Here is a 288,358-nt window from a genome sequence, read left to right as displayed (position 1 = left end):
GCTGTGGACCTGCAGCTCCTCTTCCTGGGTGGTAAGGGCTGCCCACTGGGCTTGGACACAAGTCACTGCTGCTATTGCACATGCCAGTGTCCCAGATGGGACAGAGGTCACCAGGAGATCAGACCCCTAATGACAGCTCTGCCTGGCATCCTGGGCTGTTCTCCTGCCAGTCCCTGCTCCACCTACCTTGTGACCAAAAGCTAGCACAGGAGCTGCATTTTACCTTTCCCTGAGCTCTATGATTTTCATCATAATTATTTCCGTAGTATCAGGTACAACAGGGAGCAGAACACAAAGAGCATGCCTGTCATTTCCCTCCTTTTGGGCATCCATGACTTCAAAAGGGAAATGGGTCCAACTCACAGTGCATGAAGGGAGCAAATTGGGTTTTAAACAGGTTTAGTCATGAGAAGGGCTGGAAGGAGAGTCATCCCTAGGCAGGTTTGTTTGAAACAAATGGGAGGGGAAGATGACGTATGGAACAATTTAAGTGACAGCAGAAACAATAATTTGTCAGACAAACTGTCTGGCATGTATTATACATGTGTGTCTGTTTCTGAGCCTATTTGACAGCAGTATTTGACACCCCCCACCTCCAAGCTGAGTCTGCCTCCACTCAAGATTAAGATCTCCATGTTTATAAAAATAATAATGCAAAATCCCCTTTTGAAAGTAGCTCCCATGGTAGCACAGGTAGGGCTGGAGCTGTGTTGCTGTCCCCTGCCCACCCAGCCATGCCAGGATGGTGCATCATCCCCTTTGCACATGGTGAGAACAAAGGAGTGGGAGTTTATTTCCTGAGAGATCTTTACTCTTGGCAGCTTTTCTGGGGGAGGAAAGAGAAGAGGAGCATTCAGGCCAATGAGATAACGTATCCTCTCCCTTTTCCAAATGCATCCCAGAAATGATGTTCTGGCCTGGCTGTTTCCTTATGTAGATGCAGCATCTGAGCATCCCTAAAATGTGGATGGAGTCCTCCTCAATAGCCCTTCATTTATCCTGGATGTCTCAGGCCAGAGAGAAATTGCTGTCCCCATGAGATATTTAGGTGACCAGGAGTCCCTAAGGAGCCGACTTCACTGGGGTCTGTGCTACCTGAACATTTTTATGGCTCTGTTAGGACTTGATTTCCCCAGATCCCTCTGCAGGCACACCAGAGCAGAAGCAGTGAGCACCCCTCACCCCTCTTATCTGCATCTCCCGCCCTCCCAGGCTGAGCCCTCATCTTCCCTCTTCTGAACATGTTGATGCAAGTCTTGATGCTCAGAACCTCCCCTGCCTTTTGCTTGTGTATTAAGGAGTCACCCCCTGTGCCTGCAGTATCTGCTGGCATGAGCCTGGAGGATACAAGCGTGCAGGGTGACAGGGAAGTTTGGTAGCTTCATGGACAGCTTGGGATGGAGGGAGGGGACCAGCCTGCCTTGTTTTAGGTAGCAATTTAGGACCTGCATCTTCATCAGAAGACTGGAGCTGTGATTCAGTACAGCCACACCTCCCAGGAATTTACCCTCCAACTTTGACTTAGTTTTGCTGTTTTAAACTCATAGCAGATGTCCTCACCAGCCCTTTTATTGAGGGCACATAGCATCTCTTGCAAAAGCAGAGCAATTAAAGAGGATTTGCAGGTCACCTTTAAAGCATTTCCCACAGCACGTCGAATCTTGTTGTAAGTCCTGTATCTAATACTGCTTTTATTTCAGCAGTTTTAATTGGAGTTTTAAATATTCTGAATCTTATGCAAGACACCCAAAGTGCTGGAGATTTTCAGGCCCTCTCTTGCATGACACCCGTTCCCTGAAATCCCATTGTCCTTCAGTAGAGATAACAGTAACTCAGCACCCCCATAATTTATTCAACATCGGATACAGGTTGCAGGTGGAGATGTTTCAACATAAGGTCAAACCCCAGTCTGCAACCAGTTGCCCACTGTGTGATGAAATGTGTACTTAGAGAGATTACCTCTTCCCTTGAGAGTTTATAATATATTCATGCACCACTGTATGAGCTGGGAACTGGGAGAGAAACCAAGAAGGAAAATGATGAGCAGAAGCAAGCAATAGAGGGAAGCTTGGAGGGTTTTGGAAAGGTAAAAATAGCAACCACAGAAAAACAGAGCAGGGAGCATTCAATATTTTCCCAGTGCCATGAAGAAAGCCTGTGGAAAAGGCAATTTTCTCCATGACAAAGTCCTCTGTGTGGGGTTTTTTCCTGTAGGTTGGGTTTGCTTGTTTTATTTGGGTTTTTTTAAAGGAAGCACAGTATTTACAGCAGGAAAGAGTGAAAATCTCCCCAAAACTTTTTGCCTGAGACTCTTCAAAAGGCCACCTCATCTACACAGCTCCCAGCCTCATATCAGCCTTCCAGAGAGGAAGATACAAGAGAAAAATTGACAAAAATGAGAATGATTAGATGAAAAAAAAAAAAAATCAAAGGTTTACCATTTTAACCAGCTGTAACGCAGCAAGGCAAGGGAACAAAGAGGTAGGGAAGGAGGGAAGGAGTTGACAGGATCTGCAAACAACCACAGCCCTGGGGGAAGCCGTGAAATGCTAATGGCGAAGCTGCTCCAGCCCCACTGGGGATGAGTTTCTGAGGAGCCCGGTGCTCTGTGAAGCGTTTGCTGCTCCCCCTCTCCCCACGGTTCATTTTGCTCTGCCTTGCGCCAGATGTGCTGTTTGATTGCAAACCCCAGGGACACGGGCTGGTTGTTGGCTCTGGGCATTGCTTTTAGTGCATTGTACATATGAAAAGAGTGGGCTGATGCATTGGGAGCCCCACGGCTCCCAGCCCCATGGATGCCAGGCTACCAGCCCCATGGATTCCAGGCTCACAGCTCCCAGCCCCATGGATTCCAGGCTCCCAGCTCCCAGCCCCACAGATCCCAGGCTCACTGCCCTGCCAGCCCACAAGCAGCTCTGGGAGGACCGTGAGCTCCGGGGCTGTAACAGGTGCTCTGTGTCCCGGCCCAGCTTCTCAGGCTGCAAATATATTTCCCGTGAGTGTTTTTCCCTACACCCTGCTGGTGTTTGTGGACTAAACCTATTCTCCTTGAGGAGCGGATCAGACGCCCTGCAGGAACCCTGGATGTTCGCTCCCTGCTTGGGCCAGTAAAATCCCCCTGCACAGCGCAGCGTGCGCCCTTCAGCCCTGCTGAGCCCTACCTCTGTCCTTCGGGAGCTCAGCTTCTTTACTACCACCCGAGCTGTGGAGCGTAACGAGGACATTGCACTGCCCACTCCAGACCCGGCCGAGCGCGGCGTTCCCGAGGCCGGCGGCACCGCAGCAAGCGCCGGGAAGGGCTCGGGGAGCACGGCAAACTGCGGAGCGGAGCGATGACAGCGGGACGGGGCGGGGGGAGCCGGTCCCTCCCGGGGCGGTGCCTGCCGGGCCGAGGGGCGGGTGAGGGGCGGGAGCGCGGCCGAGGGGCGGCCGCCGGGGGGGACGGGCCAGGCCGGGCCGGGGCGGCCGCTGCTGCCGCGCACTCGGGCTGGGCTGCGCCGGGCTCTGCGCCGGGAGCGCTGCCATGTTCGGCCGCGGCTCCCGCAAGCGGCTCTCCAGCCGCTCGGTGAGTGCCGGGGGGGTCTCTCTCCCTTCTCTCCCCGCCACGCTCCAACCTGTGGCTCCATTCCGCCGCCCGCTCCCGCTGCGCCCCGGCGCCGAGCGGGTCCCCGCCGTCCACATGTGCCCCTTACTTGGGGTGCGTCCCCCCTCCAGCCTTTCCCCTGCCCTCTCCCAGCCGTGCGGGTGCCTTTCCCCCGGGCGTGCCCCTTTCCTTATCTCCCGGGTGCCTGTTCCCGTCCCCCTCGTCCCGCAGCCGGTGCTGACTCTGCCGTTCCTTGCAGCTGACGGCGTCGGGGGAACCGGAGCGGGGCCAGCCCTGCAACACCTGCGGGGACCAGTGCCCCGGCTTCGCCCTGCACGAGTGGAGGTAAGGCCCGGCGAGACCCCGCTTATCCTCCGGCCCATCGCCCCCGTCCCCCCCACGATAGGTCCCATCCTGGCTCTCCCTTCGCAGGGTTTTGCGGCTCCCTCCCAGTTCCGTGCGCATCCGGGGTGCAGATGTGGCTACTTTGGGAGTGCTTGTGTTAGTCCGAAGCGTGTTGCCCACCCAGGGTGGGCGTTCTGGGGACACGGTCAGCCCCACACAGGTGTGCCCCACAGGTGTGGCCGTGGCCGCCGCCGGTGCGGGGCGCAGCAGAATCCAGATGCGGGACTGGGGTAACTGGTTTGGTAATTACCAACTCGCAGCCTCCCCGCTGCGGTCAGGGGCTCGTCCTGCTGCTCTGGGTCATGCCGGGGGCTGAAGCCGCCCTCACCTGGCAGGGACAACCTGCGTGGGGTGGGAAGGGGAAAACGGAGCTGAAGGGGTTCTGGCAGTCTGCACCAAACCGCTCCATGAAACTCCTGCCTCCCCTGTGACTGGATTTAGCCCTTGTCAGTGATGCCAAGCAGAGATTTAGCTGTTGAAATGGATGGGAGTGTGTAGGAATGAACAAGTATTTTTGGCTGTTTCTATTGTGTCTCTTTACAAACCTGACAGCACTGGTGCCTGCTAAGCAAAGCAAGCCCTGGCCTTCTCCTGGGTCAGCTCCTTCTCCCCTCCCCATGTTCTGCTGCCTCGAAATGAGTTCCTGCTGATGGGTGATCTGGGACTTGGTAATATTAAATCTGGGCTGTGGGCTCTGGGAGCTGTGCACAGTCTTAGTAGGCCAGGGAGCCCTTGGCGACCTTTTAACCTTATTTTTCAGGGTATACCCTATTCTACAGCATCTGCTGTGCTTGGCATTCCTCCCAGCCTCTGCCCTACTTCTCAGAGCTGTGTCTCACCAGATTAAAGCTTGGGTTCAGAGCAAGGAGTGGGATTGATGTATTCCTTCTGAGTTCTATCTTAATGTTCAGCCTTGCAAATCATCGTTCCCTGTGGCATTTGCCCCAGGGTGTGGTAGGACAGGTTCTGGAGGGTGAGGTCTGCCCTGAGGGATGCACAGCGGCAGGTGGGGCTCGCCATGGTCCTCCAGCCTGGCCCTCTGCAGGTGTTGATGCCACATCCAGGTGTATCATGTCCTACCTCAGACCTTCAGGAGCTGAAGGTGTCCCTTTCTCCTGGGCTGCAGGAGGTATGGTCTCTTGACACCCTCCCAATGATATAAATCTATTAACACACATGTGGCAGATTCAGAAGGTCACCCCGGAGTTGTCTCCTTTTCAGGGCTTTCTCAGGCTGTCCTGGGTTTCCTCGTGTCACTTCAGAGCTGCTTTGTAATGCTTAAAAGTGTCAAGGAGATCTTTCAAATGAAGGATAAGAAGAAAAGCCATGGTCACCAACAATATTTCTCCCTTGCTCCAAGGACTTGTGAGGTGCCGTGGTTCATGTTTTGTTATGTCAGAGGGTACAACTGTACAGTAGCTTTTGAAGAATTAAGTGAATTTTTATAGCATCCCACCAGATGCCAAATGGCCCAGAAGAAGGGGCACCCAGCTGCCTGGGGAGTATCAGATGAGAGGGATGTTGCAGCTCTTTTCAGATTGTGCCCTCTGCATTGGCACACTGTGCCTCTTGGCCAGATCCTGCCAACCCCATGTGCAGGAGGCTCCAGCCTGCCAGGACTACCCGTAACCATCTCCTTTGCTGAGGAACCCCAGACATGGGAAAGAATTTTTGATAAAACAGTATGGATTTTTCCAGCAGCTTTCTCTCAGGGAAGAAGCAGTCACATTCCCTGGAGCAGGAGAAGGATGGGGACCCTTTGGGTATGGGTGGGGTCAGCCCCCAGAGGCACTGCAGCCTTCATGTTCCAGGTTTTCGTCCCGCTGAGCAGGTTAGACCTTACACCAGGACTCGATGAGCTGAGAGCCCTCCTGCAGGCATTCCTATTTAATTGCCTGATATAAGAGTAATTACGCAATTAAGCCAAATAAAAGCAGCCTATTTGCCAGAACACAATAGAGAGGAAATGCGTTCATTTTTTACTAGCCAGTGGTCTATTAATGCCAGGAATAGATAAGCAGGCAAATTATTCACAGTAGTTTTGTAGGCTGAAAACATGCTGAGGAGCCTGTGCCCTCTGTGCATGAGGTGATGCAGCCACTGACTGGTGGGGCTGCTCACCTGAACATGCAGAGTGAGATAGAAAGAAAACAAGGGTTTGCAAGGAGATCCTCAGACTAGGGATATAACTCTGGACCAATTGACCAGTAGAGATTTGTAAGGCTTTTTATAATCCTTTAAACAGCGGAGTTTTGCTGATAAATGTAAATTGAACGTTTTTGCTTCAAAGATGCCGAGTGGTGATAACGCTTTAGGGAGACAGAATTTATGAACTTGCAGACACTGAAACCATTGCTGAGACAGGCATTGTCTATACCTAATTATGCTGGACTGTGTATTTTCTACTTACCTGTGATTTTAGGCGTGATCTGTGCAGGCATTCCATCAAGCAGGCAGATTGCTTTGTTAGACGATGAAGATTCCTGTGCTTGTTGCCTTAAAAGCCACTTTTCTCAGAGATGGCTCTGAACATTTGTTGAATTTATCATTCCTGGAAGCACAGGCATGCTTCCTGAGACAGGGAAACCTCTTGAAAATAAATTATACTCTGCAGAACTGTTTTCAGAATAAGCCTGGTCTCTGTACTGTAGGTGATGTGCAGAAAGAAGATGAAAGGGGATTGTTAAATAATTAAGTAACGTCCCTGGTTTTTTAAGTTTGTTTTTGAATCTTCGTAATTTTGCTCTGAAATTATAATCCCACATTCAAGGTAATGGGTGAATTATCCTGTACGAGTGCCAGCCTATTTCATGCTAATCTGGTGGAAGCAAGGAATTGAAAACACCTCGGTTAAACTAGAGCCGAACTAGAGCCTACATCTTACCCCTCAAAGCTCTCTTCTGCACGCCACAGATATGTGCCTTTTGTTGTAAGGCAGAAATTCAATTTTTAGTTTTAAATCATTTAGCCCCAAAGAGGAGAAAGTAAGTGGTTTGTCTGAGAAGGCTGAAGATTAAATTCCACCCCCCTTGGGCGCGAAGTCTATGAGGACACGGCTGTCAAACTATAACCAGTAAAACCCTGAATTTCTCATGGCCTGAGCAGCAAAACAACTCCTTCCTCTTGTCTCATCGCTTTTAGCTGTGGTGGGTTGTCAGCAAAGTACAGAAGGACTGAGTTCATCTGTGTGGGCTCCAGTCTGGAGGATGGAAATGTGGTGTACATAACCATATCCTCATTAATACAGGTCAATACTTGAAAGGTGGCTTTGTGTGGAAAAAGGGAAATCAAATTCAGTAAAAATGGAACTCCTTAGGAGCCTGGTTGCTGTTTTCTAATCAGATCTGCATTACATTAAACTGTGTGCCATTCAGCTTGTTAACAGGCTTTGGCATTAAATAAAGGTGTCACTGTAGTTTGGTGAATGAATAGCCATTAGGAGTGTCTTTTGCATAATGTCTTGTAGAGAAAAGCCTTCCAGGGAGGTGGTCTAGGAGCAGGGAAGGGAATTTATAACCTAGTCCTGGTGCAATTAGTGTGAGTATGAAAACCTTAAAGGTGACAAATGGTTGGCTTTTGCTGCTATTAAGCTTACTGTGAAGAACTAATTTCAGATTTACTCTGGTTGAAGTAAAATTGCAGCCTTAGTGCCGCAGTTAAAACAGCAGATCCTTTGGGAGATTGGCGCATGTGTTTAGCACACGGAACCATGGAGAAAGCCTTGCAAAATACTCTTGCAGTTCAACAGACCTTACTGTTCCCTGCTCTCTGCTTTCTCCAAACCCACCAGCTAAAAACATAGATGCAGGACACCCAGGTCTCAGGATGGTGTTTGAGTTTTGGTTTGAGGAAAGGGGGATGTACCACCTGGTTTGCAAAGCCTGCAGAGGCAGTGGCATACGGCCAGTTTCTGAGGGAAGGAACTCAGATGCTGTGACAGAGAAGACAATTTTAAAAATAGAGTATGAAAACCTTTGGAGAAGTCTTTGTTGCCATAGTTATTCTTCTGGTTTGCAGAAGCATTTGAAAAGTAGTAATAAACATGACATAAAGACAAAGACTGGTTTGCCAGGGTTTTAGTTTCAGTGTGAGATTATGTCATACATCTTTTCTTGGAGCATCTTTTTGCTTGCATACATCGTGTGATCTTTGTCCCTTGTAATCACATTTTGCCTGGGAAGAGATCTGCTTCTCTTCATATGTTGCTGTCACATGTCATGCTCTTAATATCAGTGGTGTGTGTTTGTACAGCACACAGTGCCTGGCTTTTAACTTCCAGGGCAAATTTATGTTACCTGATGTAGTATCCAGTAATATCCCGTATTAACAAATTTTGCTGCATACAGTTGTTTAGAGGATTTATTTATTTATTTCCATAACTCAGTATCTTGCTATAATCTTCAGCAGTCAGTCCCACTGAAGTCTGATCTCATCTGGCCTTGTTGGGTCAGGGAGCATCTGCAGAGACAAACTTCAGCTTTTCAGGAGAGATCCGCCTGGAGATCCCAGGTGATCAGCCCAAAGGGTTGTGATTGACCACTGGATCACAAAAACCTATCGACAAGGTAAAGAGCTGTGTGTCATGGGACGGTGACCCAAAATGAGGTGGTGGACCGGACGCCCAGTGGTGCTTGATATTGTTGGGTGATGGTGCACAAGTTGCTTTGCAACTCCCTTCTCTGCTTTGTTGACTGTAGGCAGGGAGTTGCTTGTGGCAGTGGATGTTTGTTTTGTTTGCGTGTTTGTTCAGTGCCCAGTGCTCTGGAGATTGCTGTGCATGAGGAGTGAGAAATTCTGTATGTTTGCAGCCTTTGTCTGCATTCCCCCAGCTCTGATGCTGCGCATGGGAGGTACACCCCAGTAGGCTCCTGTATACATCCCTGGGTGCCTTTGGGTCTCCAGTTTGATGCCTACCTCCTCCTCCAGAGAGCAGAAACAATAATATTTGTAACACAGCACATGAATGAATAACACCGAATTCTGAAACATTTGTTACTGCTTCAAAAAAAAAAGTACAGATTATTGCTTCCATATGTTTTCAGCATTTTTCATAGGTTATGTCTCTTGCACACGCACATTCCCAGCTTTTGCCTGTCATGAATAACAGGCTTTGTGCCTCTCTCCTTTAGGATTCAGATATTCCCCACTTCCTTGCATGTTTATTTGAAAGGTTTTGGAGATGTGAGAATAGCAATACCTTATCTTGAATAGGCTGATGTTTCCTTCCACTGCCACGGTGAATTGTGCTGTCCTGGAGGGTTTTAGAAAATTCATCATTTTGCAGTGGGGAACCTGCTAAAATGGGCAAAATTCAACCACTGCAACTCCATCACAGCGCTCCTGAGGTGATTCCCTAAGGGCCTGTGGAGGGCTAAGGGTGCTGCTGTCTCTAGGGTATCTGTGCCTGTCCCTCGGGTTGGGCAGGAGTCACCTGCTTCCCAAAGATACTGTCATCCTGGCAAAGGGGATGCAAAAAAAATCAAAGGTTGGGTTTGTTTGCTGATTTTAAAGCCTTTCACAAAGCAGTTGGTATCATTAGCTTGTTTTTAATTTATTTTTGTGTGTTTATTTGGTCACAGGTTCAGAAAGGAGAAGCCATTCCCTGCCAGGTTCCTCAGTGACAGTCAGTGCCCTTCAGCCCCTGTGCCCAGAGTGGTTTGTTGTGGGTGGCTGCTGTGTGCACTGGAGCTCAGCTCAGGGGGATGCTGCAGTGTGCACTTGGCTTGGCATCAGTGACTTCAGCTGTCCTATTTTCTTACCCCTGTGAGATTAGACACTTGTGTAAGTGTTTGGAAAATCAGGTCTACTTTTTCTTTGAGCTTTTCACCCCCATGGTAGTAGGGATAGAGCAGGGGTGATGAGTGATGGTTTGTGCTGCTCCCACTGTTCCCACAGCAGCGCTACCAAGGGGCAGCCAGACCATTGGGATGGGGGTTTGGGTGGGTTGTGGTGTAGGTATCCGCTTTGTCCTGCCCTGGGACAATCTTTTCCTAAATGTTGAGTGCACAGTTGCATTTAAGGGACTCCCAAACATTTTTTCTGACTTGTGGGTTCCATTTCTTCATGCCCTGCTGCTGAAAGAGCACTTAAAACAGCCAAGACTGATAAGGTATCCTGTTTGTGTTGGCTGGGGGACACAGTATCCACATTACCAAAGCATTACAGTGTCAGAGGCAGTGTTGTCCCTGGCAAAAAGCCTAAAATAAATTCTTTAATTTTTTGTATGCGATGTACAAAAGAGCAGGTGAGGTATGTACTTGTTTCCGGGCAAGCCAAGGAAGCCTGTTTGAAATCCTTTACAAGCCACTCAGGATTGTATTGCAAGAATTCAAAGGAGTTTGAGATACTTGTTGATTGAATTTCAGCAGAGCACAGAGTCCTGCTCTGCAGCTGCTCTAGCTGGAGCTACTCTGCCCAGCTCCATTGCCACTGAGCTGCTGGCAAAAGCCAGAAAAGCAGAATTTCTCCTAGGGAACAGGCAGTGTGGGTAGATTTTCTGTCTGTTTTGAAGTGGCCTTGTGCAATTCTATTTTTACGAATGGTGTGAAAAAACACTTACAAGCTGTTGCGGGATTTGAGCTGATTTTGTGGGGTTTATTCTGTTTCTGGTGTGATTGTGAATGACACTGATGATGGATAGCTGTCTGCAGAGCAGACACACTGAATTGTAAGTTTCTGTGATATTTTACTTCTAAACAAGTAATTTAAAAAGTTGGTCGGGTTTTTTGCACTATATTTTTTTGAAAATGACTACAACTGCTTCTTGGTATGCAAAGAGTAGAATGTTACCTGCCTGGTGTGATCGAGTTTGGCAATCAGTTTGCCATCCTGAAGGCAGAATGTGGCTGGTGAGCACTTTCCTGGTGCTTCAGCCACGGGGCTGCGCTGCCGGACACTGGCAAAGCACAGTTGCCTCATGGAGCCTTTCGAGATGGATTTGCCCGAGAGAGACCCACAAAACGTGGAAGCAGGATGGATTGGCTTGCAGTGGGATTTCCTTGAAGCAGACAGCTGTCGGTGCTGGAGGTTGCTGTTATAGATTTGGGAGGTGTATAGGTTGTGATTTAGTGGGACATGGTGAACTGATGTAACAGATTAGTGCCGCTGCATGTGTAAGCTGAGCTCCCTGTGCATCCACCCAAGCCCAGGCAAATGGGTTAAATCGCTTGTTGAAGCCTCTGCTGAGCTGATGAGAGGGAGAAGGTGGGAGATAAAGAGTTGCATCGGTCCTGTTGCATGCAGAGCTGAGCTGTCATCCCTGCCGTCGGCATCCTTATCCCATTACTGGATTTTCCTGCCCTCCTGTAGCGTCAGTCCTGTCAGTGCTCCTCTCTGGCTGCACCAGGAGTGCACAGATCCGCGCTCCCCACAGGATGTGTCCCGCTGGAACCCGGCGGTGCTGTGCCGTCTATGGCTCGTGTTGGGCAGGCAGGAAGACTCCTGCTGCTTTAATAGAGGGTTTGCAACACGCCTTTGTCACCAGCGTGGTATGGCGTGGAAGAAAAAGCTGCCAGCCGCCGCTTTGGTGGGATAAAGGCTGGAACTCGGGATGCCCAGCTGGAGGGGCCGGGCACAGCTATTCTGCTGACGCCTACTGAGCACTGCCCTCCTCTTTGTTGCTCTCGACTTTAGAGAGTACGTTCAGTGATTTCAAGAGTGTTTCTTTGGTTTTGTTCTTTTTCTGTTTGCCCTTAAAAAGTCAATCTGCAGTCTTTTAGACTTTTTCAAAGACATTCTTCCCTCCCCCCTCCCCTCCTCCCCCCGCCCAGTAATCCATCCTTATTACACCAGTGAGTCACTCTTGTAATAATGAATTGCGTTTTCATTGTCTGGCTTGTAAGTCTATCACCGAGTTTAAGGATGGCCGATAGTATCAGCTGAGACCTTTGGCAGCTGGCTTTGCAATTTGTGGTGTTTGCTTTTTTTCTCCAATGAATAATCTCCCAGCCATGGCAGTGGAAAGCCAGACTTTTTCTTTTGTAGCATCTCCGTGGTCACTATCTAATGTTGGAGGAATTTGTAACATTAGCAGAATTGTCTGATGTGAGGAAAACTAATTTCAGGGTGAACCTCATGCGTGTGGCTGTAAAGAACATTTTTCTCATGCTTGCAGACCCCAGGTGCATCAGTGCAGCCCCAACAGCCAGAACCTTTCTCAGTTCACCGGTGCTTGGGCCAGGAGGTGTACAGAAAATTCAGGGTGCTCCTCTCTGGGGCTGTAGAGGCTGTTTCTTCCTGTGTGTGGCTCTGCTCTTCACAGGACCCTGATGCCAGAGCTTATCACTTGGAGAGCTCAATTATTATTCTCGCTGCAGAGGGAAACACTTTGTACTCAGCCATTGCAGCAAATATTTCATCCCCTATCCATTGCCCTTGTGTGGATGCTGCTGCTGCTGTGATAAAAAACATAATGGCTGCCCTGGCTGATAAGGGGAGTGTATAAGTGTAATTACTGAAATCCCTATGCAGAGCCTGTGGGTGGATGGAGGAGAGTTCCTCTCCCTGTGAGGGGTTTCTGTTGCTCCGAAGCCTGCTGGGGAGAGCGCGAGCTTGCAGCTCCTGGCAGCTGAAGTGGGAGCTGCTCAGACACAGCTGTGAGTAATTAGTAAAGGATGTCTTTTCCCCTCCCTCCACTTTCTTTCCTCCTCTTCTCCTTGAAACCAAGTCACAGGCTCCAGGGAGTACAGAGGAAAGCCCAAGCAGCTCAAGTTTGAGATGCTCCTGGACCAGCTCGAAGGTGGCCAGTGCTCAGTGCGGTCGCTTTCCAGCGGCAGGGTGAAGGTCTAAGGATCCAACCCAACCTTGCAGGAAGCATACTGCAGCCAAGGAGCCAGAGATTATTTAGATCAAGCCAAAAAAAAAAAAATATTTCCATGGCAGCAGTAACCATAGGAAACCTCCTCAGCATGTCTTGGGTGGTTCCTGTTTCCCTGGCTTCAGCCGTTTGCTTTGCAAACGGAGCAGTGGTTGCAAGTTCCCTGTGCCCCTGGTGTCACCAGGAGTGGCCTGTGAGCCCAGCTGTCTCCAGGGGCTTAGCAGCCACACTAGAGGTTGTGTCACTGCTCCTTGTTTTCTCTTTTGCTCTAGTTGGTAAAGAGATGCTTTGAGAGGCTTCTTTAGACACCATAGTCTCAAAGCCACCTTTTTACCTGGTGTCAGCTGACAAATGTGCTTGATCCTTAAATACCCAAGGCATAAAAGTGAATTGGCTCCCAGAGTCCAATTCTTCTTTTCTATACCGTTTTAGAAAGATGCTTGTATATTCCCTCTGGCTCAGCTAGTGATGCTTGGCCTTTAACCAAGACAGGGAATCTAGGACAAGAATCCCTGAGAAGAGCAAGATGAAAAGTTATAAAAAACCACAGTGTTTTGTTCGGGGGAAAAAATGCTGGTAAAAGATTTCATTTAAAAAAATAATCTGGAATATTTTTGATCAGCTTCATGTGGACACATTTACAGGAGGGCATAAGAGGAGGCTTGTTTTCCTGGGTAGTGCCTCCTCTAGGAAACCCAAGCTGTGAAGTGAATACAAATACTGTAAATGGAGAGGTTTTGCAGTGAGTCACTGGAAAGGATGAGGAACCAGTTGTTCTGGTGTGACTGTGCTGGTCAACAGCCAGCTCTTTGACATGATGGGGACAGGGTGGCTGTGTGGAAGCACCTGGAGGCTTGGGCATCTCAAGCCAGCACCCAGGGGTGCTTGGACCCCAGTGTTCCCCTCCCACCCTCCAAGGGCGCCGTGGAGGTGTCGCCACAGAGCTCTGCGGAGCAGATGGGCCCTGCTTGCAAAGCCGAGGTATTGCATAGAGACAGGTTAAAAAAAGACATCTTCTTCTGTGGGAGTGTGACACAGGGAGGGAGAAAATACATCGTGGTGCCAGTAACTGGGATTTTGATGCTTGTGTAGCACACAGTGCTGCTCCAACCTCTCCAGGCCATTGGGTGCTTGTCGTGGCAGGGTTTGCTTTGTGGAGGAAGACCTGGCTGCCCTTTGACCCATCTGCCTTGGGTGGAGGTGGAGCCCTGTGCAGAGATGCTGTGGGCCTTGGTGTCCCCTATTTTACCCTGACTCTTTGCAGATTATTTAATCCCTGTTTTTGCAAAACTCAAACTCTATCAAAGTGAGACTTTTGCTTGAAATTACACAACATTTGAAGAAGTAGCAGCAGGGTGGGGACAAGGCTGATTCCCTTTCTCTTCTCACCTGTCAAACAGTGGGAGCTCTCATCACAGTGCTGTGGCTGGGCCATATTATCTGCTTTTGGTGCCATAAAGGCCGCATGTTTAAAGTGCAGCCCCTTTAAATGTCAGATGTGAGAAGAACTGGGATGTGAGAAGACAATAAAAATTAATAATCTAAAGTCAGGTTTGTGCAACATAGCTTGGATTTTTAATATCAAGTGCATAATTTATTACAAGGTGTAGAAGTTTGAATTACATATATTTGAATGTTTTTTAATATTATCTTTCCTTCCAGTAGCAGGAACAACACTGCTTTACAATAGAAGAATGATTTCACATTGCCACATGACCGTTTCAGCTTGTACATGTAGTAGATGTGTGCTTTGCTGAAGTGTGAAGGCTGTCTGATAAATGCCTGAATAATAAATCTATATTGTTTGTTCTCATCTCCCTTTGCTATTTTCAAGGGTATAAATAAAAGATTTTCACATTGTACCCTGTGCAGTTCCAGCCCAGACTTATTTACTTGCTGTTGATATAACTTGGAAGAGATGTGAATCTTTCAGTCTGACAGGAGAAATCTGGTGGTATCAGTATTGCATGTTGCGCTAGAAATGATCAAATATAATTTTCACAAATATTTTCCTAAGAAAAGTTATAAGTATTTCAAGAATATTTTTAAACAAAGAATCATTTGCATCATGTACAGCAGAGGGCACTCGGCATCACTGCTGTACTACTCAGCTGCTGCTCCAGCTGCCTGAAGGGGAAAAAAAATCCCTGTGCTTAAATTATAGTTTGCAGAAATGAAATACTCTGTGTGTGTTTGCTTATACAGGGGTGTGAGTGTGTATATAAAAAGAGACAGGGTGGCATATATGTAAAAATAAACCCAGCACATAATATAAAACTTAAATATTTGTAGTAGTAGCTGAAGTTAGGTGAAGTGCATGTTGTGTTGATTAATGTTCAGCCTTGTGTTACGCTGAGCTTCAGAGGGGACTGAAGTGTGCTGAGATGAGAAAAATGAAGAGGCCCTGACTAGTGAAGTGTTACAGTCTTCATCTTCTTGAAGGCACAGAGTCTGGGGGCATCCTAGGATGCTGGGAAATACCCAAGTGAAGGAAAGATCTTGAAAGATTGGTAGTATTGGAGGGTGCAGAATTAAGAGTCCTTCTGTCTAGAAAAGCAGCAGATCTGAGGGCTTGGGGGTTCTGTGTTGGAGTTTTCAGTGCTGAGGTCTCCTTCCCAACAGCACCAAAGCCAGTGGAGTTGCAAGGCTCTTGTGAAATGTCCTGAGATTGTTCTTATCCTTACTGTAGAAGTTATCTGTATAAGGAAATTTAACATACTGAGGTTTGTCCTGGAGCAGGAAGCAGTCTGAGCCCCAAGGATGCTGTGGAAGGGCTGGATGCTGGCTGGAGCATTGTTAGTTGGAAGATGAAGCACCTGCTTGCTAGTGAGGGACCCCATCCTGGAGGTACAGACGTATGTGCTTTATTGTCCAGACCTGATCACAGAGATTGGGGTTACCTCATCTTCTGTAATAAGTTTTTTCCAACAAAAATGGACTTCTTTCTTTTTTTTTTCCTGTTCCCTTTAGCTAATTGCTCAGACACTGCCAAGGTGTGTTTCTAGTTGAACTCTTAGTGCACCTTGTGTTTTTCTTTTAAGAGGGAATAAAGAACTCCAAAGCAAAGTCCTTGATCAGCTTTTGGCTGCATTGTAGTGCTGTTAAAATATTCTGGGCAGATGGATTTTGTGCCATGCTTTGGGTGAGGTATTTCATGGTAAAACCATATGATGCCATGCTCAATATTCAGATTTTAGTAATTAATTCAAGAGGAATTCAGATTTCCTCCTGTCTCTCCCAGTGAGCTGGTTGCATTGGGCTTAATCTACGTCTCTGAAAGCAGAGCTCCTGCAAGAGACTGGAAGTGTTAATGCGGTTGTATAAAATATGGGGCTGGTAACAAGAATGAGAGGGCATGTGGTTCAAGATAACCAGTTTATGCAAAATATACAGCTGGGTAGATTTTGCTACAGAGTATCTCTGGAGTGTAATGATCAGAGAAATATGGAAATACTGGAGGGGCTTTATAATAATGGGTGCTAATTATGATGAAATGGATTTGGGTAGTAGGGACTAATCCAAGATTACAATATTAAGGGTTTTTTTAAGTAGCTCCTGCTATTTGGGAGGGCAGCACAGCTCCTTGTTACATGGCTTAGCCTCTCTGTGGGACTGTCTCAAGCAGCGTTCACCCTTGGCTGGTTACTTCACAAGGGATTGGTACAGCTCAGACACGACATATGTGAATAATTTCAAGGATGCAAGCTGGCCCACATGCTCCAAAGCACCTTCTCACTAGGATAAAGATGCTGTTATATCATTGTGCCTGGATAGTTACTTTTCTGGAGGTGTCACTGGAGCTGGGCTCTGGGAAGGGGTATTTTGTCCCATTATGGTGATTCCTGGATTGTGTGATTTTGGGGCTGTGAGAGCAATATGGTGCTGCCACCACCAGTTAGATGCTCCTGCCTCTGCTGGTGGGCTGGGAGGTACTGGGAGAACGCTGCTGGGAATGAACTGTTGCAGCTCTGGGATTGGGACCAAAAGCAAATTGCAGCACCACAGCCTGGAGCACAGGACCCTGCTTCTGACCCACCTGGCTACAGGTTTTTGGGCAGGAGCACATGTGTAGAGCCCGGCACGTATCTGCTCATGCTGCTTGGCTTTTCCTTTCTTGAAAGTCTTTGCTGGTCTTTTTTCAGCTCTGACCGTGTCACAGAGCACTGGCCATAGTACACAGACTGCCTCAGGCACCCATCTCCTGGGGAAACATTGTGAAATGTTCTGTTGTTGTTGAAGGAGATGTGGCAATGCCGAGCTTGAAAGGCTGCACTCATGAATTGTCCAGCCTTGTGCTGGAAACCAGCAAGCCTTAGGACTCACCTTCGCCAATGTCAATAGAAATGAAACTATTTAAATACACAGTTAAAATATGTTATTAGGTTAGCATGTGGACCTCCCTGCGAGCTTGCTCTTTAACTGGATCAGTTAAAGGACCCCCAAGGAAGAGATGTAGGAGGTTGGTTTAAAAAAAATCCCAGTCTTAACTGCTTGTTTGCTGCCAAGTGGATTTTGGTCTGGAGTGAAAGGCATAAAGGCACCTGGGTTTGGGGGATTTATTTCAACTTTGGAACTCCAAAATCTTTTAGGAAGTGAGAAGAAATGGGTTAAAAAGATCCTGCATGCTTCCTTTCAGGGGATGAAATCCAGCTGCCCTGTGTGCTGGCACACAATGCTTGAGCCCTGGTAGCAGAGAGGGTTGTTAGCGATGGCTAGCACATCCGTGTGGTTCAGCTTGGTCGTCTCCCTTGGCTTTTCCAGATGATCCAGGAACCTGAGTAGTTCATAAAAGGAGTGAGTAACCAAATGGACCAATAAAAGGAGTTTGTGGAAAGGCCCAATATATTTTATGAAGAAAGAAATGGATCCTCTAACGCGAGGGTTGTGTCTTGTAAAATTTTGCAGGGCTGCAAGTGCTGTTAAACACTGGCTTCCTGCTCCAGCCGCTCCTCTGAGCCCACGCAGCAACTGCTGAAACTCCTTTTGGCCTGAACTCTTCCAAGTTTGGAGTGAAATCCTGACCTCAGGGAAGCCATGTTATGAATTTCCCAGGGACCTGGAAAGTGGTTGTCAGTGCAGGACCTGTGATAAGAGTCTTTGAATAGAATTTGTCTGGCCTTTGTGGGACTTTTCAGGCAAAGTGAAACACAGCTTTACATCTTCTTAATGCTCTCTGATGTCAACAACAGCAGCTAGAAGGCCAAAATTTGGCCTGACCATGGTTATTGCTGGGAAATGCCTTTGTGTGATCCAGGAAAAGTGAAGCTGTTTGGATGTGAGCAATGAGTGAGTTTTCAGAGTGGGACGCTCTGTGCACGTGTGGTGCTTCCAACCGTGGTAACCCAAGGAGTGAAATTCAGCCCAGTACAGAGGGCACATGCAAGGCTGATCAATGATTTAAATCCCACCCCCCCAAGCTGTTTAAAGGATTTGAAGCTGGCTGTGCTACAGGGAGCTGCGATGCCCTGCCTGCTCAGGTGGCACTGTCCATAGCTGCAGAGATCTCATCTCACCATTCCACCCTGAAGCCTATAGGATGGGGAGGCAGCAAATAAGGCACAGCATTTTGACGTTGAAAGGATGGGCAGAGAGTTGCAGGATCTTGCTACTGATTCATTGTTTTCTATGTCTGTGCACAGGAGTGTCTGCAGCTTTGACCTTGATGCTAGCCAACCTGTGAGATTTTCAACTAAACCTTTTTTAGTATTCTCCTTATGTAGTCTGAATTTATTCTGATGGACTGCAGTGATGTGGTGGTGTTCAAACCAGGCTTGAGTTTCTTAACTGATAAAAATTTGATATCATTCTTCTGTTTTGGCCCCAAAGGGCAAAGCTGCAGAGCTCAGCTAATCTTAGGAGATTCCCTATCTTTTTGATCTGACAGCTTCTCAGAATGGTTTCTGCTGCACCCAGACTTTAAAATAGGACAAATTCCCAATTTCCAACCTGAAATTAAAATTTGGCATTAAAACCAATGTCTTTGGTCCTAAATGCTGAATAGAGACAGATTTTTTGTTGTGTCCCTCTGCAAAATGACCACAGAGATTGATGCCTTTTCCTGGTCTTAAAATCAAGAGTCATACATGGTTAGAAGGGAAAAAGGGATTTTACCTTGGTATTTATTTTAAGGATCCTTAGGTGCACATGTCCAGGTCATGTGCATCGAAATGCACCCCACCAAATATGCCTCAAAAGATCGGGTGTAACATTATAGGTGTTACTAATTAGCAGATCTATCAAAGATTCCCCAATGAGAGGCTCAAGTGAGCCCCCCTCCCCAAGGAGCCTTCCCCTGGATGGTTCTATCTTAGTTTACAGAATGTGTTCTGGAGAGGACCTTGGGGTCTGGGGCACATTGATCCCTGGCTACGAAGCTTCTAAAATGTTTAGTCTCTTAGCTTAACAAACAAGTCCAAGAATGTTGGCAAAAAGCACTAGGAATACAGAAGTTGTAAAAAAGGTATAACAGGCGTATAAAAGAAAAAGCAAAAACTCTTCATGGCATCAAGATGATGCATGCAGGTGTGTGGCCTTTCACTGAGCCAGGGATGGGGTGACCCCAGCTGCAACCTAAGAGAAGAGTCCAGATTTTAAGGAAATGGCATTACATTTCCCATTCCCTGGAAGTCTTTTCAGTCAAGGGGGGGATTACCTTTGGAGATGATTTGATCATTCCCAGTTCTGGAGCACTGTCTTTGCTGAGCTCTCCTCCTCACTGGGAATGCTCAGCTCCCCTTCAGCTTCATGGGAACACAATGGCTCTTGTGAGCAGTGATGCTCAAAAAAAGGGTCTGTGGGACTGAATGAAGTTGCTATGCTTTTGGCTACCAGGCCCCTTCCTGTGAGCCTTCTCAAAGGCAAAGGTTGTTTTTTACTGCTTGAGCTTGGCTGCTGCTCTCACTTTCCCCATAGCCACGGCTGCCTCTTGAGAGGATCAATGGTTGGTTTCGGCAGGAACTGTTTTATTTCGTGCTTTCGAACTCAGTGGTCTCAGCTGTGTGCGGGTCTGCATGATGCTGGGTATTAGAGCTGCTTTGATGTCTGCACTGATACATCTTAAGGCAGCTCAGGATGATTTTATGCAGTCACTCCAAAGGTGCTTGCACAATAAAAGGTGCTTTAGAAATGTAAATTCTGTTTAAGGACAGATTTTCCTCTGCTGGTCTCTCTTAATTCAGGATGAGGTGGTAAATATATGTAGCATTTAATTAAAGTTTGTAAAGGTTTGGAAATGAATTGCCATAAACATAAAAGATGTAATCAAATGTCTGCCTAATCCCCACCTTAAGGGCACATTAAATATAGAAAGAGTATAATGTGTTAGAGACTAGAATTGAAAAACTATGAGGATTTGGGAGCAGATCTTTTCTACTTGAAGCTTATAAATTATTTTACTTCAGGCTTAGGGATTTAGACATCTACATACAATAGAAAACCACGTAGCAGCCCAATTCTCAGTCAGCACAGCTGGCATCATTCTACTGAGTCATTTTAGGTACAAATCCATACGGCACAGCCTTGTGACGTGCGTTACAGCACGGTGTCCTGACGGGGTGTGACATGGGAATCATTCCGCAGTTCATCACTGAGTAGGGGGGATTCTTCTCTGAAGTCAGTAGGTAATTAAAGAACCTAACAGGTTTTCATTGTTGGAATAGAACAGGATGAAGAAGGGGATGTGGCATTACACAGCATCAGCTGGGGAGCTGGGCTTCCTTGGCTGCAGAGATGCCTTCTGCCATCTCCAGCTTCAGTCTGAAATAAAAAAAAAAAAAAAAAAAAATTCAGCCAGTTTTTTATCCTGAAAAACTCAGCAGGAAACAAATGCTGTTACCTCTCTGAGATTTTTTTTTTGCCTGTGATATATTTTATTTCTCTCTAGAGAAATAAAATCAGGGCATGTTGGAACTGTCTGGCTCCAACTGCCATTCCCCCCCATATCCACAGGAGCCAGGCATCCCAAAGATCCGCTTTTCCCCACGGAACTGCTGGACTCTCAGGCTATCCTCTCGTGGTGCCATATCAGGAGGACCATACCATGGTTTTGTTTTGCATTTAGTGATATTTGGCATTGTTTGGTTTTTGGATAGAAACCAGGTTGTGTTCTGTGGTCCAGCTGTGATTCCTGTTGTGATTTGTATGGAAATCAGGAATATTTCTCTTGGTGGAGAAAGAGCAGGGAGGTGTCACCAAAACCCCAGCTAGACCTGTGCCTTGTGGCGCTTTACTGGTGGCAGCACAGCTTTGCATTCTTTGGGACCAAGGCTTCAGGATATGGGGTGCAAAGGGCTGCAGGGAGATGGTTCTCATGGATTGTGGTGGAGATGGTGATGACAACCCTTAGAGGAGCAGAGGTGGTGGTAGGGAATTGCCCTTGATGCATCAAGGAACCAGCAAAGGATTAACTCATCCTCTGAATGACAGGGGAGGAAAAGAGCCTGGGCAAAAGGGAAAGGGCCAAAATACTGGTGACAGAGCTGAAAGTAGCCTGCTTAAAGGTAAAATCAGTCCCATGTCTTATACTGCAGGGCCCCATGGAAATGGGGAGGGCTTTCTTTTTCTGTTGAATTGGGCTTTATGCCACGTGAAAGAAAACATTTTCCCAACACCAAATGGAAAAATGCAAGGCAGACATCTTAAATGAACTGTTAAAGTAATAGAGCCGTGAAAAGAATACGTTTGCTGTGCACTGGGGTTATGCATTTAACAGATTTTTGACTATATGTGAGCTTTGCAGTTTGTAAAAAAGTGAAATCTGCTGCAGAAACTCAGATTGTACTCAAGGCTGAAGGCAAACCTCAGGTTTCATTGCTGTTCCTGGCCTTGGCTTTGCTCAGGATGAATGGACAGTATCTGTCTGTCCTCCTCAAATCTTGCTGTGATTTTCCTTTCCCCTTTAGCCCTCTCCTTGCTCTTTCTACAGATCTTTGGCAGTTTTGCTCATGCTTTAAAATAACCCAGGCTAAAAAGTGCGATTTGCGTTTCAGTGATTTTTGATTACACCCACGTCCTATATTTACTGCCGTTTAAATCATCTATGTTAGTTTGAGATGTGTTTCTTTTGAGCAAGGCAAAAAAACCATGACTCTGTTGCTAAGTGAAAGAAGATATTTATTCATCAGGGCACTTCTTCAGTACTGCAAGGATGGTAGCCATGGAGGAGGAGTGGAAGGAAAAGAACGGTTATGTATTTAAGCCCGTTCTGTTATTGTTGTTGGACTCTTGCCATATCTACTGATGGTCAGCAGATGTCTTTTTTCTCCCCTCCCAGCACTGTGCATCTTGGATTAGAGGTGCAGTTTGGGTTATGGTGCAGGGCAGCTGATCCCAGGAGCCTGGTGTGAAACCCAGAGGGTCCCTCGAATGATCCATGGGGCTTTGGAGAGTCCACAGTCCCACAGGCGTTATGAGGCTCCCATGTTTTGTAGATCTTTCCTCTCAGTCTCTCTTTCTACTTCTTGGCTTCAGAATGTCCTTTTAAAAAATCCCATCAAATCAAAGCCACTGAGAGCCAAAAATGATGCACATGGCTGTGTTCCCTCCCCGAGCTGCTGCTGGGGGACGTGCAGCAGTGTTGTTAGCTGGCTCTTGCTGCGGGAAGAGGTTTTCCTTTCAGCTGTCATAGCAACAAGAAAATATTATTTTGATGGGGATCAAATTAAAAATTAAATTTGTCTCTTTCTTAGTAAGAAAATTGCTCACTCATGAAAAATATAAATCACTTTGATCAGGGTAGATGTCTTTGTAAGCACCTCTGTGGATTTCCAAAGTGGATTCTGCAAACGCCTCATGCCATATTATGTCTCTGCTGGGTTTATGTAGAGTGTCCCATGAATTTGAGCTTTATTTAACGTTAGGCTTGGGTTGAAAAACTTCCTTGGTAAAACTTCCTTTTTGCTTATAACCAGCCAAAGCATGTGGTGGAGAAGTGGGGAAACAAACAGGTCTGAAAAGTGTCTGGAAGCAAAAGGAGTGGCTTGTCAAATGTAACATTTCTAAGTTTTCAACTAAAAAACCAGACAAGCAAACATTAATTTGGTGGTTTACAAGATGCTCTGGTTCTTGGAATGCAAAGGTGAACATAGCCTGAGAGTGGAGGGGAGGGGGTTGAGTCAGGTAACTGGGAGAGTTTGTGACAGTGCTGGGGAGAGAACACTGTGACGGTCTCTCGCATGTGTTCCCACACCCAAAGTATTTCCAGTTTGGGGACTTTGTAAGCCATGGTGATTTCCAGGTATTAGGTGTCCCTGGGTGCATTTCTGTCCCATAAGTTATCTTCTTCCTTTGAGCCCACATGGACTTCTGGCATCCACAGCATCACTTGCCATGGCTTGGTGCCCCTGCATGGAGGACCACCTTGCTTGGGTTACTCTGAACCCAGGTAACTTCCTTCAGCAGGGTCCACCATCCAGGTGGGGAAGCAGAGGAAGGGAGAGGGAAAGACCTTCCCAGTCTGCCCACAGGTCATTGCCAGCACCAGGGCTGCACTGATGGCCACGTTTCTTCTCAAAGCACTGTTTGGAAGCTTGAGCAAGTTGTATCTCTTTCCCTATTGGCTTATAGTATAGCAGCAGTTGCAAATTTACTCAGCCAATCTCATTTTCTCAACAGTTTATCTGTAATAAAGATTCCTAATAGATAAGGAAAAAGCTTTGTGGTTGGATGTAAAGCAAAAAAGGAAAAGGTTTTTCTTGGAAAGCATTTAAACATCACAGGCATTCTTCTGCAGAAGTGAACAACCCCTTGTCCAATGTTGTGCAAATAATTGGGTTTGTTTTGTTCAAGAGACATCCTGGGAGCTCAGATGCTCAGATGGTGTGTGGATGTAACCAGGTTTTTTGACTGCATGAATGACTCTGACCTGACATCTGACAGTGGAATACAATATATTGAGGGCTGCAGAAGGGCTGCAGAGGGCTGCTTTGATTGAAAATGGTCTCCCAGATTTTGGTGACAAGGGGGGACCAGGAACTTCCTCCACATTACATGGGATGTACAAAGTCGAACTGTCCATGAGAGGGGCTGTCCCACTGGCCATGTCCCTTCAGCTGCTCTCAAGACAGGCTCTGGCTCTGTGTTGCCAGAAGCAGGGGAAGAGGGAGAAACCATCCAGAAAATAACCAGGTTCACATTTTATACAAGTGACTGGTAGGCTTTGGGACATCTGAGTTTTCCAGGTGCCCAAGCCTTGGTGCAAAAATGGTGACATTGTGTAATGACTGTGCCACACTCTCACACTCTTGCACACTTACACTCTTACACACTCAAACACACTCACACACAGTTACACATACCCACTCAGATGCACAGTTACACACACACACGCTAACACAGAGACACACTAACACTCACACGCTCCCTCAATCTATTAGAAAAAGCAATACTAAATTACATATATAAATGGCAACATCTGTTACAGAAGCCTGGTCCAGGCAAATTACTGCTTTAGACAGTCGATGCAGATCCTCCTGTGATTTTGTGCTTGCCAGAGTCACATCATACCCGCAGCGCTTTTTTCCAGCTATGATAGGTGTGTCTTTTTTCTTTTACACGTACATCAAATTCCTAAAATAAGAGGAGTGTAAAAGGGAAAATTAACTTGAGTTTATTTTCCTCTGGAGTCCATGGTGCTCTGAAAGTTACTATTAGAGGTGAAGTCATCACAGAGGAGGCTGTAGCCCTTGGAAGTGGGTGTGGGCAATGCTGCTCTTGCAGAAAGAGGGGTGGTGGTGGCGGTGGAGTCCTGGGCCAAGGGGACACAGGCATCCGTGGGAAGGCTGGAGAAATCCCTGTCTACACCTTGCCCATGTCCATGATTTTGGCTGGATTGGAAACAGAGTGTTCTGCTATATGTCCCTCCTCCAATGTGGTGGCACTGGCAGCAGAGCAGAACTGTCCTGGGTGCTCCAAGGTCCACTGTGTCTGCAGCACCATGCCATGGTGGGCTGGCTTAAAGTGCCCACACCACACCGGTAGCTGGATAGAGCTATTCTTTATTTTTACTTCACGTGAAAGAGAGTTGGATCCTTGTTACCTTGGAAACCAGCAGCCCCAATTATAAGGAGTTTGATTCACTGGATGTAAAAAGCTATATGATTCTCCTTTTTCTCTTTAAAAAAATAGAAATTAAAAATGCATTTCATAAAATGATAACCCCTTACATAATCTAAGGTTCATCTTGAGTGTTTTCTGTATGAGTGGTGTCCTAGAAATGTAGAAAATAACAGTTCTGCTGTGTCTGTAATGGTGAGCCATGCTGGGATCAGCAATACCATCCTTTGCTGCCCACTGCTTGTGCTGAACCATGGCTGCCTTCAGGCCGACACTGAAAACAAACCAGTCATTGCATTCTCTATGATTTTCTTGGGGGGCTTTTTGGATGGTTGGTTGGTTTGGGGGGGTTTTTTTGTGTGTTTTGGGGTTTTTTGTTGTTTGTTTTTTGGGGTTTTTTTGTTTGGTTTGTTGGGGGTTTTTTGGCTATTACATCATGTGCAGCACAAAGAGAGGCGATAAAGGCAGAGGGGCAGAGGTGAAAATATGTCCTGCTGGGAACTCTAGATTGCAACCAGGAAAAGAGCTCAGCACCGCTTGGTACAGAAAGGATTAAAGTCTCTGCAGGGCTCATGAATAGCCCCATTGAGCAACTGCTGGACTGGAAGCTAGGCAGTGGCTGAAGTGTTTTGCCACATCTGCTGGAATTTGCATTTTTCAGACAGCGGTGAAGTAACATTATGGTTTACAGCAAAACAGGATGCGAGTCAATATGTAAATATGTATGTAAATATGTAAATAAAGAATGCTGCATGTGTGCAGAGTGTCCTTTGCAAGTGGTCTCAGAGTTCATCCCCCCCAACCCTCTGTCCTTTGAGGGTAATAGCTGAAAACTGCAAAAATTAGGGAGTGTTTTCTGTCTTGGCTTCTGGCTTCTTTTACTTTAAGCTTGTAGCACGGGGACCATCCCATGTTGCTCAGAGCATTGGTTGTATTTGGGTCAGGAAGGTTACCAGGAGGGCAGAGATTTGCACATGGAATTGATTATTTTATTCCATTTTTAGAATGTGCTTACTGCGTTTTAAAGCTAGAATTCGTCTTGTAACACAGGTATTTAAATCCTGGCCTGAAACTGCAGCTGAGAGGAGAGCATTTAATATTTGCTAAATCCCTATTTCAAATAAACATGTGAGAGAGCAGCTTTCTGGTTTATTGGTGAAGAAACAAAGCTGATATTTTAGAATGTATTCCATTAAATTCTGCAGAGTGGGCTTTCATGTTGTCTTGGTTTGAAAGACAGGTGTCTGCTAAGGAAGGCAGGAGCCTCCCTTGGAATATGCAACCTCCCTTCCCTACAAATTATTATAATTTAGAAATCAGGGGGCTTTCAGGCAAAGGTATGGGAAATAGGAATAACAGTTCTTATATATATATATAAAAACAAGGCAGGAAAAAAAAAGAACAAAACGGATTTAAACTGACAGAGACAGATATGACCTGACCCTGCTAGTCAGGGTAGCAGTAGCAGTCCGATAAGGTGGTGGCTGCAGTCCTCCTGGAGTGAATGGATGTGGTTCTGTTGAAGCGGTGATCCTGTGTAGAAAGATCTGGTCTTCCTCAGAAGGTTCAGTGGTAGGTATGTAGCTGTTGTACTCTGGAAATCCAGTGAGAAAAAGGCTGCTTGTGGTCTTCAAAAATCGCAGTTTATATCCAGGATGGGATGCTTGGTTTCTCCCTCTGGGTGGAGCATCTCACAGCGGAATGATGAGTCATGAGACAAGGCACTGATGAGCCATTAACAGGACATAGTCTTGAGAGAGGAGGCAGGGAGCACTGCCCCACCTGCTTTTAACAGCTCATGAAGATGGTGATAGAATACAGATGTGGGCACATCTTACATTGTAACCTAGGACATATGTGAAGATAAATACATTTAGAGCTGCGCCCCTTCAAGCATGAGAAGCAGGAACTGATGAAGAAGTGTTCAGCTGTAACTTCATCCATGCTTTTGACAAGGACTTTTTCCAGCCCTGGGTGTGGTCACTGATGCATTGGGAGCCTGTCTTCCACCAGGGAATGGCAGGCACGTTCTGGTTATATGGCATCATGAAAGGAGCAAGACTCATTGTGATAAGTTTATGCTTGGAGTTGATGATCTTAAGGGTCTTCTCCAACCTAAATGATTCTGTGAACCTATGATTGCCACCCTTGGTTGGGTCTGCATCATATGAATGAGAAACCAGTGTATGGGAATGGGTTAGTGGGTCACAGCAGCTCAGGGGCTTCGCTGGGGAAACCTGGGCTGCCCTGTGGTCTCTCTTCATAGGCTGCACCCTCTGAGGCTCCAGCATCCTTCTGGCTGGGTGGCACATACTGGTCTCCAATCAAGATGCTCCTCCATGGGAGCGAATGACTCTGAGCAACCTGGATAGACAGGAATGCTTTCTATCCAGGCCAGCCCAAGGGTGGTTTGATGTGTTACTGCGCTTCACTTTTGTGGGGATGATCAGCACCACCAGACACTCTTTAAGGCCTGGGGGAACAATTTGGGAGTGGGGAGGCAAGCAGCATTCCCTGTTTGCAGGAGTGGGATGGGTGCCTGCACTGTACCTGTATGCAAATGGTATGAGGGAGCTGGAAACCCCAAGGATGCTCATTCTGCAAATGGTTTTCAGTTAATGTGGTCCTGATACCCATGACTATGTGGCAAATTGTGTGCTTAAAGTTTATGCACAAATGATTTATCAAAGGCAGCAGAACTGACTCCTGTGCTCGGTAGTAGGTGTGTGTTTCAGTGCTTTTGTTGAACTGTAGAGAAAGCACCTAACCCCAGCCAGGATTTCAGATGGGCTTTTTCTGGACTGAAAGAATTTTTTGGCCTTTTAAATACCTCAGGATTTTCACAGCACATCCATCTCTGGTTTTAAAAACCCATCACCATGGTATAGCCTATCAATGTCTGACAGCTGTGACCAGGTAAGAATTACCATGTCTTGAACAGAATTTATGAAGCCACAAATTACCTTTTACCTATTCAAAATTAATGCAACACTAGTGGTTTTGGAGTAATACAAAGGAACGACAGTACTTTTTTCATTTAACAGTCAACTTGTGACTGATAAAATTTTTTAATGTACACCTCCCCAAATGTTTGGAATGTATAAATATATATTGCACATTAAAAAAATTTAAAAAACCATTAGACAAGAATAGCACATTAAAATGTATTTTACATGTTTTTTCTTGGGCTCAGTTGGCCATATGTTAAAATAAACTTGAGCAATGGCAACAATTCTTGTTTGAGATTATGTCTTAATAAAATAGTATGTGGGTGGTAAGTACAAGCAGATACATTTCTGCACAAGCACTGGGATTCAGATATTTTATATGATGCTTATCTAAACTATCCCCACTGAGCAGCTTCCAGCTGCATCCTCTAGGTTAAGAAATGGTCCCATTCCCACTGAAGCCAGCAGGACCTCTCCAGTGGGATTGGTAGGATGTGCTGTTGCAAGGGTGTGTGTCCTGTCGTGCCCATTGGGGGAATGGACCTGGGATGGAGCTGGGCAGCCTGTGCACCAGAAGCATAGTGCAGAGCTGCTCCTCTGAGAGCATCTTAGAGCTCCTGCATCTCCTAAAATCCTTGGTAGATGCAGTACTGGGACAGCAGGCAGGACCTGCAGGAGTTGGTGCCTCAAACAGACCATCGGATGCAGGGGCTGGATGCAGGCACTGGGAGCATCCCACCCTGTTCCTCCAGTATGACGTGGAATGGTTGGAATGGGGAGGATGTCAGGAAGGCTGGATAATAATTCCATTTTCACCTGACCCTGGAGTAGTGAGGTGCCATGCAGCAGAAAATGAACAGTTAAGTCTGCATTAAAGACAGCGAGCAGTGTCCTGGTGTCACTGTCACCAGTCTAAAAGTTGGGAACGGGACTGGCTCTACCTGGGGTCAGTGTGGGGTCCCAGCCCCTCTGGCTCCCACCTCAATGCCAGACCCATCTCTGTGCTGTTTATCTTCACTGCTGATCATTTACTTAACTTTGCACTTATTCGGGATTTAACTCTGCGGCCTGTTTTAATTGGTGGGGCTGCAGCATTATTGTGCTAAACTCAAGACAGATGGTGCTTGAACAGGGACCACATGCAGAGAGCACAGAAATGGTCCTGGCCAGCCAACCAAGCAGGGTCCTGTGTGGATACCGCTGGGTGGGAGCCAGCCCCGAGTCCAGGATGTTTTGCTGAGCTGCCTTAAACACCATGTGAGGAGAGGCAAAGGGAAGGGGCCATGCTGGATACAAGGGATAGCATCGCCTCTCCAGCTCACCCACCTCTATTTTCCTCATGGAATGGAGTTTTTCATAGAAGAGCAGTGCAGAGTTTGCCAGATCCAGCCCCTTCACCTTGATGGAGAGCCTGTCATTTTTGCTGGAAGGAGGAGCTGGAAGGGTCCTGCAGTGCTATGGCTGGAGTGGTCTCTTCCCCTTGCAGGCAGAACGGGGAGAGAGGGCAATGGCAGGCAAAGGCTTTCTAATTGAGGCGATATAACTGTGGCCGGACATCATTAACTCAGTGCGCCAGTTGCCATGGCATCTGGCACATGTTGGCATGAGGGCTGGGATAGCACTCTGCCCAAAGGCTCAGACAGTTTGTTTCATTGCTTGGAGCACAGAAAGGGGCACAGGGATGATTCTCTACCAGGAGATCCCAAAACTTGTGCTCTTCTGCAGCACCTGCCCCCAGACCCCTCAGGGCATCACACGTCAACCCAACCTATGTGGCTGTAGTGGCGCTCAGATAGTCACTGTATCAGTGTCTCTCTGCACATCCTGACAGCTCCTCCTGCTGTTGTCGAGTTGAGGGCAAGGAAGGTGTAATCCTGACTCCAGCAAGGTGAGGCTCCTCACAGTGCTCACAGGACTCTCTTAGAAGATGCTGGTAGAAATTAAAGGGAGGAACTCTCCTAAGTGCTTATGAGGAGTGGTGAGTGAGCTGGGGGGGCTCAGCCTGGAGAAAAGGTGGCTCAGAGGGGAGCTTATCACTCTCTACAAATCCCTGAAAGGATGTAGCGAAGTGAGGGTCAGCCTCTTCTCCCAGGCAACAAGCAAGAGGACAAGAGGAAAAGGCCTCAAGCTGCACCAGGAGAGGTTTAGATTGGATATCAGGAAATAATTGTTCACTGAAATGTTTGTCAAGCATTGAACAGGCTGCCCAGGGAAGTGGTTGAGTCACCAACTCTGAAGGTATTTGAAAGTAAAGCAGAAGAAGCACTCAAGGACATGGTTTAGTGGTGGGCTTGGCAGTGCTGGGTTAATGGTTGGACTTCATGATCTTGAAAGTTTTTTCTGACCTAAACAATTCTGTGATTCTATAAACTTGTTTTCTCCTTGAAATGATTACAAGCATCCTGGGCACATGTTTTTATGGTGCTTGCTTTGCAGCTGGGCTTTTTCCTAAGGTGTGGGTGCCCTCCCTTCAGCCCATGCCACTAGCTGTTGGAGATGTTGGGCAGAGCATTCTGAAGAGATGGTCTTGCAACTAAGAGCACGTGTTGGTGACCTCAGACTATGAGAGGCCATGATTCACCTGAGCCCTCTGATGATATTAGAGATTTAACCACTTGAATTTCTTCAGACCTCTGAAGAAGGAAGGAGCCACTGGTGAACAGAATTGTCCTCTCTTGTCCAGTCCTGCAAGCAGGCAGTAAAGCTGGTGGACAGTGGTTTTGTGAACTGCCAGGAGAGCCAATAGAATGTGCTGACCATGTGAAAGTGCAGGGTTGTGCAAAGGCTTTCTTGTCTCTCTTATGGAAACTGGTTTGCAAGTAGAAACAGTTCTGCACTTAGAAGCTCATCTGTCTGTGACTAGGTTGTATAAAACACCTTCACACCTTCCTTGGACTAAATGCAAGGTAACAAATGCTGGGATGCTGACAGCCAGATTAAGGGTGATTATCACAGGATTTCAGGAGAATAAACATGACAGTAAAATCAAAAAGAAACCCTGGGAAACAGTAAGAAGCACAACAGGAGAAAACCCATCCTGTCAATCTTCGAAATGGCTGAGTGCTTGGTGTGGTCCAGTCAAAGTGGCTTGGGAAGCGGGAGCAGATCCAGGGCTGTGGACCTTGGATACATGGCTGGATGGAAAGGCAGAATCAGGTATCTATCTTGAGGTGTAACTCACCCAGTGTGAAATAAAACACAGTCCTGAATTGTTGGTTGTGCTGCAGCCAGGGTGCTCTTATGTGCATTTTTATGAGGCATTTTATCTAGAAGTACTTTTTCTCTCGAGGACCCTTTAAATTGATTTTCCACATCAACTTATTTTTATAATTGCATCATGTTTACTGATTCTGGATCATGAACTTATAACATCTGAATGCTGTAACTGCGAGGCAGCCAGCCTTTCTGGGGAAGCTGCCTCAATAAATACAGTACAGGGGAACAATAAGGCCAGTTAATTAGCTTGCACCCAGCTCAGTAACAAAGTGACTCACAGGGTGTTTATTCAGGGAGTTGCACCTTACCCTGGGCTTTGCTCAGGGGCAGGCAGAGGAGAGGTTACCTTATTTCAGTCGGCCACAAGTCTGCTGGTGCAACATGAAAAGCAGCAGAGTGGAGCCAATGTTCAAAGCTGAAGTCTGAAATCTCTAAATAGTAAATGGAAGTAAACAGGAATAAGAAAAAGAAGAAAGCTCTTTATTGAAATTTTGATAAACAGCTGAAGTAATGCAGATGAAAAGTGAGAGAGTTTGTTGTCATTAGTGAAGTAAACAAGGATTAGACAAGATTTTAAGTAATTTGACCTATAGACTTTTTCTTCTTTTGTACTCGTTTGAGTTGCCTGGTCAGTCATTCAGGGAATACCATTTTACTGGAGAATATTGGTTTTCATCACATCAGCTGCTGATCTATGGTGCAAATCTCTTGCCATAATATTGTAACTGCCATTTCACTCAATTCCTCTGTCAGGGTTCCCACCAGCTGTGGGGTAAAATGGTGACAATAAAGCAAAAAGCTGTCCTGACCTTGCCACAGTCAGATGTTTACACTCAGAAAAATGTGCCTTTTTAGAACCTCTTGGGACTTGCAGAAAATGGGTTTGCATTTTGGGGTGGCTCATGGTGCGTGAGGAGCCTTGCCTGACATGGCAAGGTGCTTGGAACTCCAACAGCTCCCTGGTAGCAAGCTGGGGTTCCCTCTGATTTACACCCCATCAAACCTTCCCACAGTTCTCAGATTTTTGCCAAAGTGTGGATGCAAAGTTTCACAGGGCTTGGTTCAGGTGTTGCACTCTGTGTCTGTCATTAATAAACAGTATTTACATAAGTAAGAGGGTGGAATATTGCTCACAGCCCTCGTTTGGTGTAGAGTAGCTCTCCACTAATGAACTGTTTATGTCAAAGAGGAAAATAATGTTTAAATGAAATGGATAAGCAAATAACTGGATTTGGCAAACAGATGTGAGAAGTGGAGTAAAAATCAAATTGTGGAATTGTAACAATAGGTAAAATTTTGTCAGGATTCAGTGTCCTAGTTTCCCATCACCTCTGGTCCAGCATCCAGGCAGACAGGAAGAGCAGGGATGTGGTGACTTGCCCCACAGCAACCCAAGCAGCTTCAGGTGGGAATTTCAACCCATAGTGAACATTTCTTTAAAATCACTGACAGGCAGGATATTTTTCAGGAACTCTGAGAACAACATGTCAATGGCAACAAAGCAAGTTTTTAGTTATGAGGAGTGGAGAACAGTGTTTTACTTCCAGAGTCTGTTGCTCTAACACACAAGTTTGTACTGGGATGCTTTGCTAACATGATTTATTACCAGCCTCATTATTATATGGCCTTTCTAAATAGTATTTTATTAATTCCAACTGTTTGTTTGGTGCCTTTGAAATAGCAAAAGAAAGAGCCAAATCTGACAGTTCGATAGTTTGATGTATTTATTGAGATCTCTGTACTCTGATTATCCCTCCCTCCAGCTCCACAGTGGGTTTCTTTACCCTGAATAGGGGTTTATGTACTGCACATGGAAGTACTATAAAATTTAAAACAATTTTACATTTGTTTTTCCTGCTGTCTGAGCTCCAGCATTGCAATCCATCCCAGCCATCCAGAGCTGGGAGAATTTTTGGGGGCAAAAGCAAGGTGTGGCAATTCAATTCGAATTCTTTTCTAAGGCAGAAAGCCACGTGCTGCGTCGGTAAAATACCTTATGCTTAAAAGAAAAATCTTGGTACAAAAGAGGCACAAGTTAAAGAAGAGCAGTCATAAAGGCTCCGTGGAAAAATGTAAGCAAGATATATGATATGTGCTATAGATGTACTGTATGTGTAGATACTATTCTTATTCTGTTTTAATAGTGAGGTTTTTTTCAATCTCTGTTTACCAGTGGTGTGGTCCAGTCTGGAAACCATTCTTTCAGACGTGCATCTCTACACAACAGATCACTATTTTGTTGTTTAATATGAGCCCAGTTCCCCCGAGCATTCAGTATATCCAGGCACTGGATGTATTTCTTATCATCTATATTGCTTCATTAATGCTACACAAACTGACTCTGTAGCTGTGCAGCTGCTTTTGTGTGCCTGGTGTCACCTCCTGCAGCCAAACGAAGGCATGTGCTGGGGAACCCAGGTCACAAATCTGGGTATGCAATGTAAAATATGGGCTTATGGGGCTGTTAACCACCACAGCCTAATTAAAGTTGGACTCCCATTTTCTAACCCTCTGACCCAACAGATTGCGGGAGGTTTTTTGTTTTGCTGGGTTTTTTCTTTAAAAAAAAAAAAAAATCAAAATAAGCCTCAGATGAGAAGTCTGAAGAAAGGGTACTTCTGTGATGGCTGAAGGGTCACTGGGTGCTGGCTGTGTAGATGTACCTTGGAGTACTGGATGGGGATCATGTGCTTAATTTGAGGTACTCACCTGGGGCCTTTTCTTTTTTGCATCCATGGCACTGCACAGATTTAAATGAACCCTAAACAATTCTCCTTAAGATGCGAATTACTTTTTTCCAGATGTAATAAAAGTGTGAACTTTTTCTGCTGATGGATAAGAGAACATGGAAAGTTCCCAGTGTGGCTCAATGTGTAAGGGAACCTCACTCCTCCAAAAAGGAGAAAAGAGAAGTCAAGTCCATATGGAAAGCACTGTTGGAACCGGGAGGAGGGCAGAGGTGTGCCTGGGCTTGACCTTGCTGAAATCCAGAAGGATTTGTTATCTCAGTGAAGAAGCTTTTGAGCCTCTCTCCATGTTTGTCTGGGAAGAGTGATGTGCACCCAAGGAACCATAGAAACAACAAATAATAACGGCAGCACTAAATGGCTTGCTCTAATCAAAAGCAGACTGTTGTGGTTATATTTGAGCACTGTCATTACAAGAAACTCTGTAATGAGGGTTTTTTTTTTCATTTTTCATTTGCATTGAATTCCTTGTATTAGCATTAACATCCTTCTGTGGAGCCCAAGGTATTTACAAATTCGATGGTGCTGCTTCAGTCTTGTGGGAAGATTTTCAGTTCTTATTTACATCACCCAAGACAGTTACGCTAGTTGGAAGCATGAACTACTTGGATAATAGCACACATAAGCTTTGCTGTTGATGAGTGATCTGTAAAGCCTTTGGAGACCCAGAGTACTGATACATAACATATGTAATATATATAATATGTATATTAACTCACTGTGTTGTGGTTGTGATGCCAAATGCCCAAAGCATCTGGGAAGGTAAAGATGGACCATCCTTCTGCTAACAGCAAGTGAGGCTTTGTTTTCCTCATTTGCTGAAACCCCTCTTGTAAGAAACTTTGGATTTTGATAGTTAATAATTGGGTTTATTCATAAGATAGTGCTCTTAATAATTGAAATGTGAGTTGCCAAAAGTACTATGGTTAATCTTCTCTTTGTAGGGGTAGAAAACATATCTCAGACTCGTGTTGACATTCTGTAAGTAGATTCTGCTATGGCATTAGTTTTGTTTGCAAACAAGAAGCATGTTTACAATGAAGGGAGCCTATCCCTAACTGCTTGCCATAAAAGCGTGGCTCAGGATTCGTAGGGGGTTGTCCTCTTTCTCACCTCACAGTTACCACAGTGCCTCTGTTTCATGATGACTTCACCTCCATCTCTGACAGCTACTCAAAAGCAAACTGTCCCCCAGCCTCTCACCTCACCAAGGTGTGAGCAGGAATCGTATTTGCTCCTGGGTCAGTTATACTAACAGATAATCCCACCTTGCTGGTGCATTGCATGGATTTGCAAGCCTTAGTACTACAGAGGTGATGGCTGAGGGTTTGATGTTAGGTCAGTCAGCACCTAGACTCTGCCCAGCTCCTCTGAAAAAGCACTGTAAAAAAAAAAAAAAAAGTGTAAAAAAAAACCTGGGACAGCCAGTCTGCCAAGGGGCTTCCCAGAGGGATTGAGTTGAGGAGAAGGTAGTGCCCTGGAGAAGTGCCTCCTTATTTCTAGGGACAGGTATAATGTGGTGATCCAGATTGATTTGCCATGGGTTAAAGCATAGAAGAACCAGGATTACTTCCTTTGGTGGAGATCCCAGCAGACAGAGGGCATGCGGTGTCCTCCAGTAAAGCACAACAGTGAATGTTTAAGGGAACATTACAAGTATTTTAACAACTTCTTCTGAGTGTGTTTGTCCATTTCCTGATCCTGTTTATGTCTGATGGCCCTTTAAAAGCAAGGAGACTCAGAGAAACCGTACAGGAGCAGCATTCCCCAGTCTAACAGGGAAGGACAGAGCTGCTCTGAAGTTTCCAGAAACAAAATTGTAAAGCCAATTCAAGATTCTTTGGTTCTAGTCAAAATTTCGCATCCCAGCCAGCTGAGCACTGTGATTGCCCTGAGGAGAGAACAGGGTCGCAGGCTGGGGTGTGATGAACAGGGACTTGAGGTGTTTCACAGGAATGTTTCTCCAGCAAACCCCCCTTATGGGAGAAAGGCATGGCCATCTGCATCCTTGTCGTGTTTTGGTGGTGCATGAAAGCTCTTTTGTATTGGTTTTTCTCCTCTCCCTGTTTTTGACTCCTCAGCCCCCCTTAGTTTAGTGGCACTGTTTCCACTTGATCATTTCCCAGAAAAGAGTTGTCAAAGCAAAATCTCTTCTTGTTTCTGCATTACTGTGTGATCACTCCATCTGTCAAGGTCATCCTTCATCAGCTGAGACATGGGGTCAACACCCTGGACCAACATGTCTGCACAATTTAGCACATGCTTAAACTGGAAATGGGAAGTCTCCTTTTCAGGTCAAGATATTTCTTTAGTTTTCAAGTGTCCGGAGAGCTTGCTGAGTTTTGGAATATTTGGATCTTGTGTCAGCTTTCATTCTCTTTGGCATCCAGATATTAATTATGGATGAACCAAGCAGCGATGCTGACGAGCCCATTTCCACACATAAATGCATATGAAGAATAAATGAGTATCTTGGCTGGAGCAAGCACACGCTCCTGCTCTGCTTATGTGACTCTGCATACCTTTGAAATAGATGCAAATCCACGTGTCACCGTATGTTCTCAATATATTGAGCATATGTGTCTTGGAAGATGGAAATAATAGAATCAAAGTGTAATTCAGAGCCAGTTGTTGTCAGTCCAACTTCATTTATCATCATCATTGTCCTTATCAATTGTGATTCTGATTGTGGGCTGCTGTTGGGCAGATACTGACTCTTTTGTGGATGGTGCAATTGATGTGTTTGGTTGCAGCGCACCCATTTTGGCACGGTAACATGAACAATGAAATTCCTTTTTCATAATATTGTTTTTCTGCTGTTCATGTATATGGCATCTTGGAAGTAGAATGTAATTTTGCACATGATTTTTTACATTGTAGAGAAATAGTCCAAGAGTATTTGCTATTAACAAGATGTTTTTTAGTGGGAAACATCTCCGTAGACCCAGACTCAAGTTTTCATAGCTGTGTGTTCAGTAACTACCAGTTGTGCTCATTTAAGCAGATTTGTCTCCAACCATTCCCTTCAGTTCATGTTTATTAGGATGATTTGTTTGGTTGCGAAGCTTGGAGGATTTCAGTCAACCAATTTGAAATAGGAAATAAGGGAATAATAAATTTTGCAGAAGTTGATGCGTGATCTGTTTCAGGTACAGGGATTGCTAAGTGTTTTTTCAGACATGAACACAGCTGAAGCTGTTAGACACAATATAATGCTGCAGTAGATTTCTTCTGCTGCCTCTTCCTGCATGCACAGATGTAGCCAAGTCCAAGACACACACGATTACTCACACAATCAATTCCCCTACCTCTTGGGATAGGTGGCTGGACTAAGGGACCTTGCATGAACCCTTCTTTTCTCATGATTAGTTGGTTGAAACACTGACTTTGTATCTTGTGCGCACATAGTTTTGCAGCAGGCTACTAGTCTGATACCATTCACTGCTCTTGAAAAGATTTGCAAGGTGTTAACCATTCATTAGAGATTAACTACTGAATTCTGTGGTTGTTCAAAGTTCCCAGCAGCTGTTGGCTTTGAATCTTCTGGATACACATTGCAGAAACCACTCTCTTCCCCAGTAATCATTATAGCAGGGAATATCTTGGCCCCGCCTGCTTTCCAATGCTGTCTGTCACTGCCTGGGTTTCTCCATTGGCACATGAGCGTTTTGCCACCTGCTGATATCTTACATACTGTTTTGCACACAGGTGGGCAGAGTCCTTAAGAAATTACTCTAGCACTGTTGTATTTATCACAAGACATGAAAATTCAGCCTTTTCCTATATTGTCCTTATACATCATAGTCTTCTGTTGGGTTTTTGAAAGCCAACTGTGTAATGCACAGTTGGGCTATCAGTAAAGATACCCAACACTTTCCTGCAGTGGCTAGAGAGAATTGTTTTGAACATCTCTGTAGATGGTTTGATAAACATGCTTAGTCTATCATCCCTCCCCCTCTGTTTCCTGTAGTGATAATGGATTGTAGAAACCTTAATGAATAAATTCAGGCCAATCCATCAAATAACCAACTTGAAAAACATTGTGTCTTTCACTCAGCAAACAGATGCCAGGTATTAGGGCTGTGAGTCACAAACCTGAGTGAATTTTATGGGGAGGTTCTCATCATTCCCAGGGCCTTTGCCAAGAGTTGTAAAATAAATTCTCCTCATTAATTTTAATATGTCATGAAATCTCACGAAGTGATGGCATTCTGGGCAGATTCATACAAAAGCTATAAAATTCACATGTGCCATATGTTACATGAGCACCAAATGGGATGCCTGGGGATCAATATCCTTTTAAATTTGGCTTCAGCAGTGATTCATGACATGCTCGTCCCTGATGAGAACCTTGATATTGCGAGTGGCATTATTTCAATGTGCATTTGCTCTGAGCAACTGGTCATTGGACTGGATTTATGAAATCCCCCCATACATGGTGTTTGCTGGCTGTTTCAGCTGCCTTGGTTTGCATGGTGGCATGGTACTACCAGTGAAGCCTCATTCACTCTGGGTTAAATAGCTGGGCTCCTTTGGCCAGGTAGGTGCTTTGGTGCAGACCTGAGCTCTTTGACAACTGCTTCCACACTAATGAGCCAGCTCTGGTTTCTGCATTAAATATACCTGTTTTGTTTTCCTGCTAGCAGCCTCCTCAGGCTCCTCACATTTATACAGCCCTGGCTAAAAGCAGGTTAGAGTGTATCCTCTCTTGGTCCTCCTGACTCTAAAAGTTTATTTGGGAAGTGCTCTACCCAGTCAGCATTATCAGGTGCTGTTTGTAAGCTTACAATATTAAACACAACTATACTTTGGATATTCCTCCAGTGTCTGTGCAAGTGTCTGTAAAAGCAGTCTGTGCCAGCTGAGTTTGGGGGGTTTCATTATTTTTTTATTTCTTTCCTGAAAACCCTGGCAGCATCAAGGCTGGACTGTGCCAGCATAGTCACAGGCAATGCTTGCTACCTGGCTCTGCATTTTGCCCTGCCTTTCCTCAGATGCTGCATCTGTTCATGTATCTCAGAGCCATCCATCATTTCTTAGGTCTCAGCCCGTCTCACCCAGACTGCTTTTTGGAAGAGGGATGCTGTGAGGAGCCTGGGCATTTTGACATGGTGGGCTCCCTTGGCATGCCAGGGTCCCCCACAGTGCCTGCATCTTGCAGCAGTGGATCCTGGGTCCCTATGCCAGTGCCAGCCCCAGCGAGGTGGCCAGGGTAACTTTATCCTGCCACTAGCAGCAAGACAATGATGTGGATTGTTTGTGTTGTGCTGTCCTTGAACGTGGATTTGAGATCCACCCTTGACAGAGATGTTCTAATTATAACTGTCTTAATGCACTTTTAACCTGGAGGTTATTCTGCAGCTCACAGAATGGTTTTAAAAATTCTATCTCATGGGGTTTCCTGTGTGCTGGGGTTTAGTGCCATTAACAAGAAGCACAAAACTATGTGGTTTTTTATTCTTTTGTTTGCTAATATTTAACATAACAGTCTAATGTGCTTAAAATAGCCCATGTTCTTCCTAAGGCACCAATACAATTTATTTCTTAAATAGTTAGTTTTCAGGTTTTTAGGCTGCTGCTTTTTCTCTGAAGAAAGAGGTCTTCAGAGAAAGAGCTAAAAAAAAAAAAAAAAAAATCCAGATACAGTTACTATGTAGGAAAGAGGGGATTAGTTGGCAACATACTTAGGTTTTTTGTAGAAATAAGTGCATGAGGTGTGAGTCCTTAGCCCAGTGGAAGCGTAGTTGCTGCTAGCCAGCATTTTGTGCTCTTTGCATGCTGATTTCATAGCACTGTAGATGCCCAGGGATGGTGTAAGCAGACCCAAGCCCTGGCTGCTGTGTATGTACAAAAGAAAACAGAGCCCAGCACTCTGGATTGACACTGTGAGTTTATGCGTGTCTCTTGGATACCTCTTAAGAGAAGAGTAAAAGTTCCCCCAAAACATCTAATCAAGGCAATCCAGAAGCAATTAAAAGCCTGCAGGTGTCTGTGCCACAGAGTGGGTGTGGGCACTGATGAGGAAAGTGTTACAAAGCAAACGGGAGAAAGGCATTGGGACTGAGATTCAAAATAGAAAACATGTTAAGTGTGTGGATGAGAGCATTGCCTCCCATTGCAAAACATGCCTGAATCCCTGTGCAGCCCCTTGCTGCTGCCTGGCTGCAGGGAGAGAGGGGAGAAGCCAATGCTGGGAGATGAGTGGGAACCCCATGGTACTCATTAGCCATCAGGGGGGAATTAGCCTTGGCTGGGATCTCACTCATCCCCTGGGCATCCTCGTTCCCTGAGCATCCTTGTCCCCTCCTGTCTTTACTAGGCAGTGGCTGCCCTGCAGTGGTTTTCTCCTCTGCAGGCCTTCTTTGTCCCCTTCGTGGTCCAAGACAAAGACTGGTAGGACAAAGGCAGGGCTGGGCTTTGTGATAGTTCTGCCATATCGTTGGTGCTGGGCAGGCAGTTTCCTTGCAGGCAGCTCTCTGGAGGGAATAGTGTCATCTGGAGGGCTGAGGCGCACATTTTGCCTTTGCTGCATGACAGTGGGGTATCACTTTAAACAGGTTTTCTTGATACAATTTCCACTCTTCACTATCCCCTTGGGATTTTGGCGTATGTGAGGCAGGCGGAGTGGGTTTCCTCGGAGAGAGACGGGTGCAGCACTGTGCCTGCTCACCTGTCTGTATCCCCAGGGGCACATCACTGGCTGTCTCACTCCTGGCACAACACTGTGGCATCCCGCCCTGGCATTATCTGCCTGCAGTGCTGGAAACCTCACGAGACTGAAAGAGTGGAGAAAAAAAAGATGCAGCTCTAAAAGGGGCATAGGGTTGTCACTGTGCCAAACCCACCAGGGCTGAGTGGGAGTTCAGCTGGGACCCTGGTACAGATCCCTGCTGTGGGATGAAGATGTATTATGGGGGTGTTGGGAGGAAATTCTCCAGCAAACGATGAGGTTGCAAGAAGGAGAAGAGGAGGAGAAGCCATCCATGGTTCAGGCAGCCAGCCCCAGAGCTACTGGAATTTTTCATCCTTCCCCCTGTCCAGGGACACTTGCTTGAATTTTCTGGTGGTATTGCTGAGATGGGTCGTTCCCAGCTGTCAGGATACTTGGGGGTTAATCTGAGCATTTCTCCGCTCTTGCAGCAGAGGGACAGCAAATCCTTGCTGTGTTTTGTTTTTAATATAAATTGGCCAGTTCGAGTGAAGCAATGTCAGAAAAAGCATCTTCCAGTGATAATATGATTAATTCCTGCTTAAGGAAAAATAACAAAAAGAGTTGGGTACTTTTTCCCTTTTTTTTTGCCATTACCTGGAGATGGTCTGACAGTAAAGAACCTATGATTAATTGCACCAAAGGAATTATAATAGACACCTTTTCTTGGCACCATCTGTATTTTGTAAGATTTTGCTTTTATCTTGTTGGCTCCATGCAGAAAAATTATCTTCAAGACCACTGTAAGGGATGTTAACTTCCTTTCCTTATTACAGATTGATCTTTGATATCTGCGTTTCTTCAGGAGCTCTTTTATTCCCACAAATGGTACAAACCTTTTGCTTTTTTCCATATACTGCACTTAAGTAGTTCAATACCTTTGGAAGCCCATATAGGAACATTTAATAAAGACTCGATGATTGCTGTATTTTGAAGGTTATATGATATGAGAAACCATATATTGTTTTAATAGCTGAATATATTTATGCTGTTGATTTCAGATAAACCAGTATTTTTTTAATAAGACAGAGAAATTATACCTTCTTTTTGTTGTTTATATCCACTAGAGTGTGAATATTTTCCCATCTGTGGTTTCCAGTTAAATGGATTTTCAATCTCTCTCAAATTTCTGCTCAAGTCTCAGCAATGTTTGCTTAAGAGTAATCAGAGTATTACCCAAATCTCTGTTCAAAGCAACAGTGACCTTACCAGTGGTAATCAATAATTGCATTATTTTCAGAGATGTAGGAAGATTCACTGTAATAACAAAAGAAGAAATACCAAATGATAATACCACTTGTCTTCAGCACTGTAAGCCACAGCACTTTCCTCAGGATAGTTTTAATAGTTTAGCATATTATGGATACTGAGTGAGAAAGGCAGAGATTTGGGGAATAGATGCTGCCTTGCAGTTTGGGGTGATGCATATTGTTGGGGTTTTAGGAGTTCCCCTTTTGGTTTTTTTTCTCTTAAGGAATTTTCCCCATATGTGTTGCTAGGAGACAATAACGACTGGATACTTAAGAGAGACAAAAGACCTGGCCACAGCTCAGTGGAGGGTTCCAGCTGGCTACTCTCTTTTACCTGGGGTTTTCTCATGTAGGGCAGAGATGCCTGAGATTTGGACTGGGAAGAAGGGGTTGGGTGGAGATCCTAGGTCTCTTGTTCTCTTGGCGTTGGGAGGGGAGAGAGGCTGCAGTGACTGTGGGGACAATTCATCACCACTGCAGGGTTCTGCCTTCTGCTGCCTTCCTTCCACCGTGAGTGGAGCTCTGCTTGCTGGAGTAGCTGTTGCACTGGGGCCCTATTTAACATCCTACCTCACTAAAAGAGGGACTTTTTTTCCCCTATCTGCTGGGGTGCCTCGGGGGAAAACTCCGGGATCCCAAGACTGCCTTTCCCTGCCCTGTTGAGAGCCGGGCTGCAGCTGTCATACCCCCGCTGTTCCTTTGCCACTGCTCCGAGCCTTCGCTACACGGTAGCTCCATATCCCCTGCCTGCCGAAACATCCCAGAGTTCCCGCTACAGATGTGGAGTTTGATACATGTCATCTACCACCCAGGATTTTGTGCTCATGCCTGCCATTTCAGTTTGCTGCTCCTGAGAGTCCTGCTGGGGCACCAGGATCAGCTGCCCAGCGGTTTGTGAAGCCTTTGTCCCATCCCTTCCCGGGATCCCGGGATCGGCTGCCCAGGGCTTTGTGAGGCCTTTGTCCCATCCCTTCCCGGGATCCCGGGATCGGCTGCCCAGGGGTTTGTGAGGCCTTTGTCCCATCCCTTCCCGGGATCGGCTGCCCAGGGGTTTGTGAAGCCTTTGTCCCATCCCTTCCCGGGATCCCGGGATCGGCTGCCCAGGGCTTTGTGAGGCCTTTGTCCCATCCCTTCCCGGGATCCCGGGATCGGCTGCCCAGGGCTTTGTGAGGCCTTTGTCCCATCCCTTCCCGGGATCCCAGGCCGCCAGTGCCGCGTGCTCCCCGAGCTCGCTCCGGAGCGCCCCCTGCAGCCGCGGGGGAACCATCGCACCTGCCCTGCTCACCGGGAGCCGCCAGCGCCCCTGCCGGCTGCGAGCGGAACTGCACCCGAGGGGAAAGGGCCCGACAGCCGAGAAGGCTGGCACTGGGTTTGGGATTGTTTGCTGCTACTGCCATGGTTACTGCTGTTTGTTTGCCTTGTTATATATATATGTTAGTAAAGAACTGTTATTCCTGTTCCTCACTGTTGCCTGAAAGCCCCTAATTTCTAAATTATAGTAATTTGGAGGGAAGAGGGGTTACATTTTCCATTCCAAGGGAGGCTCCTGCCTTCCTTAGCAGACACTTGTCTTTCAAACCAAGACACACGTGGTTATGGCGGGGGGGTTCTTTTATCATAAAATCCTTAAGGTTGGAAAAGACCTCTAAGATCACAAGTAAAACTGTTAACTCGGCACTGCCAAGTTCAGCACTAAGCCATATCCCCAACCACATCCACATGCCTTTTTGTTGATTATTATTATTATCATCATTGTTATTGTTGAAGTACTTTTTTCAGGGTGTGATGCTCTGTATGTATAAAACTTGTACCCAGGGCAGTGCTCACCTGCCTGCAAGGTAAGTTTCAGCAGATGCTGCCTTACTCTGATAGTGTAGACACAGGCACAGCCCAAAACATCAACATTGGTTGATGAAGGGGAGCTTGGTGGCTCCCTTGCTGGCTGGGACACCTCTGTGTCCCAGGTCCCTGCTGCACACAGCCTGGCCCTGGGGTGCAGGAGCACCATTCCCATACAGATGCTAGTGGGGTTTCCTCCAGAGAGGCTGAGCTGCTGTGAAGACAAATTGGAAACCATTTGCAAGAGCAAATCCATACCGGCCCAGTGTCAGGTGAGCCTGATTGCCTCCCTCTCTGCTTTTAATTGTAATGAGTTACCTGGCTCAGTACGGCAGGGTGCCAAGACTATTGACTGAAACTCGTGTAATTCACGTAAGTGTTTACATAAAAGCCAAATAAATGTTAAGCTTCCTACAGATTCCAATATACATGAAGCCTTGTTTGTATTCAGTTTGGGAGACTGGGGATGCAAAGCAGCCCATATGGCTGTGCATTGGAGCAGGGAATGTGTGTGTCTGTGCATACACATGCACAGGTCTCTTGTGGCACTTACAAACAGGGTTCAATGGTCAATGGTGGACATTGTAGTACTAGTTAATGGGGGGACTTGATGATCTTAGAGGTCTTTTCCAGCCTAAATTATTTCATGAATGCACATGTTAAAATAAAAATTTTGACCTTTAGTTTTCCCCTGGCATGGGTTTTGTAGTGATTTGTCTGGTTAGCTCGCCAAAAACAGAATTCTGCATAGTTTTGGTTTATTAAGAGAAGTTCAAGGGCACAGGGGAGTTTTTTCCTCTTGACCACTGAAAAAAAAATACTTGTGCCATCGAAGCTACCAGTGTCCATTGATGTCCTCCCGTTTGCCCGTATCATGCTTCTAATTACTACAAATGAGCCTCCTGCAACCCAGGCTGCTGTGTAGTTCTAACCAAGTCTGCACGCCAGATGGGATCCTTTCTAGGCAAGACCTTGGCAGTGTCTGTCCCCATGCTGGTAACAGGGAGCATGTCACACAAGTGGGATGAGATGTTTGTCCTGACCTGTGATGGCACCTGGTTGTGGAGCAGAGCTCCCTTAGCCTGGCTGTGCCCTGGTGCGTTGAGAGGTGACCCTTGGCTCTAACACAAGGTCTGGCCCTGCGGAGAACCAGCCCTCTTGGCTTCCCCTTGACCTGAGATGAGCTGAAATTTGTGATGCTGCACATCAGCCAAGCCCTTGTTGTTGGCCTCCTGATGAGGCCAGGTTTGCTTTGAAATAACCAAACCAAACCAGGTTGTTAGAAATTTTGCATTAAGATAATTCCCCGGGCACAGTGCAGTCAGGACATCTCTATACCTGGATGTAATTTATTTTCAGAAAGCGTGTTTAGGCGTGTAATGACCTAATTACCATGCCAGTTGCAGCCCTGCCTGTCTAAGGGTATTAAATTGTTTTCATTCCCTGTGCATTCTCTGTGGATAGGGCAGAAGCAGGAGAGGAAGGGAGGTCACGTGATGGGAAATAGTAAAGGATGCTGAGGCAGAAAGCAAAGTGCCTGTCTTGAAGCATCCATGTAAGAGTCCCTCCCCAAAGCATCCCAATATTTAGGGAACCTGCAGTGTTTTGGAGCCCTTTCCTCCAAAGAGGAGAGACAGCTCCTTCCATTGCCTTCTGAGGAGCCACAATTTTTAACTCTCTTAGGTTTTTCTACTGACGAAAAAAAAAACCTAAGCTCCCCTTCATCAAATGTCTGGAAGCTGGGGATTGAGGAGGGGGATTGAGGCAGTGTGCACACTGCCCCTTCCTAGCTGCTTCCCAGGAATTTCTCTCATGTCTGCTTGCCTCCTGTCTTGGTTTGAAAGACAGGTGTCTGCTAAGGAAGGTGGGAACCGGCCTTGGAGCAGAAAATGTGACCCCCTTCCCACCCAATTATTATAACTTTGAAATTACAGGGCATTCAGGAAAAGATATGGGAAAAGGCATAACAGTTCTTTACTAGTATCTATATATATTTATAACAAGGCAAACAACAACAACAGCAGCACCAACAAACAGAGCCAGAAGCCGGTGCCAGCCTCTCTCGGCTGTCGGGCCCTTTCCCCTCGGGTGCAGTTCCGCTCGCAGCCGGCAGGGGCGCTGGCGGGAGAGATGGAGAAGGGGCTTCCTTTACAAACCCACTGGGACAGCCGGTCCCGGTGCCCCTCCGGATGGCGAAATGGGCTGTGGCAGGGACCTCGGAGCAGAGGCAAGCAGGTTCCGGAGCGGCAAACAAAATGTAGCAGAAACTCTGCAGCCGTAGCGGGAGCCGCGGGGAGTCGGGAGGATCTGGGGTGTCGAGTTAAAGTGTAGCAAAAAACCCAAAGCAACAACAGAAAAACAGCGGGGCTGGGCAGTGGCTGCTGAGCTTCTGCGAGCAGCTGCCGCACACAGCCTAGAGACGCGCCCTTCGGGAAGGGGGAGGGGGTCGGGATCCCCTTCCCAGGGAGGTCGGGTGTTGGACGGTCGGGTGTTGGAAAGGTCCCAGTTCAACAGCTGCTCTTATGAGCAAAGGCTCACCCACGGTAGGAGAAGCAGTGGGAGGACAACAGCTCCGTAGTGGCAGCGAATTCTCTGGGTACCAATGGTCCAGCACGAAACCCCACCTGTCTCCACTCTGATGCTGAGAGAGTGAGGAGCTGAGCCCAGTCCCTCACCCCCTAGCCAAAATCTCAACGTGTCTCTGCCCTTCCCAGAGAAACTCCCCCCCCCCAAGCTAAGAGAGTAGCCAGCAGCACCCCTCCTGTCCTCCCCCTCCCAGCCACATTCTTTGTCTCTTAAGTACCGGTTGTTATCATCTCTTAGGCAACAAATGGGACAAAATTCCCTGAAAGAAATAAAGAGAAAAAAAAAGAAAAATCCTAACCTCCAACACCTCCTCACTGCTTCTGTGCAAGAAAGAATATATAAAAGCAGGTAAAAGAGAGAGGAAAGGAAGGGGGGGGGGAAGACTTCTGTTTCTCTGGCAGCGGTTTTCTAAGGAGCTCTGATTATTCAACAGCAGTGGAAAAAATAGGGAAGATGTAAATAATCTTCAGGATTATGCTAAAGCCAAGCTTCAGTCATTTTCCTGGAAAAAAATTGCATGAGGCCTGTGCATTTAATAACGATCAACCAGAATTTCTCTAGGGCTTCTTATCTTTTCATTAAAAGGATCAGTTGTCTTGAAGAGAAATGGTAATTCTGGTATCTACAAATACCCTTTGGTTGGGAAGCATGTGGTTCAGGTTGGTGTGCTTCTGTGATTGGGCTTTTTCTTCCCGTTTTCTTTTTATGATACAAATATACATTTACATCCATGGTTGTACACTAAAGTGATCAAAAGCAAAAAGCTGGTTTATCATGAAATGGCAAACCAGGGCTGTACTTTGTGGTGCAGGATGTATCACAATAAAAACACAACATGATTTTTAGCTTTCCCTTTGTTTATGTTTGGTGCCAGAGGTACTCAAGTGATTTTTTAGTGTGTATATGTTGCAGTCAGGTTTTAAAAAAAAAAAGATAGTATCTTTTGAAATCCATACAGGATCTTACTTACCCTGTTGGGCTTAATTTTAGACTATTGAGTTTGATGTTCAAGTAGAAAAAAAAGGGTTTGTTGTGTGTATTTAATCAAGTGCAGCAAAAAACTTCCACAGGCATCATTCATCTTCACAAGCCAATTTTTATTTCCATTTTGTAGAAAAACCCTGCCCCAGTAAAATGAACTTGTTTATTGTGCAGATCTGATGGCACCAAGATTACAGCTGCTGGCAGGTATCGGCCAGTTTATGGGGACACTCCCCATATGGATTTTTGTTTTTATGGGGTTTCAGTGTTGAGAACTGTGTGTTTAATCACTGTGGAAATGCCGGGAGCCAAGGATTTAGGGATAATTGGAAATAAGGGAAAGTGCATGGTGTTCCCACTGCAGCTTCCAAAACACGAGATGTACTGCAGATGCCTGTGGCTGCTGGATTACTAGCAGCTGGCAGGGTTTAGAATGCCTATGCATCCTTAGGCAGCTTTTATCCTTTACATCCATTTGCCCATCTGGGAAGCCCCATCTATGGACACTCATCCCGTTCATGGTGAACCCAGGTGTGATCAAGCAGTTGGCACTGGGCGTGAAGGAGGTCTGTGGTCCTTCTCCGCTTGGCTCCTGCTCCATTCCTCAGGCTCTAGGTGTTTCCATGGAGTTTAATACCCGAGGTGATGAGAGTAGGGTGAAGAAGGGGAATGTCTTCCATAACTCGTGGCAAGGAACCACTCAGGCCAGCAATGAATGCATCTCTTCTGTGTGGGGCGCAGCCAAGTTTATACTTCCCAGCAGAGAAGGCTGCAGCTGAAGCTTCCTCTGTGGGGAACCCTATTGGCTGCAACTACAGAACATTTTAGTATTTAATAAAGACTTGAAGAAATGTCATGATTTGCTAGTCTTGGCTTTGGTGGCACATGGGTAGTTCAGAAGGTACTTCAGGTGTGGTAGTGGTCGCACATGCAAGCAGCCAGTGAGGTGCCTGGCTGGCAGTAGCCTGAGCAACAGGCATCCTCACATGTGTAAATTTTGGGCAGGCAGGCATGAAAACCCATGTCCCAGGAGTGGGGTTAGTAAAAATACTTGACTTTGTATCAGATCACCCTTTGTGTGTGGGAGATGCTCTGATTTATTAGTGCAAGAGCTTGTCAAGGTGGGACAATGGTGCTCACACTGGTCGCAAGCAAAGCCCAGTCATCACCACTCAAAGACCTCTCTGGGGTTTGTTTCCAGCAGCCCTTAACTCAAGAAACAGTTTTTGTCCCTCCAGTTAAGACATTGGCAAAGAACTGGCTGGGGGAGAAAGAAGTAATGTGTCCTAAGCTGCAGGAAGGGAGCACTGGTATTTTTCATAATTTGAAGTGCTAAAACCATAATCTTCCAGTCCTGTTTCTGAGCACCCTGCTTATCTCATATATCTGTGGACTGCTACAGCGATATATTCTTCTCCAGGTCCAGATGTGCCAGGGGTGATGGCTTGTGAGCTATTCCGGCAATACAAAAAACCCCCCAAAAAAAAACCTGGGAAGGAGGCAGGGAGGTGATGTGATGCCAAGTGGAACAGCTCTGTCTTACCCGTCTCAAAGAGAAATGATGGAATGCTGAACGAGACAGGCTCCATTGCACAGATTAATGTGCAGTGTTTGAAAGCAGCCAAGAACATTTTATACACACATGGTGAGGCTGGAAGGAGCAGGGTGGCTGATCTCTGCAGAAACCATTCCTTTCCCTAAGAGAGCATTTAAAAAGAATATAAAAAGGAGAGTACAAAGGTCTCCAGGAGCACTCAGCCACTCAAGCAGTGTAATTGGCTGAACATAGAGCTTTACAATTGGGATTAATATGAATATTTCATAATAATGTGTGGTGATGCATTGTCAGGAGTTCCAGGGTCAAGACTGCAAGGCTGCACAGTGGTTGCAATGCAAGTTCTTGCCTTTCCTTCTAGTTTTTATTACTACAATAGCTCCCAATAGTGCACATTGAAAGGAAGATGTTGTTAAGTTGGTTTCTTCATTTCTCCTGTTGAAACCAGTGAAAAAAGTGGGAAGATGAGAGGAAAAAGGACCTGCAGAACGTGGCAGTGATGCCTGCATTGTGGGTTGGCTGGTGGATCCACACAGACTTTGACCTGCACACGGGGATGTGCAGTGCATCAGTGTAAACATGGGGAGCTTAAACCTAAGGAAAATCCACCGGAAAGCAAGTAAAAGTGATTTAGTAGTGCTTGAGGTGGCTTAAAAGGACCTGAGACCATTAGGGTTTTTACAAGCATTTTTCAACTGGTCATACTGCCTTTTATCTCTGTGGGTCTCCCCTGAGTGACCACCAGCATGTGTTGCCTGCAGGGAGGAGGCGGCTCTCCTGTCCCCGATCCCAGGCAGCCAGAGGATGTCTCAGCTGTTGTTGAGGGTTATTTTGCTGCTCTAGTTTTTTTTTTTTTTCCTTTTTTCCTTCTTTCTCTCACCTTCCCTTCCCTCCTGGTAATTTCAGAATGTGTTCTGGGAAGCCCACCTCCTTGATCAGTGCATGTAGTTCCCACCAGCCCTAATGGGATACACTCCCCATGTTTCTGTAATTTCCCTGCACTCCGACCTGCCCTTGCCCCTCTCCAGGAGTGATTGCCTCCACAGCTTTATAATTAACATCTTGCCCAGCACAGAGGAGAGGTTCCTGTGCCTGGAGCCACTGCAGAGCAATGAGGCTGAAGCCTTCCCCACTCTCTCTAAAGCCTGTGCCTCTCTAAATTAGTGGCACAACAGCAAGCAGGAAGCACACAGCTGATAAAAGTCTCAGTGAGGTGTTTGTTCCTGTAATGATTGTATTTCATGCATAGATAATTTTGATAGAGTTGGACTTCTGAAGCCCACTGCTGTCAGGGTGGAGTGAGCTGACCTGTTAATCATAAGAGGAATGAATGGGAATTACAGCTGGTGGAGCCCCCCTCTCTGAAGAGCTGGTTCAGGGGTAGCACTGGAGGGGAATTTAAAAACAAAGCATCATGTGTTGTCCTTAGAGCTGCAGATAAAGTGGCAGTGAGGCAGTTCCTGGGGGAGAAGGGAGGTGTGGAGGAGATAAACTCCAGGAGCACCAGCAGCAGATTAACAGCCTAATTCTGAGGAGCATGAGCACACGTGCATTTTCATTGCATCCACTTGGTGATTAATGGAGACTTTTAATTTAACCAAGAGGGAGACCAGAGCCACCAGGATTTGGTGTCTGTACCCGAAGGAAACCCAGGTGGGATGATCCTGCATTACCTCTCTTGATGGGGCTTCTGTGGTGTAAGTTTATTTAGCACCATTGATGTGAAGTGAGCTGAAATTCAAAGGATTCCTGCGGATGCTTTACCCCATCTGAGGTCCTGGCTATCTCCAGATATTATCAAACAGTTACTAGATAAAACTTCACCAAGCATTTCTTCCAAGTTTTCTTTATAGAATGTCATGGGTTAGCAAGCATAGTCCCAGAAGTGATGTTCTTGCAAAGAGGTGCTTACAGCTTCTCTATGACCTGACAGAACCTATCAGCTGGCCAGTTTGAATATGGACAATTTTTAAAGCCACTTAGAATTTTGACTGCCTCTGTGGTCCACATTTAAGAATGGACAAACCCTGGGAAGCTCTCTCTCTTACCAGAGGAGTGTTAACTGGGCAGCAGCTCTGCCGGGCCCTGCCGGGACCTGCTCTGGTTGGGCTGGGCTGGGCCACAGCCGTCCTGGAGCCGATGGGCCCTGTTCCACCCACGACCCTCCCCCACCCTGCTACGTGCAGATGGGCCACTCCCCCTCTCCAGTGAGGCTGAAGATGAAGATTCAGATGAAGCTGCACCGCTGCCCGGCAAAGATCATATGACCAACAGCGATAAGCGAAATTCCAGCTGCAAGGCCCGGGTGAGATTAACCCTTTTAGTGCTGTGAAGAGCTGAAAACCTGAGGGAGGAGAAAGAGGAGATGCTTAAAGCTGAAATTCTGTTGTAACGCTATGGTGGTGATGGACTATGATATATCAGAGTACCCATTGTAATTTCATGAAAGCATGGGGGGTGGAGCATTCAAACTGTACTTGTGAGCAAAAGCACCTGTGCTGGAATAAGCAAATGCTGAAGCAGCTGTAATTTGATGAGAAGTTTGAACAGGGAGAGATGGAAGCGATGAGGACTCTTGCTCCAAATTGGAAGGAGAAGACCTCTGTTCCTAGAGATGCTCCCAGAGATAGTCCTAGAGATGAAGATGCTTTTTTCTCCCAGGAAAGGAGGAGGGCCTCTATTCTCAGAGATGAAAATGCTCCCAGAGATGGGTGAAGAGAGCTTTTGTTTCTGAATGGCTCAACCTTAAAATTGTACCCCAGTAGCTCAAGACTGGACCCTCGGAAGCAGTTGTGGGAAAAGCTGCGAGTCGTGGGAGGGGACTCTCACATGATGTGAGCAGAGAACCAACCCGGGTGGCTGGCTCGTTGTGATAATGTCTCCATAGTATGAGCAAGAGAGATTCCTCTTCCTAAATGAACTGAACAAGGTCATTATGGAAGTGGTAAACAGACTGAACATCTCAAGGGTTGTCTTTTTACATTGTTAGTGGGAGAAGGGAGAAAGGTGGGGGGAGGAGAAGTGTTCTGAAGATGTGGTATGATTTTTTTTTTCTTTTTCCCTTCTTTTAGTTCTATTAATAAACTTTATATTCTTTCAAGTTTTGTGCCTGCTTTGCATTTCTCCTAATTCTTATCTCACAGAAGGTAAACAGTAATGAATATTTTGGACCAAACCACTACACTAAATCGGTGTTTCTGCCCGGTTACAAACAAAACCCGCTACATAGGATAACTTTCCTTTAAAATGCCATATATCCATGCAGCCTGCAGAGATTAAAAAAATTATTTATCTCATCCATGCAGAAGACTCATAAAGTCTTTAAATATGTTTTATATTGGTGTTTCTCAAAGGAAGGGTTGATTGTCTGGTCTCAAATATCCAAAATGTGGTCATTGTGTGCCTGAGCATGTGTACAGAAGAGCTTTCTGATTGAGTAGTCAGAGAGGCTGCTCAGACAGACCATACTTAGGAATTTGTGAAGAATAACACAGCAAGTTGTATTGAAATGCTGTTGTCATTGTGCATTCCAAATGCACATGCCAGGGTGTGGAAGAGAGGACAGCAATTAGTCAGTCCTGTTAATAATGAGCATGGTGCTGGGAAGGAAAAAAATGATAGAATGAGTTGTTTCTTTTGTAACAGTAAAATGAAGGTAAATGGCATTTGGTCAGTTCCATGTGTGCACTTCAGGAGTTTTTAGTCTGCTTATCAGTTTGGGGACTAATTAATAGGGAGAAGGGGCAGGTTTTATGCAGAGCTAGCAGCAGGCTTGTCTTTTGGGAAGCGTGATGAAGTAGTCCTCTTTCAGGGCAGCTGAAGAGAGATGCACTGAATGAAGGTGATGTCCTTGCCCAGCACAGGCACTGATGGGACCATGGGCACCCCTTTGCTGTGCCAGCCAAGGAGGAGTTTCTGTGTCCACATGGCTCCCTCCAGCAGCAGTGGGATTCCCTGTTTCCCCAGAGAGCAGCAAAGGTCCTGCCAGTGCATGGGGAACAGCACGGCCAGAGAGGAAAGGGCTGTTTCATGAGCAGGTACCTGGAGCTGAGGGTCCTGAGTAGCGGCAGCGATGCTGTGGGATGGTGCTTTCCAGTGACAGAGACCAGCAACATGGGTTGGGACCCAAAACCCACAGCCTGAGCACGTTGCAAAGACTTTGTGGATGCAGCCTTTACCTGAAGTTCCTACTGCGTGGTTGCAAATGAGGGTGTGAAAGTCCCCATGCAGAATACATGTTCAGGAAACAGTGAGCACCTCTCCTAAAGAATTAATTTTGGGATCTTCAGGGTGTCATTTGAGGATTTAAGACCAGGGAAGAAAATACATTACACTGCTCTCTGATGATGCTGTGTTTGGCTTGGCTGAGGCTGGCACTGGGTGTACAAGGGTGGCTTTAACTGTGTTTGTTACGGGGAAGCTCAGAAGGTCTCCATTTGCTCTCTCATGTCTAGTGGTGAGGTGCTACTGCTCACCTACCGAACAACCCAGGTTAAATAACACAGCAGGGAAAACTCAGACTTGCAGGGGAGGGTGGGGAGAATATATTTTGGGTAGTCTGTCAGTCAGCTTGACACTAATTGGTTGCAGTACGTAATCGTTCTCCATGTAAATTAGACTCCAATTTCCTCTGTAGTCTGTCTGTTTGCTGTGTGGGCTTCGGTCTCTAATTAGGCTCTCACGTGGCAAACCTGGTTTGTAAGCTGCCTTTGTTCCTGGAGAGCCAGGCTCAGCCCTCCCTGAGGCTGCCAGTGCTCTTCGAGCCCCGCTCCCCAGTGGGATGGTTCTTAGATTAACACTGCCAAGTTCTAAGTTCTTCTTTTAATGTATGTTTTGATTACTTCTATATTTAAAGCTTGCAGTGGTGGTGGGGTTAGAATGCAAAGAGGCTTATTGGATTTACAATGGGAATACCCCTCCAAAATGCTTCCTCTGCGTTCCTGGAAGCCCTGCTCACTCCTCCATGAATAGACCTCATTGAATCCCCAGCCTGTGCGAGGGCTGGGGCAGCTTGCCCACATCTGGATTCTGCTGCCTGTCTGCCGGGACACCTGGAGTGCAGACCACTGACTCCCCCCTTGTTTGGAGGAGCTGTGTGAGCACATTCAGAGCTCACCCAGATGCCAGCCCATGCTCTGGAGCTGCTCCAGGGTTGCACATCTGCAACTGAGTGCAGCAACATGCAGTTGCACAAGAGGCTTTTATCCCTGCCTGTCGGTTGTTTGCGAATGAATGCAGGTTTCCAGGTCACTGCCTGCAGCAGGCAGCTGCCCACAGTGTAGCCCTGTGCTTTCTGAGCTGCTGCTTGCGGATCCAGTGTAGCCCGAGTGTCAAAAGTGAGCACCAGGGTCAAGCATCTAGGTCTGTGTGTAGGAGAGAAGGACATGTGTCTACAGTCTAATGTCTGCGCCAAGCTGAAAAAAAAGGAAAACCGTATATTTTGGCCAGTCAGGCTGTTTGCCAGCAGCACTTTATGATTCAGTAGTTACCTTTGTGAAATTCAGTATAACTTCAGGAACCATGTGCTGACGGCTTCTGCAAACCTTCTCTGTACATGTTACAGTCCTGCCCCACATGTGACAGCAGCACTGGTAGGCTTTCTTACAAATAGTGCTTCTATTGGCATCCTGATACTTACCATACTGATTTTTGATCTGGTGATACAGGCTGAGAGTTGCCGGCTTTCTTCAATGCTCTCACATGGCTGTTATTCCAAGTAAGTAAATAAGAAACTTTTTTTTGTGAGAAAGAGGTGAAACAAATTGAACGTGGAGGTGGTTTTTTTATTGCTTCTCTTTGTGTGATTTATACATTGGCAAGGTAACTGCTTTCATACCGCTAGTCAAAACTGGAAAGGCTGTTGCCTCTGCAGAGAGCTACATTTGGGTAAAGGGACAGGATTGGAGCAAGGTTTAAGATTTTCACCAATAAGCTAAAACTGCAGCAAGCGTCACTCCAGCAGCCGGGGCAGCCGCCAGGGACCTGCCCTCCACAGATAACCACAGCCACTGGCAGGGCACAGGCAGCCTCCAGCCCGGGCACTGCCATCACTGAGGATGCTCCAGGGTCTGTCCTGCCCGTCCTTCCCTCTGCCCTTACCCATTCCATGGGGGTTTTCCAGCGTGTGAATGCCTATTTAGCCGGGGTAAGTAATCGCACCCCATTTACAGCATCTGAAAGTATAAGTGGCTTTAATGCTCTACAAATGTTTGCATTAAGAAATGGTTTTCTTTTTCAGCCTTGCTTCCTGCCTGCCTTTGCGAGCATCGGTTCCCTTTGTAGGCAGAGTCCGGGGCAGGCAAGGGCTGTCAGGGGCCAGGCACAGGAGCAGGGTTGTGCTGTATCCTCTGCTAATATTTGACTTAATATCTGGACACAGCAAAACTTCTCCTTGCAAACATGAGTTCTGTTGCCAGTCCCTGAGCTGCTCCTGCTTTTTCACTCTCTTTAAAACCCATGAAGAGTAAAACCCCGCAAGAGGCTGCAGCTTATCTTCAGCTCTGAGTTTCCAGATGTGCTGTGTGTCTTCTCAGCTGTTGCAAGGATACATGTGGAATGACAAAATGCGGATTTTGGGCCTTTGGCAGCTGTATTTAATGCAGGATAAAGCGGTATTTTAGCTTTGGGATGTTGGGTTTCTTATGCCTTTGTTAGTATGAATTCAGGAGAAAAAGTCCCATTTTTTTTCAGGCAAAACAAAAGCTTCTTTTGAAGGAAACAAAGTGTTTTAAGTACTTAATCAACTGGCTGAATTCAGTTGCTTTAGGATAACTTAGGAATTAAACAGAAGGAGGCTATGTTAGTAGCCTGCGGTTTTAGTTGGAAACAAGGATTCATTCCTGCTGGAGGAGGCAGAGGAACCCGCAGCCTGTGGGCAGAGCTCCTGGGTCTGTTTGCTGGGTGGTGGGTGGGGGTTTAACCGCATCCTCTGTTTGCCTTTGTTTAGGCACTGCAAATTATTTGTGTGCTTTGGGATTCCTTCTCTCCTTCAGCAGATGTTTTGTCTGTGCAACTGGTGGAGTAATTCGTGAGAGATGTGGCACTGGTGTGCAAACACCCCTTGGGGGTGGGTAGAGAAATCCCAGAGTCCATCCTGGGAGCAGCTGGCTGAGGAGCACAGTCAGCACAAGATGCCAGAAGCAAAATTCATGTGGCCCAATGTATTTGATTTTATTTCTGCAGAGGGTTTGTTCTCCCCACTGCCAGAAACAGGCAGGGGCTGCATCTTAGGGCAGAAGACACTGCTGCTGCTTATGGCAAATTTCTCTCAACATGTGAATCATTCACTTGGGATTTCTATGGTGCTGGCTGGGGATGATTAAATGTTCATACTGTAGGAAACTACCAGGAGGTTTGAGTGTTTTCCTCAGTGGCTTTGGCCCCAGTGGTGGGGTGACATGGGAAACTCTCCCTGTGTGGATCAGGCTGTCTGTAGATTTTGAAGTCCCAGGTTGCATGAGCGTGTTTTTGCTCAGCTACCATTTAAGTAATGGCAGCAACATGCTGCTTCATCTAATGATCTTGATTTAGTTATCAGTTATTTCCTTAATTAGCTACTTCATCTACTTACACCTTAAATGAGTCTATTTGTTCACCCAGAGAAGGGGAAAAAAGTTCCTGTTTTTTCTCTCTTTTAAAGGGTTTTTTTTTCCCCTTTCCAGAAGGCAGATCATCTTAAGTCAGTGAAGAGAGCTCAGGTGAGCTGGCTTCACTGGTGCTGCCACATCAGGGTTCTGTGGGACGGACATGGTGATAGCATGGTGATTAGGGGACCATGCCAACTGTGCTGGAGCATCCTGCCAGCCACCACCAGGTCCTTCCCAGCAAAACTGCCTTGAGGGGGCTGGAAGTGAGCTGCTTCCAGAGGCTGAGCAAAATGGCACCATCACTTTACTCGTGGAAGTGGTGATCTATAAATCCAACCAGCCCTTTCAGGCTGGCAGTGGAAATGTGCTGGCATGTGCAGTTCTGACTCCAGGAGATGTTGGTACTTCTTGCTGGCTGAGTGTCCTGGCAGCACGAATTCGAAATGAGATGTAGATGAACATTTATTCCTGGCATCTGTGTTATGCAGACAAACAAAATAAGTTGAAGTGGTCCTTTGTGTGTATTAACTGGACTAAGGCTGGGGTTGTGTCTCAGGACCAGTTCTGAAGGGGATAAAGCATCTTTTAATTGCCAGTGGTCTTTGCATTTCCCATGCATTAGCACATGGCATTGTGTTGACCACCCAGTGTCTCCATACAGCACTTCAAAAGCAACCTCTCCAGCTGCCAGCATTTCCTCACCAGTATTCCCCAGACACCATCCTTTGCTTCGCTTTTTCCTGAGTCTCAAAGAGGCTCAAATGTTTCTCTTTGGAAACTTCTTGTGATACATGTAGCAGCAGCCCATGCTTCAGACCAGCCTGTTTGTTCTTGCTTTTGTACTGTTTATTACTCTTAATGATATTCCCTTCATGAGCCTTAGCTTCACACTCTCTTCTGGCGCAGAACTCTCTGAAACACATACTGTATAATGAGCCTGCTTCCATATTTAAATTGGAGAGAGAGGAGCTGGGACTCTCCCTGCTAAAATGGAACTAAGTGCTTGGCCTTTAGTTACATTGAAGCATCCGTGCCAAAAAAAATTACGTTTTTGGGGGGAACCAAAAGTTCTGATGTACACAAGCTTTAGTTCTTTGAGTCTTCTGCATTTTTAGCTGTTTGACATGAATTTGGACTGTACAACTTTCCTCTCTCAGAGAAAATGTTTCCTGTGGCCCGTGTGAAAGGCAGAGCATTGCCCTGCAAAGCAAAACCACAGGGAGCAGCACAAATATATCTCCAGCACCAGCACTCACTCCAGCCAGGACCTGCTTGGATGGCAGTGCTGGAAATCCCATGTGTCACGTTTGGCAGCACACACAGTCCCACAACCCCAGTGCCGCCAACCCTGCCTGACTCTGGGCTCTCAGCATTATCCTTGTGGTCTTGGGTATCCCAAAGGAATTGCAGCTTTTTGGTTGGTTTGTGAAATAGTTGAGGGTTGGTGGGAAGGACTCAAATACATGAATTCTAATGGTCCAAAAAACAATACTCTAATATTTCTATGTCATGAGTCCTAAATGATTGTCATGATGTTGTGCATGCAGGCATGGTGGATCTTGTCGTCAGCTGTGCTTTGGACACCACGGTCACCGATACAGCAAATGTCTCTGGGTGATCCATGTCTGTCCTGGATGGCTTGTGTAATCTTGGACAAATTATGGACACCCTCCAAGCTGCAGATGGGGGAGAACAGCAGAGTTCCTGTTGCAGCTGTTCAGGAGTTGATGTCAGAGCAGAGCCAGCCCCAGGGTGGTACGCAGGGATTCATGTATCTGGAGGGTGCCTGCAGTGGACCCCCATTGTGACAAGGACCTCCAAATGCAATGGAAAAAGATGACAAAACCAAATAAACTAAACTCAAGGACAAAATGTATTGCAGGCAAGGGCCCTCTGCTTTTCTTCCTCTGCCTTTCTTCCTGCTGATCCTAGGAGGAGGTAGCTCAGAGGAAATATGTGCTCTTAACAGGGTTTGATTTCTCTTTGCATTCCTTGGAAATCGATGTTTGGATTTTGCCCTGTTGGTGTTGGTTTATGCAGTGATGTTTCCAGAAGCTCGATTGTATGGATATAGTTCCAACTCTTGGTATTTTGTGCAAAGATAAAAAAGAAAGAAAGATGGTACTGAGTAATGAGGTGGCTATTTAATCACAGCAGGACTCACAGGAAAATGTGCATTAAGTATTTATGGAACAGTATTCGTTAGCATTTTCACTGTGTTGGCACTGGGCAGTTCAAGAAAGCTGCCGAGAGAATTGGAGTCTGTGTTGCACAGCCACAGACCTGGAAAGGGCTGCAGCAGAGGAAAGGCATGAACGCTGGCTTTGTTACCAGACACATCCTTCGTAGCTGGCATTGCATTTGGAGTTGCAGCAGTAACCAGGATTTCAGTAGTTTCACTTACCGTTCTCAAAATGCTTGTGGTAAATATTTTAGGTCTGGCTGCTGTGTCTGGTGGGAGTGCAAGTGGCTGACACCAAACCCTGGTTTGCAGGCAGGCAATTAGAGAGATAAGCCTAAGTGACTTCATGTGTCTCCTTTTTAGATTGCTCCAGTCTGAGGTGATGTAAAGGCCTGGGATTAGCAGAGATTGAGTTCTCAGAGTGCTGGAAACCAGCTGTAGCCAGGGGCCTCATCCAGCATGAGCTGTAGGTACCGTGTTACAGAGTGAGTGTTCTGTGGGCATGAAATGATGCCAGGAAGATTAGAACTGATGATAAAATGGTGTTAATGCTTGCTTCATTAACAGCATAGAAGGTATCTAATTACTCTGATGCTGTAAATCAAAAGTGTTTCTTATATTTGTTAAGTAAAGCTATTTAAATGGTTGAATTTACTTGCTGGCCATTGCATCCTCCGATACAGGATCATAGCAAAATGTATTAGATTTCCCATAGTGTTAATGGAAAGTCTGAAGCAGTAGCAGCCTGATGGTTTAAATTTTCCTTTGAGATGATATGGGGTCTTGTGTTAGATTTTAGGATGCCTTGTTCTGGACCAGTACTGTGAGTCCAAGACTGGCCTCAGGCTCGTGTCAAAAACTGTAGTAGTTGCACAGGTCTGCCAGATTTGGGATTTGGGGCTGAAGGTCCATGATGCCAGCCTGTCCAGCCACAGCAAGTGATATGCCCAGATCAGGCTAGACCCACAGGCACCTCCCCCGGTGGAAAGTTCCTCTTAGTATTACTGTCATCAGGAGACAGCTTTGTCCTACTTTTTAACAAGTGTAAAAGGGACATATACAGAGAGAGAATTACCTCCTTTACCTGGACTGCCTGTTGGATAAAATAAATGCTAATCTTGACCAATTAGCGGATGGATTCAATGTAGATGTCTCTGTGATCCATTTATGTACTTGAAACCCCACTAGATTTCCATTGGCACCATTCAGCAGAGCAGCAAGTGAAAGGTTTGACTGTAGCCATGCTCTTGGCTTCCTGATACCTTTCCCCTGTCCTTTGTATGAGAAAGGAGATCCTGATGGCAGTCAGGACAGTGGTGTGGTTTGTGCCAGGAATGCAGCACAGAGAGCTTCTCACTGGGCCTCAGCCTCTGGTCTGTCATGTTTTTCACTGTGCATGAAGCAATGCCTTGTGGCACCTCACGTAGATGGCTTTAACTTGCCTCTGACTTTTCACTGCCTAGCTGGTCAGTCAGGAAACATTCAGCAAACCTCCTGGCTGCAGTTATTCCTGAGCTTTCCTGCCCAGCCTGGGCTTCTTCCTTTCATAGGGGTTAAATTTCCTCAACATAAACATTTTCTGCTCTCTGAGCTTGTCATTATTTGTTGTCATCATACTCTCATTTTCTTAAGCACTGCAGGAAACAGTCCCTTGCTTGAAGAGCTTAGAGCTCACACCTCCAAACATCTTCACAGCAGATACTTTCTGAGTGTCTTAACACCCACTAAAAATCATTGGGAACTGAATCCTTAACTACTGCCAAAATATCCAGATACCCTGAGGATGTGACTGCTTCCCCATACCACCTCCATTAGACCAAGGGATAACAGAAAGGAAGTGAGAAGAGCATTCCCTCCTGGAGACTGAGCACCAGAAATGATTCAGAATTAGTCTGGGTCTAAGACACAGCGTATTTTTGTTATTTAGGTCCTGTAGCTTGTCACATCAGCAGATTTGCAACTCTTATGATGACTGTGGATGTTGATCCAACCCCTAAAACTGGTGGAAGAACATAGTTTTTTCTGGCTCACTGTCAACTTTGTTGTTGTGTTTCAAGGGTCTTTAGCTTAAACATGCGCCAGGGAAGGACATTAGACAAATACCCATTAGTGGAGGTTGGTTATATATGCCCACCAAAAATTATATTTGTCATGTTTTGCCATTTGCTGTAGAGCAGCTTTTCTGAGGCTTCAGGCACTTCAAAAAGTTGAGCATGGCAGGTTTGCCTCAACATAGAGGAGACGACCTTTCATTCAAAGTCACAAGCAAAGCACAGTTTTCACAGTTGACATTAAAACTAAACCCAGTTTCATGTCCCTTCTGTAAGCACACGGTGCTGCTCACTCAGGTGAAGGTGTAGAGGCTGGAATAAGTGCTCTGCTCTATGTCTTGTGTGGAATGAAAACTATCAAAGTCAGAACTTTTTTCACAGCAGAGATGTTCAGAGTGCACCAAGTGTCAAAATCCTTGGCCATGGTTTGCGCTGGTGAGTGCAGCAGACACTCAGGGAGGGAAAGGCAGCTGTTGGGTTACGATTGCTGCTTATTACACTAATTACAATCGTCCTGCTGGTATCATTAGCTTCCCTTCTCCTTCCCCCATCTGTCAGGTTGGCCATCCCTGGTTGCTCATCTCTTTTGAGATACACTGGAAGTGCTTATTACCCCAGGGAGCCCGACTGCACTCCGCCTCTGCTTCTCCATACTGACACAAGGGAATGATCACAGTTTGTACAAAGAAGGAATTTTGGGGATTGAGCTGTTTGCCCTGAATTAAGGCCATGGAAAGGGGAGATGTTTCCCTGACTCTGCAAATACACATTTTTAAAAATCTCAGCAAAGTGAGCCACCCTGGTCTGGAGCTGCCCAGCTTGTTTGGGATGGAGAGAAGAGGACTTTTTCCCTCTTTTCTCCCCGCCCCGTACCAGTGCAGCCAGGCTAACTACTGGTCAGAGGAATCCCCTCCAGACAGGAGACACCACAGGAGGGTTCCCAGCTTTAACCCATCCACAGTTTTCCAGAAACAGCCTCAAACCTCTGCTGCAGGAGCCTGGCTAACCCTGCCCTCAGTCAGCAGCCGAGCTGACCTCCAAACTGCTGTTATTTTGTTGCAAGGAGACACTGTAAATTGAACACTCAGCAGAAAGAAAGCCCCACTCCATGGGATGCCCACCTGTTTTTTATTTCCCTGGGGAGGGGTTACGCCTTGTCACAGGGTGCTGGCTTTGCAGAACAGCCCACTCCAAAGGAGCTGGCTGAGCTACAAAACAATGGGACTCACTAAGTCTCTAGCAGCAATAATTGCTTCTAAAAGGCTGATGTATTTAGTCTGCTCATGTTTAGCAAACATGTTTGCTTTGCCCTTTGAAGATAATGCTGTGTGTTCAACACAGCTTGGTAGGGGAAAAAGAGGAAGAAATGGCCTGCAGTTTCATCATGTTTAATGAGCAGTGTCTGGTGGGAGCCGTAGCATTGGATAATGCTGGTGTCCCCTGTTAGTCACCAGCAATTGGGTTTTCCACCCCTCCTGGTGCTTGAGCTGTGGGCAGGATGATGCCCTCATGGGTTCGCGTATGCTGGGAGCCCCACGGCTGAGGCTCAGGCTGGTGGAAGGCCAGCAGCAGCCTGGCAGGGTAATGTGGTCTCTCTGCAAGCCATGCCTCAGTGTGGCTATGATGGAAACAACCAGCATCTTAAAGGATGGCTTTGAGCCTTCCCTAGGACTGTTACCGCATGTGTGGGTCTGGGTCTGGCACAGTGAGGAGGGATGCTCCCGTGACACTGCCTGCCTTGGACTCATCCCGGGGAGTGGGGACAGTGTGGGACCCCATGGAGGAGGGAGCCAGTGTAAGAATCAGTGGCCACGTTTCTGGCCAGCCCTCTCCTGATAATGGTCTTAATCCCTCCCTGCAGGTCCTGATTCCCCCTGATCCCCCTGTTCCCAGAGCAGACGATGTAGTTGCATTTCCCTATAGACGATGATAAGATAAAAGCCTGGCTGTGTTCTACAAGAAGAGAAGAAGGTTTAGGGGATGACAGGCTGCTGCAGGAGGAAGGGATGTGGGTTTCCAGCTGCATGCTCCTGCCGCTGTGGCCGTCTTTGATGAGGGCTGTGATTGATGCTGTGTTTGGAGCAGGCAGCGATGCACTGACCTTTCCCTGACAGACTGAGCAGCTCTAATGATCTTGATGGAGCTGGTGATTTGTGTATTGAGTTTGATGTACAAGGCTTGACACAGCATGGAGAAATGGGACTAGAGTATAACTGACAGCCCATTCCCATTAAGGATGGTGAGGCACAGGCTGTTCTCTAGTGATTCCTTTCAGTGAGAATGCTTTGACGAATTATATTGTAGCAGAGAACTTTTGCTGTTAAATACCATCCTTTTAATTTTTAAGTTAAATTTAAGTTAAAAACAGATGAGAATGAAATAACTTGCAGGCCAGAAGGCTTATCACTAAAAACGCTGTCCAAATTATACACTTAATTCATATTTAATGAATTATTTTTACTCTGACTTTAATGTTGAGTCCTTAGGCATATAAAACAATGCAGTGGCTTGCATCTCTTTTTCTGTAATTCAGGTGTATAAAATTTCAAACCCTGGACTTCTTGCAGGCAACATTAAAACCTTTTAACTTCCATGAGTTGAGCTGTGAGTTCCACACCCTGGTTGGCACATCTTGTGGGTGCTTGTGGCAAGAGTAATGAATTTCATTGATTGTTATGAGCTACTAAAACCAACAGAAACATAGAAAGCCTGTTGTAATGTCAGCACACCATTCAAGGAAGCAATTTATTCCTAAGTATGAACAAATGTCAAGCCACGATAACAAGTTGTTATTGCTAATTAAAACAAAGGGAAGGACAGCAAACATCACCTGTCATGTGTGTGCAGTGCCAGGCTATCTGGAGGACACTGGAACTCCATCCAGCTTCAACCAGTGGGACAGACAGGCTGGGAACCTTGCCATTGCCTAAGACCTGCTCTGTGCATTCCATGCAGGGCACTGGGCCATGATCCTAAGAGGGCTGGGGCTGGGAAACCACCCAAGCTTAGATAGAGATGCCACTTTTCAGAATTTTATTTTTTTCTATTTTGGAGGTGTTTCTTTTAATCAAGGTTGGCTTGATTGTAGAAGTCTTGTGGAGTTTGGGGTGTACTGAAACAGCACGTGCTAGTCCATCTGCTGGCTGGTTTTGTATCATCCAGGGCCATTTCTTGCTCTCAGGTATGAAATAAAAACCCATTTGGGCACCTTTCTTCCCACTGCTCTGTTGGGAGGTGAGGAGCCAGGTGCATTCCTGACCACATCTGATCTCCCTAGATACACTAGGAAATTTAAGACTTGAAGACATAGCAAAAGCCCCTTCTTGTTCATGACCCAGCATGTGTGATTCCCTCCCTGACATCATATGAGAGGGCTAGATCCAAAAATGTGCTGAATTTACCACTTCCCTGTGCATTTAACACAGTTTGGGTGCAAGCAGCAAACAGATCTTTTCTCTTAGTTCACAAAAAGCAGGCAACTGTGTCTCCTGGGTGGGAGTAGACGCATGGCCATCTCAGACCTTTGCTGGTGTCCAGGGAGTTTGGCCAGAGGTTTGTGCAGCCCTGCAGCACCTGACTGGGAGCAGGGGCTCATGTGGTGCCAGCCAAAGTGAGGGAAGCACCAAAATCCTGCTGGCAGCCATGGAAGATGTGCACAATCTGGTTTAAGGAGGTAAAAACCAGGCTTGTGTCACTTGTCCAGGACTGGGCTGGCTCAAGACTTGCCTCTGAGCATGGAGACAGTCAGTTCCCCTGGTCCTGGGGGTGCACAGCTTTGGTGGTGGGGCCAGGCAGCACACGGCTAGTGCAGTGGAGAGCTCAGTGACTTAAGACAAGAAATCCTCAGTATGTAACCACTGACCCGAAACACCCTGTTAGACAGGTTTGAAACCAAAAAATAAAATAAAAATCATCTGATGTGACAGCGACCCTGACAGTGTCAGGCAGTGAGAAGGGTGGCAGCAAGGGAGTCCTGAGCTGCTGCCATGTCAATGCAGACTTGCAGGGTTAGTTGGTTATCCTGAAAATACATCTTCTATTTTGTGTAAATGGAAAATTAATTTGTTGCTGATCAAAGGTTTAGATCTTTGGAAAACATACCACCAGATAAGCTGAAGATTTATGCAATTCCTTTGTAATGTATTTTCAGTGAACACTTTATTGTTTGTGGAAAGGCCCCAAGGAAAATATGCGATTACAAAAATAACTGTGTTGAGTTTATTTAGCTTAAATTACAATAGAGTGCTTTAATGAGGCTTTTGTAGACATCATTAAAGGACACTATTAAAAAGTCTTCAGATGAGAAGCCTATCAGGCTAGCAAAGGGGAAGAAAGCACAGGAACGTCTGGATTGTTCACATTCAGTTACAAATTTGATTTCAACATATAAAAGTAAAAATCTTATTAGTGCCGAGTGGAAGCTGGAGCCAATGAAAGCCTTATTGTGTTAAGCTCTCTAAAGCTTCTTGCATTAAGGTGATTAAAAAAAAAAGAGAGAGGAAGAGATAGTGATTGATTAAACTCTGGTTTTGGTGTGCTCTGCATATCATACCAGGGCATACAGTGCTGGGTTGAGGATGGTCAGTGGAGGAGGGTCCTTTTGGGATGCCTTGACATGGAGGGGATTGGGGTGCCAGGCAGTGATGCTCAGGAACATCAGCACAGTGTGCTGATCATCCCTGTGTTTGTGTGGTTCAGCACTGCCAGAGGACATGGACAGGACAGCATGAGCTCATGGCCACACCTCACTGTCCAGCTCTGGCTGTGCACCAGAGGGTGCCAGCCAGGGTCAGACCTGTCTCACTGGGTGAGTTGGTAGGAAACACAGAAAATTGTCTCTAAAATCAGCCGCAGGGCGTATGGGCTGCATCTCCCCTTCTGCGTCAGCTGCTGCTGGACTCGATGGTGTTTTAAAAACCAAAGTCCTCCTTGCAGACTGACAGCACAGATCCTTACCCTTGGCTCTGCCAAAAATGAGTGGAAGGCAGCAGAGGTGACAGCAGGAGGAGTGGGTCTGTCACAGTTGGTCTCAGGCAGCAGGCACGTGAAGGTACAAATGGCAGCCCTGAGGAAAAGTGGAGGAGGCCAAGTTTTGGGATTAATGATCTGCATCTGGTGTTGGTCTCTCTGCCTCTCTATCTATCCCTTTTTTTTTTTTACATAAGACATCCCTGCTTCTAGCATTGAGAGCCGTGGGGAAGCATTTGCTGCCTTGCTTAAAAAGAAAAAAGAAAAAACAAACCTCATCCTTATTTCAAGTCCTGATCTCTGTTTCATGATTCACATTCTTCAAGGAGCCTTCCCCATGCCTTGGACACATCCTTGTGTGACTCTTGAAGAGACAGGCATTTGGCTGGGCAGAGTTGGGCTGTCCCCTGCCACATAGGGTCATTTCCCTTCCCTGTCACTAACAACTTTTTGCAGTCATCTTGCCTTTCTCATCCAGTGTTTGTAAAACTGTGCCCTCTCCAGCCTGTTGTTCTACTGCTTATGTGTTCTGCTTATGTTCTACTGCCTTGTGCCCAGGGACCACACTGGGCTCTTCCTGTGCTGGCGCTGGGGTGGGAGCCCTGGCTCTGTCAGTGGAGATTGCTCTGCAAATTACAGGGTGAGTGTGGGACCGGAGCAGAAAAATACCACTGTAGTATCCAGTTCTGTATTTCCGTGGTCAGAAAGAGCAATGGGAAAGTCATCTATTATTATGCCTGTGGCTATGATCCAGGATGGGCTTGGTGGTGGTGAAGGGGACCTGCAACCCCCCTGGTCCAGAACAAGCTGGTGGTGTGTGCAGTACAAGGGATGGTCTGTGTCCCTGTGGGCAGCATTTTGGGGTGGCAGCACTTTGGGGTGGCAGAGTCTGAAGCCTCTTGTGACATCCCAAGGTAGCAGTGCTGTGCAGTGCCCTGGCATGCTGCAGCAGAGGATGCTCACTAAATAATTCAGAAAGGCAATTTGATCTGACATTCATCAGGGTAGTAGCCCGGTGACCTTGAGGGCACCAGTCTGCTGTTGCTGCATGTGGCTCTGCTGTGCAGCTCATTGCCATCAGCAGAGTCAACATTGTGGAACTCTATTGATTGACAGACAATCAATACATCAAGGTGATAAAACACAGCATTTATGAAAAATGGGCTCTTCCAATGATTTGTTAAATTAGCCGCAGGTATGAGTTTGTGCGAATGGCAGAAAGTTTAAAGTTGACTGCATTTGGGTATTTATCATTAAAACTAGCAACAAAGGGAAGAAAGATGGTGCTACATTTACAAGCAGAGCTGTCCATCTTACACCCCTGCGTAGAAGCAGGGGCTTCCTGCTCTTGATCTTTATTTTAGTAGCTTTTTACTTCTGGTCGTTTTCTTCATTGCTGGCAATTGTCAGCATCCATCCTTGTAATGGTGCAAGTCCTTCACCTAACCTTTGATAATGTGCTCCACCAGCTCAGTATTCTCCTTGCTGCCTAATGAAACATCCATTTCACCTGCATAATGTGCACAATCCGTCAACAAATCTTGTGTGCCTTCTGGAGTTATTCCAATGCATGACCTTTTCACAAGCCTTGCAGTAGGTAACAATAATATGGAGCAATTGCCAGCAAACTGGCAGCTTTCAAAGCAGGAAGGCTCATTTCCATTTCCCTGAGACAGTTGTGTGTCCAAACATTACACAGCTTCTAATCTGATTTCTTGTCTCAGAAGACGCTGTTCGTTGGATTTTGTAGATATTTAGATTTGCAGGTATTGGAACAAGAAGTCTGTCAGGAGCGATGATGATCAGAGACGCTGCTTGGAGACACAAAGCTCCTCTGCTCGCAGCTAGCCCTGCAGCTGAAGTGTTACAGACATTGGTGTTTTACTAATCTTTTACTTCAGTCCATGATTCTCACACCCATTCTTCTTTGTGGATGAACTTAGACTGAACAGTTTGTGGTTCCTGGTGTGATCCCTTTGTGCAGATGATCAGTTGGCCAAGAAAGCCAAGCAGAACTCAGCTTGAGGATGGTTGGTTGTGTGGGGATGACACCACCACGTGCCCTGGGGTGGGATCATGTCAGGCTGGTGCAGGGTGATCAAAGCTGCTGTAGATGGTTGCGCAGAGTGTTGTACAAGAAGTGTGGGGTTGGACACTCGTGCCATGTCAACCTTCCCCCTGAGGGCAAGGCCGGCTGACAGTCCTGCTCCTACAGCACTTGAAGCAAGAATAGAGACTTTGCTCCAAAGTGTTTGCAGCTAAAGGGCTTTTCCTCCTTGAAAGTTAATGCAGGTAAAGTCAGACATTTTTACTCATGTGTTGGGTGAAAATTAGTGCCTGCAAGATGTGCCCTATGGAGCAGGATGTGTTCCTTGTGCCATTTGTAGCCCCAAGTCACTGCTGCACTCTTTAGGGATATGTTTCCAGGGAACATGCATAATTTCTGCTCTACAGCATTTCTGCTCAACATTATCATTTTATAAGCAGGCTTCTTTATTTGCTTTTGCCCAATTCAGTTTCATCTCATTCCCTTTGTGTTGTAATTAATATGTTCTGAGTTCAAGAGGAAAAGTAAATTATCTTGGGGCCATGGCACATTAACCATAGAGAGGCAAGCTTGACAGCCTGCCTGCAGCACTGATTCAGGCTGGAAGAGGCAAAATGGGCCAGTTTGGGAAGCTGAAGGATCAGGGAAGATTTTTCCTACAAGTTCTTTGTAGTTGGACGAGTTGAAGGAGACCATCCTCAGCACTTCAGCCATCTCCAGCAGAAGCCCCTGCTCTATGAAAGGAACGTCTGATCTGGCTGGATGGATGCACTAAGAGTCAGTGCTCAGCTCTTGAACTTGCTGCTCAGACTTAATTATTTTAATCTTAAAATAAGAGAGTTCAGATCTCTGCACATTCTTGGTTTGTCCCACTTGGCCAAGTAACTTGGGGAGGCTCTGAATGGGAGCTGGGCTGGTTTGTCCCAGCTGAAGATCTCACCCTTGAGATTTTGAGTGTAATTCCATGTAATTAAACCTAATTTATGAGCCTTAATAATAATAATTCAAGTCATTTTAGGCTGCAGAAAGACTCACAGCTGTAGTTTCTGCATCCTCCTGTGTTCTGTAAACATAGTTAATATTGCCAGAATCAAGGGCTGTGAAATCTGGAGTCAGGCCTCGAAATTCAGGAGCATGCAACAGAAGGTTAAGGAAACTTCCCAGTCTGGCCATTCACAAGACTCCCTGGGAGTCACACTCCCAAGGCCAGGGACTGACTTCTGGGACTAAAGTCCCTTCACAGCAGCGGCTCCAGTGAGCCAACGGGAGCCCCACTTGGCTTCCCCGCACACCCCACTCACAGCCAGACAACATTTCCTCACCAGTTCAGCCCCAGGTTTCCCATAGCAGAGTCTTAGATGTCCTGTTCTATAAAGCCATTTATTTCCGGAGCAGCAACACAGACACAGCCCGAGCTGGTGCCTCCGAGAAGAACCCTCCAAGAAAGGAACTCCTGGGCTTTTATCCTCTCACAGTCTACCCAGGCTCAAGTCTCGCTCTTCACCTCTAGTTGTCTTCGGCTCCTGCTCTCCTCTTCCTGTCCATCCACCTTACTGGCATCACTGGTCTTTAACTCCTTTGTTACCCAAAAGGTCGGCAATTCCCAGCTCCTGCAGTGTCTCAGTATCCGTTTACCTGGCTGGCATCCCCCATCTTCATGTCCTTTGTTATCCCAAAGGTTGGTAGCTCACGGCCTCTTGTCTCGGGGTCCCACCCAGAGTTTAAAGTGCATTTCAGTCTCCATCTCAATCTGCAGTTTGTGAGCCCAGCTGCCGGGATCAGGTGCATTCCTCAACAAGAAGCACTGTGTGTTGGGAAAGTTTCATTTGCTTTCTGTGGGGGTTTTTTGAATCCACAGAAACTGGTTTTTTGAATTTGACTCACTTTTTGCAAGTGCTAAAAACTGAGAAGTACGCTGTACTCCAGCTGACTCGAATTATTCATTTGTGACCACCGAATTCCCAAACAACGGACTGAAAGAACAGCAAAAGAGATTTGGCAGTGTAGCTCCTTCTCTGCATTTTCTTTTCCAAGGGGAAGGAAACACGGGGGAAATATGCTTAGTATCCCTGTTGAGGTGCTGCATTCCTGGGGCTCGCAGTACTCACCTGAGACACACATAAAAGGGTGTGAATCGTTCATCTGTCGCGGCCGTGTGAGAGAAAATGTATTAAAATATGCAGCAAAATGCCACGCTGATAGCTTGTATTTCCCAGAATGTTTAGCCCTGCTGGTCACAAACATGCTGCATCTGAAAACCAGTAGGGAATCACAGCAAACGACTGTAGAAGATAATTAAGAGGGCATTGAAAGCCAGGAGAAAAACGATACGTTGCTCGGAGGCATCGGATCATTGCATTAATTGCCCACGTACCTAAGAAGCGGTGCCTGAAGTTTGACAGCAAGTTGAGGTTCAGTCAGCATCAAATAAGGGGGGAAGGATAATCAGTGTCTTCACACCATTCAGTTTGGGCTGCTGGTATGGAGCCAACTCTTTGAAACACGCAAGTGAGCGAGGAGGATTTTTTCCCCCTCTCCGTTGCCTAAGCCGCCTACAGGATTTATTGATTTCGGAGAGTGGGCTGATTTCCATGTAAATACAGGGGCGGGTGGCCGGGCCGCGGCGCCGGTCCGGGCGGTATGCGGTGACTTTGGCTTGCTGACATCATTGTTCATTAACATGCAGGAGAGGAGAGCAATGCAACAGCAGAGCCCCGCGCCGCTCCCGCGCCGCCAATTATTCTCTACGGGCTGCATCGCTCCTCGTTAATGCCTTGCGCTCGGCGAGCAAATTGGACATCCTCTTGCCACCTTCAAGGGTCAGTTAGTGAAAGGCAGGCTGGAGGGGGAAGCTGCTGGATTCATTCGGACTGGGAGCAGAGAGGGAGGCACCCTCTGAGAGCCGGATTTCACAGCGAGGCAATTGACGGGAAAGCTTCAGACGCGGGGCAGGAATGGCACGTTTTTCCGGGGCAGGTTTCCTTTGGGAACACTCCGCGGTCAGTGCGTGCCTGCTCTGAGAGGCTCCGACAAAGCCCCGAGCGGCGGCTCCGCTGGCGCTGGGCAGAGCCGGGAGTGAGGGATGCTTTATGGCACTGCGGTGCTCCGGCTGGTCCTGCGAGCAGCCCTCCAGCCCAGAGGCACCGGTCACAGCTAGGACAGCTGGGCAGCACGAGAGATTCTTCCCTCCCGCGCTGTCATTGCCAGTGGGAACAGGTAAGGAACTTCCTTTGGCCAGCGACTTCAAATTTGTCGTGGATTTTTGGGGGAGATAGAAGGTAGAAGGGAGGAGGAGGAGGAATAAGGAGCATTCCATGGATGCACGGAGCTGCGTAATAACTTTGCTCAGTGTGCTGGTGGTGGTGAGCTGTGAGGGGCTGTGCTGTTTTTCCAGCCTTTGCTGTTCTCTGTGTTTATGGCTGTAAAAGGTTAATTCTTAAATTGCATTTCTGCAGCTGCAGGATATCAGGGAGAAATGCTGATGCTATTGTAATGGACTTTTCATTTTAAAAATAATCAGGAAGGCTCAGCTGACTCTAGTAGGAGTTTAAAAATCCTCATCTCTTGGTGTTAATTGTACTGCTCTGGTAAATGCAGCCCCTAGAAGCACATTTTCTGCATGCAGGCTGGGGCTGTGAATGAGGACATTGCCGTTCGGATGTTTATTTTGGTGGTTTTGCCTTCCTGAGAATAGAAAGTTTTTAAGTAATCTTTCTAAGTCCTTGTTGTTCTTGCCAGAATGCCAAACTGTAAACCAACCTAGAACTGCAACCTGGGGGTTCTGTTTTTCAGTGCAATCTTTTCAAGTCCAATTTCCTTTTTTTTCTTGTCCCTTGAAGGAACATTTTAAGCAGATGTGGCACAGACGTGACCTGTGACCATGGAAAGATTTTAATCCAGTTGCTCTTTGTTTTCTAGTCATGATTCCTTGGCGGTGCTCAACAGTGATTGAATCTTTTCGAGCAGTTGAGGATTAGTGCTGGACAGAATAATGCCAAAATAATTATTTGCACCAGATGCAGTGTCATCCTTTCAGTTTTAGCTCTCTTATCTTGTAACTTATCTGACTTATTTTCATTCGGCAATTATTTTGCCTGCTGTGGGAGCACTTACATGTCTCGCATCACTGCATTGTGTTTATAAGGGTGCCAGCTTGAGCCTGTGATAAAGATTTGTGAAGTAAAACTGTCTGCAGCTAACAAGATTATGTTTTGCTTCATATTTTAATCTTCTCCCGTTGTGTGTTTTCTGCCAGCCAGACTCGGTTTAACAGAATGACCCAGCCTTGTGTGTTTGCTGTTGGCAGCATGGCTCTGGCTCAGCCAGCACAGGCACAAATCAGGCTGGCAGTGTTTGCTTTCACAGGCAGGTCAGTATTGCCTGCTTCATGGGACACTGTCTGAGCCTTAACATTTGAAATAGTGACAATTTTCAGCCTAGCTCATCTTGCTTCTGAGCACTTTGCCTATCAGCCAGGTTTTCTCTTCAGGATGTATGGCCTGGATATACTTGGATTGAAGCATGTTTACTGGTTCCCGTGGTTCTGCTTGTCATGCTGCAAATACAAACTGGTGAAGGCCCTTAAAATAGCATGTACAGCCCTGGGGCAGGTCTCTGGGAACCCACCTAGTTTAGCTAGTCTGGAGTGATAGGTTGCAAGCCTGAAATGGGATGGGGGAAAGAGACGGGCAGGAAGATAAATACTGCCTGTGGAGAGCCCAGGGTTATTCAAACTTGAGAAAACAGTGAAGATCTGCATGCTGAACAGCGACCGGTTTCTCAGTGGAGAGCTGGGTTTGGATCCAGGGTTCTAGAACCCCCAGGCTTGGAATTTTCATCATTCAGTTAAGAACAAAGCAGAAAGAACCTCCTTCTATACAGCTCTGCATCTTGTTAGGCTGAAAAGCTACGTAATGCTATCACTAAAATCTGGCAAGATAACCCTCAGGGTAGGCAGCACTTTGTCACACAGACTCACATTGGCTCTTGGATGGGGAGCCCAGAGGGAGAGTTTGTCAGGGGCCTGCTGTGCCTACTCCTCCACTACCTCCCCTGCCCCAACCCCATCATCCAGGGGCCCCATGGGTCTCTGGGATCCTTGGGGTTGGAGCTGTCCTGCCATGGGGGACACCAAACCCTCTCGGGTGTCCACAGTCCCTGCATCTGCCCATCCTGTACCTTCTTCTGCCTTTTATAATCATGAGCTTGGCTTCAGCATTGTTTGCCCACCAGCTTCAGGGTTGTTACTGCTGCTGCTGAGCCTGTTCTTCTCTTCAACTTGTAAACTAGTGGTTTGCATTTTTTCTCCATGACCAGGGAAAAATATGTGGTTGTTATTGTTTCTGTATGCTAAGAGCTGGACCTTGAAGGGGAAAAAAACCAACCCTAATATAAATATGCTGAGAGTAGCGGTAAGCCTGGGAGCTGGCAGGCTGCCTCCGTCATCTTGGATGTGAGGGAGCAGCCTGTTGGATTCCTTTTCTCCTGGTAGCATGGGTGGGAAACAGGCTGGGGCTCACTGCAGCTTCTTTTGCCTCTTACCTCTCTCCCCTTTGCTTGATCTGCAGCTCACATAGGTGTAGCACTTTGCCCCCTTCTCTCTAACCTCTTATTATGAAAAAAATTATTGAATCTTCTGCAAAATATCCTGAGAGATCCAAGTTGAGAGTTCTTCTGAGACCTGCTGAGTTATTAATATCCTTTAATTTAGCTAACTCATCTTTATGCATCAGAATTTTCACAGTTCATGTCAGGGGTTGTGGCTCATGGGAGCAGCCTGGCAGTGTGGTTCAGGTCAAGAGGGTGTTTCAACACCCTGCAGCTCTTACCCAGCTCACGAGAAGAAACTGGAGCCCAAGCAGGGACCTGTGTTCATTGCAGAGCACTGGGGTGCACCCCCAAAATGGCCTGTGGTGCACCCTAGATCCCCCACTGTGGTTTAGCCACAGGTTGAAAGGCTGGTCATGCTTTCATTCTCATCCAGGGATGTTGCTGCAAGGTCTGGCCACAGCTTTGATCCGTGGTTCTGTGATTCCTTGTTTGCCTAAGGGGGCACCAGACAGATCAGATGAGGAATTTGGGGGGTTTGTGCATTGTGTTGTGTTTTGTCCTAATTTCTTGGTCTGCCTCTGGTGTGCTGATGGTTGTTGTCTGCCATGTGGTGCCTAAGACCACAGACAGCAGGATTGGGAGCAGCCTGGAGGCTGCCTCAGGCCATGCCTCAGTGAAGCAGTGATATGGGGACAGGGCAAGTGGGAACCCATGGGGAGATGTTCTACCTGCTTTTGAATGGGATGGTCCTGATTTGTGATGGAAACAGAGCAAATGGAAAATCCTCCAAGGCAGCTCTTGCTCATATTTGGCTGCAACTGGCAGTACTGGAGATAGTTCTTTTTATATTCTTCCTTTTTTTAATTAAGCAAGAATAGCTTTTGCATTGGTAAAGGCTGAGTTTTTAAAATAAAATTAGTCTCCAGCCTGGACAACTCAGCTAGAGAGGAGAATTTTTCCAGGAGTGGAAATGGGCTTCGTCATAAAAGCTTCAATGCCATCCTGGATACCTTCACAGCTGCTGCTGTGGGCACTGCAGGGGTCAAGGGGGAACTACACATTAAGCAACACTGTAAAGTTGACTTGCCTTGAGCAAATTGAGTGGGGAGACAAGAGAAGATGGATGGGGAAGATGGAGAAGAGTCTTGATTTGCAACTCCTCCGTCCTCTCAGTGTTTCCCCACCTCCTGCAGACCTTTATGGAGCTGGGTGGCTAAAAGTGCTCTTCACATGGCCTTTGGGATCTGGGGGACTTGTATCTGTAGGATGCAACCAGTTTGGTTGCTGGATTATTTCTCTCCTCCTTGGTTTCCTGGCATTACTGTTCTGCCAGCTCTGTTGCTACCACCTGATGTTGATCTTCAAGCCAGCTGTTCCCACAACAGGTTGTGTCAAGTGAGTGTTAGCATCCCCTGACTGTCCTTGCAGGGCACCAAGTCTTCAGACTTTTAGTTCCCAATGTTGTAGGTACCCATGTCTACTTCACCTCCTCCTGCACCACAGTGGGCAGGTAAAAGCTTTTGCTAAGCTTCCTTTTCAACCCAGGTAACACAGTCTTTGCAGTTCATTCCCACTGATAGGTTGGGGTTTTTTCAGCTGCAGTGACTGGAAGAGCTGGGAAGTTGCAGAAATGTTTTGTCTGGAGAGATGCCCTCTTGTCACTGAAATCCATGGGACCTGAGGCCATGGGCAGCAGCTGGTTGGGGGCTGCTGGGACTGTTTAGTTCAAAATACAGTGTTAGAGAAGTTGGAGAAAGAGGCAGAACTTCAGCCTGAACTGTTTTGAGCACAAAAGCTTGGGGCTTGTCTGATGTTTAGGAAGTCTGTGGGGAAGCCACAGCTGGGTGCTGCCTGTGGTTGCTCCATGCATCAGTTTCCCTGTGCTGGAGAAGAGCTGCTGGACTCTCCCTATGGCAGTGAAGGACTGTGTTAATTTTTCCATTTAGGTAAATGTTTGCCCTGCCTGTGAGGTCTGGAGAAACGGGTCTGTATAGCTGGAGCTCACTTGGGATGGGAAGATGCCTCATTAACTCTCAAATGAGGGGAGGAGATAACAGGCAGGGATATTAAGACACCCTTGTTAAGAGACTCAGAGGTCATATGAGCTGCCCCAAATCCTGAGCCTCTCCCTTTCTCAAGAAGTCTTGGGATTTTGTGATTTACTGACTGATGGCTGACTCAAAAGCCTTATTGCAGTCAGAATGATGGCATGATGGTGGGAAGAGATCAGGCTGCTGTGTATGTCTTAAGCCAAATGAGAAGGGAATTGTCCGTCTGCATTTACACACCCCATCCGAGCAGAGCAGCCAATTGCTTTTTGAGGGATTCCAAATCTTGCATGTTAATGTGTGCACAAATGCATGCAAATCCTGTATTAGGGAGCACAGCAGAGGCATCACATGGCCCTGCAAGGCCATGGCATTCCTGCTTCTTGCTTTGTCTGGAGATGGAGGTGCTCCCTGATACAGCCCATTTATCTCCATCCCAGAAGAAACAAGTGAGAAGCAGAGATAAGCACCCACTGGTGGGTGATAAGGGCTGCTTACCGAGTTCCTTCTTTGTCTGAGAGGAATTTTAACATTTCTGCCACAATTTTAAACTCTGCTTTCATTCCTTCTGTTGCTGGGAGGTGTTGGTCTCTGCCTTTCCTCAGAATATCTGCAGATCCCAGCCTGGGCACGCTTTGCTTTGGTGCTGTTTGCTGTGTTATGTTCTGCATGCCCACCCACTAAACGGGAAGAGAAGAGCCCTGTGGCCAGGAGCTTTTCCTGCAGGCAGGGGTATGCTGCTGTCAACATCCTAGGGAGTCCCATCCTGCCTGTGCACCCCAAAGCCTGACACATGCAGGGATGCTGGGAGAGGCCAGCTTACCTGGCTCCTTTGCTGAAGCTACACACCTTTGGCAAGGACCCCCTTTGCCTTGGTGCTGGTTTTTCACAGCAGGGAGACCTCATGTCTCTTCAGAAAGCTGGGGTCATGTTGGCAGCTCTCTCCAGAGCCTCTTGCACAGCACTAGTGTTTTCAGCGTGGTTTCAATTATTGTTGGTGCCATTGCTGAGATGAAGGGGCTGTGGGAGCCTCCAGAGATAGCAGAGGCTGTGCTTTGCTAACAGGGATGTACAACAAGGGACTGCCTCGTCCCGGAGACCTTGCAGGTCAATTGGTTTTGTGTCAAGATCTTTGTAGGTGGACTGAGGCTGGGAGTGTACTTACTTCTGCATCCCAAGCAAGAGGGACTTAGAAGCCAGGTTCTCTGCTTGGTGTGTTGGGTCCTCTTTGCTTCAGATTCCCATTGTGTGCCTGTTTTCATCCATAGAGAGAAAAGGGCTGGCATGGGGTAGTGGATCTATTTGCATCTTCCTCCTGCACCAGTGTGTGGGTAGGGATGTGACTGGGAATGGGCTTAAAGTCTCCTCTGAGGAGACGACTTGCCCACTGTGCCAGGAGCACCATGTAAAAGCAGCCAGTGCAAAATAAAGCACATCCATCTTGTAACTTTGCTGGCCTTGAGGAGAAGAAATTTTTCGGTCTGTTTTTGAGACATTGCTGCTTTGTACCATGTGAAGTAAATTCAAGGCAAGCTCTTTTCCAGCTAAATCTGACACCAGGAAATGTTCTTTTTCTCCCCATCTGCTTCCTGCTGTCCTGGCCCTGCTACAGGGCAGCTCTGTGCACAGCTCTGTGCCAAGCAGCCCTGCTGATGCCCCCCAGCCCGTGCCTCCCGCAGCAGCCTGGCTGCCGGCTGGCTCCCGCTTGCCTTTCCTCCCTGTCCACAAGCTACAGCTGCTTAAAAGCTCCTTTATTCACCCTCCGTGCTCAAAGCCAGTCATGCTGTCAGCCATCCTGGCATCCTTGTTTCCTCCCCAGTGCTGGTGATATCTCTGAGTCACCAGGGCAGGTTCTTCCCTGAGACAAACTTGCAGACCTGGGATGAGAGCAAAATGGAAAGGCTCATGAATGAAGATGGAATTTCCAGACAGTGATTGGTGTTAATTTATTCTTGCTTAAAAAGAAACAGCTGCCTGCGCTCTTCTTAAGTTGTGCGAGGCTGCACAGGCAGCAGAGGTTGTTGTTGCTGAGGCCTTGGTGCTGATGAGGCTTGGCCAGAGCCAAGCTAATGGGTTTCCCTTTGGAGGAGGTGCCACCCCACCTGGGCTGTAGCTCCTTGTCCATGGTAAGGTGTGTGACACACCGATGTGCTGATCATCTCCAGGCTGTGCCACGCTTCCCACAATAGTGACTAACGAGCTGCTGCTGGCAGGAGCAGCCAGGCAGGCTGCCAGCCATGGCCCTGCTCCTCTCCAACACCCACCAGCTCTCTGCTGTGGCAGGGGCACCCACATTGTCACTGCGGTCACTGCAGGCACAGGTGAGCGCTGACACAGTCATTGTCTTGCTTTGTGCTGCTCTGCTCTGAATGCAGCAGGGGAAAATGGGTTTTTCGATTTCATCTCACATTTGAAATGTACATTTTGATATTAAATTTTTACTATGGGGAATTATTTTTAATTATAGTGAGCTGGAAGATGATAAAATAAAGTTGAGTAAGTGAGACCTATGTGAAGAAGTCATGGAAACCTGATCATAGAAAGACACTCCTAGGACACTGGGTATTGTTCCCATGAAACAACATATCCTAATGTAAAGAAAATTGTAATTGAAGCTGTTAATCATCTGCTTTTAATGAGGAGGAAAAAGCTGAATGTCTCAGAGGCAAGATCTTGAATTTTGTACAGTTTGCCTGGGGAGGTGGCAGAAACCCCATGCCTGGATATCATCAAGTTTTAATGGTGAAAAGTTGTCCTGGCTTGGGGATGTCACTGCTGAGTAGATAGACTACCTGTGTTGTTTTCATCCTTTGCTTTTCTGACCAGGGAAGCCACTCACCGACAGTACTCACTTGCCTGGAATGGGGCAGGAGGAAGGGTGGGGTAAACCAGCTTCCTGACCCAGTCCTCAAGCTCCTGGCTGTATGTGGTGTGAGCTGGGAGCAGGGGGGGGAATGGTGGGAGTGATCTCTGGGGTCTGTCTGATCATACATCTCACCTATTCACTCTTTGACACTGTTATTACAGGTCCTGATTTATTTAATTTATTAAAAGCCAAGACCTCTGATGCTCTCCTGCCATCTCCCATCTCCTGAAGGGGGTGTGTCTAGAGTGGGAAGGAGGAAGCAGCCTGTGGGCTGGCTCTTTCCCCATTGAAATGTTCATGCTCCCAATGGACTGTTGGGTTTGTTCCCCTTTAAAGCTCATGATCGATATCCCAAAAGTTAAAATTTGGCTAAGTCCTAAACTGCCTTAGAATAGCTGTCTCTAGTGCCAAATTGGGGCTCTATTAATTATTCTTAACATCTTGTTGCCTATGGAGCTGTTTTTAATCGTACCGTGAAATGAGATGGAAACAGCAATGATACCAGTGACTTTGCTGAGGCAGAGTACCCCTTCCACACCCTTCCATGGTAGCTGATTAATTAAAGTATTCACATGAAATGGTTCCTTGATTATTTTTTAAAGAAACAGCCAGAGGTGATGCCGAGACTCCCCAACTGGATGCAAACCAGACGCTGGGGTGTGTGGGGGTTGCTGTGTGGTTTAGATCTGATGAAAGGCAGGAAATGGGAAAATCTGGCAAATCTCCCTGGCTTGACTTAACGGAGCCTCTTGATTTTTGCTAGAGTGCATTTTTTGTGCTGTAATGGCCAAATGGAAATTTAGACTTGAAGCTGGATCTGAGCACTGCTATGCTTAGCTGGCTTGTACACAGCAGTGAAAGAGAAGGGAAGGTGTTTAAAAATTCCAGCCCCCAGGTTTAACTATTGCTTCCCTCTGAATTTCTTTGCTTTGCCACAGAGCAGAGAAACCTGCAACGGCAACTGTAAATTTTCCCTTGCTTTTTGTGTGGTACCTTATTATTTCTGTGATGTCTCCCTTCTGCTACCCAAGTGAAACCTTATCTCATTCCTCAGAAGTCAGTGATGCTTCATTAGTGCAAATTAATTCAGAATCCTGTGTGGTTGCTTTAAAATAGATACCGTTGACCCAGCCTGTGGAAGAGTTTTCAGAAATAGAAGCCAATTTATCAGCACTCCCTTTAACCTCTTTGTCGGGGGATGTTTTCAGCCAGGTTTGTCCTTCACTGTTACTGTGGTGAAGGGGTGTGATGATTAGAGGGATGGAACACCTGTCCTGTGAGGAAAGGCTGAGACAATTGGGATTGTTCAGCCTGAAGAAGAGAAGGCTCTGTGGTGACCTTATCAGCCTTTCAGTACCCAAAGGAGCCTACAGGACTACTGGAGAGGGACTTTTTACAAGGGTATATAGAGATAGGACAAGGGGGAATGGATTTAAACTGAAACAGAGTAGGTTTAGACTGGATATTAGGAAAGCATTCTTTACTGTGAGAGGGATGAGGCCCTGGCACAGATTGCCTGGAGAACTTGCAGGTGTCCCATCCCTTGAGGTGTTCAAGGCCAGGCTGGATGGAGCTCTGAGCAGCCTGGTCTAGTGGGAGGTGTCCCTGCCCATGGCAGGGGATGTTGGAACTGAATGATCATTAAGATTCCTTTCAACCCAAACCATTGTATGAATCTATACTGTCCTTGCAGCCCTGCAGATAAAAGCTCAGGCTCAAGCCTGTGAAGAAAATGTGTCACAGACCACAAGCTGCAGGAACAGCCCCTTTAAAGAAGTGTTAAGAAAACTGATATTTGCAGTAAATTAAGCTAATGACTGTCGAATTGCAACCTGTGGGCTGTTCTTTCAGTTCTTGTGCTTTCCTTCCTGTGCCGCTGAGCTGCAGCGTGTGCCACTGAGCCAGGTGGTTAAGATTCCATTGTAGTGTGACTGTGGGTTTTGTAGCCTCCCTTAATTTAATTTAGTTTTATGTGTTCAGACTGTAATCAATTTTTATGCTACTTTAATAAGCAAATTTATGCTATCAGCGGGCTAAAGAGACTTGTCATTCGCAGCTTCCCAGTCAATCCACTATTTCCCATTTTAGCGAAGTGCTCAGTTGTCCTAAATTCGGTAATGACTCTGCAATTCTGGCTGGCATGTCAACCCCCACCAGGCAGGTGCATGCCCTGTGCCTGTGCTGGCCCCTGGAAATACTCTCTGTGGTGCAGTAAAGGGTCAAGTAATTGCATATCCCCAAACATTGGGCAGTCTGACTCAGATGGATTGCCAGGTGCTGTTACAGCAAATACGGATTTTTATTTTCTCCTCATAAGAGAGACAAATCCTGTGTTAGAAAATGCCTGAGCATAAGAAAGGGTTGAGTTTAGTCTCTGCAGGCCAGCAACTGGCAGGAATCACTTTCTTGTTTAAAGCACTGCTCACTGGGGCATCTCTTTTTGTCTCTCCTCACCTTACAGGAAGATTTGCCTTCACTGTAAGTGCTCCCAGGAAGAGCACGTTGTAACAGTTATGCCTCTGGAGATGGAGAAGACAGTCACGAAGCTCATGTTTGACTTCCAGAGGAATTCAACTTCTGACGACGACTCAGGCTGTGCTTTGGAGGAGTATGCCTGGGTCCCCCCTGGCCTGAAGCCTGAGCAGGTAATGATGACACCACCCAGTTACCAGAAAATAATTGGGTTTGCATGTTCTTTGGAAATAGTTTCGCTGCTTTTTCTTCTAGGGTGCAAGCACATGTTGCATGTGGTTGTTTCCAGGTGCCCTAGAGAGACTTGCAGGGACAGGTCTGGTCTGAAAGCACAAATGGAACAAAATAGACACGTGATCCTTGCAGGACCTGTGGTTTTCTGCGTATGTGGATGTGATTGGTAATTGAGAGGGGGGGAGACAAAATACCTCCAGGATGGGATTTCTTGTGGCTGTGCAAGGGAAAGGATACAGACGTATCTAATGTTTCACTGGGCAAAAAGCAATGGGACTCCAGTGTTTCCCAGGGACTCAGTGCTTGTGTTCTGCCCTCCTGGACTGCTCTTCTCTGTCCTAAGTCCAGGGCAGACAGTCAGCTGGTAGATTAGTCTGAAAAATGGGCCAAAAGCTTTGTGGTTTGAGTTTTTCAAGCATGATGTTTATGCCTTACTGGAAGGAATAGCTTAAATAAAGCTCAAGTCTCTTGGTATAGGACTGAGTGGGATGGATAGACCTCAGTGTGCTGTGTGGAGCATGCATTGATTCTGCTCCTTCCAGTTTACATGATTCCTTTGATTTTTATGCTGGTTTTTTATATGTTCAACTCAGAACTTAATTTGCAGTGGAGATTGCAAAATTAGCTTAGCCTTGATAATTGCAGTATGATATGATATGATATGATATGATATGGCAATAATATTAAACTGTGTAAGGAGGCTAGGAGAGGGTGGAAAGCTTTCATTCTTACTGCCATAGTTGCTGTCCTTTACTGTGTTTTCCTGTGCTTTTATTCCTGGCTTAGAAATTTCCTGAAATATTTTGGTACCACCCGTAGGCGATAAATATTATCTGTCTGATTAGAGAATCTAGTTGTTTGGTGGCTTGTTTCTTTTTCTTTTCCTTGTCTTTATAAGCCTCTCTCAGTGCTCACTTGTAACTCCACAGCACTTTGTGTTTCATTTGGTGCCATCCAACCATGCAAATCAGGCAGCAGCCTTGTTTTCTGTCACCTTCCTTATGTCAGAGCCTCTCTTTTTGCCTCACAGGAGGTACAAGATGTGGGGTGTGGAGAAATGCAGATGGTTCTGAAGTAGCTCTGCTGGTCCTTCATGCTGTGGCAACATGAACCACTTGGGTTTGAGGAGTCCTGTTGGAGGACCATACCCAAGCTGGTGCCACCTGCTGTCATTGCTGTTTTCTGTCCAGGCATGTTGGCAGTTTCTGGAGCCCAAGCTGGCCCATGTTCCTGTAGCTTTGGGTGGAAATACAGGTATTTAGTGACAGGTGGCACCTGACCAGGTAGCCATGGTCTTTAATGAGTACATCATGGCATGGGCAGTGATTGAAACCCACTTTCAGCATCGTGGTGACATATTTCAGGAGACCCGTATGCTTCTTTGATCCCTCAGGTGCTCTTTAAGTGTGGCTTCAGGGAGTTTGGGTTGCCCAGGAAGAAACAGAAGTCCATCAGCTCTATCTGTAGCTACTGACACCTCATGCATTACCCAGGTTAATGTATTTTTAGGTTCTTTCAGCATCTATTTCTTGCAGAGGTCATGGTGCTCCTCGATCCAAATGCTCATTTTCTCATTACACTCCCCAGTCTGCATCACTGGCCTTTCAGCAAATTTGCCACTTCAAACCTGTCTCTAATCACTATGGAGATGAAGAGCAGCCATAAGCAGAGCCAGAGACAGGCACTGAAATCCATCCAGCAAAGCTCATCTGCCAGCCCTTTCATGAGTTTTCACGTGTTAGATGAGCCACTAAGATGACAAAAGCGTTGTGTGACTTCCCTGGGCTGTGCAAGAGCCACACTGCAGGGCTGGGGGTTGTCCCTGGGTGAAGAGCAGCATCCTGAATGTCAAGGAATCATAGAATGGTTGTCCTGTGGCTGTGGATGCCCCACAGTGCTGGAGGGGCCATTTACTTCCCATGGGGGTAGGAGACACCTCTGCAACAATTCACTGGGGCCGTGTAAGTCTGCAGACATATGTGTGCCTTTTTGGTCAATGAGTCAGGTGTGTGCACATGATGTGGAGCCTCTGCAAGGCTGGTGCCTGCCACGGAGCAGCTGGTGGGCTCTACTCTGGCTGAGGGTACTGCTGTCAGGCTGGGAGGAAAATAACAGGCAGGGAATTTTTCTCTTCCTCCTGCTGTTTTGCTGATGATTTTTTTTTTTTTTTTTGGATGTGAAACAGATGAAATGAAACAACTTCTTCTGCAATATTCTACCTTATTAAAATCTCTATGCAGTATATGAACTGGGGAGGTAAGTGTTCCCCTGAAAGACTAATGCAATTTTCCTATTTTACTTGGATGACAGCCTTCCTACCTTGCTGTTCTTGGGAGACAGCACTCATGTCTCACTCAACACAGCAATTTAGAGGATTTCAGTGGGGAGGAGCTGGCCTGCGAACATGACATTGTTTTTTGGCAGTGTCCACACATCATTTCAGTATTTGGAGAGTCCCTTCAATCCAAAGCTTAAATTATTGTCATCTAGATGGGAACCGACTCAAACCTATAAGGTCTCACTGTATTCCTGGACACTAACTCAGGCATCAGCTGGTCTGTGGTACCTGTCACTAGTGAAAATCATGTTGGTTACTCAAAGCCCAGTACTAAAGACAAAAAAAGCATTGGTCCGGTGTGCACAGATACTGATCCAAACATTGTAATGAGGAGTGGAGCTGGACGTTATCCCTTATATTATGGCTCATCAGTGTGTAAGACTACAAAGGGCTTGACTCAAAAGCCATAAATGCAATCTATTTCTAAATATGTTTATAACACAGGCATTAGGATAGTAATTTAAAAATTGATAGCACCCCTGAATTAAGGTATGATGAAATTTTTTCTGGTAAACCAACTAAAATGTATGACATGTCTGCTCAAGAAAGAGGGGTGTAAACTGGTAGGACACTGGAAATGTTATTTCATTGGGGAGTACATGAGCTTAGTTTGTCCAACTTAGCAAATTGAGAGGTTATGATCCCTCCCTGTTCATTAGAGGGGGAAAAGAAGTTATCCAAGCTCCAACTTTAGCCCAAGAATGTAGACATGAACTACATTCAGGCAGGAAATTGGAAGAGGTTTGAAACCATCCGAGGTGTAAGGCTCAGCGACAGCCTGCCAGCCAGGAGAGCAACAGGAAAAACCCAGGACTGAGCTCCATAAATTACAATGTGATAAGGAAATAGGGTTTCTTGTAGCTGCAATTAGCTACACAGGATGGCCAGGAGGCTTCTGTGGGGTCTAATCCCACTTGGATTGGACCTCAATGAGGAGTTGTCTTACAGCAGAAGAGGGACTTCTCTTCTGGAAGATAGGGATGCAGATGGGAGTGGCAGAGGTGGTTTACAGAAGCAGGGGACATGGGCTTTGAGGGCAGATGCTTGAAAATAGGTCCTTCTGTGATGTGTTTTTCACATTTTTAGGCAAGGCATGTGTAAAGACATGTGAATGTGCAGCCTTGAATTCTTTGGGCCTGTGGTTTGGAGAAATCCAAAGGGGTTATAACATGCCAGCTTGAATTTCTGAATACAAGGGATTTTTTAGGATTTCTGTCTTTATTATGTCTCAGTAATAGAGCAGCTGGTTATGGGCAGAAATTTCCAATTAAACAAGAGATGGGGCTCTACTTCAGCTGCGGTGTAGCTTTTTGTATGGCATGCCAACATCTGAGAACCTTACATGTGCCATAAGAACTTAATTCCCTCTTGCTGTCAACACAGTTGCTCTGGTTGAGTCCCTTAAAAAGTTATGAAAATCTCATCTGAGCTAAAATTATCAGCATGAAGGTTCAGGGGACCATTTTTCTCTAAGGCAGCTGTTAGAGCTTGGACCTCAAGAGCTTTGCAGTGGTGTGAAACTTGTAGCTGTCACAGGGAACTTATTCAGGGTCTAACATACACATTAATCCCTCTTCTGGATCTTTTGCAAGACCTGTTGCAAGGGCTTGAGTTATAAAACCTCTAAATTTCATCAGTTGCTATTCAGGTCACAAAGTGAGCAAAGGAGAATGGAGATGAACCTACACTGAACATGCCTTTACACCTTACATAAAGATTTTCACCATTCTGGTGAGGTAGAAAGTACACTGTCTGGGCCAGCCATCTCTGGGGTGTGTGTCTCTCTTGTGCCTGTGTGTCACAGTTGTTGTACCATCTTGTTCTTTCTTGAGCCCTCTGAGTTCTGTTTTACTGTTCTACTCCTCAAGAAGGCTTGCATGAGGCAAGGAGTAAAACAGACCAAAGTGACCCCATGCCCCAAACCTGTGTAGTAATGGGGAGCAGACAAGCTAATTTATTACTTAGTAGAGGATGGACAGAATGCCCAAAGAGCTCTACCTTCCTGGTAGACCCTGATCCTGAGAGCAGAGCAGGGTGGATGGAAAGCTGAGGGTGCTGAGGAGAAGCTGTTACTTGTGTACCCTGCTCCCAGGAGCTGCAGCTGCCTCTCATTTTGCCCCCTTACCCATGTGCACGCTGGAGTATTTTACCCAAAAGCTGCATTTCAGCACATTTTGAAAAGCTCTCCAGTTTCACTTTGAGGTAGCAGTAAGTCCATCACCTTCCCAGTGAACTCTCTCAGTATCTAAATAGCCATGCAGTTAACGGCTCTTATTTCAAGGCTGGAGCTGTCTAAATCCAGCCTCCAGGCATCGGACTGTGCCGAATGCTTCCCAGCTGCTGGATGGAGCAGCAGTCCTGCACACAGAATGCTTTTTCTGCATGTGATGCCAGTGCTGCGTGATTTGGGGGCAGCTGGGGTGAGGTAGGAGGTCCTGGAGCTGTTCCCCCTGCCCTGGAACAGAGTGGATGGAGGAGTGTGAGCACATCCCATGCTGCAAAAAAGCCCATGGCAAAACCATGTCTGGACTTTTGCTCCGTTTCTGTATCCTGGGGTGTTGTCCTGATCATGGTGAGCCAATGGAAGCTGTTAAAATTACTTAGTCCTTGAACAATCTTATTATCAGGGAGGGAATCTGCTACTTTTGGTGGGCCATGGAAAGCAAACCACTCATCTGACATGGTTTGCTTGATTCTGAAATTTGAAGCAGATATGTGGTGGTCAGCAGAGGTGAGAGGCAGGGAATGGAAAACAAAACTGAAAAACCCTGGACTACCCAATAGAAACTTCTGGAGGTTTATTCTAGTGTGCAATTACAGCTTTTCTGTGTTTCAGTGTTAGGCTAGTGTGCTACCCCATGCCTTAGAAATCCAAGAGCATGTTAAGTGCACCCAGGGGAATGATCAGTGATGATCAATGCAGCAGATGATCATTATCATTCCTGGTGCTCCAGGGGACCCTGAGTCCTTCATGGACCTCGCAGCATAGACCGCTCTGGATGCTGTTGAAAGCGCTGATCTGGCTCTTTTTAATCCAAATTCAATTTCTGCTTAAAAAAAGAAAAATAATGTCATCTACTTTCACAAGTCTAAAACATGTGGATGTAGGGCCTTCATTCAAATGTTCCTCTTTGATGCCAGCAGGAAGCAGCGCTTCCGCGGGATCTCTTACAGACCGAGAGCTGCTCCAAAGGCTTGGCAGGAATGGATGTCATTCTTGACTGCGGAGCACAGCGCTCAGATGCCTCAGCTGCCGTTAGCCATGGGAGAGGAGCGTGCGGAAAGCCGCAGAGCGTGCCAGAACAAATAGCACTTAGAAAAATTATTTTTCCTTTGTTCCCTGCCCTTGTCCCTCTGACTTAGGAGCGGGTTTCCAAGAGCAAACCCAGCGTTGCGGGATGCCGGACTGCCCGGCGCCAAGGATTGCATCTTGCCTCCCACTGCTGTGTATTGGCACTTGGGCACTCACAGATCTGGGGGTGATGCAGGTCTGCTCCCAGCTGGGGCTTTGGGCTCTCAGGGGGTGCTCTGGATCCCTCCAGGGTGCATGCCTGGCTGCATCTCCATGCTTGACAGACCCAAACAGCAGTTCCCACTCTTCATTTCAGAGCATCTGACCTTGCTGTAAGGATTGTTTTGCTTCAAAAAAATAAATCAGTGCTTTGTATCCTAATGTCCTTGGAAAAGGAGGACATGCCAGACTCAGGCCAAAGCACACTGAACCCGTTTTCCAGGCTCACATGCTGACATCTGTGGAGCTTGTGTGTGAGTCGACGTGTACAAGCACTTCCAACATTTCACAGACATACTGGGAAAGTTATTTGCATGTGGTTTGTTTGGGATTTTTCCCCCTTGCTTTTCCAAGAGAGGCCAGCAGGAATGAAAGACATACAAAAGCATCAGGTTTGTTTCTCTGTCAATTTTAAGTGCTCATTGTAAAGGATCATTAAAGCCTGACGTGTGCTGTTCAGAAGCCGACACTGGGGAGGAGCAGGCAAGCCACAGGAGCAGCCCTGCTCGCCCAGGCCAGCACAGGCTTGTCAGAGCCACTGGCTGCCTTCCTCCCTCAGCAGCCAAATCCCATGGGAGTTTGCATGCAGCAGTGAGCCAGGTGAAGAGGCCACAGCTGAGCTCACATGCATCAGTGTGCCACCAGCTCCCGGTGCTGCCATGGGACATCCCTGGGTGTCATGGAATGGGCTGCTAGGGCTGTGGTACCCTGGCATGTTCCCAGGGGAAATGATGCTGTCCTGGGCATGGGGCAGACATTGGGGAATGCTGGTGTGCCTGTATTTTGGACAGACTCCACTTTGTGTGATGCTTTACTGTGCTGTGCCTGAGTGGTGGCTGACTCACCAAGGTCCCTTTTTGGGGACATCCATGTTCAGGCACCCTACTGCACATAGGCCAGCACGTCCTGCCCTCACAGGGCTCTTTGCAAAAGCCTTGCAGTTGGTTTTGCAGTTTGTTTGGTTTCATGAGAGCCAGGCAGGATTGCCCAGCTGGCTGTGCTGGAGCTGTGAGGGCTGAGCAAGTCGGCACCCGCGCCAGGACACCCGGTGCTCCTTTGTAGTCCATCCCAGCCGTACAGTCATTCCAAACAGCCCGGTTTGGTGGGTGCTTTGGGAAGGGGTGTTGTGCTGAGGGCAAGTACAACCAAATGCTACTTCCAACAGCAATTCGTGGCGTAAGAAACACTATACTTCCTCTCCAACTCCTTTACTTAATTGATCAAAGAGATCTGTCATCAATAGCTTGAATTTACAGGATGTTTGCAAACTTTTCCTTCTGGGAGGTGTAAGACTTTGCTCACAGATATGCTCATGTGGGTTTTGTCATTGGTCACCCTCGGACCGCCAGGACAAGCCACAGTCCTGCCTTTATTTAGCAGGGCCAGGGTAGGTTTGTAAACTGTCAAAGTTAAACTGGAAACATACCCCAAACCTAAGAAGATCACAGAACACAAAGGCATTTGTAAACTAATGTAATTACTTTCCTCAGTGCCTTTGAACAAAGTTGGCTCCAGTTTAAAGGCTTTTTCCTACCCTGTTTTTACATTATGTTCTTTCCTTTCTCCTGGTTTATTTCTAATTTATGCCTCTTCCTCCTCCTCTCCTCCCTTTTAGCATCAAGCAGCTGTTAATTTCCAAAATGTGTATCAGTTTTTGTTAGCAAAACTTGGTGTTTGGACATTTTCCTTTTGAAGGTGAGAATAACATCTTGGGAATCTGCTGTGCCAGGTTCTGTGCCTGTCCGAGTGGGACCTCCCTGGGGCAGGATGGGGCTTGCCCAGCTGGCCAGTATCCCATGGCACCTAGCACCCACAGCTGGGTGCCATGTCCAGTGCACTGGCCAGACCATTCCCATGGCATCTGTGACCTCGTGATGTTGTCTGAAGCCTTACTTTAAGTCAGCCTGGTGTTTCAGACTCCTTTGGGATTTCTCTCATCCAGATGTGAGCAGAAGTCAGAGTGAAGAGGGGCAAGTGTGGAAACTGAGGATGAAACCTAGTCCAGCCCCACAAGGGGCTCCTGTGTGTTAGTGATTCTTGTTGGGATAATCACGGGCAGAGCAGATCTGTTGCGAGGGGAAATAGGAAGATGCAGAGCTGCTGTGTTGTACCGCAGAAGTAGTTAATAATAAAACAGTTACAGATACTGCAAGGTTTAAAGGGGAAATATTATTTCTCCAGGGTCATTGCCTGCACTGTTATCCTTATTTGGGTGCAACTTACAGTGCAGAGCCTGTAAGGGCAGTGAGGAGCCATCAGCTGGCACGTGGGGGGTCTGGCCCTGGCCCTGCAAGGCTCACCAGCTACAAGGCTTGTGCGTGCTGCAGCCCAGAGCTGGATGGAGGAGGAGTTAGCATAAAACAGTGACCTTTTGTACAAAAGCAAAGTGCAGACTGAGCGGTTTTAGTTTTCCAGCAAGTTAACACTTTCTTCATGCTTTTTCCCTGAGAAGCCAGATTGATCTAAGAATCCCCTTCTCCTTCTTTATTTTTGAGCATCACATGGGCCTGTGCCAGCCCAGCTGCTCCCACACCAGGTCAGAAATGCTGTTAGCAGCCAGCTGGACACAGAGGCAGGGACACTGGCAGCCTGTGACCCTGTCCCTCCCAGTCTTGGGTCTCTCATCCAAGGAGCTGGGTCCATGCCATGGGAATGGGTGATGCCTGAGACCCTGTTATATGCACAGGCCTGGCCTAATGTCAGCCTTGGCAAGGGGTGTCCTTCTGCTCTTCATCTGCCCTCTGGATGGATCTCTTGGGATAGAAGTGATGTCCCAGGTGAAAGGATCTGTGCATCCCTCTGGTTCAAGTTTTTCCCCAGGAGGGAATGGTGGCTCGAGAAAGCCATTGGCAGGCGTAAGGATTTTCTCCCCATGAGATGTTCCACAGGCACTGGACAGCCTCTGCTCCATCCACTCCATGAGCACTCCTGTAGAAGGTCCCTTTGGCTGATGCGGATCCAAAGCAAACCCTTTCAGGTTATTTCAGGCAACAGAACACAGGTTGGAGCCTGTTGTATTTATTTTGTTTTGCTTCTCAAACCAAATTGCCCATCCCTGCCAAGCTATATTGCTGGTGTGATGGGAACCAGTTCCTGCAGACCTGCTGAGACTAAATGGAAAACTTCCCAACGGAAGCAGGAGTGGAGCTGGGCACGTACGTCCTGCTGGATTGTGCTCTGGGAAGGCAGCACCCAGGCAGCTGAAGGAAGAGCTCCCATCCTTGGTTTTTGCCCAGGGTGAGCGTCTTGGGGCTCATTGCTTTAGGAATTTGGCGGCTCTTCAGAAAAAAAGTAATTTATAGTCTCCACCAACTTCAAGGACTGGGTGGGCAAAAAGACTTCATTGCAAGAAATCAAAACACAAGCTAACCAGTGTGAGCACAGGGCACAGTCAGCAGCGTCTCCACACGTGGGGAATTTGGCAGGAGAAGCCAGCAGGAGTGTGTGCCAGCTGGGCAGGCACAGCATGGCAGTGTGGAAGCCTGGCAGCCCAGGAAAGGGTATGGTATGGCAGGTGGGGCGTTGCCGGGAGATTTTCAACTGCAAACTCTGCTACAGACTTGCTGCATGAACTCAGGGAGCTCATTTAACATCGTGATGCTGCAATCAGTCCTTTGCAATGTGTATATTTGCTACCTTATGTAGCATGTCATATGTGCTTTGATATCCCTGGATGAAGGATGCTCTATAAATGCAAAGTAAGTATTCTAATGTACGTAGTTTGTTTTCTTTTTAACATAACAAAATACTTCGCAGCCGTTCTTTCTTTGACAGTTTCCATAGCTGGTGGGTCTGTTTCTGCTGTGCCTTAGCAAAACAAATTTAGGGTTTTGCAGTGGCATATGCTCAGCATGTTCCTTGGCTTTGCAACATGAGCAGTTCCCTTGTCATCAGCACTGCGGAGTCGTGTGTGGAAATCTGCTAAAATCTCCCTTTCTGGAAAACCTGATGATTGGGAAAGGTGGATGGTGACATCGGTTTGGGGAGGAATCGTAAATTGAGAAAATTGCCGGAGCAGCTCTTGCTCGCAGGTAGTTCTGAATGAGAGCAAAGAGTGAGATGAATGCAGAGCAATTATTCCTGAATAAAGCTAGGTTTGGATAGTTATTCTGGAATAAAAGGGTATTTCTTCCTGTAGAAGATAGCTGCGTATGAGCCACCCCCATCAGCCTGCGAGCCCGTGGGTGAGCTCCCCTGCCAGCCAGCCCTGTGTGACCAGCCTGTGTCCCCATTCCTCCCGGTGACCCACAGCAGCTTGTCATCTGCAGATGCTGTGGGGCTGTGCAGGCAGAGGGGGCTTCTCTGGAGAGAGCCAGCCCAGGTGGTGGTTTCTAGGCCAAAGTCCAAAGCATACAGTGAGGGAAAAAGCTGATCAGAAACCACTGCAAAGGAACTGTCGCTTGGGAAAAGCCCTGTGAAAGCTGCAGGCAGTGCAGCTACTCCAAAATTAATTGCTGAGAGCTGAGGGAGCATCTTGGGGCTAATCCCACCATGGTAAAGGCAGAAAGCTGTATGCACTGCATCTCTCTAGCCAAGAGCAGACTTAAGGAAGCCGGCCAGCCCTCTGCTTCTGCCCAAGCATCTGGGGCTGCAGAGAATCCCAATCCCAGCTGAGCTTTCCCTTACCTTTACCTTCTCCTGGTTCTTCCCAAGCCATTCAACATCACTGTGGCTGCCATTTCAGAGCGGATCCTCAGCCAGCGAGTCCCCTCCTGGTGCTGGCCCGGCCCTCGAGTGCACATCCCAGGTGTGGCAGTCAGAGGAGAGACGCTGGGGTTCAGGGTGTGCTTCCTCTCCAGGCTGCACTGCGCTCCCAGCGCCAGTCACGCCAGTCCTCAGCCTTTTTAATGGCTGATTTTAATTACACACTCTGAGACGAAAGAGAAAAACTAAGCCTTCCACCAGATTTTATCTGCTGTTTATTTCCACAAATTGCTGCATAGAAAAGCCTGGAGGGGTTTGATGGAGGTGGAGGCTCAGATAGCCAGCAACACGGAGACTGCCGGAGCGCAGCCTTTTTAACCTCCCTGCTGAGGCAGGTGCCGACACATCCCCACAGCCGGCGCAATGCTCACGCTATGGAGGCTGACTGAGCAAACGGTAACGCGCCCCCACCTCGCCGGGGCTGCCACCCCTCTTCCTCGGAGGACAAAAGACAACAAACCCGAAGCAGCTCCTGGCTCTGTTTCCCTGCTCAAAATCTTTGGGAAGACCCAGTGCTTGCTGCCTCAGGGGGTGGTGCTGGCCGGGCAGAGGGGCACGGGCTCAGCCAGGGAACTCCACTGCAGTCCCCTCTCTTGCTCCGTAGGTGCACCAGTACTACAGCTGCCTGCCCGAGGACAAGGTTCCCTATGTCAACAGCCCAGGGGAAAAATCTCGCATAAAGCAACTTCTTCACCAGCTGCCACCCCATGACAATGAGGTCAGTATCTAAAAAATGTGCTTGGACGTCAACAGGGCTGCGGGTGGGGAGTGGACGCTCCTCCTGGGGTTGCTTGTGAGAAGCGTGGCTTTCCTTTCTCAAGTCCTTTTGCTTTTCAAGGGGATTTACTTGAATTTCAGTCATGTTGCTATTTAAGTTGCTATATTTGTTCCCTGCTTTGATTGTTGGAGGTGGGGAGTTGATTGTTTTTAAAGTTAAGTTTTTTTAAAATCATCTTTCTTCAGTTGTCTGAAATAAAAGCATTTTCTCAGCCCTTGGAGGCCAAGGCCCTGTTAAGAGTGCCTTAGAATGCTGTTGAGATTATCTAGAGACAGATCCAAAGTTGCAAAAGCCTTTTCCCGTGTGCTGCTTCCGACTCACCTTGGGAGTGGGAGTGAGTGTGCTGAGGAGGGGCTTCAGCTGGGCTGAGCCTCATGAGCTGGGAGAGCCTGGGAGGCCGCAGGTTGAGTCAAAACCAGTCAGAGCAAAATAAACCTTCTTACATCTCGTAAGAATGATGTGAGGCAGCAAAAAGGGTCTGGTCTTTGACGTCCTGATCTCACCAGTGAGAACACTGGCTTCTGGTAACCCACAAAATTTCCCTGTGTAAACGAAAAGAATAATTTTCATGCTACTTTCTGAAGAAGCCGCTCTGGGAAATACATGCAGGTAACTTGTTTGATCTCAGTCAGATTTTAACAAGTTTGCCTGCACGTGGCTGGGTGCCACAGGCACAGCACTGTCAGCATGGGGGGAGCTCCAGGCACAAGGAAGGGGCTTCTTCCTGTACACCCTTGAGCACCAACCTGCCTGCCTGCTTCCCTGGCAGCTGCTGGAAACCCACAGCCTCTGACAGCCAAAAAACATAAGAGTAAATACACACAAGAGCTGCTACTGCAGCCTGTGTTTTCCTGCAAGTTGGACACACAAGTCTGTGTGTATTTTCTGCAAAGTGGCAGATTTTGCATCCAGTTTCCCTTCATGCTCAGTTTTGCTCGTTTGAAAATTCAAGGTGTGGTGGTTGCTCATGTGATTAGCTCTGCTCAGCTCCATGAGCCTTCTCTCCCAAGTAACAGAGGGTGGATTGGCACTGGTGCTACATTTGACCTCCCTGGCTCTTCAGTTGTATTCCCCATTGAAATGCAACCAGCCAAGAGCTAAGACTGCAGGATGGAAATAGCCAGGAAAACCTCAGAGTTTTATAAGCTTCGGGGAAATTGCATCATTTGTTGTTTGTATCCTTTTATTTTACTTATTTCCTTATTACCTTGCAATGCAGAGGTTTTGCAAATGTGCAGACCTGATCCTTTGCTGGAAGAATAGTTCACAAGTCCCTGGAACTCTTCCCGTACCATAATTTGTGCAGAGAAAAGGGTCTGTGCTCTAGAAATACCAGTGGAATATTATGAAGACCTCTGACACAGGAGGCTGATGGAGAAAGCAGGAAAACCATCAGTCCAATTGATGGTCTGGGTGGGACTCTGAGAACCCAACTTTTAAGGCTTTTCTACAAATTGAGCACCTAAAAAGCAACATTTCTCCTGCCCCTTTTTCTCATCTCCGCCTCTTGAAATTCTGACCAAACCCCAGAAGACTGAAGCCCATACACCTTTGTTTCTCCAGCCTCTCCCAAGCCAAGGGCAGGGGTTTGCAGGGCCCATGGAACTGCCCCTCACTGGGCGGTGCGCCAGGGACACCCCAGGCACTGAGCATCACGTGTGTTTTTTAGGTCCGCTATTGCAACTCATTGGATGAGGAGGAGAAGAGGGAGCTCAAACTCTTCAGCAACCAGAGGAAGAGGGAAAATTTAGGGAGAGGCAATGTTCGACCATTCCCTGTAACCATGACAGGAGCCATCTGTGAGCAGGTGGGTAGTGGCTGATGAACTGGTACCTGCATCACCCAAGTTATGTGAAGCACGTCTCCTTTTAAGACAGGCTGAGAGAGTTGGAGCTTTCACCATGGAGAGGAGAAGGTTCTGGGGTGCCTTTAAAACATTTCCAGTACCTAAAGGGACTACATGAGAGCTGAAGAGGTATATAGCTGAAGGGCATATATTGATAGAGGGAATGGCTTTAAACTGACAGAGGGCATGTTTAGATTAGATACGAGAAAGAAATTCTTCCCTGTGAAAGTGTTGAGGCACTAGCACAGGTTGCCTAGGGAAGTTGTGACTGCTCCATCCCTGGAAGTGTTTAAGGCCAGATTGGATGAGGCTTTGAGGAACCTGGTCTGGTGGAATGTAGGGGGATTGGAACTGAATGATCTTCAGGTTCCTTCCAAGTCACACCATTCTATGGTTTAATGAGGCTCATGGGACAAGTATCTGCCCATGACCCTGCCAGGTGTGAGTGCTGGGGTCTGTCAGGGCACCTTTCAGGATATTTGACATGGAGCTGTCAATTCAGCTCCTGGCATTGTGCAGGGAAGTGATTGTGAGAGCAGCTGGTTGGCAATGGGTAGCAGTGGGGTCACCCGCACCCCCTGTTAATCTGTGGCTTTTCTGACAGTGTGGTGGCCAGATCAATGGAGGGGACATGGCCGTCTTCGCCTCGCGAGCGGGACACGGCGTCTGCTGGCACCCTCCCTGCTTCATCTGCAGCATCTGCAATGAGCTGCTGGTCGACCTGATCTACTTCTACCAGGATGGGAAGATCTACTGTGGCAGGCACCACGCCGAGTGCCTCAAGCCCCGCTGCGCTGCTTGTGATGAGGTAAGAGCCAGCATCTGCCACGAGCACTGCTGCCCACTGGGGTGGCACAAGAGGGTTGGGTGGCATTTCCCCTCCATCCCTGACTTTTTCATGAAGGCATACACACCAAGTCTGATGGCTTGGCTTTGCCAAGGGGTCGAGCAAGCTTTTCCTGAGGTTTCAGGTATTCTTAGTTGCAGTCTGCCTAGGACTGTTCTGAGTTAGGACCTCATCTACATGCAGGAAGCTGGGGGGTTTCCATGAGTGTTTCCAGTAGAAGCACAGCCCCCATGCTGTGTGATTTTAGCCCAGCTGGTGTGGTGATCCTCCCTTCTCCTCCATTTCCCCAGAAAAAGCCTGTGATGGGATGGATGCTGTGTTTCTTACAAGTCGGTCATGTCTGAGTACATGCCAAGCTGAAATAGGCTTTGAGAGAGGTGATTAACAGGCTGTAGGAAGCTGAACAAATAGAATACAAAACTAATATAGAAAACCATACAGAATCACCTCTGAGCACTTCTCAATTGTAAATCTCTGTTTAAAAGGCTGGTGAAGGAGATTGCTCAGGTTTTTAAAGTTATGAAAACCATAGTGTGGAAAACTGTATGCACTATAAAATACCACGTTCCATCTTTGCAAGCATGTAATAGTAAATATCCAAGGCTATATGCACTTCAAATATAAAGAGCATTGATGTATGTGTCCAATTAAATTTGTAGTGTTACCAGTGAAAAACAACCCCTAACCATTCGACTGGCTCTATTTCTTCGTGGCTTAGGCTGGGTAATTTTTTTTCATGTACTTTTTATCCCTGCAAATTTTCATTTAATTCTTTCATTCAGCTCCTTCAGCATGCTTTTTTCCCCCTAAAACATCAAGTGCTAATTGTGAGAAACAGTAATTCAGGGATAGGAGGATCTGCAGGGGAAAATTTTTGGTGTACCCTGTGCCAGGGTAGAGAAACAGGGAGAAGATCTAGGGCTGCTGGCTCCCTTGGCTTGGCTTTGGGAGTTGAGATAGGGTGGGATCTGCTGAAGACATTTTAGATGGCTGCTTCTCCAAGTCATCCTTAACAGTGCTCTGTGCCTCAGTTTCCCCACTGGTATAATGACTGCAATCACCTTTATAAGCACCCAGGCTGGGGTAGCAGCAAGATGAGGAGCCAAGGTAGCTCCATCTTTTCTCCTCTCTAGAGAGCTGCCACTTCTCCTTGTGTTTTTGCTCATCCTTTGTGGTCAGGTCCCTGTTTCCGAGATGGGTAAATGTGTTCCAGTAAGCAGCTGCTCTGTTCTTCAGAAGTCCACCAGATCGATAGGTTGTATATAAGTTAGTTTATTATCCTGATCAACCTCTCCAGTTGATGGATGAGCTTATGAGCACATTACTGCAGCTCTGCCTTAACACTTTGTAGTCTGGGCACTAATGCACTTCTGAGGAATTTGCATTTTAATGGATTTTTCTAAGAAATGATGGGTGCCCCTGCCACAAACCAAACCATGGGAGTTTCCCATGCAAGACTGGGGAAGTTAGCTGTAAAATTTGGAGGTTGCATCAACAAAGGGGCACAGCTGCCATGCACTGGACTGGAGACACAAAGGTTGGTGTCTGCATCCCAGGTTCCTTTTCTGACCAACTCTGCTCCACGCTTGTGTGTTTTTTCCCCCAGATCATTTTTGCCGACGAGTGCACTGAGGCCGAAGGGAGGCACTGGCACATGAAGCATTTCTGCTGTTTTGAGTGCGAGACAGTTCTGGGGGGGCAGCGCTACATCATGAAGGATGGGAGGCCCTACTGCTGCAGCTGCTTTGAGTCCCTGTACGCCGAGTACTGTGACACCTGCGCCCAGCACATCGGTATGTGCAGGAGGGCAGCGGGCACAGCGCTGCTGGGGAGCTTGCTGCTGACAAGAGCTGTTGCGTTAAGTCCTTGACAACACTGTGGGGCTGCGGGCAGGACTATGCATGGCTGGGGCAACCAAATGTGCTTATGCCTCTCTCCCATCCCACCAAGGAGGTAACATGGTAATTTATTTGATTAAACCACTGTTTATCCCCCTTTTTGTAGTCAGAGAGGGGACAATTATCAGAGGGCAACCTCAGCAGCAATGGCAGCCAGTGAAAGCTTTCTCTGGCATAATAAAATTTCTCTGGCATGTTTTTTTCCCTTTAAATCGCATTTTCCTGTAAGCAGCCTGGCTCTTCGACTCAGATTCTTCCCATCCAAGCTTGCCAAAGGATCACATGATTTGATGAGCTACTGTCAGAAAAGATGCTTGTTCATTAGGCATCATTATTGTTTCTGAGCCTTTTTCAATCAATTTGCAGATAGATGTTCTCAGACAGAAATAAATAATGCATCAGGGTCAATTTATGTTTCTAGAACAGTGATTTAAAATGCACTTCATTCAAGGGGCTAGCTGTCCGCAAGCTGGGTGGGCTGGGAAGCACCTTGCTACTCTCCCCAGCCCCCTTTGCCACTTGGCTGAGCACCATGAACACACAGGCAGCCCTTCCTTTGTCCATAGAGGTGAGCTCACATGTTCAAATATTTCATGTGCTGCAGGGGAAAAAGAAAACAACCATTTTGCTCTTGTGCAGCAGCCAGATGGCACAGGGAGGGGAGGCTCAGGGTTTCGGTGGAGCACTTGGAGGATGTGTCTGCTGTGACCTGCAGCACATCCTTTCCAAAAGCTCAGCTGCAGAACAGTGAAGAAGCAGCTGTTAATGCTTCTTGCATGGTCCCTTCCTTTGTGCTTCTCCCATCTGCTGTCCTTCACTCCAACTGGCCTGCTGGAGCCTGCTGACTGTCAGGTTTTCAGGGTAAAATGTCTGGTTTTGTCCATATTTGCACATTTCTAGCAAAGGAGGGACTGCAACCATTTTGCTTCAAGTCGCTCATAGTAGTGAACTGAGCACTGTGCCTACAAGCTACATAAATCATAAGAAGTAGGAAGTGATTCTTACATAAGAAGTAAGCATGTGATTAAGTCTTGTAAGGCTTGGGTTGGTGAGGATGAAGTAAAGAGGCTGCCTTCCTTCCTCTGCAAGATGGCTTTGGGCAGTGGAAAAGGAGCTGGTAAAATCCCACCCACCATCTTGTCTCTCTTTTGCCCACAAGGGTAGCACTCCCATCTGTATAAAAGCATTTTGCTCACTATAAGGGGAGGAAAAAACCCGATTATACTAAACCTAATTTAGCCTGGAATAAAACAGACCATTAACATACTGTTCATTTATAAGTTACCTGGCAGCACTTGGCCCCATAGCGGGTGTGCAGGCACGTGCTGTGCACATGTGGGTGTGACACCCGCCGTGCCGGCCAGCCCACACTGTGCACTGCAGTTTCTCAGGGAATGAGGGCAACAAGGGCTTTGGCCAGGAACAGCAGCTTAAACAAGAGTGCAAACGTTGTAATTGAAACCTCAGGAGCTTTGCTCATGGCTCTGACTGAGAGCACTGTGCAGATGTTGCTCCTTGAGGTTTGGCTGGCGGGGGACAGTCTGACTGCATCAATTCCTTTACTGAACCCAAGGTGGACCTGGTGAAGCAACCCAGGAAATGTGGCTGGGTGCAAGGCAAGGGTGTGTGCTTGACCCCTGGGGCCAGCTCTTTCCATTCTCTTTTGGAGAAGCGGCCCCAGAAGCCAAAATAAAGTTAGGATGGGACCACAGTAGCAGCAAGGGACAGGGATGTCATCTGCTCTGTTACATACTTAACCAAGGCAGCACAAATTCCTCATTATGGTTTAGTTGGAGGCTTTTTTTTTTTTTTTTTAATAAGCAGCATATTACTTTTACTTCAAGGACTTTTTGGAGAAGTTCTTGCATTCCTTTGCTTTATGATCGGAAATATCCCCATTTAATACAAAATAGCTTGAGGCATGGTTCTGCTGCCATTCCCAACACTGAGTAACTCCCAAGCAAAGGCCTGGAATTAGAATTGGGAGGAATTAAAAATGGGATTAACTTCATGCATCAGAGAAACCCTGAAAAAGGGCTTTCAAGCGAGGCTGAGTGCACATCACTCATAGGGGATCATAGGGTCATAGGATGGTTTGGGTTGGAAGAGACCTTAAAGGTAGTCTCATTCCAACTGCCCACCATCGACAGGGACACTTTCCACTAGACCAGGTTGCTCAAAAGCCCATCCAGCCTGACCTCGATGCAGGTGTTAAGTGCAGTGTTAGATGACCCTGACACTGTGTGTCTTCCCCCTCAAGGTATTGACCAGGGCCAGATGACATACGACGGCCAGCACTGGCACGCCACCGAGACCTGCTTTTGCTGCGCCCAGTGCAAGAAGTCACTGCTGGGACGGCCCTTCCTGCCCAAGCAGGGGCAGATCTTCTGCTCCAGGGCCTGCAGCATTGGTGATGACCCCAATGGCTCCGACTCCTCCGACTCAGCTTTCCAGAGCGCACGAGCCAAGGAATCCCGCCGCAGCGCCAAGATCGGCAAGAACAAGGCGAAGGGTGAGGAGGGTGCACGCAGCCCCTGCAACCAGCTGCAGGTCACCTCCAACCGTCTCTCTACCGACGTGGACCCGCTGTCCCTGCAGATGGATCTGCTGAGCCTGGCCAGCCAGACACCGAGCCTCAACAGGGACCACTTGTGGAGGAGCCGGGACGAGCTCTATCACTACGGGGGCAAAATGGAGCAAAGCCAGTCTCAAACCCCCTTGCAGCTTCTCAGCCAGTGCAACATAAGAACCTCCTATAACCCCACCCAGGTCCCAGGCTCACAGTCGGATTTATGGGCAAAACACTTCAGCAACCCAAAGAGGAGCTCTTCGCTGGCCATGAAGAGCCATGGTGGCAGCTTCATCCAGGACTGCAGAGAGGACTACTACTCAGGGAGGCTCCACTCACAGGAGAGCTACAGTGATATGTCCAACCAGAGCTTCCCAGAGACCAGAGGAAATCTCAAAGTCCCCAAGTATGAAGAGGAAGAGGAGGGTGGGATGCCAACGTCACAGTGCCGCACCCGTCACCCCATTAATGCCCTCAAGTTCACAGAGGATCTGACGCCCACTGAGCAGACCCCCCGAGGCTCCATGGAGTCCCTCGCACTCTCCAATGCTACAGGTATGTCACCTCTGCTCCTGCCACCCTGAGACTACCCCAGCACACCCTCCATGCAATTGAGTCCCTTGTGTTCCAGTGTCTTCCCAATGTGAGGGTGACCGACAACTTGGGGACCACCAAGTCTTAACAGTTGTCTGCCTGGTCCCAACAAGCCTAACAGTTCCTCTCCATTTGCTTGCTTGTTTACCAAGTGCAGGGCTTTATAGATGGCTGGCCTTTCTGTTCAGCTCAGAACAAATGTTTTCAAGCTCTTTAATCCTCCCTTTTGTGAAGAGAGGGGGGAAAATCAAGGCCACCTGCTAACGCAGAGGCAGATTCCAGCCTTCAGCATTTGAAGGACTGCTGTCAGCTGTCCTTGCGGGCTAAAAGTATTTTTAAGTGCTTTGAAATAGGCCCAGTTAACCCCTTTTGAATGTTATGCAGTCCTCAAGCACGTGACTAGTTAAAAGAAATTCCTCCCCCTCTATGTACACAGCTCTTTAATTCCTCTTCCCCAACCCCTTGGTAGAAACTGCAGGGAAAAGCCAGGCAAGATACTTGTCCCATCAGGCTGAGCCTGTTTCTCACGAGCACATCCCAGGGTCATATTTCTCAGTCCTCTCACCTCAGACATGTTTGGGTTTCACTCACGGCTGCAGGGATGGGTGTATGTGCACACATGTGTCTGTGTGCAGCTCTGGTCCACAGCTGGCACTGGGCAGGCTCCGTCCTTCCTGCAGCCTGCACTGCTTCACTCACCCACCACAGCTCCCAGGTCCCTCAGCGGAAAACTTCTCAGAAAAGAGAATACTGAGCCTGGTTTGCTCTCCAGAGAAACTGCCTTGCTTTTTTCTTTGTGGCTCCCCAGGATTTTTTCTGTTCCAGACAAGCATTGCTTGGATTTAGGCAGGTCCTGCATCTGAATGACTGCAAGATGGAGCCCTTCTGCCTTGTTGCTGGCAGGCAGTGGCCTGTGGGGTGTTTGTGCCTGGTCCTGAGGAACCCCCACAGGATGCTAGCAGTGGGTGGTGAGGATTGCCAAGCCCAAAGAGAGCTGAGCCTCCCCTGAATCCCAGTTCTGGGCTCTGCCCCACCTGGATGGACAGGTTTGCTCTGCTACGCCTGTGCCTTTTCACCCGCACCCAGGGTTTGGTGTGTTTGTTTAGCAAAGCTGCCAGCCCTATGCCAAGATGTGAAATGATCTCTGTTTCAGCCAGGATCTCCCTATCCAGCAAGTGGAAAAATGGGGGCAGAGGAGAAGCTAATGAGCTGGGAAGGGTTTTGCTTAAACAGCCTCAGATATACACAAAGGAGAAATAGATGTGAAATGGCGAGGGAATCGGGAATTGCTCTCCAAAACAGGGTTTCCCTAAGCAAAGCTCCACATTTCGAAAGCCTCTTGTGTTCCTGAAAACTTGCGTTGTGTAAACCCCATCAGTACAAAGAGTCTTGAGCAACACCAAGCTTGGATGAGCAATCCCTAAGCAGTGGAGGGGTTGTTGCATGCTTTGGAGCTGAAGTGTAACATATTATTGGGGATATACGTCAAGACACAGAAAATGTGGCAAGGCCTTCATATCAAAGTGAAAATCATTCTGCCTTTCATTTTAGAAACCCCTTTTTAAAATGCTGGGAGGAAGATGTTCCAAAGGCATCCATCCTCCATATGGAGCCAGAGTCTGAATTTTCCTCAGGGGCAGTGACTGCCTTAATGGCTTGCTGCTTTCTGGAGCAGATGTTCAGCATGATGGGGCTTGCAGTGAGTGTTCACTGTTCCTCTGCAGAGTGAGGTGATAATATTTTTATTAATGCGTAAGGTTCTAATAATTTTCCTTGCTCTGGGAGCTGGCTCAGCTGAGCTAGGAGCAACAGGCAGCTCCCCCAGGGCTATGCCTGCAATTATGGAGGACACAATTATCATCCCATTTAATTGGCAGTGTTTTGAGGACAGGGAGATTTGGTGACCTGGATGAGGTCTGTGAGAGAGCAGGTTTTTGGGCAGGTGATGTCAGGGCACAGCACTCCACTGCCTGGCTTTTTCCCATCCCTGCACTCCCTGCTGTGGCTGAGCAAGCTCCCCACAGAGCAGCCCCCAAACACAGCCCAGGGGTCTGGCTCATCCCATGTCCTCCACCCTGCATCCTCCAGTTCTGCTTTGCTGAAGCTCCCAGGCATCCACATACAAAGTCCCTTTGAGCTGCACAGTTGCTCCACCTTATAAAGTGAAATAATTAACACTGCATCCATCTAAGGTTTTATGGCATCGCTGAAAACATTCTGCTTTTTATAGGGAGCTGACGGGCAAACAGTCCCTGACCTGGAGAACACATGTTAAAAGCTGGTACCTCCCTCGCAGCAGATTTTGCTGTGATGTTTTTATTACGACTTAACTACTAATTAGCCAGAGACAATCAGTAATGCAGGTAACTCAGGGCTGTGCAGCAGTAATCCCTGTCCTTTGGCCGGAAGGCTGCCTGCCGTGAGCAGATGTTGTTCCCTGTAATATTTCAGGGTCAGTCATTGTGTCAGCCATTTCGGGGTCAAGATCTACATGACCCCAATCTCCTGCAAAACCCCAGGTTTCTACCTTATCAAAAGGGCTCTGTTTAATCACTTTAAAGCCAATTCCTATGCGTTAGTAAAGAGGTGAGACACCGTGTTAATCCTGGGCATGTGCCCTTACAGTGCTGGGTTGTGCTCTGCTGTCACCATGGGCAGCAGTGCGCCAGAAGACACGCAAGTGGCAGAGGTGGCTGTGACCCTCCTTGTGCTCTGTGTTGAGGCTTGAATTAGGTGGGAGTGTCTCTGCTGCCCTGTGCTTTGCGCTTGTGTAATTGCCACAAATGCTGATGGGATTTAAGCACATCCGCTGGCAAAGGGCAGTCTCCTGCGGGTGGAAGGCATCTCTCCTTCCCTTCCATGTCTCTATTTGAAAATCCCTATTCTGCCATCAGCTGAAGGCTACAGCAGACTCCAATCTGCTACAGCTTCTTGGAGACTGTATCCTCCTGCACTACATGGCCATTAGATGGAGAAGCAAAAAGGAAACAATTTCTCAGCCTGTTTTCCAAGAGAGAGCTAATTTTTGCAGATTTTCTTTTATACTATCTTTTATATTGTGCTTCCTTTGTCTACTTTTGGGGGTTTTGGGTGGTTTGTTTTTTTTTAATGGCAGTAACAAGAACAAAAACCAGTGGATCCTATAGCAGTGTTTGCCTTGTAGCTAGCTCCCTGTATTAAGCAACTGGGATGATGTTAAGATGGAATTTGTCCAAGAAGGTTTGCTCATGATAAAAAGCCTGATTCTACCAGGGGTTAATCACTTCCCAGAAGATACTCAGTCCATCAGCCCAGCTCCCTGTGTTTGTGTTTCTCTCCAGAAAGGTTTTGCAGTCACTGCATGTGCTTGGCAGTGGAGTTAGAAATCAAGAGCTGATCTCTGCTGATTCCAAGCAGTTATTTCCACAAAATGACAGCTGGTCAAATGGCCCACTTAAGAAAGTACCTGCAAGCTAAATGTTGTTCTCTAGGAACAATGTCTTTGTGTGCTGCTTGCAGAGAGCAGGAGCCCTCTGGAGGTAGAAGTCACTTTGAATGGTGACACTGCTGTATGCAAAAAGAGAAACAGATTTTAAGGATTCCTTGCGAAAATGAGTTTGGGTGAGGGGAGCATCTGTCACAGGCATAAATCCAGTTTAAAAATATGTTAAAGTGGTGCTGTTACAGGGTGGAATGTGATTTCACTTGTATGGTACACACTGCTCCTGTCATCTGTGTTGTGTGATGCCCAGAGACCCCAAATAGTTTGTTTTTCCAGGACTAGACAACAACTGTTGATATACCCAGAAAGTGGAGAGAACAGGGCTGATCCCTGCATGTTTGAGCTGCAGTGACCTGACAGCATCATCTGTCTCCAGTCCCTTTTCTTCCTCTGCCTGCAGAGGAGCTAAAAGCTGCAGGGCAGGTGAGGGTAAGAACAAGCCCTGACTAAGGGCCCAGGTTGCATTTTCTGGAGAGACATTAATTAACCCAGCCTCTCCTGCACTGGGAGCTTGGGAGCAGCTCCTGAACACCCTCAGGGATGGCAGTGAGGGGTCTGGATTCTGGTCTCCCTTCCCGTGTCCTCAGTACCACTGCATCCCATGGGTGTTCCTCTCTCCCCTGGGCTGGAGAGGGCAGCTGCCTTGAGTGCTCCAGCTGAGTTATGCAATCCAGAAAATGACACATTGGCTGTTCTGAGTTTTCCTATGAAAAAAGGAGGCTCCCAGCTCTCCACCATATTCTTATCACTCTCTTTCCTCCAAACTGCTTCCAAGTTGGAAGACGAGATCCCTGGGAGAAATTCTTGAAATTTTGAGGCACAGGTATAACATTCCCTAATTCAAGCCAGATAATTTCAAAACCAATGTGAAGATAAAGGTTTTCCACCCCAAAGACCCAGTGCCAAACCACTGTAAAACTGTCAAGAACATTTCTTCTCTCCCTCACTTGCCTTTTGCCACTCAACAGTGGGAGGTTTCGTGTGCCTGCTGCAGAGGCCAACCTCCTGCCTGTCTTCAACCCTTCAGTGTCACACATGTGACATGTGTGGGTCTGCAGAGCATGTGGGGTAATGCAAACCGAGGGAGAACCGAAATGGACTTCTGGAAGGAGATGTTATTGGGGGAAGCAATAGCACATCATCTGCAACATGGCTTGTTGGCCATCAGCTGGGGAGGGTGCAGGAGATGGGACTGCTGATAAAGGAGCTATAGGGGGGGCTTCTAGGTTAAAATACAACCCTTTTCCCAGCAGCACCCACATAGGGACTTCTTTTCACCAAGCTGGAAGGGACTAATTGGGTGGGAAATAACCAATGACATCTATGAGTTGTACATGGGGACACCATGGGAGGCTGATGGGACTGTGACCCACTTGCTGGGGGCTCTGCCTTCCCCCCAAATTGTTTACTTACCATGATTTCCAGTTACATAAAGGTTCTGCTTTATTTCTGCATGCCCTGAGGTTGCTCAGAAGTGAGATGGGGCTGGGCTATAAACAAAGCTCTGTGCAGGCTGTTTCTCCTTAAACTTCTTTTTAGTTCTAGAAGCTGACCTTGAAATAAACCCTGTTTGAGGGGTGGTGAGGATGCCTGATACTGTGTGAGAGAGAAGCCTGTGGCACAGGGGGCCAGACACAAGAGATGCCATGCTGTCCCCTCCTATGCATCTATAGCTGCATTTAAACACTGGCTGTCGGGGCTGGGTGCTAGGTTTTGGTGCTGGCAGGCACCTCTGTGGGGCTCTGTGGTGAGAGCTGTGATGCACAGGTGTGTGTGTCCGCTGTGATAAATATAAAGGCAAGAAGCAAGTGTCAGCACAGCCTTGTTTGTTTGCAATATCCTATGTCAGGATATTCTGCATTCCATGGGTGATGCTCTCCTGCAGTGGGATGCTGGCTCACCCCATGTTAGCACAGCTTCATGGGGAGTTTGATTTATTGGGGGCTGGGAGCTGCTTCCCCTCACGGGGGGCTCCATTCCCAGCCTCACACCCAGCCCACGTGCTCTCTGCAGCCTCTCTGATGTCATTTGCCAAGTGCTTTAATAATTCATAATTAACGCAACTTGCAGCCCCTGTTTAGCAAAGCACACAATGGGATTTAAGTGCCTCTTAGTGCTTTGTTGTGGCAAGGTTGTAGAGGTGATGTTCACGAGGGGCATCTTTGTGCTGTTACTTTGCTTATTTGGGTGTTATTTCCCATGGCAGTGTTTATGGGATAAACATGGTTCTCAGTAGAGGTGGGGAAGGACTTCAGAGGGTATGGTACAATGTGTTCTTAGTGAACCTGAATGTTAATGAGACACCTGCTTGGTTTTCTCAGCACTGCAGCTAGCTCCAGTTCTATATCGAGCACCCACAGCCAAGCTGCAGCTTTCCCTTGTGCTCATTGGAAAAGCGTCTGTTTCCATGGCTCCAGGGTGAAATATTGAGCCTGGCAGCCCCATGCAGTGGAGAGCAGTGGCAGAAAAATCTGCTCTGTCTACGTGTGCTGCAGTGTTGGCACCAGTCTGGCTCCAGGACAGCCACTGGCTGAAGCACCATGCCAGAGGCAGCAGTGACATCTCTTCCAGTGCATGAGTCTCTGGAGCAGCCAACAATGGATGTGTCTCAGAGCATTGTGCAGAAGTAAATTTTGGTGGGATCAGCACATTATCCCTGGGTTTGCACCCTTGGAATGGTCTTTGTGATGTGGTAACAACCATCCCACACCATGGGCCAGAGCAGGGCTCCTGCTCCCTTGGATGGCCTTGGGAAACAGGTTCTCAGATTTCTTAGTTAGGAGAAAGTCAGGGCTGCATGGTGGGGTCTCACCATGTGTGCTCTTCCAGACTGAGGCTCTCTTGGATTATTAGTTGTGTTCCCAGATGAAGCACTTCATTAAGAGGGAGCTGCAACAGCTGTACTTAAATACTGGTAGCTCAAGAAGATGGGGCCTCATGGATAGGTGTAGCTCTGGAATGGCAAATGACCTCAAGAGACAAGGGTTGGTGCCACCTTCACCCCATCCAGGGCAGTGTGGGACCAGGAATCTGAAGACACCCTGCATGTGCATGGGTACCCACTGCCTTTGGGTGCCAGGGAAATCCTCCAGCACCAGAGCCTGCCCCAGTCACCTTCTGCTGTGATTACACAGGAAGAGTTTTCTTCTGAAACTTTCCTTGCAGGAGTCAGCAGACCTGGAGAATAATGTGTTCCCTCCTCTTTGCAAGCATTTTTTTCTGCATTTGAGGGTTGTTACTATATCCCATTCAGCCTTGTCTCCTCTAGACTAAACAACCTCTGCTCTTTCAAACTTTGTTCCCAGGTTACGTTTTCTAGATGAAATTTTTTTAGACAAATGGTTATTGCTATCTCCTGATCTCACTGAGGTCAGACTGGAACACTCCTGGCTTGTTCCCACTATGCCCCTGAGGTCTTGTGGCTCCATAGGGAGGGACATTTAGAGACCTTAGACTAATCTGGGCCTAGCCCCACTCACGATGCCGTGGCATAAATGTAAAATTCAGCTGGGAAACACTTTTGTGTTCTGCAAGGATTGTAGATTGCATCCTGGACCTGGAACCTGCTGTGGGCACCATAAAAGCCATGCAGAGCTCAGCTGGAAAAGCACAGCTTTGCTCCTGAGTGAGTGGAATAAATCCTTCACTGTCACCATGAGTAGGTAAAATGAAGTTTCCCTCTCCCAGCCACACAGCTTGCTGGGTCACTTCCAAGTGTGGCTCCCAAAAAAAAGACTTGTGCATGTGCAGCCTACCCAGTCTACCTAGGAAGACACATTTTACCCCTCAGCATGGAGCCTTTTCCACTCTGTCATATGGAGAAATGAAGCCATTGGATGTTGGAGTGGCTTTACACCAGCCTCCTGAGCATGGGCTCCATCACACCCCAAGTTCTGTGTGCTGGCAATGGTGATGGACATATTCAGTGCTGGATTCCTCTTACAATCAGCATTTTCCCAGCAAATCAAGATCTTAGAATGTTTGTGCTTAATTATAATCAAGCTGTCTGAATGATCAGCCAGAAACATCCCCTGGACTGATTAAACCTCGCACTCCAAGCATGAGCCATTCACATGGTCACAGAATCCTTGTCTGAACTCACTGCCCTGTGCTGACTTCCAAGGGGAAAAGACTAAAGCACTCATGGGTGTCTGGTGGAAGTATGTGAGGGACTGGAGACCCCTGTCCTGCACAAACTAAACCAGTGAAGCTCTGGCTCTGCCCTTCCCAAGCTGGAGCACCTCACTTACCACAACTTGCTTCCCTCCAGGTTGTCCTGCTTGATCTTGGCCACATCATTCTGCCTGTGATGTGAAGGATGCAGATGTGTCTTGTTTAATTGAAAACACTGTATCACTCTTGCCATGTCTCCAGAGCCTGTGCCTAGACACTTTATTTTTCTTGCTGGATGCAGGACCACAGAAGGGAGATGGATGGCTGTGAGGGGCAGCTGAGACCTGTGGGTACTATCTGATATGGCTGGCGCTGAGAGCAAAGCACCAGCTCAGCCCACATCCCTGTGAGTGGGACACGGTCGGCCCCTTTTTAATGATGTTGCCAAAATCAATCTGTTGATGTCACAGAAGCATCCTGTGGTGTTGGAGCTGTATTTCTGCACAGCACTGCTGTTGCTCGTTCTTTTTGCTGAGCTGCACCGGCTCCCTTAATGAAGGGCTGCATAAATATCACCGAGGGCTCATTTTCCTTGGTGTCAGCTATTGTCTGACAGATCTGATTAAGGCCACATTGGACTGTCAACAGCCATGATTCTCATTGTGATCAGCTCTGCCAGCAGTCCCACTGTTGCTCTGGCTTTTCAGGAAGTCTTTGCGCATGTTACCGAGTTGCTCTTCCCCCCCCAGGGGCTGCTGGGCTCCTCCACAGTGGCACAGGAGGGACATGGGGAGCAGCACCTGATGTGGCAAATGCCTTCACTGGGTTCACAGGCAGAAGATAGCAGCTCCAGCAAGGAGGAGAAACATAATGGGAGTGTGGAGTGTGGGTGGACAGGTCTTCAGAGGGGACAGGAAGTCCATCCAGGGCTTTTTCCAAAGGGCAGTGGGCAGTGTTGGGCTTGGTTACTCAAAATCAGTGTGACTTAGGGAGGAAAAAAGAAAGCATAAAGTTGACTTGAAAAGTGTGTCCTTTTTGAAACAAAACATGGCTTTTCCTTCTGTCAGCTTCTCCTTCTTCCTGTGGTGTTCAGGGATCACCTTCACTTTACCTTCCTCTGTAATCATAAACTTCAGAAACACCCCCATTAACAGCAGAAAAGCAAAGGAGCTGGGACTCAGGGAACAAAACCAAACCAGGTGAGGGCCAGTAGTGGCCAAAGCTCTCCAGGTGCCACCAAGGGTAGGGTTTGGAAAACCTTGCCCAGCTTTGCAGGATCTGTTGATCTTTTTAAGGCTGAGCCCAAGAAAACTCTGAAGCAGCTCATGAATAGGGTTAGTGACAGCAACCCTTGTTCTTGCTCAGGTTTAGCAGCAATAGCTAATGCCAAAAAGCAGCTGAGCTCTTGATGAAATGCAGGCAGCTTTTGTTGAGGGAAAAAGGGCTTTATTCTTGAACTGTGGGCTGGGTTGTTATTTTTTATAATTAATTTACAAAGTCATAAATTCTCAGTGATTGCATAAAGTCTGTGCGTCATTTTGGAAATTCTGCTGATGGTGCACAGCTCTCTGTGTTGGGTCTGCAGCGGGGTGTTGTCGGAGAGGGACGGAGAAGGGTGCCAAAGCAAACACTCTGCGTTTGATTTGGGATGAAACAGATTTCCTTTGAAATAACTTGCGAAACATCTTGTCCTGAGCTTGCGATGCAACCACTGACTGCTGCCAGTTGTCAAGCCAACAGGGAGATAGAAAATAATCAGGAAACACCCATAAAACAAGCCAAGGACTAGGGCACTATGGAGTGCACTGAGTTTCTTGTTGACAGGTAGGTGCTGAGCAGACACCTCACTTCTTCCTTGCTGCCAGGTGAAGGCTTCCTGGGCTGAAGGAAAGCATTTTACAGGAGCTCAGGGCTTGTCGGCACATTGGAGAGATCCAATGGGTCACCTTCCCAAGCAAGGCAGCCCATCAAGCTGGAGCTCATGTTTCTAGCTCCTGCCCATGCACAACTCCCTGGATATCTGCAGGGATAGTCTGACCCTCACACTGTCCTGCTGCTCACAGGGAGCTCCAGCAGACCCTCTGGTGCTCAGGCATTTCCTTGCTTCCAGGGAAACCCAACTGTAACTTCAGTCTCTCCACAGGTGTCATTCAGGGGACCTGTAAAGTGCAGCATAGTGACAACCCTGAATTAAGTCAGCGGCCCTGTTTTCATCTGCCCCTGATATTGTTTTGTCCTCCAAAATGTGTTGTCATTGCAGAGGCTGTGGGGGCTGGATCATGGCACCCTAGTTAGCTCAGCATGCAGGAGGCCTCAGGTTACCTCTGATGCATGATTTCTCCCTGGCGTTGCTGGTTATTCCTATCAAGTCGCAGACAGTGTAGACATATGGGAAAGGAAGTCGTGAAAAGCAGTTTGGAGTCCAACTCAAAACACCTTAAATTGGTGTGATTTCCGCAAAGGAGGAACTGCCTGCTCTTTAAAAAAAAATATAAGTCCTCCTCTTAAAAAGGGCTCTTCAGGACAGGATCGTACCACTGAGTTACTTTTTAAAGCAAAAGTCTTGGGCCAAAACCAGCCTCCACCCTGCATCTCTGCTGACAGAAAATTCTTTCTTAACTTCTTTTTTTTTTTTTCCCTTTGCCCTTTTCCTGCAAAGGCCTCTCAGCAGATGGTGGAGCCAAGCGCCAGGAGCACCTCTCCCGGTTCTCCATGCCTGACCTGAGCAAAGACTCAGGCATGAACGTCTCAGAGAAAATGAGCAACATGGGCACCCTGAACTCCTCCATGCAGTTCCGCAGCGCTGAGTCCGTGCGCAGCCTGCTGTCGGTGCAGCAGTACCAGGACACAGAGCCCACCCTGCACGACCTCGCCAGCCCCCTCGGCTATCGAGAGCGGCCGTCGCACGGACGGATGCACCAGAGCTTTGACTATGGCAGCGGGGTGCCCGGGGGCAAGCTGGGGGCACAGGAGATCCCAAGGCACACACCCATGAGCGAGCGCATGCGCCGGAGAAGCACTCTCCGGGATGATGACCAGCACTATCGCCTGCACCGGCCCCGGCGGTCCCGGCGGTCCCGCTCGGACAACGCCCTGCACCTGGCCAGTGAGCAGTGCTACCGCCTGAAGGAGAGACCTTTGCTCCGAGCCAGGGATGACTACGACCCGTTCATGCACCAGAGGAGCTGCAGGGAGACAGTGGAGCAGGGTCCCCGCAGGGATGTCTACGGCCACTGTCCCCGGACGGTGTCGGATCTTGCCTTGCAGAACCACTTGGGTGAGAGATGGGGGCCCTACTTCACCGAATACGACTGGTGCTCCACCTGCTCCTCCTCTTCAGAGTCTGACAATGAGGGCTATTTCCTCGGGGAGCCGATTCCGCAGCCTGCCCGCCTCCGGTATGTGACCAGCGAGGAGCTGCTGCACAAGTACGGCTCATACAGCATGCCCAAGTCTTCCACGGTGGGGGCCAGAGGACAATTGCACAGCCGGAAAAGACAGAAGAGCAAGAACTGTATCATATCCTAATGGCATCCTTGCCAGGCACCTTGGGAGAATGTAAATTAATTCACAATCTTGCACTGTTTTAGATCGTGTAAGTGCTTTTATTGTAAGAAAAAAAAGGCCCGAAGGGTAGGGATTTATAAGAAGGTTGTAGACTGGCTTGTATAAATAGTCATAATCCTGGGCATGGTGAATATATTTTGCACATATTACTTTGGAGATACTAATTTTAAAGGTTCACTTTAGCCTGTAATATTTACCTAGTAGTTTCTCTTCCTTCTCCCAGATACCGCCACCCCGTTGAGCTCTGTTTGTCTGTACATTTTGGTTGCCACTGTTGACTCTCAGCATCAGTTTGCTGGTTGCTTTTGCTTTCCACCATGATTTTGTTTTCCATTAGCCATGTTGGTAGGTGATTTGTCTCTTGGACAGTGTGGGAGCCTAAGTTATTTCCACAATTGTTGTAAATGCGATGTAAATGAGAGTTTGGAGAAAATATTTTTGTATTTTGTAATATCAGAGGAATTTCTATATCCTAAGAGTCACTGGGAAAATGCATGCATGTTCAGAATTGTTTTCAGTCAGAGCTAACCAAACAGTGCTTTGGACACCCTTTCCATTTCATCATCAAACGCCTTAATTATTCAGTGAGAGTTTGCGTTTTCATTGGTTTTGAGGGGTTTTTTTTGTTTTAACATTGTTTTGGTTTTTTTGGTTTTTCCTGTTCATTTGTTTTGATCCTGGTCAATAAACAGAACGTTTTCTGATTCATTAAATCTTGATGAGGCCTCGGTGGCATTTTGAAGCCTGTGATTTGCAGGTACACTCCATCAGTCAGATACAGGAACCCTGACAAAAGCTGCAAAAGGGACTTTTTAGAAATTATAATTATTATTATTATTACCATTACATAGGAAAGAACAGAACTACCAAATGTCTGCAACATTGTAAATTACCAAAGCCAGAGAAGGAATTTCACGCCTCTGTAGAGAACGCTGAAGTTACTAAACATTGAACTATTATTTGGAGTAAATAAAGTGTAAATGGTGCAATTGTGTGATGTCAGCATGATGTTGTTTTGAATATAGACTTGTTTTATGGTGCTTTAGTCTCCTGGGTTATGTTGACTGCTGTTCATTACCAAGTGGAAGTCTCAGTATTGCCTCTTGCCTAACACATATGAGAACACCTGCAAACTGCTCCCCATGGGCCCCTCCTGCCCTGCAAGATGCCCTTGCCCCTCAGGGGCTGTTTGTGGCCAGGGCTTGTCCCCTGGGGGGCCAGGACAGCCCCTCGCTGTGGCAGAGGGCCCCTACATAGGGCTCAGCTGTGTTGTATTATGGTGGAATGTGAGTTTGTTCTCTTGTGTGCTTTAATCCATTAGGGTTCTGCCATCCCAGCTGCAAGCCAAGGCCAGGTTGTCTCAGTGCTTCCCAGAAAGGAGCAAGTTTGCAAAAGAGGCTCTTGGCACCCAAAGCACCTGAGGGGCTTAAGATAAGGCTGGGCTTTGAGCCACAGGAGGGCTGAGAGCTTAACCAGCTGCATTGCCCTTGCCCCATGTGCTGCTGGCACCTCAGGGTGTCCCTGCACCTTGAGGCCAGCCCCTCCCTACACCCTGGGAATGTGGATCCTGGTGCAGGGATGGCACTGGCAGCCTTGGGCACACACAGGGACACCTCCATGCCTCCTCAAAGCAGCAGAAAAATCTGGAAGATGGATGTCTCCATACCACAGACTATTGCTAGGAATTTTTTGTTGTTTGTAAAGGACAATGTGATAATTATTATTCCTTTAAAAAGAAAAAAAAAAGAAATGATACTTAAATATATTTAAAAAAAAATGTTTTTTCCAGTTGGAATAAACGGAAGTATTCATCCAAAGGGAAGAGTCTCGTGTATGTTTTTTGCTCTTAAGGAGTGTTGGTAAATTGTGAGTAGAAAATTTGATTTTCACTGAGCTAGTCTTGCAATAGAAGCACAAGAACCAGCTCAGCTCCATCCTTGACATGGTTTTGGTGGGCAGGGAAAGCTGGTGGAGGAACATCTCCTGCACACCACACACCTTCCCCAGGGCTGGTGACCTGGTGTGGTACCCCCTGGACCCATTATTTGTTGTTTAAAAAGCCACATCATAGATTCATTAGGGTTGGAAAAAACCTCTAAAGTCATTGAGCAAGAGCAACCCACCATGTTCACCACTAAAGGATATCCCCAAGAGCCACATCCTCACAGCTTTTGAACATTTCCAGGTTGTCTTCAAATCTTCACCTGGTAATAGCCAGCACAGCTCAGCTGAAATCCCTGCTGGGCCTCTGGCATGCTGGGGGAGACTATTAACCTGAAATTTTTAAGTAACAGCCTTTCCTTAGAAGTTCACAGATTTTTCTATGTTTTCTAAAATAGACCTGCCAAGCTGGATAGGGGTATTGCTTACAGCAACAAGTATTACACTGTAACTACAAGTTATTATATAATTGGAAGTTAATATGTACCACTTAATTCATTGTCAGTGATTAAAAGCACAATGAATGTTGTCTGTACAGCTGAGCTGCTCTTGTGCAGCAGGAGCTTGGATTGTTCAGCAAATGATAAAAAACTAATCCCCAGCCTTTCCCCTTTTCCTGCTTGCTGCCTCTCCCCAGGGCTAACAGAACAAGTTTAGAGACTCCTTGCAGCAAAATTGCAGCACTCTGCACATGCAGTTTTATACTGAAATCCCGGGCACAGTGCCTCTGTTCATATGATCATTTTTGCTGCTGGAAGCAACTCTTCAAAATTTGGTTCTCACTGCAGAGCATCTCTGCATCCCTGCAATGACTGATGTACACCCCAGCTTTAATGCAGCAATGGAATTAGAACAGATGGGCAACAAATGGGTGAGAAAAGAGTCTGTCGGGTGATGCTCTGCTGGACCCTTCACCAGCACCACAGAAAGGTGTCAGATCACATTTTCTAAGAAAGAGTTCGTACAAATTTCAGCAGTAAATGCAAATGCAGCTTCCAAAGCCTTTTGATTTTTCATAGGGGCTCCAGAAGTCCAGTACACTTTGAGGCATATGATTGTAGAAAAAGAGATCTTTTTCTGCTTAGCCCAGCTGGAGTATGATTAACCATTTCTGACATACCCACTGAGCTTGAGGGATGGAGCTACAAGTCTGTAAAATCTTGCTCCATTGCCATCTGGCCCTGCTGGTTCCCCTCTCTGTGCGTGCTGCTCATGGAAGCAGGGGACATGTGCTGACGTTTCCTTTTGTGTCTCCAGAACTGAGTGAAGGTGACACTGAGTGAGCTTTACTGAGTGGAGACACGATGAGTGTTAGTTAGTCCCAGTCTCCCTGGGGTCACCTGCAGTTTCCCTGGTTTGGCCAACTGGGCTTCCCCAGACAGCTGTGCTGCCAGGGCCAGCCTGGCACACTGTCACTTAGAAAAATAATTAAATCTGATCAGGTCTATTGCTACCACAATTTTCTTCTGTAAAATATGTCTTTTTTTCCCCCCTTTATTCTCCAAAAAGTCCTTGGCAAAATCCACCCAGTGTTAGCACTGTATTGGGCTGGTGTTAACCTCCATTGCAAAGCCAAGGTTTGCACCACACACTTGGCCATGACTCATGTGATAGTGGGAGCACAGCATCTTTCACATCCATGTTCCCCAGCAGACATGGGGGCACTCCCTAAGGTCCCTGCAACACCTGAGACACCCCAGCATGACAACATGTTGGCCCAAAAGCCACTAGGGCTATGCAGGGAAGCTTCCAGCACACTAAGGCTTGTTTTTCAAGAAGCCAAAAGCCACAGAGTCTTGAACCTGGCAGATACATCATGAGATGAGCAAAGCCTCTGCAGAAAGATGCAGTGATCAGAAGTGTAAAGTTAGAAATATTCAGCAGCACCTTGTCTGGAAATTATCATCCACAGATAATCCCACATTTGCTAGAGGCCCAAGTGGCTCTGGTACAGCCCAAAGCCCTCGGTGGCTTTGAAAAGCCAGTTGCTGATGAAGGGAGGGACAGCATCGCTGAGTGGTGAGTTAATTAATTACATCAGTTTGACAAAGACTGAGTGCTCCTAAGAAACAGGCACACATTTACCCTCACAATTTAATACCCCAGAAATCCATGCCTGTGCAGTATGGGGCTGGCAGCACCCTCCTGGCTGGGGCTGGGTGCCCCCTCCCCAGCTCTCAGCTATCTGGTCTCCTGGGCTTTGAACTGCCCTGTTACCTAATGAACTTTGCTCTTTCAGGCTAAAAAAAGCTCCCAGTTCCTTGCATTTACATGCAATTACGCTATTCTTGAAATCTAGGTTGTCCTCATTCTCCTGAAGATTATGTGCCACCTATTATATGACCATCCTCCATGTCTGGAAAAGCTCATTAACTAAGAGCAATTCTAGAGGATTTTATTTTAAAGACTATCCTTTTTTTATGCAATACATTTTCAGCCTAGATGCTTAAAAGTAGGAATTCAGATCCAGTTTGAATACAAAGGGGAGTCACTGGAGACCTGGGGCCCCTTTCCAAAAGCATCCACAAGTTGTGACATATCAGTGCAGGGGAGAGGAAGGAATTCGGAATTCTGAAGGAAGGAAGGAAGGAAGGAAGGAAGGAAGGAAGGAAGGAAGGAAGGAAGGAAGGAAGGAAGGAAGGAAGGAAGGAAGGAAGGAAGGAAGGAAGGAAGGAAGGAAGGGAGGAAGGAAGGAAGGGAGGGAGGAAGGAAGGAATTCGGGAGGAAGGAAGGCACTATTGTTGTCATTTTTAATGCCAAGAATGCTTGTCTGGATCTCTGAGAAGGAAAAAAATTAGAAAGTTTAAATTACTTGAATTTGCTGCCTCTGGCCATCAGCAATGAACTCCAGTGTTACGCTGTGTGTTCCCTTCATGTTATGGCATCAGCTTCATCTGCATCCAGGCTTCATCCTCAGCTGGGAGGAGCAGAGAAACCCAGGTCACAGGCTTTACCCACCTATGGGACACTGGCTCTTAGGTCAGTGACCAAAGGCAGCTCCACTTTTCTGCTTCTTCACTTCTTATTAACCACTCAGCAAATTACCAGTTTCCCTGTTTTAGGCAAACCTAGTCAGTTGCTAAATGCTAAAGCATTCTCAGGAGAGTGTTCCTGTTGTAAAAGCAAATATTTATATCTCCTGTGCTCTTAGAGGCTCTGGATCTGATCAACTCTTAAGGCAAGATTTAGCTGAAAGGGATGATTTATTAAAATGGATAAAGAAAGCCCTGTGAAGCAAGTTAATTCAGTCTAAATAAAGCATTAAACTCTGAAGAGCACACATCAGACCACGGTATATCTGTATCTGTATATGTATATGTATATATATACCATGTAATTCTGGCAGTCAAAAGCACAGCGCTCTGGACTGGGATCCCATATCAACACCCAGGAGTAAACCAGCCCTGAGTCAGGCTGGGTGTGTATCAGGCAATGGATATATTAGCACATGCCCTCCTCTGTAACGAACCCAGTCAGGCAATCCACTCCCACCCGAAATACAGGATGCCTCTGGCTGCCGGCCCTGCTTGTGCTCCGTGCCTCAGTTTCCCTATCTCCAAACCTCCACCACAATGAAGTTTTTAAAAGCAAGGAACTTAAAAATCTGGGGTGAAGGAGGCTGGCAAGAGAGTTCTGATTTAGACCAGTGGCTCAGGGTTTGAGCCAGCTTTGTTGGCACTGCATGCCAGTAATTTCTATCAGAGTTGTTTCCTCCCTTACATCCTTGCTGCTATAGAGCTTTAGCTCTATACAAATTGAGGCTTTTTCTTCTTTTCTGTAAGTTGGGCTTTAATTGTCAATTATTTGCTCATGAGCATGCTTTCATGGCTGATGCTGGAGAAGACTCAAGCCGTTTTTATTTTGGTACTTAGATTAATTAGCTGTTTTGGAAGAAGGAGGCAGTGCAGAGATTCATTAATTGTCAATTATTTGCTCATGAGCATGCTTTCATGGCTGATGCTGGAGAAGACTCCAGCAGTTTTTATTTTGGTACTTAGATTAATTAGCTGTTTTGGAAGAAGGAGGCAGGGCAGAGATTCATTCTTGCTGCTCATCACATATTCATTATTTATGTTTTTTGGTATCCCAAGTAACTCGGCACAGAAAACAAGTAAATGAAGACTGAAATATACATAAAACATCTGGAGCTGCTGCAATCCCATAATTGTCACTGCTCGTTCACAATGCACAGAGGGCCTGTTAGAAAGGCCATTCATATACTGGCCCAATGGAGATTTTCCTGCCAGATGCCTCCAATGAGCTCCCCCATCCTCCTGCCCCATCTGCCTGGCTTAGGTCTGACCTTGACTCCCCACCAAAAGCCAAGGCAGCAAAATTGCTCATTGTTGGGAGCAGCAGCCTCTGGAGCTTCTGGCCCAGGACAGTAAACACAGCTGGGCACATTAGCACTGATTAATAATTTATGTGATGACTCTTCAAAATAGTAAATCCTGCCCCCCCAGCCCACTCCATCCTTCATCATGTGCCTGCTGAGCACTTTGTGAATATTTAGGCAGCTTTACTAAATTCATAGACTCTTGTAACAGTTTCAAAATGTTGAGTGAAACACTTGCATCTCACACTGCTGACTGTTCATGTGGCCACAGGAGAGGAAAGGGGAGCCAAGGAGAGTCACTGCAAAATCCTCATGGCTTAGATGAAAATTTTCAAGATTTTGGTCCAGCAGACACCATGCTGCCCTGTGCCCACCCCCTGCAGCTCTATGCCCCTCTGCTCAGCCACCACTGAGGAGTTAAATGAAAACCTCATCCTTGGGTAACACATGGGTGAAATGGCAATTTTTTTATATGTCAGGAAGGCCAGGCCTCAGCACAGCAGCATCTGAGTGTGGGGAACCTCAGTGAGACCCTCCAAAAGTGCTGGCATGGCCCCAACCTGGGGCAGAGATGGCTCAGCTGGCAGCACTGGGGGGGTCTGCCAACCTGAAGGGAAAGGAAAAAAGGGAAAGGGAAGAAGTAAATAAAGGGAAATGCAAAAGGAAGAAGGGAAAAAAGGGGAAAATAAATGGGAAAGGGAAAAGCAGAAAGGCAAAGGAGAAGAGGAAGTGAAAGGGGAGAAGCTTTTTCCTCACTGGGCACACAGCAAGGCAGTGGGCAGCCTCCTGGGCAGGTGTACCAGAGCAGCCTCCTCTCCCAACACTTGGCCTTCTAGCAGTTCATTTTGGAATTCACAGTGCTGGGAATAAGTGTGCCTGGCTTCACCACCGGGCCCAGTTGTGACAGTGGAGGGTTTTGCTCAGAGGAAGCAAATCTTTGCATATTTATGAACATAATTGTTTATGGCAAAAGATACAAAGAGGAGAAGTTGATTTGGGATGCACAGAGAACTGGAGCAAACAAGCCTGGCTCCCCATGGGGCTTCACTGCAACCCCAGAGATCCATCCCTGCCTTTTAATGCTCCTGGATTGTTAACAGCTGGGAGAGGGTGGGGAGAGACTGTCTAGGGGGGAAAAAGGCAAAAATCTCCCAGTTTCACTTTCATAATTTCAAGTTTCAAACCAATGTTGATGACTATGTCATTATTGCTGAGCATCTACTGGGCTCAGGGAATAAAATTCCTTTTATTTATCTCCAATGACAGGATTTGCAAATGCAAGAGATTTTCAAGAGTTTGTCTCAGTCCCTGTTTGTATGCAAATCATGTTGTAACATTTCTTAAACTAAAAGACCTGATTTTTGCTATCTTCAGTCAAAGCACCTGTCAGCCTTGTCAGAAAGAAAGACTTTGATTCTTTCAGGTCCAAACAACCCAAAATTATTGCTAGAATATTGAGATGGTTTTAAGACATGAAGATTACAATGAAAATTGCTCAAACCCCATTGTTCCTTTCAATGAAATTTAAATTTTGATTTTATTTCCACATGTAATGCAAATTTTTTTCACAGGTGACAAAGTTGTAAAATCAGAGTTCAATGCGATATTCCAGATCTCCATAATCGAGCAGGGAGCAGTATTGAATTCAATCACATCTACAGGAGAAAACTGGGATGAGGAATGAAACAAGCTAAAGAATGGGCAAAAATAATAGAAAATTGAGTAGGAGCTTGTGCCAAGGCTTGAAGGCAGCAAGTGAGGCTTCAAGATCAAACACCAGAGATGCTGTAAGCACCCAAGTGCTTGGAAATAGGGTCCTCTCCAGGAGGTAAATCCTCTGTCCAGAGAGGAAAATGTGCCATTATCCCCGCACATGTGGACCCCAGAAGTCTGAGGTTTTGTTCATTATAAAAACAAAAAAGGGCTGGTGCCTACAGGAATACTTTCCCCTTGGTGTGGCCTGGGCCTATCTTTTGGCAAGATAATCAGAGCATCCTCCATGTGACATGGGTTGGCTGAAAGTGGAAAACACTGGTTAGCAAGTGAAACAGTCTTTCTAAGAGCAGGATTTCTGCTTTCTCATGAAAATTATTTTTTAACAACCTGCTAGATGGAGAGCTCACAGTGTTCCTCTGGGTCTCTGCAAGGGTATGTCACTCTGCTCTTGGCAGGGAAGGTTCCCTCTCCCAATAAATCCCCATTCACCCATTTCTCATCGAAGAAGTCACTAAAGCCTGAAAGACTTTAGTGCAGACACCAACCAAAAAGGCACCTCCAGCTCCACACCTGGATAAAGACTGGTAGGATTGGGATGTGCTGGTACTGCTTTGGATCTCCTCCAGCACCATCAGCAAGTTCCCTGCCTGTTGGCATCAAAGTACAGTTCAAGTCCCTGAGTTTGCTGGAAATAAAGAAACTGGTTTGAGGGTCTGCCCTGGGGCCAGTGTTTCTCCACGAGCAGGTGAGAGGAGGCTGCCTGAGGTCCTGTCCTGTGGACCTGGAACAGCAGTGTGAGCAACACAGCATGGCCCTGGTTTGTTCCCACACGAGTTCTCTCCCCACAGAACCAGCAATAAGCTCTGCTGCAGAAACAGGGAACCTCCTAGTGACCCTGAGCTGCTGCTTTGGGCAGTTTTAGGATCTGGGAGGTTGCCAGAGGAGCCACATCTCTGTCCTTAAACAGGTACAGAAAGTTTCTCACTCCTGGTGCCTGCAGCTTTACACCTTCACTGATCACTGCTCACTGTGACCACCAGAGCAAGCAGCCTCTGCCTGGCACTGAGCATCCACCTCCAGCACAGAAAACAGATGGATTTTCATTTACAGAGGCACCAGGCTCTCTCTCTCCTGCACACACACACACACGGAGTTCTACATCACAGCCTCCACCGTTTATATGAGGAACCGTGAAGAAATAACATGTTATAAAAACAGCATGGATATATCCCTCAAGCTCTGAATGATAAGGCAGTAATCATTTCACCAACGTGAATAAAGATCTCCCAGTACTCTTTCCTAAAGGTAAGCATGTTCTGGGACCAGCATGCACAGTTTTCCAGAGAAGTGATGTTCCCAAAAGCCACTACATTAAACTACAGGCAGAACAGACAGTTTCAAATCAGCTCCTGATGTGCTTCCATCTAACAGCCCAAATAACCACATTGCCTTCATTTTCATACTGCATTATTTATTCATAGAACCTTGGGAAATGAGGAGCCTCAGGAGCAGTGGGAGCAGACTACGTACCCACAAAGTAATATTTCCCTCTCACTGATGTGTTACCATCACTTTCCCAGCACAGGACTGTGCAAATGGATTGCCCACCAGCATCTTCCCAGGCCTCTGCCCACCTGCAATGCACATGCTTCCTATTCTTCTCTCAGCACAGCACAAGGCACAGGGGGCATTTTATCAACTCAACCTTAACCTGATTGCTAATTTCCTCCCTCAGACTGTGTGTCTCTGTATTTCAGGCTTTCAGAAGCCTTAATTTCTGAGGTTTGTGGCTGGCTGACCCATCTGTCCTGCCAAATGCCATTTGCACCAGTAAGTTTGAACCTTTGGATGGGCAAGCACTTGAGCACGAATGTGAACAGTCACTCCTGGGCATGCAAACATGACTCTGCAAACACAGAATCATAGAATGGTTTGGGTTGTAAAGGACCTCAAAGGTCATCCAGTTCCACTTCCCCTGCCATGGAACACCTCCCACCAGAGGTCCACATGGACCATCCCACCCACCCACAGCAAGGATGAACTTACTGCTGCAATCATTGTATAACATCTTGGTGCCACAGAATTTTGCCCTTCTAAATTCAGCACCTGAAGCAAGTAGATGGTAAAAAGTGCGGTGGTGGTGATTACAAACTCCAATTTAAAATGGTGGGAAAAAAGCCCAATGGCTTTCCTTGACTTCCCCCACATTTCCAAGGTCAGTCACCCAGTCCTGAATACCAGGAGGGAAAGGCGAACACCTCTCCAACTGTTTTTGGACAACTGAAACGTTTAATGCCAAGGCCATTTGGTCCTTGTCTCCAACTCTGAGCTAAAAATATACTGATTTCTAAAATGCTCAGGTGAGAAAAGAAAAGAGCATTTAAAGTTCTTGCAAAAAAAAAAAAAAAATAAAAAGGAGATACAAATTCCTGTGAGATTTTTGCCTATTTCATGCCATAGCTTCAATCCCATAATTAGGTCTCCTGTCACTTCACTTGATGCTCTGTCGCATTTATCTGCAGCTTTTTCACCCTGTTTTCATATCTCATAATATTTTTTTTCCATGATCATTCTCAAAAGAAGACAAAAAAAAGGATTCTTGACTTTCTTTCTGATAACTGAACTATGTAAGAACTGTTTTAGCTTTTAAAGGAGGTGATCATAGTGTCAGGGTAGGCTATGTATAAATTAGGAGATAGATAGATACAAATACATATATATATAAAATATATATAAAAATATATAAATATAAATATATATATATATATATAGTGTGACATATATAAAGTAATGGCATCCATAGAGCAGATACACCCCAGTCAGTGTCCCAGTGGTCTGATGGGCTCTCCTAAAACTGGACCCTGAAAGGAGAGGGCAGCACTGGGTGCAAGAAGTCTGATTTTTTGGGCAAACTACAATTGCAGGCAGTGGCTGCAGTGAAAAGCTGGGGCACAGAGGGTACCTGCTTATCTTGCAATTAAATCTCAGTCAAAATTTATTAACAGTGAAGGACCTTTCTGCCTGCGAAATGGTACATGCTTCCATGCAAATCCAGGCAGTGAACCATGTTCCCAAATGCCAGAATAGATGAGCCTGATGTCAACTGCATCACCCTTTTATCTGATACATGTTTATTAAGTGAAGACAGAATATCTGTTGCATAAAAGATAAGCCACCTGCTGCCAAAGAGCCACCTTCCCTCTGCCACAGACAAATGTGCTCACAGGTAATTTATGCTCAGACTGTACTTCAAGTCTCTCTGTGCTTGCCAGATATTGAAAGACCAGATTTCTCATTGCTACAACACAAACCCAAATGGAGTTACCTCCTCCTCTTCTGGGCATAAACACCCAGTGATGGCCACAGCTCCCTTGGAGCAACTTCTGGCCAGGTCAGTGAGACCAACCAGAGAGAACCCACAAAAGGCCGGGCCCAGGATATTTAGGACAGAGATCTGGTGTAGTGAACCCCTCCTGTGGCCCATCTCGTTTTGCAAATGTAAATCTCAGGCTTGTCTGTATTGCTTCCAACAGCTTCACCACACTGGTGACGGGTCCAGCTCCAGCCACACCAGCACCTGGCTCTGATTACTACAGCCATCCCTCCCAGCAGCACAATTGCCCAAGTTGAGGCTGCTGTTCCTCCCACCCCAGTGTGAGGCTGTGTGGCCATGTCCTCCAGGAGGGATAAGCCAGCAGCAGCAGGAGCATTTCACCTGGCTTACAGTCAGCCTTGGCATCCCCATGGCAACTCCAGCAGATCCTGTATCCCTAATGACTCCCAAGGAACTGCTGCACTCACAAGCAACAGTTGTAATCAACTCCTTGGTCATCTCCAAGGGGGCAAGAGGATAATGCAGAAGAAATTAATAAGAAGCACTGAAACCACTTTGAACAGTGTAATTGCCTCAACAATTCCTCTGGATTACAATTAGTCTGCTCCTTAAAATGCACAATATTTCTCGTGTCTCTCAGCTTTTTTTCTGCTGCTGCTGCTCACTGCTGCCCTGTGCATGTCCATGGAGGAGGCTGAAGGGGACTGAGTGGGATGCGCCATGCTCAAATGAGGTTACTGTACCAGGATGAGGTTTCACCATCAGGACATGACAGATCCCAAATGCAAACATGGAAAATCCAACATCGTTACCCTAGGGCACCTTTTAGCTTAAGCATGTCAGGGGAAGAAGTGTCTGAAAACCTGATGGAGAGTTTTTGCAGTAAAAACCACTAAAACCAGTCTTATTGTAAGACATAAAAGAGTCCTGACTTAAATTCTAGATCAAAAGCTCAGTCCTGCCCACAACAGCATCTCAAATCCCCAGCTTTCATCCTTCCTGAAGTCATTTGCATGTGGATAATTATACTGCAGCAACTCCTGAGGAATTTTATCTTTTCAGCTAAGTGAAAAGTGTATTTTTTTTCATGCAAAGCTGCTGGGCAGCTCTCCCCAGTGGCCACACTGACACAGGAGTTTGCACCCCAGTACTGGGACAGGAATATACCTGACACCACCCAGGGACCCCCAGGTGATCTCCCCCATCACTGCTGGGGTGCATCCCTGAGGATCAGTGGGCAGGATTTAGCTGTCCATCACTACTCAGGAGCCAAAAGGCATTTCTGTCTCATGGCTCACATCTTATTCACCCCAGGGCTCTGTGGTGGGAGTTCTCCTCACCAGCCCCTCCAGCTCCACACATTAGGATTTCAGGAAAAGCAAATTACACTGGTTTTAGGGTTAACATGTTTGTATTCATATTCCAAGCCTTGCTTTCATATCTTTAACTCATTTTCCAGCATCTTCAAACAAATTTCACACTGCTGGTAAAATGTCAAAGGTTTAGTCTGATATGTGTGATACTGATGCCACTAGGGAGGGAGATGATCGTTATCTTCCACTTCCCATCATGTTTCTTGCAGGAGTGAAAACATATCAGGAGAATTCACTGGGTTCCACTGTGCAAAGGTGAAATTTGGTACCTGCAAATGAACACAAATCAAACTCTCTGAGTGTTGGAGTGAAAGTTTCTTTGGACTCAGACCCAGAGGAAAGCCAAAGCACAAGGGTTGAATTAAAACCTTTGGATAAACTGAGATACATGAAGTCACAAAGTGAAATAGAAATACAGATTTTTAACTTTTAGTAGAAATATATGCTAAGTGCTTTAAACATTGAAAAGCTGCAGCAAAGAGACCTTAAACATAGTTTTTATTGCAGCAGTGTTAACTATTCACAGAATTTCTTCACTTTAGACAAAATAAAGACAGAACTATACTGTCTACATTTTTTAGATAGAATGTTCACATAAACAATAAGAGCTGATAGAAACTGTATACGCAAACCTGTGTAACACTTGTGTAAGACTTATGACTGTTAGAATTAGACCAGGATAGGCTAAGAAAAGGAAAACTAGAATTGTGTGTTAATCTTATTGGTCAATTAACAAATATAATCCACACTTCTGTAAGAAAAAAATATAGAGGAAACTAGAATTAGAAAAAGAAGCTGTTTTCTGCCTGTTATTTGCCTGCTGCTGCTGTTGCTGCTTGCCTTTATCATGTAACCCACTTGAACTCTGCCTTCAAGAAAGCCGTGAGACTATGAAATAAAGAACTTAGCAAAACAGCAGCCTCCTCTGCTCTCTTACCCTGGTCCAAGAAGGAAGGGTGTCCCATCAAAAGCTCAACATCTGAGGAGCACAGACAACTTTGCATATAAGAGACCCAAGTTTATGTGACTGACTTATCTGTTTTTTCCAGTTCCATTAGATGGTCTGAGGGAATGTGGCTTGGCCAATGAGCCTTGCCATGGCTGTGACCTGCATCAGAGAGCAGGATCCGAAGCCTAGGACCAGCCTCCTGCAAGCCTCATGTTTGGCTTCAACTGGATTAAGAGTGGAATAAAGACAGCAGGAAAAAGATGAAAAATGTAATGAATGCATCAATACTGGGATTTTTATTCAGATTAGTGTATTCCCTGAAGTATCAGCAGGAAAAGATCCCTTCAATTCTGCAAGAATTCCAGAGAGTGCTTCCACACGCAGCAGAGAAGCCAGTGGCAATCTTGTGCCACAAAACAAGCAGAAGAAAGCAAGCAGAAAGGTTCTTTCTGTTCTGGATTGGTTTGAAACCCAGAGTTTAAAACAAAGTGGCTGCAGACTGCAATTTAATGGTTTGCAGAGCTGTGGTGGGGCTGGGGCTCCTGGGGGTCTCAGTGAGGCGGTGGCAGGGCTGATTTGAGCATAGTTGCCCTGTGTTCTGGGCATGGTTACCAGATGAGCAGCCAGTCCACACAGCCATGCAGGAGAGTTTGTGCCGTGAGGGCTTTGTGCCATGAAAACAGCTGAAGGATCTCAGTATGCCCAATGCCAGAGGGAGCATGGGAGCTGGAGGCCCGACTGCTCACACTGTGCTCAGGCAACCGGGCTTACACCACTTCACATCCCAGCAAAATGAAATGGCTCCAGTTAAGCCCTTTGCTGTGGGAAGTCCTTTTCTCTACTGAGAAAATAAATGTTCTCTTTTAAACCTTGGGATGTGGCAAGCAGAGAAAAAACAAAAGATTCAATATTTGAGTTTTGGTCCTAGCCTGACTACCCGCAAACCCAGGGCAGGGCAGGAGACAGGGACAGGAACCAGCACCAAATGGTGGGGAGGACACCCATCGCTGGATGGAGAGGACCACGCATGTTAAATGTCACCCAGACTGGCCAATCCAATACCCACATTGCTGCTGGCAGCCCTCATGGGCCTGTGGATTAAATTCAGCTATCACTAAAGCATGGCATTACACTGATACCCAAATATCAATCAGTATTATTGACTTCAGTAAGTTTTCCTCTGAGCCTATAACTGTAATTTAATTTTGCCCAAATTAGAAAAAGCAGGCTGCATGAAAGCAGTATTTCTAAGGCTTCATTTCAGAAAGACATTTGGATCTCAGAAATAGGACTTGAAGTGTTTGTAGCGAGGAATATGCTTAATTAGATTCATGTCTGAGAAGTCGCCAGCTGTTCTGCAGACAAACAGAAATATCTGAAATTTCTTCCAGCTCTATGGAAACATAGAGATTGGCTCCTCTCCCTGTTGCTCCAGTCTGAGAGATTTGCACGTATGATTATTATCTGTTGCTGTTTCACACAATACAAGATGCCACACAATCTCTGAGCACAGAGCAAATATTCCAGCATTTTGTTTCATGATTACTTCCACCCTGTTCAGGTCAGCATCTGAAATATTCTTTGCTATTTTTTTTCCATGTGAAAGGCTTTCTGGAATTTGGACGTAACATACATTCATTATGAAATGAAAATACCTCATGTGCTCAGGATAGAAAAAAAAATCCCTGGCTTTCAAGAAAGCTTTGTGAGCTTATTAAAAACAAGAGCACTCACTATGCATGTTATTCTGCCAAATGAAAAATTCCCTCCTTGCTTCTTAGGCTTGTAAGCTGCTTTGTGTGCTCAAGACATCTTTTTCCAGTGTCCAGCACATTTTCATCATTAGCCCAACTTGGAATAAAATATTAGCTGCCTTGTATCAATAGAAGGGACTACAGGGCAGCCACACCTTGGCTCCATCTTCATTGAAAAGGGATTCTGGAAAAGTCACCAGTGACAATGCTCACCTGGCCCTTGGACTTTGGGTGCAGACCCCCGTGCCACAGGGAACCTTCATACCCAAACCATGTATCTGGGGAGAGCTGAAATAGGAACTGTGTGCCAAAACCACAGCAGGCCATAAACACCACAGCTCGAGATGAAGCCAGCTGTGACTGCCTCCAAAATCCACATCCCTGGGGCACTGCGGCAAGTCCAACCACACAGGGAAAGATGCAGTCTGGGAGCTTCAGTTCCAGATGCAATTTCCAGGCCCACCTCACCAGCCTGGCCACCTTCCCCTTCTCTTTCTTGTCTCCCTATTTCTCACCCTAGCCCTTTTTTTAGGGGTCCCAGCCCCATCCTGGCTAATGCTTTGAGACAAATCTGCGGTGCATGGTGGGGGCTGGTGAATGTACAGGTTGATCCTCTACTGCCTTCTTTCCTCTAATTCTTTCTGCCACCACTTGTACTTCCCCATAGCCCATTCAACAGTCCAGGCTGGGTTGGGAAGAGTTGTGGATAGACACTGTCAAATCAGGCAACCAGCCACTGCCCATGGAAGAGGCCAGCTGGGCATCCTGGCACAACCAGCAGCCATACTTCTGGGTACAGACCTAAACATGGGGCATTTTGGAAATGGAGGTCTTACCAAGGTTGTACCAAGGAGCTGGGGCTGGATACACAGCAAAGCATTTGGACAGGAGAACATCAAACACGAGAGATCCTCAGGAAAGGGAGGTTAACCCCTTACTGTCAAAGGTACCCACAAGGGGGTGTATCTGGTGAGGTATGTCAGACAAGGAATACTGCCTCAAACCCTGCTTGTAGCTGGGCTGGATCTCACAGTGAGCAATACACAGTGCAAGGATGAGACTGAAAAAGTGCATCCATGCAGATCACCTCCAGCAGCCAGTGGAACAAGTCAAGGAACTCACCCAGAAATTCACCCCACATGACTGCAAAACCCTGCATTTCATCTGACTAAGGATGAGTTGAGATGAGTAACAGCAAATACAAGGATGAACAAACATTTCAGGAGCTTTGAAGAGCTGTTCTCAGTAACCAGCAACAGCATTAATTATCCCATAGCCACCTGAAGTGGGAGCTCTCAGTCTCCCTTGCCACACTACAAGCCAAGTCAGTCCATTGGTCAGTGGAGGTATTTGGGCCATTGGTCAGTGGTGCCATTTGGGTGGGTGAGTTTGTAATTTGGGACTACTGAGTACTGAATCACTCACAGCTCATGTGCTATGGCAGATCACACTCTCTCTGTAAGATCTCTCTTTCCCCTAGTTCTTCATTCCCATTTATCTTACAATTAAGACTGTTTAAGAAGATAATCAGTTTGGACTTTGAAGCTTTTTTCTCTGATATGTGTTTTTTCCTTAAAATATAACTTCAAACATTGTGGCATTCTGGATGTTTTCTGTTTCAGTAACAAGCTGCTAATTGTAATTAGTTTTATCATGGTGTAAATTCAGAAATCTGCCCTGAATGCATTCCTTTGAATTTAGTTAAAAGGTACTTTTTGAGCTGACAATCACTTTGACTGTAGCATGTGAGAAAGAACCAAATTTTAAACTTATGGGAAAAACTCATTTTACTGCAGGGCTGAGAATCCACTGTCTCAGAGCTCACTGGCATCAAGAGGTGCTAGTGAGAGCCAGAGCAAATATTTCCCTGGGCTTCCACTTTCAAGCAGTATGTTTTAGATTACACTTAAGTGGATTCAGGAGAGGAAACTGGGGGTGGTGGGTGGAAAGGATGCAAGTAGGTAAGAATAAAAGGAGGCAGTACATGGAAAATTGGAAGGAAACAGTCAACTAAAGAAGAAAAAAAGATGCACAAAAAGGCTGAGGAGGTACTGGCAGTATTGAGAGTAGATCATACAGAAAGCTCAGAGTTACATGTACCAAAGTGAATAGATAAGGATAATAAGGAAATGCATAAGGATAATGTATCAAAGGATTGCTGCTGGGCACTTCAAAATTTGCTGTGAGTCACTAGAGGTGGGATGGAGAAAACAGGAAAAGGGGAATGAGTGAGAGGAAAACACCAAGATGATAATAACATTAAAAGATACTGAAATATATATTGAACAGTATACAGTTCAAAATATTCAAAATACATTATTTTCATGTTTGGACAACTGTGCAGGAAGAAAGTGACATCCTGTGCCCAGGAGGGAGGATGTGGCCAGGCAGAGGCTGTGCCCAGTAGGGAACTGGTGTCAGGGGTGGGGAGCAGGAGCCAGCCAGGGCTCAGGCTCTGCACAAACCAGCACCACCCACGGCACAAACGCGCTGTGCCCACCCTCCTCGTCCATCCTACCACAAACCAAACCAGGCTCCACTGCACTGTGGGGAATTCCTGTTGGGTAGTGGGTTACCTTGCACCAGGCAAAGCTAATCCTTTGTGTGAGTCTTTCTGTGGACAATATGTCCTCTTCCACCAGCCAGAATATGCTTCTCCTTTTGAGGATGGGATGTCTTTGCCCTCCACATCATTCCCATAGCAATAGGCAGGATGCAATATATTACAGCAACCTGCAGAACCCAGGTAGTGCTACTGAGATATAGAGAAACTATGAAAACAAACACTTGTATTAAACATGAACTTCTGCAGTCAGATTCTCAGATGGGCAAGAGCAATGGCTGCTTTGCAAAACAGCGACTGAGGGCAAGACTGCCTCTAACTCTGGGGATAATTGTCATGGAAACTACAAGTGAAGTAGCACAAAACACAAGTAGGTATGAAAAAAGTAGCTGAAAATAGCTGCTCTGGAATATTTCTTTGCAAAGGTTCTAGACATTAAAAGGCAACTGAATAAAGCTTAGTAATTTTAGATGTTCTTGGAAATTGGATTTTAAAGGGAAAAATGGGGCAAACCACAAAACTGTGGCTCAGGGAACATTCCAGGAGAAAAAAATCTCTGAAAGAAAAATGAGTGCAAGTAAGACTCTCACAAGATTTATAATACACATACCTACAGATGTATAGACAGATAAACTAATGCATGTGTGCGTGATTACATAGAACACAGAGTGCATATTTTTAACTACATAGAGTGTGCATACATATATAGGTGTATACATTATACATATACATTACCGGGAAAAAAAATACTGAAACACCAAGGCAGCACAAATCAAATTCTTCCTGCATCCAACTGAAGATAAGAGGGTTTCTCAGAGGTTAACTTGACTGAAGTCCAAGGCCTTGAGCAGGAAAGCAAGTTGTCTGATGAGTTGGACCAGTGTCTAAATGGCATCTGCCCAGGGATGGCTGTGACCAGAAAACACACAGAGAGGGTGAGATCCAGCACCTAACAGCAGAATGGATCTGTGCAAGAGAGCCTACAGCCAACAGGGAGGCAGTCGGCAATTCCCAGCAAGGAGAGATGGCCACAAACCAGGACACCTTCGTATCTGCTCAAAAAAGCAGCAAACTGCATTTCACAAGGTGCCTTTTCCTTCGGTGGCACATCCAGGGATATTCTTCCAGCCAAAATTGCCGGTACAAGGAGCTGCAAGCACAGGGGAAGGAGCAGCCGTGCCAGTCCAGAAAGTGGAGCAGAAGGTACAACCTCCATGTAATGGTGCTGGGAATGACAGGGCATGATTCAGCATGAACACGGAGGAAAGCAGGTGCGATGTGGAGGTACTGTCATGCAGGTCACACTAGGAAAACATTAAAGGGTGGTTTATGCACTTGGAGATGAATGAATTGTGTTCTAACAGGGAAAAGTGTTAGCTGGAAGATGTGAGAAGCAGCAGAATATATGTTACATCACTCAGCAGCACTTGCTGCTGGCTGGGGCCAGGATAATCCCACCCCAGTTCTTGTGCCACGGTGGAATAAACAGTGAATTAACCAGGAATAATCCTGCGACAGCAAATTGTATATACGCCCTAGAAAGTACCAAGCAGTGTGTCTCAGCAGGCAAGACAAAATAGTTCAAGGTGAGTACCAGAGATGTTCTGGCATTACAGCAGGTTCATGTGAGTTGGGGGATTTTAGAGGTTGGTGTTGGGGGTTAGGATTTTTCCTTTTGTTTCTTTCTCTCATGGAATTTCTCCCATTTGTTGCTAAGAGACAATAATGACCGGTACTTAAGAGAGACAAAAGACGTACCCAAGGGGGAGGGGGAGGATTGCAGATGGCTGCACTATCGTAGCTGAGGGGCATTCTCTTGGGAATGGCAGAGATACCTGAGATTTTGGACTGCGGGGAAGGGGCTGGGCGCAGCTCCTAACTCCCTCTCGCTCTCGGCATCGGAGGACGACGGCTGCTGTGAGCTGTTGCTTACTACAGGGAGCATTCACTGCCACCGCTGGAGCCCAGCCCTGTACTGCTTCTTCCTTACTGTGGGTGAGCCTTTGCTCGTTAAGAGCAGCCGTTGCATTGGGACCTTACTAACACCCTATCTGACTGGAAAGGACCCTCACCATCTATTCAGGCGCCTATGGGGAAAAAGCCCCCACCCCTTCCCAGAGGGCACGTCTCCCACGCTGCATGCGACACGGAGAAGCCTAGTTGCCGCTGCCAAGCCCCGCTGCTTTCTGCAGCTGCCTCAGGCTTTTTCGCTACCCTCTAACCCAACACCCCGTGTCCACCCGACCCCCGCCGCTCCTGCTGCACTCATTTTTCCATCTCCTCCGCCAGCCGCGTCCGCCCTTACCACGGGAGAGAGACAGCCGAGCTCGCTCCGGAGCGCCCCCTGCGGCCGCGGGGGAACCATCGCACCCGCCCTGCCCGGCCGGGAGCCACCAGCGCCCCTGCCGGCTGCGAGCGGAACTGCACCCGAGGGGAAAGGGCCCGACAGCCGAGAGAGGCTGCACCGGCTTCTGGCTCTGTTTGTTGGTGCTGCCGGTGTTGTTTGTTTGTTGGCCTCGTCAGATACATATATACACACTAGTAAAGAACTGTTATTCCTTTCCCCATATCTTTGCCTGAAAGCCCCTTAATTTCAAAGTTATAGTAATTTGGAGGGAAGGGGGTCATATTTTCCATTCCAAGGGAAGTTCCTGCCTTCCTTGGTAGACACCTGTCTTTCAAACCAAGACAGTTGGTCATATCCATGGAAAATATACTGATCAGTAACTCAAATGACAACCCAAAAGGAGGCAACAGCAGAAGAACCATTTCATTCACCAGAGGGGATTGCTACTCCCAAGTGCAAGGAACCAAGAAAAAACAAAGGTCCAGAGAGCAAAATACGAGATGGGGAAGGTCAAGGGAGAGGTGAAAGGAAAATGGGAATTTAGAGAAAAGTAACCCTAGCTAAGAGGCAATTCTAATCAGCTACAACGGGAGAGAGAGTTCAATGCAGCCCCAGCCAGTCAGGGCTTTACAGGGCACTAACTGGGTATTTATGAAATACCATGGAGGCACAGGTTTCTTTACTTCTGAGAGGTTACAACATAGACACCAACAGGAATTAATTACGTGGGGGTTTTTACTCAGTAATGTGAAATTGCAGCTCAGGAAGATTAAATATGCAACCAGAAGTTGCCTACATTGATGTAATACCATTAATAACAGTAGCATTTATAGAGGGCTAAATCACACTTTCCTTGCTTAAGGCCTTTCTCTCTGACCTTTGAAGGTTTGATCTCAAGATGTGATGTAAATCATCTGGAGAGTTTTCTTCACCTCTACCGGGTGAAGGATACTTCTACTGTGTGAAAGTAGAGTTAGTCTTGCAAATAAAAGAAGGAAATATACTGGAGTTATTTATCTTTCAGGGCACCTGAGTACTCTGCTTCCCAAAGTCACTCAGGCACCTCTGTGCAATGGCAAAACTCTTCCCATCAGCTGAGGAGGATCCTCTAGCACTGCACAGAGATGGACTCTCAATTCCAGATGGTTTGAATTTTCTGCTCACTTATTAAAACCAACATAAAACCCCCTAAAGTAACAATCCATCTATTTTCACCAAAACTGAAGTTTCTCAGGCTAGCAACTTGCCCATTAGTAAAAGCAAAACATTTGGGGAGATCAGTGCCCAGGCACAATGGCACAGCACTGTGTGAACTCTGAAATCCCACTCACTCTGGGATTCAAAGTGCACTCAGGAGAAGGAAACAAGCATCTTCCTCAGTTAAATTTGTGTTCAAGCCAATGGGCATTTGGCAGGTGCTCTTCAGGTACCCCAAAAGTCTGCAGAAACAGCCAGAGCTAAATTAGCACATATTTTAGAGAAATGCCTTGCCCTGTGAACTTACCAGCATGTTGAGACTGTGATCACTTCAACACTGGGTTTATTTTAGAAGACAACACAATATTCAATCATCACACTATTGTTTGTGTCAAACATCATTTGCCCTAATTAATAAATGTGTACCTGGTTTGCTATGAGATCTCAAAAGAAGTTACACAACACTTCTCAGCCAAGTGCTTTTCCTTTCATGATGTGAAAATCACTTGTGTTATAAAGAGTGAAAACAAGCAAACAAACAAACAAAAACCAACCAAACAAACAAACCCCAGGCTGTGTGTTGGAAAAGAAGCTGTGGGAAATAGACCAGTATTGGCAATTACAGTGGTAGCTGCTGCTAGGTGAGTAGTCAGGGATGAAGGCTGCTTTTCCATGGATCCCATACACCTCCTCCCCACTCTGCTCTCTCCATGATGAGACTCCCAGCTCTTCCTTCCTCTGCTCCTCACTCCTATATATTTCCTATCCCTCCATGCACTCTGCACTGACCACACAGCAGTCCTTACTGCTGGCCAGATTCCCTAAACACCAGCTGAGCAAAAGGCACAGGAATACACTCACTGCAGGGCAGGATGGTGTGGGTTAGCCAGAATGGCTAATCCTCCCAGTTGGGATCTGCCCTCCCTGATCTCATGTAACTTCAAGGAACTAGACATTACTAAGAATTCATTACATTTATCAGATTTGGTTCAAACTGACCAAGGGGTTCAAAGACATTAGAGCACAGAAACACAGGCTGATGGCAGAGGGTGTAATTGCATGAGACTATTGCTTAAGAAAAAGAGGCTTAAAAAATCATCAAAAGACAAAAGTCACTCTGGAACCCCAGGGGAGGCTGAAAAGGCTGAGCTAAGGAGGAAGAAAATGGAGTAACTTCTCAGAGGACTGAAAGATTTCAAATTCCTTGTTCTTCATTTCAAATTACCTCAGCAAACTGATAACTAACACATCAACCCACCAACAACCTGAGGATTTAAATAAGCTTTTTGCCACGAGCACATGTAAACCCCAATGAATTCCAAACTGATGGTTTGTTTAAAGATCACATTATACGTACTACAGTCAATATCCAGATTATGCCAGGGTTGCTGCAAGGAAAAATATATCATTTTAGGCATGTAAAACCCCTCCAGTTTGGACAGAGACTGGGCAAGAGTAATCAGCACTTCTTAAAGTCTTAGAAATGTAGTGAAAGAGCTGAAGTGTGTTTAATTACCAGTGAGAGACATTGTAGCAAAGCAGATAAAGTTAATTATACAGTACAGGAGCATTTTCAGTTGATGTGGTAGTAATCATAGTCAACAGAGAAGTGCCCAACAGAAGGATCCATATACAATAAAAGCAATCATGGGATGAAAGAGTACAGCACAAATTACCTAAAAAACAAAGGCAGACACAGACACACAGCTGGAGCCATCAAATCTTAATGAGGATTTGTGGATTTCTATGTTCAATAGGATACCTTAAACAGCAGCGCACCTTACCCCGTGCATAGCACCCCCCTAAAACTCACATCAGTCTGCAGGGGATATCAATATTTGTGCTCCGTGGGCCAGATCCAGCACCAGCCTGTGATAATATTGACACCATTTATCATGGGAAACACTGGGTGCTGTTGCTGTGTATGAAACAAATACATTAGTGGGTTGGTCTCGAGTATCTGTTTTCTGAAACTAAATCGATACTCAGGAGAAAAGATGCAACAAACAGACCTCACTTTGATTTCAGATTCACAGTCTACCATCTCCCATGGACCCTCCAAAGTCCGTATCCCCCTTTCTGCTTGTAGCAGGTGAGCTGGAACACAGGATCTGAAACAAAAGGCTCAAGCATACAACATTTGTGTGTGTGTATGTGTATTTACACATCTCCATAAATGTAATTTCAGTGTCTCTTGGTTTGATGATGGGACAGACACTGAGCAGGATTTCACCTCCATGTGCTGGCAGCGCTCTCTCCCACTCCGCGTTACAGCCATTCCACCCAGGAGCTGTCACTTGCTGCATGTCTTCATGCCACCAAATCCCCTGGGTTCTCACCTGTTCAGAAAGAGCTTCTCCCCTCAGATTTCCTGAGGCAATAGTGTTAAATACATCCAGCCTCAGGCAGCAGTATGCCATCACCCTTCCCTGCACCTAGGGCTGCCAGAGGTGTGGAGCAAAGGAAGAGGCTCCTCCACTGCCCCTACTTGTCTGTTTGATTTCTCATGGCCATTACACATTAACAGCTTTTCAGATCTCTATGTAATGGTGCAGTTTCATCCTCTCTTCCCAAAGTAATAAGCTCCCCCAACATGTCTGTTTGTTGGAACACTCTGACTGTAATGCTGCAAAAGATTTAATTTGGGCACTATGTAAAACGTTGTCCTTCCAAACAAGGATTTATTGATTTGAAAATATGCAAGGGAATAAATTCTATTAATTGCTGTGAAACTTGGCTGATCAGCTGCAATTAGTGACACAGAAAGGATGACAAAAGAATATCACGGAGGTCAAGAGATGCAGAAATCCCACTCCAAGGGCATTTTCTAGCTGTTCTTATGCCAGTGCCAGGGCCTGTCTAACACCAACCAGCCCATGGAGCTGCACTAGCAGAGGGCTCAACCCTGTGCTTTTCACTCCTTGCTGACACAGACTGTAGTTCCAGAGAGCCAGACTTCCTGAGACAACAACCATACCTATGCCAACAATAATTACCTAGGAAAACAGGCAACTTCTAGGAGCTTATTCAGAATGCCTAACACTTGTATGCTTATACAGTGCCGCTGTGAGTATTGCTGTCGACACTTCCACTACTGAAGGGCAAAGAATGAAGCCAGATGTGATTCAAGTGCCATCTTTTCCCAAGTTCAGTTAAACCAGCCCTGCAAATGAAACAAATGCACTGGCCTTGAAGATGCCTGAGTGCGACAGCAAGGTATGAAAGCATAATTGGTATTGCTGAGGTGAGCCTGCAGCTCACAGCGTTGTGGCTGTGCACAAAGAGCTCTTCGTTACAGCACGGACAGGTCAAACAGCTCCCAGGGCCCTTCATGCCTTCTGCAGTGGGAATTAAAGTCACCCAACAGCACTTGGGGCCAGTCCTGGGTCCTCCTGCAGATCCTGATCTACTGGCAGAGAATGCTCACAGTGCCAGGACAGTCCCTGTCTCTGAAGCCTGCGAGAGCCAGGTAGGGCTGCAGGACCTCCTTGGAGAGGAAAGGTGAGCACTGTGACCTGCTGCTGAAAAGTGCCACATACCCTGAGTGATGGGGAGCTTTTCCCTTTGTAGGCTGGGAGAGGGAGAGGAACAAGCAGAGGGATCAGTGACAGACATGGTCCCTGGCTCCCTTGATGGCACTGGCAAGCAAAGTACTTGGCTCCTGACACTGCCATAAATGGGTATGTTATTTATCTCTGCCAGCAGCAAAGTGGTATCTGGCTGGACACAGGGGCCTGGAAACCAGGCAGTGGCTGGGGAGGGGACACAGCAGGTTTTGGGTGGTCTGTGCCCCTGCAGAAGGCTGGCAGTCCCCAAAGATTTCAGTCAACATTCAGCGATAGCAGGGCTTCACTAGGCACCCTGAGGGGGAAAAACAGCCCAGCAAAGCAAACATTCAGAAGGCAGAGACAGCGCGCAGTTAGTGCTCTGAAACACTGGCACCTTGTGGCAGCTCAGCCCCAGCCAGACACGCTGTTTCTGACTGTCCTGCTGGACATCGGGGTGGCCTGGGCACGGCTCCAACAGCCAGGACACAATCAAGAGCAGCAGCACACAGATGCATAGAAAGCCACCTTGCTCTGGGTAGCATTTAGTAACGAACAGCTGTTACTGGGGAAGGAGGGGATCTGGAAATCTCTAGTTGCACTTCCAGCCCTGTTTGTGGCCTCCTATGGCTGCAAAAATGATAACGAGGAGGGTGGCATTACTTGGGATGCCCATGATCACTGTCTGGGTCATTGACCACACAAGATGTGTTCACCCAGGAACTGGAAGGAGTAAAAAAACCTCTTGATACATGTGAGCATCACCATGGGAGTGCAGGGTCTGGACCCTACCTGCAGCACATCCATACTGTCACTCTTCAAGAAAAAGTTACTAGGGGCTATCACAGGGCTCCTTGCTGCCCTGATGCATCTGGTAAGGAAGGAAACAATCATTTGAGATCCATTTTGGAAAAAAAAAAATTATTTGGATCCTTCTGAATGCTGTAAGACCACATTAAATTATGGTCACCACAAGGCCTTATTTCTTCATATAAATATTTGAGATATAAGTATTCTCCCTGAATTTTTTTTCACATTTAGTAGTGAATATCACAAATGTGTAGCCAGCTCCTTTTGTCCCTGTTACTGCTGAAATACACATAAATGTGAAAATATGGGCAAATATTTACAGGCAGTAAATGCTGGGTGGGGTAATTAACTAGTGTTTCATATGGTTACAAACCAAAAACATCACATTTCAGCAATAACTTAACCCAGAAAATTAAAACTCAGTTCCCTTACTCTTCTCACACCTAGCAAATTATTTTTCAGCCAATTAAGAAGTGGCAAATCCAGAAATGGGAGAACGAAGAAATTTTTCTCCCACAGTACATAATGAATCTGTGGCTTTTACTGCCACAATGAGCTGAGGATACCAAACCCAGCGAGGTTGACAGGGTGTGGGTGTTTCTATGGACAGTGAGAATGGCCAGAACTGTAATGGTTATGAATGATGTGAATTTTGGAAGAGGGCAGACCTCCAGCTGTGGCTGCAAACCAATCTTTATATTAGGGATTAGGAAAAGAGTTACAGTGACAGCCAGGTTATCTGCTTACAGGGGAGTTGCACATACTTTCCACCTTCCACCCGTTGCTGGAGGGACTGTCTGCAATAACTGTATGTTGGAGCTGGTTCAATTTCTTTTCACCTTCAATTTTTGTGAGCTAATCCCAGCTCAGCCACTCACACAAGCAACATTCACCCGTGTGTGCAATGTCTGAGCACTTGGAACATCAGCCTTACTTAGCAGAAAAAACCTCAACCATCCTTTTCTTCCCAAACAAGGCATGCAAAGAATAAACAGCATTCCTTAGCTCCAGAGCACACTGCCTAAGGAATAGAGCTGGGGACAAGATGAAAAAAAAAACACATGCAAGATGCCTGAAAGTGTCTGTCATAAATAAAACTAATTAACAGGCCTCTGAGCAAATGCAAAGGCCAACAGGAAAATAACATAAACACTGCTGCAAAAGTTCTGCATGCTGTTCCCTGCAAAGCATCAAAGCCGTTGCTCCTTGCGCAATCAATACGAAAAGTGATACAAAAAGCAACTGAAAAAGAGAAACAGAAGACAAAGGGAAAAAATGACTGCTCCTAAAGAAACAGAGGAAGGGCCCAACTTAAAACACAGTTTCTCCTTTATTTTATTCTAAAATACTATAAGCCAATAAATGAAGGGGGAAAAAAGTCAGAATCAATGTAAAAAATACTAGCACTTATCAAAAACACAGCAGGCAACTGTTTCTTCCAGTGATCTCCTAAATAATTTATGCCCAATATACAGAAGCCAATCTTGGGAATACACCGTGCCAAAACAGTCCAGGGAACTGTTTCTCCCATCACCCAGATGCAAAGCACAACTCCAAAATAGAGGCACCGGCCAAAAGCTTTGTGCTTAAACCCCAATTCCAACAAACAATAACAAAATGAGTCTGGAGGAGCTCAGCTACAGAGCAAGTGTGGTCCAGAATGTTAGGTGGCATCCTGCATCCCACAAGATAGCCCTTGGCACCAAAAATGCCCTTTGCAGGAGCCAAGCACCCTGTGCCTGCCCCACCACCCAGCTGTGTTCCACTCCAAAAGCACTGTGTTTTTATCTTACTGCCAACTTCCAAGGGAATACAGTGGCTGATATACAAAGTGTTGTAAAGAATAAAAAAAGGGTTTGATTTCAGGTATCACCTGGGGATGAACCTCATTGACTCCACACACAGGCCCTATGGAGGCACAGGTTATGCCCCATCTGTAACATGTGGCACAGACAATTTGTGGACAGCCCTGGTGAGGAGGGAGAGTGCAGCAGGCCCAGGGCCAGTGGGGTGGGGTGACACATGGGGACCACCCAACCCTTCTGCCACCATTTTCACTCGATGTTCCCAAGGGAGGGAACATGCTCCAGCACTGGCAGTGTTTGCTGTGTGAGGTTGGGAAAGACAAAATCAAAGATGTTTAATAAACAGATGGAGAAACATAAAGAAAAGCAAAATGAGAAGTAGATCGACACGGGCCAGAGTCAGGTATGACTTCCGCACAATCCTGGATGAGATACAACCAAAACCAGGGTTGTTTAGGCCCTTTATTTGCCTTCTGTTTGTTTTGTGCCACAAGCTCTGGTGTAACACATTCCAGTTCCTTTCTGAAACTACAAAGGCTACAAACCCACTTTTCCCTGTAACTCCTTCTAGGTCTGTGTCCCTCCCCTGTGCCCAAACAGCAGACAGGCCCTTGTGAACAGCCCCTTCCTGGGCCTGGTCAGCCTTGAGAAGAGAGAACTGAGAGGGGACCTCATCAATGTCTGTCAGTGTCTGCAGGGAGGCTGCCAAGAAGATGAAGCAGGCTCTGCTCAGGGGTGCCAAGCAATAGGGCGAGAGACAATGAGCACAAAGATGCACAGGAAGTTCCACCTCCAGATGAGGAGAAACTTTCCCGGGCAGTGACCGCACGCAGGAACAGATTGTCCAGAGAGGCTGCGGAGTCTCCCTCACTAGAAATATTCTAGAATCATCTGAACACAACCCTGTACCCTGCGCTCTGGGATCATAGAATGGTTTTGGTTGGAAGGCGATTTTGAAGATAACCCAGTTCCAGCCTCTCTGCCATGGGCAGCGACACCTTTCACAAGACCAGGAGCCCCTTCCAACCCGGCTTTGGACACTTCCAGGAACGGGGCAGCCACTTTCCCTGGGCAACCTGCACCTGTGGCTCTGTGGCGACCGTTTCTGTGTTTGTGTGGCCACGCTGCCCTGCCTGTGGCCAGACCCGCTCCCGCCGTCCCCCAGCGCCCCCTTCACCCGCGCCTGCCACGCCGCCGCCAGGGGCCGCCCCGCGCCCGCGCCGCCTGCCCGCCAGGGGCCTCCGAGCCGCCAGGGGGCGCCGCGTGACGGAAGCGGGCGGCCGCTTCCGCCCGTCGCGGCTGAGTCACTGCGCCGCGCCGCCCTGCCCGCCCGCCGCCGAGAGCCGCCCGTCCTGTGGAGCCGCAGCCCCGCGTCCCCCGTCCCGCCGCCACCGCCATGCCGCTGGAGAACCTGGAGGAGGAGGGGCTGCCCAAGAACCCCGACCTCCGCATCGCCCAGCTCCGCTTCCTGCTCAGCCTGCGGCCCCGCGCGCCCGACCCCGCCGCGCGCGACGAGCTGATGGCGGCGGTGCGGCTGCACAGTGAGTGGGCCCTGGGGGAGGCTCTGGGGGTCGGGGGGGGCAGGGTCTGTCTGTCTGTCCGTCCGCCGGCCCCCGGCTCCGACCGTGTGTCTGTCGGGCAGCCGGGTAGGTGTCTGTGGTCATCGATCCCCGGGCAGGGGGTTGTGTACACGTCCCCCCGCAGTTCGGCATCGCTCTGCCCCCGGGACTGGCTCCCCCGGGGCATGGACAGCTCGAGAGCAGCGGGGCAGGGCGAGGGTTGGACGTGCCGGTGCCGTGCCCTGTCCCCAACTCCGACCACTCTTATGTCGTGCTGGGGTTGTAAGAGCTGTGAGTTGAGCATCACGGGCTGCCGTGCTCACAGTGGGATAAAGAGAATCATAGAACATCCTGAGCTGGCAGGGACTCACAAGGATCATCAAAGCCCAACTCTTGGTCCTGCACAATCCCACTCTGCCTAGAGCGTTGTCCAAGTGCTCTGTGAGTTCTGTCAGGCTGGTGCTGTGACCACTGCCTTGGGGAGCCTGTTCAGTGCCAGACCACGCCATATGGGGGAAGAACCTTTTCCTGATATCCAACCTAAACCTCCCCTGACACAGCTCCATGCTGTTTACTCGGGTCCTGTCGCTGATTTCCAGAGAGCAGAGATCAGCGCCTGACCCTTTACTTTATCTCACAAAGAAGTTTTGACAGCTTTGAGGTCTCCCCTCAGTCTCCTCTTCTCTTGGCTGAACACACCAGGTGATCTCAGCTGCTCCTTATACATCCCCTCCAGACCCTTCATCGTTTTCATGTCTGTCCTGTGGATGCTGTCTGACAGCTTAATGTCCTGCTGGTATTGTGGTGCCCAAAACTGCACCCAGAACTCAAGGGGAGGCCACCCCAGTGCAAGGTACAGAAAGTGCAAATGGGAGCAGTGTAAAGAGCAGTGATGAAAAAGGATCAGTGAAAGGAAGCATGAGGGGCAAGGCCTGCAGAAACAGTGGCTGTGCTGTGTCTAGATCAGCAGGTACCTGGTCATAGAAGGGGCATCTCTGGCATTGACAGTCACGTTCTTCTCGGAACAAACACACTCTCATTGTAGCAGTGAACAGCAGAACCCTTCCTGCTTCTCTTTTAGACATGGCTCCATACTATGAAGCCCTGTGCAAGTCTCTGGAGTGGCAGATGGACACGGATCTGCTGAGCAAAATGAAGAAAGCCAATGAGGAGGAACTGAAACGTCTTGACAATGAATTAGAGGATGCAGAAAAGATCTTGGGGGAGAGCGAAATCCGGGATGCAATGATGGCCAAGGCTGAGTACCTTTGCAGGATTGGGGATAAGGTTGGTGACAGCAGAGGCTTTATGGAAAATGCTGCATGGGAACCCTGTTAGCTGGGCAGGTCCCAGTGAGGGCTGGGGGATGTGCAGACTGTTTTCTCTATGGCACAGCTCACACATGGCTGGCAGATAGGGAAGGGTCTTATTGAAATTTAAATTATCCAGAAAAAAAGCAGTCCTTGAAAGAAAACTTGTTTTTTCTTGACAAGGGGAAAAGTTTGCAGATACCATTATTCACTTTCCTTGCGCCTTTAGACATTACCAAGCTATTTAGATCATACTGCTGAATTTCAAGTTACAGAGTAGATTTGCATAGTCTTTAGCTTTAAAAAATACATGAAGAACAGCTTTTCTAACTTGATTTAAACTTGGGTATGTTAAGATTATTCAGAATGCATAATGTGAAATTCACAACTACCAGTGGGAGACAACACGTGTTCTTACAGCAGGTATTTTGTCAATGTTCTGGGTGCTTTTAACATTCTTACAGTAGAAAATACTGTTTTGCCAGGAGGGAGCTCTGACTGCATTCCGCAAGACTTACGACAAAACTGTGGCCCTGGGACATCGTCTGGATATCGTGTTCTATCTGCTAAGGATTGGCTTGTTTTATATGGACAATGACCTCATCACACGGAACATTGAAAAGGCAAAAAGGTACTGCTTGGGTTTTCTGAGTGCACTAAAGCACTTTTGAAACAAGCTGTAAAAAAAGAAGTGGAAGATAAATACCTTTCTGTCCAGAAATGACTGGGACTGGTTGTGAGAGAGAATTATAGTGATGACTGGGTGTTACCTTGTTTTAGAGCACTTCCTACTCCTGGATTTTTTTAGTGGGGGGGAAGAAAAAAGAAAGGTTAAAATTTTGTGGTAGCTGTTTTCTAGCAGCTGGCTCAATTTGTATTTGTAGCCCAGCTCCCACTCCCACTTTGGGTGTGACTGGACTGTGCCAGCTGAGTCCAGCTGCTCCCAGTGGCACCCAGCTGGCTCTGTAAAGAGGGAGTTTTTCCTCTAGAAGCAAGAGTGGCATGGTGTGTTTTGGTGCCACTGTCCTTACTGTGTTCCCACTGGTAGCTTCAGTGTCTCTGTGCTCCCAGTGTTTTGAACCTCAGCAGTTCCTGTAGCAAGCTGTGGTTCCAGTCTCTCTGCTGCTGCCCTGAGACACCAAGGCAGAGGAGGTTCCCACTTCCTTTGTTGCCTTCTCAGCAGTTTTGTCTCACCCATGCCCTTCTTACAGCCACACCAATTTTGTACTGATCATTAAAAAGTGGCAACTTGTAATTTTTTTCTATGCCGCTGGTTGAGCAGCTTTGATTTTAGCAGCAAAGGCAGCGGAGATCTGTTGCCACAGTCCAGGCTGACAGTAATCACATAATGACCTGCACATCTAGAGACTGTTGTCACAGCTGAAGAGGCCATAAACTTTTCCTTTCAGCTGAAACTTGCATTGTGTAAAAGCCTCTAGCCTCTCCTGTCCCAAGGAAGCCACTTTCCTACACCAACAGATGTACAAAACCTGGGCTGTTTCTACAAGCTGTAACATAAACCAAATTATTCTTTCTCTAATCTTGTGGTATCAGTTGATTTGTACTTGTTTCATATAACTTATTACATGACATGTTTACATAAGTAAATATTCTTTGTTCTATTTTAAGTCTAATAGAAGAAGGAGGAGACTGGGACAGAAGAAACCGTCTCAAGGTGTACCAGGGCCTTTACTGTGTAGCCATTCGAGACTTTAAACAAGCAGCAGAGCTCTTCCTTGATACAGTTTCCACGTTTACATCCTATGAACTGATGGATTACAAAACCTTTGTAACATACACTGTGTATGTCAGCATGATTGCCCTGGACAGGCCTGATCTGAGGGAGAAGGTAAGGAAAGCATGTGGAAACACTGGTGCAAACTGACAGAGCCTTTCCTTAACCTGTTCATCTCGAGGCTGAAAGGGATGGTGGTTAAAGATGTGTGTTTGCTTTCAGGTGATTAAAGGAGCAGAGATCCTGGAAGCCTTGCACAGTTTGCCAGCTGTACGGCAGTATCTCTTCTCTCTTTATGAATGTCGTTATGCAGCCTTTTTCCAGTCGCTAGGTAAGGCTGAGTTACGTCCTACAACACTGTTTCAGGTGTTCCAGTTATTTGTTTCAGATCATAACACAACTTTTTTGGAGTAGCTACAGTCTAGAACTAGAGCTACATGCAGAAAAACAAACTATAGAGATTGTTTTTAACAGTGATCTAAAATTTTCTGCTTTGATTTTTCAAACAAAGAAAGACAAATTTCTCATCCAATGAGCCTTGCGAAAGGTCACATCTGATTAGGTGAAAAAACATTTTGAAGATGGCTGTGAAACACCATCTTACCTGAAGAGCCAAATCAGGAAAGCTTTGAAAGGTTTTATCTTCATAAGAACCTATAGGAGTTGTAGTCTAAAGCCCTCAAATTTCAACCTGTACGAGACATTGCATAGAAATTTTTCAGTGTTGTTCTCATTGGCTTTCTGCTCTGGTTTCTGTGTAAAAGGGTGACACCAAAGAAAAGCTTTTCAGAAAACCCTCATTCTTGCCAGTTCTCAGACTGCTTGTTTTTCTTCTGTGAAATCTAGAATACAAGAAAATGAGATATTTAGGAAAAGCAAGGAAGAACCCTTGATTTTGTAGAAGACTAGGCCTGATGAGACTGAGTTAAAGGGCAGCATCTTCCTTTTGCCGGCCTCATCCCGAGCCAAGAACTGACATTGTCAGGGAAAAAATTACTTAAGTGCCTGGAAATCCTTTTAACTAACTTAAGAGCTAGTAGCAGAGAATTAATTTTATTTCCTTATACAGGTTTGGGTAACAATGTTTTTTCAAGTAGTTACATACCAAATTCTGCTTGTTACCCAGCTCCAGGCTCCTCCTGTGGGCAGCAGATCCCGCTCTTGCCTTCAGCGAGGTGGTCCCTCTCACCCCTGAAAGAAGGATGCTGTGCTGATTACAGCCTCTCATTAGCTCTGCCACAATGTTGACTGCTCCTGGTTCCAGAACTGATACAGATTACATGAATTTACTTCTCTTAAGTGCAGAATCTCTTTCATATCCTGAAGAGTGCAAGAATACAATGTAGTTACGTTCACACATATTAACTGGTGCCATGTGTTTTATTTACATAACTGATATTTGACATTTCTTAGAAATTACTGATTTTTTTTTATTTTGCATCTTCTTTTTTTTTTCTTTTCAGCTATTGTAGAGCAAGAGATGAAGAAAGACTGGCTGTTTGCACCTCACTACCGATACTACGTGCGGGAAATGCGAATCCACGCCTACAGCCAGCTTCTCGAGTCCTACCGGTCCTTGACGTTGGGGTACATGGCAGAAGCCTTTGGAGTCAGTGTAGAATTCATAGATCAGTAAGTTCTTTGGCTTTTTCAGTTCATAGAGATCTCCCTTTATACCTTTTAAATATTTATGATGATCTCATTATGAGTAAAAATCTTTGTTCACTTGTATTCTAAATATGCCAAGTTATGTTTCTATGGAAGAGTGTGAGAAGCTGGTATTTTATTAATTACTTTGTTCTTTATATTGCTGTATTTATTGACCTCCATGTGCTATGAAACTTTAGATTTTAGAGGATAGCTTAGTTCACAGCTGTGCAAAAACTGAGCTGTTCCAACTTCGAGGATCTGCACATTTTTTGTACTCTCCCAGTCTCCCTCTCTCATTTTGCTCGGTTTCTTTTATGTGGACAGGATCTGATGTTTTTCACTTAAATCAAACATACCCTGGAGTCCCAATTTGAAATTCTTTTCTAGAATAAAATATAACAGATTTAGATTATGATAGGAACTAAGTGATGAGAGAAGTGAGAAACTTACTCTGTGTACATGAAGCACATTATTTCAAATGCCTTCACAAGAATTATTCTTGTTTCAGAGAGGTTTCAGATTTTCTAACATAGAAAACTTACAGAAATATTAAAATGCTTGAAATACTCAGAAATTAATAAGTGTTTCAAGGAAACCAAATACCGTTCAATTCAAAGGTAATTTTTTTGAGTCATACTAGTTCTTATGCTTTCCAGTAATTTATTATGAGTTGTAACTTGTCTTACTGTTGAGCACAGGAACATTTTCTTCTACCATCAGTGCTGTAGATCACCAGTTGATTAAACAAAACAATAACAATAAAATTTTTAAAAGCATTTGAAAAAATTAAATATTATTGAGATACTTTTCTAATTAATTTCTAATTAATTGACTGGCATGACAATATTTACCTCAGGATAAATTCCAAACAGGCACACTGCATGACTGCTGCCTTTGGATTTGAAGAGTAGTTGGTACAAAGCTCAGTGACAAGTTTCACTAACTCAAGTACAACACTTTGGCCTGAGAAGAAAGAACTACGAGGTTTTGTGTTCAGGTCAGGTCACGAAAATGATTATTTTTGGGTGCAATGTCCAAGGCTTAGTATGATGAGGATGCCTAAGATACCTTATGAAGATCCATAGGCTGTTGCTTCAGAAATACAGCAGCAGTTTCAGTGCTCTTAGGTCTGCAAGTCCCTGGTGAAACCAGATTTAACCAACTTTTTTTTTTCTTTAGGGAGCTTTCAAGATTTATTGCAGCTGGGCGATTGCACTGCAAAATAGACAAAGTAAATGAGATTGTAGAAACTAACAGGTATGTAATAGTTCCTAGAGGTTGTTTTTGACAGACCAGTTGAATTCTATATATTTTGATGACATTTACTACAGAAATGTTTAGTGCCTTGGTATAAATAATATTCTTAGTTCTAACCCCTTTTTTTTCCCTATGATTCCTAGGCCTGATAGCAAGAATTGGCAGTACCAAGAAACCATCAAGAAAGGAGATTTGCTGCTAAACAGAATTCAGAAACTTTCCCGAGTAATTAATATGTAATTTTTTTAATGCAAGGGAATGCAAAATTTAGATGTTTAAAACATTTTGGAAGTAACCTATAAATATATTGTATAACTTGATATACTATAGGGAAAAGAATAACTAGTAAGGAAGGTAGTGTTTTAACTTTCCACTTCATTATGTACACACTGTTCTGTTCTGGTGTATGGAACCCAGTTCATTTATTAAATGTATGATACCATTGGTGATCTCTTGTAATAGACTTTGTTCCTTTCCTTGCCTGTGTATCCAGTGTTCAATATTGAACAGCAAACCTGTGAACACCAAGAACTTATGGCCATTTTATGCTTGCTTTTTTAGAACTTCTGTATTGGAATCAGAGGTGAAAACAATCAGTTGCATAATAGTAAAGTGGCCAAAAATTTTAGTGAAGAGTGCACACTGTCTAGATAGGACAGAGTCTTGTGATGAAGGGATTACAGCTTAAGGGAGAAGGAATAAGGATGCAAGTGATTGGGGTGAAGCAGTAATATAAGCACAGAAACTGCGGGACTAAAACTTTGGGAACATCTATAACAAAAGTAGCCTCTCTTTATTTTTTTGCTAACTGTTGAAAAGGAAGTCACCACATGAACAAAGCATTACATTTGTAATTATTGCCTGAGTTAGATTTGCAGATGTCAGTGATGGTGGGAGCTGGGGAAGGGACTACTGCAGTTTGACAGGACTGATCAAGTACCACAGGGGTTACAGTTCCTTTCTTCACAGCTGCTGAGGAATGAATGTCTCACTAGGTTGCTGCCATGCTGATGACATATGGTTTCTGGCATGGCAGAGCCTCCAGCAGCAGCTATTTACCCTGCTGGCCTGCCTTGAAGGTTTTTTTCCCTCCTCTCAAAGAAGGTCTGTGAGTGAGTTCTGTGAGCTTTCGATGCCACTGCATTTGGAACAGAACCCATTTACAACCTGTATGCATTGCAGCTTCAGTGCTGGAAGGAACCCCAGCAGGTAGATGTACCCAAAGAGCAATCCAAGCAAAGCTACCGTGCCACAGACAGGACAGTATGGAATTTCCCCTGCCCACCCCTCCCACTGCAAGATCATAGAGGGTCTCCTGTCCTGAAATCACTGCTGCCTGCCTGAGGTTGGACTCCTTGGTGCTGAGGGGCCATTACTATTCTCTGATGAACTGTTCTGAAACCCGAAATACAACCTCATGATTTTTGGTTTTCTTTTACTACTTACTGGAAACGGTTTTGGTTGTTTCCCTCTCCAAGAAGCAGCTACTTAGCCAGAGTTTAAAGATTTAAATTTCAGACAGTACTAATTACTTCTTCAGAATAGGCAGAGTAATAATCAAGAACTCTAGTTTACCCTGTGGTCAGCTATGAATCTGTTTTGTGTGTTCACACACATACCATTTCCTGTAAAGTTTTAGTTGAACCCAATATTCAGAGTTTTCAGACCTGCCTCTCTTCGTTTTTGTAGATCCATGACTTGCCAGATAAGTAGAGCCAGCTAGGAAGACTTAAATCAGTCTGACTTCCAGGAACATCTTTTCCACCTTCCATAGATGCAGGTGTGAAGCCTATCAGAAAACCATACTGTATTCATGTCTTCACTGAATTGAGGAATTTCTATTTGATCCACAAATAAATTTTCTTTTCTAGCATATTTATACATGAACTGGCCTTAATTAACTACACCAAAGCTTCCATTCAGCATATATATTAGCATGTATTTTTTTAACTGTAAGGTAAAGAGAATAGAAACGTACTCAAGAAAATTGGGCTAACAGGGGCTTCATGCATTCCAGAGAAATCTTGCTGCTCTCTTGGTGTAGGTAAGAAGAGCAGAAAAAAAGGGAAATCTCTACTCTGTGTGGAAAATAAAAGCATTGCTAAAGAGTTTTAGTGCTCTAAGATACTTGCAGAGCTATCAACCATTTTATCATAACCATGGCTATCATCCAGTGGGAGCAGAGCATTTCAGAATCCGGTGTTCTCTGCTCAGGTGGGTGAAAAGTAATGTTCCAAACAGAAGTGCACAATTCTACCACAGCAAAGACACCCCCTCTTTAAAGATCCCAACTTGCCTCACACATTCCCTGATTTCAGCCTACGTTCTGCAAAAGAGGATCCAGGGAGAGCCTGGAGATCTTCTGGGCAAAGATTTTTGTGCCACGGCCTGGCAGGAAAGAGTCACAGCAATTTTAGCTGAACTTTTTAAGGCTTTGTGAAGCAGTTCATCTTCTCAGCGATGCCAGATAGTGGTGGGATAAAAATCTGGGAAAAGTGAAAGGCAACACCTGCTGAAGCCCACAGCTGGAGGCACACAGTTCAGCCAGAGCAGCTGTTCACACTGTTCTCCTGAAAAAAAAATTAAAAAGCAATCTGATACATAGGTTTTCCAAAGAGTAGGAATGCTGAGGGGCACAGGGTGGTCAAGCCTTGAGCTGATCAAGGGCATAATCTTGTCTGTTCAATTAACTGCCTTCTTCCATCTGCATGTCAAATCAGAAGCATTAGAATTTCTACTTCCTGAAATAATTTCAAGTTAATTTTTACTGTCCCATGGTCATGTTAGTTTTATCTTCCATTTACCTGATCTCATGATTTCCCTTTACTTAACTCTGATTGTGAGCAGCACTCCAGACACAGATGTTGCTGTCTCACTTTTGACACCTTTCCATTGATTTACAGTCCACATGCCAAAATTGTACATTGTCTCTTGTAATTTAAGCTTGGGCAGTTCCTTGAGCTAATGCCCTTCTCCAATTTTGCTTTGCAAGGCTGACTTCACCATCGCTACAAGGCAAGCCAGAACCAGACAGAGATTTCAAGCCGCAGCTTGAACCTCTCTCTGCAGCATTCGTTCCCTGCACTAATGGTGGGGAAGCAGGTGGGAAGGGCAGGAGATGGGCTGGTTTAGGATTTGTTAGTAAAGCTCTGCTACAAAACACTTGAAATTAAGTTTCTGTGCAAGTTTCTGTGCAGTTTCTGCCTCACCTGCCAACACCTCTGATGCTTCTCTCACTAACACTGGCCTCCAGAGCTCAAGGTCCAACCTTGCAAGCAAGGGAAAAGGCAGCTGCTTCAGGAAAATGTCACCTGTCATGGACAGGAAAGGACTCTAGTGAAGGGACCTCAGCTGCAAAATGGAGGACAAAAAACTTCCAGCACTGTCAAAGACCACTGAACCCAAGCAGCAACAACACAGTCCCTGCTGATGCTGAAGAAAACTTTTGTATCAATTTGAACACAAATATCAACACCAGCTGTTTCTCATAGGCTTGGACAAAGCTTTACTGCATTTCTCAGGCCATTTTTCCACCTTGGCAATAAAGTTTCAATCCACATTAGTTTGAACAACTTTCGTAAAGGTTTTTGAGATTCCCCTGAAGTTTGTTGGGTCAGAAAAAACACAAGCATATGCCACTTTTCCATAACAAAGCTCCCATGCTGCTTGTCAGGAACGAATCCAGCAGCTAACACAGCTCTGAGCCAAAGCACTGAAAAAAGCATCCAGTCAAAATACGAAGTCCCATGGTGGATCCTACAAGCCACATGTATTTGATTATTTGTTGCAGCAGAACATGATAATAATGAACCAACAAAAGCCAGTGACAAGCTGTCCTTTGGGTTGTCTTGGTAGTCCGAGTAAACAAGGCACCCATGGACTGCTCTGGCCTTCAGAGAGCCTGAGGGCACCTGGCCAACTTCCCACCCTTCATCCTGAGCTGCATGGGCAGAACCAGGGTCAAAATTTTCTGCCAAAGTCAGGTTGTAGCCTTTGAGCCCAACACTGCTCCACCAGGGGAAAGCCAACACCTTCGGGCTCCCAGGACACATCTCCCCAGCTTTGATACTAAATGGAAAGGGTGCTGACAAGATGCACAAACCACACAGGGAACCTCTGATCCTGGGGTTTCATCGCATGCACTGGCAGTCTCCTACATCACCAAGTAACTGTCCCAAATATAAACTGTCCTATGAGACAATCACAGATGGGAAGGAAACTGTTTTCCACCCATTCAGGAACATCTGTGCTCACTGAGTTCTACTTCAGTACCTGGTCGGACAGCATTTTTCATCACTAACCCCTTTAGTGAACCAAGTCACCACAAGAGAGAACCCATGGAGCAGCTTGGCTCTGCCCCAGGGTCTGGGCTCCCTGGCACTGCACTGCACCAAATGCAGCAAAGGAAGGGTAGAGGGAGGATGCTCCAATCCCACTGAGCTCCAAGATACCTCTGAGAACTCGGGGTTACACAGGGTGAATGCACCTTTTTTTCCTCTTTCTTCACCTTGCCAGTTTTACGGGACATTGAACCCTGTATTAGATGCAGTAAAATGCAGAGTTATTCCTTCACCGTTGAAGCACTCGGAGTTACAAACCTGCCTGAACATGATGCCAAGCACAGAGCTCTGCTCAGCTGCACAAACGCCCGACTCCCGTGTGCTCTGGCCTGTGGTCTCTTGTACAGCTCAGCACAACCAGCTGAAGTGCCAGCAGCTCATGCAGAATGGTACAGGTGGTAGAAATGCTACTAGGAAGGAAAAGGATTTGCAAGAAGGCAAGACAAAAAAAGAAATAAAAATTACTCAGTAATGCAAAAAGTAAATGTAAAACTACTAGAGGTGCTTATTATAAAAAGACAAAGCAGAACTTGCCTGTTGTCTGAACCCCTTTTATAGCTTGTAGCATTTATTCCAAACATTAAGAAAAACTTGTTATAAGAGGGGAAAAAACCCAAACCAAAGCAAAATAGAGACAGAATAAAGGAAGCTTTGCCACAGATGTCACTCTGAAGTCCTGTACCACTAAGAGGAGTTTAACCGGTTTTACCAACCGCTCCGAAGTCGCCCACGACACGCGAGTCCTGAGTCACGTGCAGAGAAAAGCTCTGCAGTAGTGTTCAACCTGCTGAATTCACACACTGGATCTTCAAACTGTGAAAACACAGAAGACACTTTTTTGGAAGGAAAAAAAAAAAAACAGGAAACACAACTCAACAACCACACCTGGGGCTGTAAAAGCTGCTGCTCATTATTCTGATTAGAAAATTATATTATAAAGTGTGAACCTTAAGTACCAGAAGGTCCTTTGCACACAAAAATGCTGCAGAGCCCACAGAGACACTGCTCAAAACCAGGTACCAACCCCCTGTAGGATGGGAAAGCTCTGATCCTACTGGGCTGATTCGTGATGCCAAGGGACAGTGACAGAATTTGACCACATCCAATTCTCTGAAATTAGTTCACATAGGCACTGATACAGATAATGTTTTCCTTTAATAGTGAAGGATTTTATAATGAAGCAGAAACATATAATATATTCCATGCAACCAACCTCATTTATTGAAAAGTCCTAACTTTATTGCCTTGTTTAGTAACATGTTTGTTCAACAAACTAATCTTTTTCATGAAGCAAAGCACAACTTTTTCTTATAAATAGTATAAATTATTTTATTTACAGAAACTTGTTACAAAACAAATAGACTATATATTTATTTTTCTTTTAAATATCCAAAGTAATTTTTCTATCCCATGACATTTGTTCATGTACTATACAGCAGCCAACACAGAGTTCAGCTGATCAGATGCTCTTGATTATGTATACAAATTATCAAACTATTCACACATTTTACACAGGAGATTGCTTTTAGAACCAGGCTCAACACCGAGCAAGATGCTTCCAAGGCCTACATTCACATTGACATTATGTAGTGCTCATTTCAAAATTATCTTTAAAACGTAAAATATCTCACACAAAAGGTAAAAATTATTATTTTCTGCCGAACAGTGAAACATTTAAGAATCTTTCTAAGCCCAATTCCCTCCTCCAGGACAGAATGAGTAAAAGACGAGAGATTCCTTGGCAAGAGAACTTTTACAGGAAGACAACTGCCTTAGAAATGTCATTTGGAAATCACATCTTTTTTTTTTTCATGGTTTTTAGAGGTACTTACTTGGGGTTTTTTGTTTGTTTTGGAATACCAACAATTTTGAACATTTTCTAAATTATTTGATTAATGAATATTGCTCCCTCCCCTTCTTAAAATGAGACAGTTAAATAAACTGCTGGTTAAAACTATATTTCAAACCCTTGGCAGTATACTAAATATGAGTTATCAATGGGATTGTTCCAACACAAGGTATTCGAATTAAAAGATTATACAAAAGTTACCAGCATAATTTGCTTTCTTTTGTCAATCCATCTCATTAATATCAGAAAAATAGATGTACGTATGTGTGTATATATATACACACACATATCTATTATATATAGGTGGAAAAAGCAAGCTCCAAAATTTCAACTGAACATTCAAGTCTTTTAAGGAGAAGCTGTCTAAACAGTCCAAGCTTAGAACTAGTTATATCAGGCACTTTCAGTTTTTCCATTAGTTTTAAACCACATGAGACCCACACGGATGCACACGCGCACACACACACACACGAACACTAAAAAAAGAGAAGCAGTGTGTCACTTAACTAAATGGATCTTCTGGGAATCAGGCAACTGATAAGCAATGCCATATCAACCACGTGGGCTCTGGGCTCCTGAGGCAGGACCCGGCTGCAGGACCCAGGCGATCCTTGGCGTGGATCCACCCACTCCCAAGACAGGGCAAAGGGACACAGCTTTCACAAAACGGAGGCATCCCTTACATTGCAAAGTAGGCATGTTTACTATTGGCTTGGCAGTGAACCACTTCAAATTATAAAAAGGTATTTGCTTTTTTTTTTTTAATTAATTAATAAATAAATACTAGATGATCTCAATTGTACCAAAACTGGATATAAGAAAAAAAGACCTGTGCAAAAATACATATTTAAATATGTACAATCAATTAACAAAATATGTCTTCTGAAATAGGGATACTTCAATATTTATAATAGAACAAGAAATTCCAAAATAAAGATACAAAAGTATGTTTTTTTTTCTTGTATAATTCTTTGTTCATCATTGCAGCAATTTTTTAGGTTAAGAAAACTGCAGGAGTCATAATGAGAAGTTGGAAAGACTATAAAAACTGTATCTCTTAAATTAATACCAAAATCTGTCTAGAAACAACCCAGCCACTGCAAATTCAATTTTGCAAGGAAAATTAATTTTAAGCTTCCTTAATTATTTACAGTAAGAACTATGTAACAATAAAAGCTTCAGGAACAATGTTCTGCTTATAACCAAATCTAAAACATAATTATTTAGAGCAGGTCTATAAGAGCAGACAGAATTTATGCTCGGACTCTTTGCACCCAGTGGCTCAAGCCCACACGGCGCAGGTGGCTGCACACACTGGCTCTGCAGGAGCAGCCATCAGGAATTCACTTTGTACACATCTGCGTGCTACTGAAGGAGCGCAAATTTGCCATTTTGCTTTCAGATCAACAGAACCTTAAAAACCAGAGGAGAGTTCGATCACAAACTCGCCAGTGTCCAATCTTGCTGAATTTTTGTTTCCTTTACCTTTGTTTCTACCAAGAGTCAAATTGCACTTGTGACTGATGCTATCCTGAAGTGGAAGCTCTGCCCCAGGGACTTCATCAGAGCATGGATTTCTTTCCAAATGTGCAGGATTTAATACACTTGGATTTATCTTTGTGGCGTTTCACTTCGGTTCCTTTTACGTTAAACCAATGCACAGTTCTAACAATCCTTTCAACAGGGCACCCTATTAAATATGAATCCTTTTGTTCCTGAAAAGTTGTCTATTTTTTTTTTTTAAAGTTTGCATAATAAGAGTCTCTAGTACATTGCTTTCTCAGTGTGATCTTTTGTATCAATTCAAAGCTAAAGTGTCTGCATAGAGGCTTCTTGTTGTTTTGCTGTATAACAATGATTTCATAGGAAGTTCAGGAGAAACTGAAAGCGTCGTTAGGTAAACAACTAAGCAACTGCTACTCAGAGTGGCTTTGGATTCCCTGATGTACTTACTACTTGCCACCAGAATGGGGAGAAGGCTGGGCTACATGGATAGCTGGACAGGCTCAGATTGTCTCTTCTCAGCAATAGCTGGTGCCCTTTTAAGGCAGAAAAAAAAAATCTTCTTGATTAGGATTTCATCTTCCTTTGCTTTGCCCCCTTAATAAAAGTTTAGTCAGTTTTGAGCCTTTACCTGATGTTTAAAAACTTAACAAAAACATCCAGATGAGTCAAACCATAATACAATGAGCCCTTTAGTGGAATTCATTTTTAAGGTGTTTGGAAGCAAGACAAAATGCCTCATAAAAATTGGCTGGATTATACAAAACTGTAAAACCCTCCATGCTCATAAGGCCTGGGTGGGCCTGGGATGACTGTGATGCACAAACCAGCGCTTCACAGTGAACTCTGCCATCAAATTGGCATTTATTCCAGAATTTGACTAAAAAAAAGGTCTTACTGAGTGGTAGAAGGCGTCACACATCAACAATTTCATTACACAAACAAGGCAGAAAGAAACTGACTTTTATGGTTGTTAGAAAATACTTAAATATTTTAAAAACTTAGTTTTAAAAGGGCTAGTTTTATCAGCTGGAAGAGGAAGACAAATCCAGCCTAATTTCACCAATACAGTTATTTTTTTAAAAAAAACCAAAGGCCTGTGGTATACAGTAGAGGTCAATAAATATGTTCTTTGGGCATAGAGTGTTAGAGGTTATTTGCCTTTGTCTGCTTGATATTTTTGGAATTTTTAAAGAACAAAATTAGCTTTTCTTCCACAATCAAATCTCATTCGTAAGAGTAGAAAATAGGTTTTGTATCACACAAATATGACATTTTTATGCTTATTTTCTGAGCAATGGCCTCAAACAAGTTTTTCTGGTTTTGTTGGGTTTGTTTTGTTTTAAAACTCCTGATAGCTTCTTATCCCAAATTACCTGCAAAAGGCTGGGCAAAACAGACTATTTTTTGAATTGTGCTGTACTTTATATTCCATTAAAGGAACATTGCTATAAAAACACTAAAGCCATTCCCTTCTTGAGGGCTTCTTTCCATTGTGCCTCACACATTTTTTCCCCTTGTCACAGGGTCCTCTCCATTGAGGGTGTCTGTCTGGTTAGCTATCACCTACAAAAAGACACCATCAGTATAAAAATAAGTCCACAGTAATGTTTATTTCCCCCCAGAAAACATTCGTTTGCCCAGCCAAACTATGTCGAATAGTGGCAAGATGATGTAGTCCTGTAAGGAAAATCTCACAGATTTGTAGCAAACAGTCCAGACCACTGTTAACACTGATAAGAGCAATTATGTGGCTGAACTTCATCCAGTGTCCATTTCTAGTATATTCGCTGCTACAGACATGGCTTCAGGGAAATTCCTTGTTTAAGTGACAGTCCAGTAGATTTCCACACCTGAGGACCATGGGAAGTTGGGAAAACTCAAGGCATCTTGGAGTCCAGAAATCCAGATGGAGGTTTTGCTTGTAGTAAAAACTGTCCAGTTTGTTTCTCACCATGGTGCCTTCAGCTATCAGGGACGGGCCTTCGGCTTGGGGGCAAGAAAAGAGAGAAGGATCAGGGAGGCAGGCTGTCAGAGGCACTGAAATCAAACACATTTTGTGGCTAACAAGGGCATATTTGGGGGAAAATCTCAGGCACAAAGCAACCTTGACAACATGAGGTTGGCCTCTCTGAGGCTTGACAATCCTCAACTAAACCTCTTCAAAGTTATAATGGTTTCAGGCATGATTTCCTTCTTAATTCACTCAAATTATATTTCTCCTTTACTTATATTGCATAGTTGAAATAGTAATTATTAGGTAAGTCCAAAAATAAATTCAGCCACCTGAAGGCTTTTCTTGGTTAAGTAAACACACATAAAGGTAAAAATCTTCCTCCGCGGTTGAAACTGAAAATTAAGAAACCATTCTGAAAAAGCTCTTACTGACCTCCTGGCTCTCCAGCTACAGAAACTTCAGGTTTTTAGCAGCAGAGAAAAAAAGGTTTCTTGGATTTTTAATCCTGAACACACTACTTTTCCAGTGAGATTTGTTCAAAAAAAATCAAAACTCCAAACTAATTTTTAAAATTGGATCTTACATATTTATGAGATCTGCTCCCTTTATAGCATAACTGTTTGCCTTACCAACTAAAAAGGTTTATTATCTGATTTATTATATTTAATCTTATTATTACTAAGAAGTTAGTCAATGACATCTTGGGATAAGAGGCTTATATTATCACAGTTCTGTTATCAGCATCATTATGTTCCATTTTGTAAAATGTTTATTCCTGACACAAACAAGGAGTCAGGCTGAGGCACACAGCTCAGCTCCACGGCAGGCTGGAAATTTCACTTTTAAAATTAAGGTTTAAAAATACAAGGAATGAATTTTATCTGAAAGCAATTCACAGGCAACAGCATCTAAGGAACTTGAAACATCCCATTTAAGGTTTCTTTCATAACGTGTAGCTTTTTTATTTAGAACATTTATAAAAGTCTTGCGTAAATGCACTCTAAGAACACTCAAAATGAGTAGTGGACAAAGAGAAGAGCTACCTTTTACTTGAGCAGGATCTGGAACTGACTACCTATTTAATACTTAAGAGAACACATGTACAAGCATGTGAGGAGGCATTTCATGCTGGCTTAGTTTGAGACAAGATTTCCTACCTGATGAAACAGAGAACTGTTCATCAGTCCTTGCGTCCCTGGGATTGCACCAGTATGTTTTGCATGAACATTGTTCACCGATGTCAATTTGGCAACTTTGTTTGATTTGCTGCTGCTGCTGTTGATGCTGCTTGAACCAGGTGAGCACTTTCTTTTCTTTCCTATTAATTTGTCAAGGGAAGTATGTGAATGTGAAAAACTACTGTGTGAATTTACAGTCAGCTCACTAGACTGATGAACAAATGGCCCTAAGGAGAGTGTGGAGTCACTGCTGTTCATCATCACACTCATTCTCTTTATGGATTCTGCAGGGCTCCCGGTTGGAGGACCCCTCCCTGATTGGTCATGTTTGAGGCTAACAGAGTTAGCTTTGCTAGTCATACAGTTGAGGCCAACACTGTGGGACGAAGCTGTCACTGATGGATGATAGGAGGTCCCAGAGTTAACCACACAGTTTTTTCTAAAGGACTCTGTGGAATGAGAAGGTGCGAGCAGTGCGGAACTGTTTTTACGCTTCTTTCCTGAGCCGCTGCTGCTACTGACGCTGCCGGTGCTGTTACAGGTGCCACTGCCAGCAGAAGATTCCTTAGGTTTAAAAGATTTGCTGGATTTCATTTTCTGAGGTTTGCTGGGCATAGGTGAAGGTACAGAGGAAAGCACTGTAGGCATTGAAGGGGATGAAGACACTTGTCTTGATTGCATACTGCAGACAGGATCCACTGCACCCAAAGCAGCGGGACTGGCATTTAGTGTCGTCCCATGGGATGGTACCGATTTGTTGTTCAGAGACACACAGGAAGGAGAGACCAACGCTGGCGATGACATAACTGTGGTGGGTAAGAGGAACCCTGCTGCACTGACACCATGCTGAGAAGCAGGCATCGAGTTTGTCCGATGCGGGGCACGGATTGATGCTGTGTTACTAGATGCTGGAGGAATTTTCCTGCAGGTGAACAGAAAAACACAGATAAAACCCCACATTCTTCAGGCTAATATCCAGTCTAACAATGCTACCTTAAAATGATTGTATCTTGGGGTTAATTAATGCCTTTGCAAGATTTTATTAAACTGATAGTTAATTCTTGCAAAAAACGTAAAGAACAGAACATCAACCTTCAGTCTGAACACAAGATTATTGTTATTTAACTAGAATCACAGGTTCCATGTACTTCTACAAACACCAAGAAGAATAAGAACTCTTTCATTTCTACTCACTTCCACATCTGTGAATTAAGATGCTTCTCCAGCATGAAGTCAAGTGCACATCGAATATGGTTCCACCGCTTGTCAAACACGTAATAACCTCTTCCAATTTGCTGACTACCAAATGTGCAAAACTGGAAAGACATGATTTTTATTGGTGTTTTCTGCTTTCAATGACAACTCTCTGAATAACAATTTGTTTATAATAAATATGCTTTTAGATGTTTAAGTAGAGGATAAAAAAACCACAAATTAGAGTTTTTATGTCTATGGCCTAACAACTATTTTGAATTTTTGGCCTTGATATATTGAGACAATTTTCTCTCTTCTGATATTCCCATATTTAATAGAAGAAGCCAAATTTGAATTCCTCTGATTGAACAGAGGAGATTAGCAGTACGTCTTTTTATGTATAAACGTTACACAGACACACACATATTTATGTAACATCTACTTCTGAGGACCTACCAGCTATCTGCTAGAAGTCTGTTTAAAAAAAAAAAGGGTATAATTTGACATCCAGGCTAGGCAATAAATTTGCTTTTAGTTAGACTAACTAACTTTTGTCAAGATTAAAATATTAAAATACCTTACTGCTACCTTTAATGTGACATTGGTAACTTGAGTAAAAAAATGTGTGTGGGTGTGGAGGGGGGAGTCCAATAAGAAAATCGCACCCAAAAGACACTGTTTACATGTCCTTATTCCAAAACCATAGCCCTTTAAAGCAGTTACCAATTTCATCTTTAGTATTCTGGCATTTTGGTTTCTTTTGGACTGGGGAAGTGAGCTATGAACACATTTTTTAAACATGTTTATTTTGCCACTAGTTAAACCTTCACTGCCTACTAGGCCACAAAATAATTTTCTCAAAATATAGCAAAAAAACCTGAAAGTCACATATTCCACAGAAAACCACCTGGAAAACCCCAAAGTAACTTGTTTACAATTAGAGCCAGGGAGAGACTGAGGTTAACTTTGAAAACATACAGCGGCTGGTTGAGGATGATGACCTGAATAATGACAATCCAGTTTTTCAACAGGCTCTTCTTTTTCATCACATTCTCCCTCATCACTGGATAACCGAGATGCTGGCTCAGCTGCAGGCAAGGGAGGGTGTGGGGACTCGTGGACAGAAGGAGACTCGCTGGGGGCATTTCCACTGTGCTGGGCTGGACAGCCTGGAGGCCTGGGCAAGGCAAGCAGTAACCAGGTGTTATTGAACCAAGTCCAGCTAAAAATTCCACCCTTTAAGTGCTTACTATTACCGAGAGAAAGAAATCTACATTAACAGATTCCTGGTGTGGTCCATAGTCTTGTAACCTGCCAAGGGAAAGCACAGGGTATGGTGGTACCCCTGGAAAAGCAGTATTACCCAACTGTTGCTGAACTGCTTCCATTGATGCAAGTCATCTTTTACTACTTCAACCACCAACCCCTCCTCGCCAGGAGTTACCCTCAGCAGGTAATTGCTAACTGCAGACAGGCAACAGGCCTGGAGCAAACACACTGCCCCATCCAACAGATCCGTATTGCTCCCTCAAAATCCACCTCATCAAGCTCCCAGTATTCATTTCATACCACTGCATCTGCAGATTTTCCTTACCTTGGAAGACTGGGGGGGTGAGGTTTGGATTTATTAGGTAATAAAGGCTTTGATTCTGTAAGAGTAACTCCATGAGAATTTTGGTGCAGCTCCTGGGAAGTTTTAGTAGGTGAGGGATGTGGTTCCCTGAGAGGGGGCATCTGCTGATGATGATCCGAATGTCGAAGAAGTTCCTTTTCCCTGGTTTTGCTCTTGTGCTCAGCTAATAACACATCAAATCGTTTTCTTCGACCCTGTACAGCCCTCCGCTGGGTTAAGGAATGTGTCTGCAGAACCAGGAATAAATCATTAATCCCGGGCTATGACATTTGTGGAAGTCAAACACTCAAAAAGCATGTCTAGAGCTCCAAAACAGAGAAAATCATCACAGTCCTGTTTTAGTAAACAAATGGAAACACGACTTAGAAAACAAACTTTAAAATTGCTTGGTGGATGATTATATCCTTGTCTGATACAGTGTAACAAAACCAGCAATTTGGTAAAAGGCTTCTTTCAAACTTCCTTTTAGAAACCAAACTGCCAAATTTTTAATATGGTTAAGACTAGAACCAAAAACCTTTTTTTTACATTGATACTTCAATTGCCAACTCCTGCAAAACCAAAAAGAGAAAATATTTACTTTCACTTACAAAAATATTCAACAAAATAATGTTAAAATCAGACTTCTACTGGGAGACCTGAAAAATATTTATAAAAGTACTGTGCTGCCTTCTATATACTAATATATTCCTTGAAAACTAATGTAATCAAATAGATATTAAGGAATTCAAAACATCCAGCAGAATCCAGAGTCAGTCAGGACTCAAAATTCTTTAAGTGTCCCGAACACTGCAGACAGTAAGACATGTATGTGTATAAATGGCACCAATTCTAAGTAAGGTGAAGTAAATGGAAGCTGTTTTTCTGACTTGTTAAAGTCACACACAATACCTTTTTAATATGGCATAAAGGGCTTGATTTGGCTCCTTTTAGTAGGTAAAAAATTTTATCACATAATTCAGGCACAAACAGCAATTCAAAAAAATATTTTATGAGTGGCATATTCTAAAGAATTGCTGAGAAATGTTCTTATTTTTTTCTTTTCCACTTTTGGTTTGCTATTTCTCTTGTAAAATCTTGCAGCTTTTCCCTCCTCTATTAGCAAAACAATTTCCTCCCCTCTGTAATTCCAAAAGGGCAATGTGTTCAAGTTCAATTCCTCTGGGTCATTAGTACCAGCTTCATTTACCTTTGTTCTGTAGGTGGTTTATTTACCAGACGTTTCCCAAACGGAGGGTGAAGCTGCTCTGCAGGAAAGCAGCAAAATATTACACAAGTACAGGGGATCTGGATTCTTGGTTCCTTGGGACCAAGTGGCAGTCCTCTATCCCCCAGGATTTTGGAGCCAGAGGATACATTTTGTCTGACTGAAAGTTTTTATGGATTGTTTAATTTAGAGTTTGACCTCTAGGCGTGCTCCATGACTCTTTCAGGAGCTGGCTGTAGCAGTATATCCAGCAGCATTAGCATTTACACAAATTCCTACCAAGCACCTGCTGCAAACTCTGCTGGGGGGAGAGGGGAGGGTGTGAGAGAGGAAGAGCTTGAATTATTTAAATCCTGCATAAGCAATATTTTCAATGCTTATGAGGAATTTTAAAATTCATAATTTACAACCTGAAGGTTACCCCCCAAAGAGAGGAACACACTGGCCCCCTGCTACCTATATGTGGAGTAACACAGTTTGTCGCATGTAAACATCCATGTTTAAAGGGTTTATACAAAAATACAATTCTCCAGGTTACTTTAAGGAATACTTTTTGAATAAATAATTAACCAAACTTCAAAAACAATTTCTTCTTGGTTCTGAGCAACATGTTTTGAATGTAAATTACCATTTACAGTGGTAATTACCAACAGCAAAAATTTGCAGCTCTCCATTTTCTACCATATTCCTCAGGAATTTGAATAAAAACTTCAGAAAAATCTTATCCTGATTCAGATATCCTACCTTGCATGTTAAAGACCTAGTACAAGGTTTTCTGGTTTCCACATCAATGACACCACAGTATATATCAGGATCAAATTCTCTCTCTGTCAAAGACACACAGTATTGAAAAGTTATCAAAAGATATTTTGAAATACTAACATTTAGTTTCATTATAAAAATTAAGCATACTGGAAACTTTTCAAATATGACGCAGGCAAATGTACAAATAAAAATGCACAATTAAATTGTACAAATAAATTTTTCTACACTCTCAGCAAGCTTATGGTTTGCTGAGAGAGAGATCTCAAGTCTACAAACACCTGTAAGTGACCTCAAAGGAAGATTGGATGCTTCCTATTATGAGTAGAGATTACCACTATGGATTGTGACAAACAAATGGTGGGTTTTTGCTTGTTGGCTACGGTGTCAAGAACATTTCTACCATTCTACTAACACTCAAAATAATTGCGTTAAAAAGTGTGAAGAGTAGATTGGGTTTCCATTTTTGAGTTTATGAGGCGCTAGTTGTTCTGTTTTCTGTGTACATTTGGACCTTCCATATAGAAAGAAGGAAACTAAAATCTTTTCAGATAGTAGAAGAGTGTAATTTTAAAACTGTCAGAACTGACAGGCCATTGAGATCTGTGCAGGTTTCTGAAAGAAAAAGCCAATTTCAAGGTGTTTGCATCCTTAAAGTGCATGTCAAATTATAGGTTTCAATTATAATATTAAATAACTCTTACTACAAGTTACAGTATTACAGGAGTTTTAATTTACTTCTGGAACTTATTTCTATATATGTATTTCTACTAAAAGGAATATAGCTAATAATAATTAAAAAATAATTACCTGACAATCTTTTATGTAAAAATTTCCTATTATTCGTATTTTCTTCAGGTTTCTTTTCCAAAAATGGAGGCACAGAGAGAAGACCTTTACCATTCAGTATCTGTCCAGGGGAAGGCAAGGGTGGCTTTGGTATTGAGGGACAATTAAGGCCAGTCTTTATTGAGGAACTCACAGTAGTAGAACAAGTTGGACCAACAGCAGCTTTCAGTTGGGCACCATCTATCTTTGGATGAATCTTTTCCACTTTGACAGATGGAGTCATACTGTTATTTATGAAAAACAAAGAGAAAAAAATTGGAAAACAAAAGTTAAAATATGTTATTATTCAACAATACTCTGTTCTATTCCCAATATAAATGTAGACCTCCCTCCTATTATCTTTTTAATTTTCACATTTTTTCCCCCATTTCCCTGACATTTCAGAGCGTCCAGGGACTTCAGAAACCATTATTTGCATTCATGAACAGAGAATATCACTGCAAACTGTCCAAAGCAACTGCAATGGACCCATTATGTCCAGGGAGAAATGCACCATTCTGTAGCAGTAAATTTTATCAGCAGTGCTGTTATCTCAGGTGCAGGTCAAAAAACACCTGAATCAGAGCTAAAACTCCCTTATGATCAAAGTATGCAGATTATATCAAAGAATTAGGAGCCTCTAGTAAAATGACCTTTATTCATGGTGATTTAAGATGCAGCTTTGCAATTGTTCTTCTTCAACACAGTTATGAGCATTAACTATAATCTTTGACTAGGCTGCAGGAAAAAACCTGGAGGAGTTTAAAATTATTATCTCTTAAACCAAAAACCCTCTGAAACGAAAGGAAGCTTTCTTGACACAGCAGTGTCCATGCAAGTAATGACATTTAATTCCCTATCAAAAGGCATACTCACATTTTGTCATGGGGAACTTTGCTGTGCTGTACCGAATGCATCAGCCTGTTGTTTCCGCTGATCTGCAGCTTGTCTTTGGGTGATTTCAACAACTTGGAATTTGATGATGATGCACTAGTACCTCCACTGGATGAGCGATTGCTCCCACTTCCACTGCTACCTTTGTTTTTTGAAGGGAAAGATGAAATGAGGGAAAATACTGAAGAGGCGGGAGGAGTTAAAGGCGGCTTGCTGGAGGAGCTGTGTCTTCTTTCTGAAAGAGTGAAAAGGGATTTTAAGCTCCCATATAGAAAGAATTCATAAATACTTCATGTTGTCATTTTCTCCATTAACATTTTTCCTTTACTGGCTTGGGAGGTCCCCTGCCACACACAGAGCATAGAGTATTCAAGCCTCTCTGTAATCCATGAGGTTCCACTCAATGCTGGCTTCCATAGGATTACCAGGGTCTCTTTAAGCTTTGGGAGCTACATTTTGCAGCCACTAAAGCTTAGTTCTCCCTCCACCTCAAACAATCAGCTCTGGACCTCAGACACACAAAGGCAAGAGACCCCTATCCTCAGGCCAGGCAAGCTTAATCGTATTCCCTTAAAGGATAAGAATTATCTGTAAGTATGTCTCCTAATCATCAAAATAATATTAAATCCAACATTTTCACTTTTACTTCATGACAAACTTTTGGTATGATCTATCAGACCTTCAGTATGGAACACCTCTGAGAGCATCAGCTCAAATATTGACCTGCACTGGGTTTTTTGAGCATTGTTGCATTTTGTTTGGTTGGGTTTTTTCCCCTCTTGTTTCTATTTAGCAGCAACATCAAAAGCAGCAACAGATATTCTTCTACAAGAACCTGAGTTTTTGTAGAAGATTCCGTCACTGAACGTGTTATTTAATTAACACCAAACTATGAACACTTCTACGTTGCTAGCAGCATTTCAGGTAAAATAGTGTCTATTGTAAAGGCAGTTCTTTAGAACCATGAATTCTCAAAACATCTGGCAGCTTCCAGCTCTGCCTACATAGACACATTAATGGACCATGTCCTCACTGATAGAATGGACACCTTTGATCCCTCAAGGATCTGTGTAACCAACAACTACTTAAGAGACACTTCCAGCAATCAAGTAAACGAAAACCACAGATCTAAGAGACACAAGAAAGAGGTCTGTCAGGGGAGTGGAAAGGCAGTGGTAACACCTCTTTTGCAGCCAAGTATTGCTAGAGGTGCCCAAATCCACCACTCATCAATCTCAGGATCACCTTACAGATTTTGACTTAAGTGAACTGTGGAAGCAGCAGGCTACTCATGAAATTACAACTACAGTCAAGAGAGACAGCCAAGTCCAGTGCCACCTGTGCAGAAGGCTGTAACACTCTGGGAAATGTAAATTAGTACATCTGTGTCCTGCTTATATGACTTATTTCCCTTGATCTTGAATAGAACAATGACATGTCACTCAAGTGATGGCCAGCCAGGACTGCCCTGGTAGCTGGAAGCCATTGAATAAGAGAGCACCAACCCCGCACCAGTGCCACGGGGCTCATCACCCCCAATGCAGCCCCTGCAAGCAGGACTGTGACAGAACAACAGCAACAACCAGGGGAAAACTGAGCTGCTCCAGCAGTGTCAGAGGAAGACACAGGAGTCAGACATCTGGCAAGCCAGTTTTTGGTGGAGGTGGGGAAGTAGCACTTGAAATGTGTTCATTAGCTCAGAAAAATAAAAATAATGAATGAATATAGAGCTTAGACTAAGAAAGAAACTGAAAACCAACTCCTGTGTGTTTCTCTGTTTAACTGCAAAAATGGGTGCGAACTACCTAACAAACCTTCTGCAAAATTTTGCAAAATACTCATCACTTCTGAATAGGTAATTACAAGACGACAAGTGGAAAATGCCTGACAAAAATACCAAACAAATGCAGTAACTTATCACCCACCTCAAGGAACCACCTGCTTTAAAATTGTAGTATTTAAAATGATTAGTTATCAAAATCATCCACTTAGTTTTCTAGAACCAGCTGCCATTGAAGAATCTATAAATGAAATATTTTAGCATATTTTTGTTCTAGTAAATGCCTGTGCTTCTAATATGATGCAGTGCTTATTGCCAAATGGCTTTTTATAGCAATGGCAAGAATCCCTGAGCAGCTCTGTTAGGTTACTATTTGAGGGGCATTAGAGTTCAGTGATGTTACACCCTGTGAGACAATGAGAAATTTTGCTTGATACTCTTCCACGTTCTGTATATTTAGAAAATTCAAAATCCAAGTGCTTATCACAGTTACAAATAATCTCCAATAAATCAGTGGATGACTAATGCAATCCTTGGGAGTTTGTTATGATGACATTTGCTTTTTGAAGGAAGTGAGAATATTACTTTTAGAAAAAGCCTAGCAAATAAAAAGAAGAAGGGACTACAGTAAAACCAAGAACCTCCTTGCATTCCATCATTAGGAAGAAACTAGACAAAATAGTAAACTCAGCTATTAATCTGGATGATAAGAACATTTCTCTTCTGACAACTGTAACTGGCACTGTTCTGGCACCAAACTGAGACGCTACTGCTATTTGCATGAATGCTTAATAGCACCAGGCTCGACCAAGTGAGTTTCATATAAAGTGTCGAAAACTGGTGATAATAAAAAAATTACCTAAGAGAACTAAGGCTAATGGCTGATCACACACAAGTTTACAGTCTACCTGTCAGAGAGGATTTCCATACACAGACACACTCAGAAAAAAACCCATCAAATTAACTTTTTCCAGATCCTGGGATAATTTCTGAAAGAGATACTGTAACACTGCAGGCCTGTGAAATCTTCACTTACCACTTCTTTGCATAACCATGACTTACGTTGTCGATCAACAAAACAAGAAGAATTTTCAGCTCATTTTTCATAACCTGCCTAGACCTATTTTTTTGTTGACATACATACAAGTTGAGGTAGGGCTGCTATACAATTTGCTTATATTTAATGCTTCAGTCTTTTTATAACATACATGGCTTTAAGTGGAATCTGCTTAAGATCTGTTTTGCAAACCACGTGAAGAGCACTGAAGTCTCATCACAATAGAGAAAGCTAATATTATTTTTGAAACCAGATGTATTAAGAATTGCATATTTGATCTAATGAATATAGTTACTGACAGACTGACACAGTCTTTTATAGGAAAAATTACTACATAAACTGTCACTGAATAATCAAGACCACCAAGCTTTTATGCTAAGCATATAATAATAATAAAATCTACTAATCTTCTGCCAATTTAACATAGCTCCCATTTGTCATGAATTCTGATTCAGCCCAAAAGCATTTAAAAATATAACTATCTCCAGGTGTTCAGTTTTCAGATTTTAAAGGTTGGCACTCACATCCCTTCCCTTCACATAATTCTTGAGAGGAAAACAATTTTTTAATGTCATGATTGATGATATAATCATCAAAGTGATATTTCCAATTCTGCACCTATGTATGATGATTCAAAACTCTAAAATTTAGGGGAAGGAGGGGTTTTATTGTTGTTGCTCAGGTTTTTATGTTGATTTTTTTGTTGGCTTGTTTTGCTTTGAAATATCATAAATGTAATTTTTAGCTTTGGACAAAGAACCAGAAAGTTTTCCTTGATGCCACAGCACTGGAAACAATCTGATCTAAAATGAAAGCTGCGTTCAACACTAAACTTTAACAGATAAAATCCTCCTTAAATATCTTTGCATTTTTACAACAGGTTTGTGACACTATGGAGAAGGACTGGGCAGAGTTAGAAAGCTGTGAAAAGAGATGGCATCCCAGCAAGTGATGTCTCTGCTCCATGACCAGGATAACTGTTAACTATCAAGTTGGAAAAACACAGCATCTCTGCGCTACACCTGAGCAAGAATTATATATGCATCAGGCCGAAGGACACAGGACTTCCTGATAAAATAGATATTGATAATATAAATCTCTTCCAGAGCTTGAAAAAAGCTTTACCTGGCCCTTAGTCTGGTGCCAATTTTCTTGGGTTTAAAAATCCTATTTTCCATTGTTTATTTCCTCAGCATGCAGCAATCTCTGACAAAACGCAAAAAAGTAACCAGGAAGGGGCAGAAAAAAAAAAAGAAGGAAAAAAAAAAAAAAGAGCAAGCTGCTCACTGTGTTTGGCTACTACTGCTTATTCTTCTATCAACGAGTAAATACTTGGACTTACTGTGATTCATAATTTATTGCTATATTAAAAGATGATAGCCTTTTATAGAAAAAAGCATTTGATTTCTCATAAAACACTACTTTCTTTGCTGCATGCTTATAAAAAAATTAAGAAAAATAATTTAAGAGCAACAATACTCTTAAAAATTTTCAAGACACTCCTCCCAGGTCTATGTTTATTTCCCAAAAGCTAGGAAGTATTTTGTGGTGTTCATTCTCTCTGGACATCAATTAATAGCTTTGGGCAGCAAATACAAGATGTACAGATCAAGTTTCACAAACCCGTTTTTTTTATACAGACTCCTTACATAAGTACTGGGCAAAAAGTCAAAGTGCCCTGTGTCAGTGCTGGTGCAGCTGTGGTAAAAACAAAGCACAGCCAGGAGAACACACAAGTTTGGTTCAGTCAGACATGTTGTAACTTCAATGAACGATCAGAAAAAGACTTAATACAGTTTAAGAGTATTGTGTAGAGTAAGTGTAAGAATACTCCTCAAACTGTAGGATTAGATGTGTATATCAAAACAAAGTATAAAAACCCCTTTATGCTTGAGCAATTGTTATTTCATGTCTGTCTGTATCACAAAGTATAAGCACGATAACAGTGAAAGCAAATTTGTCCTTTTCTCCATCACACTGAGCTACTGTGTAACTCGTCATTTGAGAAATTTAGACAGGCATATTAAAACAAACATCTTTTACCTGAGGATGAAAAATTTATTTGCTGTCAGTAAGAGTATTTCATTCCCAGAGTAATGGAGAACTAATTGACTTGAAGAGCTAATTGACTTGGTCTTCTCATTTCTCCAGGAAGTTCAGATCAGTGTCATGACAGAGCACAGACACTGCTATGGAAGGGCACCTCAACATAGCTCCAGATTTTACTTGGCAAGCAACTAAAATCCCTTGTGCAGCTCTAGCCCACCACCACTGTAATCTCACCATGACAGAGATAAAAAAAAATTAAATCCACAAGGATTTTGCAGGAGAAACTGGGAGCTAAAACAATCAGAGGCACAGCAGGCAAATTACTCTTCCTTTGCTGCCACCCTGGCAGGGTGCAGCAGCTTGGTCTGGGCAGGAGCTTGATCTGCTGCTCACTCACTTAATTGCTGCTTCATTATCCTGCTCTAATCACAGGACCTACATACCAAGGATTCTGCCTTAATCTTCCACTGATGTCCCTTTAATCATCCCAGCAATTCTGTGCATACTGTAAGTCAGGATGAGGTCACTCCATCTTCAATTGTGTGGTGTTTGACCATACACATTTAGCTGAACAGAGAGCAGCTGAACAAAGTCATCTTCACTTCAGCAAGAAGGTTACAAAACAGAATATTCATGGAGCCCAAGCAACCAGTATGACAGACCAACAAGGCCTGCTGGGCACCAGTACTATCCATCACGTCCTGAGATGCTTTGTCTTACTGTTTCATAAAAAAGCACTGGTTTGCATCTGGCAGCTGATATTATTATTTATCACTCAGTGTTAGCAAAATTATGAAAAGAAGCCAACTGACAGTCACCTATGCTTGTGGCACTAAGAAACAGCCATATTTAGTATCTTTTAAATAGACGATGGCCAAGCAATACTGATGCAACCTTATGTCTTGCACTTCCTCCCTTAAAAAATATTCAGCACAGGAAGTTTATAGTTTTCCTAGACATTTCTTTTGAAGAACCAAAATCCACTCACAAGTGATCACTGTGCAAGATACATTAGATAAAGCTGTTAAATTAGGCGTAGGCAGGGTATTTTTGTTGCTGCCATTGAAGAAAAGAGAGGGAGAAGTGGAAAATTATCATCCTCACTAGTAAGATTCTGAATGCCAACTTCAGTACTTTGAAATATTTCAAAGAGGAGATAATTCTGTAACTATAATTTAGGACAACTTACGCTTTTTACGGTATAATTACAGCATAGCCAGGATGGATTTTAATTCTCCAGTAGCACACACTACCTGGGGCAGGAATGCCATCTCCTGGTAACTGCTGCAGAACAGCCCCAAACCCAGCACACCTCCCCTGACATCTAAGATTGACACCACAGAAAAGAGAGTGAGGAGCAGATTGCAAACACAGTTATTAAGAATTTAACAATAAATTAATGTATTTAAATAAATAACCTTCAAGTATCTCCATTTCCCAACTGCTGCCTCTCTACAACCAGTTTTTAAATTTTTCCTTATTTGTTACCAATCCTTTCAATACAATACCCTTGGTATTCAGCACACAAGCAGTTCTGTAATCAATTTCAACAGGATTTAAAATTCCTCCCTAAAACACATGGGTTTTCCCCCAAGAGATGTAAAATAGCCTTTGAAGCATCAAGAATAGTGCCATCCCAAGCCTGCAAACAGACTGGGGCTTTCTGTGCTGTGTAGTGGCTAACTGGAATTAAGGACACTCCCATCAGGTTTGCTTGAGCTACTCAGAGCCCCCTCAGACCCGTAAAACTCCTGAGAACAATGTGAGAAAACTGAGAAGCAGGACACTAAATTATTCATGGAGCAGAACCACAAGCAAAAATGGAGCCAGAGAGATGAGCTGTTGGAATGTCTCCCCTCATCATCCAGAGAAGGATGTTTACCCCATCCTCCTCCTTGCTCAGGTAAACCCAAACGCAAGGGCTTTAACATGTCAAAAAGACAGCGGCGTAACATCCAAGCTCAAGCTTCTGGTACAACTCCCCAATGAACTTGCCAAGAGGTGTGGTCAATAACTGTCTTGTAATCTGTTAGGCACTGAAATACAAATATGGCAAAGTTATTATGGAAGGACAGCAGACTATCTTAGATGCTAATCGGGCCATAGAGAGATTATAACATCCACATTATGAGCACTAATCTCTGTGTAGCCTGTTGATGACAGTATCTGCACTGTCTGATTAAAAGGCAGGTGTTGAGTAAGTCACTCTTCACTATTAAAAAAAAAATTCTTATTTGAAATAAACTTCAGAAAAGCCACAGCAATGATAAACAAGAGTATCAAACAGACAGAGGTAAGCAGTACAGATCAGCTGTGCCTCAAGATGAAGTATGGGTCAGCTTTCTCAAAAATATAAGACAACAGTTTTCCAGCTGTGTATGTTTACCCTGAATGACCATAAAGAAAAGCTTCAGTTTTTCAAAAAAAGTAAAAAGCAAATTCAAAACAAATACCACGGCCCAACAATATTCCAAAGCTTTTATTAAACTTTGGTAAACAAAAGATTAATAAAAAATGGTGTGTTGAAAGATACAAATAAAGAATTAGGGGAAGAACCACCACGTAATTTCTTCTTTTCTCTCTCTCTCCACACAGAAATTAGGGTAATGTCTTCAACACTATGCTCTTCCTCTTCAGTATTAACAGTGTTCCTTAGAAGACCTTCTCACATAGTATAATATTGTGTCATGACTTCGGATGAGCTTACTTATCCAAATGCTTGCCTGGCTTTCATCTTCCTAATGCTTCTATTCACATCAGATTGAGAATTTGAGAATTAAACATTTTCCCCTGTAGCTATTTCTTTACATGTAGCAAACTTTAAATGTTGTATGTTGACTGTCAGACTCAGCTCTGCTACAAAAAAATAAGATGCTGACAATGAGAACTTGCTTAAAAGCTGTTAGTGAACCAAAATACAAAGGGGATTACAGGCTAACTCAAAGTCCTGAAGATGGGTGTAAAAGAAAGGCCTTGAAATGGAAAGCTCTCCACACTAAAGAGATCAAGAAGAGGGAAATTACTTTGTTTTGAGTGTGGAAATAAGAGGAAATATCACAGGGTATACACGAAAATAGTGATGTCGGCTAAGGAAATCACATTCTTTGATTTTGTCATTAAGAAACTAGAGGATAAAAAGACACTGAGCACAAATATTTTTCTTATGCACTGCATGACTAACTAGTGACATCCACTGCCATGATACAAGAGCTTTTTAAGATTAAAAAATAAAATATAAACATGTACATGGCTATTTGAACTGGCCAACTACAAAGCCCCTCTCTGCCCACAGAAGAGTCAAGGAAGTGCTGACTGATGGACCTGAGGAGGGAGCTCCTGCAACTCTCTCTAATGTCACACCCATGTCTCACCTGTCACCATACATGCATGCACACCCTACGGCTGTGACAACCCATGTGCTTCCCTTTGGCAAACAGGACATACTACACTTATGGGCAGTGCCCACTTGCAGGAAAAACTCATCGACAAATGAGAACAGCATGGGAGATCTGGCTGAGGTGCTGCCTGCACAGCTAGCACCCCACTTTCTGTTCTGAGGTTTTAAGTGCAAAATTCTTAACTCTTTCACAATGGAAAAGGACAATGGGAAGCAAACCTGTTGTATTGCAATATTTTTCAAATTTCCAAAATTTGAAATCTCTTGATATGTAAACATACAATTTGTAACATCAATGGAAAACAAAGAACTTGGTTTCTTCTTTCAAGTCAAATCCTTACATTACCCCAGTTTAGCATTTTTAGGCATTAGTAAGTCTTGAAGGATAAAAAAGGATCATTGCTGCTTATTTCATTAACACTGGTCACAACTGGCATAAAGCAACTGTTATCATGTTCAAAAACACTGACCACGTTAACTATACACTAATTAAAAATTTACTGCAGCAAAATCCCAGTGAAATCACTAACACAGTCAAATGAGGGCACAGACCTACTGTGCCAGCACAATAGGGTCTTTCAAATTAAATATTACCAGCCTTTTCACACTTCCTTTTGAAAGAATGGAGCAGCGCTGTAATCAGAATGTGCTACCTAAAATGCTTGTGCAGTTTAACCTTTTAAATGAAAAACATGACTGCACTTGACACATGCAGGCTGTGCCTGCATTTCCCACTTCCTCCGGAGATGAAACGAGACAGCACAGACCATCCTGCCAACAGCCAGCCATCCACAGAGCTGTAACAGGAATGTGTTTGCTCTCTGATTTATAAATTACACAGGTGAGCACACTCAGAAAAACAAGCTAAAATGAACACATTCCTAATAGATCCTTTAATTAACATTATGATTAACAGCTGCCAATTTATCTAAGGGCCTGACAGGACTGCAAGTGGCTAAAGTTTGACTGCTATTTTTTCTCTTGCCAGTCTCCCCATCTGAGTTGTGGCTTTTGGGGATTTTCGAGTTTCCGCAGGGAAACAACTCAAAGCTGTGTCTGGCCCTGTCAGGTACTGACTCTGCCCGGCCTGCAGCTCCGGACGATCAGAGCTCCTCGGTTTGTACCTGTCCATGGCCAGATCGCTGCCTGCCTGCTTTTGGAGCTGTGCCAGACAGCTTCGGTGACATTTCAGAAGGGCTCACGGGGCCGCTTACAGCGCTTAATCCCTCGCTGTGGGATTATCCACGTCGTGCACAGAGCTCGCCGAGGCCCACGGCACCGCGGGCAGCACCGCCGGCCACATCCGGCCACTGCAGCTCCAGGCTGGCCTCGGGCACCCTGAAGTCAACAGCTGCCCCAAACCCCTGCCCAGGCTCAGCTTCACCCACTGCCAGCCCAGCAGCCAGCCACGGGCCCTGCAGCCGCAGCAGTGGCATCGGCACCAGTCAGACGCAGTCATGGCACCAGGCTCTGTGGATGATCTTGTGATTCTCCCGGCAAGCTGCCAGCCCTTGCCAGTGGCTCCAGGACAATTTCTCCAGCAAATGCGCCCGTCACCAACCACCCCACCTTGGGCTGGCATCGCCCAGCCTGGGGCGATCCACCATCCCCAGAGCTGCAAGCTCCCTGAGTTGTCAGTGGTCTGGCAGAGCATTCCTTGGATACTCCTGCTGTGCTTTTCCAGCAGCAAAAATTCACTCCGTTATTTACTGTTCTGAACTTCCAGATGGGTTTCCAGATCCTAAGTCTCCACACTCTGAGGTCTGACTATCAAGGTCTGATTTCCACCCAAAGCCAGCACATGGACAGTAAAATCTAATTTTTACCAAATGATTAATTTCTGGACCATTTCCTAAGTAATCACTTATAAAAATTACAGCATATCTACTGACAAATGGAAGAGGGAAAAACAGTTTGTGGCTCTTACTTTAAATTACCATAATCAAAACTGAAATTTTCAGTCTTCCCTCGCATCTCAAATGACACACAAATTCATTTCTAAAACCAAGCAAGTTACTTTTTTACTAAAATAAGAAGTTTTCCAAGAAGAGAGGCAGCTGGCTTGTACAAACACCTTTGTGTATTAGCATCAGTGCGTTAGCATATTACTTTTCTTCATTAAGAAGGTTTAAACAGAAGAAGGGAGTACCATTTCAGCAGACTGGGCTTTGTTTGGGTTGGGGTTTTTTTCTTTATTTAAAGAAACTTTCAGAAACCTGGAGGCTACAGCTCCCATTACCATGCTTAGAAATTAATACTAAATCCTAAACCACAGATACTAAATACTAATGTTCCCATGTCTAAGCATACAGAATACGAGACAACAACCAGCTCCTCTGTGCTCCAGCTCCTCCAAATTTCAAGAAGTTGACAGCTCATGTCACCTACCCATTAATTGTTAAGGACAACTCAGGGATACAAAGACATTTCCTTGGATTATGCTGTTTTTAAAACACTACTCCTTCCACCACTAAAATGAGTACCAGAGGCGTGCATGTTTTTGGAGGATTTGTTTCTATTGTACACTCTTCACACCCATAATTAAAACTGGCTAAGTCTCCAACAGATTTTTAGTGGTTCACAAAATTCTTGACTTCAAACTACTATGTGGGGAACCAGCACTGACGTATTTGTCTTAGAAACTAGAACTCTTAGTCTTTGATTTGGCCCATTCTTATTTTAGGGACAAAAGGGCAAGTAAGTTCTATTTTGTTGCTTGTTCCACAAATAGACTGACCAAGATCAGGCAATGTAATTCCCACATGGAACAAGGCAGAAAGCTGTCTTCCTTCTGGGTAAGAATGAGGACAAAGAACCAACTGCTAAGAAACCCCAGAAGCTGGGCATCAAGGCAGGAGCTGGCATGGAAGGGAGAGGCATGACAGGATACTCACACAGGGAGAGAGCAGCCTCAGCCCATGGGAAGGCACACAATGGCACAGCGAATGCAATGGGATTTTTTGCCTGCTTATGTTATAGCAGCAGCATATATGCCAACTGTCTCAATCCACGCATTTTTACCTACTATTTTCCAATGTCTAAAGGCTCCTGAGTAACATTATGCAGTAAATATTCACAAGGTTTCACCTTGAAATGGATTGCGTGTGGCACAGTGAAATCACGTGTTGCCAGTGTACTGTGACAAATGCAAAAGTAATTTTACTTAACGTAGTAAAAACAACCCATTATATAAGGCAATGAAATTAGTAAGTTCTGTTCCTGGTACTAAACATTGTAAGAGGTTTTATTTTCTATCAACAGTGCTTGAAGCCATTGAGAAAAAATCCCCAAAACATCAACAGCATTAGATTCAATATAAACACTCACACCATCAGTTAATACCCGAGTTCAGAAGCCTAAAAATAGCCCTGCAAGCTGTGATAATGCACTGCGCAGATCCCCACACAAAGAACACCCACCTGCGCACGCCACTCGCTCCCAGGGAACGAGGCTGCAGTGAGGAGACTCCTGTTCTGGCATGAGGACAGTGCAGGAGGGAGAGAAGCAGTTTGGTATGAATCACTGCAGAGAATCTCATTTCCAGGTCTTTGGTGTTACACAACCACCCAAGAGGGACAACTTGAACTGTGCCAAAACCATTGCAATGGAAGAAAGTTTGCTTCCTATCACTCCAGATAACAAAGAACAGCATCAAACCCCTCTTTTTTCTATTTTCTCACCGAACACATGTAACATAAAAGGTATTTATATAATTTGTGATGCTATCACTATACACACACATACAGTAGCTCCCTTGTATAAATGAGTACTGCAGAATGTCAAGAAATGGAAAACAAACAAACAATAATAAAATTGGGGGGGGGAGGGGGTGGAGGGAATCCACAAGTTGAAGTATCCTGCACATTTTGCATTGCAAGGAAAATTGGTTTTAAGATTAAAAATTCCCTAGCCAATCTTTCACTTTCATCACACTTGTTGTCTGGTTTTGTAAAGTGAGATAAATGCAGCTCTATCACATCCTTCCACTTGCCTGCATTATAGTGTTCTGTTATTTCAAAATTGGGTGGATTTTAGTAAAACTGAAGAGCTGGATTTGAAATGGTGCCCTCCCACCCCCTGCTGGGAGATGTCCTGAAGATACTGGTGTTTATCAATAACAATAAAAGCAGCAGTCTGACAGCAAAGGTAGGACTTCTTGGTGCTCTTACTGGAGGAAGGCAGGAAGATCTTTGCTGGCTGGACACCATAAGCACATTCCAGCCCAGCTGTACATGTGTCTTATTAAACTGGCCAGCAAAAAAGAAAAAAAAGAAAAAGGCAAAACATTATATGAAACCTGAAGCTATGTCTGTGCACAGAGCAGGAGGTGCTGCAGTGGGAGAGTGATGGCAAAACACACAGGACAAAGCCACAAACAACTAGGCTTCAGTGTCTTCACTGCATATTAAGACTCACTTATCCTTTCTGAAAATTCAGCAAACTCAGGCACCAATTTCACAACCACTTTAAACTGGCTGGTGTGAGCTAATACTGACACAGGCAAAAAGCATTCCTGCCCTCTCCCCCAATCCTGACCACTCAGTCTGAGCCTTTGCACCATCTGCTCTGTCCAAAACAAAGAGCAGAACCATCCACTCAAAGGCCCAACCCAAAGGTGTCACAAACCAAACGCCTGCTTGTGCCAAAGCTGGCAGTGAACTGAGTGAGGACTAGCAAGAATTAAACTGTGACCTGATCCCAGGGAGAGGGATGCAGGCGTTTGGCACAACAACGAACTGGGTTGTGAGCTGCAGTAATGATGAGTTTCCCGGTTCCTAGAAGCTCTGAGGGGTACATAGGAAAAAAAACAGACTTCCAAGGAATTTCATCTGATTGATATCAGCAGTGCATAAGCTGGGCTTGCTTACACTGCAGCCTGCTTATGTTTACATTTAGTACTGTCTAAGATGATTTTGTCGTAAATATTTTGCTTTAAAGAGATTGTTTGGTTACTGGCTGCTATTATCCTGGAAGGAAGAGAAAAATGGGCCTTGAGCTAACATCATACTTCTTAAAGTTGATCAATTGAGGACTCCAGCATGGTTACTTGGAAAATTGACTTTGCTGCTATACGGGGTGCATGGAAAGAATACCACCATTTGCTACATGCCACCACAAAGCCAGCCTTAGTAAAGGAGCAGCAAAATCAGATAAAACATAGTGCTACTGCCTTGTATTTGGAAACAAGTGCTCTGAAGTACAGCATGAATTAAATTCCCAGAACCTCCAGAACCACAAGGCAATGGATTTTGAAATACGTGGATTTCTTTTCCTCTAGAAGCTGCCACTTTGGAGAGTGTTTTACATCCTGTAGAACAAAACACATATATTGGGCAAGATAACTGGTTTTGATGTTTTCTTTTCCAAGTGAGCAAGCTTAGAAGTTCCTCAGGTTTCAGTAAACTGGAGCGAGTCCAGAATAAAACAGATGATCGAGTACAGAGGAACAACTTGACAGGCTTGTTGGTGCACAATCAAATGACAGCGTTTTATGCCTTAGAATCAACTCCACTTACACAACAGGCTTGTTTACACCAGAAATACAGAATATAATTACTACTCATGTAGCATGTGTGTACACAGAGAATGAAGGTTTCTGTACAGAATTATGTCATTTCCAGTGACTAAAATCAGGAAAGGACATTGAGTCCATTAGATTTCAAGTGTATAACCACAGCTATTGTGAATCTCTGCCACCTAGACAACTGGGACAGGGCAGAGAAAATAGCAAACAGCCCAGGAGCTCATCAGGACTTTCAGCACATCCTATCTGCCAACTCCAGCCTCCCCGGATATGTTCTTGCGATCACAGAAAAAGGGGATGAGTATGGCCCTAAAGGTCAGTGCCCATCCTCAACCTGAATAGAGACCAATCCTACAGAGAGAAAAACTTGGCACTGACCAGTTCCTAGGTGTCACTAGTTGTCATTCTCAGTGTGTGGCAAGCAATACGTGAGCATCAAGCCTTTCAATACTACACACATATATATTTTCTATGGCCATTAAAGCAGTTCCAGGTATTTTTAGAAGATAGCTGGTGGATTGCTTCATGATCCACATGATGACCTTTGGTTAAAGAGTACATGGCACTGTGATGGGGGACTGAACTATGGCAGTTTAAAAACCTTTCCTCTGACCTTAGAGGCCAGGAGAGGGCTAGTGTGGTATCTTTCCAGGCATACACATGGTTACATGTAGCTTGTTAGAGGCTGCAAGCCAAAATGAAACTGAAGAAAATGAGCGCTAGCTAGTCCCATGCCAATGATGAGCAGGGCCAGAGCTTTACAGAGTACTGTAAGGCTTCTCATTATAATCTAGAAAAGTGAAAGAAGTAAAAACAATTACTTCACTAAGCCCACCTTAATACAGCAGAAAACCAAAATGCTTAAGAATATAGTAACAAAAGAAACACAGAATTTTCCTCTTAGCAAGGAGAAGAGCCATGAATTCCACGTGAATACCATATATACCATCACACAGTAATAAACAGCTCTTGAAACTCTCAGTGTACATCACACAACTTCTGACAGCTCAAACCCAGCTCTACAGATAATCCACAAACATCAGAAAGTCTTAGGCTCAAAATGGAAGGGTGCCCTGAAAGGGGCACACCTTCTACCTAATGCACAGAATTCACCACAGTGTTCCATAGAAACCAGGGCTTTTCCAAGAGCCAGACGTGACAAACAGGTTCTTTGCAACCAGCAGGGTCACACAGAGAGGACACAGCACAAAACCACTCCTGGCCTGGCAGAGGGAGAAAATCCTGTGGGGTAAAAACATAAGAAGGTGATCTCGCTAAAAGAGAAAAGGCTACCTTTTCTAAAAGGGAAAGAGAAAAGAGTACCTGGCTAAAAGACAAGAGTACCTTTTGGAAAGCTACTCTGTATAGAATTGTGAATTAAAGGTTTTCTGACAATCTTGCCAAACAACAAGGAAAAACTCAGTTATGCAGGAACTGCTTCAACCCTCCAGGAGCCTGGTCTAATTGCATCCTGTTACAAAGCAGTGCAGAGTGAGAGTGTCATACCAACCTGGACAACTCATTATCTGGGGAAAAGAGAACAGAAAATAGGACAAGAATCTCTTGACAGTGGTCCTTCTTCCTCTAATACAACTCAGGGAAACAAAACATCATTGTTGTCTTTGTGGCCAGCAGAGCTCTCTGACATGGCAGAACTTGCCTAAGGCACCAGAATAGGCAAAGTTTATCAGGAGTTTACGTATTAGACATACTGGTGGCTATTTTCCTACATATTTTTGGTATTGTTGAAAAGATTAACCTGTTACCCAGCTGCACGATAACTGCAGCAACATCTACACAAATTATAGAGTAAAAATATTTATTTTCTATACAAACACTACATTATGTATTTGTTTCATCAATAGGAGATAATAGGGTTTGGAAGTATTTTGGCTGTTATTACCTGAGCTAATAATGGCCTATTAGTCAATAATATTACCACAAACTTATGTAAAATTACATATAATATTTATCTATTACTGTTTATTTTCTACATTTTTAAAAGATATTTGTAATTGTTCCATACTGTTATGGAACTCTCACAGAGTTGGATAATGCAAGAGCTAATCCAAGACTGCTACTGAAAAGCTGTTTGAATCTTTGTTACAGGTAGACACAACACAGAGCACTTAGGAATCTGAACTGCCTTCCAGGTCAATTACATTACTTGGATATAATTATTTAGTGTTAAACTGAATTAAGCCTAATGAGAAGCTTAAAATGTTGGCATTAATTGTATTATTTTGAAAGTGAATTTGAGCCTACAAATATTTTTTAACTTAGTATATAAGTCATGTGGTTATTGATTGCTATTCATCAATAAACTTACAGGTTTCATTGTATAGAAAGTGTTATACACTCCCTCTTCTGGTAATATCTTAAAAACACAGTTTCTAGACTAAAAGTGTATCATATGTTAGATTTTAAGTGTATTATATTAATTGGAAGAAAAAAAACCCTCAAAGCAGTATCATGTTTTCTTTTAAAAAGCCAGCAAACTGGTGATCAAAACCAAATAAATAACAAGTGAAAACTACTTGACATAATGGCCAACTAAAATAAGCAGCTACCTTTTAGCTGTGCCTAAAACCAAAATGTTATTCATTCTTTTTAATTTGGTAAGAAAAATATTGTCCCAAGTTTTTCCAAAAGTGTGATTCGTGCCTAATGCCTGGTTACCATTCCATGCACTATTGCTGTAGGTGAGAATATAGATTTTAAAATGCTGCCTATTTTTCCTGAGGTGGCAGATGAAGTTCCTACAAAACATTGTTTTCATGTCAGTCCAGCACAGATAACCTTCTTCCACCTCGTACACTACATACACCTCCTCTTCTCTGGGGGGCAATCTTCTGATAGCAGAAGCAGCTGAAGGCTACACATACATCCTACTGTCTAAAAAATAGTATTCACAGTATAGAAAATGAGAATTGTTAAATAAAATTAAGAAGTCCAAACAGAAACAGTAAAAGCAATGCATAAGAAACCAAAAGATGAACTATTAATAAGTGCTCACACATGCATATATCCATCTCTTCCCTTGATGGTTAGTGCCTGACAAAGCCAAGAGATGTGTCTCAAGTAGGAAACATTCTTGTTCCCCTCACCCCCCACCAAAATGTGCAAAATCCAAGAATGCCACAGTATTACACAAGCCACATTAATAGTATTGCTGCCGAAACACTGAGAGAGGAAAAACTTGTGAAAAAGCTTTTGTTTGTTTTGCCCTGTTTAGCCTCTCCTCATTTCTACCACTTTTACTCCTCATTACAGAGTAATAAAACCAGCACTGTACCTACTTCATTCTCCCTCCTCCAGGGTAATTTTGTCCTACCTTCCTTATTTAGCTTCCTGCATATTGTCTTCATCTATTTCTTTTTACATGTATTTTACTCAAGTTCTTTGTTTTACATTTCCTCTTTTAGCTATTCCCCAGTGTCCTCTCTTTCCCCTTCTCGAACACACACACACAGACTGCAAACCACTTAATTCCAAGCTGTGCTGAGCCAGCTCTGCCAAAGCTGTCACCCCCCTGCCCATCAAAGCTGGGCACTGCTGCCCCAGTCATGTACTGCACAGCTGTACTGGGTGCACTGGTATCTTCGCAGAAAGTAATGTAAGTGATGCTTACTGATGGGATTTCCTATCTGACCTATGAAGTTGTGCTTGTAGAGAAAAAGAGACCATCCCAAACAGAGCAGTTGTTCAAGGGTCAGATGCTGGGATGAGAGGGTACACAGTGTGTGCAACTGGAAACTATGTACTTCCATGGGAAAAAAAAGGCAAAAAAACAACCAAAAAATTATTTTCTTTGTGACAGTTCAATACTCAAAACAATTTTACAAGCTTCCCAGAATACTCCTCCCTGGAATCACAAAGTGCTGTGGTGTTCATCTGAGGTTTGCAGTTCTTGGAATAAATGACACAGTTCATGAGAACACACACTTCTCCCCAAAAACTAAATGAGAAAGTCCTTATAAATAATTGATCTCTATGTGGTTAGCTTTTGAAATTAAACTACTTCTAATCCCACCTTCCAAGACCAAGTTCGTATCTCCATGGCTCTGACACATTCCCATCTCTCCAGAACAGCAGAAATTTGTCTCTTTTTTACTTCAACTTGGGCTTCTTCCACCTCCCCAGCTCTCAAACAGGTTGCAGCCTCATTCTCCTGCATTCAGCTTAGGGCAGTGTGCCAGACCCTGAGCGCCCATGGCCTGTCCTCAGTGCAGGCCACCTCCCCTGGCTGGGCTCCAGCCTGGAGGAGTGGCTTAGGCAGTAGAAAGAACCCTTTTAGCTGTGAAGGAAACCTTCCAAGGATGTGGATCACGTAAGCTGATGCAAAACGGCCTTCCCTGAACCTGCAAAATATCTGGAATGATGGTTGGGAGAGCTGTGCCCTGCTCCACATGCCATTTCCTTTCACAAAATGAGTTTTGAGTGATGAAACTCAACCTTGACTTCTAGATTGGTTAAGTCTCTCATTGTCAGTTACTTTTAATTGTAGACCAGATGCAACTATCCCGGGTGGCTTCTTTCAAAGTGAAGCTGTAGTCAAATACACTCAATAGCTACTTTTTACTGGAATTACTTGTCCTCTTTAGATCTCATTCCAATCTACACACTTTCTCCCTCTTGCTGAACAACTATTTCTGTGACAGTGAACATGGCACTGCTTCTTCTTTTCCCACAAAGATAAATACTATTCTTTCTTTCCACTTGTTCTTCCCCATCAGCATTTACTTTGAAAAGCAAGCAGTCAGTCCCAGTCTCCAAGCAAATACCCATCAAGAAGATCACTACAAAGGAGCAGGGTTCTCATGGAACCCTTGCTAATTTTGTATGTTAGACTTGTTTTAAATACTTTAACATTTCAGTAAGGATAGAATAATAAAAAAAAAAAATACTCTCTCTTCAGCCAATATTAAACCAGAAGGATTTTTGCACCTAGATCTTCTGCTGTGGCAGAACAGCATAAAATTAATTTCACAATAACCCAAAGTAAGAAGAGCCTAAAGCACATCAAGCACTTGAAGTCTGTAGTATTTTAGCACACACAGTGCTGTAGAGAGAATAACATGAGTAACATGGTAAGCAGTAAACTGGATAATCAGTATCTCTTAAATCTGAAGCTAAACATCACTTCTGTTCTTAACGGATACTTAAAATTTGCTTTATTTCTTCAACTAGAGCTTGACAAACCACGTACTCACAAAAAAGGAGGAAGTTTTACTAGAAAACTGCCATCAACTTCTCAAACAGACTCCCTGTGCTTTCATGTAATAAGCAAAGACCACAGCCATTCTGTGTACAAAAATAATTTTCTGCATGTGAACAGTTTGTGATGATACAAGTAACCACAGCACCGAACTCCACTGCTCCATAAAATTTGCATAGGACATTTGGTATTCAGCTAATGGCTTGGGGGTGCACATTTCAAAGCTCAAAATACGTTTACAGAGTTTCTTTCCACATTATAATAATTTCTTATTTAATTATGCATTATTTAAAAAATTACTTAATAGTCAGCTGAAACGTTTCTTTTCCTTCTGAAACGAATTCTGTGCTGACCTCTGAGCACATTCCCTGCTATGTGCCAAGATGATTCTTGCAAAAGGTACAGAATTTCACAAATCTCTACCAAGAAATTAAACTAGTTGCTGGACCCACAGATTAAGATCCAGCTCCTGGAACTCGGACTGTGTGAATTACTGTGAGACTGTGCATTTAAACAGGAGCTCCTGAACAGAAGCTGCCAATGATAATTTGTTTAAACATACGCATTAACTGGAGCCGTAATATGCCAAATGCCACCTGTGCACGTTTGGCAATATGCTTGGCAGATTGCTTCAGCACATCTGTGACACACCACAGAATATTCAGATTTATTTTGGTTGTTAGACTCCTACAGAAGATCACTGATACCCAAGAAAATTCTTATGATTTAAAAAAACCTTTTCACACTGCTTTAAAAAGACTTCCGTGAACGGTGGACATTAATTGCTGAAACAAATTGCTTGCTGCCAGAAGTATGCAGGCCATAATGAAGGTTTATCCCTCCAAAATGAGGATGAGCTCAAGCAATCTTCCATGAGGGGAAAAAAACCCACACACACACACAAAAAAACCAACCCGAAAACCAAGCAACAAACAATCCAATCCTCAGGTCTAATGGCTTTGGAACAAGATTCAGTACATTCCTTTCTTTTCTTATCAGCTTTAAATGCTGCCTTGTACAGACACTTTCTCTTTTACTTCATAATCCATGAATCCATGCTAAACACACTCTCTTATTCTACTCTAAACAAGCAATACATATACAAAATACTTCAAAAAAATACAACTTAAAAATATTAAATACTGTCAGATTTTTCAGAACAATTAGCTGCTGCTAAATTTAACAAAAATATAGTAGGACAAATTTATATTCGATTCATAGTGTGAGAAGAACCCAAACATGTAGTGCTGCAGGGACTGTAATACTTAAGTTATGTATGATACACATCCAAAATACATCACCACAATGACAGAGATAGTTAACAGATCATTTTTCCCAATTGAAATCACAAGTATCACATGTTCTCTCTGAATGCAGGCACTTAACACCAAAAAAACCCGTAGGACTCCCAAAGTGGAGACCTGCAAATGAAAGGTGGTTGTGGGCCCTGGCTGAGGGAGGAAGGACCTTGGTTATACAATTAGATGGAGAATCACAAAAGATCTCACCCAGACTCGGAGAATGGACCCAAGTAACCAGCAAACATCTCTTTCTCTACGGCCAGGATCTGCCCTCCGAGTATACGGTTGTGTGGTGACTTCTCTATTCCAATTCCACAACCTCCTAGAAACCACAATAGATGGACATATCTGTACAGTAACCCTGCTTCTGATTCCTATACCTCAGATTTAAACCCGCACTGATTGGAAACCAAAATGTTTAAGTAACTCCCCACCAGCTCTCAGGACAGCAGCAGCAGGCAAAGCTCACTGTGGTTGCTCACCTTTGCCACCATGCCAAACCCATGGAAGTTAATCAATATACTCAACATAGCTTTTTAATAGCTCAACAGCCCAACACACCATCATCATCTCTTTCCATCATGTACTGTATTCATGGTTTTCACAATCACTACATGAGTCACAGGCACTCTCAGTGTAAGTTTCACAGGTAGCCTTTATTATTATTGCTGAGAGTTTAACCTTATTTTGTATTCATGGATACTAAGGCACAGAGAGAAAAAACAACCTCTGAAAAAAAAAAAACATAAGGGAAGTAGAAGGAAAAAAACTCCACACATCTCTATGCTGATGCTACTTTCACACTGCTGAGTGAGTTCTCTCTGAGCAACAGAGCAGCCCAGACAGGACAGAGAAGCAGCTCCCATCAGCCAGGAGGCTGATAACCACAGGGAGATGAGATAAACCTGTGGAACAGCTGAAATGCCAACAAAAGGTTACACAGCCTAAAAACCACAGCACTTCAGGGTTTCCACGAACAACCTGAAATAACTGTCGCAATGGCTTCCTCAGAGAGCAACCTTTGGGTGCAGCACAAGAACTGCATCTAACATGTCTCTGGGAAGGAGAGAATGGAAATCAAAAGGGAGACAGGCACATCCCGTTGCCCTGAGGAGCATGACACCTGGCACATGATCATCCAGAGTGCAGAGAAATACTCCTGGAGAAAAACACTTTCTGGGAATAGGCCATATAAGTGATCTCAGGTGTTTTACCCACAAGATTCAATGCCTGAACATTGTATCTATCTTTTTTTACATCTTTCACCTCTGAACTGATCTTGACTCATCGAAGGAAGATGCTGATACAACGAAAGTGTAGCCATTCACAGAACAACAGCAGGGATAGTAGCAATGAAGGACTTCAATCACTTGCCTGGCCCCCCAAATGAAAACAGCTGTGATCTGACAGAACAACTCTTCCTTGGCTGGCTGGCGTGCTCCTGCCCCACCATGTCCCCAGCAGTGCTACCACCCTAAGCCAAGGGCCTAAAGCCATTGGACTGCACTGCCAGCCAGCTACTATACCCAGACTGGAAGGAATACCACAATTTGACTTCTGATATCTCATTAGGTTAGATTGCTCTAAAAAACAAACCTGCATGTGGTGTTATGTGTTGGAGTGAAAGCTCCTCTGGACTCAGGCCCAGAGGGAAGCCAAAACATAGGGGTTGAATTAAAACCTTTGGACAAGCTGAAATACATGAAACCACACCAAAGTGAAATAGAAATACAGATTTTTAACTTTGAGTAGAAATATATTATGCTAAGTGCCTTAAACATTAGAAAGCTGTAGCAGAGACCTTAAACACAGTTCTTGCTGCAGCAGTGTTACCATTTCACAGAATTCTTTACTTTAGACAAAATATAGATAGAATTGTACTGTTCACATTTTTTAGATAGAGTGTTCACATAAACAATAAGAGCTGATAGAAACTGTATACGCAAATCTGTGTAACACTGGTGTAAGGCTTACTATTGTTAGAATTAGACCAGGATAGGTTAAGAAAGGAAAACCAGAATCGTGTGTTCATCTTACCGGTCAGTTAACAAATATAATCCACATTTCTGTAAGAAAAAATACATAGAGTACAGAGCATACAGAGTGTATGGAAGAAGAAGCTGCTTCTGCCTGCTGTTTGCTGTTTCTGCTTGCCTTTATCATGTAACCTCCTTCGAACTCTGCCTTCAAGAGAGCTGTGAGACCATGAAATAAAGAACTTAGCAGAACAGCAGCTTCCTCTGCTCTCTTACCCTGGTCTGAGAAGGAAGGGTGTCCCATCAAAAGCTCAACAGTTATGCATACCAACTCTACAAATCAAGCATAATACATATACCAACACTATTGAATAAATTATTAAAATGGAAATTCATAGCTCAAACACGTTTGGATTGCCTAAAAAAGTAGAATTTAATTTTGCATGAATATCTTTTCTAGTCAAATGCATGAAATAGAAAAGAATCAGTTACATACACAAATCTGTCATTTGTATCAATAAAGTATTTTACTAAAAAGGTTCTAATTAATAAGGTTGCATTTAAATTATTTCTGACTACTTGTGATGCAGAGAAAGAAGCCAGCATATGTCCTGCAAAGCACTTTCAGCCTACCTAGTTAAGTAGTTTATCACAAATATGCTTTGGAAGAAATTAATTAGCTCATTACGTTTAACTAATACTTTGTTTAGCTTTCCTTTGACAAAAGTGACATTTTAACAGAGCATATTCTACTACTTTAGAAAACAAAAATCCACATGACAAATTTCAAAGAACACCAAGTACCAGCAACACACACAGCAACATACACAACCAGGAGCTGTAGAATATTTTAAGAGATTAATACTTCTCTGGCAGCAATTAAAAGACCCTAAGAATATCACAAAAAGATACATGGATGGACTGCAAATTTTCAGAATTTATCAATCCCTGAAATCATATCATCAATAAAAAACTTAATTCAGAGTAAACTGACTGTGGTGAATCCAAAGGGTGCTTTTGTTATCACAACAACACACTTCTTGTTTTAAAATAACCATGTTTTTTGAAGATTCAGCAACTTCCTTCTCCTGAGCTATACAGTGTTTAAAAAAAAAATAGATCATTGTCTGGTAATCTATCACCTGACATACTTATCAGCTTTCACATTTCATTTTATAAATTAAGGGACAACTGAGTAAGGATTTCAAAAACGGGAAGGCTGATATAAGGCTTTGAGAACTAGTGCTACACAAAATCACCAAGTCAGCCTTCTTACGTTTCTGAGGCGATTAGTTTGGCAAACTAAGGTCCTTTAATGATGTTCACCCCACCCAAGCCTGTTTTTCTCATTGGAATGACCCCACCTGTTTCCTCTGCACGCCACAGCTCGTGCCAAGATTCTTCATTGTTCAGAACAAGCTTAAGAAATACTAAGAATAACCTCATCATTACTATCTCCTCCTTCTACACTTCTCTTAAGAGTATGAATCTGCCACTGATGTAAGGTTTGTATTAGAGAAGTTTTCACATTTAGAGATCACACTTCTACAGAGTGATACAGAATAGAAACATTATGTTAGTATTTATTACAACTTTTAAAAATACTTTCATACCTTCATTTTGCAGTTCCCTGTTCACTCTGCGCCTTTTAAATTGCAAACAGTACTTACAGAAGAGTTTCAGTTAACTTGGCATAACAAGTCTTAACAGCAGTACAAGCAGCATTAAAACATGCCATGTTTTCATGTCTATGCTCAAGACATAATGCTGCTCCTATTCAGCTCCTGAGCTGCTTCTGCCACCTGTCCATAAGGGCAAACACAATGCTGGTTCCTACCATACAGATGCCAGTTTGTCAGACTTTAGAGACCTCCTCATTTCACAAAGACAACCTTAGGTGTCTGCAGCTATCCACAGCTCTCCATCACTACCATATTACTGACCTCAAGATGGAATATTCAATATGCCACCACTCAGAACTCTGCATCATCTAGTCCTCCCCCATAAATTTATTTTTAGCCATCAGAATCAGTTTAATATGAAATTTTAGAAGGAGTTATTGGACATCTTAAGCTTATATTCAGTGACACGTGAGGAATCTCACTGGCAAGGGGTATACTCGTTCCTGGCTAACAAAAAGGAGTATAGCAACCAGAGCAAGAAGAGCAGATGGCCTTTTCTTCTTCTGGTTCCCAACAGCTCTGGAGACTTATATCCAAAAAACTGTGGGTTTAAAAAAAAAAATTAGTACAGCCACCCACAGAATAACAAGCAAACTATTAAGAATTATGACACAAAACTTATTCAGGTTCTTCTCCGAGTCACTCTTTGTGACACAACTGCAGGATCCAGCAGCAAGGGTAGGGCTATAATCCATAAGGCAATATAACACAAAGCCAAGTGAGAGGGAGAAAGGGTAAGTAGTTCACCCTCTCTGCACAGCCCTTCTCCAGTCTCAAGGAACCAGAAATGAGTATATATTTTCTTGCCAAAGCATTGGATTATTTAAGATGCACGAGAGGTTATCCATTTTTCTCAACACCAGAAGAGGCTCCCTGCCCATACCCAGCCTGTATCCTTATAAACACCAAGCCAATCCGTAGGTGCACTGACCTAGAGAAAAGAGACCATGTACAAATACATGCACACTTGGGGAGGAAGGACTAGTTCAGAAGATGCTTTGTCCATCATGTTTATTAGGAGTTGGTCAGAAAATACCTGATGAATTTCTTCAGAAAAAAGAGCTGAATTCCAAAAAACCTCCTACCCAAATACTGGCATGAAATTGTTTGAGGTTAATTTCTAGTCTTGAGGCAAGCATGGAAAAGCAGAACTGCCAACCACCCCCAGTCAGGCTTGGAGGAAGTAACTGAGCACTTGAACTGGCATAGCACTTCACATTTTCTTAGTCCTCTCTAAACACTGGCCAACCAACACAAGAGCTTCCCCACATAGTTTATATACAAAACCACTGGACTAGTAAAACAAATACAAACTGATAATTCTGAAAATAAATAAATAAGCTTACTGGGTATTAGAAGTTTACTACATTTTACAAATTTCACTGTAAGTTTAGCTTTCAGCTTCAGTTCAGAATTCACACTGTACTAGAACCCATGTAAAAATAATCTGTGTAAATACACAAAGAAATAACACAGAGACAAACACACTACACATATTGGCTGTGAAATACACTAGATGTCATTCTGAAACTGAACTGTAGCTATGCAGCATTTCAAGAAAGCATTAAAACATTTAAAATAACAAGATCTATACGTAACTGCTTTACAATGTATATAAAATTATTAAATACAGGTTATGTTCTTTGACATTTTTTATAATGTAATGATCTATGTACCATCAATTTAAAAAAAAAAATTGCCAGGCTTAATCCTGATTTAACCTCACCCTTAATTATTAAAAATAGTTAAGCACTTACCATAATGTGATTGAAATGCCTGTGGTTTTACGACCTGATTACAGTGGTTACACATCACCAAATAGAAATCATCATGAGCCGGGCAAAGACCAAATATTGGCATATCTAAAAACAAAAAGACAAAATGGCATCTCTCAGCTGCTGACAATTATAGAAAAACAGTTTAATTACAGAGCCATGACACTAGTGTTGAATCATAATTTTAGAGACATTTGTATCAAATTTGAAAATGAGGAGAAAAGAGCATATAATGCAATAGATAATTTTGTGCTGGAGTATTACAAAAGCAAAAATCTTCCTACAAAGAAAAATGTAAAATGAGTGATTACTTGTAGAAAACATCTATTAGAAAACTGATTTAGGACTGATTATTTTATACCAGATGCAAGAATGCAATAAAAAAAGACTGACTTCAATTGAGACAAACACAACAGAAGTGGGGATGTTTTATGTATTCTGAAAAGGGGTTCGGATTTTATTCCAGTGTCATTAAATGAATTCAAAAGTGAACTTCATTTGCTATCAATTTTTTAAAAACCATTTTAAACACACAGTCATTTACCAGGCAGAATTATATGCCTAATGGTTTTATTTGTTTAACAGTGCATTATAGTCCAGCCATCTGGTGCCAGAGATCTGTGTAACAGCTATACAGGAGAGAGAACTAGAGATAACAGTCTGTCAGAGCACGTGTGGATTGCAGAGATAAAAGACATACTTGGAGACTTTTACTAATAAAATTAGTTTCTACGATTTTGTTTTTAAGAATACAGTTTGTTAAGAATATATTTAACAGTTATAATTGCATTCAGAGACTACTGGAGTAATAAATACAGCATTTACTACACAACTTAAAGGTATAGTACATTTATATAACAAAATGTTATTCAATCATTAAAAGACAAAAAAAGGAAACTGCAAACATAATATGTGGTTAAGGGATCTGTAACACTATTTAAAGGTTAAAAATTGACATAAGCAAACTTACTTTCTTATAAAAACCCTCAAATAATAGATTTGTCTCAACAGTAACTATTTTCTAAGTTAAACTTATTTACTCCTGCGCTAGAACTGACCCCAGAGTTTTGTTTTACAGCTACTAATTTGCCTATGTATACTTTTAGCAACATCCACTGTTTTGTTCATTGATAGAAAAGCAATTATGAAATAAATTGTGTTGCACATTGAGTGTGCCATAACACTAGGCAACCACTGGCAGAAAGACACTATCAGCCCTGTCCACTTTGTTTCTCACAGACAGAGAACATATCCACACCAAAACTACTCCCAGAACTAGTATGTACCTTCATCATAAAAAATTAAATACTTTCTTTTAAAATACATAAGGTCTATCCCACATGTTCCAAAAATCTTACTAGTGCTACATCAAAATTAAGCATGACACCTGCAATAACAGCCCTAACTGGATTTTGCAGTTGGATGCAAATGCAATGACCGAAGACATCTGACTTGACTGAGAGAGATCCCAGCCACCTTCACCTAAGTCACAGGCACCTTTTTGCAACTGAGGTTACATCAAATAAACATATAATCTGATTTGCACTTCTTTAAGTGGCAACTCTTGCTTATTTATTTATATGATATGTATTGAAAAAAATATTAAAACCTCTGGCACAACCAACTACTGCAAACTAGGTGAAACTAGTAAATATATGCTGAGGAGGGAAAATCAGATAGGAAAAAATAAACTATTTTTCGATATCTACTTTCTGTGATGTAATATTAAGCTACGTAAGAAAACAAGTATAAGCTTAAATTTCACTGCTAATATTTCATGCAAGAATATCATCTTTGGATATGCCATGTATCAAAGTTTATACACACAAGCAAATACTCCAGGGTCACTTCCACCTGAGTACCAATAGACCAGGATGAATGGGACAGCGACAGCATACACTGCCTGATATTTACGTTGTCAATAGCCCAGAGAGGCTACTCCTGTGTGATGCCTAGGGAACTGTAAATCCACACCCTGGAACCCGTTCCTATAGCTGTACCTTTCAGACTGGATTGTCAGCCTCTACACCAACTTGTACTGAATGCAGGGGGAATCGGTAACAGGAGAGAAGGATTGCAAGATAAAGCGCTCCTTCACACCAATGACAGACACCACATCCATGTACCATCACTCTGAGAAACCTTCTAGGAATATTTGCTGGCAATACAGAACTACAATTTTAAATGGCAACTGAGACAAATTGACAGAAATTGACGTAAACGAAAGTGCTTTCCTATTTCAGTTTGAGGATCCCAAGAAATCTGAATAATTTACAAAGGTCCTTTACACTGTGAAAACACCTTCAGTTTTAAAATCTTAGCTCCAAGTGACAGAAAGCAATGACAGAATACCAGGAAATACACAAACTCACAAAGGACCATTCTAAGAGTAAAACCGCTTGACACTGAGAAAAGTTATTTGCTGCATACCCAAAATCACAACCTGATTTCAAAGGAAGTCGTGCACAAGACTCCAGCCAGATCATACAAATCAGTGTAAGATCTTGTAACCCACAGTGGTCTCCTACAGCACTGATATTAGAGCAACATCTCGACACAACTGTAGCAACCCAGAGTACCGAGAGTATTTCTCTGCCTGTTTTGAAGGGTTTTTACCCCCCTGAGCAACACTGTTTTGACTTCCAACCTTGTACAAAATTACCAACGATCAGACAAGAACTAAAAAATACAGTGGTGTGAATTAGGTGATAGACTACTATGTAAGATTGTCACAGGGTGAAAAATTTAGAGGTTTTGGGCTTCTCTTTGTAGTAAATAGATAAGAGCAAAAAAATATCAAAATGGAGGATTGTTGTTGTTCTCCAAACCCTCTTCTTCTACTACTACTCCATATTCTGCAGTACAAGTAATTTGGGACAATTGGATAAAGAATTGCACAGTTCCTGGCCGTGTTACTGAATAATTGGTAGGAAAGTAAAAATAATATATGTTTCTAGTAACCATTGGTTAAATTCTCTTTAAAAGGCTGTGTAAATCTTGATAATTTGACTTCTCTCCTGCTTTCTGTGCTCTATGTTATGCCTGGGTCACACTAGTGGCTCTGTTCCTCTGATAAAACTTAATAAACAACTATCTGGCAGCGCTGAAACTCAAGGAAAAGTCTGGGTTTATTCTTTGAAACTCCTTGCAAGGACTTGAAAATATTCTCCCCCATCAGGAGGGATTTGATTTACGGCATGGTTTAGTGTCACATAACTAGTAGGGGAGTAGCAAAGTTTAGAGGCCTAAATGCAATTTAAAAATGGCGCTGGGAACTGTAAGGAGTGTGACCCAACCAAGATCAGTTAAGGCAACTGGAAGAAACCCGAGTCCACACTTCCCAACTCAGGAGCCTCATTCTTAGGCAGGTAAGCTCTCATCTTTAATGTGCCTCACTGTCAATTAGTTGAGCAGGGGAAGAGTAGGTTTCAGGGAAATCTTGCTTCTCTTTCTGTGTTACAACAGGACAAACACGTACGTGATACTGTTAGAGGAATGACAAATTAGACCATGCAAATTTTAGAGAACAACATACAGAACAGTTTAACAAAACTTACATAGTAAGTATGTACCAGGAGTAGGTGATGGATGCCTAATTTTTCTGTCCCATCAGCCACTTATGAAAGTTCACATATATCATGCAGTTGATGTTCTAACATCTAATACTTTATACCTAATCCACTACATGACATTCCTATTTAAAAGTCTAATGAAGTTTATAGTATTTCACCAGTGTCATCCAAATGCACTGTTAGTCTTGGTTTGAAGATGACTTTGTGAAATACTTCACTATGTAAAGCCTGTGCCTCTCAAGGAAGAGCCTGGCAACTGTGATTCATATGCTCCTCTTTCAAAGCTGGGCATCTGGGAATATTTTTCAAGGTCACACTAAAAATTTAAATCAGGACTTAAACTTTCCATGTATTTTTCCATAAATACAGTATTCATTGTATCAACATACAGATACTATTATAAGACCTGTTAGTTACATTAATTCTATTAACACCAGAAAGTAAAAAAACTTCATTTACCTCCATAATAGGAAGCCACTGGACATTGTGACCTCCAGAATTCACTTCTCCTTTCAAATGTAACTGAGTTTTTAAAAAGTAACTTTAAATGATGCATTACTGGACTCTATCAAGACTAGAACAAGCCCATGCCATACACAGTTCTGAGATAACTGCATCACTTGTTGAGCATGTAATAAGGAAAATGCTTCTTACTTGAAAAAGGTCAGTGTAGCATCATTTTCTAACAAAAAAAGAAAAAGCAATAATAGATAATTTGGCATATTGTACATCAAGTTAAATGGAGCTCAGCACACCTCATCTGGAAAACTTTCTTACACTGATCTGCCATCTCTTTTTCTCTGAAACACAATGCAGAAACACACAAATGATTGAATAATTTCTTAGTTTTTCTAGCACTCTCTTTCAGGACAGCTACACTAAAAGTCATTCTCGTGCTCATTAACTGTGCCTGTGTACTCTTAATCTCTCAATTCTATTACTTAACATCACACAGAAGACATAAAACAGGCTAAAACCACCTCAGGGAACCAGCACCTTGCATTTATTTAGCCACTAGATTTCAGTGACTACTATAGCTACCTATTTCAATAGGATTTTTCTTTTTTAAGTCCCCAAATTTATCAAATTTCCTACAAGTCTTGTTGTTTCTTTTCAGACTGGGGCCATTGCACAATCCATCTATCCTAGTATCTAATAAGACAACATCCCTTCTAGAAATGAAATTAAATTCAACAAAAAAAGTGAGGTTAAGATCTTCTCCAGGACAGCAACTGCTGGAGGAAGAGAGTAAAGGGAGCCTGTGTGCAGAGACCAGAACACCCGTTTCCTATTTCCCAGAAGGCTGCTTACTGCAAGTCAAAGAAGGAGGAGAGTGAAAACTGAATCAGAGGAAGAGAAAGCAAAACTACCAAGGGCAGAAGTGAAAGGGCAAAGAACAAACTATCAAGGTTATGACAAAAGAATAGAAAACTTGATCAAAAAAGCAAAAGGAGTATGTAAAAGCTCTGCAGGAATATTTTTAAGCCAGAACACTGATAATGCTCTTTCTCTCCTTCCCACTCTCAGCATAAACATCTGCTTATTAAGATTAGTTTTTGAAGTCCAAGCCTGATTTATGACAAACATATACATACTACTCACCACTAAGTGTAATTTTACAATGGACATTGTAGGCTGATGCCTGATGTGAACAGTAGAAAGTTTTGGCTACAAAGATTCCACAGAACAGCATAACATGCCTTCAGCACTACACCAACCTGGTTATACTTCCAGAAAAATTTTAATCACTATAGTTAATATTAAATGCATTAAAACCACAGTGCCCTACACTATTAAATTTATACTCACAGCCCAGATATAACTCCCTATTATCTTTACAACCTCCCAAACACAGCTTTTTTTTTTTTTTTTTTTCTTTTTTCTTCTCTGGAGTCTGATCCAAATCCACCTTAAGTAGATGCACCAACTTTTATCAATTCACTAGGTTTTCCATTAAGACATAAGGGAACTGTTTCAGAAGTACTATATAAGGAAATTGCAAATAGATCCCATTATTTTGGAATGCTGCCACAATCTGGATTGTTTGAACTATTTACTTCATGGACCAAGTAAGTTCAAATAATGTCCACCAACAGCTATCTTAAATACATTTGCTCTGTACTAGCTGGGTTTTTTCTTCTAGTTAGAAGGTAATTAGTCTTGATCATACTAAGGTAAAAAATATGCAAGTACACCTTGTTTTAACTTAACTGGTAGATCTCTTTCTCTACAGGCACACTTTTAGTAGAACTTTTAAGATAACACAACTCTCCATTAACATCTAAAAAATTTTGAAAAGGGGAGAAAACACCACAGTTGTAGTAACAAAATAGCTGACATCTTAAAGGAAAAGAAACTTTGTGATAACTCCCATAATTTGCTTGTAACACGTGTCTCAGGTACTGTCAGATCTGATAAAGTAATAAAAATATTTCTATTGTTTTACCCTTTATGGCTGTGGTAAACATGTCATTTATTATCTAAAAGCAGACAAAACCTCCCAAATTACTATTTTTAAGGGCTTGTGACCTTGAGGGAGAGGCACAAGGAGGGAGAAGGAAGATGACTAACCTGCACTGAGGACCACATGAAACAGATTGTACCAAAACCAGGCAAATTTCAGACAAAGTTCAGCTCTGTTACCACCAGACTAATAACTTGCAGTCAGCCCAAAAAGCTAAACTTCTGCCAAGAAATCTGCACAGCAGGTAAGTCCTGCTGAATCTATTGCTGACATTAATAGTCAATAACAGGTAATCTTCAGGCACAAGGAGAATCTTGATTGCAAACTGAGGCAGCTACAAACAGCACTGCAACGTATCTTAATTAACCTGGTTATCTTAAGTAAAGCTCCCATCTATTCAAAGTAATATAGGCCCTTATTTGAACTGATATGAATGTTTTATTAAAAAAACTAAGCACTCCAAGTTAGGACCTCAAAACTTCCCTTTCATACACATATACTTCACTTTCTGCAACTAAACCATTATTTTCTAAACAATATTTTCCAAACTATTTTGGAGAAACACTCAAGTGCTTATCATTCACAAACACATGTGGTTTTGTATACTTATCAATGCTGAAGTAAAATTAAACTACTGCACTTTTTTTACTGTGTACCATGCAAGAGGATAAAAAGAGTATTTCTAAACAGATATTGTGAACAAAATAATTAAACCCATATAGGAATTAGAGTGCTCTGGTTTTCACAAGTTTTGAACCAAAATAAGAGATTCTAGTAAAACATACATACTTCAGGGTTTTCAGCAAAATTTCAAGTAATGAACACTTAGGTACTACTAGAACACAAGTATTTTATGAACCATATGTGCAGGCCTAACGAATTTGTGCCTGCAAAGAACATACATATAATCAAACAAACCTAACATAAAATGATCAAATCTACACACAGAAACACTGTTTTAAAAAATCTCTCCTGTAAGGTTTATGCTCATGTTGCCTCAGATACAGAATAGCCTTTTAATACAAAATAAAACAAACCAAACGCACATTCCCATATCTGAGCTGTTTCAGGTAACTTCAGAGGGAAGCATTGCTGAAGTATTTTCTTCTAGGTTACCCATTTTTAAAATTCCTTGCCAACTCCGCTCTGTACATTAAGTAACTTACATTTCCTGTACATACAGCTTTGGAAGTCCAGCTGCTTGAGGGGACATTTGAAAGGCAGCACTCTTCTTGGGTTCTGAGCACAAGTGCATGAACTTTGTTTCACTGAGTAGTTGCTGATTGATCAGCTGAAGGAAGGAACAGCTGAAGACTCGATTAACTGTTTTTACTGTGTTTTCCACTTCGGCAAATAACCCGGCGTCTTATTGAATACTCAAACCTCAAAGTTTTGGCTCAGAGAAATGACTTTCAGTTCAAGACCAAAACACCACACAATCTGGTTTAACTAGACACAGGAGCTGCATTATGAGATTTGATCACTGTCATAAGTCTCTACTACTGTTAGAACGCTTTCATCATCTCTAAAAGACGAGTCCTTTCTGTTTGGTCGCCTTTCAAAACTCATGACAGTCTGTATTTCCAAAGCTACAGCTCTGTAGATTTTACTTTTTGCTTTTCCCAAATTCAACTCAGATTGTCACCTGGTGAAAGGGCAAAGGATGACCCACCTCTTTTCCAGAGGTTGTGTTGCATTCCCAAAACCCCATCCCCTGCACCACCCCCTCAAGCTTCACTTCCAGCAAAAAGGTTTGCTGCGGGCAGCAACACTCCTCTGTGCACACACAGGTGGCAAATCCAAGAGCCATCCTTGTGCAAGGCTACGGGCACAGCAATTACCCCAGAGCCCTTCCTCCCTCCCTCTGTGAGGACGCAGAATGAAACACCTAATTTTAGTTCTCTAAAATTTAACAGTTCTGGGAAATGTTTGTATTGTACCCAAGGATAAAAACTGAGCAGCAGATACCAAAGAGAAGTGTGTCATGCACACCTGTGCCTGTAGCCTAGTGCATAGCTGGGAGTTCTAATTTTAGGCTCCCAAGATTTCAGTGTTCCTGTAATTATATATAAAGCATATTAAAGTAGACATTTAAGTATTTAGTTAAAATTCTTTGTATATGAATTCAACTACACACAATTTTTTGGAAAAATATAACACAAAACATGTCAAATTGTTCATTCAAACTATTAAACAGATTTTCTACGTTTATTGTACAGAATAATACATAATTTCAGTGAACAAGCTTACAGAAGATTGTCTATAGAAAGACTGATGAGTAAATTTCTCAATGAAACGCAAGTAGCTTATTTTAATCTGCTGAAAAGCTTTATAAGTCTCCCTACACACATTGTATCCTGTTACATCAATTTTTCATCAGCAATTTGAATTAAGTCAGTCATCTGCAAAAACCATTCCCATTTACTTTTTAATGAGTTTTCAGACCTAAAGACATCTCTAATTTCTCCAACCAATTTGTATATTACACAAATGTTGAACACAATTTGTCTGTAAGATATCTTCATTCAAAGTCATGCATTATTTTTAGGTGGGATGATCTCATCATGCCACTGCTGTATTTTGGGAAAGCCAACAAACTATTATTTATGCTTTTCTGTTAAAAAAACCCAAGCCAATTCTAAAGTAGCTTAAGGGACCCTCAAAAATGAATTGAGTTTTGCAATTATGACACAAAAATGAAACTGAATTCAGAGAACAAAAACCCTATAATTTGCACAGTAAAATTAAAATCTGGACTAAGCTAATATGAAAGGGTACACAGAAACACTTCAGTTATTATGCAGAAAACCTATTATGAGGTAGGAGGAAAGTTCTGGATAAGCTACTAGCCAAACACAGCCTCAATTAAACTGAAATAAATTATCCATAGAATATTCTAAAATGTATCTTAAGTCACATAGCCTGAAGCACACTACAATTATGAACTGTTTTAACATCAACAGGTTCAGTACTTTACTCCTGTTTTACACACAGCATTCCATATTCTCTGCAGCAGCTGTGCTTCCGGAGTAGGAAAAAGGAAGTTTGTTTTATTTAAACCTAAACTCACAGTTTAGCTAAAACTGCTAATCACAGGGAAAGTATCTTGGTACAACATGACTGCAAATGGTGAACACGTTCCAGGCTTCTCAGCCTCTCCCATCTCCTACCTAGACACGCTTTTAAGGGAAAAAACCCCTGGCATGTGTGTGGCATTTTTGCCACTTTCCTGTGTGACTGTCCGTATCCAGCCATGCAACTGGGCGCTGGCTGTAACTCAGTAACTGAGGAAGCAGAGCAGTAACAGCCACTCAGATTTACATATTTTCTTACTAAATGGGAACTGAAGGAATACAATGTGTCCATGACTACATCTTTCGTGATAGGAGAACACACCAAAATCTAGCAACAATAAAGTGCACCTTTTTCCCTGCTACCTGGGACATGCACAGCACTCATCTTTCCACCTCCTCCCCCTCTTCCCTGCTTAGCCACAGCCTCAGCTCCCCTGTGACAGCAGCACGGTGTTAATTCTTTAATTGTGCAAACACAACACATCTTTGTGCAATGAACAATCCAGCCACTTTTCACATTGTGCACCTGATACCTGAGAGAGCAAATCAGCATATTCAAAAAATAATTTAAAAAAAATGAGTAAGGAAAAGAATACACAGGACCTGTCAACTGAATTGTATATCAATATTTTCTTTCATAAGGCAAGCTAACTACCTAAAACCACCCCACCCCTGCCACTCCCATTCTCCATGCACTGCAATATCCACCTCAAAAATATGACTCTTTCAATCATGCCTAATATAGCCATAAGGAAACTGATGCCTGTTGATTTTCACATACCAGCTTACACTTCCTCACTCATCTCATTAGTTTTTCCATTAAAATTTACTTCCTTTGCTTAGCAGATTTACTGAGAGTTGATTTGATACAATAAAAAAAATAGTGTGAGTTGTGCAGCAACAGGCATATAAACATACTATAGCAAAAAAACCCCAACAGCACAGTGATATTTAATATGACTAAAAGAAAGTGGAAAATAAAAGTGTTTTTGTTATTATAATGCAGTAAAAGGGCTAACCTGCTTATTATGTATTTGAACACACATGTAGTTACACAAAGTATCTTGAACTTGGCTATTGCATACCTTTAGACATACAAATATGACTATTTCAATTATTTAGCTAAGGAACTGGTAAATCTTGAGTCTTTACTTCTTACAGTTGATATATTCCAGCACATACAGAGCTACTGTCATCAGAGCTTTCCTTCCAAGAGGGGACTCACTTGTTCAGAAGGGTTAGGCTTTAAACCAGTGCTAGCTGTCCTCTGACACGCAGTCATACAAACTAAATAAGCAAGCAGGGAAGAAAAAGCAGGCTACCTATTCACAGAATAAGGTCAGTAATTTCACTGCTGGCTATTTGTGATACAACACAAATACAGCTCAGCCTAAAAAAAATCTTCGGGGAAGTGAATTTTTTTTTATTGGTATGGAATTTTGACAACTTCTAAAGAAATTTAGGTCTTGCCTTTGCATGTCACCTCCCCTTTAGAATAAACCCATCGCTATCCGTATTCCAAGATGTATTTCTTCACTGTTAAGAGAGATTCACCTTATTTTCAGAGCCCACCTTCACAAAATCCTCCAAAATTCCATCTCTAAATGCTACACATAAAATACATGATATGTGTGTTACAGGGGAAAAAAAAAAGACTTTGAAAACACTGGGTGAACAAATCTGCACCAGGTATTATTCTTCCATATCTGGCACTAGCTCTCTGCTACCGAAATCATGCATTTCACTCTTCAACAGAAACGGGCTGGGAAGGACTGCAACTTTTAATATTTTTAAATTAAGATGTATTTAAAAATTAAGATTACTTAGATCATATTACACATGCAGAAGATCTGAAAGGACTGACATGTTTTAAAGTAGTTTTTCTACTACTTTCATGGTTTGGGCCTCTTCAACGTAACTGAAACACCAGCCCACTTGTGATGTACACAGAAGGTAACACCTTCAGCAGAACAAAACAAAAGGAAAGGAGAAAAGAATATGCTCAGACTACTTAATATTTTGTTTTAGTTGGTTTGGTCCAACTCACATTTTTGACAGATACTTCTAAGACTACTTCCCTCCTCTGGTCTCTCTGCTCCCCCAGGAACCCCCCCAGACCTCAAGTGGTGGTCCTGATGCATTGTGTTACAAGATGAGGCCTATTTGCAAAGGAGAAGTCACAGAAGACATATGGGGTCAGTATTAAGGAACAAGCACAACAAAGAACACAGAGTTGGTATTTCAAAAACACACAGAAAAGGACATTTCAGAGCACCAGTTAACTGCCCCTGGATGACTCAGTAAGATTAAACAGACAACAGAAAACTGAAAGGTAAACAGGATCCTTTGATATTTTAGCAAATTTGTAGAGTTTACCACCCTTCAGTACACTGAAAACAAATAGCACATCCACCTTCCTAAAGCAGACAAAAGATAACTACTGCAAACGTATCCAGAATAACAAAACCATGGTTTACAACAGAAGCAGATCCTCTGCCAGGCACAACAGTTGCACACACATGACTTTCAGGACCTAGGCTGGGATCTTCAGCTCAAACTCTCTGGGAGACTAAGGCAATCTCTACTGCTGCCTATCCAGGGTAGGCAGGAAGCCAAAGCTGCTGCCGCCAAACTTGTTGAGCCAGTCCTCCCAACACTGGCCCACAATGCACTGCTTTGTGTTTGGAAATTGCTCAAAAGCTTTTGCTTCCAGCAACAGTGTGGAGCACTTGGGGAAAAATGCCAAAGGAGCCCAGGAAAGGCTACTGCCAGGCCACCATAACAGTGCGGACACCCCAAATGCTCCCATGAGTCGGCGACATCACCCAGAGCCACTGTGATGATGAACACCACCACACTTCCTGCAAGACCTCTGCAAGAAGTCATGACACTTCTCACACAAGTGCAGGAAAAGTCTTGGAGGGATTAAATTATAAATAAAACTGCTGATGCTGCACCTTACCATCATGTCTTCCTATTTCACACTGAAGAGCACCATCTATCCAGGCTGTGATTTTGGCCCTTTCCTGGGATAGGGACCTTTCTTCACATTGTTGTGGTTATCCACGACAATTTGGGATGGCATCAGCAGGACAGAGAATTGCAGTGTTGCACAGAGAACCCCTTTTGCATCCCAAGCAGTTGTAAACAAGGCTCAGATGAGACATGTTCACAGCACACTGAAGATTTTACTCCTGTGCTCTACTCTGAGGATAAAAGTAGTATTCTTATCTCCAAGGCTATCAAGCTAACACTTCAGATCATTAAATTCAGGCCACAAAAACAAGAAAAGAAACTTACAGGTTTTATTCTAGTAAATGACACAGTGGTCTGTGCCCCTACATTTCAGGGCACAAGGTGGGAGTCAGGCAGAACCAAAAAGAAATTTCCCACACAAGGACTGATGTGTTTAAGACTTCTCCAAACACCTCATGGAAATAGTGGTGCTGAAAGAGCCAGGCACAGTCAGCTGGCTGTTAAAGCAGGTTCTACAGAAGAAATATCAGACAAGAAGAGGGTTCTGCCCAGCCTACATACAAACCATAATCAAACCATATCAGGTTCCTCTCAGACATTAATATTTCCCCTAGAATCTCACAACACAGCTGGTAGTAAAAGTCCTCCTTCAATCACTTGGCCACAAAAAGTCACAACCCTGTATTTAGGACAAAAATTTGCAATCTATTATATACGCACATATTACACTGCCTTTGGTAGGCAACACAGATATACTAAATTTGGCTCAAAACTTCTCCTCTATAAATTACAAACTACAACGTGGAACAGAAGCTCCTTAACAAGCAGGATTTCTAGACAGCTGATTTGAGTAACACAACTTCACAGAAATGAAAAACAAAATTGCTTTTGGGAATTCATCTTTAAGTATTTTTATGAAGTAAATGCTGCCTATTGGGAAACTAATTTAGGTCTTTCCTCTCAAACACTTCCATTTAGTACCAGTGAGAGCAGGACAATTGCCATCTCTCTTAGCAGAGCAGAACAGACAACAAAGAATGTGTTCTATGTTTTAAAAAACAAATAATCTGAACATCTGTGTTGGTTTTGCATGGCCTAGTTTTTGGATTGGGGGGGCACAGAGGTGGCTTCTGTGAGAAGCTGCTGGAAGCTTCCACCATGTCCAGCAGAGCCAATCCCTGATGGCTCTGAAGATGAACGTGCTGCTGGCCAAAGCTGGGCCAGTTAGAGATGATGGGAATGCCTCTGTGATAACATACTTAAGAGGAAAATCAAAACAACTGGGGGCACAGTTCTTTCCTAGCCAGGGAAGAGGAGGAGGTGAGAGCATGTGAGGGAAACAACATGGAGACACCAAGGTCAGTGGAGAAGGAGGGGCAGGAGGTGCTCCAGGCTCCGGAGTCAAGATTTCTCTGCAGGCCCTGGTGAGGACCATGGTGAAGCAGCTGTGCCCCTGCAGCCCGTGGGGATCCATTGGGGATGCAGAGATCCATCCACAGCCCGTGGGGATCCATGGGGGATGCAGAGATCCATCCACAGCCCATGGGGATCCCCGGGGGATGCAGAGATCCATCCACAGCCCATGGGGATCCACGGGGGATGCAGAGATCCATCCACAGCCCCTGGGGAGCCACGGGGGATGCAGAGATCCATCCACAGCCCCTGGGGATCCATGGGGGATGCAGAGATCCATCCACAGCCCATGGGGATCCACGGGGGATGCAGAGATCCATCCACAGCCCGTGGGGATCCATGGGGGATGCAGAGATCCATCCACAGCCCCTGGGGGAGGTGTCTGTGCCAGAGCAGGTGGATGCCTGGAGCAGGCTGTGATCCAGTGGGAGACCCAGTGGAGAGAGGGGGCCCCTGCTTCCAGGCTGGAGCAGCCTGGCCTTGGAGGACTGCACCCCGTGAAGAGTGACCCACACTGCAGCAGTTCTGGGAGGACTGTGTGCCCGTGGGAGGAACTCACGTTTCAGCAGTTTGGGGAGGACTGCTGCTCGTGGGATTTGGAGCCACGCTGGAGAAGTTCACAGGGAACTGTCTGCTGTGGGAGGGACCCCACAGTCTCACAGGGGAAGGACTCCCCTCCCTGAGCAGCAGAAGAAAACCTCGGGTGATGAACTGGCCAAACCCCCATGCCCTGTCTCCCTGCACTGTTGGTGGGAAGGAGGGATAGGTTGGGGAAAGAAAAGGTGCTTTTAAGGGCTTATTTAACTTCTCATTATCCTCCTCTGATTTTGTTAGTAATAAATTCACCTTGTACGTCTATGTTGAGCCTGTTTTGCCCTTGGAGAGTGTTTTCTCCCAGTCCTTATCTCAACTCATGAAGCCTTCATTAAATTTTTCTCTCCTCTGCCCAGTTGTAACGGGGTGGGGGGGGGCGGGTGAGCAGCTGTCATGGGTGCCTGGAGTTTAGCCAGTGTTAAACCACAACAACATTCTAAATCCCAAAATTATATTCCTTATAAACCAAAGCCTAGAAAAGCTTTCTAGATGTCAGAGGCAAGTTAAACTCCTTTAATACATTTCTAGAGTCATTCTAATTGAACAGGAATGAAACAGATGATTTTAGCATTTCCTGTGAAAAGTGGGGAAATTCTTTGGAAATTGTATTATTTTGAAAAGTGCTTTCCAAATTGTTTTACATGGCTGTCTCAATAATCCAACACCCACACTGTCTGACTGTTCGGAACACTTTCTATTCCTTTAACATATCCATCAAAAATACTGCCTGTTAACCCAAATCTTTGCAGCATTTGAGGCTTCTAGGTATTCCAAACAACTACAGATTTGTTCTGAGGGGATAAAAAGAGTATTTGGTATGGAACACATTTATGTATACTGTATAAATTATGCTTCTTTCTCCTTTTGGCATCATTTGCAACAGCCCTCCAGTAAGAGATAAAGATAAATGATGCTGTAAGTCTTGTTCAGCAGAGTAACCCAAACTCAAATGGTATTTTCTCCAGTTCACAAAGTTACTAGGAACCACCTCAGGAATGTTAGAAAAACTTCTGATTTCTATTACCTGGCCTCCTGAAATAACTAATTACAAAAAAAGGAATTTAAAAAAAAACCCAACTAACTAATAATAACAACTAGTTCTTACTTGTTTAGTTTTCACAATACACCACTTACAACTGATCCTGATTTACACTGCGGTTATTCACTGACACAACATCTTTAACACTCAAACATAAACAAGATATAAGATCTATTATGCTATATAGTCTTGTAGGCAGACGTGTAAAAATCAGATCAGATTCACTCTGAAAAGATACATAATCAAGCACAGTCCAATGGATTCTAGATTTTCAGACCAAACACATGATGGAAAAATTCAGGTTCCCCTTTAACCAGCCATCACCTTGTTTTGGAAACAACTTTACGGCTAGACTGCAACTATTATTTCACAAGTGTTTCACTGAGCAGCGACAGAAGAGCTACTTAACCCAGCATTACTAGGAGGGAAAAAAAAAAAGATTGCAGAACCACACCCTAGGTGTAAACTGATACAGATTTTCCTCTGTAGTTTTGCCTGAAACAATAGCCAGAGGGTGTAATTTAGGGTATATACACCTTGACAAAGCCATGGCTATAATACCTAGGGACTGACAATTAAATGTTTGCATACTGAAGTACCTTTGGTGTCTGATCACGAGGTTGCAGTGAACATGGCTGTGTCCTCTCTCACCCACTGAGCCCCACAATCTGGTCCTACATTCTCCTTCCAGTCACAAGAAAAACACTGCTGACTTCAGTGGCTCACAAGACCTCACATCCCCAGGTAACACTTAATAAACAAGCAGAACTCCCATCTTTCTACTCACAGCATCTACTACACCACTTACGCAGTCAATGGACAAAACTGTAGACTGGAAGTTAAATTTATGAAGGGTAAAATACAACAGAATTTGATGTCCATGGAAAAGCAAACATCCAATTTACTGTCTATTCATCACAGGACTTGATTTTCAAATTTAACTCATTAAAGCCTCCACATTTCATTTCAAGGCAAGCTGCTATAGGACTTCCAGGCAACTGTATCTGCAGGAAAGCATCCAACCAACTCGCTTGCAAAGAAAAAAACCATGAGAGCTCTAGATTTCAGAACCAAAGTGCACAACATGGACTTAACCTCAAAATTGCTCCCTACAGAATTTTTGTCCTTCAGCTCCTTCGTACACATTTTTTCAGTGCCAGTTGAGAAAGCTGCATTTTCTGTTGTACTACAGACAGTCGATGAAGATTCAAGTCCTGCTTAGCAACAGAAGGAAGAGCAGATCAAGAACACTACATGTTTTCTGCCTATTATAATCTCCCCAGCAGAAAAAGGAGGCATAACCAATTATCCCTTTCCCCTATATTATCAATGAAGTTCATCCATGGGCTATGTCAAAGCTATCAGAAGTGGAGATCAGGGTAGGGGTGAGCTTGTAAATAAACAATCTTTCTCATTTGGAGCACATGTTACCATAAACCAGCTTATTCCACAGGGCTGATGGGTAGCGTGCACACACAAGTAACTGACCATTTGAGTATTTCTAATCTACCTGAGACAATAACCCAGAATATTTGCCATTTCCAAAGCTAGCAATCATGACTCCAAGCAATGTGGAAGCAGCTGCATGTGCAGTTTACTTTGATGAAGTCATATCCTGTCATACCCTGTAGCGTCTGGGGTTACCACAAGTATCTGACTTGCCACAAGAATCAGTGTGAGAGCCACCATCACCAGTCCTGGCTCACAGCTGCACACAGCCTGCACAAAAAGGGACAGCTTTTGACTGGGCAAAGCCTTCTAGCAGCGGGAACACAGATTACAATAAATTTATAGCCTTCCATGACAACTGCTTTTATAGTCATGCTACTCTGCTACATTAGACTATGAATTCCCTTTGTCAGATTTGAACACTTGCTGCTAAAAAACTTGAAGTGTAAGTACAAAGTTCTATTCATCTCTGCGCTGTCACCTACATTGCAGGAATGTCTAGGAAATATCATTTAATATCATATATATGGGGAACTTTCACAGCAGTGGATGATTTCATTCATTACAGAGGAAGTGAAACAATTTTCAAGCATCCTAGAGATTATTTAGAATAGTTAATTACAAGTCAAATATTATAATGGTTTGTGAAAGACAAAATCCTTTCTGTCTTGTAAGAGACGAGATCACACCTATCCCCAGACAACCTTCAGCAGTTCCAGCCACAGGCTGGGCACAGCCAAGAGAGGTGTAAGAACTAGACACATTTGCTTTTATAGATCTGCTGCAATGGAAGAAATACCTTTCCAAATACTTACCTTACAGAGAGTAATCTGCATCCTCTTAACCCAGTTTATTTAAAAGTATCCCTCACTAAGCCTTTTTGTCTTTCCTGCTCTACTTAGAAGATAAAATTACCACCTTGTATGAAAGTCACATTTCTACATACTTATTGCATTGTTCTTCTCTCACTGAGTATTTGTTGTTAAATATAGCACAGAAACTACACAAAAGCCAATCTTTAACGAAGTATTATCAAGATATCACCTCTTCTGCACAGGGATAACCTAGCTAATCATACACACCACTTAAGAAGCATTAGATAACAGTGAATTCCTGACTGCTACATATGTGTACAGACAACTATTTCAAAAGGTTCCTATAAGAAAGAAAATATCCTGCCTTCTCACATATTATGGACAGATCAAGACAGTTTTGTGGCTGCAGTTCCAGTCAAAGTCCCCAAGGCCTTGCAGTATCATACTAATACTATGGTAATATCTAAAACCTGCAAAGTATCTTTAAAGCATATGAGATGACACAGTTCTAACTTGCAGTCTAACATCATAATATTCTATTTATAACATCTGACTCATCTTGCCAGAAATAATTAAATATTGTAAACAGAACTTGGATTTAAAGGAAAAAAATGCCAAGAAAAAAAATTAGGGCAAATCACTGCAGAGAATTTCAAAAGTAATATCTTTCCAATTGCGTGTTTTTCAAGCAATCTCATAAAACCTCTACAATTTTCTTACACAGTTCAATGCAATTTTAAAGTCTCCCTGTAATTGTTTTATGATAACCAGTCCACAAAACATTAAAATACTTTGTGTAAGTAGTCAACTAAAATGCAATGAAATGAAGAAGAGATTTATCTGATTACAGACTGTGAAGAGCTATGCAGAATGTCAAAAAAGAAGCATGGCACTTTCTATTGCTACCTTAAAATATTTATTTCAACCTATTAAAAATTCTTACAAGTGTATTTGCAGGTAGTCAAGGACTACAGAGCCCTCTAAGCATCTCTGACATGATTTGACACAACAAAAACCAACTCAACTGAGCACCTCCCAAGGCTGAATAAAAACAAATTTAAATTTGAAATATGATGCTGTTTCTTACTTGTATTTACAACTTAGTATTGGAACAGAAGTTTCACTGGTCCTTTAATTATTTATGGAACCTGCTGCTGGGAAAATTCTAGACCTTGGGTCTATGTGATAAAGATACTTCTAGTGAGCCTCCCAGGCCTGGATTTCACTGCTCAACCCTGCCTAGAAAGAGCTCTAGAAGAACAAGGGTTCATTGCATGGCTCTTGGTACTGTCACAGCTCTGGTAACTTCCATTAACAGCAAGTAATACAATCAAACCTCAAAGCTTCTGCTGAATGCCCTAGAGGTTCACAGAGCCTTTTTTTTTTAATCCCCAAGACATATTAGCTGTCAAAGACCAGAAGTTCAACTGTTACCAGGTGACACGATGCTGAACAGAATTTGCTCCCACCTGCTCTCCTGATTCCTACTGTCACTAAGCCTTCCAGAGCATCTTCTGAAGGAACCTACCAAAAACTGACAATCTGCATTCTCACAGAAAATTCAACACTTGCCTTATTAAAGACAGCATAGTCTGAAAGCTGTAAGACTGGTACTGCACCACATCACCCCACAGTCAACACCAATTCTGACCTGTGACCCAAGTTACAGATGTTTTGTCCTCCTCCTCAATTTGTTGCCAGTTAACTCTAAGCTATGGTGACAGTACAAGTAAAGTGCTTGAAATAGACAGTAACAAGGGAGTCACCTCTCTATGGATGTAACATATACCCAAACACATTTAAAAAAGGGGCTGTATGTGTAACTGAAAGAATGAGGTGCTTAAGCTGTAGTAGACAGCATAGTTTCAGCATGCACTGAATATGCTTTAAGAAGAATTAAAAAGAAACACTCAATTTTAAATTGTCTAACCAAATCTCTTTTCTGCTCCCCATGCTTGTATTTTCCCATTTGAGATGCTATAGTTTCCTTTTTTATAGTTCTATGTATTTCAAAAAATTTTTATGAGTCAATATAAGAATATAGCAGACTTTTATCCCAACCACTTCAAAAGGGTTGTACAAATTAATAAGTAATACTGTAAGTAATGATGATGTACATAGGTTGTCTCTCTCTGACTCTTCAATATAGATTTGGGGGTGGAGATGACTTGGTTTTGGGTTTCTTGTTTTGGATTTTTTTCCCATGTTTTTGTTAAAGAAACATGCATGATAAATGGTAGCAATTGAAAATTTACTCTGGGGAGAGTCAGAGTTTCTTGAGTGGTGGGAGAGTGTTATGCCCCCAACTCCAATAAACAACTTTGGTCCTCACTGTTTCTAGCCACAGCTTCTCTACTCTTCCACAGAGCAAAATGAGCAAACCTGTTGTTAAATTTCGCAAGAAGCAACAGTTGCCTCCGTTGAAGCCTGTCAAAGTTACCACGCATGAACTCGACACTCACAGGCACAGTTCTATTTAGAGATCCTCTTCACAACAATGGGCTAGAAAAATTTTTAAAAGCAAACTAAATTCAGCACAAGTTAGCAAGGATCTCCTGAAAAACTGTTTCAAGCACTGATTATGAGGCTTAATACAAAGAATCAATTTTTTTCAAATCCATGTCAGGTACTACAGACACATCAACTTCCTTTTAAGATCTACTGCACCCCCAAGGTGAACTGAGTGTCTGAAAATGTTTTGGCTGCATCCAATGGCACTCATTTCCACTATCACACAAGTTTGGAAGATGTACTTCAGCAAAGTTTCATTTTAAAATATAGGAAAAATGCATGAAGTGGATGAGATTTTGTGCCTTGCTGTTTTGGAATTCATCTACATATTATATAATGCAACATGCTATCCTTGCTTCATCACAGCACAAGTGAGCAGCAGGAGATTCACACCTTTAGCTGGTTCACAAAGCAGTAAGTAATTAAGTGACTGCATGAGCCAAAAGATTCTGTCACATCAATTACATATGAAAATGACTAATAAGCACAATTGCTTCTAACATGTTCTTACCTTGATAGGAGTGCTCAGCACAAGAAGGTTTCAGTGTACAAAGTCAAAGTCAATTTTAAGGCTTACTTTAAAGTAAAATCTTCCCATCCCACTGGGCATCCCTCTCTCATTTCCATCTCCTGGGGATTTTCCATACCAAGTGCGAGTCAAGTCCATTGGGCCCATACCTTATTCCTGCAGCTCTGATTTCTACATCAAAGCTCAGTATGGACTGTTACTGTCTCAAAAAGCAACATGTAGGAAAGTATCCAGCGAGTTTCTCACTCTGATGAAGATCTGTGAGGATCCCACCAAGAATGATTTAATATAACGTATTAGCAGAACAGAAAGCATATAAGAGCAGTGAAAAAGAAACAGGGAAGTATGAAACACAAACACTGGGAGTCTGGGAAGCCCAAATTCAAATTCTAGTTCTTACTTCAGTGTGAGCTTGGTTATGACAAGGAGGGTTAGATACAGAAAAAGACAGGTTTGAGACTATGAACTAATTTTAGTTTCCTGATCCCTACATGGAACTAGCATCATTGACAGGTATTAAGGACTCATCAGGCTTCACAACCACTAAAATGCTGAGAGAAGAGCTTCCTGATCAGCAAATAGAAAGTGCCACTGACAAAGGTGTGCCTGAAATCCTGCCTCTCCCCACTGCTTGCAAATGTTGCCCTGGAATGACACAGTTACATCCTCCTTCATTCCTTTAAAAGAAATAACATGCATCATTCTTTTCCTTTAAAGCTTAACAAAAGGAGAAGCTGGCAATGTTAAGCCCCCTTTTTAATACAGTGTTACAACAAGAGGAACACTCACTCTTCATTCAGGAGACTCAGACTCAACTGCCTGCGAGGCTGAAATCCACATCTCGCACCAGGCACGCTGAAGATGAGGCCATTCCCACCAGGAGATGCAGAGAAACAGCATGTGGGAAAAGAAACAACTACCACCCATATCCCAGTGGGTACACAGGCCAGTGGGAGCCTGACAAATGTTAAATAAAGAAAATAGTTCTTGGTTTTGAACCCAATTCTAATATGTGGGCTGTAAAGTCAGGTTCCTTCCTTTCCTCCCTCTCCAGGCCATGAATATTTAATTCTTTTATGCAAACTGGAAGAGTTGCAATGCAAGGTTAAATTAGCCTAAATAACCTTGAAATCCTTTAGTGAAGTTGGGCCTCAGAGTCAACTCCCAATCTGTAGAGAAATACCCCTCTTACATGAGGAGCTCTGTTATTACTTGTATTAAAAATACTGTGGGGTACCACGACAAAAAACTTGAGGTTAAAGTGGATTTAACAAAATTTATACTTCTGGTTCACCTTTCTCTGTTAAGAACCAAGGTTTAGACAGTCCAATTATTTAATAAATGTTTGTTCCTCAATTTTAAATGCAAAATTCTTCCTGGGAAAAGGAATCTGTTACAGTATTTTCAAAGTTTTATTTGGTAACACAACACGTACATATGCTGGCACGTTTGCTGCTCCCCTAGTTCCTTAAGTTAATTTAAACTTAATTAATACTACTTTAGCTCTATTTTGCAGCAGGCCAAGCTCCCTACAGACCAGCTACAGGTATATGCCAAGTCAGTGTCTCATTCATATGTCATAAAGCAACCAAAATAAACAGACTTCTGGAAGCCTGACAGGACTACTAAGTTTCACTTTTAATTCTCAAAGTATTTTATGAACTTCCTTCAACTCATAACCCTACAAATCATTCACATGGTTGGAGTCAGTGCAGAAAAGCTGTGTCTCAGTGATCAGCCTGTGCAAAAAACAATTTCATGATCTTGCTCCAGAGGGAAAAAAATAGGATAGATTACTCTTTACCCTGCCAGCTAATCTTTAGAATCTGGAAACCTTAGATGCTTGCATTTTAAGAGGTAGAAATAAGACCAAATGTTTGAAAATCCTTATTGGTAAAATCTTTACTAGGATAATGTGTATGTTTATTATTGTAAATGCTGTTTTAGCACTTGAATGATTTGCCTATTCAGAAAAACGAATTACATATCCAGCACAACTATTAGATTGGAACTTGGCAATGAAGTAACAAGTGATTTTTCAAGTGCCTAAGAACTTAAGAAGATGGCAAAACAACACAAGTGAATCCGAATGCTGCAGCACAGCTGCCTATTCCATCTTTCTTCCATGCCACTGACTTTGATCCTAGAAACTATATTTTCCAAATTTCAGCAACATTAGGAATGCGACAAAAAACAGCCATTTTTATTCAGACTCAATACGGATCACTGTCTCCCAATCCAACTAGCCCATGACACATTGCTTTAGCTTTCATTTGCTGCTTGCAGCTCACAAGTCTGTAAGTGCTGAATCAGATCATCTCCTAAAGTCACTGGCAAGTTCTGCCTCCCGTGATTGTAAACCATGTTTACAAACCCAGTCTTCAATTTCTAACAACATCAAATAAATGACCTGGGTCTAACTGCTCCAGTATTTAAAACAGCTGGGCCTGTTCTCTGGCACATGTCTCAGGCAGTCAGAGGGAACCAAGAATCAACAATATTAAGAAAGGCTCTAAAACTTTCTCTGTTATAAAACAATTGTTAAACTGGAAAAACAAAAAAACAAAAATTAACATCACAAATCAGACTCATCGCTTCCTTTTTTCCAACGCCTGTTAGAAAGTAAATAATAATCTATAGCTTTCATTCATCATCTGCTTACAACTCCAAGTAGCATTGTTACTCTTGCAACAAACTAGGCCGTAATGGGCTTTTGCTAATCACAGGTGAAAGGTCACTCTCATTTAGCAGAGTACCAAGCAATAAACACAACACATTGACATGATAGAGAAAGGGATCAGTATCGAAATACTGACATGGATTATACCAAGAACAAAAATTATTCTAACTTAAGACAAGATATTATCAGTGTTGATCACAGGGCTTCCTTAGGACAATTTATAGTCTAAAGACAAAAAAAAAAAAAAAGCCACATAGAAACACAGTGTAGACAGTCTATGCCCTAGCTCGCAGTTTTCCGAATATGTACTACTTTAATAATAATGCTAATAACACCAGTCACTGACAGGCCACCAGTCCTAAATCCAAACCGACAGGAAACACTGATCATTTCTGCTTCCCATGCCTGACCCTCTCCTAAGTAGTTATGAGCAAGAAAACTTCTCCGCGCACCTTTCTTCAAGAATGAATCACACTCACCTTCTCGGCAAAGTCGCATTGCTTCTCGGTTTCTTCCATATTCCTTGAAACTTTCTTCTAATGCTGTTCCTAAAACCAAAAAGCCACAAGATCTCAATCCATGGAAAAGCCAGAAGGTAGGGCTGACCCCCCGTTCGTGACCTGTAGCCCATTCCCCCGTGGGCACACACAGGGACACGACAGTAAACACAGGAGCAGAGGGACTGTCAGCGGCGGGATGCCTCACCTGCGGCGGGAGCTCCCCGCCCCACGCAGCGGCTGAATCGAGGGCAGGAGGTGCCGGGCTCCGGGGACCGGCTCCGACCTCCTCGCACCGTGTCCCGGATTACAGGAACTGGGGCAGGCGCTGCCCGCTCCGCGCCACTCTCGAGCCCGGCCGGCGGGCGCGCACCGGACCACGAACTCGGCCGGGAATGCTGGGGGTGGGAACGGACCCAGCCTCCCCGCCGGGCCCGGCACCCCGCCGTGTCGTCGCGGGGCCGCGCCCAGGGCACCCGCAGCCCCGCGGGGTGCGCTGGAGAGGAGCGGGGTGGGAGGAGGAGGGGGGGGGGGGGGAGGGGGCGGCCACTCACCGTCGTTCCCGTGAAGTTTAGCAGCATCGACCCAGTGGCTCCAGGGCTGCCCGAGCATCGCCTCGGGGCTGGGCAGGGACCTGCGCTCCCCGACAGCCGCCATTGCCGCTGCGGTGGCGGCGGGGCCGGCGCCGCTCCCGCCTCCTCCGCCTCCTCCCTCGCCGTGGCGGGGCCGCCGCTGCCGCTGCCTGGCGGCCGCGCCGCGCTGCTCCCTCCTGACGTCACCCGCGGCCCGCGCCGACATTCTTTCCGCTGCTACAATGTAACGAGAAAAGTCAGCGGCCGCTTAAGGTGGCGCCGCGCTCTTAAGGCAGCGCCGCGGCGCTGTCAGACCGCCCGCTCGCTCTGCTTCCTCCCCGCGGGGAACCTGCGGCCCTGCGGCGGCGCCGACTCACCTCTGCGGCGGCCCAGGGGGCAGCGCCCGGGTGCCCATTATTGTGCGGGGAGCGCTGCCTTCCTCTTCACCATGTAGGTGAGGCGCGCTTGTGTTCGCGCTAACAAAGCGGCGGAAGGGAGCAGGGGCGGGCAGGGCTACGCCGCCTGCCAGACGTACCCCAACTCCATGGGCCGCCTCGCTCCCTCCGCACCGCGGCCCCGCGACCCTACAAAAACAACGGCCGCATCACAACCCCGCCTGGCGCCCGCTGCCCCGGCGAGGGGGGCGGACCGGAGAGCGACGCGGCGGGCGGAGCCGGGCGGGCGCGCCCCGCCCTAATCGCCGGTCCACCTTAAACCCGGCGCCTCCTTAAAGGCAGCGACGAGCAGGAAACTCGCTCCGGGCGGGCTTGTCCCAGTCCCTTCCCTTCCCTTCCCTTCCCTTCCCTTCCCTTCCCTTCCCTTCCCTTCCCTTCCCTTCCCTTCCCTTCCCTTCCCTTCCCTTCGCTCCGCTCTTTTCCCGGGGTGGCCGCCCAGCCCCGGGCTCAGGGGGGATACCGAGCGAGTTTCCTGCGCGCTGCTGCCCTCGTTATACCCCTAACCTGTCACCCAGGGAGAGGGTCTTGGCATTGGTATTCCACATTTCTTTTTTAAACAGCTTTTTTTTTTTTTTCCTTGACTAAACTTTGCCATGACGTTGAGCCGTGCTAAAAGCGAGGATTAAAGTACGCTGTTGTACCAGGTAACTCTTAGTAACAAAGTCTAACTTTTCCAAAATCAAGTTCTTTGATAAAAAAAAAAAAATCTGGATTTAGAATTCATTTATTACAGGGTTTTCTCTTCACTGAAGTGTTCAAGTACCAATGTCAAATTAAACTGTCAGGCTATGATCTGCAACGATTTCTGGCTATGCTTGATGCCACTGTCAGTAACAATATCCTCGAAGAACAGCTAAAAATATATAAACCTGATGTGCTGCCTCCTCTTCAGATACTCGAGAGCACGGGACTGACACTATCAGTGGAACTGCTCACAGATCTCATACATGTACTTGCAAAACTACATAGCAGAAATAAGAACTGCAAATGAATTTGTTTAACCTGCCGAGGTGCATATACATGCAGGCTTAGCTAATTTTCGTTTTCTGTTTTCATTTGAAGTGTGAGACAAGCTAGAGATGTTTCTTTTCAAGTTTATGCATATAAAAGATCTATAAATTCAGGCCTATCACACCATAGTCATATGGGATAGGATAGGCTGTAATTATAAGAATAGTTTCAGTGTTCCACCCAACTGATAATTTATGTCACACTCAGAAGTTATCTCATAAAACTGCAGATATAATACAGAATAGCTAGCGTGATTTTTCTCTCCCCCTGATCACTGCAAGTCTAACTTAACTCCTTCATAAAAGGCCAACACCATAAAATTTAGGCAAAGAGAGCAACACTGGCTTCCACTGCAGACATTTGCAGTGGAATGGTTAATTATCAAAGGCCATCAGCCTCTTGAGCTATCTGATATTTCAGACAGTTATACTGGCTCTTCGCTGCCCTGTCTGTAGCTTCCCAAAACTCTTCATCTTAGTATGAGCATGAATAAAGGTGTTCATGGAATCAGAGTCTAAAGATGAATGGAGGGCATTATTGTTTGATTAATTATCAAATAGCATACTTTATGATATAGAAAACTACTTATAATTAAAGCTAAGAACATCACTGGAAGAAAAATGTCTGTCAGGTGCTGAACAATTTCTGAACAGAACATCAGCTTTTTTTTTGTGGTAAAGAAGCCAGATAGGAAAAAAAGTCCATGACTGATTTCTTTCAAGCTTAGTTCTTCAACAGTGCTTCACAAATGGAGTCCAAGATTAGCATCCATAGCTGGATTCAGACACCAGCCACAGGATAAAGCAAGTTACAGACAGACCTATATTCTCTGTGTCAAATATTCTCATTTATATTACAAACTTCATTCATGCAGTTCTCCTTTGTCCTGGAATAAAGCTGTCAGAAAGCTGCCTCAGCTGCAGTTTGAAAAAGAAACCTTGATATGTCCAAGTGTCCATCAAATTCATAAAGGGTTTTTCTGTTATTTACTTTACATAAATCATAAAGCAAATATAGTGACAAGTGACCAAACAGAGCCATAGAACACCATCACCTACCCTTTAACTGACAGTCAAACGTGGCAGATCAATTTAATGTTCGCACATCACAGGATTCTTTTCTTTAAACATTACCAATGTATTTATGTCAAATTATGCAAAAATTGGCAAAATTACATCAATTAACTAACTACATTAACAAGCCAATAGATTATCAACTTCTTCATTTCTAAAGCTGACACTCATCAAGTTACTCAGAAGTGCCTCTTGCTTCAGAAGTGCCAGCCACACACGTAAAAGCACATGCCACTGTTACTTCATACAGCTTTGATTATCCCCTTTATGGCTCTTCTCTTTCAATCTGGCTGTTACATTTTTTTCCCCTCCCTCTTTCACGACTTTTCTTCTTTCCCTATATATTCCCACTCAAGATCTAATTCTGCAGTCTGGGCCTCAGCCTGTCCTTTAGTAAACCTTCCGCTACTGAAGTATTTTCTCACTGTGCCATGACTACATCAGTGTTCCAATAGAGGGAGGGAAGTGGCAGCAGAAGGACCAGTTCATCAGTTCAGTGCCCAAGACCAATTAGTCAGACAGCAGAAATAGGGGCAGAAGCAAAACTAATTTTACAAGAACTGGAAGTGGCGAGAACTTTCCTTTCCTACAAAATCATTAGGCTGAATGTGTTGTTTGGGTTCTTTAAATTAAGCACACTAGTTCGATTTTCTTACTTTGTTTCCATAATGCTGTACATGGATGCATCAATTATTTTAGGCAAAAAAAGGGAAACCCCTGAAAATCCATCATGTTAGAAGGAGATCAGAATTGAAAACACATGTACAAGCCGTAGACTTTAACAGATGTGACTCTTACAAATCTGAGACATCCAGTTAGAAGTGTAGTCATCCAAAGCTCCCTTGGTGGTCAGCAGAGACGAGGGGATACTTCTGGGATCAGTTTGGTCCCTCCTGGCACAAAACACTATTTGAAGAAGCCCTTCTCTTCCCACTGACCACAGAAGTAGCCATGGGTGACCACACACATAAATTAGGCATCTGCATTGGACATCCAGAATTAAGTGGGGTGAATCTGACCAGGAGTGGGGAGAACGTTCAAGTGTGGAAAACTGCCCAGAAGCCAATGCTTCTCTTTAACAGAACAAAAACGAGCTTGGAAATGCCACTAGTTCTAAGAATTTATCTGAGGAAGCAAAATAGCCCAAACAGTAGCATTGGGACTGAGCCAATGTGTGAAAAACCATTAACTGCTCATACCTGTGAATCAGAACAAGTATTCCGCAAACAGAGAGAAAACACAAGGAGGACTTAAGCTCAAAGAGAAAGTAGAGAAGGAAAAATATGAGGCAGAAAACAGTGGATGACAGAGAGAAAACAGTCAAATAATGATGTGAAGAAAGCATAATGAACAAACAAAACATGTAACACAGCCTGCAAAAGCAAAGAAAGGAGACAAAAATAGAAAACAGAACATACAGAAAAGGAAAACCCACAGTTTTAAAGCTAACTAAGTAGATTTAAAAATATATTAAACATGGCTGATAACATAATGATTAAATGTATACCTACAAACAGCATGCAACTGCAGAAAACTGCAGTGGATGATTATTTCATGGCATGACACTGCAGGCATTTTTTCACCTGTACCAGCAGGTTTCATTCTTTTGCCAGGTGGTCCGGGAAAGCCGTTCAAAGAGGGAACACCTACTTCAGCTGTTCAGTTAGAACCTGTATGACAGCCTCCGTATAGGACCTGAGATATGACAACTCTTAACTGGAATGAAAAAGGAAGGATGAATCTGCAGTTGAACTCTTTTAAGAGCAGAAGTACAATGATACAGTTCACCGATGATTTTCCACAATGGAAGTGAAAGGATGTGAGAGTTGAAGTGCAAAGGGTGAGACAGGGAGAATCCATGGGGGTGTCACTTCATCAGTACTCAGAAGAAAGAAAAGAAGAAAGGAAAATAGTGAATTCACAAAAAGTCTGTGAAGGAGAAGCTCTGAGGGGCATTATGGCACTAAACGACATCAAGCAAGTTAATTCTAGCCAAAAGGTATGAAATGACCAAGAAGGGCTTAAAAACTAAGAACAAATAGACTTGTTGGTAGATGGGATTCAGGATAAAGTGACAACCCGAGCAGCTGACATGCTGAAGTCCTGACCCTCCCATCAGCTCCTGCTGACAGCGCTGGAACAGGGAGCACATTCTGTGCATTTTAAAATGTATATCCAGTATGAGAAGTGTAAGACTATAATTGGGCAAGTATGGAAGCAAGAGATAAAAAGTTCACATAAATCTGAATATCCAGACGAAGACAGAACTACCCAGCTGCAACAAACAGACCATTTAATTTAAGCCCCATTATGAAAAAATATTAACACACTAAGAAAAACCCATTATGGTAACCTGTAGTTTACTCTGACATCCAGGAAATTAAGCAACTCCTTTTATAACTATACACAGGACTGTGGTCCTGCAAAATAATACTAATCATAAGCAGCACACAATAAAAAATTATATAAGAAATCATGCCAGCCTATTATCCTTTTTCCCACAGATCCTGGGAACAGGTTGATGTGTATAATTTTATTTATGAGTAACATTTCAAAGGTGAAAGTGGAGATGCTCAGAAGCATTGGGACATAGCTACTTTAAATGCTGGAATATAAATTATTGTGCATACCTACTATAAACCACCTGTACCAGGGGAAAGAACAATACTGTTAAGATTAGAAGAGTAACTTAAGGTATCCTTTTCTGAGAGGGAAGAACTGGGGAATGGAGGCTAATAAGTAAATCTGCAAAGAATTCTGCATTAGGATGAAAATGCAAAAGATGACCCTAAACATTTATCCAAACATCACAATAACACTTTTACATCCAAATTATAAGACAATGTCATTGCCATGCATTAAGAACCTAGCAAAAGACTACAACCACTTCCTTCTTTAGTTAACTTTCAAATATGTCTGCAAGAATTAATGACACAGTGATCTAAAGCAGAATAATGAATAGAGGAGCACAGATCTTTGCCCTGCTAATGTCACCACATACTGTCAATTCTTGAAGGGAAATTTACAGAGAAAACACTCTGTTGCGATACAAAGTTTCCAAGTGTTAAAGGTAAATAGGCAAAACTACACAAAATACAACCAGTTAATGATCTGGAAATCAAACTAATGTTTACGAATTTTACATAAGGTATTGAAATCACTTTTTGAATTTGAAAATGTTAAAACAATTTCAGTAACCTAACTGTGCAGATGAATCATTTTAATCAGAGGAATCATTAACAGGTATGACCTTGTAGATTCTCATTTATACACAGAGAATATGATATTACAGCCTAGAATTATTCAAGTACACAGCTATTCAGGCCAATTGTAACAAAACATTATTACTGGATTTCCATTTATTGAAACCAAAGCACTTAATGGGGACAATTTGGTACTACTGATCTGCTGGAACCTAACTACCATGCAAGGTTTCATAACCCTGCCTGTTTTCTTGCCAGTTTAAGACTCTGGGTCCAAGCACAGCTCACAGGACTCGAGTTCCTTGAGGCCATAGCCACGCTACCTATGATGGGAAGCTACTGAGGCCCCATACCCTCAGGTGTCTGATGTGCTTTCAACATCAAACCAAGGATCCTAAGAACCCTGGCACAAAGCAATTTCAATTTAAACTTTCTTCTCATGTTTGACTGCTATCTGCTGATGCTTTGATGATGCTACCTGCTCTGACCACATGCTTAGCAAGTTAACAACAAAATATTACCCAAATTGGACATGGGCAGGTCTGTGGGGCTTGACAGGATGCACGTGAGGGTGCTAAGAGTTTGAAAGGTCACAGATGGGGACCATGAGATTGCTGGCAAACTGGCTAAACTGCTGTTCTCAAAGGTTGGGAATGGCTCAAAATCAAATGGCAATCAGTCACAAACAGAGTTCCCTGGGGATCAATATTGGGCTCAATCCTATCTCATATCTTTTTGTATTATCTGGAGGATCGGAATAAATACATCATCAAGTTTGCAGGTGACACAAAAACTTGGAAAACAAATAGATCCACCAAAAGTGTCCCTATGTACAGAGATTGTGACAGGCTGGAAGACTGAGCCATTTCAAGAGACACATTAAAAAACTGGACAGGGTCCAGCAGAGAGCCAACAAAGTGATTAGAAGGAGGGAAAACTTTGTGAAAAAATGAGAAGGAATTGGGTTCGTTCAGCCTAAAGCAGAGAAGATTCAGGTGAGATGTAATCACAGTCTTCCAAGTAAAAGATAATTACAGGAAAAATGGAGGTAACTCTCTTCACAAGGAACAAGGTGACAGGGCAAGAGGCAACAGGCAAAAGTTGTTTCAGAAGTTTTGTCTAGATACAACAACAAAATGTTTACTGTGAGGACAACTAAATATTGGAACAGGCTGCCCAGAGAAATTGTAAACTCTCTCTTGCCAAAAAATATTTAAACCTTAGCTTGACCAGGCCTCAGATAACCTGCCTTAAACAGAAGGCTGGAACAGATGATGTCCAGAGGATTGTTCCAATCTAGACTTTCCTAGGATTGTATGAAAGCCTGATAGATGATACGGCCCTATTCAGTGATGAGGAGCAAGGAAAGAGAAAGAACAAAGCCAGTTTTTGCAACCCCAGACACTCTGGGTTCATTAAGACAGCCACCTCTCAGGCTGCTAGAAAATCCAGGGAAGCATTTTGCTATAAAAATTTCAGGTATTACAGTTTCCAGTGTTACATATTGCAAGATCCAGGCTGTAACAAACATTCCTCACAGTTCTTGAGCCTAGGTTAACTCTGCCACTTAAATAAGCTCTGCAGACCAGATCCATGCTACTGTAATGGCCCTTTCTGTTGCAACCTATTTTAGAATATACTAAAAGGTGATTTGCCCAGCAAATACTGGCCAGACTGCAGTAGTCTGGATTCTTCATGTCTGCGCATAACAGTGAAGTCTTTTTTTTCATGGAGTTGAGCAAAAATATACAAAATGGTGAAATGCACATGATGATAAAGAGTAGAGATAAATGTAAGGGAAACAGAGAAAGAAACAGATAATCTTTCAATGAATTAGCAGTACCTGATAAAATAATCTGTACCAGCAGCCCTTCAGACAAAATTTCAATTCATTATCATAATTTTCTCTTTTTTCTAACATTCTGCAATGAACACTAGTCATGCAGAATAAACCCACTCTGTTAGGCAAACGTACAGTCTTACCTCAGATTACAATTCTACTTTCTGAATTTGTAAAATAACAGGACTGACGCAGCTGGTAGGCTATGGCATATGCCAGAGCCTAACAGCCTTCAAATGCTTTAACATATGGAAACAGAAAAAATAATTATTCAGAAAATGAAGGTTACTTCTTCTAAAATATAAAAAATAATAAATTTAAAATACTGATTCTATTATATTCCCTATCTGCCACAATTTACTTTTCCAAATCACTTCACCTAATTGCTTGAAAGATATAATCCAGTTTAGTTTCATTTTTTGAAGTTTGGCAGTTGAATGCCAAGTTGAACTCCTTTTAGGTTGACTGTAAGGTTGCTTTATTCCCCACTGAAACACACATTAAACATCTGCATTTTAAAAAAGTCTCCCCACTGCATCTGGGAACACTTCAGACTTGCTTTGCAACCCTGCTAATATCCTGTTCTCTACACTTCTCACATCTAAAGCATGAGAATCTTTTGCTTGAGGAAAATATTTGGTTAAGCATGTCACAGTACCTTGAAAGTAGGGTGAATCGCTGGGTTGATTTATCAATTTATCTTCATCTGTTCAGATTTTGGAAGCTTATCCTAACTTGTACCTGATTAATTCTGAAAGAAAAGAAAAAGAGTACAGCACTAAGACATCTGAAACCATAACTCTGTTTCCTAACGATAAATGTATCTATTTAAAAGCTAATATGAAGCATTTTATCAATTTTACAAAAACAGTTTGTGCAATGGATTTCAAATTGAAAGGTAAGCAGGGAGCTGTTATGGTGTCTTCTGTACAGAGCAGCTCTCTAAATGGCAGTCTGACATTACCAGAAAGGTATGCATTGGATGAAACCTCAATCTTCAGCCCAGTTACTGCAATTGCATCGACTCTTACTGAACAGATTCTCAAGCAGATGGTTGTGTCTGTAACACAAGCTGGAAACACAACAGGGCTGGATTTTCTGCAAAGGATTTTTCTAAAATACAGCACAACTCCAAGAACAGGGACTTTACCACCATGCCACAGAACGTGGAGAGCTAAAAACGATCCTTCATGTAATCAACATCAGGGACTATCACTGTACCACTAATGAAGAATTTACAGACATGTATAGATTGAGGCCTTCCCACAAACAGGACCTTTATCATCTCAAGCTCAGGTTTTTAAGATCCTTTCATTCAATGCTTTTAAACTGGTTTATATAAACTAAACTTAAGCCCAGTTTGCTTTGGTTTAGCATAAATCAATGCCTAACTGGTTAAAGCTAAACCAAAGCCCCGTTAAAACTTAGAAAAAAGTACAACTATTTTCATGCACAGCTTATATTTAAGATCAATTAATTGATTTTTACAAGTGCTTTGAAATGAAACTGCTGATCATTTTTTCATCACTAAAAAGCCATGAAGATACATATAAATAAGCCAACATAGCACTGGGACTGGATGACACTTCAAAGAAAACTATTTTTTTCCCCTCAAAGGACTAAAGTACAGACAAGAGGAATACAGTCTAAGAGGGCATCCACGCTGTCCCCCAGTCTGTAGGGCTCTGCTCCAGTGGAAGGTACAGAATGAAGCTTTTCCTGGCTTCTGGCTGCTCCTCTGGGAAGATGTCTGCTAACTAAATTTAAGTCTTTAAAGTCTTTTTATGCACTGAGGATAAACCCTTTTTTCATCTTTTCCTTTAAACTGTAGCTTAGTAGCTAACATTACCTCAACAAAGATCCTTTGGAGATATATTTACTATTTCTAGGATTGACTCTGCTCAGTGACATAACTGATCCTAACAAGAACATCCTCAGTTATATCCTAGTTACTGCATAAAATCCAAATTTTTCTTGTTTTCAATGGACAAGAATTGACAGCAAATCCAGGATTATTTTTTTCTCTCTTCTGCAGGCACTGTTTTGCTTTATGCTTAACAGAAGTGATCATTAGCAAATTTCTGCATTAGTAGAAGTCTCAGAAAATGCTGTATTTCCTTGTTACACATACAAATCTCACTGAATACTACAGTATAAAATTTTCTCTTCAACTCCTGCTGCTGCTAACTAGGAAAATGCAACACAGTGTTTATCAAAAATCCTTTTTGTCCTTTGTTAGTTTAGGACAGGAGACTCCAAACTGATATGGATCATCCCCTTCCCAGAAGATCATTCAATGTTTAGCCTCAAAGTCCCAAGCCCTTTGAGCATATGACCTACCTGCTGTGGAAGTAACTCACTCCCCTTCTCTACCCAATTTTTTTAGGGGATATGAGAGCTCTGCATGCAAAACACTCATTCTTTTATCCTGATGTAAATGTTACTTTCTCATAAAAGGCAAGTTCTGTTCCTTCATGCAAAAATGAAAACAAAAACTATAAAGCAGAAGACATCTCAAAAGACTTATAAGTCTAGAAATAGGGTAGTAAAGAAACAGACAAGACAAGGGTGAAGGAAGAATCAGCAAAAATTTTATTCCCGTATATAAAAGATCAGAGCATACTATGTCACCACCTGTGAATTTTGCTGTAGGGATTACACCTGCAGTTGAGTTTGAAAGAAGTTAAAAGAATAAGTTTCAAAAGAATAAATCGACACCTTAATGACCCTTTGAAGAGAACTCTTTCTCCGGAAAATGGGTGGCAGAGAACAGGAATGATTCTTGTTGAGAATTTACAGCAAGTCAATTACAACCACAACTGTCAGTAGAGAGTAATGCAAGGAAGTCATGGGATGATTGAGAACAAGCCAGGTGGAGCTCTCTCCTTGGTACCCTGGAAAAGGGAGAGCTAGTTGAAAGGTGGAAAATGACAAAAATAGCCAAAGCAGCAATCCAGGAAAATAGGAAAAGCCCTGCATTTCCAAACCAGTGAAGCATTATGTCACTCTCATTGCCTGACTATCAAAGAAACTTGGATGAAATTGCTACTTAATACTTTGAAGAGTTACTGATATGCAAGACAAAAAAAACACAGCCTGGCAGAGCAAAAGCTATACTCCAGTCAAAACTGTATCTACACAGATTACATATCATATAGGAGAGTTACAATTATGAATGCATATTATCCATTTAAGGGGAAACATATTTACATAAAAATTGTAATTGCAAATCAACTCACTAAAATAAAGAAAATGGAAATGTACGTGATAGAGCATCCCTAACTTTTGAAAGCATCAAAACTAATGCCTCAGCTATCACATTCCTTTAACTCTGTTTCTTTTCAGGTGCCAGAAATATGCACCAAAGAACGTGCCTAAATTTTGGAACACTCTTTCATCTATGTTATCTACTAAACATTCAAATTTAAGATAAAATACAAAGGTTATATTTATATAAACAAGGATGTGAACATGCAGGGTATAATCATACCCAGTACTGGGCTTCATTTAGGCATTTTATAGGTCTGGGGATAACCTCACAAGGTCTCATTCTGCCCCTTGGAGAGGCAGGAGCAGGAGGTGTGTGTGGAGGGAGCAGGAGCCAGGCAGCAGCAGGCCAGGGGCTGCTGGCAGCTCAAGGGTAAATCCCAGCAGTTCTCGGGCTAACCCTGGCTGTGCTGGAGACTGACTCTGAACTCACCAACTACAGAATCTCAGGGGGTCAAAGACGGTATCAGAACCAACAATTGCATAACTGGCCCTGCTAGTCTCTCCAGGAGACACAATTCTTCACATCTTCACAGACTTAAAAACAACTACCAGCTCCGTGCTTCAGAGATTAAATACCAAACTTCCGTAAATACCAATTACAAAATAACAGCTTCTCAAGATTTCATGTATTTCCTATATTCCTAACACCAATAGCAAGTGTTTCTCAGAATTAACTAAATATTTACTATTATTTGTGCAAACACAAATGCAACAGAATACTCAGTGTAAAATATAATAATGATACAAGTTATTCTGAAACTATTTCAAACATGCATAGGTATCTTAATTAATAACGAGAAAGGTCAAACTTTAATAACTAATACACTAGTTACTACATAACTAATACCTTAATAAATGGAGAAGCAATAACACCTTTTGGATAATTGATAAAAATTGCAAAATAATTATGTACAGCAAAGTGCACTTGATGGGTCTTAACTTTGTCCACCGTAATTTTCCTTTGTCTAATGACAACAGGCAATGACCAGCTTTCATTATCTTCCTCAACAAATCATGTCATCACTGATTTTATCTTCCAACAATTTCTCTCTTAACTTAGAAGTCTTCTTCAGCAGTAAGATTAACAAAATCATAAGAACCCTCTGCATATTCCACTTCAACAATTTAAGTAAAACCACACAAAGCATTGAACAGAAAGGTAAAAAACATACCTCGTTTCAGAAATAATGCAAGATTTTCTATAAGCAAGTATTTTGTCTTATATTTCAAAACACTTACATCTTGCAGTATGATTCATGCCACTATTTATTTGCAAGTTCAATCCATAAAACACATTATCTTACTGCAGCAAACTAAGATAAATATGGACAGTTGAAATTATGTTAATACATTTCTTTTAAAATGGTATTTATATATGTCTGTAGAGAAGAAAAAGATATTTTCTGCATTTTAAGCCACAGGAATATTTCATACCAATTACAACTTGTATTACATCAGAAACAAACAATGAAAGCATTGTAGATAGCAGTAAGACACTGGACATAATGATTTTCCATTTTTAAAATTTAAAAAAATCCTGACTGGAGCATTTAAAAGGGTGCGTGAAGTAAAACAGTAATGAAGTAAAAAACTAAGAAAAATATACAAACAAATAATATAAACGTATTTTTCAGGACAGAAAGGCACAGCTAATCAAGGCAATTGAGAGTACATGAATAATATGATTTGCAAAAATTATTACTGAGCTTCTCTGTTAAAGGTAATATTATTCAAACAACACTGTCACAGTTACTGCAGATTAAGGTTTTCAAATGAGTTCCTTGTGTATATCATTATTTTGAGTGGCTGCATTTTATCTGTCTAATTTTAAATTACTGCAGGCAGATGAAAGTCATCCTAAAATCTCACTCATAATTCAGGTACCGTACCACTAACCTTAACAGAGATGCTGGTTCCTACACACGTACAACACTACTCCCAATGTAAACAAAGGACACTGGCATGCACCTCAGGCTAAGGATGCATTTTTCAAACACCTTTCTGACTGTTCCATTTTACGGTGATGCAATATGACCTACATTTTCAACGGCCAAAGAGAGACAGAGAGATAGAAAGGGAGGAGATAGAGAAAATAAAGACAGACAGACTTTTGCTGTCCTTATCCTCCGCCAACTACAGCTTTAACGGTCCCTCATGGGGGTGGTAATGGGCAAGAATAAAAGCAGAATAACCTTATTGTAAATTCCGAATGAGAAGCTGAAAGATAGGCAAGTGTAAGAAATAGCAAATTTTTTTCCTAAAATCCTGTGAACAAGTACATAGTGACACCCTCAACAGGAAAGAGCAGAATCAATAATTTTATAATCAGTTGCCAGAACAAAGCTGTCTGCAATACAGATACTTATTTTACTACCTTGTATTTCCTCTCATGTTCCTACCACTTCATTTCCATGTATTCCCTTAAGATCTCAAAACGAAACACAAAATAATCCACATCATTATCAACATTTTTACAGACAGAGGAATTGAGGAAGGAGGAGTGATTTGCCTACACTTACATAGCAGGCCCAAGGCAGGCTTGGGAACACAAAGTATCCCTCTTCATTATCTCTGTCCTCTGCAATCTATTAGGGACTATGATACCTGTCACCCTAATATATAATCTTGACAAAATACCAGAATTATCTCTCTGTTGTATTTCTTGCACATGAACTTCACACAGAAATCTGTACTAAATTACCCCTCACTCTCAGAAAGCTTTCCCTCAGAAATGATGGTCCACATTTCTCAAACTGGCTCTAGAAATGCACTTGACTGAAGTGTAAAACTCAGCTCTGGAAATGTTAATGGTCTTTTTCATTATAAACACATGAAAATATAGATCTAATTAAACCTTTGGGTGGGTTTTTTTGGTGGTTTGGTTTATTATATTCTTCTGCAGATAAAGCACCTTTCTTTTCAAAAATCTGTAGTTTTCCACAGTTAAAACTAGTATGTTAAAAAATTAAAAGCTTGTTGCTAGGCTTGTATTAAGCAAAAATGAAGATCTTTTGTGTTTTGGTTACTCTTTTTTGGTGCAAAAATATCCTGCAGAATATCTGCAAAGTGCTTAGAGGATCAGAGTTCCTTTACTAGAGCTGGTAGCTAGTACAAAATCACAGTAAATAATTTCTTTATCTTTAAAATTGAAGGTCAAAACATGATCTTAAGTATACCTCTGTACATCCAGAATTACCTCAGCTCTTTCCAAAGAGTTTCTTGGGATTTGCAAATAGGTAAACAAGACTGTAATTTGACACTGTATTTGAAACCAGAGATCAAGAAAATGTATCGATTAATCCTGGGTTTGAACTGTGATTTTATGGTAACAGTAGCTTTCTTATCAAGCAGCATTCATCTCCTGAAGTGCAATCAGCCCTACACGGCAAGGGGTGAGAAATTGTTGCTCATTTGCTTGAGTGCTGCTGCTTTCTCCAACAGCAACTTTCTATCAAACTGTTTAGCCGTGATAAGGAGTTAGAGAGGCAAATAGCACCTATACCATGTGAGAGAAAGAAAAACCTTAAAGCCCATCCTACTTTAAAGAGAAGAGACAGTATGGAGAATCAAGAGACAGGCTGCTAACAACTATGAAGGAATTATCTGTATAATGATGGGAAAGAGTTTGGAAATTGAGAAAGAATGGACACTACAAGGAGGATGGGGATGCAGGTGGTAGAGTGGAAGACAAAAGGTCTTAAGCAAAAAACAGAACTATTTTTCCTTCAACACTTGCCAATAAGACCGTGGGGAAATCCTCACTCAATTAAATTAAATTATAACCACACATTTCTCCACTCCTATTATCCCTGACTGCACTTTGGTCAATCTGTTTTACTCTTTGAAACTGAATTTAGTGAAAAACTGGCATTTCTTCCATTATAAACAAATGTATGTCTGTTAATCTAGGACAGGAGTCGTGCTGATATAATAGAAATCTCTTCTGTATTGTCAGCATTACTAAAGCTCTCTTTTGTGAATATTTCACTGCAACATTTTCTGTCCTTTCTTTTCCTTTTTTTTTTTTCTTCCTTTCTTTATAGTATATCTGTTGCAGTTCAAAACAGAAAGCAGAAGTGACACTTTTTTTGCTGTCCAACAACATAAACATTTCAGCTGGAGAAGCCAATCAGTGCAGGGACCAAGCCCAGCATCCATCTCAGAACGACTCTGCCTACCAGTGACTGCCATCTAGAGCCAGAGTGCATCGCCTCACACGAGCAGGACAGAAACGTTACAGCAATGACTGAAATGTCAACCCCAGCCAAAAGAAAAAGAACAAACCAAGAACTCACACTCTAGAAAGTTACAACCAACTTAAAAGATTACATGAGTTAGGTTTCTCTTCTTAACATGTCTTCTGAATAATAAGCATTTGGTCCATGTCTCCCTGTTTTTCTATGAAAACTGCTCTTTTGTTATACAATTTTAAGTCGCATATGCAGGGAAAGTATATATATAAAATAGCACTATACTGCTTTTCAAGTAAATCCTGTGTTTCAGTTTGTTTGCTAAGAAATATGCTGGGCCATGCTGAGAAACTGACTACAGAATCTCATCACTAGCTGAAGATTCAACAGTGACATTTCAAAGACTACCTGTGTTAAAATGCTGACAAAGCTAACATTCATGACATTAGTGATATTAATAAGACACGAAATGTCTTTTTAGTGGCATCAAATTTAATTTTAAAACCCTAATATTTTCATTTTAAGAAATACACTCACACTGACCCAAATATACCAGTGGCTTAAATGTCAACAAAAGCCCCCCAAGCAAACAGCACTTCTGACGCATGGAAGTTTGACATATATTTATAAACTGTATTAATTCACAGCTGCTTATTATACTGTATAAAATCATATCTTTTTCTAACTACTACTTACGTAACTATTAATAACATGCCTAATTCTCAAGCATTAGTCAAACAACCACTAAATACTCTTTAGCAGAATAAAAGGAAGGATTTTTTTGTTATCGTTTACCTGGAGAATATAATAATTTGCATTTTAAAATATTCAAAATAGCAGTCCCTTCTCTGCAAACTATACACAGATGCGAAGCCAAAGCTGTGTGAGTGTTAGCATATTCTTTAGCTATTAAAATAATTTATTAGCTATGACTAATAATGCCTTGTGAAGAAATCAGTTCTCCAGTTTCCTCACTCTGCTGCTCATGGACAGGCAGACTGATAATGGGGCATTATAAAAACAGAGGATGTATTCTCACATTTATCATTCCATTAGATACACAACATCCAGGTTCCACAGTATCCCTCCTTTTACTGCTAGTCCCACTAAGAAAATAATTTTTCCTAAGGGGATACATATTCACAGATAAAATGAAATTAAATGGAATTACAAATCTTACTGTTGAACACACCTACGTATGAACCAAATGTCAAGCTGTAGTTACTGAAATCAACAGTTTGAATGCAGCCAGGTGGAACAATTGCTCATTCTGATCCACACTCAGGACATGCTTTCCCCCACAAGGCACTCCACAAATCCCCATAATTTTTCCAAGCAGAATAACAATTCTGTAACTGGCCTAGATACAACATTACAGCAGAGAAGAATATTTAAACAGAAGGATGACAGGGACTCACTGTAGAATTGTCCTGGAGGATGACATGAAAGAAGCACTGCCAAAAAACCCAAACCTGTTGAAAAACACCACCTTTCCTTGACAACTACCACAGCCTTTCTTACCGATACAACAAATTCCACTTGAACAGGTTACAGAGCTGGAAAATAGGTTTCAGCATGATCCTATTAAAACGTGTCCAATGTGTATTTAGAGATCTGTTAACCAAAGGAGATGGAAGGAACCTCCAAAGGTCAGCCAGTCCCTCCCTTAGCCCCAGGGCATGAAAACTAAGTTACCTGGTGGGAAAAATACAAGGAATCAAACCTGTTCTTAAAGACCATCCCACAGGTGATTATTCCAGCTGGTCAATACTTCCACTAGAGAACTGTGTTTGTCCATGATCAATCTTCATTGCTTGAATATGATCTGTTTCTTTCTCCACCAGCCACAAGCCCCCTGCTTTGCAATGCCCTTCAACAGATCTGTATTCTCACCCTCTGAGTCCTCTCTTTTTTACCATAAGAAATTGCACTCTTGTGGCAGGCACACATTGTTTCTGCATCATGGTTTTTTAGATCTTTAAGAAACTACACTGGCATCTCCACACCTCCTCTTTCCTAATTTCATTCAATCCAGACCTGATGTCCTCCACGTGTGCAGTTAATGAATACTTTATTTCAAAACTAAAACAGATCAAGCAGACTTATTTCACAAACTCAGGATTCTTAATATTATTATATAGATTTATTTTGGTTTTTTTGTCTAAGAAAGTTTAGGAAGTTCTAGAATACAGCATGCACTCCTACTCTATGCAGTGATTTTACATATAAGTAAAACAAATAAAAGTACAGACAATATTCCTATCACTTTAAAAATTCAAGTCCTGCTCATGAGTTAATGAAATGTCACTATTATGGTGTGAACACAAATATTAAAAGAAGGTTGGCCCCATTGCCCTGCAACAAAACTATGCAATTTCCCATTGATATCAGAGATGGTGCTCAAAGAAAAGTTGTGAAAAAACAGAAACACACAAAACCACTCATCAAATGGCAAGAAAAATAAAAAGTCAAAAATTGATCTGAAAGCTTCAAAGTAAATCTTCACAAAATATGACCACATGAAAGCGAGGTTTTTCTTTTATATATCCTCCAGTACTATATTTATGTGCATAAAGTCTCAGTAGTTATGTTTCTTCTTTTTGAAGTATTTCTTTTTCTAAGGCAAATATCACTCTTAAGCTTTAAATTCTCTGATAACAACAGACAACTATATCTCATATCAACACCACTCTCAATGAGACACTTACCTGGGAAGATCTTTGACGACACCAGAGATCATAGAATTTCCAATTACTCCTTCCTCCTTTCTCAACAAAAAGGATAATGGAGCATAGCCAAGTCTGGGCCCTGCTGACAACTGGATTAGTAGAAACCATTCCTTTAACTACAGTTAAGGTAATATTTTCCTATTTTTCTATATCTTTGTCAAAAAAAAAAAAAAATTACATTTTGTTGTGAATTGCTGTAACACATTTCTCAACCACAACACATGGTGCTGTACCCTACCCACACCTCCCAGAAGGTGCCCTGTGCTAGGGCTGCCTGTTACTTATTTTTCCCCAAGCCATGACAGTATTGCAGCTGCTTAAAAGACACCACCTGCACAGAAGCCACCAGAGAACAACTGCTTATTTAAAGACAACTTAACTTTTAGAGGCCTCTGCAAAGAAGCAACACATTCACATAGCATCCATCTCAAAAGAAGATGCAGAACAGCAATTTCACTAACTGATATTAGCAGAAAGAGAAGAAAATGTAGGTTGCAAATTGGCTGTCTTAGAGTTGAAACTCTCTGTGCCAAATTTAGTAGGCCAGTCCTAGAAAGACATGAGGAACAGACTCTGTGAGGAGGCAATTACAAACCAAGATTCAATAAGAATAATCCAGTCATTGGGAAATCTGTTACCTGTATTATCATCATAAGTCTACGTCAACATTTGAGAGGATGAGTAAGGTTCAAAATCCCTTCAAGGGCTTGCAAGACCAGTCTTTATACATTTGAAAACGACAGCTCTTGAGCTATTTCCTTCCCCTTGTTTGGTGACATGAACTACAGTTACAATCAGTCACTCCTGCTTGTGCAAGTCTTTCATGTAATAACAGGAAAGAAAAGCTCCATCAGAAAATCTGACAGTAAATATCCTCCTATTCCAATCCAGACAGAGTGACTGCAGCTCAAGTGCAATTTGGGTACTTCTAAAATTAAATTACAAACTAATGACATTAAAAAAAAAATCTTGTGTGTTTTATTTTAATATACATGTGCACAATTTTATTTCAGGATGTGTTATTGTTCAACACCATCCTAACTTTATACATATGCACACACACACACCAAAACTCACAAGCAGTTCTCAAAAATAAAAGAAAAACCCACCAACTCATAACTGCCAAAGTGACACTGGAATGAAACTGAAGTGAAAATATTTACCATGAACCACAAAATAACAGGTGCATACTTATTATTAGCATGGCTTTCTTTTACTCTGATCTCCTACAAGCCAATCTTTATTAATCTAAGCATAAAGTCCAATTTATCTGCCTTGCCTCTTCTATGAGTTCAATTCTCTCTATGTATAATATGTATAAAATGTAAATTTTTATTAAAATAAAAGCAAAAGGCAGAGGACCAAAAAGAACTCATGGTTTTCAAGCATTCTGCACTGATATTTTGCAAAAAAATCCCAACAAGCTATTCTGAATGCTTGTTGATAGCCTCTCTACTAAAACATTCTTGTAAAAAAGTTACTTTGTAACCTACATGAAATAAAACATTGTAAGAATAGATACATTGTTACCTAGTTTCATAACCACTACAAAGAGAAATAACACTTTGGGCTTAATGTTTAGGGCACACATATAGCCATTTTCATAACTCAACTGAAAATTTACATGTATGTATACATACACACATACACATATTTTATAGATAATGTATTTTGTGTCCAATTCCTCTTTTTCCCAATGCTTGACATTAACTTGTCTATTTACCTTTTGTAACTCACCAAAACATTTTATGAGGCAGATTATTTTATTCCACTATTTGTTGGCATTTTTCTTCCTGTTCCTTGTACTTTTCAAGCTCAAATTCTATCCCTGCTTGAAAATAATGTACAAAAATCACCAGGGAGGCACTCGTATGTCTTTGAACAGAATCTGACCTGAGATCCAAAAATTATCTTGATTGTTCTTTTCTTGCGCTTCTGAAATTACTGGTTTGCTTTTATGAATTACTCCCTTAAACACCTTAGTCCTCAGTCACTGAATATCTTTTGTGTTGGGTTTCACTGCTGTGTTCAGTCTATCATTCTGACAGCAACACCACTTCATACTAGTCAACAGTCTGGTGATTACAAAATTCACTCTGATGGAAAGAATTACGGACATTAATCCCCTCAGGAAGGAGGATAGCTGGGTTGAAGTCTCCCACACGTGGTGAGCAGTCTAGCGGATAACAGCTCTGCTAATGATGAAAAGGGAACCAAAACCATCACCACCTCCTGGGTTTTGAAAGCAAAGATTGACCTTTGCTCCCTTTCTGAAAGAAAGGGCTTATGATCCTAATTTCGAGAGAGTGTGAATCCAAAATGCTCCCTGGAGAAAGGTGCTTAGCCCCGGGTAGAGGCAGGATTTAAGCATGTTCCTACTTCAGCTACTGCATAGAAAATGTGCAGATTCACCATTTCCTTCAAGCTGCTCTGGCTGGTATAATTTTAACAAAACACCAACAAATACTAAAGAATTTGGCCCTCCACTTTCATGGAAACATGAACCAACTGGCCTCAGCCAGACCAACCTTCCCTTTGATACAACCAGCTTGAGTCACAACCTGGATCTGCCCTTCTGGACCTGACAGCCTCTGCTGGAAATGCCCAGTTATCCTCTCATCACATTTCTCTTGAAGTACTTGTTTAAACCATCTGTTTTGACAGCAACTGAAGCAATAGTTTAGAAGATACATTTGGCACACCAGAAAAAGAAAGTGAAGAGAATATGCCACATTCCTAAGGCCACAACTTCACTTTGGGGTTTTACACTGTTTCCAGTCCTTATTGGTAGGACAATAGGTAACAGTGGTCAGAAACAAAGTTCAGTATTTTCACTGAATCATAGCATCATAGAACCACAGAATATTACGAGCTGGAAGAAACCCACAAGGATCATCGAAGCCCAACTCCTGGCCCTGTTCAAGACACCCCAACAATCCCTCCCCCTGTGCCTGAGAGCATTGTCCAAACACTCCTTTAGCCCTGGCAGGTTTGGGGCTGTGGCCATTCCCTGGGGAGCCTGTTCAGTGCCCAAGCAGTGCCATCTGTATTTCATTCAACATTTTACAAACTAAAACCTGAGCAGGCATCGCCCAAGCATGTAATCATGCCTCCAATTATTTCTATTCCTCTGCTCAGGTTTGTACCTCAGAAATCAGGGGTGAGAATGTGTGCCAGTCTATCATGTTTAATGGGAACTGTAAATTGTAGTTGTGCTTGAACATTACCCACTAGCAGAGTTTCTCTATTACAAGAAAATAAACCATAAAATAATTCAAAGCAAAATATAAACCCAATTTAAAACAAGAAACAGATGTTTATCAATAGACCTTATACTCTTTCTCCATCTCCTGAGACAGAAGCCTTTCTTTCAACATCTCTCCATGATGTGGCCAAGCTCAAAGCCTTGTAATATTTCTATGTCTTCTTTTACAGTTTGGGACTGCTGTTAAAAAATAAATAAAAGAAAACAAACTTAACCAACCAATTTTATTAAACTTCGAAAAGCTGACTCAGAAGTTGTGCAATAGCTCTGATTCAGCTTTCTTAGCTGAGTCAAAGCATCTGGCCACGTGATTCAGAAAACACGGCTCTGAAGTCGGGCAAGAGCTGCTTTCCAAAGGAGGAAATGCCTGTTTTCCCTTGTAATCATTGTGCAAAATTTCCTCAGTAGCACTAACAGTTATTTATTTAAACTTGATACAAGAAATACGATATTCACAGCTCTCATTGTTCATCCAATGTTTCAAACCACAGTTAAATATAAACATTTACCATTTGGCCCAATGCCAGCAAAGACAAATTCTTCTAAGTCAGTGGTAAACCCTCATTAAACATCCACCTCTTCCTCTGAAAACCCTGGCACAACACAGATCACTACCAAAGCCATGAACTGAAGGACTGAGGAAGGAAAAAACACAAATATTCTCTTTTCCTTAGTAAAATAAAATAAAGTCACCCTGAAAACATCCTGCCAACAAATTAAGAGAATGCTAGGTAACTGACTAATCCTGTAAAAAAAAAAATTCCAAAAGAATAAATGCCTGCTTTCTTAAAAAACACATGAAACAGAATCACAGAACAGCATGAAATGCCACCCTAAAATTACCTGAGTCACTTTAAACCACAGAATGCAGACATCATGTGGGATCTCCAAGCCATCACACAGGCAGCTGAAGTCTACAGTGTTAATGACTTTAAGATTAAAAGAAAATTCTAACCAGCTAATCTGTCTCGCAGTAGCTTCACAACACAGAATTTCTCAAGACACCTGTTAAAACACCTTGACCTTCTTGCTAAGCAGGAATCTACCAAGTCCCTGGGAATAGGTATCATGACCCACGGTGCCACTCCTGCTAACTCCACTCCTAAAATAGAGCCCCTTTTGGCACACACACAAGGCACGCCTTCCTTTGCATCCCTGCACCTGAAAGCTCTGTCTTCTACACTCAATACCTACACTTCCAGTATATGAAATTTCAAGTTGAGTTCGACAAGCTTTAATAAATTAGTCACAGATCATCCTAAAATGTACAAAAATTGATCCTCAAGCTTCATAAATATTCAGTAGGATTTGGATATGAAATTTGGAAAGCTGTTACATAATTCCTGTGAAGATAGCTGAAAGAGGACAATATCAGAATGCCACCTGTGTAACTGAGATTAACTAAGACACAGAGCCCTTACTTTGGAAAAAAATATTTCAAAGGACCATGCAGCACTATTTTTTTATGACTAAGATAAGCTTTTCTCCCTTCAGGAGAAAAGCAGTAGTGATAAAATGTCTTTCTAATGAACAAAATATTTCCAGGACTAGTATTTTGCAAAGTGCTTCTGTCAAAACTTCTGGAATTTTACAGGCTTCTTTCAGTTACAAAATAAAAAATAACAAATAAAACCAATACTGTAGACCACAACTTGTGGTTACACTATTATCTGATAGGAGACTGGTTTTTAAAGTATGGGATTAACAGTACATTTAATCAATCTTGGTAACATAGGCAGTGGACAGCAAAATTGATTATTGTTCAGATAATAAAATGTTTCATTTTAAAATTATTGGTATTATCACTATAGTCACAACAAGTATTTTCACCCTCCCTTCTCTTGTTCTGTTGTAATTCTACGAAAATGTGCTGGCTTTGCAGAAACACAAGGGTCCATATCAGGAAAGCTTTTCACGAGGCTAAGAACCACTCACTACGTTTTTTATGCCTCAATCACTGAGTTGAAAAATTTCAGGTTTATCTGCCAAGAGTGACTATTTTAATATCTGCAGATTAGACAGCCAGTGTCTTAGAATTTTTACAGAACAAGATGACAAGCTCTTGGAACACTGATGCTAATTTTTAGTAAATGCTGAGGCTACAGAAGACTGCATAAAAAATAAAACACTAACATAATTTAAAATGAGGAAAACAGCCTGACCCCAATAGGTTAGCTTGGTATCAGTCTTGCACAAAATCCTGGTATATAGTCAACAGAAAAATAAAGGATGGTGGTAAAAAGTAATGCTAAACGTAGGCTTACAGAAAATAGGTCTCGCTAAATAAATTTGGTATCACTTTCTGACAAGAATATAGGTTGGACTGGATAAAAATACCCTGCAGTTTCTGACCTACTATACTTAGATCTCTGCAAGATTTAGTGCTACACAGAAGTCTGATTTAGAAGTTATTCAACATGAAGATAACCTGGAATCTAAAACCACCTCATAAATTATTAGGGAGGCTAAAGAAAAATATTTTAAATCCACTTCGTCAATAGCTAAAGCTGTTCTCTTAGCTCTTAAAAATCACAGCTTATTATAGCCTGGAATACTATAAAAAGCTTCTTCCCTTTTAACTTTTTGTGCAATTGGGAAAAAAATTATATATACACACACAGTTAAAGAAAAAGGGAGGAAGTATAAAGTTACTTTAAACTTTGACTCTCATAGATTATTTTTCAGGAAAGAAAACTTCAGCATTAACAGATTTCCCTAATAAAAAAACATCAGTGCACTTCAAAGCCATATTTTTTGGGAAAAAAAAAAATATATATATACTAATGAAAAATCAGAGCCAGTTCTACCCAAGTTTAACACCTTGCAGTACTAAACTTACCTAGGTTACACTTCTTGCATCCAGAGTCACCTAGAAATACTACAGAGGATTATTTAACACTTTTGACAAGGACATGTGTGTAACAAATTATTATGTATAAGCTCCTCCAGGGTCATACCATATGGCACACATAAAAGAATTCAAGGAAAGAGGGAAAACTGCATCACATTTAGCTTGGTTGGAAGCACACACAGGTACTTATTCCAAAAGAGCTGGCACAGAGTCAGGTGCTATCCCCCATGCAAGACATTTTTTCCTATTGCATGAATCTCCACTACTGATGCTTTAGGGAAGGTCCAGTGCTACTCAGAGTTTCTGCTGGTCAGCGAAGGATTATATAAAAGACGGCAGCTGATAGAATCTGCACAGAATACCCCAGGTGGTGAAGGACAAATAAATAAGAGTAGGTCAACCCTGCTCCAGAGATCTACATCATACATCACACTGAATTAATGGCAAATACATGGCTGTATACAGCCCAGTGCAACACCTCCACACACAACAAACAAGGGTTGTTTCACACTTACAAGATGAGGAATTCTACTTTGAAATGGACCAAATCAAAACAAAAACTCCTAAGACGCAGTGAATTCTCAAACCTGTACAGAAACCCAGCAAGCTGGAACTGGCTTCCCAAGCAAAAACATCTCACAGACACTTAATATGTCAAAATAGAGAAGGAGAGAGAACAGGCTATTCCATCAATATCTACCTAGCCTTAGTGAGATTCTTGATGATGTATTTACCAAGTTTTACTTCCATTCTAAAGGAGAAAAGTTAATGAACATCGATGATGCCTAAAAGCCCTGTCTTCAAAAGAAAAATAATGGCTTTGTTCTCAAAATTGTTCTTACGAGCCTAAGACCTAGAAAAAAAAATTTCATAGAAGCTTGTAATTAGTAACAAATACGAAGAATGGCACAAAAGTCATTGAATATTATTAACTAGTCATATGGACTGCTGTATTCTAAATGAAATACTCAAGGACTATCTACTTGTCATTGTGGAGAGCTTAGTAAGACTATCTGACCAAGAGTGGAATGATGAACAAAAATTGAGAAAAGATTGTATTGGATTACATGATAGAAAATCACACAGAAGTTCTGAAATGATTAAATAAATAATTGTGGCTTTTCAGCTACAATAGCCTTCAGTTCTGACCAACTGTGGTAAAAACTGAAAGGAAAGAAACAGAAAATGGAAAGAGCTCAGAGAGGTGTAAGAAAAATATTGAGTCTTGATTAAACTGGATGTTTCAAGATGCTTAAGACTTCCAAAAGGAAATAAGTGGATAAAGAGAGAAAGACAGTAACTGTATAAAAGTTCCATAGAGAAGTTCAGCTAGGTCTTCTTCTCACCCCTTGGCACAATACTAGGGCTGTACCACAGCCATAAGAAAAATGAAGTTTTTAGTCAAACCAACTATAATAAATGGCAACAATATCAGAGTTCATAAAAGTGATCATTTTTAGTAGCGCATACATAGTTCATGAATGCATGGCCCATTCTTTGGCCCAAACCTGGGTAACTGGATAGTTAGGTTTTCATAAAAAATTATGTCACTCACCAATCACACAAGAGTACATAAAAATTTCAAGAACAGAAGCCACTTATCCAAGTTTTCTATGTTGGAAACTCCTTATTCGTAGACGTTCAGGCAGAGTTTTAATGACCACTCCCAGTAATGCTTTCCTAGTACCACCTTCCAAATGACTTGATCAGTTGCCTATTCAAGACAAAGTACTGACTTGAAACAATCTACAAATCCGTGAAGAGCTGTTAAATGTCTCTATCCAGAACAAATAAAGCGCCTCTTAATCACTCTCAGCTCTAAAACCAGAAACTAACAGATTACAGCACACATTAACTTCGTTCTTTTCTCAACCTGATTTTCCCCACCACCTTAAAACTGTCAAGGAATAGTGCTAAGCGGAACACCATAAACCACTCAACTGTCCAAACCAAAATGAAGAGGGAATAGAAAGGTGTCAGGCTCTGGCAACGCCGCAGGTATTGTGATATACACTACAGTAACATTACCAGCTTTAGCACTGTCCAAACATCCAAGCCTACGGACCGAAAGCCTAAAACTCAACACATGGTAACACCTTAACATCTCTTTTCTCCAGACACCTCTAGCCACTTTTTCCAGCACCAGCTTAGTTTGCCAGGACAGGAAAAAACAACTGTTGTTCCTATCTGCTAGTGATAGTCAAACCCGCCAGGAAACATCAGAATAATGATTTTTTTTTGCACGCTCCAGACCCTGCTGCTTGTCCTCCCAGCATCGAGTGGGACTGAGCCCAAGCGCAGCCAGGGGAGGCCAGCCCAGCTCCCCGACACCTGCGCCATGGGCATGTCCTCCACACCCTCACCAGGGAAAAGGCACGGAGGAGTCCGCACTCCCGCTCCCTCCAGCCACAGGGGCTGGACAGCCACCACAGCGGATCCCACCACCCCCAAGTGCCGTGCCCATGACACCGGGCACCGCGATGAGACCATCCACCTGCTCCCTGGGTCATCGCCACCACGGCGGGTCCGTCTACCTGCTCCCTTGTGCCATCACCACCATCACTGCAGGCAGAACGACACTGCCGCGGCCGTGCGGGAGCCCTGTGCGGGGAGGTCGGGACCACCGAGGGCGATGGTGACGGCACCCCGGGGAGCACACCCCGAGCCAGGGCCGTGGCGGGAGGGCGGCCGAGGCGCCCCCGCTCCCGGGGGCCTCGATGGCGTGGGACCATGTGCCGGGGGCATGGCGGGGCGGCCGGGCGGGGGGCGGCGGGGCCGGTGAGGGTGGCGGGGGCGGGGAGGTGGAGCCTGGCTGCGGGACCGCCGCTTCCCTCCCCCGTCGGGCGCTCACCTGGCGGGGCCGCCCCTCGCCAGGGGGCCGGTTCCACGCGGGGCGCGGGACTCGCCCGCTCGCCCTCGCCGTGCCGCGCGTCCGCCGCCCGCCGGCTCAGGCCCCAGCAGCCGCCGCCTCCCCCTCCATGGCCGCCGCTCTCGCCGGCTGCATTGTGGGAAGCTGACCTCACTCGCTGCTGCCGCCGCCCCGCCGGCTCCGGCACTCGCCGCCATGGGGGCCGTGACCGACGGTGAGACCTCCCTCCTTCTCGCTATCCTCCCCTCTTTCCTCCCGCCCGGCGCAGCGACCCCCGTCGGGGCTCCCCGCAGCGCCGCGCCCCCTGCTCGCCCTCCTGGGAGCGGCTGCCTGCGGCCCCCGCGCCCGCCCCGGGGCCGCTCACCCCGCACACGGGCCTCCATCGCGGCCCCGGGGCCCTCCATGCGCCCCGCGGCTCCGCAGCCCCCGCGACTCAGCAGATCCGCCCGCTCGGGCTCCGGGAATCGCTCTCTGAAGGGCCGGGGGACACCCGGGCGCGGCACTGGGAGGCGGCTGCCATGGCGTGAGTGTTTAACAGGAGCTTTTCCTCAGATGAAGTTATCCGCAAGCGGCTGCTGATCGATGGCGATGGAGCTGGTGACGACAGGCGGATCAATTTGTTGGTGAAGAGTTTCATTAAGTGGTGTAATTCCGGATCTCAGGAGGAAGGGTATCTGTTGGTTTTGTTTCGATTTTTTTGAGTCTTGGAACTGCTTAGCTTGTGTTTCAGTGGAAAACAGGGCTCGATCCATTTGAAAGAGATCCGTGTTAAAATGTGCACAGCTGCTTTTCTTTGGCTCCGTGGTGTTTCCAGGGCAAACGCCGAGCACTGTGCTGGGAGAGGAGAGCTACAGACGGGTCAGAAATCACTGAAGGCTGCGGGCTGTATCGTGAAATCCGCCAGCACCGCTCGAATGCCCTCAGGATTGCTGTGCCTGCTGCGTGATCCAGCCCTGAGTCCCGCTATTATAACAGGATCATGACTCGAATATTTTAGTTGGCAGTTCTGCGTTTGTTCTGTTAGGGAAGGGAAATACTGCTGGCATTTCTGCTGCTGTCGTTCTCTTTTTTTTTTTTTTAAAGGCTAAAGTGGTAAGGTATGAGAGACAGCCTTCTGTGGGGTCTCTGTTAGTATATGTTAGATATATGTTAGATATAAATTCCCAGAGGACACAATATTACAAGTGTGTATACAGAGAAGCACTGCAGTATTAAAATACTATTTCGGCGGTCACAGAGCCAACTCTAGCTGGAAAATTTATAAGCCCTTAGTCAAACTGCTCATTGCTTTATTACTCACTTTGCACTGATAAGGACATGATGGTGGAATTGAAGTATATGGTGTTTCTAACTGCACTTCCAAAAAATTATACATTGAATCTTTGAAGTGTTTTCTTCATTGAATAATAGCTGTCCCTTATGCTCCATGAAGTTTTGTTTTCTTGCTCTGTAAAGTTAGGAACTATTTTTATGCTGCTTGGGATTAAATGTCTTGTCTGTTTTCAGATACAGCCAGTACCAACGAATGCTGAGTACTTTATCACAGTGTGAATTTTCAATGGGAAAAACTCTTCTGGTGTATGACATGAACCTGAGAGAGATGGAAAATTATGAAAAAATCTATAAGGATATAGGTAAATATGAGAAAATGTTACTGGTTTCTGTTTGACAGTTTCTCTTATGAATAAGCTCAAGCCAGTTCTCATGAATACAATATATACATCTGATGAGTTGGTTTGGAGGTTTTTTGGGTTTGGTTTTTTGCCTACTAGATAGCAATCATATATGTGCTATGAGCATCTTGTAATTATATAGAATATATCCAAACGAGCTTTTTTAACCTATTGAAGTGTACGTAGTTTTTAAGCTGGTGGAGCTAACAAGCCACCATGTCACAAACAGCTCTTTCTCTTCTATAATTTAGCAGAATAGCTTATTTACATGTATTGTTTGAGTTCAATATAACTCTGTATCTTTCATTTTTTTTTTTTTTAAGAAAATAGTATAGCTGCAGCCCATGAGAAGATCTCTGAATGCAAAAAACAAATCCTGCAAGCAAAAAGGATTCGAAAAAATCGCCAGGGTAGGGCGCAATGTCTGTATTTACAGTGGTGGGCTTCATTATCTTGTTATCTCTTAGAATACATTCTACTGGAAAATAGATTCTAAATTTTTGAAAATGCAAGGCATCATGGTTACTATATTCAACCTGGTGGGTTCCACACTCACTGCTGAAAGTTTTGGGTAGATGACACAGGCAAGATTGAACCAGGAGATCTCAATGACATGCAGCATCAGGAAAACATAAAAGAGTGTCCTTTCTGAACACCTGTTTTAAGAGGTGTATTTTTTCCCTCCTCTTAAAAGTATATGCTCATAATTCATGGAAACTTAAAACATTCTAAAAGATGAGCAGTTGAGAAGAAGCAAAAATTTGTTTTTTCATGATAAATGAAATGCCAGAAAAAAAATTTTAGAAATAAAACATGAAAGGTTTTAAATACAACAGTGACCAGTGCTGTGCATAACTTTGAACTCAGCTGGAAATCAAAATAACCGTAACCAGTAGGGATGTAGAGTTCTTACGTCTTCACAAACGTAAGTCTGAAGTGTTTGCTTTTTGATGTGTTCTGTCCAGTCTGCAGCACAGATTTTTCCTTGTGAATGAGGTAGTTGACAGATGTACGGTCTTACTATCAGGAAGCAGCTGTGTTAGTTGCCTGTATAACCATAATATTGTTCTTAAAGTGTATTAGTTTTTTAAAAAATCCTAAAAAATAAAAAACCCCACAAGCATAATTTTATACTTTTTTCTAAAAATCTTGAATGTTCATGTGTAACATCAGCACCATTTTTTGCACATATACATTTTATTGTATCTAAACCAAATGTTTATGAATCAGACACAGAAGACTAAGTGTGTAGCAATGCAGAGCTATCTAAAGGTGTTTTGAAAAACATTAGAGCAGTTTTTCAAGAAGGAAAAAGAATCTGCCATTCTGTGGTACCTGAGTTTTGGCTCTTGAATTGGTATTTTCAGAAGTATTTAAGTTAACTATTTAAATGTCTTTCAGAATATGATGCATTGGCCAAAGTCATACAGCATCACCCAGACAGACACGAAACACTGAAGTAAGTATAAAGCTATGTTAAATTATAATAGGGCAGTAAACTAGGAGTCACCAGTCTTGACATTTCCTTGCTTTCAGTTTGACTTTTCCTCACTTTTATATAATTTCTTTGACACAATAAAAACTTGTGTTTCTGTGCCTTTATGAGCTTTCTTTAGTCTCCATCTCTATGTGTCAGAAGCATTGAAATTTTAGTTGAAATTTTTCCACTCTTACGGTGAATAAGTGAACTGAGATGTAAACGAACATCTGATGTCAGTTTACCTATGAGTTGCTCAGAAAAGGGAAATGGGGGGAAATCCTTTAACTTGCACCAGCCAGACATTCAGTAGTCACTCGAAATGCAACACACAAGCAAGTAAGGTGGAATGAGAGAAAGCAGGAGGAAGCTCTTAGGTTCTTTTCTATGTTTTCCTTCTGGTAGCTGTTCCTGCATGCCTGGTTATAAACAGCCGTGTTGTTCACCACACATAACCTGCCCTGGCATGCAGGTCAGACCTACCTGTTGTCCAGCTTGTCTTGCATGTAACTCACAGTGCTGCTTGTCACATTCTAGGTTTGCATCACTATCTGTGCTTTTGGGGCAGTTGTGGAGAGATTAACTTTATCAAGCCATAGAAACATTCCAGGACTTACTGCATCTATGAGTTTGTTTTTCTTAAACTGATTAAAGATGCAATGTGGGGTTACTGTTCCCATTTAAGTGCAGCTGTGCACTTATCCTGTTGCCTACTTTCAGTGAAATTGCCAAGGGAGGCTGTCTTTTCATATTCCATAGCCTTTCATAGCAAATGGAAGTGTTTCAGTTATACTATTACCCTAATAGTAGCATTTTTATAGCTATAAGCCACTGACAATATTTCACACATTTCTTTCTTGTATATTGTTTTTCTGTGCCTCGATTTCATTGCTACAGCTTTGATTATTACAGGCAATTCTCATGAGGCTTAACAATTTCTTACTTCATTAGTCAGCATGTGCTATTTATCAAGTGAGGCTTTAATAAAGAGCTACCAAAAATGGAGTTTTTCAGATAAGTCAATTAAGAATAGAAACAACTAAATGTGAGAAGCTGTGACTGCCCCTGGAAGTGTTCAAGGACAGTTTGTATGGGGCTCAGAGCAGTCTGGTTTAGTGAAAGATGTCCCTCCCCATGGCAGGGGGTTGGAACTAGATGATCTTTATGGTCTCCTCCAACCCAAACTATTCTATAATTCTGTGATAAATTATACTTTTTTATCTTAGAGGATGCTGAGTTGTTTAGGTTTGGAGGGATTATTCTAATTTTGCTTAACACATCCAAGCTTAAGTTTGTTAGGCAAAGCTAGAGAGAGTGGTAAGTTACAGCTGGCAAGAATGCAGTCTATAGGAAAGTATACAGAAAATGATACAATGAACCAAAGGCCACCCTTAATTCAGAGTAGAGGAAGCCTCACTAACAATGTCACACTTTTCATGGAATTCTTAATCACTAAAAACACTTGACAAAACTTCTTGTGAGAAGAAACATAAGGGTTTATTGCAAGAGTTACATTTATAGCTTTTGCAGGTTATGTGGCACAATAGAACAAAGTTCAGAAAAATACTTTCTTTATGCTTTTAAGAGTCTATTTCTTGGAACAACAAGTTATACAGCACAAAAGAACCTGTTAGCAGCTTAGTCACAAGTAGTGCACAGGAGCCAGTTCAGGAATTGATAGGAGCTGAACTACTAAACAACAGTGCCCACAGTGTAATTAGATTAGAAGAGCTGTTCAGAGGACCAAGAAATGACACTGAGTCTTAGAAAAGGAGATATGAAAGTAAGAAGGCTAAGCAAAGATTCTCTGGAATGTAAAGTAAAAGGAGTAAAATTCCAGATGTAGCTTGGATGTTACTAGAAAAAACAAGTCCGTCCTCTCAAAGTCTGTTTGCACCTGACAGCAGAGTGTAAACAGCAAGATTTGGCCAAATGGAAGTTTTTCAGAAACTAGAAACTAAATGCTTGCAGAATCAGTGTATGAGCCTATAAGCTGTTAGCCTGTTTCCATCAAAGGAAGGGATAATGTCACACCCAGCTCTCTCAGGCATTCCTATCGAGGTACCAAGCATGCTGGCTCAAAAAAACCCCACACTCAGGTTGCACTAAAATAGACCTTTTCCCATCCACAGTGAGGTACTTAGGACTGGAGGGCTTTTTGTGGTTCCCTACCCAGACTAGTTGCAGCAGTTATCAATGGCTTCAGGAAAAAAAAGATTGATTTCCTTGCTGATCCCTGTATGACTCTGCCTGCTAATTAATCGGGGATGATCAGCCTCAGTCCACTTCACCTTTAAATGAACAGTTTGTTCTCATTGCATGGTGCATAAATTATGATGGGCATTAGAAGCAGAAGTGCCAAACTGGAGGTTTGTCCTAAGAGTTGGTGCTCCATCCTCATTTGAAAGGTATATTATGGTACCTGATATTCTTTGCCTCAAAAAGGATTGTGGTGGTCCATGGTGAGTTCAAGTGAGAGCAGAAAGTTCTTTCCCCAGAGAGTGGTTGGTCACTGAACAGACTCCCCAGGGAAGTGGTCATAGCACCAATCCTGACACTTCAAGGAGCATTTGGACAATGCTCTCAGGCACAGGGTGTGACTCTTGGGGTGTCCTGTGCAGGGCCAGGAACTGGAGCTGATGATCCTTGTGGGTCCGTTCTGGCTCAGGATGTTTTATGATTCTATGAATCTGCTGCTTTAACTTGCATTGTATGGTCAAGTAAATAACATGTGTCAGGACTGAATTGTTACAAATGCCCAGGGTGCAACTGTATTCCAGCTTTTTGTAAAAGTCCTGAAATTACAAGTCTAGAACATAATAGTTTAACAATTACATGAAGTGACCTCTAAATCATTTCACTTGTTTTGTTTACATAAGCTGTTTATTTTATAGTTCTTTCTCCTCTACTTAGAGCAAATCTGTTTTGCAAGAATTTTACAGAATTTTTTGAGAATACTCTGACAATTTCTTTTCAGGCAGCTAGAAGCTTTGGGAAAAGAACTGCAAAATCTTTCTCACATTAAAGAAAATGTTGAAGATAAGGTAGGTTTTTCATAGAGATGTTTATCTAATAATTTATTAGGAATACAGTTAATGTAGAATCTGCTGTGGGTTGTTTGGCTGTATGTGCTGTTTCCTACAACACCTATTTTATCATTTCAGTTGGAACTGAGAAGAAAGCAGTTCCATGTTCTCCTGAGTACCATCCATGAACTTCAGCAAACCCTGGAGAGTAAGTGCTGTTCTTTGGTAATAGATATAACTGGGTTAAGTTTCAGCAGATCAAAAGGAATCACAACTTCAGGCAGTGGGATAACGGTGCAACTGAGATTGGTAACCTCTTGCATTGGCAGAATTTTTTCCCCAGTAGTAGTCCAGAGCCTGAGACTGCTGTGAATTTTTTTTCTTCTACCAGCTACCCACTGTGCTATTTCCCGACTAGCTTCAGGTTACTTTGTAGGCAGTGGAGTTCTTTAAAGTGTGAGGATGGAGAATAGCAATTTGAGGTTTGTTGTTTGTTTTTTTTTTTAACAGAAAGTATTTCTTACAGAAAATTATTCTTGTGCTTATTTCCAAATATAATTTTATAATTACTATTGCTGTAGTTTTGAACATGTCACTGCTATCATGGTATCATTTGGGGCTTTACTAAAAAAAATTTAAATACAAGGAAGGTAAGTGACAACCTACTCACACTGTGAATCTGTGATAGAGCAGGGACTAAAACTGTCAGACACAAGAGCTAAATTCAGGAATTAGTTGCACAAATTCTTTTGTCATACAAATACTTAATATTTTCAAAACAGCACTAACTTTTCATGCTCTAATGTGGATACTATTGTTTTAAATATTATTTTCTGTATATTTGCCATGTCTTTCAAAGACAGAGCAATTGGTATAGCCTCTGAGCATGACCTGATTAAATGCAGAGATGGCTGTAAGAGCAGACTTTCATTCTCTAAGGCTGTCTAGATCTTCTTAAGCAGAATGAACTACTAATCCTAGGTGCACTTTAGCAGAAGGTTATTGTTATTATGTATTACTAACACTTGCTTAAGTATTAGTCTTGGAAAATGCTTTTTCATGTGAATATATAGATTACCTTTCAGCGTTCAGGATTTTGTGAAGGAAGTAGCAGTTTAGTGCAAAGCACAGCTTCAGTATGAAATAAATAAACCACTAGTAGGCAAAGAGAAGGAAGGGGTTAGAAGCAATCTGGTACTGTTTGCTTCAATTGATACTATAGAATTTACTCCATATTTCCAGTAACAGCTTTTAGAAGTAACATCCTTAAAAACTTAGAAGGATTCTTTTGTTTGTTTGAACATCACATTTTATAGAATGAGATACTCAGCTACACATTTAAGGCAATCAAAATAAAATACAAGTGCGAACAAGTTCTGCAATGTAGTCTGTATATATGACCAAGCATATTTGACTAATAGTAATACTGAATTTTAGATGATGAAAAACTTTCAGAAGCTGAGGACTCCCAAGAAACTCAAATGGAAACAGAGGCCAAGCAGTAGATGTAATATGAAGACTGACAATACTACTTAAGAAGTTCAAGTATCTTCACTTTGTGTTGAAATCAACAGTAAGAGAGATGGAGCTGAAAATAGTTTTCTACTGCTTCTGTGAGTTTTTATACAAAAATACTTGTTTTGCATATGCTTCAGGGGAAAACAGTTGCAAATGTTTGCAGGCAGGCACTAAATGGATGTTAATCCACAAATTTAGTAATTTGTGACAAATATACTTTGTTTCACAAAGGATGAAGATTCTACACAGTACTTGTTAACTAAGGTGTTTGCAAAACTTTGCCAATAAAAAGAGTTTTCACAGATTTTCGTATTTTTAGTAGGGATTGAGCCTTATAATCAGGGCGTCTTTTCTTACGTGACATCAGACTGAGGGCAGTGCGTCTTTTCAAGAGTCCCAGCTTCCCTACCCTGTTCTAGATGGGACCTAAATCTGAACTAAGTAGGGTCTTAGTTTTTAAAAGTAGCTGCCATTTTAGAACTTACTGTGACTAGACTAAATTTGATAGTTTCATATAAAACAAATTACTGCTATAGAAGTAATGCTTGTTAAGGGTTATAAAAAAACCCCAAAATTATACTGTACTAGCTTTAATTTTTTCCTCAAAGTGATGCAAAGAACTGCAACAATCCAAGCCTTGCTCTGCTGTGTTTGTTGTACCAAATCAAAAGTCACCTTGTGAAATGGCACATTTAAAACTTCAATTTAAAAGCTTTGTTCTTGAAGAACCAGGAATCCAATCCTGATACCATTTATAATCTGCTTCTGGATTTTATCCGTCAATTGACTATTATCAAAATACATAGTAATTTCTGAAACAGGTGGTGGAACCCTTCTTCTCTCATGATGAAAATCTACAGATGATAGTAGAGCAATAATCATGATGTTAAAGAATCAGAGATACTTTTGCTATTAATAGGGAAAGTGAAATCTATGCGCCTGGATAATCCTGATGTCTGAGCAGTCTGTTGGGAAGTAGGAAATACAAGTTTCAACGTTCCCCAAAAGAGAAGAGAATGGAATATGCTCTATGCTTTTGTAAGGCAGGGAGGAAGGAAAAAGGGGCAGTGGTAGGTCATGTTCTAAAAACACCCACTAAATGGAGCCTTCCAGTGCTTTGGGTAAAGGAAAACATTTGGGATCTCACTCAGACTGTGCTGTAAGCATACATGGTTCAAGTGAAATAGAAAGAGCTGCTGTCTCACTAGATGACAGCTGAGGGGAATTTCGATGATTGAGACTTTGGACGTTTATAATCTAAATGCCATATGATTCCCACTCTCAGTGGCTGTGGATCTGTGTGGATTGGGCTAAACAGACATATCTGAGCTTGTTTTGCTCACATTCCAAGTTTGCTAAAGGCAAGCCAGCTGAACTAGAAGTCACACAGCTTCAGTAGTGCAGTGCAGCCCTGAACTAATAAGCTGTCAAAAGTCTTCTAGTTCACAGCTGGTCAGCTCAGAACACAGGGGAAGCTCAGGTCTGCCTGATGGAGCCTGTGCAGACATGCAGTGCTTCTCATGCACTACAAATCTGACAGGTTGGGGGGGTGGTGCAACGAACAACAGGCATTTAATAGGAGAAGTACACCATCAAAAAGTATTAAGTGTATGGGGTTTTTGACCTCCTAACAACAGGGTGTGGTAAAATATTTTGTAAAACAGCAACACTAAATTATTGGCAAATCAGGGAGGAGTCTTTGTCATGAATGTATGAATTATGAAGATCAAAAGTGAGAAGGACTCAAGGACAATTTTAAAGCATATTAACTTTTTTTTTTGTGGTCGAAATGCCTTCCATGAGCTATCTGGACTGTCTTCTGGTGCAGGGGAGGATGACATTCACCAGTTAAAAACAGTCTCTGTAACAGTGAAAAATCTCAAAATTTCCCATTCATTGTTTTACACAATTCTTTGGAAATTACTTGGATCAGTCAAGTATCTTACCTCAGAACTTGCACTGCTTTGTGTAGAACCTGATCAGAAACCTGCCAACACCTGAGTCTGTCCCTCTGGTAAGGAATATTTGCAGAGAAATAAGAGTTGTACACGAGAGAAGCAATACAAATGCATGGCAAAGACTAGAATATATTCTAGTTTGAATTACAGTGATGCAATCTGGAAAAGAAATTACTGCCCTAGAAAATCAAGTAGTGCAATGTGGCAGCAAGAAGGTGATGTCACCAGGCCAAAGAAAAAAGCAACATCAGTGCATTGCAAACAGCCTCAGTGAGACACCCAAAATATTTGCTCCTGTTTTTTTCAGTATTTATACCTCTAACCTCTTGAACATTAGATTTGTACCAAAAAAAGAAACAAAACCAAATGGAATTCATATACCAGCCAGTATTTAACCTGCTTCGTTACCAAGCAGCAGGTTCCAGCTATGAATATGCTGGAAATATATATATGCATCTCCTTTAATCTTCTGTTCCAGAAGTTTTCTGTGTGTCATGTTTCCAAGGCACACATGATGCTCACTGTTACATCCCTGCCTAGAAAGCTGTCCTATGTCATGCTGCTTACCTGCATTGACTCGAAATATGCATGTATAAAAATCTAGGTACATAAATTCAGAATCTCAACAACCACACTATTAAAAAATATATTTCTTGGATTTATGCTTTGCCTTGACCCTATCTAAGCTGAAAGATTACGATATGCCTAAATGTTCCATCTCAGTGCCCTTGTCATGTGGATGCAAAAATAAAAGGAAAGATGTTGCGGTGACCCAGCCCACTGCGGGGCTGGGGCAGCGTGATGCCAGTCAATCCCAGCCCCTCCCCTGGATCGAGTTTCCCGAAGAGGCAGGCTCAGAGGGTGGGTTGAGGGGCGGCTCAGAAGCCTGAGCTGCACCCCCTGGGCGGTGCCCGGGTCCAAGCCGCCTCCCCCGGTTCGGGAAAATTCCCGGTTCCTCGGTTGTTCACTGGTTCTCTGGTTTAACTCCCGCCTCGGTTTCCCCCAGTGGTTCTTGTTAAATTGCATCCCCCCCCTGGCTTGTAACTCATTGGTTGTTTTCCCCTTTCACCGGGGTTTTCAAACTCCCTATAAAACTGAGGACAAGCCTCCGGGGAGGATTCCCCCCGCATTCCATCCCTTCCGAGCTTGTTCAGGTTGTGAAACTTCTCACAATAAACCTGTTAGGAGCCAGACCAGAACAGCCTCTCTCTTCCTTTGTCTCCGAGCTAACGTGAGCCGATCCCATCAGCTCCTGCCGTGTTTCCCTCTGCAAAGATGCCAGCGAGCCAGCCCAGCCAGCAGCACCTTTCCTGATCCCGGAGGCGCTTCAGTGACGCACAGGAGAACGCAGCTGGACTGTCTCTGACCTGGGGCACGCCAGAGCTCGTGCTTCGAGCACAGAACTGCGTTAGAAAGAGAGTTGCTGAAGTGATAAACTGACATTTTCAACGCCAGGACTTGCTTTTCTGGCCAAATGAGAGCAGTAGAGGGAGAGTGGAACATTGGACAGAATTGGTAACTTGGGCAGGATTTGTTAAGACAGATTTAGCAAGCTTCGTGAAGGGATGGAAGGAGAAGAAGGAATGTCACCGTGACACCACTGTCAAGTGATGGGATATCTCTGAAACCATGTTAATTTGAAGAAAGCTGCTGCCAGCAAAGAAAATTGCAAAAAATATATATCCCAAAGATTTATGAGCTAGAAATTGTAAGTTATTTGAGATACTTGTAAGGTTTTCAGCTGTCACAGCTGGCTTGTACCATGGTTTCCCTCCTTTACGCAAGGCTCAGGTAGGTCTCCTTTTCATGTGAGTTTAAAAAACTAAGAAAAAAATTCAGAAATGTTTGTTCTGCTCTGGGAACCAGTGTGGTTTCTTTCTTCTAGACTAGCTGCATTAGGGGCACATTATACCAGTGTACGAACCACTTTATAGATCTATATGCAACAGACTCTGGGGAAAGCAAGTTAAATACTCCACCTTTTGTGCTCCACCCTGATTGTCAAACGCGTTCTTGGGTTACCTCAGCCTTCATTTCCCAAGTCTTATTTTAATAAAGGTTGTTAGCACTGTTGCAGAATTCCCTTCACTCATAGCCCAGGGCTACACAGCCCAGGGCTCTGTGTTGCTGTGCACTGTGCAAAGACAGAACAGACAGGCTGTTCCTGTGTGCTGGGCAGTGCCACAGCAGCCAGGAGGGAAAGCCAGGTTTGGCTTTGGTTTGTGTGCACCCTGACCTCATGTGTTCCACCTGCCTGCTGGCAGCAAGAAAGTATCCAGCAAGAGCTGGCATGGCTCTGTGAGGGTATTCAGTGATGTGCTGATGAAGGCACTTGGGGAATGCCACACCAGGACATCCTGGCCAAGGAAACTCAGCATCCTTGTACCAAGGAGCTTCCCAGGTATTCAAGAGTAATCCTAAAGGCAGAGATGCAGTATGCTGTGGACTTTGCCTGGGCTAGCAGAGTCCTGAAGGGGAAGGGTGAGGGGCCTTACACCTCTATGCCAGGTGAAACAATGGAGGCCTTGTTTCATGGAAAGAGGACCTCTGGACCTGTCCTGGCCAGAGGCAGAGCACTGGTTTTGTTGGGCAGCTGTTGCTGGCTGAGCAGCAGGAGCTGCTCTTAAATCGAGGAACCCACCAGGAAGGAACTTGTGAACAGACTCATTTTTCTACACTTGTTACATTTACGTGTGTGTAGCTTTTGTGAGGGGCCACACGTTTGGGGGACACAAACCACTCGGGGGAGCCTCGGGCAGCGATCCCGTGGGACCGTGCCCAGCCTCCCGCCCTCGGGTCCCGCTTCCGAAGGAGGAGCCACGGGGCTGGGCCGGCGGGAGGCAGCAGAGGCCGGGCTGGGCGGGTGCGGTGCCTTGCCGGCCCAGGCATCCCACCGGGCCCGTTCCCAGCCCTTTCCGCTCTTGCGAGCCCTTCTCAGACCTTTTCTTTTTAGTTTCGTTTTTTTTCTTTCGCGTTTCCCATGCGCAGCCAGTCCTAACCCAGTCTGGAGGGGTTAAAATTCTAGAGAATCATAGAATATCCTGAGTTGGAGGGATCCACAATGTTCATGGAGCCCAGGTCCTGGGCTTGCACAGCACAGCCCCAAGAGGGTTTTCCCTGCTCACCGTCACACTTAATTTTCATTGTCTTGCCTGAACTACCCTGATTCTTAAAGCCTCTCTCTAAACTGCCACAAAACACATAAAACACTGCCAAGGATCAGAAGGTGCCATCCCAAAACCTCTGCTCTTTCGGATACCCCATGATGCAACCCAAGTGTATCCAATACTTCATTTTCCCACTGATGATAGCAGATCCCAAACCCTCCACACTGCCTCTCCCATGCAAGGGCTGGAAGAGCAGAGTCTGACAGTGTTTGCAGCAGGAACCAAGCATCCTCTGGCACGCAAGACTCTGCTGCCTCAAATGCATCCAGCCCCATTATCCTGAAACCAAGGCAATAGTTGTTCCAGGATCATTCCATACTGGGTTGCTCTGAATTTGCTTCATCACAGTGAGAAACTTGGCAAAAGTTTGATAAAAGCATTATAATGCATGAGAATCCCTAATATATTTAACAACAAAGACGTGTTTTAAATTGCTCTCACAATAAAGGGAAAATAAAGAGCAAACTACCTAAACAACCTTTTTTATGCTTTGCCAGTTTGCTCGCAATGAAAAAGTCACCATCAAGAGAATTGAAAATGATGGTTCATCTCCAAGGAGGAAAGGATATGGCTATTCTCAACACAAAAGTTTCATCAGAAATGTATGCTGGAAATAACAGTGTGTGCTGCATGTAACAAATAGGCTCCACTAGGAGCCCATTTGGAATAAAAACAAAATACATAATTTATGATCTGGCAGGGCAAGCTGACTGCAGCCACCTTCCCAAAGATTTACATAAAATATTACTACACTTAAATCTTATATGAACCTAAATGAAATTCACACTTACATTTGCTGCACCAAAATCCTGTGCATGAGCTCCTGTTCCAAACTATGTATCTTCTCAAAAGTGCTGTATTGTTACTAAAAATCTCCCAAACAACACTAAGCTTCAAAGGTGAAAACAGAAGCCTCTGGTTGATTACCAAGCATAAGACACAAATTTATACACAACACATGGAAACAATCACCACTGCCCAGTGCAGCTTCTCCCAATTACATTAACGAAACTTCTACAACCTAGTGGAAATTCAGAGGTGAAGATGTTTTCACTTATATGAGAGAAAACATGGGGAGAAAATTCTTGCTTTTTTCATAGTGCCTATTAATGTCAGTATCTTCTGACTCACTCTGCATGAATCCAGAGAGCTTTCAGATTAATTCTCCTTTGCTCTGTTACTGTAGTTGCTAGACATGGGAAGGGTCATGGAGCACTGGGTCCATCACACCATGGTATTAATTTCCCCAGTGCCCAGCAAGGTGCAAAACTACAGTGGGAATACCTCCTGCAGTGGGAGGATCCACTACCTGCCTACACAACCATGAATGCCCTGGTGTCAGGAGACTGGTTGTGCTGGGGCTTTTCCCTTGGTGGCTGACACATGCTGTTTATTTGTGTGAGATTTCTGCCCTTCTGACATACCAGCGTGTCATGTTATTGAGGTGACTTGAGGAGTGATTGAAGGCAAACTGGTGGTCTTGATGACAGAAACCTTCCCTGGGAGACCTGTGCCTCTGTGAAATAAAATGTGAGTAGCAAAGCTATTTGCTGGTATGTAACAGCAGCAGGATTCACTAAAGGAATGAGAGAACTTCTGCACCTCAGGACTCAGCTTGTCAGGGACACACATTCATACCGTTTCTTAAATAGAAAAATGGGTTCTTTCCAGCACTTCTTGGCATGTTGATGAAAAGAACAAAATCTCCAGAACCAACCTTTCCCAACCCACAACACCCAGCAAAGTGAAGGAAAGCTTTCTCCCCCATGTGGGCTTTGGCAATGCCCGTGGGTGCCTTTGCTTGTGTACGTGGAGCACAGGGTGGGAGTGAGGGGGGACAGGACCTGCACTGGCCAGATGGGCACTGCTTTCCAAGACCTGCCTGGACAGAAAAGCAGTGCTGAAGAGCTGGGGGAGCAGAGAGGCATATTGGGGTGTGTTTGGGTTTGACTTGCCAGTACTGCACATTCAGGAGGATGGCGTAAAAGTCAGCAAATCCCTCTTTGAATAGACAAATTATATTTGTATTTAGTTTGTGATGGTTTCTCTCCTTTTATCTTCTTTACTGCCTAAGCCACCAAACCTGCCAGCTGCTGCACTAAGCTCACCAAGCAATGGCAAAGGATCTCAAGGCACATGGGGAAAAACTCTTGCATAATCTTGTTCCAACACTGTAAATAGCCAGCATATTTACCGAATGTAGAGTGGTTAAAAGGGGGTTTGTACTCCACTGCATCATCTCTCAAGATGCAGGTAGAGACATTCCCTAAGCTTGATAGGACTAAACCCAGACCCCAATCCTACAAGAACATCAGCTAACACTGTACCATCCTAAACCAAATCAATGAAAGAAGGATGTTCACCTCTATTTCAGGCCTCTCACATGATGCTAATTTGCTAGATATCATATAAGGGCTACAGCTAGCACCCAAGTGAGTTTTAGGAAGGAAATCACATAGCTCCTGCAATCTGGGTAAGGGGCTGTGCAGAAAATGATGCAGGGAAGTTGCAAAACCATTAGGATTAAAAAAAAAAAAAAAAAAAGTGAGGAAGAACAAAAACATCATGGCATGGTTAGAGACCAAAATCCTGAGGGAAGCAGCAGAGTTGTTTGGCATCACAGAATTTCCCCACAGTGTGGGCTGCAGGAGGAGCAGCAAGGCTGCACTGTGCAAGCCCAGCCTTGGTGACACAGCCAGGACTGCAGGCTCTGCCCAGGGCTGCCTGCTCCCTGCTCCTACAAGCCTGGGCCTTGCCAGGGTATGCTTGGCCTGTAGATAATTTTTAATCCAATGTCATGGGCTTTTCAAGTGTGCCAGTTGCTGCTGTAGCCTGCTGCCAACTGATAGATGGTTCATGCCATTAACAGTGCTTGAGGAGGAGAATTGCTAAAAAGCAGTGGTAATATTTACTTTCTCCTGCTAATGCAAATAGCAAGCAGAGAATTTCAAAACCCTTGTAACCTGCATGTAGTCAGCTGCAGACCAAGTCTGGCTGGGAGCAAACAGAAACCACGGGACACAGCACCATAGGGACAAACAGCTAGAACACAACAAATGCTCAGGGCAGAGTGCTCAAAGACAGGCTGCAGCATCAAACCACTGCGCTGCCTGCAGGGAGTGACCATGGAAGGGATGCGAGCCAGCAGGCTTATTGTCTTGGAAGAGCAGAAAGGAAGCAAAAAGAAAGGAAAAGCAAAGCCAATCAACTGTGAGCTGACTGTCCATTCCTCATTGCCATTCTCCAGGACAAGGCCTGTAGCCTCTCTATGTGCGTAAATGCAGGCATATGTGCACATTTGCAAACACACACACCCTCTGCAACTGGAAACCTTGCAGATTGCTGGGTACACTGTACAAAGCACGTCTGAATGCTTAAACTGATTTAATCAACACACATCTCAGTGACTCCCATTTTCTCCAACTGTAGCTCACAGCCTCGCCACCCATTGCTACCACAGCTTCTCAACTGAGCCAGCCCAGAGCCTCCTCCAGTGCCTCCACTCCCACGCTCCCACCAACAATAGAAACACAGAGCCACTGTGGAGGAGTAAATACTTGTTATTATTTGTCTTGACACTTGAGGAAGCACTGGAAAGTTCAGCTACCTTGCTGTTTTGCATTGTCCTGTTAACGACCCATTGTCAAACTTCCTCCTGTTTGCTTTACAATTGCTCATCCCTTGGGGGAGCAGCAGGGAAGGAGACGGGGCACATGGAGCAGAGAGCTGCAATTTCACTGAGAAATAATAGTAACAAACCAAAATGGACTGGTTACATGGATGCATCAGCACAAATGAGACAAGAAAGATTCCCAGTTGTGTTATCTCCAAATTGCTCCCTGACAGTCTCTGTGACTGTGATTAACCACATCAGACTCAGCAGGCTAGGTTCAGCACCCCGTCCTTCTCCTGCTCATTAATTTCAGTAGCCATTCCCAGGGCATGAAACAGCAGCAAGTTGTGTTTGTTTGCTAAAATGCTGTAAAGCTCTGTGGATGGTGTGCTCAAGCCACAAAGACACTGAGTCACACTGACCTGTCTGTTCCTGGGATTCCACAGCAGCTCCTGGTGTGCTCGTCAGGTCCCACATATGCTGTGTGGGTGCTGCACATCCCCCCATCCCCTCCTGCACCTGCGCCTCTTTGCCTTTTCTTAGCTCACATGTAAAAGTAAGGTACCTAAACTGGCCATATAGGATCATTCAATTATTTCAGCTGAAAAGACTCTTTGGATGTCTCTAGTCCCACCTCCTGTTCAGAGTAGAGCCAGCTTCATATTTAGGCAAGCTTGCTCTAAGCCTGAACCTGAGAATTTGAGTGTCACCAGGGATGAAGGTCCCACTGCCTCTATGGGTCCCAGTTACAATGTTTGACCACTGGGAAATTTTTTAACACAAAAGTTAAAGTCTGCTACTGCTTATTTAGACAAAGCATTGAACAGGTTAAAAAAACACCTCTATTGATTTTGCTCTGGTTTTCCTTGCGGCAAAATAGCAGATGAAGAGTTAGAACTGCACGTAAGACACGAACTGAGCTCTCAGGCAGTGTTATTATCTCCCTACCATCAGTGCAGCCACCCCAGCTTTTCAGCAGCCAAGGGGAGAGACCAATCAAAGCATTTATCATATCAGATTCTACTCTCCTATCAGACTGGATGGCTGAAAACCTCACCCCGATGCTTTTCTTTCTGGAAGCAGTTTTGCCTGCAGTCACCTGCTGAACACTCACACTGTGCATTGCACTAGCACAGCCCACTCCTCCCACTAGCAGAGTGACAGGATGAACATATCCTTTCCAATAATATTTTATTTGAAAATCTTGAAGAAAAATAATTACTCATGCTCCCCAGCAGAAAGGCAAACAATTAGAGTGGTGAATGATATTGTCACAGTGCCTGTAATTAAGGAACTGCCAGCATTTTAATTATAAATTAATACCTTCAGTGGCTGACAATCCAGCTGTTCAGCAGACCCGTTGTCATGGTTTGAAGCTGGCTAAGCACCAGGCACCCACAAAAAACCCATCTACTTATTTTCCTCTGCTATAGCTGAGCAGAGGAGGGGGAATTGAAAACTTCATTTTCATGAGTTGAGATAAGGATTATTGAAAAAAAAGCACTTGAAGGCAAAATAGGTTCAAAACTCAAACAGTATAAAGAAGATTTATTATTATCAGAATTAAAAATAAAAAGGGTAATAAGAACCAAAGCAAACCTTCAGAACACCTTTCTTTCCCAGTCCCTCCCTCTTTCCACCAACTGCGCAAGGAAACAAAACATGGGGCTTTGGTCAGTATTTCACTTCTTAAAAATCCTTCTTCAATATGCTTAAGGAAAAGCTGTGCCGTGGTATCCTTCCCACGGGAGATGGTTCTCTGTGAACTTTTCTAGCATGGTTTTAACTTCCACAAGCAGCAGTCCCACCTGAGCCTGCTGCAATGTGAGCCCCTCCCACGGGCCAAGCAGTCTTCCCACAACTGCCTAGCGTGGGTCATTTTAGTTCATGGGGTTTAGTCTTTTAAGGATGAGCTGTTCTAGTTTGGAAGCAAAGGCTCTCTTCCTCTATGTCTAAAAGCAAGGGTCATCTCTCTCTGAGTTCCTCACTAGATTACAGCTTTTCAGCATCCATGCACTCTAGCATGAGTATTCTTCTTCATGGGCTGTGCGTGGATCTCTGTGCCCCCCTGCACCTCATGAATTACAGGGAAACAGTTGTTGTATCATAGTCCTCCCCATGGTTTGCAGGGGAATCTCAGCTCAGCGCTTGGAGCATCTCCTCCCTCTCCTTTTTTTCACTGACCTCAGTGCTGCCATGTTGGTTTTCCTCACATGTCCTCACTTTTCCTTTTTCTCTGACTTTGAAGAAAGGTGGTGTCTGTAAGTTGCAGTTGAGGAGTTGATTTTGTCCGGGCTCTGCATCGGGGAATTGCTCACCATGTCTCTCGCTGCTGGCCAAGTGGTCCCTGCCACCACTGCACAGGCAGCTCTGGCCTCAGGAGGCTCCCGGCCACACGGTCCCAGCCTTGGGAGGGCTCCAGCCGTGCAGTCCCTGCCTCAGAAAGGCTCTGGCCACGCAGTCCCGGCCTTGGGAAGGCCCCGGCCACGTGGCCCCCGGCGGTGCCCCGCTGGGATGGGCCCCGGTGGCCACCTCACCACCCCTCGGGAGAAGAAAGAGAGAACTTCCTGCGGTATTTCCTTTCTTAAATATGTCATCACAGAGGCATTACCAACTTCTCTAATTGGGCTAGTAACCTGCCTATCATTAGAGCCTTCAGTGATTGGCTCTGTGCCGGACATAGACGTTTTGAGCAGCTTTTCTCCTGCCCAGACTAAAAACCAGGCTGTGTTAAACCAGCACACCCATCGAAAGTGAGATTACCAATTCCAGAGTTACAGACCAGACACTAAAATTATAGGGAGGTTTTCTGTACTTCTTGCTTATTAAGATGTGTTTCTGGCTTGTTAAAGGCTTTGGGGAAATTTCAGTAAAGTCCTTATGTGAATGAGTAGTGAGCTTTCCTTTCACTTTCAATGATTCCTCTGTCACAACACGGGGTGGGGACATCCTGAGGCCAGCAAGTGTCTCACCAGGCTTTCTCCCATCACACTAAAGCCAGCTCAGTGCTGCTTTAACATTTTTCACCTTCAAATCATTGGTCCAGTGTCGCTGTTGTCCCCAGGGACAGCGAGAATCACCACACGGAATTCCAGGATGAAGTGGGATTATTTAATTAATTATCACCTCGTTTATATAACTTGGTGTGCAATAGAGAAATTACATTATTGGCTGCTTGACCGTACACCTCCCAGAGTGATTGGCTGAATGCTACGATGCCTATTTCAAAATATTTTCTTCAGTAAACCAAAACAAGACCGTGCAGGTGCAAGATAGAGAGTTAGCTTACAAAACCATCTTTCACTGTTTCTCAGGTGAAGCATGAGAAAGGAAAACTTCACAAAATACTTCAGCAGCTGGAAAATTTCTCTGCTCCTGCTTTTTAGCATCCACAATTCCCCCTTTTTGTTTGAGATCGAAAAGGTCACATTCGTAATCCTCTGCGAGATCCCTTGCAGCAAGGAGAACAAACACAGCATAAGGGGTCTGTTTGGTAGTGGCCAGTTACCAAACAGAATCTAAATCAGACACCAATTTAAAGCAGGCAGAGAGATTCTCCAGCAATACCCTGGGAGATACATCTAGCAAATCCAGCTATATGTCCAGTCATTAATTCTGAATAACCTTAAGGGCTCTGACATTCTGCATAACATTCTGACTCTATTACATAAGAAACTTGAAATTCAGTCTCCGAAATACAGTCTCTGCTTGTAGAGGGACCAGGCTGATGGTCAACATCTTGGTCATCATCAGAGGGATCATTCAGTGAATGATCTGCATTCTGGTCATCATTTGAAGGTTGCCTTGGAGGCTGCCTGTTCTGCTTCTGGTGCCATAGGTCAGGGTGAACGCGTCTTGCAGGTAGCCACTGTACCCCAGTATCTGTGGAAACGCAAGCATACCCACGACCCCAAGCTATGAGCTCATGTAGGCCTTCCCACTTCTTAGTGAGGAGGTCCTGTACCCAGACTTTCGCTCAAGGCAGGTGCGTCTCGCCTGCAGACTGCAATGAGAGAAGATTATTCAAAATAACAGGATCGTTCGAATTTGGTGGCACTGTAAGGTGATTAATTGTATATGACGCTTTTTCTAGTGGGCTCTGTGGGGTCTCTCCATGCATTCCCCCTTTTTTTTCTCCAGAACACGCTTCAAAGTACCATGAGTGAGTTCAACAATGGCTTGGCCTGTAGGAGAATGCAGAATATCCAAAGTATGATCTACACCCCATAGGTGCAGAAACTGCCGTGTCTTCTGAGAGACATAGGCAGGGCCATGATCGGTTTTCACAGAAGAAGGTACGCCCAAAATTGCAAAAGCGAGTTTCCAATGGGCAGTGACATCACGGCCTTTCTCCCCAGTATGAGCAGATGCCCACATAGCTGAGGAGAACGTGTCAATAGACACATGCACATACTTAAATCTGCCAAATTCAGGAATGTGTGTTACATCTGTCTGCCAAAGCTGCAAGGCCTGTAGGCCTCTGGGGTTTACCCCCGGCGGCAGAGGTGCGAGTCTGTGACAGTCAGCACAAGCACTGACAATGTCCCGAGCCTCAGCTGGCATCAAATGCAGGGTATGCACACTTCGATGAAAGAAACTGTGCAATGCCTTGGCTTGTGCAATTTTGTCAGGCTGAGGTGCTACCCAGGCAGGGTTAGCTAGCCTGTCAGCCCTAGCATTGCCTTCTGTTATGAAACCTGGCAAATTGGTGTGGCTTCGAATGTGCAAAATGTAATATGGATGCACTCGAGCTTGAATTGCACTCCACAGGGACTTCAATAGTGAAAACAGAGCCGCATTATTCACTTCCTTCCAAAGCGAACAATCTAAGCGCTGAGTTATGTCTGTTATGTAGGCAGAATCAGTGACCAAATTCAAAGGAACATGAGAAAACTGCTGAAAAGCCATAGCAACAGCCCTTAGTTCAACCAGCTGGGCTGAGCCTGACTCGTGGCCTTCCAGCACTTGCCACTCAGATTCTTCCTTTTTTTTTTTTTCTTTTTTCTTTTTTTTTCTCAATGTTCTAAGTTGACTGTTGCTACAGCGTGCACATCCACGCCAGCCGACCCCTGGGTGCCAGCTCTAAGCTGGCTGAGTAGGCCTGTCTCAGAGGAGCTATGCCCTGAGGAAATATTTGACTCCCCTTCATGTTCAAGTTCCCTAAACGTATCAGAGGTTGACCACTGGCATGGTAGATAGACTGGCAGTAGTCTGAAGAATGACCTGGCCTACCACATCTTTTGCATTGAACAACTCGCCTATTCTCCTTGTTTCTCTTCCTTTGTTTAAGCTGTTTCTGTGTGCTCTCAACCTTAGGTCTTATTTTTGATCCATCAGAATTTAACTGAAGAGGTCTTAGAACTGCTGCTGAAGCAGATTTGTGCTCTCCAGATCCCACCTTAGCACAGGCATCAACCATTTGTGTTATTGTGGGTTCTCCAGGCAGGGCATCTATAATCCTTCTGCACTCATCATTAGCATTATCTCTTTCTAGCTGTCTGCACAACAGCTGCCTCACGGTCTTATCTTCAATCTGCTTTTCCAAGGCTGCAGCAATCTTTTTCACAAAAGATTAAAAGTTCTCTTTCTACCCCTGAGATATTTTTACATATCGTGTCTTAGGAGCAGCTGTATCTAAGCTCTTTATGAGAGCTGCCATGCCAGCCTTTTGAATCTGTTCCAGGATTTGAGGATGCCAGGTAGCCTGAACATCAGGGTCCCAATAATTATTGAGTCCCATAAAAGCATCCACAGGAACTAGATGCCTGGGATCAGTTTGAGGCAATTGCACATTCCCAGCTACAGCCTTCTCAGCCATCCTTCTCCAATTGGCTTAAAAAACTGAATATTGTACAGGTTGAAATAATGTCTGACCTAAATGCTTAATATCATATGGAAAGAGCAGATCAGTATTCAGCACTCTAATAATCTGCATGACTTCAGGAGAACTTAATCCATACCGAGCAACCTTAGTTTGCAAGTCCTGAATCGCTTTCCAAGTGAAACATTCATGTTTGTCAGTCTGACCAGAGTTAGGCAGAGCTTTCTGCACCAGAAAAGCCTGGACAATTCCATCTGTATCATCACTACTTTGCTGCATTGTTACATCACTTTGATCTGCCTGCCCTCTACTCTGGGACAAGGTAGCAGGTTGCTCAGATGCCTTTTGCCCGCCAGGCATCCCAGTTCTTTCTAGCAACTCCCAGTGTCCCTCCTGCAATGCACACCTTTTAACCTGTTCCCAGAACCGTTTCGGATCTCTAGGATGGACAGTTACTTTGCAGTCTGGGAGGGTCCAAGGACAATTGCGAACTCGGCGCGCTGAGCGCTGCTTGCGCCTGAGCGCCGCCCCGGAGCCCCGCCGTGGAGCGGGCGTTTCCATGGCCACGCTCCGTGCATCACCATCCAAGGCTGTGCTGGATGATCTCCCGGGAGACCGGCGTGCCGGCTGGGAGCCAGCGGGCGGGGCAGGGACGTCACAGCTCGGGCTAGAGAGGGCGGAGCAGCGGAGGCTGGAACGGAGGCCAAGGCAGCGGAGGGCGGAGCAGCGGCAGCCCGGGCCTCGGGGGGTGAAGCCGCGGGGCTGAGGCGGCAGCGGCCGCCGCAACCGGCACCTGAAACGTGCCGGGTCAGATCGGCGCCGATTTTCGGGTGGGGGCGGAATTTCACTCGGGCTCTGAAGCCGCCAGCCCCGCGCCTGACTCCATAGTCTCACGTGCGCCCAGAACGGCCGGCGCTGCCCGTAGCTCCATGGACGAGCCCGGCGCCAGTGGCTTGACTGGTCCCAGCTCCGGTAGCGCGGCCGCTGGCCCCGCGGTCATCCGCGCAGCTCCGCAGACCCCGCCGCCGTTTCTGGCGGGGATCCAGCCGCTACAAGCTGTTGCAACACTTCCTGCTGCACATCGAGCCGCTGCGGTATCATGCAGAACTGTCCCCCGAGAGAGTCTGATATCGGGAAGCATGGCCACTGCTGTGTCCTCCCCTGAGCCAAAAAACCCCCATCACTTATATTAGCTCCTGCGGTCTGTATCGCAGACTGGAATGTGGAAAGTATCGTGCTTTCTTTTGAGGATTTAAGTTCCCTTTCTCAGTCTAGTTCCGCGCAGCCCCGGGGGAGGGCCGGGCCAGTCGCGGTCTGGCACGAACCTTCGGAGAGGCTGCGGTTGCAGTACACATCGGGGTCACCAGATGTCGCTGTTGTCCCCAGGGACGGCGAGAATCACCACACGGAATTCCAGGATAAAGTGGGATTATTTAATTAATTATCACCTCGTTTATATAACTTGGTGCGCAATAGAGAAATTACATTATTGGCTGCTTGACCGTACACCTCCCAGAGTGATTGGCTGAATGCTACGATGCCTATTTCAAAATATTTTCTTCAGTAAACCAAAACAAGACCGTGCAGGTGCAAGATAGAGAGTTAGCTTACAAAACCATCTTTCACTGTTTCTCAGGTGAAGCATGAGAAAGGAAAACTTCACAAAACGCTTCAGCAGCTGGAAAATTTCTCTGCTCCTGCTTTTTAGCATCCACAGTCCAGCTATTGCCCAGTATGACCAAGGAGCTTTGCTGAACCCTATTTAGAGGGTATCTCAACTACCAGTGGGTGTTTCTTTAGTTATTACATAAAATTTAGCACTACATTATAAGCACTGAAACATCATTAAGCATAACAAAGCTAAGAACTCAGCAGTTTGCAATATTAAAAATACTAAAAATAAGATTAAGCTTATCCCTTCCCCAGCTTCTGCTTCTCAGACACTGCAGAACAAAACTGTGGTTCACTTCATGTTTTTCTTCATTCAGGAATTCAGACTCATGTAAACATAGAGTCCCTCTAGGCTGTCCCTACAAGGATTTCCACTTTCCAAACCCAGGCTTGACCCAGTAGTGGGGCAGGTCAAGGGGGCAGAGCAGCCACCAGCACATAGCCCAGAGGCCACCAGTGATGGGCTATGATGAGCGTGCAGGTACCAGACACCAAGATTTTGCTGTCTGCTTCCAGGACATACAGGTTGCAGCAGGAAATGCTTATGGCAGCTGATGTTACCTGCCTACAAGGTAGGAGTGTGCCTCCATGTCCTGACACCCAGCATTATGAGCTGTGCTGTCTGGCTTACACAGTTAGCCGTGCCCTTGTTACAGGAGGGATAAAACCCCACCCAGGGCATGCCCCGTCCTCATCTCCCTTGCTTTTCCAGCACAGGCCTCCAGTGAGGATCAGCATACAGGCTTTTCCCTCATCCCTTGCCTGGGGTCACCCAGGGGTGCTCACACTTCCCACAGAGAGGTTCACTGCCTGGAAAATCACCCACACTTGCATGAACTTCTGAGAACATGTTTCTATCCTGTAGGCCTGGCTCAAGGGAAAGGTCCCCATAGAGCTTAACAGAGGCAACCCTTGGGAATAAAAACCTGCTGAACAAGACATGCTGTGTCTTAATTACACAGAATCAGCATTCCCAGCATCACCAACATGAGGACGGGAAGATAAAGAGGTGAAGCCTGTCAGGCAGTGAGTTTACCACAACGCACCCAGTGCAGGGGTCCCTCAGATGGACAAGGCCCCTGCTGTCATGCACAGCCTCTCCCTTGGGGCATCACACCCCCCAGTGACCCCCACATCTGGCTGGGTGTCAAGAGAAGAGCTGTGATTAGCAGGCAAGGGCAAGGCATCCACCTCACCTACAAGGGCTGCTGGGCAGAAAGTTCACTTGTCCAGCTCCTTCCCACTCCTCAAGACCCAGCAGTTCTGCTTCCTTTCTGCCTGGGTGTGCCTGCCCTGCCCAGGCACTGTATCCCCTTCCCTTCTGGCAGCTCCCTCATAAAACAGCAGGAACAAAGCTGTGCTGTTTGCAGCAGTGCCTCAGCCTCCATGGGCACACGAGAAGATGTTTTTCACAGGTGTCTGCGGTTTCAGAAGGGAAATGCAACCTCTCCAGGGAAGATTCCCTGAAGAGTGGTAACCACTTTGGTGGAACTACCTTTACAAAGAGAGGATAAAATACATACATTCTAGGCAAAAATTAAATGTCATAGAAATGGTTCCAGTATCATCAACAGTAAATGCTTTGTTCCTGCATAAAAGCTCGGGGTAGTTCTCACATACATGGAAAGAAGGATGCTGCAAATTCTATGGACGTAATCCCCACATTTCTTAATGTCCTACACTGTGGAGACATTAAGGCCAAGCACAAGACACTTACTAGTAATAAAATCCCAGCCTTCACCCTTTGGAGTGAGTCAGTTCTCTACTAGCATTGAACATCACTGCAGCAAAGCTTGAACAAAGATCTAGACTGTAAAACTTCATTATAAGGTTTTAATAATATAAGAACTAAATTCCATGGCAAATTTTAGGGCTGACTGGTGTTCTGAGATGTAGTTTTGCAAAATCTGCTGCCAGTTCAAATGAACATATCTCATAACTAGCCCTGGAATAAGAAATGATGAGCTGAGTGATGAGTTTCTGTCCAGCCGCACTTTCTGTCCTTGCTCATGACTTGCCTCAAGGCTAATCCTCCCTCCTTCAGCACAGCTCCAAAGCTTGTGGAAAAGGTGTCAAATCATGGTTCATAAGGTTTCAGCAGAAAACAAAAGGGTTTTTTTTAATAGTTTAAGCGTCACTAGTGACTGCTAGAAGCTTGCATTTGAAGTGCATTTGGTGCCTTCATTCTTCTGTGGAAGAGAGACAGGCTCTTTCCCTCCCAGAAGAGTCCAGCTCTGGGCCCTGGGGTTATCTTTGTCTGTGGACAGCAGGTAACCTCACATGTACCTGTCATCCCTGTGCAGGGCTCAATGCTGACAGCAGAGAGTCATTTGTGTCTGGAGTAAACAGAAAGATTTGTGAGGTACTGGGTGCTAGGACAGCCCCCTGCACATTTGGTGTCGGGGCTCTCCAGCATAGAAAATCATGCTTAACAACCTGAGGTTTAGAAAAATACTTTGAAATGTTGAAAACAGGTATTTCCCACTTTTTTTTCTAACTGGAAAAAACCTCTTGAACCCTAAAGTTGCATTTTAAAAAGACTGATGGCAAATCCTGAAGTCATTCATTTGTTCTACACATACAGCTCTTTAGGCATCACAAGGTTCTTACCTATTTACTTCCAGCTCTTTGTTCAGGCCCCTCAGAATCAACCCTGTGAAAAGACTTCTTTCCCTCTCTGTGTCTCTGCTGTCTGCATAGGGCTGCCTTGCAACCCTGCCCTTGGCCACCTTCTCTCCACTCACATCTCAGCAGCATTTGGAGCAGAGCTCTTCTAGCATTGCTTCCCAGCAGGAAGCAGAGATCCTCAGCTGCCAGTGATCCACCTGCTGCAGCCTGGCTGGTTCCTGTACTTGATGGGTAATGACTGCTGTGGTTTGACTTTGGTTAAAACACCAAGCACCCATGAAAGCCATTCACTCACTCTCCTCTGCTATAGCTGAGCAGAGGAGGGGAAAAAAACGAAGGGCTCATGAGTTGAGATAAGGATGGGGCGAAAACATTTTAAGGGAAAAACAGGCTCAAATTTAAAGGTATAAAGTAAAGGATAATGAGAAGTAAAATAAGCCTTTAAAACACTTTTTTCTTCCCAACCCCTCCCTCCTTCCCACTGACAGTGCAGGGAGATGGCGGGGGGGGGAGCATATTTTGGTCAGTTCATTACCTGAGACCTTTTTTCAGTTCACTCAGGGAGAGGAGTCTTTTTTCCTGTTTTGTCATGAGTCCTTCCCATGTGTAAAACAGTTTTCCCAGAACTGCTGTGACATGGGTCACTGGTCCAAGGGGTGCCATCTTTTAAGGACAGGCTGCTTTAGTTTGGAAGCAAGGGCCCTCCTTCTCTATCTCTGGAAGCAGGGGCCCTCTCTGTCTCTTCGGGTCGCCCACTGGAGCTTTTTTTGGCCTCCACTTGCTCTGGCATGGGCACCTTTTCCACAGGCTGCGAGTGGATGTCTGCACACCCTGTGGACTTCACTGATTATAGGGGGACAGCTTGTTTCATCATAGTCCTCATCACCGCTTGCAGAAGAATTTAGATTCCGATGCTTGGAACACCTCCTTCCTCTCTTTCTTTTCATTGACCTTGGTGCCGCCATATTGTCTTTCTCCACGTGTTCTCACTTCCTCCTCTTTCTCCAACTAGAAGAAAAATTGCTGCTCGTAGGTATCATTGCCAACAAGTTCCACTAATTCAAAGATTTTTGCAGCTTCTTGCAGCGCCAAGAGGTTGATCTCATCTAAGTTCTGCGTCGGGGAATCACTCACCATGTTTCTGCTGCTGGCCACGTGGCCCCCGTCACCACCATGTGGGGTGGTATTTAATGTCTCTCTTCATACAGGGTGCTAAAAAGGAGAAGCCGCTGCCACCACCCCTGCCCTTCTGCCCGCGGCACAGCAGGCAAGGCTCACCATGGGCGGCACCAAATTGGCGGCAGCAGCACATCACCGCGTGCGGCGCCAGGAATGGTCCCAGCGGCAGCAGCCCGCCACCCTTGGAAAAACTGCCCACTCGCTGTTTTGATTTTCTTCTTAAATATGTCATCACAGAGGCATTACTGACCTCTCTAACTGGGACAGCAGCATTTCCATCTTCAGAGCCATCAGAGATTGGCTCTGCTGGACAGGTGGAAGCTTCTAGCAGTGTCTCACAGAAGCCACCTCTGTGGCCCTTCCCCCCTACTAAAAGCTAGGCTGTGCGAAATCAGCACAATAACCCACAGTTCTGAGTGTAAAAGAGGAGCAAAAAACTGGAGAAAAATTGCTGCTTTTTGCTCACGCTAATTATGGATGGCACTTTTAAACACAGGCACAGTGTTAATGTCAGGAAAGCACATTTCTGTCCTGTATCTTCCCTTACTTATTCTGCACTCTTCTTAGGATACAGGAGAGAGCAACTCCTACATGCAATTTATATATATCTGTAGATATGTGTGAGAAATTTTTAATAAAAAGAGGATAACAGTTGCCACAGGAAATTATGAATACATGCATATATACATTTGCTCAAACACGCACCCTGAACCTTTGAGACCTTTCAATTTCTTCAAGGAAATACTTTTTAAAGAAGCGTGATGTCCCTCTGTTAGATCTCACTCAAACCAAGAGCTCAGCAGCAAAACAGGGGGTGAACCTGAGTCCTCCTCAAGAGTTCTGATATAAGAGAACATGTAACAGAGAGCATGTAAAGAGAACATTTTGTGATGTGGGCATGTAAGTAAGTTGTCTCCAAGTCAGCCATAGCAGAGCTACTGTAATAAATATGCATTTACCCTCCCATTACTGCAAGGTAGGACATACGGTGGGGTAACTACTTTCTGTGACAACTGTGTGCATCAACTGTCCTCTACAGGAGAGGACAGTGGGGTTTCACATATTCCTCACCTTCAGTGTAGCTAACAAACATATGAGGCAGCTCCACCCGAGATCCAGTCACTGGCAAATTACACTGACACCCTTGGGCTTTTGTGTTCCTCTAAAACTCCTATAAGTGCTACACAGATAATTAGTTTGGTGTAGGATGGTTCAATCAATCTGGCCCTGGGAAAACACAAAACAATAACTTCTGTGCAAACTGCCGAGTAGAGTCCTGATTAAAAAACGGCATCAAAACCTACATCCACTCCAGTCTATTCATGTCACTGCTCTCGTTTTAACTTTGCTCATACACTAGAGAGTCCTGATGGATTGGAGCTGTAGGAGGTAAACCAGCAGATTGAAGACATTAGATGTATTTCTTTGTTAATGGGCCTGACGTTGTTCAAAGCTCCCATGAAAATTTAGCATGAAGAGCTTCCTAAGCTCAGGGCCTTCATGATCATTCAGCCTTTAAGCAGATACAAAGAAAATTTTTCTCTGCATCTCTCTGAATATATCCATCTCCTCAGGAGCAAGGGAAAGACTTTTATAGAGAACTCGATAAAATTTCTGAGACAGCTCATTAATTCCAGTCACTTCAGCAGTAACTTCCCTGCCACTTGTGGCACTCAAAGAAGTTATAGATTGCCTTAGTAATAACAAATCCTATTCATCAGCCATGTCTCTGCACTTGCATATTAATATTGTCTGGCCTTGTTAAATATAGAAGCCTATTCTCTTTGATCTGTTTTTAACAGGCTTTTTTTCCCCTTAGGTTAGCCATGAAATAATTGATAATGATAGTTATCCACTGACCTCCAAAAAAGCTTGTGAAATTTCTTAAATGACCCCTTATTGCTGCTGGGGAGCTGGGGCAGGCCCTCTACCTCTGTAGATATTGTGATTTTACCCCCATTTTAATGGGAAATTTAGAAATTTTTGCACTGTACTCTCTTCTCCACTTTATGGAGATATAATTTAATCAGCAGAACTTTTCTCTCCATTACATATGTGCATCTAAGCAGGATTCAGTGGTGAGAACAGGAAATAATAATCACAAATGGTGCAAGTGGTGGGTGTGAAGGACTTTGCACAACCCCATATCCCCTCTAGAGTTCCACTTCACAAAGAACAACCCAACCAAGCACCACTACCATACAATTACAGGATGGTTTGGGTTGGAAGGGACCTTAAAACTCATACAGTTTCAACCTCCCTGCCTTAGGCAGGGACACCTTTCACTAGACCGGGTTGCTCAAAGTCCCATCCAACCTGGACTTGAACACTTCCAGGGATGGGGCAGCCACAACTAACTCAAGATACTCTCAAGTAACTCAAAAGCAGAAAGACTTGGTGTCTTGGTTTGAAAAGACAGGTGTCTGCCAAGGAAGGCAGGAGTCTCCCTTGAAATAAAAAAAAATGCAACCCCCTTCCCTCCGAATTTTTATAATTTTGAAATTAAGGAGCTTTCAGGCAAAGATATGAGGAATAGGAATAACAGTTCTTTACTATTATATATCTCTGTGTGTATAACCAGTCAAACAAACAGCAATAACCATGGCAGTAGCAGCAAACAATCCCAAACCCAGTGCCAGCCTTCTCGGTTTCTGTTAAAAATACGCATCTTTTGCTGTTAACTGCCTTAGGAACAGTGTTATACCATGAAATAGGAAATGGGATTTTCCATCTCTTCTATCATCTTCCAAGACTAGTAGCTTTACAAGAATCTGGTAATTTCAGAAATCCATTAGAAATATTTCCCTCTTGCACTTTAGATTAGATACAAAGAAAAAAGTTTTTTTACTATTGTTGCCTTGCTTGGTTTCCTGCGTTGGTTTAGCAAGCCACAACCTTCCCAGAGAGTGCAGCAGGGCTGCTTCAGGGAGAACGGCTGTTCCACTCTGCCATAGCCCTTTTGGGCAGCCCTGTGCTCCTGCTCCAGCTAGCTGGGCTCCACAACACGGTGATGATAAAGGAGGCAGAAGGGTCCCTGCATGGCGACCTCAGAGGAACTTTTATTTTTCATGATGACAAGCCAGTTCCCAGAGGCAGAGAGACCACATGGTCAGGGAGCCTACAATTTTCTAAGGGTGCAGGGGTGGTACATGGGTGGAGTTGGGGTACTGGAATCAATAGGGAGAACCCGAGGGTGTGGCCAGGACTAGGGCAGGGAAGTGAGGACCATGTGGGAAAGGCAGACAATTTAGTAAGAAAAGCAGTGGGGAAATGCAGCACTACATACTATGAAGGTAGTGAGGCACTAGAACAGGTTACCCAGAGAAGTTGTGAATGTGCAAATAGCAAAATTTCCAGGCAAAGCGGACACACAAAAACCTATCCCTAATTTGAGTTAATTTCACCATTCTGACAAGGCTGCAGGAAAAGAACTGAAGACAGAAGTATTACAGGGGAACTCTCAGTTATCAAGTAGCAGCCAAAACCTCCCCCGTTACTGGCAATCCACTGTAAACCAGGAGCAGTTCAAACCCACGACTACTGCTAAGCTCCTGACTGTTGGTGTGGCAGTGTTTTCAATATTCATTATACTGAGGAGTTCCTGATGAACTGTTGCTGCTGTTCATAGCACAAGCCCAGGTGTAGCTCATTTTCCAAAAATAACTTTGGCAAGATATCAGTATCTGTTGCAGCCTTTTGACAGCTTATAATTACGGTTGAAAGTGCAGTTGAGAAGTTTCAGACAGCAGAGCAAGTAATTTCCCAGAATTATCCACTAAGGGCAGAACCCTCCCCATCTGAACCCCTGTGGAGAAGGGAGCACTCCCACCACTCAAGTTCCTGCAGAGTATGTGCATGAGGAAAAAACATATTTTTTTCCCTTAAGAAAAAAACCCTTTCAGTTTTTCTCATTTACATCCTCTAGTGATATTCTGCATGCTAAAAATACACCAAAAATCCCAGTGTTCCTACACAGCACAATTGTGACTGTCAAGATGAGTCTCCAGGAGCCCGCAGCTGTGTGCTGGAGCACTGATGGTGAGCACTGCACTTCAGCATTTAATTCTGCAGTGTTAGTGACTCACCTTTTGTAGACTGACTCAACACACAACACAACCATGACAAAAGTCCCTTTCCTGCTCTTTTCTGACTCACTGCCCATCCTCAATACCTGTGCTGGATACTTGATTCACACCATTTGAACTCTATTAACAGTAAACCAGGTCCTCTGTGTTTTCTGGAGCTGGCCCCTCGTGGAGCTGCACAGACAGCTCTGGGACAGCAGAGTGAGACACAGCGTCATTTAAATAATTTTAATAATTGAAAGCATCTAAATCAGTGCTGACTTCAGCGCCAGTACAGCTGAACCTGCAGCCAGAAAATTTCACCACTACGTTGATGCAAGACTGACATAAATGCAATCACAAGTGTGATTTGTCACTTTTAGAAGCTGCTTTGCTGTATTTTTCAAGAATCATGACATTCACTCAGCCGAATTTTACCAAGAAATCAATTACCTGCTAGCTATTACATTTATCAGAACATGTTTCCAGTGCTGTAAATCAGCATCACCTTTCTGAAGCCAGTGGCAAGCACCAAACCCACCCGCACAAGCCAGGCAAGCAGCCTGTCTCCTATTAGGATGGATGGCAAAATATGAGCCTTGTACAGCTGACAGACATTTATGGAGGATAATTATGGAGACTGCTAGTATATCAGTTACTTTGTCAGGTTAATGGTTCCTTTTTAATTAGATGAACAGACACAGGGGTGACTGCAAATAATTTGGTTGTGTCTTTACCAGGACAGGTCCCCAGATGTACTTCATTCTGTGCCAGAGAGCAGTCCATCAAGTTTGGGGAAGCTCTTCAAGGAAAACAAGACTGGGAACACTATCTGTGAAGTAAAACTGAGCCCAAGTGCCTTGTTTGCAAAAAACTACCCAGTTTATGGTGGTGTCTAGCCTGACCCAAGCCCACACATAGCTGGAAGCAAGGTGGATGTTGTACAAAGCAATTGGTCTTACAGGGTTTGGGTACATAGCTGCAGGAGAGAAAGGAGGAGACATATCTGGGGGAGGGGATGCTTCTGCTGGGGATGGAGGTGGCTGTGAACAGTAGATTGATTATTGCCTCTAACATACTATTTTCAGAGTTAAAAAAATAAAGACATAAATGCTCTTTTGCTTTTGACCTCAGATATGAATACCTCATAGAATTGCTTGTCATTTCATGGAGTATGTGATTCCAACAACATATATTTTTAACAGCCACCTAGAACTGGAGGTCTGGTTTGCTTCATCAAGCTTTCAGGGTTACTGAGGAGTGAGTTTATGTGGATGCAACTGAAGCTGCAGGTGTCAGTGTACATGAAATGATGGTATCTGTAATGTGACATGAGACCTTTCCACACAGGAATATTTTTTTATGTTAACTCCATATTTAAAAATCTCTTCTGCAGACCCATCTGATTTACCTATCCTTCATACCAGTCAGCTGGATTTCACAGGAAGTTCAATCAGTTTCCTAGAAAGTTAGCCAATGAAGCAGCTCCCACTCGAGACACTACAGCTGTGTTACTGTGACTGATCTTCCCCATGCTCCATGTCCCCAGGAATTTCTTTTTTGCTGTCTGCACTGAATGCCACCGTGTAAAAGAGAGCAGTGAGTTTTTAATCAGTATTTAATCCCTTGTTTCTAGGAGTAGGATGCAAAGTTGGCTGCTTTTCCAGAATGGGTTCTGACTCAACAGGTTTTTCCAGTGTCCTGTAACAATCCCATTGGCAAACATCATTACCTACACAGATACCATGAGTGCATGGACATGTGTGAGTGCAAAACCTACATAGTTTCAGCTTCTCTTTTTTAACCTAAATGAGGATAAGGGAGCATGGCATGGAAGATCCCAGTTTTGCTGGGATTTAAGGCAAGACAAAACCCACTTCATCCCCCTGCTTGCATCCAGCAGTCTCCATAAGAAATTGAGCTAATTTGTTTAGTGTCAGCCATCCTCGCTCAGAAAGAAAATATTCTTGCAAGGCATACAATTACCACACATGGCACTCATAAACAATGCCATGTTTAGCAATTTGTAGCATTAAACATTGAAAGGAATTTTCTCTGATGAAGTTTGACAATTTTGTAAAAAAAAAAAAAAAATTTCTGTAAGCTACAAATAGTCTTTAATGGAAACAGATTTAAATACAAACTATAGTTCCTTCACACTGTGCTATAAATCACAAGGGAAACATAACTCATTTGCAGCAGTTTTCAACAAGAAAACTTGGCAGTCTTTCAGCAAGTTTCATAATTGCTCTATTTTAAACTTCATCTTGAAAACACTCAAGATAGCTTTTAGTTTTATTGAAAGGTTAATTTCACACCTACAGAAAAATATCAGCTTTCCATTAGATCTAACAGAGTGTTAAATGCGAAAATTACAGTCCCTTCCCTATGAATGTGCAAAGTTTGTTGAATTGTTAACCCATCCTGATTTTCCATTCTTTCCCCATGGAGCCAAGGCGCAGGTCTGCCTGGAGCATCAACACCAACAGCACGTAATCCCAAATCAGCTCTGGGTGAGAGCTGCAGGACATCACCAGCTGCAGTAATTTGAGTGCCAGCTATGCAGGGTGGGAGGCTGTGGCAGCCCACACCTGAAAACACCCAACACAGAAAGCAAAAGGGGACATTTCCCTGGGACAAGGCTTGAAAATACTAATTCTTCACAGATTTATGCCAAGGTGTCTCAAAAAGCACCGCTGCATCTCTGGGCTCACCTTATTGCTGGCAAAGTACAAACAAGAGGTAGGTAAAGAAGAAATTTCCTCATTTCCCTTCCCATTCCATCAACTGTATTTTCTATTGGAGTGAAACATGCCATTGGGAGCCAGCCTGATTCGATGCTCTTTTCCCACTGGAGGGCTAAGATCAGGGCACAAACAATAAAATACTCCTGGTGGCCTATGCACTTGGTGCAACATCCCATGCCACCAAGGTACACTGACTCCATCACTCATCCAGGGTGGGGCACTGCTTGCCTGAGCCAATTCTGAAGAGCCAGAGGAGTCCCAAGAGGACACTTCTCAGCATCTAGGGCTATATACCTTGTTGTAATTATTTTGTGACACAGCCTGAACTTCAGCCTCCCATGACTTGAGGAAGTCCTTGCAAATGCCATGCTTTTTTGGTTTTGTGTCTGGCAACCTCCAAAAGCACCGCTTCCCCCTCTGCTGCTAAGATCGCAGCAATTAAACACAGAGGGCACTTGTAGCAGTAGTTTCAGCTACCTCTGATGGATACAGCCACCTCCTGGCTCCCGGAACCATCATTCCTCCACACAACAAGGGCATGTGTGAGCGTGGGCGTGCACAGTGCTGGAGAGGGCGGATACAGGCAGAGAGGAGAGCGTTTTTGCAGCTGCATGCACAAGGAATACCATTAGGGAAAAGCATAGGTTTTTCCTTCAAGGAAACCATGATTCAGTCATTACCTTATAGGGGGGAAAAAAGTCACACTGAATTTCATTTAGGTATTTTAAGTTCAGTCAAACCAGAAATTATTTGTCAAGGGAAGAGGAAGAGGATTAATTCATCCCAATGCATCCTGGTACCATGGCTCTGTGCAAGGCATATTTATCATTGCACAGCGCTCCCTGTCATTGCTAGGGGCTCCTGCCTGAGGAACAAGGGACAGAGGGACTGTTCCCAGGGCTCAGAGGATGTGCAGGCTGCCATCTCCCCCCATCTGACTGAGGTGCAGTACATAGTCACTGACACACCCAGCTGGGATCAGTGTGTGGACTGCCATGTCCCAGGTGCAATTAACCTTTCAATAAAACTAATTTAATCACTATTTGCAGACAAAGGATTAATGCAACAGAACAAACAGGTTTATTGACTCTGAGTTACATCCCTGCCTGTGCTTCTCTATGTCAGGGCAGGGAGGTGCAGGGGAGGCAGTGTGGCACAACTCAGGCACAAGCATCAAAGCACCTTCTCATCCAAAGCACCTTTTCCAAGTCCAGCTTTTTCAGAAATAGCTCTTGGGTTTGTGGCAGTTTGGGGAAATTTTGTTGCAAGCCTTAGATCCACAGCCCCAAAGAAAGAACTCAGGGCATCCCACGCTCTGGAGCTTTGGCCTCAAAGCCAGTCAAATGCTCCTTCCTGCAACAGCAAAGCAAACCTCAGCATGGCAGAGAAAGCCAGGCCTGCAAATAGTTCAGTCTGAATTCCTCACCAGCAAGGGGATATGGAAACAGCTTGGAGAAGCAGCCTTCAACCAAGTGTGGAGGCTGGGAGCAGCCAGTTCTTCCTAAGCTGTGCTCTGGGACAGGTAGGACCTTGCCTTTGTAAAGGCTGGTATGGCTGGGAAGTGAGGCACAGCCCTGACAAGGAACTGCCAGGCAAGAAAGTCATAAAATACCTGGGTTTCTTTAGCTGCTTCCATTCTTTTAAAAATAGGGTTATAATTTCTCTCCACAATTACGAGAATGAATAACTGATGTCTTGGATTCTGTTGTCTAGAAACAGCAAGAAAAATGTAGCTTATGAAAGAAGTCTTTTTAAAAGTAAGGCTTCCTTTTTGTATTTGCAAGTTATCAGCATTGCCAGGATCCTGGCAGCGGGTGAGCCATCCTGCAGGAGATGCATGGGCAATTGCTGAACAAAGACTCCGGCAGCTTGTCTGAGTTAGTGGAAAGTTGGAAAATAAAAGAAAGTTCGGTTGACACTGAGAGCACCTCCAGGCATCCCTATGAAAGTCCCAGGTGAGAACCATCCCTCATCACAAAGGCAGATAACCTTTATATTCCTCTCTGGTATTCAGTCTCTAACCTTTAGAATTGCTGCTCTTCCGATCTTCCTCATGTAAATCATCACACTTCCCCTTTTTATGATATTCTAATTAAGAAAACTGTGATAACAGTAACTAATTATGTTCATAACACATTTTGAAGTGCTCTCTCCGCCTGTCAACACTCAGAATGGGAGTCTAAACTTTGGCAAGGGTCCCAGAGCCAAAAAAGGATCTGGAGCAAGATGCCACTAACCTCCTGTCATTAATCTCAGATAAAGAAGTTCCAATGAACAACCAGCAATTCGTTTGCCATCAGACTCCAGAATCCTTGTTCAGCTTTTCTGCTACAGCTCAGTTACACTCTTCTAATTACTCACTCTCAAGCATACAGTCATGGTCATTTTACTATCCGATTTTCCTGAATAAATGATAGCTGCGTGGAAGGATTATGAATTAGGATGGACTACAAAGCAGTATTTTATCTTTTGGGAGATTCTGAACGATGCCAATCCTTTAAAAAAACAAATTACTAACAGATCAGGGGAACTGAAGAGCTTCCCCAAATACACACAAACCTGTCATGTTTGGTCACCTCAATGTTTCAGCTGCAACATCTGTCTCCCAGCTCACAAAGGTGCTCAGTGCAGCACATGGGCACCAGAGGAAGCATAGTCTGGGGAGCCCCTCTTGCTGTGGCCAGAAAGAAGAGCTTCCCAGAGCTCCAGAAGAAGTTAAGACAAGGATTTTCAAGGTTGAGGGAATACAGTTTCTTTTTTGGATCATGCAACAGCAAAATTCTTGAGCCCATTTAATAGGCTGAGAAAACAAAAACACACCTCTAAATTTCAGAAGTTCCAGCGATTAGCAGGGAGTCTCATACCTGCTTTGCTGGGACTTTACCAGAGAGGTGGTGGTCAATATACCTCGTGGGAGGCACCTCAAGGTGATGCCGTTACCGCCAGCCTCCTCTGTCTCCAACTCCTCTGTCTTCCTCCACCAGCAACACGCTGGAGCTGTGACTTCAGCCTCCCCCCGGGCCAGTCCTAACTGGGACATCTACCCCTGCTTCCCAGTGCCTCCCTCCCCCACCATAAAGCACTGCTGGCAGCTGGAGCCCTGCAGGCATCTCTGCCTCCACAGGGGATCTTTGTGTTTAAAATGACGGCAAACAGACTCCTGAGTGTCAAATAGGGGGTTCAAGTGTTCCCCTATAGCATCTCTGACTAACATGTTTCTACCATTTTCCCCCTTGGTTAAATTTCTGAGAAAATAATTTAACACACTGGATTTCATATTGCTAAAAGAGATGTAAACTGTTTGAATGCCACAGCCCTGGGCTGGACCCGCAACATCAAAGGAAACCCATTTTGACAGACAAAGGATGAAATCTGCAGGTATCTGGCTGTCTAGATGGTAGGGAGTTTTAACATTTCAGCCGTGTCAAGACTCTGAATTGCAGCTTTTTGCAGTGAGTAAATTGATTATGTAGATTCACGTGGTCTACAGGATCCATGATGTGACCAGAAGGTGACATAAATACGTATTACAGTGCCAACAGCTTGTTTTATTTCAGTGCCTGACAGGTTACAACTGACACTGAAGAGAATAGTGATGAGCAGCCACTTTGTGAGCCCTCCCTGTAAAAGGCAATTGCATCCAACAGTGGAACTGGTGGGAGAGACCTCCACAGCTCCCAGCTAAACTGTTATGTTGGGGACTGGAGCAGTTCAACACTGTGAATTCAGAGAGTAGTTGGTAATGTGTTAGGGATGAGTTATCGGTCATTTCTTTTGGATAAACTTGTCTGTGCAATATAGCAGAGTCCTACCTCCCATTTAGAGAGCAAAATGTATTAAAAGGACTGGATAATGAGCCTATCAACCATGCTAATTTCATTTATGTTATCAGGGTATGTTATGCAGACCTGTCCCTGGTCTGCAATGAGCTGTACTTGAAATATGGGCATTCCCCTGACACAACCGTCCTTGAACTCTTCTGTCACACCCAGAGAAAAGTCCAGCTCCTCTGTACACACAACTATTGCCAAGCCCATGAGTGCAAAATTCAGTGTCTGAGAAACACCAAGTGTGAACTCAAAGAGCAGCCCCTGGGTTGATCAGGGCAGCCCAGCCAGGGGCTGCAGGTCGTCCCAACATCTTCCATAACACACTTGGGGAACAACCCCCTGCCCTTACGTGACATACAACGCACCATGAAGAGCTGCATACTCAGACCCCAAAACAGCCTGATTTGCCATGCTTAGATGGGGCCAATCCAGACATCTCAATCATCTCATTACACTGAATGCTGTTCTGTGCCTGCACACTGAAATCTCTGCCCACGGACTGCAGCATTTCTGTGTAAAATGGAAAAAACACTGCGATGGAGACTGACTAACACAGGCTTGAAAAGCAACAGTGGCAATATATTAGCCATTGCAAAAATCACAGAATCATTCAGGTTGAAGAGACCTCCTAAGATCATCAAGTCCAACCATTAACTCAGCACTGCCAAGCCCACCACCAAACCATGTCCCTGAGTGCCATGTCTACATGTCTTTTAAATTCCTCCAGGGATGGTGACTCCACCACTTCCCTGGGCAGCCTGTTCCCACACTTCAACCCTTCTGGTGAAGAAACATTTCCTAATATCCAGTCTAAACTTCCCCTGGTATAACTTGAGGCCATTTCCTCTTGACCTGTCACTTTTCACCTGAGAGAAGAGGCTGACCCCCATCTGGCTACAATGTCTTTTCAGAGTTTTGGAGAACGTTTCCCCTGAAGCTCCTTTTCTCCAGGCTGAACAAGGAGTAGTTATTTCCTGTTGGTGCCACTTTGCACACACAATCATCTGTCACGGGAGTGTTTTTACTTCTTTTAATCTATTCCATGGCAAACCAAAAATAAAATGTTGCCAAACTAGAACAGCAGCCCCGTGCCCCATGTGACTACAGCAGGTTACACTTTGCTCAAGGAGTTTATAGCAGCAGTGGTGGTGCTGTGCTTCCCTTGGAAAGATGGCAGTTTCAGGGGTTAAACCATGGCTGGGCTCACAGGGACAATTTGGCACAGCCAGCACGCTGCAAAGGTTGATTTGTTTCTACACAACACATCTGGAGGGTTTTCATCTTCTGGTCCCAGCAACAAGAACAGGCAACACTCTGTGGATTCTCTCTCAGGGTAATTTTGCACTAGAATGCAAGTATCTCCCATAGCAGTGTTGGTGGGAGGCTAGTGGCCTGACTAGGAAAAGTAAGGAAAAATTAAAAGAAAAAAATCTAGGCTTCAAAAGAAATGTACTTAATGATTAAAGGAACCTGAAGAAAAAAAAAAAAAGAATTGTTTTCTCCTACTAAAAACCAACTAATCAACCAAAAAATGCTTCAGAACTTTTTCTTTTCACAGACAGAAATTATTCTTACTTCTAGTGCTCTCTGCTTCTCCTGAGGAGCTGTAAGTTTGCAGAATGAGACAACTTCTCACTTAATAGAAAAGCAAAATGTTTGGGGATAAGTAATTTCTGGGAGTTTTAACCATACAATGGGATGCAACACAGCATCTGCTCCTTTGGCAAACTATTCCCTCACATTTGTTTTGGTATATCAACAGCTTTATTCATTATTAAGTATTATTCACATGCCAAGGAGAGATTGGCATTTCTGAGAGATGGTCACAAAATTTCCGTGAGTTTTAGCACATGCCTCTTTATTCAGTTTACACCAGAAATATGGCATCCACCATCCTCTTGTCCTTAAAAATATTTCTCTCATTCATCAGTGCATGGTTTAGATCAAAACCAGAAGGCAGGAACAATTCCAGTCAACGATCTGTGAGCAGTCCCTTGTCTGAAGGATACACATCCAGAAGTGATAAGTTGTTGATCACTTGGATAAAAAAAGAACAAACAACCCTGAAAACGCTTTGTAAATTAACTGCTTATTGAGAAAGAGATCTAATTTGCAGCTCATCACCTGACTGTGTCAGCTCCACACTGATTGCTGCTACCACCCTGCTGGTGGGTGGCACTTCTCCCTGAGACTGGTGTTGCTGTGATGATCCTGCTCCCTGCCCGGGGCCAGGGTGTGCACAGACTGGAGGTGTTTCCCTCAGCTTTGTGCACAGAGGGTTACGGTACAGGCAGAAAGATTATCAAACCATAGATAAAACCAGACCTGTCCCTGGTCTGCAATGTGCTGTACTTGAAATATGGGCATTCCCTGATACAACCATCCTTGAACTCTTCTCACACCCAGAGAAAAGTCCAGCTCCTCTGTACACGAGCCTCTGCCTGCTGGTTCTTCAGGGTTGGGCAGGGACAGAGAGGTTTTGCCCAACCACCATCCCCATACCTGCAAAAAAGACAACACCACTCTCCATAGGAAAACTTGGCCAAAAACACAGAGCAGATGTAACTCTTCCCAAGATGATAAGCACCTGAGCTCCATAAAACCAGAACTGATTCAGAAAAGGCAATGAGAGACCCTCCATGAGCAAAGCACAGGGATAACCCCTTTCACACAGGGTCTCAGAAGGTGTTAACTGCCATAATCCTCCCCCAAGAGTCATCTTTAAGCCACAATTTCACAGATATTTTAAAACCATATACTTGAATATTTTCATGCATATAAAGGTCTGCTTCACTACCCTTGTAGGATAAGCCCAATAACAAACAATCCCTACATGTAAAATCTATCTGCTGGCTGCAGCATTCCCATTCCCATGGATGCTGTGGTATCTCAGGCATCTATTGAGTGGCCACAGCTCCAAGCTCAGCAAATTAAGCCAAGTTGCATCAGCCATGCAATAATGTGCTCATCTGCCCAGTGCTGCAGCTCAGCAGCTGCTGTACAGCCAATTGAGATGTCTCTGCTTCTGGCAGAGGTAAAAAGAAACCCTACAAAAGCCACTGGTTGTGAGTTACATCCCAAGCACACACTTATGTTAGGCTCTAGGTTAAATCACTGCAAGCAAGGGTAATCTTCTCCCCCTGCACATACATTGCCATATTCTCTCCCTCTACTTACAAGGATGCTGTGTTTCCATCCCTCAACCCCAGGATGTACCTTTCACTAGGTGTCACCATTTAGCAAGCGCAGCTCACTCTCCCTTTCATTGGGTCAAACACAGGAGTTAACATTTATAAGCTTTCTCAGCCTTGGACACCCGAAGTATCTTTCCATGACTGTATAGGGAACCAAAGCCTTCTCCAGTTTGGATCACAGCCAGCTGTAGCATGGTGGTTTTTTCATCAGACAGGTTTAAAGCCTGCATTCAACCCCGCAGGCAGGGCTGCCAAGAGCTGAGACCCAGGGATAGCAGGAAAGATGCACGTGCTGCTAAGGCTGTAGGGGAAATCTCTGTGTTGATGACCACCTACTGCTTTGCCTACCAGTTGTTTACATAACGGGGCATTTACTCAGAGAAGGCTCCTTTTTGGAGCAGTGCTACAATACTTGCACACATGCTTTATGTTACAAGCTGCTTTTGTCATTTTCTAGAAAACATCTTAAATGAGTTGCTTGAAGATACAATATTGTAAAGCCAAGGTTATTCATATCTATATCAGGAATCATTTACCCTTCAGAGGAAAATGTGTTACAGAGTCAAGGAAAAAAGTTGCATATAAGGGGTGTGGGGGGGGAGGCAGATAGAATCTGTTGTGCATAAGACAGAGATTTCTGCAATGATTTGTCTGGGTAAAGTTTACTTAATTTATAGAAACATGTTGTATTGAGTGTTTAAATTAGAAACTGGCTCTGAGCTGAGGAACTTTGTTTAGACAAAGAGAAGAGTGATCACTTGGAGGACTGCATGCAAGGGGGCAAGCAGCCACTCAGAATCCCTAATTTGTAACTTATTTATGCATTGCAGAGCCCACACACCTTAATGGTTTAGATATTCTACTTCATGCCAAATGACTAAACACTCCTCATGTGAGCAGACTATCACTCACATCTTTCAAAAAGCAACAGAGCAATCTTGTCCTCTCTGCTTGGAGGTGTCTTGAGACACAGGCATTTCAAGGTGGCTCCATTTCAGTATGTATCATTTGAGAACCTGCTGTGGACAAGTTCAACCAGGCAGAAAGTTGTAAAGGTGTTTCTCCATATGGAAATTGTGATTGTTATTTTATGCTGTGAAAGGACCAACACATCACTGTGCACAGTGACCATGGGAGAGCTGCTTCTAGAAACACTGTAAGAACCCAACAACAGATTTCTATTTATATCACAGAATGGTCTGGGTTGAAAATGAAAGGAATGAGGGACTTGTCTTTACAAACAAGCTGTGGGCGTGCTGGAAGACAAAACTAGTACTGAGAGATAAAAGAAACTATGGGAAGGATTCCACTGATTGGTGAATGGAAAGAAAGAGATTTGTCTTTACAAATAAACTATAGGTCTGCTGATAAATGAAATTGGATATTGAGAGATGAAAGAAACAATGCAAAGAACCATAAATTCCATAAGAATGAAAATTAAGGGGGGAGGGGAATTATACATTAGAAGGGAGTCTTGGGTTTTAGGCGTTTCGGGAAGTCTGTACCTCTCGAGTACCTCAGCCAATGGAGAAAGAGAGAGGGAAATGCAGTCGGGTAATCAGGATAAATAGGAGGCTGCACCCTCCAAAAATCTGAGAGGCCCCAGAGGAACGCCCCATGGCCTCTCCCTTTATTTGAATAAAGTAACAGGACTCTTCTGTCTCCTTTCTGGACATAAACCTCTGGTGTTTGTGGATTAATTTTCCTGACAGAAAGGATATTAAAGATCATCTACTTCCAGCCCTCCTGCCATGGGCAGGGACACTTTCCACTAAATCAGGTTGCTCCAAGCCCCATCTAACCCGGCCTTGAACACTTCCAGGGGTGGGGCATACACATCTTCTCTGGGCAGCCTGTGCCAGCACCTCACCACCCTCACAGGAAAGAATTTCTTCCTGATATCCAATCTAAACTTACTCTTTCAGTTTAAAGCCATTCCCCATTTTCCTATCACTATGTGCCCTTAAATAGGTTTTGTAAAATTATATAGAGTATGTGTGGAAAGCCTGAGCCAATGAGCTGCCTACTCAAACATATCAGGAACAAGGCAATGTCTCCCCTTTGGACACTTTAACTTGGCCTCTTTCGAACACAGTAACAGGAGCATGGGGCTTCTGACTTGTCTTCAAATCTAGATCTCTCTCTGGGATTTAATTGCAGATGTTGGAGCTGTGAGCTTCTTTCCTCAGGCTCCAGCACTGGGCAATCAAAGCTACTTGCTGCAGGACCAGAGCCCTTGCAACAGGGAGGATGTACTTGGGCAGCCAGTGCAGGAGGATCACAGCCTGCAGCAGGCTCCAGGATGGGGCTCATCCTCCACAGCTTTAAAAGAAACCCTCTGGAAGGGAGGTTTGAGTGTCACCATTCATAGCGTGAGCACCTCTGTCCTGGGCACTCAAGAGCAGAGTCCCAGCAGCCTGCACTCCTTTCTCAAAGATAAGTGCTCACAGTCTTACCTTGGAGGGAGAGGAGAAATTAAAAGCTACAAACACCTTCCTGTGAGACCACACAGATACTGCTGTTATCTTTATGGTAGTTTTTAGTGGCATCAGCACATACCATGCTCAGCAGCACAGTTGAAATCAGTCGTGTCTGGGATCAGCAGACAGATCTTTGCTTGCTGTCTTTGCTGGTACGTTAGCACTTCTCATATTAATTCATCAAATTAAGAGCCCTGCAGTAAAGCAAAGAAAACTTGTTGGGGAAAAATAAAAAGCTTGTTAAATATTCCCCACAATTTTGTTTTGGATGCTTCAACCAACAGCATCCCTACCCTGTGGTGCTGCAGTCACTCAACAGTCTCTGGGACAAAGTCTGTGTGTGGGGAATCATAGAATAGTTTAGGTTGGAAGAGACCTCTACCCTCATTGAATCCAACCTCTAAGCCAGCACTGCCATGTTTACCATAAAATCATGTCCTAAAGTGCCATATTCACATATTTTTGGAACACTTTCAGGAATGGAAACTCCACCACTGCCCTGGGCAGCCTGTTCTAATGCCTGACCATCCTTCCAGTGAGGAAACATTTCCTAATATCCAGTCTGAACCTCTTCTGGAGCAACTTCAGGCTGTTTCCTCTTGTCCTGTCACTTGTTACCTGGGAGAAGCAACTGACCCCCACCTGGCTACATCCTCCTCTCACGGAGTTGTAGAGAGTGAGAAGGTCCCCCCTGAGCCTCCTTTTCTCCAGGCTGAGTCCCTCCAGCTCCCTCAGCTGCTCCTCATCAAACTTGTGCTCCAGACCCTCCCCCAGCTCCACATCTTCCAGCCCCTCAATGTCCTTCTTGTAGTGAGGAGCCCAAAACTGAACCCAGGATTTGAGGTGTGCCCTCACTAGTGCCAAGTACAAGGGGACAGTCACTGCCCTGGTCCCACTGGCCACATGACCAGGTCACTGTGAAGGCTCCCTATGACCAATGATCACAAATGGGGCTGTGCCCTTCCTTGAAATCAGGTTCACACAGGGCATCTCCAGGACAGCTGCTCATGTAAAGATAAACCCTTTGTATCTTCGGACTTGTATTTCCAAACAGGCTCCTTACAGTCCCAGTCTTCCTTACACCCCCAGGGAACCATTAACTAATGAATAATTGAAATATGTGATTTTGGAGCAGTGTCTCAGAGCTCACACCATGTGAACGTTTGGCTCCTGCCCATGCACCTGGGGGTGGGGGGGTGGGGGAGTGTCTGGAGAAGGAGCTGATGACTTTTCCATGGTAATTACCTTCATCAAAACACAGTTACAATGCAGTAGTGTGTCACAGGCAAAATGGCAAAGCAGCAAGGCTCTGCTATCATCATGGCCCCCCTTCTGCCAAACTAATGGTCTACATTACAGTGGAGGAGCTTCTGAGGAGAAAAAAAGAGAAAGGATATATATATATATATAAAGTGGTATGTGACAGGAAAAGTCCCAAACCTTCACGAAGTATTTGGCACCCTTTGGGTTCTAACTAACAGGAAAGGAGAGGATAGAAATATTAAGTTATGAATATGACTGGCTTTGTACTCTTTACACTCTCACTGGCAGTAAAGTACTACTCAGCTCACAGATATTAAGAAAAAAAATTATTTTTCAAGGATCTTCCACCACAGATGCCAGTCACAGCTGCCTGTGGTGGGTGACAACCCTGCTCTCATTACCATCAATACCAGATACAAGAGAAATGACAAATGTGAGACTGGGTTTAAGAGAAAGCTTACTAAAGGTTAGGAGACCTGTACCTGCAAGCTGGGGAAAAGCTTTGTCAGGAACAGCAGCAGCAGGGAGGGACCAGGATGTCTCCTGGCAGAGGAAGGCACTGTCATACCAGCAGAATGATTGCCTACTCCATTTAGCAGCATTTTAATGCCAAAGGGCTTTTAACAAATCCCCTCTCCAAGGCATTTAAAGCTGCTGGGATGTCACAGGATAAGAAGGAGGATCCTTTAATGCATTAATAAATAGAGGGATGAAAAATCCAAACCCCACAACACTAGGAATAAGCCCCAGTTTTTCAACAGAAAAGGAACATATGAGCAGTGATTTGTACTGCTCACTGTAGTTATAAGTGGTCTAGAAAGTAATTCAGAAGCAAAATAGAGTTTCTAGGTGAGATAAGTCAGAATAGTGAAAACTGGAAGAGATTTTATACGTGTATATGCACATAGACATATTTTATATGTAGCACGTGTATATTAGTAGTTATATACATGTATATATGTACATATTATATATGTTAGATTATAGCTTGTGTATAGATAAGTCAAAATATATTATATATTTTTTAAAATCAACATATTTCATACACATATGCCGGTCTACATAAGCTAATACCCCACCCCATTTTCTACCACCTTTCCCTGGGTACCAGGCTCTAGGGCAGATGTGGAGGGAGGCAGCACAGCAGCTTGTGGGGCTCCATAGGACTACGTCAGCAGAAGCATCTCAGCAACAAGTTAAATACATTCCTTCAGAGCAAACCAAGTGCCAAACCAACTGCCTGGGCTCCCTACGAGCCCAGAAGCCAAACCCTCCCGTTCCCCCCTGGGGCAGCAGCAGCCCATCTCCACCCCAGCCCCAGCATGGGGCAGGCAGGGACAGCCACTCTCCGCGGCAGCCACGACAGCTCCCAAAGAGACCCTCAGGGCAACGTTTGCTTGTGAGTCCTTACAGAGACCTGAGATGTTGCAGCAATCGGTATACAACTGTGTCAATTCATTCGCTTTTTAGCTAAAGTTCAGGCTCTCCACCATCACATTAACAAACTGAGTGCTTCAATCGATCTTAAGGCACCTCTTGGCCCCTGGTAGCGCCGAGTACTCATTAAGATGCACACATCTAGCCAGGAATCTTGTTATGAAATAATTGTCAACAGCAAAATGGTCCCAGGTTGCAGCAGAGCACACAGACAGTTCAAGTGGCTTCCAACTCAAGGGGACAGTCCTGCCTTTCCTAAGCTCTTGGTGCTTACAAAAAAACCCCAAAAACAAGACCTGCCTGGACCTTTCTAAGGCCACCAGCATGCAAGTTTTGTGCTCAAGAGAGCTACATAACTGAACTAGGTCATGGACATCAACAACCCCCCATTTCCAATGAATACCAGCATTTATTTTCTGGTATATGAACAGATGTCTAGTGCAAGGAGGTATTTCACACACCTTTATGGCAGGACAAAACAGCTCTCCATCTGCTCAGCCTGGGAAGTCCAACACCCCGACCTGTCTCCCAAGAGCTCTGCAAAAAAAGGGTGGTTTCCTTTTATCAGAATTTTTGAGCTGATTTGAAATATGCAGCAGCTGACAGCTCTCAGTTAAATGCCTGAGGAAGAGCTGCTAAACATTTCTCTGGGCTAGAAAACAGGAGAGAACCAGAGCCAAAATATTCTCCTGTGAAGGCTCTGGCTATAACAGGTGGGGGTGGGGGCAGGGGCAGCAGGTGTGTTCAGAGCGTGGCTGCCACCCATGAAAGCTACAAGCCAGTTTCCTTAGGAGTCCTTTGCCAGTGTGTTAGATGTACACATGCAACAACATAAAGAAAACGGTCACCTGAGATTTCAAAAGTCTCCAGACTCTCTTAGCCTTTTTTCAAGTCCAAAGCCCACTGTGCTGTTACATCAGTGGTCTTTTTACTCCCACAGAGGAGGTGAATCCCCCCCCCCCCAGACCCTGCATCAGGCAGCACAAACCTGCCTCTCTGCTGCAACTCTGAGGTTCTACCTGCTTGTCCCAAGGGCATCAGCAGACCCCAAACACCCACCCCCACACTGCCCAGGCTGTGGGGCACCCTCTCCCTCCTTGGGGGGCAGCTCAGAGCACCATTATTCCTCAACCAGAGTCCAGCATCCTGGACACAACACAGCCTGGAAGCTTCTGGATGAATTCAGTTCCATATGGAAGAACTTTCATTTTGACTTTTGTTATCCTCTAACAGGCGTAAGAAGTCTGCAGTCCTTCTACAGTCTGAAGGGCTGGAATAAGTATTGGAGAAGAATTAAGCATTTTTCTTTAATTTGCTGTGCTTACCCACTCTTTCCCTCACATATACTTGAGCACTCCCAGCATTGCTTGGCCTCAAGCTGTATTCAGCAGAAGGCTTCAGGTGCTCATTAATTAATACTTAATTTGTGTGGGCCTCTGCTTACAATTCTT

At 44.1% G+C, this 288,358-nt stretch overlaps 4 protein-coding genes across 9 annotated transcripts; 3 read left to right on the top strand and 1 right to left on the bottom strand.

The window, feature by feature from the left end:
* Positions 1-3,523: 3,523 nt before the first annotated feature.
* Positions 3,524-110,896, top strand: PRICKLE2 (prickle planar cell polarity protein 2; the record flags this gene model as incomplete). Its single annotated transcript, XM_082288524.1, has 9 exons — positions 3,524-3,565; positions 3,843-3,928; positions 80,445-80,628; positions 91,847-91,960; positions 93,690-93,827; positions 94,471-94,674; positions 96,320-96,506; positions 98,872-99,735; positions 110,028-110,896. 9 exons carry the CDS (start codon positions 3,524-3,526, stop codon positions 110,894-110,896), a joined length of 2,688 nt encoding a protein of 895 aa, XP_082144650.1.
* Positions 110,897-139,893: 28,997 nt separating this feature from the next.
* Positions 139,894-146,563, top strand: PSMD6 (proteasome 26S subunit, non-ATPase 6). The gene is made up of 8 exons (XM_082288502.1): positions 139,894-140,146; positions 141,246-141,451; positions 141,960-142,105; positions 143,104-143,323; positions 143,432-143,540; positions 144,673-144,841; positions 146,039-146,116; positions 146,260-146,563. Exons 1-8 carry the CDS (start codon positions 140,002-140,004, stop codon positions 146,354-146,356), a joined length of 1,170 nt encoding a protein of 389 aa, XP_082144628.1. The 5' UTR covers positions 139,894-140,001; the 3' UTR covers positions 146,357-146,563.
* A 5,262-nt stretch (positions 146,564-151,825) lies between these two features.
* Positions 151,826-240,272, bottom strand: ATXN7 (ataxin 7). Of its 4 annotated transcripts, XM_082289111.1 has the most exons (13): positions 240,144-240,272; positions 221,646-221,738; positions 213,388-213,642; positions 212,816-212,884; positions 189,203-189,307; positions 163,444-163,696; positions 162,550-162,812; positions 161,722-161,804; positions 159,732-159,997; positions 159,116-159,314; positions 158,138-158,259; positions 156,923-157,865; positions 151,826-155,797 (listed from the first exon to the last, which is right to left on the bottom strand). In XM_082289111.1, exons 3-13 carry the CDS (start codon positions 213,629-213,631, stop codon positions 155,780-155,782), a joined length of 2,565 nt encoding a protein of 854 aa, XP_082145237.1. In that variant the 5' UTR covers positions 213,632-213,642; positions 221,646-221,738; positions 240,144-240,272; the 3' UTR covers positions 151,826-155,779. The 4 variants fall into 4 exon arrangements, with proteins under 4 accessions (XP_082145237.1, XP_082145236.1, XP_082145238.1 ...); XM_082289110.1 differs by lacking the exons at positions 221,646-221,738; positions 240,144-240,272 and adding an exon at positions 213,783-214,036; XM_082289112.1 differs by lacking the exons at positions 221,646-221,738; positions 240,144-240,272 and adding an exon at positions 213,783-214,036 and having other exon boundaries at positions 213,388-213,639.
* THOC7 (THO complex subunit 7) lies at positions 240,235-251,835 on the top strand. Of its 3 annotated transcripts, none has more exons than XR_014226744.1 (9): positions 240,235-240,375; positions 240,714-240,831; positions 241,668-241,795; positions 242,158-242,244; positions 243,236-243,293; positions 246,289-246,355; positions 246,476-246,545; positions 247,775-247,950; positions 251,040-251,835. XR_014226744.1 is itself a non-coding variant. In XM_082289114.1 (8 exons), the coding sequence occupies exons 1-8, from the start codon at positions 240,357-240,359 to the stop codon at positions 247,840-247,842; spliced, it is 615 nt and encodes a 204-aa protein (XP_082145240.1). In that variant the 5' UTR covers positions 240,237-240,356; the 3' UTR covers positions 247,843-251,014. The 3 variants fall into 3 exon arrangements, 1 of the variants encoding a protein (XP_082145240.1); XR_014226745.1 differs by having other exon boundaries at positions 251,063-251,834; XM_082289114.1 differs by lacking the exon at positions 251,040-251,835 and having other exon boundaries at positions 240,237-240,375; positions 247,775-251,014.
* The last annotated feature ends 36,523 nt before the right edge of the window (positions 251,836-288,358 follow it).

The sequence above is a fragment of the Coloeus monedula genome, assembly GCF_965178545.1.
Source record: "Coloeus monedula genome assembly, chromosome: 11".
Taxonomy (NCBI): Eukaryota; Metazoa; Chordata; class Aves; order Passeriformes; family Corvidae; genus Coloeus; species Coloeus monedula.
Note: the sequence above shows the minus strand (reverse complement) of the source record. Positions and strands in the feature narration are given on the sequence as shown.

Coding starts and splice junctions, on each gene's coding strand:
- ATXN7 (XM_082289111.1), bottom strand. CDS start 213,631: ATGTCGGCGCGGGCCGCGGGTGACGTCAGGAGGGAGCAGCGCGGCGCG. Junction 161,805..162,549: donor TTTACATAAAAGATTGTCAG/GTAATTATTTTT, acceptor TGTCTTTGACAG/AGAGAGAATTTGATCCTGAT. Junction 159,315..159,731: donor CACCCCCCCAGTCTTCCAAG/GTAAGGAAAATC, acceptor TGCCTTGCCCAG/GCCTCCAGGCTGTCCAGCCC.
- THOC7 (XM_082289114.1), top strand. Junction 242,245..243,235: donor GATTCGAAAAAATCGCCAGG/GTAGGGCGCAAT, acceptor AATGTCTTTCAG/AATATGATGCATTGGCCAAA. Junction 243,294..246,288: donor GACAGACACGAAACACTGAA/GTAAGTATAAAG, acceptor ATTTCTTTTCAG/GCAGCTAGAAGCTTTGGGAA.
- PSMD6 (XM_082288502.1), top strand. CDS start 140,002: ATGCCGCTGGAGAACCTGGAGGAGGAGGGGCTGCCCAAGAACCCCGAC. Junction 141,452..141,959: donor TTTGCAGGATTGGGGATAAG/GTTGGTGACAGC, acceptor CTGTTTTGCCAG/GAGGGAGCTCTGACTGCATT. Junction 146,117..146,259: donor GAGATTGTAGAAACTAACAG/GTATGTAATAGT, acceptor TATGATTCCTAG/GCCTGATAGCAAGAATTGGC.